Here is a 288,358-nt window from a genome sequence, read left to right as displayed (position 1 = left end):
TAAACTTTGCAACAATATAACATAATCAGCAAGAAACTATCTGGGAAGTGAGTCTTTATAATAGAGACCTCAGTTAACAAAACTAGAAATTAATATCCACTGAAATAATCTTTTTTCTCTCTATAATTACCCTCATTTTTATCAAATATAGCCAAATTAAGACTAATCTGTTTACAAAATAAATCTGGTTAATTGACCCCAAAAGTTGCTCAGACTTGGACTTGGGATTTTATCTGTGTGGAGGGGAACGTCTTTATCTTCTTTTTATGACATTCTCTGAATAATTAAAGGTGGGAGAGGATGTGGATTTTAAAAAATAGCATATTACTATATTTCCCTAAATAGCTTAACAGGGGTAAAAAATAAAAAACAGATACCCTACCTATTATCAAGAAGTTATTGAGATTAATCAGAGTTTTTTAAAGTTCAAACTCAACAGAGCTGCTTTTATTTTCTCCTTTTGTACTTATCTCTGTTCTTTCAATTTTCTCCAGTGAGCATATACTTTCAAAGACAGAAAAATTAATGTTATTAATTTTCATATCTCACTATCAATTTTTATTGCTTTATTTTTTAAATGGCAATAAAGCAAACAAACAAACAAACAAAAACACCCCCTCAGGATTCTGGAGTCCCTGGGTTTTACTGCTAATAGAACTAATAATTAAAGTGGTTTGGCAGTCACAGTTGCCCAGGGTATGAATTGGATAAGAAAGGTCTTAAAATCATAGATTTCTAACAGTGTTTACAAGGCCTATTTCTCCCAGCTTTAGAGGCCTTGTGCAAATGCCTACGATTTCGCAAACTCCCATAAATCAGGGAGAAAATTTAAAGTTCCAATCGAAAATGAGGGAGAAAAAAATTTCTCTTTATCAATATGAAACACTATAGAATATTAAATCTGAATACTTTAAACTAGGCAATTGTGACAGATTTTGTTTCCCCAAAATGGTCCTATTCCTTGGGCTCATCTGCAATGTGACCTTGACCTCCTTCCCCGCATGAGATAGGGTCTGCTTTTCTGCTTTACCTCGCCCTTACTCTGAGCCAACTTGTGACTCACTTGGAACATTTGTAACATTCTATTTAGAATGCAGGGAAAAGATGCTGCCTGACTTTCAAAGCTGGATCAGAAAAGGCATTCTGCCCCCACTCACTGGAATACTAGCCCTTGAGGCCTGCGGCTGGAATGTAAGTGGTCCAACTACCCTGAGACCCAAACCAGCCCACCCAGAGACAACATTTAGCTGGACCCTCAGACCACAGAAGGTGAGAGAGATGCCCAGCCAGCCACCAGCTGCTCTGGCCCCCAGCTGTTCCAGCTTCAGCCACTGTCTGCCAGCAACTTCATGAGAGACCCCAAGCCAGACCCACTCAGCAAGCCCTCCAGTATTCCTCACCCCCCAAGCCATGTGTGCGCTAACGGAGCAGTGCTAAAGATGTTAAGCCCCTCCCAGTCTGCTAATTGGCCCTTTCCTTCTCGATGATTACATTGCAAAGGGAGACCTCCAGAAAGACACTCCCGGGCTGTAGAAGGGGTATATACATCTCAAAGACACAGAGAAAACGCTCACAATTGCAAACTGCAGGTTTTCTAAAACAAAAGAAAAGTGAAGATTTCAACCTGCCTATCCTCAATTCTTTTGGCAGCCTTGAGCTTTTCCAGGCTGGAACTTAAGGGGCGTGGGGTATCCCAAGGACATGGCCTTAGGCTGCTGGAAGCCATGCAGAGCTAGGTCAGGTCTCCTGGTCTGGAGGTGGGGATGGGAGTGAGGGTGGAGGCAGGGGGCACGCATGGAGTCGCTTTTGCAGTCTTCAGTTCTCAGTTGTTACACAGCAATAGATAAACAGCAAACTTTCTTACCTAAAAGTAAAGTGTTGCTGCAACGAAAACCTAAAACACATGGCATTGGCTTAAAGATTGAGAAGCAGAAGGAAGCTAGAAGGACCTTGCTTGAGGAGACTGTTAGTGAGAGCTGAAAGTGCCATTAGTGAGGGCTTAAGTGAAAGGTAAAGAAAATGCTATTGAAAGCTGGAGGAGAGGAGACGGTGGTTATGTAGTAGCAGAAAGTTTAACACACCTGTACCTGCAACAATGTGGGGAGTAGGAAATATATAATATACTCTATGACCTAGCTAAGGAGATTTCCAGGCGGACTATTGAAAATGGTGTTTCCCTTTGATTGCCTGCCTATAAGATACAGGTAGAAAGAGGCCAGGTGAAAAGGGAACCACTCAGTTTTTAAGGGAACCGAGGGGAAATATAAAAGATTCAGGACTTGCCAGATTCAAAAGTAAAATTATTTCTCATTCCCAGATTTTCCAGACAGCAGCAGATCCTCAAAATACATGGTTGTATGTGCTACATTTGCCTCTTCATATAATAGTATCTTTGTAATATTTTTATAAAGAGAAGAGGAAGATAATCTGATCTTTTCTCCAGCATAATTGATCAAAAAATTGGTTTTTAAATTATTCATAGTTTTGACCGGGTATTCATGAGAACTAAATCATCCACCTATAATTTTATAAGTTGGATGTTTGGAATAATTTCCAAAGACTGGCTTCTGGCTCCATATATTTGTCAGGGAGGAAAAATTTCCCTCTACTCTTCTAGGGTCTCCTGGCTGGCCTAAAAATTAAATTGACTTGAGATATTAACAGGAGAAAATCAAATAAAAGTTTAATAACATATATACATGGAAGTGGCCCAGGAAAGCTGAGAACTCCCCTACGCAGTTGAAGCCCTCACCTTAAATATCATTTTCAGCTAAAGACAAAAGAGGATGTTGGGGGTAGTTGATTGGGACTTCACAGGGGAGAAAAGCAATTCACAGGGAGATGGAAAAGCAAATGTTTGGTAAATGAGTGTTTGTGGGGCCAGGCAGAGACAAAGGGACACAGAGAGGAATTTTAACAGGCAGACCTTGCTAGGTTCCTCCCTGTCCAAGCACCTGGTCCACACTCTAGTTGTCTATGTGATAGTTCCCTTCCTGGAACTGGTCCTCTATCTACATCCTTTTAGACAATTAAGGGGAAGGTCAAAGTTTCTTCCTGAATCTTTGGAGGCCTTAAAAATAAGCAGCCTAAATTGATCCTCATGCCAAAGAGAAACATTTTGAGGTGGCAGATTTTGCTCTTCTACACACATTTGCCTGCTCCTCAGTTCTAAATACAGCCATAAAAATAGACAACTATAAAATGACTCTGAAAAATGAAAAAAAGAAGGCAACCTGACTAAACACCTCAGGACTTGAGGAACCACTGTGAAGGAAAAGCCAGGCTGGTCTAACAAGATAACTCACAAATCTAAGTATTGGAATACTGATCTGAGTTCTGCTAGACTAACTTGTAAATCTAGGTTAATTAGTGTTGGTTTGCTGTTCATGTTTTTTTGCTAGTCAGCTGGGTTTTCAAAGATACATATCTGGCTTTGGAATGTTGGTTTGCTGCCTCCCCACCTCCACTTTTGTGATGATAATGCTGCTAAAGCTGTTCCATGACTATTGGCCGAATACCCCAAGCTTGTACTTTACCCTATAAAACCTCATGCACACGTCTTGGAGGTGCTCACAGCTTCGGAGCAGAAGCCCCTCTGAGCCCACCGGCATAATACATCTGAGTACTCCAACCCTCCGAGTGGTGCTTGTTTCTTGGCTGTCCTATCGTTTCCATAACACCACAAGGTCATGAGATTCCAGGTTCAACTTTTATCTTCTATGTGTCTCGGACTGGGTGTTGGAGAGAACCACAACCTGGGGCCAACAGGCCAACAGGATAGACTATAATGAAGCCCCAAGAAAAGCTTGCATCCTCTAATCCAAGGACCAGAAAAGGGGCAGCCCAGCAAAGACCCCATACAGAGTCCCTGCCATAGCTCCAAACCACCTGGCAGCAGGCGGGCTGTCAGGGGAGATGGGGGAGACTGGCACCTCCGTCCTCCACTTCCCACAGAAGGCAACCTGGGCCTGGCCTTTCTCAACATTTTTCCCCTGAAGGAAACCAGAACATCACCCCAAAATATGTCACATTGACATAAAAATTATTCTGAGTTTGTTAAAGGGAAAAACCACAGACCCAAAATGGCATCACTTTGCTAAAGCCCATGATACCAAGCCTAGATTTAATACCTGACCTAATTGTAGCTTCGACCTTCACCAGAACGTAGTATTAATCAGCCAGTCTGGAATTTTCATGTTGACACCAAGGAGGTCATATGTCAATGTGGCCCTCTCCATCTCTGAGAGGAAGAAGGGGCAATCTACATGATAAAGCCCTTGCCATTCCCTTCCTCCTCAAAGAGGAAGGTGTCCTGGCTTAGAAATAATTCTTCCTTTTTCTTGCTAATAGCTCCCTCACCCCACCTTCCTGCCTATAGAAATCTTCAGTTTTGTACTTTTCTAGTTGCTAGATGAGATGCTGCCCAACTCATGAACTGCTTAATAAAGCCAATTAGAGCTTCAACTTTATTCAGTTGAATTTTGCTTTTCTAACAAGATAAAGACAATTAAGAAGCAGCAAAGACATAAAAAAGCTCCCCCTCATCTGCCTAAAGGCAAGATTTAAAGTCTCCTTTTACTGAAGACAGACTCCTATCAGTCCAGAGAAGGCACCAGAGAAATCACCAAACAAGCCTTCCTCCACGAGTTCCCTCCCACATACTTCCCTTCCCACAGTCTGTGGCCCTTGGAAGCCTAATCTGCTTTCCTAGGTCCTGTCATTTTTCTACAAATTTATTGTTTTTATTTTTTATTATTATTGTTCTTTGTTGAAGATGCTGTATAAAATGGAATTCTAAGCTACTATTTTGGGTTATTTTTGGTTTCTGGTTTTTCTCGAATAAGGTGGGAGGCACATGTTAAAAAACTGTTTTTCTCTTGTCATTCTGTGTTTTTGTTCAGGAATCTCAGCTAAAAACCTAAGATGGGTAAAGTTTTGCACCCCCTCTACACCCCCATAGCTCAAGGTGACTCAGGTAGGTTGTTCCTTGCCCTGAGGCACCAACAGAGATCAGGTGAAAAGCTCACCAACACGTAAAAGCATGGAGAGTGGAAGGGGGCAAGCACTCTGTAGTCCTTGGGCCCTGACATCCCCCACCTCCTGCCTAGAATAAACAGTAGGTCCAAGGAAGTGCCTTTCACTCCATGCGTGGCACCGTCAGGGACTGAGTAGGATCCCACCAGCCCAGCGCAGGATGGATGGCTCTCCTTCCTGGGGATCTGCTGGTGTCTCCCCTGCCCACCTAGCAACACCAGGATCAGAGAAAAGCAGCCCCGCGTGAGCTAAGGGATGAGAATAGCTCTGCAAGAGCCCTGAAACTTAAATTGTAATTATAACCACAGCCCATAAATATAAGCCAAGACCTACATCTTAATTGCCTGCTAATATATAAGGTTTAAGTAGGGTTCAGTCTCCTGGCAATGTTCAAATGCCTAGGATACAATAGGAATTCACTCGTCATACCAAGAACCAGAAAAATCACAAATTGGATGAGAAAAGACAATCAACTGCCAATCCTGAGATGAATCAGATATTGGAATTATCTGACAAAGATTTTAAGGCAGCCATCACAAGAAAAAAAAAATAGTCTTATATAAGTAATCACAAATATTCTTGGAACAAACAAAAAATAGAAAATATCAGCAAGGAAATATGTCTTAAAAAATGGAAGTTATAAAACTGAAAAATATAATAACTGAAATAAAAAGTCACCAGATGGGCTCAATAGTAGAATGGAAATGATGGGGGATTGAGTTAGACACTTGAATATCAATGAAAAAAAATTTATTTAATGTGAACAACAGAGATTTAAAAAAAGGCTGAAGATTTAAGAAAAAAAAAAGAGCTGCTTCGTGGACTTGGGTACAATAATAAGAGATCTAACCACTGGATTCCTGAAAGAAGAGAAAGGATGGGGAGGTGGTAAAAAAACATTCAAAGAAATAATGGTTGAAAACTTCCCAAATTTGGCAAAAGACGTAAAACTACTGATTAAAGAAAATGAACAAATTTCAAAAATAAAGCCACGCTAAGACACATATTAACTTCTGAAAACTAAAGACAAAGTTACAGTGGCTAAAATGGTATTATAGCAGCATGGCAATATGTACTTACATTGTGGCAATAATGACAATCTAGGAACAGGCTCATATATATGATAACTGAGTGTATAAATGAATGTATATAAGTACTCATTTATATAATTGAGTACAAAATATTATATTGAGTATATATGTTATTATACCTTGTTATTACTGCACTTCTAAGATATTATGTTTTTTACAAATTCAAGGTTTGTGGCAATCCTGCCTTGGAGCAAGTCTATTGGCACCATTTTTCCAATAGCATTATTTTTAAATTAAGATATGTACCTTGTTTAGACATAATGCTATTGTCTATTGCACACTTAATAAACTAGAGTATAGTGTAAACATAACTTTTATATGCATTGGGAAACCAAAAATTGGTGCAACTTGCTTTATTACAGTGTTTGCTTTATTGTGGTGATCTGGAACTGAACCCACAATATCTATAATGTCTGCCTGTATATAAATGCGTATATACATATACTCATGTCTATGATAATTGAATAATAAATGTTGACAGCTCAAATAGATGGAGAAAGGATAAATTACTCAATATACAGCTGGGGACAGTGTCTTTCCATTAGAATAACAGTATGATCCCTGTGATCTCTCAAACCATAATACTACACTCAAAAATTAATTCTGGCCAGATTAAAATATTAAACATAAACATACACAATAAAATTATAAAAATGAAAAAATGCAGGCAAATGTTATAATTTGGAGAAGAGCTTTTTAAACTTAAAATCAGTTCAAAAAAACACACAAAGAAATATTCATTCTCCATTTAACAGAAAATGAGTGACAAGAATAGAGCATTTCTTGAGATGTTTTTTGGCTCTGTGAATCCTCTTAATACTTAATCTCAGATAATTCAAAGAGAATATTATCACCTATAACATGTAAGTAGGGTCTTCATATTTGTCTTCAAATGAAAGCTAGTGATGCTTTGTTCTCACGGGATACCAACTCCTGTAAACATTAGTTGAAAAAAGTCTATTGAAAAACTTTATTGAATTTAAGTAGGCAAGAAATCAGTTTATTACTTGATTTGTATTTTTTAAATTATTGCTTCATATGTTACTATACTCTCTCTGTTGTCCATTCTTGGCTGCACATTACAGAACACTTAACTAATAGTGACTCAAAAAAGGGTTTTGGGTTTTTTTTTTTTTAATTTCACATGGCAAAAAGTTTAAATACAAGGAGTGCTGGCATCAAAGTCTAGGCCAATACCCTGAGGCACTCTTGTAATATTCTTCATCGTTAAACAATAGTTGTCAGGATTCCAGACATTGCCTGCTTTCAAGAGAAAAAATGGGAAGAGGTGGTGTCGACCACATCTGTTCTGTCTTAGTCTGCTCAGGCTGCTGTAACAAAAATACCATGGGTTGAATGACTTTAACAACAAACATTTACTTCTCATTGTTCTGGAGGCTGGGAAGTCCAAGATCATGGCTCTGGCAGACTGGCGAGGACCCATTTCCTGGTTCATAGGTGGCTCTTCTCCCTGTGTCCTCACATGACAATAAAGGACAAGGGAATTCTCTGGGTCTTCTTTATAAGGCACTAATCCCATTCATGAGGGCTCCACCCTTATGACCTTATCTCTTCACAAAGCCTCCACGTCCTTATAGCCTCACAGTGGGGAAGTAGGTTTCAGCATATGAACTTGAGAGGGCACAGACTTTTAATCTGTAGCAGTCTCTTTCATCAGAAAAGAAAAAGCTTTCCCAATATTCACCAGCAGTCTTTTGTTTGTGTCACATCAACCACAACAGGCTAGAAATAAGACTGAGGAAGTGAGTTATTGGTTTTCCAGTTCTCTGTGGTGGAAACTGTCATGGACTGTGTCTGCCACAAGACTGCAGCTGAAATCAACCTTAAACTGTTGCGTTCCTTGAGAAATTAAGCTCTAATTCTGGGTCACACACAGGCAGAGGGAGGCAACCTAGTGTCATTTTCTTTTATAGTCTTACTTTTAAACTCTAGTAGTGTTTAAAACTTTTGTTTTCTTTAGAGATGTAGTTCATTTTGTATTTCACCAAAAGGAAGCTAATACTTATAATTATAGGCAAGTCTAATCTGTTGGACAAAGATTCTGGGCTCAGCTCCACATATCTGTCACATCATAGTTCTGCTCCTCTGTGGAGCCCTGTGGCAATGTTCAAACGTATTATTTTGTATTTAAATCTTTTTTTTTTTAATCATAAAAACAAGACAGACAAAAGTATAGAGGGAGAAGGGTAGGGAAGTGATAGAGTCTTCCATAATTTATTCAGATAGCAAAATTTAACATTAACAATTTCAAAAAGCTATGAGACAGAAAACAGTGATCAAAATGGTCAAACATTAACATCAATATTCATTTATTATATTGTAGTAATTTAAAAATCACAATATATTTCTAGGGATAAAATGACAATACCATAGTGGTAAGCTGTCCTTTCTCCTTTCCCACCTTTCATAAACTAATTATACAAACAAGATCTGTACCTACCACCTCCATTTTCTTCAACCTCTTTTCTCTTTCTGTCTACAATGTGACTGTATTTGGCGTTTAGATCTTCACATGACATCATATACCAAAACCAATTTCATATGGAATAAAAACTAATGTATAAACTGTCCTATAAAGAACAGTAATTCAAAAGGTTTGGTCCTGATGCATGAATAAACAAACAGATCAATAGAATAAGCCACAAACTAGAAATAAATCTAAATCTAAATGAGAATTTCGTATAAGATAAAGGCAACATACCAAAACAGTAGAAAAAAATTGATTTGTAATAAATGGTGTTGGGACGCTGAGAAGCCATCTGGAAAAAAAAAAATAACTTGGCTCCCTATCTCATTCTTTTTGCCAAAATAAACTTCACATGAATCAAAAATTTAAACGTAAAAATGAAATGTTAAAAGTGGTTAAAAAAAAAAAGCATAAATTAATCGTGGTATATGTCTAAACAAAATACAAATCCCAGAAACCACAAAGGAAAAGACTGATATATTGGACTACATAAACATTTAAATTTTCTGTATGGTTCAAACTAACACAAACTTAAATGACAAACTGGGAAAAAATAATTATAAAGTTTTTGACAAAGTACTAATTTTCTTAATATGTAAAAATTTCTTTTTTAAAAAACTTTATTATTTTGGGGGGTAATTAGGTTTACTTATTTTTAATAGAGGTACTGGGGATTGAACCCAGGACCTTGTGTATGCTAAGCAGACACTCTATACCACTGTGCTATAACCTCCCCTCTGAGAACATTCTTTTTTTAATTGAAGTGGAGTTGATTTTCAATGTTGTGTTAGTTTCTGATGTACAGCATAGTGATTCAGTTATACACATATATATTCTTTTTCATTATAGATTATTATAAGTTATTGAATATAGTTCCCTTTGCTATACAGTGAGACCTTGCTGTTTATCTATAGAAAGTTCTTAATAAACACTTGCTTTGACCCAGCAATTTAAATTCTGAAAATTTAACCACTGATATTCTTGCATATGTATACAAAGACATATTGTTCATTGCAGCATTATATATAATATGCACAGTAGACTGGATGCACAATTGTTCATCCTGTGATGTTCAGTGAAAAACTGTGCAACTATTTTTTAAAATGGGCTACAGATAGACACACTAATACAGGAAGTTCCTATGTATATCATTAAGTAAAAGAAACAAGGGACAGAAAGTTTGTAATAGGCTACACGTTTAAAGGCTGTATGTGGGTATGCACATAAAAAATTCTAAAAGAACCCTTAAACCCGTGGATCCTGGATATTTGGATTGGCAAGGAGATCTACTTTTCATTCTATATTCTATTGTACTATTTGGAATTTTTGGTGTAAGCATGTAACATATGTGCATGTATTTCTTTTCAAATAAAAAAAGATTATGTGTAAAAATAAATGAATAGTTACCAAATTTCTGACAGGGAAGAACTCTAAATGTAAAAGCAACAAAGACAATCAAGAAGGAAATGATTGACTGATTTGACAACGTAAAATTTAAAACATCTATATTGTAAAACACAAAAGTTAAGCTGCAAACAGAAAAAAACTACACGAGAAATTTGACAGAAGTTTGTACCTTAAGTATACCATTTGCTCAAACAAATTAACATGACAAACACAAAGAAGCCAAAAGATAAATACTCAAAAAACATAAGTAAACAATTCACAAACATTTTCCTTCATAACTTTTATCACAATGTTATTTATATCTTATCGTGTGGCTATTTGTTTAATGTCTGTCTCCCTCAGAAGCCTATAAGCTCTATGAGGACAGAACAAGTGTGTTTTGTTCTCTTTGGTGACCTCAGCAATTGACACACTTCCTGATACTTTGCAGGCACACAATAAATATTCATCAGGGGAAGAGGGAAATAGCTCAATGGTAGAACACATGTTTAGCATGCACCGGGTCCTGGGTTCAAGCTCTCCATAAAGGAAAGAAAAGAAAAGAAAGAAAGAAAGGGAGGAAGGGAGGAAGGGAGGAAGGAAGGAAGGAAGGAAGGAAGGAAGGAAGGAAGGAAGGAAGGAAGGAAGGAAGGAAGGAAGGAAAACAAGAAACAATAAATATGAGTTTACAAACAAATCGTCAGATTGTTCTAATCACTTTCTCTTCTCCCAGTTGGTGAAGGAGAGATTCCTGCCCTAGGGTTATGAGGATGGCTGAAGACTCAACTCCCAACCCTGGACAGGTGAGATGGACAGCAGTTTACTAGTATGAGATAGTTCCAGCCTGGGAAGGAGGCCACACCAAGCAAGGCCACACAAGACTGGTACTTAGTAAGAGTGAACAGCCAGTGCTCTGGGAGGCAGGCTTTGTAGTGTCATGAGGGTGTAGTGCCCTCAGATCCTATGGAAAGATGTGATTGGCTTGTTTGAAAAATTCCACTTGTAGACGGGGAACTGAAACCCACTACTCAGGGATAAGCAGAAATTGTACCCAGTGCCTTTAATAAGAAAGGTTGCTTGGCTAGGGCACCTTATCCTTGAGAGCAGAATGGGGTGGGGAACTTGCAATCAGGCCATTGAAGGCCCTGTCAATTTCACCAGATTTCAAAGTAGTGCATAATATTAGACCTTAATTTTAAGTCTTACTTCTTATGGATTATTTAATAGATGAAATAATTAAAACTTGAAATATATTCAAACTTCAGAGTAATCTAAGTTCAAAATTAAAATAATAAAATGCTACTCCCCTGCTGAAGTAAGAAAAGATTTCCTAGTATGATAATAATTAATGCTAGCACTGATAAAGGGATACTGTCACCCTCATGCCTGCTAGTGAAACTCCACATTTAAGAAGGCAATTTGCTGAGCTGACTCCTTTAAAAAATCTTCAGAAAACCCTGTTGGATCAAGGAAAGGTAGTTTGTTAGACATACTGCAGTTAAGGTAGAACATGAACTTGTCAGAGTCTCAGTAGCATCTTAGAATGGGAAATTAAGATAGGATATTTTTAGGGTTTTATTGGCTGGACTGGGAGAACCGCTAAGGACTGGGCTTAGCTTATTGCTTTATAACTTTGGATTGATTGGTAGGCACGGTTAGGCAAGTGAGTCTTGATTTGAATATTTTAGTCTTCATAAGTAAACTACATGGTTGTTTCATAAGGTATTTCCTGGAGCAAGTAAGTATTTACACTACTTAGTACTATCATAATGTGAGATAGTGTACCTTCTTTTGGGCTTCTATACCAATGACATAATCCAAGAATTAAAATATTTTATGAATACACAAACATTCTCCATGCTCAAAATGTTATTACAACTGTGCATTTTCCATTCTCTTTGACCAACCGAAGGGATGATCTTCAAATTTAATAACCAGCAGAGCATGGGCATCAAAAGAGCAAAATGTGAATGGGCTGTAATAAAATCCATGTGAACACTAGGAAAATATCAACCCAGCTATTCCAAACCCAGACACCAAATCCAAAAATAGATGGGAAAGATTTTACCTCCCATTACAAAATTCTTGTGAGCTTAACACAACAAAGATCGCTATTTCTCACTAACGTTACACTTCCATTGAGTGTTTGTGGAGCTCTGGTCTACGTCATCAGTGTCCTCAGTCAGGCCCCAGACTGATAGAGCAGCCATGATCTAGAATAGCAATCACTGGGCAAAAAGGAAAGGAAAGCCCTTGAGGATCTTGTATTAGCAGTTACATGTCACTTCCGCTCACAACTCATTTATCAAAAAGGGGCCAGCAAATACAATTCTATAATATGCCTAGAAAGAGGAGAAACAGAACGTACAGTGAGCGGCACTAGGGACAACCACTGTACACCTTATGGTCACTATGTATGTAAGTCACTCTTCTTCCTGCACCCCAAGAACATTCACCACCTCCCTAAGTTAACAACCTGGAAGTCTCAGCTAGTTACAGCAGCAAGCTCAAGTCACGGCAGACCCTGCATCTGGAGTGAGAAGTGGATTCTCTATATCATATCCAGATGGAGCTTCTCTTCATGCAAAAAATTAGTGTATTAGTCTATTGCTATTAATGCGATAATGTTGTATAACATACCACTCCTAAAACTCAATTGCTTAAAACAACGAACATTCATTTTTTTTGCTTGGGGTTAAGTTTCTTTGCATTTACAATCATTCACAAATTTGAATTTCACAGCTTAGGGTCATTATGAAAAATAATACAAGTACTTTCTAGAAGTGGAAAGTACACTATAAAAGTTATCCCTAGTTATATTGTTCCTATAGAAACAATTCTTGAACAAATCACTTAATCTCTTTACATTTCAGTGTTTTAAAAAATCTGGGGGGAGGGGATAGCTCAATGGTAGATTGTGTGCCTAGCATGCACAAGGTCCTGGGTTCAATCCCCAGTACCTCCAATATAAATCAATCAATCAACCAACCAACCAACCAACCAACCTAATCACCTCCCCCCCAAAACAAAAATAAAACAAAACAAAAAGAGAGACAGAGAAAACCTTTTTTTAAAAAAACTATACAATGTAGACAAAAAAAAATTTTTCTGAAAATTAAATAGTCTTCAGCAGAGTGCCAGGCCTATAGTAATTGCCCAGCAAAAATTCACTGTTTAGAATTTATTTTAAAACTTAAATATTAATTGCCAGCTAATATCTGTATAAATATTTCAGTGACAAATTGAGAATAAGACTTAAGAAAATAAAATCACCTTAGTACCAAATAATTACTTTCTTAACAATCTTAAACTGGTCAATGATACTCCAGCCCCCAGGAAAAACTGACTTTGAACCCCAGGCTTGAAAAGTTCTTGAACTTCATATTCTGGTAGCTTAACAAGAATCTTATCAGTGACTCTGCTTCTCTTCAGGTGGCCCTTTTCCAATCAACGTTCAGTCTATTTTCCTTCTCTTTGCACTTAAACACTTTTAGTGCCACACGGTCTTCTGGCTCCAAATTGCACTCTTAAATAGCGATTTAAAAACCGTTCTTCCTTAGAGCCAAGCAAAGGGAGAGTATATTACAAAAAGAGAGATCACAGACATGCCAGGCCTAGATCTACAAGGCGTGATTCTCCTCTTTCAGTCCAGAGAAGGTTGTCCTAGCAACTGGCTCTACTAACTTACTCGATTTCTCCTCTTAAAGCCTTTGAAGTGAGTCCCTCCCCCTTCACTGCCTTTGAAGGTATTCTTAATAGAATTCTAAATATTATCTGTGAACTGCCCTAGCAGATTTCTGAACACCCCAGAAATTTCTAGGCTCCCTCCCACCAGAAAAACCGAGGGCTCTTTGATGAGCCACAGTAACAGCCATAGTCACATGACTTTGTGTGAGTACAGCCTAAAATGTTAGTGTGACTAACCAACCAACCAACCGATATTTATTGAATATCCCTATATTCTGGGCATTTTGCTAGACTCTACAGAATAAAATGCAGTCTCTTACTTCCATAGTTTCGATCTAGTTTTGTCTAATCCTCCAAACTTGCCCTGTCCAATATAATATCCATGGCCTCACATGGTGATGGAGCACTTGAAATGGGAAGAGTCCAAATTGCAGTGTATCATAAGTATAAAATATGCACCAGATTCTGAGGACTTAGTACAAAATTAATGTAAAATATCTCAGCAATAATTTTTATGCTGATTACATGTTGAAGTGATAATATTTTAGATACATTGGGTTAAGTAAAATATATTATTAAGGTTAATTTTACCAATTTCTTTTCACTTTCCTGAAAGTGACTACTAGGAGATTTAGAATGCTATGTAGTTCACCATATATTTCTACTCTAAATATATGCATCAAATTATCTGAAAAACTTGCTAAAATGTAGGCTGCAGGTCCTACCTTGTACCTGACATAGAATCAGAATATCTGGGTAATGGAGTCCAGGAATAAGAATTTTCACCAAATGTACTAGTAGTTCTTACGCGCCTGTAAGTTTAAGAAACACTGGTCTCTTGACTATTAAACCAGGAGCCAAGAACTATTTCTATTCCAAATAAAATTAATTATTTATATTGTTTAGGTAGATCATGAGGAAGGGTGCCAGACAGTTAAGAGAGGTTCCTTCAGTGAGTCCAAAGTGGTTTCTGGCACCAATAAAGAAGAGGGAAAAAAACAACACACCTGATCTTTAATGGAGTAACTTACTGCACAACCACTCTCATGTACATTATCTGGTGTTACTGAGACAAGAGGGAAGGTGGCAGGACACAGCCATTCAAGGAATGACACAACAATTAACACGAAGATGGTGGAAAATTCAACTCCCAACAGGCCTTGAAGCCCAAGATAGTGGGGGATTTGACTTCCAGTAGACTTTGAGCTTCCCTATACGTTCCTGGTAATATATTAGCATGGTAAATGGCACTTCCACAGGTGCCATGACAGTTCTGAGGCTAACCATAAGAGGTCAAAAAGTGGGCAGTGGCCCAGTTCCTGGGAATCCCAGCCCCTTCACCAAAGTAGTTGGAATAATCCTCCCACTTGTTAGCATAAAAAGTTATCAAGGCCATAAAAACTATCAACTCCCACACCTCATGGCTGCTCTCCCTTCTGAGTGAGATGGACCACACTCTCTATGAAGTGTGTATCTACTTTTACTTTAAATGAAGCACCCAACCCTGCACCTCGTGGCCTTTCTCTTGCCTTCTGAGACACCCTGCACTCTGTCTATGGAGTATGTATCTCTCTGATTAAATCTTTTACTTAACTATGGCTTACTCCTGAAATCTTTCCTGCATGAAGCCAAGGACCTGCACTTGGTGGGGCACATCCCAGGGACTCAACTGAGATTTGAAACATGGCCATCCTCTTGCCCCACATTTTCCTGTATCATTACTATGCCAGGGACAGGTACTTTAACAAAAGAAGAAAATGTAGGCTTGCTCTCATACTGTCTTAACCACCTGGTTTTCCAAACTGATGGGTCAAATTGAAAATAGAACTTGAGGATATAACTCCAGCCTTCTCATTCTGAACTTTCTGTGTCTATGTACCTCATGCCATCAACATTTCTTCCACAAATATTGAGGTTCTACTGTGTTCCAGGAAGTGTGTGACGGACGAAGTGTTGCTGAGACTAACTGCTGGTTGCTTCTTTATTAGTCATAGATTTCCAGCTGGGCACATAGTCAACCAGAACATGAAAAAGAATTCTACATTTTCTGTGATTCTTTTCAAATAGATGTGGCAATGTGAACAAGTTCTAGCCCTAGGAATAAAAGCAGAAGTATTGCACTGAAACTCCCAGGAGCTTCCCTTAACAGACAGTCAACACTTCTACTTTGCACACTCTTACCCTCTTCCTCCACCCTGCTGCCCAGAGTAGGAATAACCTCATGGCTCCATCTTTGACCATGAGCTCAAAGCCATCTTTTAGATACAATGAGGCAGAAAGGTGAGTTGCTTGAGTTCCTGAGGATTTTGTATAGAGCCACCAAACCAGCATTAGACTGCCTTCCTCTGGACATTGAGTTATATTCTGTTTAAGTCAATGTTATTTTGGGATTTTTCTGTTACTTGCAGCTGAACTGAATCCTAATTGATAAACATCTCAATTTAAAGCTGTAATACTACAGATTCTCTAGGCCAGTGCTTGGATTTCAGCTTATAACTCTGATCATGTGTACAGCGCATCTCTTCTATGGAGATCTACAACTTCTGCTCTATGGTATAATTTCCAGTTTTGCAGCCTAATCTTAATTAGGAAAGTTTCTCAGATTTTCTTGTTAATGTTGTATCAACCTCTCCCAAGCTTATCCTTATAAACTGAATATTAAAGCTTCTCACTGTTGATGAAAACATTAACCAGTCGTCAATTTAGGAAAGAAATGGAAAATTTTATTCAAGCCAACATGAGGATTATAACCCGGGAAACAGCTTTTAAAAAAGCTGAGGGCTGTTCCACCTATCAGAGATCAAAGCACAGTTGTATACATTTTTTGAGACAAAAGGTTATACATCAAAAGCTATGTTGTCAGTTTATACAATCTAGATCTGCACATACAAAGCAAATAGAGGGTCATCACAGGATTGAGAGGTAAGTTATCTCCTAAGGAGGTCTGATTAATGCACATGCACAGGACACACTAAAGTGGAGGGAGGAGACCCAAATTATCATCAGTGGTAGCCTAGGATTGTTAAATTAGCTAAACAAGAGAATATTAGACTGAGGTGGCAGCTGTTGGGAAAAAAATTTTTCCTTTGTCGATGAAAACTCAATCAGCCAATCTAAGAAAGAAACAGAAAATTTTATTCAAGCCAAATTAAAGGTTATAACCTGGGAATAGCATCTCAGAAAGCTCCAAGAGCTGTTCTACCCATTAAAGGTCAAGGCACAGTTCTATGAATTTTTGAAACGGAGGGCTGTACATTTAATGATGTATTGACAGTTTACACAGTCCAGAGCTAAGCATCATCATGGCCCCTTACACGATCTAGAAGGAATGTTATCTTTTAAGGAGTTGTCTTGTTGATGCTAGAAGAATGTTGCTCTTTATGGTAGAGCAGGTATTTCTGCCGAAGGGGGAGGTTTGGTTGATGAATAATGCAGATACACAAGGCACAGTAGAGGGGAAAGAGGAGGGCAAAGGCCAGAGAAAATATTTTACGTTTACATGTTTCTTGTCTTGCCATAAAATATGAATTTAATTTTATACCATCTACTCTTCTAGGTTCTATGTATAATAAAAAATTGACATAAAACAGATTAGCAGAAGAAAAACAACAAAATTTAACAACTTGTATACCTCCTGCACACATGTGAGAGACTCAGGAAAACTGAGTAACTCTCAGAAATGGGGGAAACTATCACCTTGAATACCATTATTAGCTAAAGACAAAAGAGGACGTTGTGGGTGGAGGAGTCAGTTATGGGAGGTTACCAGGAAAAGCACAGTAAACAGGGATGAGGTTGTTATTGCAAATTTAAATCTTAGCCTTCTGCATTGATTAGAGTTTCTAGAAATAATGTCCTCTTCCTCTTCCAGGTACTGCCAGGGAGACACCCTTACAAATGGAGATTTCCCTTACACGGATAAATGTCTCTTACAAATGGGTAACTGGTACTCAGTTTTCAGAGTTTCTCCAGTATCTGCAGATTCTTAAAAATAATCAGCCTTAAAATAACCCTCATGCCAAAGAGACATATCGTGGGGTGATAAATTTTACTCCCCCACACAGCCTAGATAACTAAACCAAAATCTAAGCCTGAAAACGCCTCAATGTTGTGAAATCAAAACATGAAAGCCTGCCCATCACAAGCAGCCAACTATACATCCAGTTAAACAATTCCCTTTCTCTGTTTCCCCATTTTCTCCATGTGAGTCTTTTTCCTGGTTCCCATAGGCAGAATGCTTGTAACCACCTCTGGTTTTGTGCTGCCTGATTCCAGTTGATTTTAAACCCTTTAAATTTCTCATATACCTCAGTTTATCTTTTAGCTATGTGAATCCAGGTGAAGGGAAAGGCATTCATCTAGTGGCTTGGGTACTCAGTCATTATGATGATAACAATGAGAGTAAAGATAGTGGAATCACCTGACATCTTTTGATGCCAGGGATAGAGAAATGAAAAACTATACCTATGCCACGAAGAACACAAAGAGAACTAGAAAGAGTCCATGACTATTTTGAGGAGTCCCTTGCCTCCTGGGCCGGTCACTGCCAAGGACCAAGGCCAGGACCTGATTCGAAGAGCTGCAGAGCTGCAGTGATGGGCATTTCCACTAAGGCTAGGGCACTGATGGGGAAGGAGAGGGATCCTGAGATAGGATATGAGAACATTTGAACAGCTATGGATGAGGCTGAAGAATTTTTAGTATCAGAATTCTCTTAATCCTCTCTTATCAAGGGAGACCACCCTTCCCCACTGTTAAAGGATACAAGCCCACTTCCACATAAAAGCCTTTCAATGTTACTTTCAATGATCCAACTACAGAAAAAAACCTGTATCAATTCCCTGTAATAAAAATAATACACATATTCTTACCACTCCCATTTTCTTGGCTATTATGCTCTCAAATTTTTGTCCCAGTTCATTCTAACTGTACACCATTATTTTATGTTGTGTAGCATTTTTTTCATTGATTCAACAGATATTTATTGGTCACTTACCATATTTCTAGGACACAATTGTAAACAAAATCTATGATAATCCCTGCTCTCAACCATCTTACATTTCTTTCAAGAACCATAGCATACATTTCCTGTTTTATAGTTACTTAGACTATGTTCAATGGATAAGTGCACTCATTACATACAGCCCGTCATTTCTCATAACTGTTTACCCATTCTTGTCATTTCTATGTTTGATTCTTCTCCCTGTTGTTGGTTTGTGTCACTTAGTTGGTTCGTGTTGAACAGTAGCAGAATGTGGCACCCTTAAACATTTATCTCTTTGGCATAAGGATTATTTTGAGTAACCACAAAGGAGAAGCTCTGTAAAAAAGAGTAGAATTTTCCCTTTTGTAAGGGAAATGTACATTTATAAAGGAAATCTCCATTTTAAGTGTCTCCCTCTCTCCAAAGGAAGAGAAGGTTGACTCTAAATCAGGACAGAATTCTGTCAATAGAGGAGTCAACTACTTAAATCTGCATAACAAACTGTACCCTGCTTTCCAGGGCTTTTCCTCATAACCTCCCAGGACCATTCCCCTCCCCACCTCCCCCAACATCTTTTGCTGAAGATGGTATTTAAGGTGGTGGCTTGGGGTCATCTCAGGGAGTTCGTTTTCCTGGCTGTCAACCATGTCTACCTGAGGTATACATGTTAATAAACTTCTGTTTGTTTTTCTCTTATTAGTCCACTTTTTAATTATGAGGGTTCTCAGCCAAGAACTCAGAACAGCAGAGGGAAAATTAGTTTAAATAACTTATTATGTAAATTATTTCAATTTATTTCCCTATAGTGTGGTTGGGTTTTTGTTGTTTGTTTCTGTAGGAAATGTTCTGGGGACATTTCTAGATAATTTGCCCATAAGAGAACATCTTTCTGTTGGCTTTTACAAATAAATAACTAGTGAGCATGAGAAATCTTTTTTGGAATTTTTTGTATGTTCAAACACTATTTGAGAAATCCAGTCCAGTCTCATGGATTTCTCTGTTAAGTGACTTCTGCCTGGCTGCATGTATAATTGTTTGTTTATTTGTTTCTTTTGAAAAATTTGAGGAGATAGAAAAAACAACAATAGAGAGATTAAAAAAAAATTCCCAAAGCTGGTCTAAGGTAAATTTCTCTACTCCTTCATAATCTTCTTCTAGGAAGAAATTAGCAATCCTAATACACGATTTTGGTAATTCTAATAAACCTTAATGGAATTAAAGACTTTATCTGAAAAACTAAGTATGTATTCGTCCAGTCAGTTGACCATCTGTGAACATTCAGATGATTTTTATATAAGCATTCTTTTTATCTCTTATCTAATCTAAGGATGATTAGGTAATTGTTTAATGGTTCTCTTTTCTTTTGGCATCTCACTACCAAGGGTTAATCTTTGGTATATTTAGGTCACTTTCTCTGTGACAAATGTAAATAAAAGTTTCATAGGTAACTAAATTATCTGAAAAAAATTAACAAAAGCAAAACTAAAGAAGGTCAAAAGTTAGAATCAAATAAAGATAAAACAAATTACCATTTGTTGAAAATTTAAAAATTTTAAGTTATTATAAAATGTTGGCTATATTCCCTGTGCTGTACAATATATCCTTGTAGCTTATTGATTTTATATGTAGTAGTTTGTAAGCCTTAATCCTCTACCCCTATCTTGCCTCACCCAACTTCCCTCCACTGATAATCACTAGTTTGTGCTCTCTATTGTGTCTGTTTCTGTTTTATTATATTCATTTGTTTGTTTTATTTTTTAGATTCCACATATAAGTTATAACATACAGTATTTGTCTTTCTCTGTCTGACTTATTTCACTAAGCAAGTCTGACTTATTTCACCCTCCATCTCCATCCATGTGGCAAATGGCAAATTTTTATTCTTTGTTATGGCTGAGTAGTATTCAGTTTAGATATATATACCACACCTTCTTTATCCATTCATCTGTAAATGGACACTTAGTTTGCTTCTATATCTTGTTTATTGTAAATAATGTTGCCATGAACATTTGGGTGCATGTATCTTTTCAAATTAGTGTTTTTGTTTTTTTCGAATATATACCCAAGAGTGGAATTGATGGGTCATAAGGTAGTTCTATTTTTAGTTTGTTGAGGAGCCTCCATAATATTTTCCACTGTGGGTGCACCAATTTATATGCCCACCACCATTGTACAAGGGTTCCCTTTTCTCCACATACTTGCCAACATTTGTTTTTTGTGGTCTTTTTGATGATAGCCAGTCTGACAGCTGTGATCTGAGAGACATTTTCCAGAGGACATGTATAAATGGCCATTAAGCACATGAAAAAATGCTCAACAGTATTGTCTATCAGGAAAGTGCAGAATCAAAACCACACCCACACACTAGGGTGGCTATAATTAAATAGACAGATAATAACAAGTTTTGGCAAGGATGTGAAGAAACTGGATCCTTCACATGTTGCTGAGTAGGAATGTAGAATGGCCCAATTCCCTTGGAAAACTGTCTGGCAGTTCCTCAAAATGTTAAACATAGGGTAACCACATGACCCAGCAATTTCACTCTTAGGTATCTATCAAGATAAATGAAAACATATGTCCATACAAAAACTTACACACAAATATCCATGGCAGCATTATTCTTTACAGCAAAAAAAAAAAAAAAAAAAAAAAGGGACACCAGTCAAATATGTGTCAATTGATGAATGGATAAATAAAATATGGTATATCCATATAATGGAATATTATTTGTCAATAAGAAGAAATGAGCTACTGGTATATGCTGCAATGTGGATGAACCTTGAAAACATCATGCTAAGTATAAGAAGTCAGTCACAAAACACCATGTAATGTAAAATTCCATTTCTATGAAATGTCTAGATTGGCAAATCTATAGAGACAAAATATAGATTACTAATTGCCTAGGGCTGGTGGGTAGGTACAAATGGAGACTAAAAAGCACTATTTCTTTAGGGTTGATAAAAGTGTTCTATACGTAGGTTTTGGTGATGGTTGTACAACTCTATAAGTACACTAAAAACCATTGAATTATATATTTTAAGAGGGTCAGTTGTATAAAATGTGAATTATATTTGAATAAAGCTATTTAAAATGTAATCAAGAATTTTCTAACAAGGAATGAGAGTCAATTGCCACTCTCAGCAATCGTCCAAAACAGAGATTTGACAAATTAATAAATTTTATGCGTTTTTTGACATGAAAAAGCAGATTGGACTGAGTATTAGTAGCTTTCTCCATTCCATACTCCAAAACCCACTAAATAGACTTGGCATTTGAGAGGAACTTTTTGCCATCCCAGTGATGTGTTCTTAAATATATAAAAACTAAAACTAAAAAAATGGTAAGAAGGTAAAGTGGAAAAAAATCTTCACAGTGATGGTATCTTCAGATGTTGGAGTTGTTTTTTTCTGAATTTTCCTAGTTTTTCATTTTGAGCAGCGTGTATTATTTTACAATCAGTAAAAACTGTTAGAAAATTATTTCTAAATTTCATAATAGGAGATAGCAAATTTGTCATCACTTCCTGAAGAAAATCTCCTATATCTGTGAAGCCCACAGAGCAATGTTCTTTCTCAATATTCCTATCAGGACTACTAAACCTGACCATCAGGGTAGGCTGCATTGATCTTCAGGAGTCACCTCACAATAAGCCACGTTGTCATGACAATTAATTTAAGCTGAAGGCAACTGAGAATCAACAGATTCAGGAAGAGTTTTCTGCCTTCCTCTTATCTGCCTAAAAGTGGGGCATGAATTTTCCCTTGAGGAAGGTGGCCCCCCACCATCATCAAAGAGAGCAGCACAATCACTGAAGACAGGGAGTTAACACCAGGATGAGTTTGCATAAATAGACCTCACAAAAATAGCCGTTATCTTCCATTAGTTCCTTCATATATTTCCTAGTCATTTTCCGTAACTTAGCATCCCTTGAAGCCCAAGCCCCCTTTCTTTTGTTAAAAGGGTATGCAAGCCTTTGAGTCTAACCACTTTTTTGAGTTTTACTTCTTTCCAGTAACTCCTATGCATGTAACTATTAATAAAAATTGTGTAACTTTTCTCCTGTTAATCTTTTTCTTATTTTAATTTGCATGACCTGAAAGATGGAGGGTCAGACAAGAGAGCTGAGGAAAGATTTTTCCTCTTCAGTAGCTCCTTGTGTTTTTTCAATTAAAAAAATATTTAGTTGTATTTGCATAAAAATGCTTATGAACTAAAATTTTATCAATACTGCTTTTAGTGACTTTTTTTGGTCCAGTATTTGTAAAATTCATTTGGTTTTTATGTGTGCCCTTTCTCCCTCAACTAGATTCCAAGGTGGAGGGAAAGACTATATTGTAATATAATACGGGTATTCTACTTCCCTTAAAATAGTTCCGTTATGTAATGTAGGAAATCAATAAGCAGTTTTTGGACATTTCCATTATACAACTTTTTTTTTTAGTAATAAAGCATGCATTGTAAGTTGCTTTCTATAATTGTCTTCAACAACTGTTTGGTTCTTAGATACTAATCCAGATATTTATAGTTCATTTTATTCTGTGCCATATCACCATGTTTATAAATTATCCTTTGGTTTTTGTAGCTTATTTTAAAATTATCTTTAAATTTTTTATCTTTTATAATCATCCTTTTTTTTTAATGGCATACTTAAATTGCAAAATGTGTTTTCATCTATAAGTCATTCTTGTATCTTATCTTTCCACATCTCACTTACCCAAGCTTGGATTTGAGTAAATTCTTCTGATTTCTTTCTTTAGCAGAACTTTACAGCTATTAGAATCAAAAGCAAACTTTCTCTTTTAAATTAAACGTTGAGCTTATGGAATGTATTTAATAGTAATCAAATGTCTTTAAGCAAACATTCCTCCTAATTAAAGTATGCTGTTCTAAATCTTAACTGTCCTTGGGCAAACCCTCCACATATGAAAAAGATTACCTTTCATCCTGTCTTCACACTGATCATTTGGTGAGATGAAGGGTATATGTGAGGTAATCCTACACTCTCTTTTACTAGGCTGTATAGGAAGGCTGACTCTTACAAATTTCATGTAAACTATCAGGCCCAGACACGATGGAATGTTTTTGATCCCCACCCCCTTCTCACTTCCCTCCTTGCTTTCCCCTGTCACTCCACCCCACCGATCTCTATCCATGCCTTCTCTCAAACTATCACCAGATCTGGAGTCTATCCCAGAAGTTCCCTGTATAAAAGTTTTAAATGATTTATCATTGCCTGGATACAGCCTAGTACAAAAACTAAAAGAAGACATGTGGTGAAGAAGAGGATACTGACGCGTGGCCGGCTGGTCAAGATGACATTCGCCTTGCTGAAGTCATCACTTTCGTGCAGGGTCTTCATTTTAATTAATTTTGTCAATTTGCCAAGAGCCCAGGCTCACTAAAGTAACAGAAGACTGATATGTAAATGACAATACCAACATATTTAACTACAGTTAATACAGTGAAAAATTTAACTGGGAAGACAACTGGCTACTCTGACCAACTCAATATTGAATTCTTAGACAGAAATGCATGAGAAACCGTATTGTAATCGAAATTATGGTACTTAGATTCAAGGCAAGAAGTGGTCTGTTTTCAGTACCTGTTGGCGTTAGCCTTGACATTTCAGCAACAGATTCCTACTGCCCATTGAAGCCTTAATGACAGCAGGACAGAATATTGCCTACCAGATCACTAAACGGCCACTCTTCAGACAGACCCATCCCTGCTTTAAATATGCAATTATTACTGATTAGAGGCAGGTTCTTAATTTTCTTGCTGCTGGACCAGGAAACTTCTTATCTGCAAGACATCTCTGGTACCTGTCTCATATCGTACATCTGACCTTATTTCGTAACTGTACTCTCCATATCTCAGATTGATTTGCTTTTGTTCAGGCCTACAGTGATAGGATAACAAAAAGATTGTGTATAACCAGGACCAGCTACGTAGGATGTGGGGCCCCCTGCAAATATAGCGACCCCTGTTTGAAAATTATTAGGAGTATCAAGACAGTGACAGCAAAGCATCAGACTTGAGTGACTGCTCAGGTCACACACTAATGAAGTCAGACTATGTATAGCAACCCTCTAGTGCCAGAGTCAGCAAACTACCACCCACAGTCCAAATTCAGCTGCTCCCTATTTCTGTAAGTGGAGTTATATGGGAGCCAAGCTGCGCCCATCAGTATTGTCTACGCCCACGTTTGCTCTATGATAACAGAGTACTGTACTTGCTGCAGAGATGGTCTGGTCCACAAAGACTAAAGGTTTGCTGACTCCTGCTCTAATGTCTGATCTGGAGGCCCTTGCCCTATACTTGCTATTCCAAGGGGGCACTCAGCTTTCTCAACTTGATTCACTCTACTCCTAAGACACCATGTGGGGCCCATGGGAAGCCTACAGCTATAAGTCAGAAGAATTTGGAGATTAATGACCCACTCAGAGTTCACAGACTGAAGTGCCAAGAATTTCTCTGGCAATGCAGGACAGCAACACGTGTGAATTCTCCATGGGGAAGCCCACAACGCTATCTGAACCTCTTCTACCGAGACTCCTTGGGAACCTGGGATTTCTGACCACGGCTACCACGAAACCACTGCCAACTTCCAGTCAGAGAACTGGCACTTGCCTGGAGTCTGGGGTGTCCATTTCGTGAGGAAATGGACTCAAGAACTGCTCCTCTTTTACTGGCTTGAAATGAAAACTCTGAAATCCCGTGGTTCCATGTCCCATCCTTCACCTTGATTTCCCCTGGATCAGGTGCCCATATAATCTTAATATCTGGACCTTAGCAAGAACTTCAGAGAGTCTGAGATTTTACCCTACGTGCTAGTTATCTAGTTAGCCTTCCACAGTTTCATGGATGCTGCAGAAGACACAAGACTCCTGTGTAAGAAATGGAGGGCAGTTTATTACTCACAGCAAGAGAAGTAGCCAGAGTAAGGGCATATTTTATACCATTTCCCTAAGCCCCAGTTCTCACAGGGTGACATGAGGGCCAGTTTATACCTGTGCATACAGTGGGTTCCTTTATAGGAAAGGCACCTTGGGCTTAGGAGACCTTTGTTTTCATAATGCGCTATAATACTAGCAGCACACCCTTGGCTCTAGAAGGAAACATTATTTTTACTACACTGGACAACAAGCAAACTTGTCCTTTGCTCTGAGGGGAGATAGTATCTCTATCTTCCAAGGCAGTTTGTTATACAAACATCCTCGAAAACACAGTTCAGATCAAAGGTCATTTTTGCCCTGGTGGCAAGATGCACAGAAATGCAAGAAACTCTTGGAGAATTGTCTCTCCCAACAGCCGCATTTGGACTTGGTCTTTTACAGTGACTCCTCCTTCCCACCCCATAGCTGTAGATGAGTTCCCCTTTTCCTGTGAACAAGGTGGGGTTTTTGCTAATGACTTCTCCCAGGTTTGATACCGTCTCTTCTAGTTCGCAGCTTAATCACTGGCACTTCAGAGAAATATACACCCTATTGCCCCAACACTAACACAGAGGTAAAGGCTCTCTCCTGTTTTGTGATTTCTAAAGTAGAATTTTATCAATTGATGTTGTCTGTATATAGCTATACAACTTAGGTATCACAGTATGTTTAAAGCACTTGGCCACTCCCCACCCTCCTTCCATTCTGTTCTCAATTTCCTGAGTTTGTGTGTGTGTGTGTTTAATGATACAAAAGATTATGCTATTAAAGTGCCAGCCGTTCCTACCTAAAGTCAGGATGGTGGTTGGAATTGTGCTTAGACTGTTCTGTGTTAGGAGTCTACAGTGCAAATGAGAGGCCAAACAAGAGTGGATAAAAGGGAACAAGAAGAGGAATCAGGAACTGACTCCAAACGAAAACACCATCCGGAGGAAACAGGATAAGCCTGTCCAGACTCTGGAAACTATAGTGAGGAAGGAAAAGCAATTACCAGAACAGATGGGTGGAATCGGAGCAACGAACAGAGGTGGAACCATGTTTATCTGAGAAAGTGTGTCCGGAGATCTGGGGGGCTGAGTAGAATTGGTGCTTATTCCTCATAGTGCCTGGATCTAAGATGATGTTATATGTAAATACTTAACAGGCATGCATGGGCTTCTGTAAACAATCAAGATGTTTCTTAAACCTGTGATTCCCTGTCACTTGTGACTTCCTGTGTTCTTTTAAATAGATGTATGTTTTATTTTAATGGATAGTAACTCGATTTTTTTCGTTTCCCACTTGCCAAAATATTTTAAATATCTGAGTTCCTAGAGAATTGTACAAGTGTATGCAGATGATTGAAAAGGATATTAAAACAGGTCTGTCTTAGAAAATAGGTGACAGATGGTTGTGGAACATTAAAAAAAGAGAACCGTTAAGCCTACAATGCAGTATCTTATTGTCTGCCGTATTTTTTTAAAAGCTTGCCGAGTGAGGCATATGTTATTGTTTTACCTCTTTTGATACAAGTAAATTCCTTCAAACACAGACAATTAAAAAATAATCTACTCTTGAGTAAATTGCATGTACGTGAGTAAAAATGCAATCTCTTTTAGATGAGTTTTGTGTTTCCCAGCTGTCCATGAGATTATTATGTATATTAAATTATATACTCTCTACTCTGCATTCCATGAGAGCTACAAATGAAAAATTTAGCCATTTTAAAATTACTTATTGAAGTAAAGCCCTCACTAATTATTCATCAGCTATAAAAATTTTATAACTGTTCAATATTTTGAGGCATTTGGGTGCATAAACGGACTCTAATTTTAGTAGTTATTCATCTAGTTGCTGTAACAAAGATAGAGCAATATTTTTTAACTGACTAGAATCATCGAAATTTAGAGTTGGAAAATATTTAATTTTCTCAAGGTAAACAAGAAAGCTGAGATTCAGTGATTGCTCAAGAATCATATTCCCAAAAGAAGTGCATTGAAACCACTTTTTCAGATACTTAAGGGTACATGTTCTTTCTATAAGATGTAGACTTTTCTATTTGTGATTACTATAGGGAGTTTATTCCAAATTTATTCAGTTAAGTAGTGCCTGGACAGATTTTTGCTATCACTTGTTACCTAATCAGTGGGCATTTCTTTTTTAATCCTCTTTTTTTTTTCAATTTGGTATTATCTTTAATTAAAGTAAAAGACTTAATTCCAATCCTGTCACCTAGGGATCATTTTATCCACTGCTCTGTTTGGCCACCAGTCTCTTGTCTCTCTCCTCAGCAATGGTAAGGCAGATACCCTTTCCACAGGGAAGAGAGATCCATGGTTTGTTGCCTTTGCCAATAATGAAAATATTGGAGAGCCAGGTGGCAAAGCTGTTGCCATTGGCATCTTTCATGTGAACTACATCAAAAGAACCAAGATGTCTCTCTCTGTTGGTGTTTACACCAATTCTCCTCAGGTTAGCACCTCCAGTCACCATACATAGGTTACCAGTGTCGAATTTGATGAAATCAATAATCTTATCAGTCTCCAAATCAATCTGAATGGTGTCATTCACCTTGATGAGGGGATCAGGGTAGCGGATGGTGCATGCATCATGGGTCACCAGATGAGGGATTTCTTTTATGCCCACAAAGATCTTTCTCACTTTGCACAACTTGTACTTGGCTTCCTCAGGTGTAATACGATGGACAGCAAAGCGACCTTTGGTGTCATAGATCAGGCAGAAATTCTCTTCAGTCTTGTCAATGCTGATGACACCCATAAAACCAGCAGGGTAGGTTATATCAGTGCAAACCTTGCCGTCAATCTTAATGAAATGCTGCATGCAAATCTTTTTTACTTCATCACCTGTTAAGGCATACTTAAGTCTGTTCCTTAGGAAAATGATGAGGGGGAGATATTCCCTCAGCTTGTGGAGACCAGTAGATGGACGAGGAGCAAACACACCAGTTAGTTTATCCAGCATCCAATGATTTGGAGCTGCTACATGCTTCAGATGCTTCTTGGGACCATGAGCCATGGCTGTGCTAGGCACGAAAAGAGCTTTAATCTTCTTTTTTAATTCAATCTTTGTATGCCTTACAAAATGATCAGCACAATAAGTCTAGTTAACATCTGTCACTATAGATAGTTAGTTTTTTTCTTGTGATGAGAACTTTGGGATCTACTCTCTTAGCATCTTCCAGATATGCAATACTGTATTAATTATATTCACCTTGTAGTACGTTACATCCCCATGACTTATTTATTTTATAACTGGAAGTTTGTGCCTTTTGATCCTCTCACACATTTTGCCAACCCTTCCACCCCCCTACCTCTGGCAACCACCAATCTGTTCTCTTTATCTGTAACCTTGGTTTTGTCTTTTCGTTTTTTGCTTGCTTATTTTTTTACATTCCACATATAAGTGAGATTATATGGTATTTGTATTTCTCTTAGGATATTGGCCTATTTCATTTAGGATAATGGCCACGAGTATCATCCATATTTTCACAAATGGTAAGATTTCCTTCTTCTTAATGGCTGAATAATATTCCATTATATATAGAGTATTCTAGGATTTTATTCTATATTACTGTTCTAGGTAAATACTTTAAATCCCTCAGTCATTCTTATAATAATAAAAGCTTAGACTTTTCTTTGGGAGCAAGTCTATTTTTCAAGTCAAAATACAGAAAGCTGAAGCTCTAAACAGAACATAAGTTTAAAGTTAAATTTTATCATGTTAGGGCCAACAAACCTGATGGTTTCTCAGTCTTTAGAGAGGTTTGGTGGAAAAAGCTCCACAGTGAATTAATTTTATTACTTAGGATTATAATATCTCTACTCAGGGTGTTTCTGGAATGTTCACGAGCATGAAATACTTAGAAATGTCCATCTGGCTACATTTTATCATATTTTTCTCTTTTCACTATTCGTATTAAACTAAGTGCTCTGGATACTTTATAATCTCTTTCGGAATTACAAATCCTCCTGTGAAAACTTTTGAAGTAGAACTTCTCCTTTATATAGAAGGAACTCATGGTGGAAAGTCTCTGTTCTTTATTGTTGGCAGCTACCAGGCTTTTTGTCACCTTCCACATGTGAGCTTTTCCCTAAAAATTCTGCTATACATGCCTTCAGATACTGCCCTGTGCTCATATTGCCATTGTAATGTGCAATTGTATTTGTCTTCCATCAGCATTTTTTTTGAGGAACCTCTATACTGTTTCCCACAGTGGCTGTGAAGCTGAGGGTAGCCATTAGTTACAGCCGCTAAACTATAACTTGCTTAGGAAACAATGAACTGTAACCTGCCTTCACTGATCAAGTTTGCTTTAATTATTTTTACAAAAACTTGCATGTCCTCCAAGCATCAGGTACCCTAAACAATAAGAAATTTGCCCAAGTCATTTTTCAGGAACTGAGATTCAGCCGTGTCTAGTTCAGGCTTGAGCCAGTTAAGACTGGTTGAGACCACTGACCTTCCAGCTGGTCATGAATGAGTGTCTGATTGGTGACCTTTTGGTGCCAGAGGGCCAAAAACTCCACCCTCAGAACATGCTAACATCCATGTTCATCCCATGAAGGAGCTCGTAGTTTAGGTGCAACTGTTGCCTCTGCGCAAACCAACAATCACCTCATCTTTTTCTTATCTTCAGTCACCTTTCCCCCATGCTCCCCAGCCTCAGCTTTATCCCGTAAATACCCCCAGCCCCAGGCCTTGGGGGAGGCAGATTTGAGATTTGTTGTTCTGTCTTCTGGTTTGACTGACTTGTGAATAAATCTTTCCTCTGCTGCAAAACTCGGCAATCCCTGCGTTTGGCTTGCTGTGTGTCAAGTAAATGAATCTGGTCCGGTAACAGTTGTACCAATTTATATTCCTATCAGCAATGTACAAGGGCTCCTTTTCCTCCACATCCTCCACAACATTTATCTTTTGTCTTTTTGATAAAAGCTATCCCAACAGGTATGAGGTGACACCTCGTTGTGGTTTTGATTTGCATTTCCCTGATGATTAGTGATGTTGAGCACCTTTCATATGTGTGTTGGCTATTTGTATGTCTTCTCTGAAGAAACATCTATTCAGTTACTTTGTCCGTTTTAAAATCAGGTTATTTAGGTTTTTTGCCATTGAATTTTAGGAGTTCTTTATAATATTTTGGATATTAATCCTTGGTCAGATGTACAGTTTGCAAATGTTTTGACCCTTTCTGTAGGTTGCCTTTTCATTGTGTTGATTATTTCCTTTGCTGTGCAGAATTTTTTTAGTTTGATACAGTCCCACTTAATCTGATTTTACTTGTGCTTTTGGTGTCATATCCAGAAATCATTGTAAGAGCCAATGTCAAGAAGTGTTTTCCTTATGTTTTCTTGTAGGAGTTCTATGGTTCCAGGTTTAATGTTTAATTTTAAGTCTTTAATCCATTTTGAGTCAGTTTTTCTGCAGATGATGTAAGATAAGAGTCCAATTGTCTTCTAACAGCATTTAATCTATGGTCTTTAGACTAAAAACTCCTGTTACAATGGCCCTAAAGTAAGCTGTGGGATTTTATAATTATATTTTATGTTATTTTTAAACTATCTTTTCCTCCAAATCCACTTACTATCAATAAGACTTCTTTATATTGGTTGAAGTTTTGTGTTGATCAGTTCATATTAAATGTTTACACATTTTCCCTCCTGTTCTCTTTCCAAATATTTCTTTATTATCATAGTCTTCTAAACTCCAAGATTAGATTCTTTTTTTCTTTTTAAATCGTGCAGTTTTCTTTTTAAAAGCCAAACCTAAATTCATAGAGTCTTTGATAAAACTTTGAGTTAATCTTGGTCAGTTGCTCAAAAAATCATGGTGAAATACATATAACATAACCATTTTATCTATTTTTAAGTATACAGTTCAGTGACAATAAAGATATTCACAGTGATGTACAATCATCACTGATTAACTTAAAAATAATAGTGATACCAGTTACTGAACTCCTCCCATGTGTATTTATTTCATTCATTTTTCAAAGCCTGAGGTCACAATTGGTCCTCTGCCCCAGGTCATGTGACTGGGAAGAGGCAGAACTGGGTTCCAACCCACATCTTTCTGACTGACTCAAAATCCTGTGTTCTTTTTAAAAAATTTATATAAGTTTAAAACTTATATTAAGATAATGTGTGCACATAGTTGAAAAATAAAATAGAAAACAAAATAATAAAAATAATGGAGGAAAATTAAACAATAATTTGTTGATGGCCTTAATGTAAGGAAGATCTTCTGAAGATATCAAAAGAAAAGGACAAAAAGGTAATATAGTGATAAGTTTGACTAAATTAAAATTTTAACATTTGTTTGATAAAAAAATGCCACAAACAAATATAAAGAAATGGATAGACTGATAAAAAAATATTTGCACTGTATATAGCAGGCGTAAGTTTATAAGTATGAATATATTTTTGTGTATAAACATATCTCTCTATCTTTCTGCCTATCTATCTATCTATACCTCCTTTACATCAATAAGAAAAAGACAAAACTCAACAGAAAAGTAGGCAAATGATATGAGCAAGCAATTCATTGGAGATGAAATACAAATAGTCAATAAACTTACGAGAAGATGCTAAACGTCGCTGGTAATCAGGGAAATGAACGTTGAAACAAAGATAAGATACAACTTTTCAGCAAACAATTGATAAAAATTAAGAAGTTTACTGCATCAGGTCTGGTGAGGTTATAGGAAAACAGGTGTTGTCTTACATTCCTGGTGAAAGTATAATTGGTAAAACAACTTCGAGGGTAATTTGGAAATTCATATTCCTCATGACCCAGCAGTTTGGCTTCCATGTATCTATGCTAGAGAAGCACTAACACATATATGCAAATTCACAAAAAGGGATTTATTGCATTATTTTTACAATGAAACATTGAAAAACTAATGTATCCACTGGAAGTAGAATGGCTAAAGAAACTGTAGTGATGTTGTACAATACTATGCAGCATTTTAAAACGTGGTATCTTTACGTATACTAGGTGATGTGCATTTCAGTTTATCCAGGAAAGCCCAGGTTTATACTTGTTCCTCTATTCACACTCAAAAGTGCCACATTGGATGGCTCTCCAATCTATTCTGAGGTGGGAGGAGAAAAAAGCAGGAAAACCCAAAGATGCAGAGATAAAGCACCACAAACTGGTGCTTGAAATAACAGGAATTTATTGTCTCCCAGTTTTGGAGGCTAGGAGTTCAATATCAAAGTGTCACAGGGACCACGCTTCTTCTGAGAGCTGTAGGGGAAGCCTTCCTTTTCCCAGTGGAATACTCTTCTTAGCTTTTGGTGGCCCCAGATGTTCTTTGGCTTAATGGCAATGTAACTCCAATCCTCTGTCTTCACATGGCGTTCTCCCTGAATCTTCACATGGTCTTCCCTCTGTATGGTTTACCTCTACGTCCAAATTTCCCTTTTTATAAGGACACCAGACATTGGATTAGGATGCACCTTAAGGACTGTGATTAGCTGTAAAGATTCTATTCCCAAATAAGGTCACATTATTTGGGAATGTAGGTACTGGGACTTCAACACATCTTTTTTTGGGGGGGGGGGGGTAGGGAGGGGATGCAATTCAGCCCATAGAAAATAGTAGACCATATATAGAAGCACACAAGGAAACACTATCATACATTTTCAATAGTTTATATGTATATATCTAAACACAGATGAAAATATTTAAGGATATACACACTGAACTGATAAAATAGTTTCTGCTGCTTGTGGTGGAAACCCATAACAGATTTTAGCCTTCAGCCTTCTCTGCAATGTTCCATTTTTATAAGAAAATACATTACTGGAGAAATTTTTAAAAATCAAATAGTACAGAAGAGTTTTAATGAAAAGCAATGGAACCCTGCCCTACCTTTCTCTACCTCTTAGTCCCATTTCCAGAGGAAATCATTTTTAGCTCTTTCTCCTAGTGGTGACCTTCATTAATTTAAATAACACACTTAAGGAAATATAATAATATCCACCTTATAGGATTATTGAGGGGCATAAATGAATAACTACATATCAATAACTTAGCACTGTATTTCGCACATTAATACCTTTTTTAAAGTTGAGGTATAATTGACATACAAAATTGTGTTAGTTTCACAAGTACAACATAAAGTGATTCCATATTTGTATATATTGTGAAATGTTCACCACGATAAGTCTAGTTAACATCTACCACCATACATAGTTACAGAAATTTTTTCTTGTAGTGAGAACTTTAAAGATCTACTCTCTAAACAACTTTCAAATATGCCAGACTGCATTATTGACTATAGTCACCATGCTGTACATTACATCCCCATGACTTTATCTGTTTTATAACTGGAAGTTTGTACCTTTTGACTCCCTTCACCCATTTTGCCCACTTGCACCCCATTAACACTTAAATAGATTGGCTTTTCAGTATTTTCATTGTACCATTTTTTGTCACTGATCAATTTTAGACATTATTTATTGACTTCAGCGGTGATAAATGAGGATTTAGAGCTTTTATATCACCCTCCCCTCTCTCGTCCTCTCGATTGCTTAATCTTTGCAATCACTGATTAACTCAGTTTGAAGTTCTTCCAAGTTGTTCTAATTCTCCCATTGCTTCTGCTTCAGGCTCACCAGAATCTAACAGACTCTAGTCAGAACTGTTGCAATAAAATTGCCTTGGTGGTGGAGAAGTGGTTTTTCATTTCTTGCCAAGGCTCTCCCTTTCTTGACCTTTTCTCTTATAAACTGAACTAGCGCATTGCTGTGCTTCCATTCTTACACGTTTCCCTCCAGCTTGCAGAGATCCAGTTCCAGGATGCGGCCCTGACCGTCACTGTCAACAGTATTTGTGGATAGGTTGAAAGCTCTGTTAGTGTTGTCTTTATAGCAGAGGTATGTTTTATTTTAGTCTTCCAAAGTTAAAAAGAGCTCCCTGGGAAAGCCTACTCACAGCCCACGAGCCATTTTATTCTCCTGTTGGCTACTTAGTGAATTTGATGTCGCCAAATTGAATGGTGTGTTAGCTTCCCTTTGGGTTATGATTTTACTTATGACTGTAAAACTGTGAGCAAAGAAGAACAAAGGGCATTGCTCACTACCCAGGTAAACAAGGATTCACCCACTGCTGACCGAGAGTGCCCTCTGGGCTCCAGGCAGGAAATTAAGGTGACAACAGGATGGAGTACTCTTGCTCCAGACATTCTTGCACCCAGGAAACGAAGATGAGACGGGGTGCTCTGTGCTTTGGACACATAGGCCCCTTAGATGGTTAGATGTACATCTCAGGAAGAACTTGAATGATTCTAGCTTCTTTCACCAAGATGTATACCTGACTACATATTCCCTCATCAAAACTCACATATAAACTGGTTTCTCCCCACACCTCTTTGGAACAGCTTCCTCAGAGCTACTAGGTCATAGTCCTCAGTAAGGTCCCTGAATATAACTTAAACTCACGACTCCTATGACATGTGGTTTCCTTCAAGTCAACAAGAATTTAGTTACAATTACCATCATCCTGACCCACAGGGCTACCCTGCTTCCACATTAACTCCCTGCAGCAAGAATGAACAAAAGCCTTTTTTGGTTTCCTTCAGATAGAGTTGAAACAGACTGAAAATTTTTAGATGACTTTGGAAATGGAAATAAGCATGGAGTATGAGGAATATCAGCAGTCTGGCTGACAAAGAAGAGATGTCATATTTTGCAAGCCAGAGGTTTATATTCCTTTCACATCCAGTCTGAGAGGTTTACTGTATTTCCCCCTAAACGAATAGCATTAAGTGGCCTTAAAAATAGCCTCTCATACCTGAAGGGATCTTCTTACAGTAAAGATCTAGTAGTGTGATATTATGATGCAGCGGTCATATATCAGAATGGTCCACAAAGAAAGAGGAAGAGTATTCCTTCACTGTGTACATCTCAAGTCAAGTGAATAGCATCAAGGTAAAAAAATAGCATGTCAAATACCCAACAGCACAGAGAGCTTGGTTTCTGACATCTCCCTCCACCTTGCAAGGAAGTGCGGGTAGTGCAGAAGCAGTTGGTGCGGAAGAAATAGCACTCAACTAAGCTTTCCGTGACCTGGATTCTACTAATCATTCCTCCAATTATTCAAGTAGAGCTCTCTGACCTTGGGAAAGTCAACTTTTCCGACTCTCAATTTCCTTATCTAAAAAATAGGCATAGTAATATTTACACTACCTATCTCTCAGGGTTGTTCAAATAATTGTCAAAGCAACAGTGTATTCCAAACATAGTCAAAGTTTACTTCAGTCTGGCTCAAGGGAACTTGAGGAAAGTCAATTCACAGATTCCTTTTTTTTTTTTTTTAAAGATAACCAGTTGTCATACAGATGTTCTTTTTTTTTTTTCCCCCTCTGCATCGGTAACTTTTATTTATTTATTTATTTTTAAATTAATTGATTTTTTGAAGAGTGACATTTATATACTTAGTTCTTTTGTGTGTGTCAGGGGAGATAATCAGGTTTATTTATTTCTTTATATTTAGAGGAGGTACTGGGGATTGAACCCAGGACCTCATGCATGCTAAGCACGCACTCTACAACTTGAGCTATACCCTCCTCCTACACATAGATTTCTTTCATAGACATTTTTTTCTAACAAGAATACATAGTTAGATCACCTTTTTAGGCTAAATACAAGGGGAAAAAAATCTAAGAACAATTTATTAGGCTTCTCATATGCAAGTTTACTCTTTATAAAATGGGGTAGGGAAATCTAATGTTTATACAGGCTCTTTATTTGAAAACATCTTATTAGGGTTCAAATATACAGTTAACCCTTGAAAACCACAGGGTTAGGAGCACCAATCCCTCACAGAGTTGAAAATTTGTGTATAACTTTACAGTTGGCCTTCCATATCTGCAGTTCTGCATCCTCAGATTCAACCACTTGCAAATCATGTAGTACAGTAGAATATATTTACTGGAAAAATTATGTGTAAGGGGATCCATGCAGTTCAAACTTGTGTTGCTCAAGGGTTAACTGTATACAAAATAAAAAAAAAAGCAACACAGTAGAATGACCCAGTATATATCACCTTGCTTCAGTGAGTATCAACACAGAATCAATCTTATTCATGTACACTCCGATCAACTCCCACTCCCAAACAGGATAATTTTAAAGTGAATTCCAGATTTGACCTATAGATGTGCAGGAGATCAGAATATACCACCCCCAAATATGCCACTCTGGAATAAGGATTATTTTGAGTTGAAGGCAGACACAGGATAAGCTCACAGCCATCCTCTTACCTTCCTGAAAACATCATAAATCTCGCCTTTGAGGCACCCTCCTCCCCTACTTCCCATACAAAGAAGAGAATAACAACCTTATCACCCAAGACAAGATGTGCTAAAAAAGTCTACATAAGCAATCTTACCAACGAGCCTTTACCTACCACTAGTTTCCCTGTATATTTGTCTTCCTACAATTTGCCACTTCTTGAAGCTCCAAGTCCCTTTCCTTTGTCTTGTCAATTCTCTTTAAAAGTATCCTCTTCTGGAAAATGGTAATAAATGCCTCCAAGCCTAGCCATTTCTTTGAGGTTTTCTCTTCTTTCTATGAAGTCCCTTCATGCCATGTAAAACTTTTAATATCAAATAAATTTGTATGCTTCCTGTTCCTACTGGAGAACCTAAGAGAACAGAGGAAAAATTTTCTCCTATACAGAAACTTGCATTTGACGTTGTAAGACATCTTCTCTTTCTTTTTTGTCTCTCTCTCCCTCTCTCTGTCTCTTCATTTTGTCATTGATGTTGAAGAACCCAGGTTGCTTGTATTTGTATAGAATTTCTCTTGTTCTGGATTTTGCCAATTGCATCTCTATGTTTTTCTCCCAACATGTTCTTCAATTCTCTGAATTTCTTGTAAACTAGTAGTTAGATCTAGAGGCTTGATCAGATTCACGTCTGATTTTTTTTCCCACAAAATACTTTATTGGTGGTAATATATACTCTCTGTTGAGTTACATCAAGAGGCATGTAATAATTAATGTTCTCACTTTTTGTGATGCTAAGATTGATCTTTGGTTTCTGGTGCTATTGGCCTGACCCATTCATTATAAAGTTTTCCACCAACTTTCCACCTAATGGTTTTAGCAGCCTTTGAGGATCATCTCCTAGATCCATTATTTCATTAAGGGATGTGTAGTGATGTTGTAACTTTATCAATTTTTCTATATTTAAAATCTAGAATTCTTCTCCCCATATAATTTCTCTGAGAGGCAGGATAACTTTTTGCTAGCTGTATAAAATTAAACTTATTATAACTTTGCATAGTTTCGGTGTTTTAAAGACGATGTAATTTAGAGAGTAGAAGGGTGACAGGTGATTAACAAAATCTGGAGAGTAGTTACTGAATCAGTTACTTTGCCTAACACCATGCTAACACTTCGCCTTTCCCCCTTTTATTCTTTCCTATTTATTTATTTAAATTTAATTTTACTAAGGTTTCATTTTTAGAGCAGTTTTAGGTTCCCAGCAAAACTGAGCAGTAGATAGAGAGTTCCCATATACCCCATACTCCCCCACATGCATAGCCTCCCCCACAACCCCGCTATCAACACCCCCACCAGAGCGGTACATTTGTTACAACTGATGAACCTACACTGACACGTCATTATCACCCAAAGTCCATAGTTGATTTTAGGGTTTGCTCTCAGTTGCTTTGATATGTTATTAAAATCTGCTGCTTGATTTTTTAAAAGCTTGTTATTATCTAAAATCTTGGAGAAGAGAAAAACACATGGAAGAAAATACAAATCACCTGCACCCTCACTCAGGGAAAGACCACAGAAATAATTTGGTACATAGACTTCCAAGTCTTTCTGTTCTTCCTCCCTTCTCCCTTCCTCCCTTCTCCCTTCCTTCCTTCCTTCTTTCCTTCTTACTTTCTTTCCTTCTTTCCTTCTTTCTTTCCTTTTCTTTTCTTTCTTTCTTTTCTTTCCTTTTTTTCTTTCTCTCTCTGCTTCTTTGTAATAGTTTTTCACCTGTTTTCATCTTCCTTTGTTGTTTTCTGACAATCTTTAGTGGCAGTACAGCGTTTCATTGCATAGATATAATACAGTATATTTAAGCAACCTCAGTGTTGGTTTTGCAGTTGTTCCTGCTTTTTTGGCTATTGTAACTATTGCTGTGATTTTTTCTTAACTCTACCTATGTGATTGTTTAAGTTTGTGCATACTATTTTTTCCATAACCTAAACTTCTATGAGGAGAATGTTTGGGTCAAATGTGTAAGTGACCTATTTCAAACTGAACTGATTTATACTCCCACCAATGCACTAGCACTTTTATAATATTAAGCTTTTATAAAAAGAAGTAGGAAACAGCAACTACTGGTCATGCAGCTGACAGCTTCTGTAGAAGCTAAATGGATATTGCTTCTCATTTCCAAGGAATGGATGCTCACCAGTCTAAGGGCTAATAATTTCTAAAATCAAATATTCCAATAGAAAGCAAGACTTCAGATTGCATATTTTATTGCTAAATCTCATCTAGAATGATTTAATTCAAGTATTTATGAGCAATGAATAATGAATTGAATGTAATAAAGAGTTATTTCTCTTAATGATTGATACTTACATAAAAGAAGGAAAATATTCTCAGAGGATAAAGTGTGATTGGACCTTATGATTTTGACATGAATTTTTTTTCCCTAGGCAACAAATTGTAGGATATCATGCTTTTGCAAGAACTTTTCCTCTTTTTACTCTGAGGTAGCAATGATGTTGCGGAGGGAGCCTGAAATAATGGAAAATTTTTAGAAAGATTTCCAAAGATAAAAGATTATTCAAGGTGTAGCAACATTTAACACAGAACTACTCAGCACCTACCAGGTTCAAGGTCCTGTGCTGGCAAGTAGGTGTAGTGAGACAATTAAACTGAGCTTCTGACCTTCATAATCTAATGAGAAGACAATTAATCATGATACAAAATAAGTGACATTGGACTTCTGGAAAGGAGAATAATTCTTCTTGCGAGGCCAGTATGAGAGGAGGCGGGGCTGCTCAAGAAAAACTTCACAACTTTCTAGGGCATCCAGTCATTAAAGTGTGATTTACTATGATTATAACATTAAAAATGATTTACTATGATTATAACATTAAAATAGGACAGAGACGTTGTTCCCATGAGATTACTTTTCAGGCTGGAGAGCAATTAAGAATACATATAATCATAAAGATACGAACTGATGTTATCTTTGCAAAAATCAAGTGAATAATATAGAAAAATTTTCGGGACTGGTAATACTTTTTCCTCGTAATTTTAACAGTGTTCCCCGCATTGTCTCTGAGCTTCCTGTATGGCTGTCGAGAAGCCTACTTTTTTTTTTCTCTTTGAAGCTTTAGAAGGTCTTTAGAACTTCTCACCACAGTAGCCATAACACCACTCTTCTGGCAACCCATTTTTCCAGGATAACATTTTTTCCCTCAAAAACATTCCAAATAAATGTCCTATAAGCAGCAGCATTTCAATGTTACAGGTTCAGACAAAGACCCGCTCGTCAATTGACCTGACACAACAGTTTCCAGTTAAAGAGCACCATGTGGAACAAATCTGAGCTGTGCGCTGTGCTTGACTTTTGAATTGCATGTGATTTCATGTGCATTAAGGGAGAGGGATTCTTCAGTCTGTTTTGAAGTGCTTTTCTATTTAGCCTTCATTTTGCCCTAAAGGGCTTTTTGCATTACAACTTTATTTTTTAAGAGCCTTCCGAATGCAAAGTTGTATGAACCTCCAAAAGGTTCCAATACTAGTTGGGAAAAAATGGTGCAGAAAGAAGGTGTTTGTGTGGCAAACAGAATGAAAAGGTAGAAAAAATAAAACACTTTAAATATTTTTAAGGGAGAGCTCACCATATTGTGTGTAGAAGTTTTGCAAGTTATAAGAAGATAAAGAAAAATTCTGTATCAGTCATACGTGCTGGGAAATCGATCCTGCCCATACAAGGAGCTTCTTCTATTGTCAGTCTCCAGAAAAAAGAGATTATTATCAAGTGCATCTCACTCTGGTCTTGAATGTCTGTCTGAAGGTCCATTAGGGCCCTCTTCACTACCTCCTCAGAAAGATTCCCCAGCTTCTTTCTCCACCAACCACAACCAGGTCTTTAATTCATCATTTGGCAAGTACATTTCATTTTATATACAAATCATGTTTATAGATTTTTAAGTTGTTTATTACTTATATACATTTATTTGTATTATTTATTTATTTTTCTGCAAAAAACTATATGGGATCTTGAGTTGAGATTCGTCAAAGCATCATAATTTTTCACCTTTACAATTGATTAAAAAACAGTTTTTAAAAACAAATTCTTAATCAACACCAGTGTTTGGAGGCATGAATTAAAGATGTTAAACAAAAGGATAGTTGTAAATGGTGTTTCTCAGACTCCATGGGTCTAAGTCCCAATTGGGGTCTTGAACTAGAAGTCCCTGAGCCTGGCTACCTGCCATCCTGAAGGGCCAGCTTACTGCTCCTTAAGGGAGTGCCCTTAAGCTAGAATAATCAAATATTTACTGTCTAGTATGAAACTAGATACTTTCAACAGTGAAAGAGGAGCTATTAATAATTACATCAGGAAAATTGGTGGACACTGAGACTGCCCCAGGCAGATGAGGGATGTCTGGGATGTACTGTGAGTCCATCTTTACCTGGAGTCAGTGATGTGCTGGTACATGTCTGACTGGCTTGAGGGTAGGGAAGTTGGGGCTGTGTCCATTTATGTGTTTGCTGATTTCCATGGTGGAAATATTCTGACCATGGCCAATTTTAAGCTACTAATGGTTTAACAACCAACTCGCAAGGTTCCTGAAAATTCAGCAATTAGTTCTTGTTAGCCAGTACAAGCCAGCTCTATCATGCTGATGCCTGGAGTCCAGACATGAATTCCAGCTCAGAGTGGAATACAGTTTCCCTTTACCCATATCCTATATTCCTGTTTTCCTCCCTGGATCGACTTTTCCCCACAGACTGGAGATTCTATGACCCTCAGTGGAATCCCCACCGTCAGCCACAGATATGGTCTTGCTTTTTCATTTCTCCAAACACAGTTCGTTTATTTATTTATTTAATCTATTCAAGAACCATTCAGTGTGTTTTCTATATGCTAGGTATTGTGGTACATAAGAATAAAGTAAGCCAACATTAGTAGTGCTATCAAAGTTCAGGATATTCAGTCTTGAATAAAACCATTCACCATCAACAGTCCAGTCTATACCAAATAGCACCAAGATCCATGTAGTCTCTTAGACAGTTTCCTCTTTAGCATGAAGGGGTGACCAGGCCTGCACATTGTTTCAGCATTCTTCAGGGGCTCTCTGATTTTCTGCAGGCAAGTAACAGCTTAAATGATAGAACTACAAAGAATATGGAGAAGTGATTGCATGGGACAATTCGAATCTAGGAAACAAACATTTCTCTAAATGAAAGTCTAAAGGAAACATAATATTCAGATACATAATTCTGCCCAGCATTAAGACAAATGTTATAAAATTATGAAGAGCAATTTTAGCTCCTAGGCCACAGCTCCATTCCAAAAAAGCTCACTACTTTGCATTTGCACATCTAAAGCAAAATTTGAGTGATTTTCCTGGAACTCAGGGATGATTGACCTTGATGTAAATCAAGCCTTTCCTTCTAGGAGATAGATGATTGTTTATATATTTTAAGTGACAACTGTTTCCAGTTTTCACTGTGTATTCCTGCTGTGCCCAGCCTTAATATAGCTCACCTTCCTACACATCAAAACCAATTCTTTTTCTCAGTCCTTAATGCCGTCCCAGGTGTTTGGACACTTGGCACTAGACTACAAAGAGAAGTCAACACAAATGCTGCCCGTGGGAAGCCCACACTTCTGTTGGGGAGAGAGATACAATTATATATACAATTAACTATAATAAAAAAAAAGATTGAGAAAAATAGAGGCACAAACCAGAGACAGACTTAATGTTCATGATACAGACCAAAGACATAAGGGTTATAAATTAATTTTCTGCTAGACATTAGCATCTACATGCCATCTGCTATGACTGCCTCCTAACACGCACATATACACTTTGAAGTTTGCACCAGGCCCATGTAGCTCCTGTTCAAAAATAGATAATTTCATTTTTTAAAATCACAATTGGATTTTTTATGGAATTTGGTAAACTGAATAAAAAATGTATGTGGATAGTGATGTGATAATTTTTCTGCTTCCTGCTTGTTTAAAGTTTACATTATAGGTCTTGACTAGAATATGTATGTGAAAAAATGTATTTGTATTCTTATTCAACTTGCTTCTGAGAAGTAAACTCCTTAAATACACTATGGAATATAGTAAAGATACTTCATTTTCTCATTAAAAAAAGTATATGGAATAGTAAACATAGAAGAATAGTCTAAACAAGGGAGGGTGAGGTGGGGGCAAAACAAGTGAAGGGGATTAAGAGGTACAAATCTCCAGTTATAAAAGAAATAAGCCACAGGGATATGAGACGCAGCATAAGGAATATGATCAATAATATTGTAATCACTTTGTATGGGGACAGATGGTTGCTAGAGGGATCATGGGGATCATTTCATAATGTATGCAAATATCAAATCACTATATAGGATACCTGAAACTAACCTAATGCTGTATATCAACTATATTTCAGCATTAGGTTAGTAAATAAATTGAAAATAAATTGTGAGTATATCTGCTCAAGTTATATTCACATAAAATAAAAAATAAAAAATAAAAAATAAACATGAGAAAAAAAGAAACTGTGAATATATTTGCTCAACAAGTTATATTCACATAAAAAAGACTAGTCTTAATAATTTGAAAAGAGAAATAAAAGGGAGAGTGGATTTACCCTCTTAGATAGCAATACATATTATAAAGATACAGAAATTAAAATAGTATTCAGGAATAGACAAGTCAATCAACAAAACAGTATCTGAAGCAGACCCACGCATATGTGGAAATCTGATATAAGCTGCAGGTGGCACTTCAAATGAGGAGGAAATGGATGAATCATTTAATGATTGGTACCACTGGTCATCCATATGGAAACAAGAATGAATTGGGTTTCCTGCCTCTCGTCCCTCAAAATAATAAAACATCCATGTCACAGAGTTGTTACTATATTATGTGGTTGTTAAAAAGAATGAAGTACATTTAAGTGTAAAAACATGAAAAGATCTTCAGACTGTAAAGTAAAGGGGACAAGTTACAGAAAAAAAAAGTCTATACAGCATAATCCTACTTATGTGTGCTTGGGATTTGGGGGGTGGGAGGATTACAAAGCTAAAGCTCCAAATACATGTGTCTCTGAATACACATCTCTGAATGTATGCAAAATACACAGGAAAAGTGTCTAGAAGTATATCCAACAAACTGCCACCATGGTTACCAGGAGAAGATGCGTTGGCACAGGGTACAGTTTATGCAGGAGCAATTATACTTCATTCCAAACTTCTATAATGGCTTAATTTAAAAATAAATAATACTACAAAACAGTCATGTGGAAAAGGTTGTAAAAATTAAAAATCACTAGCTACTGTGGAAAACAGTATGGGGATTCCTCAAAAGACTAGGAATAGACTTACCATATGACCCAGGAATCCCACTCCTGCGCATATATCCAGAAGGAACCCTACTCCAGAAAGACACCTGCACCTCAATGTTCATAGCAGCACTATTTACAATAGCCAAGACATGGAAACAGCCTAAATGTCCATCAACAGAAGACTGGATAAAGAAGATACGGTATATTTATACAATGGAATACTACTCAGCCATAAAAATGATAACATAATGCCATTTGCAGCAACATAGATGTCCCTGGAGAATGTCATTCTAAGTGAAGTAAGCCAGAAAGAGAAAGAAAAATACCATATGAGATCGCTCATATGTGGAATCTAAAACAAACAAACAAAAACATAAATACAAAACAGAAACAAACTTATAGACATAGAATACAAACTTGTGGTTGCCAAGGGGGCAGGGGATGGGAAGGCACAGACTGGGATTTCAAAATTTGTAGATACTGACAGGCTTATGCAGAATAGATAAATAAGATTTACTGTATAGCACAGGGAAATATATACAAGAACTTGTGGTAGCTCACAGAGAAAAAAAAATGTTACAATGAATATATGTATGTTCATGTATAACTGAAAAATTGCGCTTTACACTGGAATTTGACACAACATTATAAAATGACTATAACTCAATAAAAAATGTTAAGAAAAATAAAAAATCATGGAATCAGTATGTAATTATTTATTAAATTAATCTGCTCAGCTAGCTTTTGCGAAAAGTCTTTTCACCTGCTAGTGTCTGGCTGAACCAGTGGTTCTCAAAATGTCTCTGATCCCCTCATGCCCTCTCAGGGGATCCATGAGGTCAATAATATTTTTAAAATACACTAATATGTTATTTGCCTTTTTTGCTCTCATTTTAAGTTTATAGTGAATTTTTCGGAAGAGGAGGAGAGTCATTAGGTTAATGAGACAGAAGACGTTAGGGGTAACAGTAAGATTTTCCATTGTGTAGCTTTATTTTATTTTTATTTCTTAACCATATGGATATGTAACTATTGAAATGTATACCTTGGAAGATAATATGCATGAAGACTTGTATAATCTTGGGATGGAAGGCATTTCTGAATATGCCGCAAAGTCAAAAGGCCATAGGAAAAAAATAAATTTGACTACATAAAAAGTTAACAATTTTGTCCAGAAGAAAAATCCACAAGATTAAAAGATGGGGGGAGCATATAGCTCTGTGGCATAGTGCGTGCTTAGTGAGCATGAGGATTCAATCCCCAGTACCTTCACTGAAAATAATTAAATTAAAATAAACTTAATTATAAATTAATCTAAAAATAAACCCAATTACTTCCCCCCAAATAAATTTTTCAAAAATTTTAAAAATGATAAATGACACATTCGAAAAAAAATTTGCAATATGGTATGTGGTAAACAATGATTCCTCTGAAAACAATAAGGAAAAAGGTGAACACCCAACAGAAAAATAGGCCAAGGCCATGATCAGGCAATCACAAATGAAACAGATGCAAATGCCCCTAAATGTATGAAGTCATGTTCTGTCTCAGCACTAATCAAAGAAATGAAGATAAAATTAATAATGACTTATCTTTTGGAGGGGTAGAGCTCAGTGGTAGAGCTCATTAGCATGCAGGAAGTTCTGGATTCAATCCCCAGCACCTCCATTAAAAAATAAATAAAAATTAATTAATTAATTAATTAAAATGAACATAAAAAACCAAAAAATAATGACTTACCTTTTTTAGACATCCAGAATGCAAAGGTTAACTAGAATAACGGCAAAGATGTAAGGAAATTGGTATTCACTTATAACATAGTGGGTGTGTAAGATAAATTATTTCTGAAGGGCAGTGTGGCAATCAATACATGTAGAGATATTAATTGTGCAACCCTTAATCTACGAATTCCACTTCTAAAAATTTAATTTAAGGTCATAGAGATGAATGAAATGCAGCAAACAATCATATGTCTGATTTCTAATTTCTGCCCCATCCAACCTTCCCTAATCCTTTATTCTTTACTAATACAATCTCCTGTTCCCTGAGAGGCGATTTAGGCTGCATGACTACTCCACTAAAGAGGGCATTTCACAGCTCACCTGGAAGCTAGGTGTGGCCCTATAACAATATAATGTCAGTGGAAGTGAGTACATATCTTTTGTGTTACCTGAGGAAAACTGCCAGTTTCTCTTTTTTCCCAAGTTGAAAACACAACGCTTATATGTCAGATCTGGCCGTGTAGACAAGGACAACATTTTAAGGGATGGCAGAATAACAAGCTAGAAGGAATCTGTTGCCTTGAATGACTGAGAAGCAGAGCTGTGGACCTGCCCTGGGACATGTTATATGAAAGTGAAATAAACTTGATATTCTTTGAGAAGCAGAAATTGTCATACCAGCTTAGCCCCTAGGTTAACTAATACTACTTTACATATCTGTCAGTATAGCTTTTTTTCTGCAATAAGTTTTGTTATAATGGAATCATAGGTAGTCATTAAAAGTGGCTTTATAAATCTATAGATGTCTACATGTATTATTGGGTTTCTTAGTCTGCTTGAGTTGCCACAACAAAATACCACAGACTGGATGGCTTAAACAACAAAAATTTACTGCTTATAGTTCAGGAGACTGGAGAGTCCAAGATTCAGGTTCCAGCCAATTAAGTTTCTGGTGCAAGCTGTTTTTCTGGCTTGCAGACCATTACCTTGCTAGGTCTTCACATGGCCTTTCCTTGGTATATATGCTTGGGGGAGAGAGAAGGAGAAAGAGACAGACAGAGACAGAGAGATGAAAGAGAGAGAGAGAGAGATTGAGAGGGCAGGCTCTGCACTCTGGTCTTTCTTATAAGGACATCAATGCTACCAGATTAGGGCTCCACCCTTATGATCTTATTTAACCTTAATTAACTTGTAAAGACCTATATCCAAATATAGTCACATCTGGGGATAGGGCTTCAGTGTATGAATTTCAAGGACATAATTAATCAATAGCATTGAAAAAAATTTCTAAAATCATGTATATTGTGATTCCAATTATGTAAAATTATACATGTGTGGGTGTGTATGTGTAGAATATGTTTATGTAGAGAGATTCTGAAAAGATGCTCCCCAGTAGCAATGAACTTTGTAGGGGGGATTTAGGGAGGCAATGATGGGAATCTTTGGACTACATTAAAAACAAATTATAGAGCAGAAAAGTAGGCATAACTAAAAGTAATGGTTGATACATATCACCACCATAAAAGCAAACAGAAGCTTTTTAACAAATAAAGATTTGCTTCAAATAAATAAAGTCAAAAAATTTTTTATAAAAAAACCCCAAAGGAATGACACTTTTCAAAAGTCAAAATGTGTACAATAAATTCTACTATTAAGTGAAATATTTCTTAAAGAGTAGAAATTGCTTCTGTTATTACTGTGCTTTATGTTGAGTTGTGTTAGGGTAAATTTTTTTCGAAGTTATTTCTTAAAACTAAACCATGTCATCATTTTCAGAGTCCTTTCAAACTCCTGCTTTGGGTCAGTCATTCATTTCTCACTCTGCTTCACAGAAGTCATGGATTTCCTCACTCTTCTTATAGCTCCTAGCTACTCGACTTTTCTTTTCCCTCTCTTGTTACGTTATCTCCAACAGTTGTTGCTTTTTCCTTTTATTCTGTTTTTTTCCTTCATTTGTTCCCTTATTATCTTTTCTGTTCTCATCTTTTCTTTTTCTTGGTCCTCTTTTTGACTTACTCTTAATCTATTGAGTTTTTTGTTATTTTTTTTTCTTTTTCCCCTCTGCAGTCCCTAACCTTATAATAAAAGCAAAAAGAAACACATAGATCAATAGAAAAGGATGGACAGCCCAGAAATAAGCCCACATACTTATGGTCATTTAATATATGATAGAGGAGGCAAGAATATACAGTGGAGAAAAGACAGTCTCTTCAATAAGGGGTCCTGGGAAAACCAGACAGCTACACATAAAAGAATGAAATTAGAACATACTCTAACACCATCTACAAAAATAAACTAAAAATGGATTAAAGACCTAAATGTAAGCCTGGATACCGTAAAACTCCTAGAGGAAAACATTGGCAGAACATTCTTCGACATAAATTGCAGCAATATTTTTTTGGATCCGTCTCCTAGAGTAATGGAAATAAAAGCAAAAAATAAACAATTGGAACCTAATTAAACTTAAAAGCTTTTGCGCAGCAAAGGAAACCATAAACAAAATGAAAAGACAACCTACAGAATGGGAGAAAACATTTGCAAATGATGCAACCGACCAGGGATTAATTTCTAGAATATACAAACAGCTCATATAGCGCAATATTAAAAAAAAAAAACCAATCTGCTGGAATCCTATATACTACCTCTATAATGAGTTATTAGCATATAAAAATCATTACTTTATAATAAAGAACTTGCTTTCCTCCTATAGGAAGATTTTCAAGGTGCAACTACAAAAACGTAGTATACAGAATGAGTGCTGGGGAAGGAGTGATGAACTTTGGGGTGGTTTAGGAGGACAGTAGGTCAGTATGAGTTTTGAGGGAAGGGCATTTGAAAACAAAGTGAAAGGCATGTGCAAAGCAGGGAAGTGTTAAAATTGCTGGAGCATAAAGTATGAGAACAGTGGGCGCTTCTGCCTGAGAGGTGCATAGTGGTAAAATCATGGAGGGACAATAGGATAAATTTGTTTCTCTAAGGGTGTTCATGGACCACCCAGATCACAATCAGGAGATGCTGCTAAAATTGAATATGGGGAGTGGCCCAAGAACCAGCTCTTAAGCAAATTTGCCAGGTGATTCTTAAGCAAACTAAGGTTTAAGAAACTACTACCACACAAAATAAATAGCCCTTGAATGTCATTATAAGGAAAACTTCACTCTGGAAGCCTATGGAGATTGGATTTAAGGATCTGTTTGGGGGAGAGGAATAACTTGGGAAAGGTAAAGTCTTGAGGAAGAGGGAAGATGCCTAGAGTTTGCCCTCCCCCATTGCCATCTCTTCTTCCAGATCATTTCAATTTTAACGAAGCCTTTCCTGACCCCCCCATCTCACTCTCCTCAAAGGGCCAGCACCACTTCATGTGTTCTTAAAAATGGCACTTCCATACAATTGTTTTTCACAGTCATGTGTGTACAAAGGCTTTATTCCCCTACTTTGATCCTATACTTCAAGCTCCTTAAAAGCTTGACCATTTTCAGAGCGAAAATGTCTGTAACTTCTAAGTACTGGGGGGTGGAGGGTTGGGGTGAAAAAATATTTTATAATTATTTAGATATCAGTATTGGCATTTTTATTTCTTGTAATGATGCCATATTTATGCAATAAAGACATTTCCAAACAATTTATATATATTAATTCCTTGGAGGATGAACCATTTTCATTCACTTAAAAACCAAATCACTGAAATTCACCTTTTTCATTGGGTAAATCCTCTAAAAATTTCCAGCTGGTAAGAGAATCTCACTCCCTTATTCTTACACTCCATCGTTTATCATAGAGATAAATAAATTCAGGTGGTTAAATCCATGCTGCCTCTACAATCTTATTTAAGCAACATTTTTCCATTTTAAAAATTCTTTGTTTGCTCTTTACTGTATTTATTTGGCCGATCTCTGACTCTCCCACCATATTTACTCCTTGTCAAGGACCTCCCTCTCCAGCAGTAAAACAAGAGTTTTTGAAGCAGTTACTTAATTAACAGCGCTCGGTAGACAGTGAAGCTCCGCCCCATAGGAGGAGCTAACACAGGCGGACCGAATTAGATGGTCGGTCGTTAACAAATGAACACTTAATCTTTTAAGAGGAGCTAAACACACACAAAGGCCCAATCAGAGGCCGCGGTTCCAGGAGCTCGGGGGGCGGAGCTGGGCAAGCGCCCTCCCACCTCCCAGCCTCCCGCCGGGGCCGTCGGAGCCTCGCGGGCTTCGGCAGGCCCCGCCCCCCGACCAGGCGAGACGGCTATTGGGCGGCGCGCTCCCTGCCGTTGCCTCGGTTGCTGGGAGAGGGAGGGCGGGGGCGGGGCCTGAGATAGGCCTGGGGGCCCCAGAGAAAGGCGGGGAGGCGAGGGCGGGCTGGGCGGATTCGACAAGCGCCTCGGCGGTTGGCGAAGCAGACGGGGCAGCCTCCCCGGTGCGAGGAGTAGTCCCTGCTGACAGATCCCCTCTTCCGGCCGCGCCACCCGGGAGGCGGATCCCCGGGGCCTGAGGAGGCTTCCTCAGCCGGGGCCTGCCTCCCTCTCCTGCGGGTCGCCCAAGCGGCCTGGGAGGAGGAGGAGGAGGAGGTCGTCGGGGGCGGCTGCTTGCAGAGACCGCGCTCCTCCTTTCCCGGCGGCGGCGGGGGCAGGACAATGGAGGTGGCTGTGGAGAAGGCGGCGACGGCGGCCGCGGCGGCTTCGGCGGCGGCCGCCGGAGGGCCCTCGGCGGCGCCGAGCGGGGAGAACGAGGCCGAGAGTCGGCAGGGCCCCGACTCGGAGCGCGGAGGCGAAGCGGCCCGGCTCAACCTGTTGGACACTTGCGCCGTGTGCCACCAGAACATCCAGAGCCGGGCGCCCAAGCTGCTGCCCTGCCTGCACTCCTTCTGCCAGCGCTGCCTGCCCGCGCCCCAGCGCTACCTCATGCTGCCCGCGCCCATGCTGGGCTCAGCCGAGACCCCGCCGCCAGTCCCCGCCCCCGGCTCGCCGGTCAGCGGCTCTTCGCCGTTCGCTACCCAAGGTGAGCGCTGGCCGCGGGTCGGAAGGAGGGAGCCCGGGAGGGGCTGGGGAGGCCGGCGCCCTGGTGCGGTGCGGCGACCCGCTGTCATGTCGCCGCCGCCCGGGGTGCGCGGAGGGGGAGGGGCGAGGAGGGTCTGTGCTGGCAGCGGTGACATGGAGGGCCCGCGCGCTCTGCAGCGTGCCGCGCGGCCCGCAAGCAACTTCCACGGGCGCTGTGGACTTGGCAGCGCTACTGCTGCTGCTCCTACTTCCCAGTATTCTCCCCCAGGGTTGAGTGGCCCATGCGACCCGCACTTTTGAAAACCTCTGTCGGAGTCGGCTGTGGTCTGTATCTCGGGTCCTTTGCAGATTGCATGTAGTTAACTGCTACCCTCTGCCTCCCAAAGCTTTGTCCGGGTCCATATGATCCTAATCATCTCGTGCATACCCACGTTATTTGAGCTGGAGGGGGGAAGGGAGGGATGAAGATGAAGTGTTGGTGACTTTCTTTGATGACTGATTGCAGATCGGATGCCGTCTTGCATGTTTCAGTCTTGCTTGTTTTGGGTTATTTACCTTAATGAGCCCCCAGTTCTCTCCTCTCTAGTGGGGACAAAGGATCTAAGAGACGGTGTTTTGTTGTCCTTCTCTTTCGAATATTTTATTTTGAGACGATAAATGGTAAAGAGAAGTAGAACAAAGTGATTTGGGGTGCAGCATTTTCTTTTATTTTGTAGACAGCAGTTGGAAATGTTGAAGTTACCGTTCTCTTTGTGGTGTTTGTTACTGTGTAACGACACTTTTGACAGGTAGTTTCCGTTGCTAATGTTAACAGGTTTGAAACACTTAAAGTTAGTTAAAGTAAGCACGGTAAATTGTTTCTAATAGAATAATCGAGGTTTTTAAATGTTAGTATTGCAAATATTTGAGCACCTCCTTTTAAAACATACAAAGTAACTGGAAATAATTCGTTTTCAATACATATTTCTCTTTTTAAAGGGACTAGTTGATTCTATTCAAGATAAAATGCTAATTAAATAATTGAGCTAGGTCAAAGAACATATGAAATTGATGCTTTAAATAGACTGTAGTGGTAGACTCCTGATTTGATTATACCTTAGGAACAGTATCTAGTTGAGAAAGACAGTTTTTCCAGGGTCTCTCTGTTTCTGCAGGTCTTGCTAGGAGAGATACTGACTTTGTTTCTTTTTAAAAGGATGCTCCTATAAGGAACAGCTTTGAAAGATAGTGTGGTCCACCAGAGCAAAGAGCAGGCATGCGTATGTTCCAGTATAACAGAGATAAATGCCTCCTTCTGGAATAAAAGGCAGGCATGCTTATTGCCCATCATAAAAGCTTAGGGTTCCCAAAGCTTATGTTTCCCCTCCTGTAATACAACCCATTGCCTATGCAAGTGTCAACTGGCTCTCTTCACCTTGCCCTGCACCAGTGCAAAAATGTTGATGCTTTGGCTTATGTTATTACTGGAAGTTATAAACTGCCCTTTGTCTCTAACCCATGAGTCTTGTGTCTTCTACCAGCATCCATGGTAAGCTACTTTGTTAGCTTGCAAATAGGGTAATATCTCAGATCCCTCACACTAGTTTGCTCTGAGATGGCCCACCTGGTGGAAAGTAGTACAGGTGAAACTTAAATTTTAATTTTTGATTTTTAGACATGTTTAAAGGTTTCTTTTATTTATATTTTAAATGTCTAAAACAGGCTAGTAGCCAATTAGGATCTGAATTTTGCATAATTCTAGAATTAAGATTTATTGTGTTCCAGGCCATGACATTTGTATCTGAATGAATGAGAACATGGGTAATAAAGGCTCTGACCCTCAATTCGGAGGCAAGTTTGCAACTCTGGAGTTCTCAAAATGTTCCAGTCTCCAAATATTTTTTATCTTTGTGTTTGTATTGTAAGCAGGAGTTCAGGAAAGCACTTAAATTGGAAGATAATTTTTGTTTTTATACTAAGAAAGAAGTCTTTAACAAATGACACTTTTACATACACCTCTTTAAAAAATGTTAGAGTTATCTTCAATAAATTGAAAATACTAGTCTGAGCCTTAATGACCTGGATATTTTCTCCCTTCCTCTCTCCTTGCAAACTAATTTTAATACTCACTGTAGCAAAATTTTAGACAGTACCTTTCAGAACTACAGTTGACCCCTGAACAACACAATCTGAACCACAAGGGTACTCTTACACACAGATTTTTTTCAGTAGTAAATACCACAGTAGTACAGGTTTTGTAATTGATTGAATCTAAAGATGCAGAACTGGCAACGGGGCCAACTGTAAGTTATATTCGAACTTCTGACTGTGGAAGGGTCAGCACCCCAACTTGTTCAAGAGTCAGCTGTAAATAAATGGGATTCATTTGATTACCTCTGTTCTTTATGTGCCTAATGAATTTGTGGATACAGGTGTCATAGATCAAACTGCAGTACCTACAGGAGCTAAGCAAGTAATTGAGATGGAGCACCAGGAGCATAGGGTAGAATAATAGGGGATGGTAGGGAGTGAAAGGAAGGGGGAATGAACTCAGCTCCAGCAGATGGCAGGGCCTAGCGCAGGGCCAGGGTTGGAGCTTTTACTTATTTTTAACGAGGAGTTTGAAGTCTGAATTTTGTGTAAATTTCTCTAATATTAGATACTGACAAGTAATTAAAAACACACACACATATACACATATAGACTCATTCTGTAGGCCAAACAAAACAAGTTGTGTTGAAGCTACATGTGTTGCAGTTAGACTCTTTTAGATTTAGATATGGGTTTTCAAATTTTAGTTTTAGCTCTAGTAGAATCACTTGGTATACTTGTTAAAACTCTAGATTTCTAGGCCTGTTTCCGCGGAAAGTCCAATTTGTCATAGTTCTTTAGAGTTCTAGAGTGTAGTCTTAAACCCTAGTGTTTTTTTCAGCTCAAGCAGTATTATGTTCCAAAGTATGGTTGATTAAAGAGAATTCTTTAGGCCATTAAGACCAAAATTCAAAGTGTAGTGTCCTCAACACCATCAGACCTAGCTTGCCTTTCTATTAAATGCTTTTTTGCTGCTCCCTTTGTTAACCTAAATGAACTTTGTAGAAAATAAGTCCTTTCTAACACATTTTTTTTACAAAAATCAGCACAGTGATTTAACTCTGAAAAAAGAAACAAAACTAACTTATAACAACAAAAATTTAATTTATAAATGCTTAGACACAATTACACTAGCCACTAAGCCTCCATTGAGAACATTGGTTTAAACTGTCCTTTTGTAAGGCTACCAGTTGGAAGGAATGAGGGTAAATGACCACAGGCTAAAGTCGGTTGACTGCCTTATTTAGTTGGATTGTCATTTTCTTAGTATGCAGTTATATCCTGGAAAGAGGGAAGAGCTCAGAAAACATTTTCTTTAGGTACATTTTGGTACATGAAGTCATGAGACAAGCTGATCTTGGAGAGATGTTATCACATTGTGCAATATTTTGTGGCTTGGATGTACTGTTCAGCCAAAGGGTAGCAAACTGTAAGAGCTATTTTTAAAAACATATTTTTAATGCATATATTTTTACATTTATTTATTTTTATTTATTTTTATTAAAAATTTTTTTTGGTCGGGAGGTTATTAGGTTTTTCTGTTTATTCATCTTTAATGGAGGTACTGGGGATTGAACCCAAGACCTTGCACATGCTAGGTATGCACTCTACCACTGGGCTATACCCTCCCCTTTTAAGATCTATTTTTAAAGAATACTGAGACCATACTTTTGAAAGGGGTCAAATTAGTTGTCAAAGTGGAGTAAAATACAAGAATCTGTCAGTTTTCTGTTATCTAGCAGTCTATTGTATGTAACTGAGTTCTGGAAGCTGATTTCTTCTGGTTCTTGGCAAAAATTGTAAGTCAACTTATCAGTACAAGATGTAATGACAAAGGATTAATAGTATTTAAGATTGATCCGTATTGTCTACAGTTTTATACATATGTTCTGTATACAGTATTCACTTGTTGGTGGAAGTGACCATTGATTTCAGTTTGGGGCTATGATGGATAAAACTATTATAAATATTGTTGATTATGTGATTATGTTTTCATTTCCTTGGGTAAATACTTAGAGTTGTAATTCCTTGTTTGTATCCTAAATGCATGTTTACCCTGGTTGTACCATTTTGCATGCTCTCGAGCAGTATATGAGAGTTCCAGTTGGTTCACGTCCTCAACAATTTGGGTGGTGGTAGTCTTTAATTTTAGTCATTCTAATATGCTTAAAGGAATATCTCATGATTTTAATTTTAATTTCCTTTCTGAATAATAATGAACATCTTTTCCTGTGCTATTGGCTGTTCTCATATATTTTTTGGTAAAATTTCAGTTTGAGGCTTTTGTAGATTTTTTAAATTAGGTGGTTTGGTCTATTATTGAAAAGTAAAAATTCTTTATATATATCCTGTCTCCTGGCCCTTGGTTACATGCATACATCCAACTCTTTGCTTGCATGTTCATTTTCTTATTGATGGTGTCTTTTGAAGAGCTGAAGATTTAAATTTTGATTGTCTAGTTTATAATTTCTTTTTCTTTTATGGTTAGTGATTTTTGTGTTCCTACCCTAAGTTTACTAAGATTTTTCTGCTGTCTTTTCTTTTAGTACTTTTATAGTTTTAGCTTTTATATTTAGATCTGTAATCTATTTAGAGTAATGTTTGTGAGAGGTAAGGGTTGAAGTTCATGTTTTCACCATATGTTAAATCACCATTTATTGAAAAGAGTACAAAAATGCAAAAGCAATATGATGGGCAAAAAGTGAGTTGGACATATATCTGTGGTTCCATTTTTATACTCTCTATTCTGTTCTATTATCTCTCTGTTCAGTACTAATAATATTTTTTCATTACTATAGCTTTTAAGCACATTTTGAAATTGGACAATTTTGTTCTTTTTTAAAACTGTTTTGGCTCTTCAAGTCATTACATTTCTTTATAAGTTATAGAAGCCACCTGTCAATTTCTCCACAGAAGTCTGCTGTGATTCTGATCGGAATTGCATTGAATCTAGATACCAATTTAGGGAGAATGATCTTAACAATATTGACTGTTCCTATCCATGAACATGTTTTATTTCCCACTTACTTAGATCTTTAATTTCTCTCTACTCTTTCATAATATGGTCTTGCACAATTTTTGTTAGTTTATTTTAAAAGATTTTATGAAATTGTTCTTTAACAATATTGAAAGTGTTTTAAATTTTTTCATTTCCAATTATTTGTTCCTAGTATACTGAAATGTAATTGGCTTTTGTATATAGATTGTATCCCATTATCTTGCTAAATTCAGTTACTAAATTTAGTCGTTTTTTGTAGATTTTTTAAGATTTTCTACATAGACTGTCATATTGCATACATGTAGTTTTACTTCTTTCTTTTCATTCTTTGTGATTTAGGTCATTTTTTTCCCTCATTGCACTACCTAGAATCTCCAGTACCATATTGAATAGAAGTTTAATTTCAGTATTAAATGAGATTCAATGTCCTTTTTCTTATTCCTCATCTCAGGAGTAAAACATTCAGTTGTTCATTATGAATATGTTAGCTTTATTTTTTATAAATGACCATTGTCAAAATTAAGAGGTTCTTTTCTATTCCAGGTATACTGAGGGTTTTTTTTAAAGCATGAATGAATGATGAATTTGGTCAAATGCACTTTCTGTATCTATTAAAATGATCATGTGGTTTTCCTCTTTTTTTTTTTTGTTAGTGTGGTTAATTACACTGATTTTTCAGGTATTAAACCGGTCTTACATTCTTGGGATATACCCCACTTGGTCATGGTGTATTAGCCTTTCTGTGTACTTCTGGATTTGAATTGCTAATATTTTAAGAATTTTTTTCTTTTATGTTGGAACATGAGGAACATTGGTAATATGGTTTTCTTGTGTTTTTTATCTGACTTTGGTATCAAGGTCATACTGGCCTCAAAATGTGTGTGGTGTTTCCTCTATCTTTATTTTCTGAAGGAGTTTTTGTAAAATTAATATTAATTCTTAAATATTTGACAGAATTCACCAGTGAATCCATCTAGGCTTGGAGTTTTCTTTATGGGAAGGTTTTTGATTAGGAATTTAGTATCTTTAATAGATACAGGGCTATTCAGATTTTTTATTTTTTCTCAAATCTATTTTGGTAAATTATTTGAAGAAAATTTTATGATTTAGCTAATTGGAATATTTATTGGCATAAATTCGTTCTCAACATTCCCTTATCCTTTTAATGTTTTCAGGAGCTGAATGATGTCCCCTCTTTGTCTATTATGTAATTCATGTTTACTCTTTTTCTTGGTTACTAAGGGTTTATCGAGTAACTTTTGGCTTTGTTAATTTTATTAATTTTTCTCTAAAGGTATCTTTTTTTTCTCTAAGCATCTTTAGCTACCTCAAACAAATTTGTGTTGTGTTTTTATTAACATTCCATTAAGTTTTTAAAAAATTTCTCTTGTGATTTCTATAACCAGTGGGTTCCTTGGACGTATGTTAATTTATGGTATGTGGAGGGTTTTCTAGAGAACTTATTCTATTCCAATAAAAAAAAAAGATCTGTAAGATTTAAATCTTTTGAAGTTTACTGAGACATTTTATGTCCTAGCATATCATCTGTCTTGGTGACTGTTCCATGTGCACTTAAATAATTTAAATTCTACGGTTGTTGGGAGTAGTGTTCTGTAAATGTCAATTAGCTCAAGTTGGTTGATAATGTTGTAAAAAAATTATAGTTTTATTAGTTTTTTTTGTTAGGTTTGTTTGCTTTTGTTTTTGTTTTTGTCTGCTTATTCTATCGGTTATGGAAAGGGGAATGTTAAAATCTTCAGTCATAATTGCTGATTTATCTCTTTATTCTTCTAATCCAGTTAGTTTCTTCTACAGGTATTGAAGCTTTGGCTTACTAATGAATTGCCTGCCGTTTTTAACACTATGAAATGTTCTTTATCATTTGTACTGCTATTTCATGAAGTCTACACTGTCTTATATTAGTATAGCTACCAGTTTTCTTTGTATTTAAATGGTATATTTTCCCATCCTTTTACATTCAGCCTTCATATTTAAAGTGTATCTCTTATAGATAGTGTATGGTTGTGTCTTGCTTTTTTATCCAAGTTGTAAACTTTTGCTTTTAATTGTTTAATTCACTTGCATTTAATTATTGGCATGGTCCAGTTTAGGGCTACCATCTTTTTATTTGTTTTCTTTTTGTTCCTGCTGGGACTCTGGTAACTTTGCTCCTATCTCAGTCCCTTAGCAGCTGCTCTCTGGTGAGCTTCCTGAAGTCTCACTCTGCACTTACATGGTAGCCTTCAGCCAAGGATTTGGAGAAACCCTCCATAGACTACTGGTGCCCTTCCTCTGTGCAGCTCCCTTCTCTCCAAGTGCTTATCTGTTTCACAGCCCGAAATTCTCCTCTGACTTCTAAGCTGTGTTCTGCTTAGACTCTAGTTCCCTGAACCATGGAAATACTTCCCAGGCAGAGAATCAAGACATTTTAGGGACTCGGTTCCTGAGATTTCCCTTTTTCAGGGATCACTGGCTTGCATTTCTATTGTTGAGTGCATAAAAACAGTTAACCTCATATAGTCTTTACAGTTACATATAGTTGTTCATGTCAGGCAAACTTGTCTTGGTACTAGTTACTCTGTTGTGGTTGAATATTGATATCAGAATGTTACCGAGTCCAAACTCGTTCTGCTCACTGCACAAAAGGCCAATAAATCAGGAGACGAGGTGTTGGGGCAAGGAATAGCAACTTTATTCAGAAAGCTGGCAAACTAAGAGGATGGCAGACTAATGTCTTGGAGAACCGTCCTCCCCAAGTCACAATACAGTCTCCTTTTATACAGAAAAACACGGGAGGGGATGTGGTTGGTTGTTGCAAACTTGGTGTAGGAACGCTTTGTTCTTGCAGCTGTCCACGTGGGCCAGCTCATGGTGCTCCTGCAAAACCTCCAACAAAACAAATGTTATTCTCAATTTTCCAACTTGTTATCTTTACGTGAGTGCAGAGCTAGCAAGACTAAGCCAAGAAAACAGGGCACAGGATTAAAGCCAAAGGAACAGATCTAATATGGAGTCAGATTTGTTCTTTTCTATTACAAGAAGACCATTTTAAAATCACATAGCACCTTTTTCATATACTCAAATGTGAGTAATTAGAACTCTCGATTCTGCCCCTTTAATTTTTCTTAGAGACTGCACCAATTTAAACTGTCACCTAGATACACATCTCATCTCTTCCTGTAACCTTGACCGCTTTCTCAAACTTTGCTCCTGCATTTTCAAGTACACAGCTAGACCAGTAGTCTCTAAAGTCAGATGTGTGCCACATGAGGTAAAACATAACCTACTGAGGTGAGAGAAAACATTAGAACTTCTATCTAAGCTTGTAAGTACTTGATGCATAGATGATTATGGTCACATGACTAAGCATGTCAAATGGCTATGTTTCACATGTGATATACAAAGTATCCTGAGGGAGGAGTCAGGGCTGCTGCAAGTCCAAAAAGTACCTTTGTATGAGTTAGAAATAAAGGTCCTCTTGGCATATGTAGCACCACAGGATACAAGCCTTAGCAAGTGAAATGCATGTAATCCTCACTCGCCTTCTTAAATTGATCAGTCCCTTGTGCTGTACAGTCTGTCAGACTATAACACAGCTACCCTGGAGGTGTCGGGATTTCTATACTGCAGACCCTATTTTTTTTTCTCCCACAAATTGTAACACAGTTTACATGTGCTTGGATTTTCACATCTGTTTCTAACTAAAATGTCAAAAGATTGAAGATCATAGTAGACCATTACCAGCATCGTAGCATAAAACCCTCTGATCTCCATTCGTAGGGAAGTCCCATATGGATGCCACTTACAAAAGGCCCTCGGGTTCAGCAGCCTGGGAAACCCCTAAATTATAGGCTGTAGGGCACATGTGCAATAGCCATAAAAAGTGGTCCCTCCACACACCTACAGTCAAATCATTTTTGACAAAGAGGCAAGAATGTATCATGGAGAAAAGACAGTCTCTTCAATAAATGGTGCTGGAAAAACAGGACATGTAGAAGGATAAAATTAGAACATTCTCTAACACTGTATACAGAAGTAAACTCAAAATGCATTAAAGACCTAAATGTATGACCGGATACTGTAAAACTCCTAGAGGAAAACATAAGCAGAACACTCTTTGACATAAGTCACAGTAATATTTTTTGGGATCCATCTCCTAGAATAATGGAAATAAAAGCAAAAATAAACAAATGGGACCTAGTTAAACGTAAAAGCTTTTGCACAGCAAATGAAACTATGAACAAAATGAAAAGACAACCTACAGAATGGGAGAAAATATTGCCAGTGATGTGACTGACCAGAGATTAATTTCCATATGAACAGCTCAACATAAAAAAAAAAAAATCAAAAAATGAGCAGAAGACCTAAATAGAGATTTCTCCAAAGAAGACATCTAGGCGGCCAACAGGCACATGAGAAGATGCTCAACATCTCTTAAGTATTAGAGAAACGCAAATCAAAACTACAATTACCTAACACTGGCCATCATCAAAAAGTCTACAAATAAATGCATGATGGAGAGGGTGTGGAGAAAAGGGAACCCTCCTACACTGTTGGTGGGAATGTAAATTAGTGCAGCCACTTTGGAGAATAGTATGGAGATTCCTTAAAAAACTAAAAATAGACTTACCATATGATCCAGCAGTCCCACTCCTGAGCATATATCTGGAAAAGACAGAAACACTAATTTGAAAAGATGTGCACTCCATGTTCATAGCAGCGCTATTTACAGTAGCCAAACTATGGAAGCAACTTAAGTGTCCATCATCAGATAGATGGATATGGAAGATATAGTCTATATATACAATGGAATACTACTTAACCATAAAAAGAATGATCAGACAGAAAAAGACAAATATGGTATCACTTATATGTGGAATCTAAAAAAATGATATAAATGAACTTATTTACAAAACAGAAACAGACTCACAGACATAGAAAACTAACTTATGGTTGCCAAAGGGGAAAGTGGGGGCAGGGGTAGATTTAGTTTAGGATTAACAGATACACACTGCTATAACCACAAGGACCTACTGTACAGTGCAGGGAACTATATTCAATATCTTGTAATAATTTATAATGGAAAAGAATCTGGGAAGGAACAGATGTAGATATATATATATATGTAGACATCTATCTATACCTATCTATCCTATCTATCTATCTATCTATCTATCTATCTATCTATCTATATTTAATTGAATCACTTTGCTGTACACCCAAAACTAACACAACGTTGTAACGTTGTGTATAAATTGATTCTTTAAAAAAAAGTGATCTCCAATTAACAGTGTAAAGATAGTCCATTTAAGTCTGTAATCAAGGTTGGGTGCTGATGGCTTGATTCTTCTCCAGTTTAGGAAAATACAGAAAGTGGAGCCCAGAGAAGTCAGGGCTGCTTATATTTATGACTTCGTCAGTGTTATGTAGATACTTGTCACTCCTGGCACCTGAATATGCAGTCAATAGTGGATTAGTTGGCAAGAGATCCTATAGAAAGCTGGCACCATTGCTGTCTGATTTTGTGTTTAATTTTATCAGGTGTATGGAATTGATGGAGTTGTGGTTTTTCCATCAGGCTTTAATTACTTGAATCTTTGAAGTCTCATTTTCAGCTGTGGTAAAGATAACACTAATTTTGCAAGCATAGCAGCATTAGAATGGCAGATCCGATACTTTATAGATTTTTCATTAGTCTTATTGTGATGTTAACAGCAGTGGTTAACTAGGTCTAATAAGATAGGCCTAAAAATTTCAAAATTAATAAGAAGAGTCTTTGAAATTGATGAACATTCTCTATGTTAATGATGAACTGTCCCTGAAGTGTGTATTATATCTTGGACCATTAGCCAATAATAGTATGAAGCTTTCATGATTAGCAATACATTTAAAAATATTTATTTCATCTTAATTTCATTCTTTTAAAATGTCTTATTTATGTGACTTATTATGTACAAGATACATTGGTACTTCACTATATATACGTAATAAATATGTAGAGTGCATGGTAAAATATTTGTGTTTAAAACAATACAGTAACATATAGTTACCGGCTGAATTGCCTCAGTGTTTTTGCATGGACATGCAGTCTAAACATTTTTCAAATCCTCTTCTTTGAAGTTGCAAAACAACCCTATTCCTCAAAGAGCTTTGTTCTGGTTTCTTTTAATAAAGACAGTTCATAAGTACTCATATCATGGTACAATAAATTGAAAAGAAAAATTCTTAAATAGTAATTAGGAGTCATAACTACCGAAGATCTTTATTTTTCTTTGATTATGGATGAATAGTCTCCCTGGTCTCCTGACTATTCGAATTCAGCATTAAGCATAACCAGAAGGAGAGCCTAGCCTATGGCATGTGAGATTCTTTGAGTCTCTGTACTGGTGCATGTTGATTTTTGTTTCTTACTATCCTCATCACTCTTCTAGACTTGACTTGTTTGTCATGTGCCTTAATTTGCTTTTACTAATTTTCTGAGCTCTGCTTTTCTACCCATTTTTTAAGTTCTCCTCCCACTTCTCTAACCCTTCCTTTTTGGTCTCCTTGTTGTCTTCCCTCTGTTCCCTTTCGTTCTACTATTGGAAAGTAAAGTATGGAGATCACCTAGGACAAGGCTTTAGGAATTTTGTATGTAATGGCTACTAGATAAAGGTGAACCTGCAAAGCAGACTGAGAATAAGAGGTGGGAGGAAAACCAGGAATGTGTACTGTCATGGAAGCCAAGGAAAGAAAGTATTAACAAAGGCAGTAGTGTTTCCTGGAGTCAGGTTCCTGCAAGGTCAAGTAAGAGAAGCCAAAAAATATTTTAGGGTTAGATACATGGTGGTTGTGCTAAAGCATATTTCGGTGGAGAGGTAGAAGGGAAACCATATTGGGGTGGGTGGGAGGTAAAGAAATGTAGGTGAAAAGTTTACCAGCTCTGTAGAGAAGTTTACTTCTGAAGTGGGGAGGAAAGGGTTAAGACAGTACTTGAGGAGAAAAAATAGGAGTTGAGCAGTATTTCTTGTTTATTTTTTTGTAAATAGAAAAGGCTTATGCATGTTTGTTTTTGCAGTTTTTAAAGGTTACACTCCACTTACAGTTATTCAAAAATATTAGCTATATTCCCTGTGTCATACAGTCCATCCCCATAGCCTGTCTTATACCCAGTAGTTTGTACCACCTCCTCCTCATCCCTGTATTACCCGCCCCCATATACTGGTGACCGCTGATTTGTCCTCTGTCTATGAGTCTGCTTCTTTTTTGTTTTACCCGCTGTTTGTTATATTTTTTTAGATTCCAAATGTAAGTGATATCATATAATATTTATCTTTCTCTGTTTCATTACTTACTTAGCATAATGCCTTCCAAGTCCATCCATGTTGCTGCAAATAGCAAAATTTCCTTTTTTATGGGAGCAGTATTCCATTGTATGCACATACCACACCTTCTTTATCCATTTATCTGTTGATGGACACTTAGGTTGCTTCCATATCTTGGCAAATATCTTGGTAAATAATGCTGCTATGAACATTGGGGTGCACGTATCTTTTTGAATTAGTGTTTCTGGTTTTTTCAGATACATGCCCGGGAGTGAAATTGCTAGGTCGTGTGGTAATTCTATTTGAGATCCACTCAAGTGAGCTATTAAATATATGAAAGAATAGATTTGTGAGTGTGTGGGGCTTCGGAGAAGGCAGGGTAGGATTGATCCAAGGCATGGGTGGAGAGATTAGTGGCTTTGGGTGGAAGGAGAGACATTTTCTTCATTGTGAACACAAGAGAAGGCAAGAATATGTGCAAATATAGAAGGTTTCTCTGAGTGTCCTCAAAGTGATTGGCGTTTCCCAGTAAAATGTAGTATGATTACAGATCATGTTTGCTGCTAGAGATCATATAAATTTATAGTGATACCTATATGCCTTCTTATGAGGCACTGAAGAGGTGAGTGTTTCAGGGCAGTGCTATTCAAACATGGGTTAACATGGGCCTGAAATGAGGCAGAGTTTGCCACAGGAAGGTCTAGGGGAGCTAGGACAGCCTGATACCTGAGGTTCTTGGAAACATTCAGTGAAGGAACAGAGCCCCACACTAAGAAGAAACTGCTGCAAATAAACACATGTTGACCAGGGTTGGAAATTAGGGGAAAAGAAGAGGAAAACTCAAATACATGTGGAAAAGGGCACAGAGGAGGCAGATCTTAGAAAATACTAGGAAAGTGGTTACACTGAGGTACCATAGGTTTGAATACTTCGTGGTAACAAAGTAAGAAGAAACCTTAGAGCTCTGAATTTAGGAAAGTCAGCCTGTTTATAACTCCTATATAGGAAATTTCTCTTATAAATACAGGAAAACCCCTTCTACTGTAACATGAATTATGAAACCTACTGTGGTTTTACAGCATTCAAAGATGTACAAGAGAAACGAGGACAACAGCCCTGTAAATAATACAGCTAAAGAAATGGAGATAGTAGTATACCTTGGTTTTAGAGTAGAGATACAGTGAGATCCAATTCTACAAAATGAGCTGGGGAAATAAAACAGTATGTTATGTAAGAACAACATAAACCAGAATTGGAAAAGTTTAGAAGTGAGATGGCTGTGCTATAGAAAGTCATGAAAAGAAAAACTGACAGAGTTAAGGAATAAAATTAGAAATGTTTCAGGAACTAAAATGAACCAGAAAGTTCTTGAATGAATACACACTCTAGAAACTACCATCAAAGAAGTAAAGGATGGAGAAAGACAAATGAAAACAAATCAAACAAGTAGAGAAAGAGATAAAAGAAATTCATAAAGTGACAAGAAGATCTTATATACGCATACCCATAAATATATGGACATTTATAATAGTACCTGAAGAGTACTAAAACAAAGGAACAGAAAAAAATTACAGTCCGAGAAAATATTGTTAAAAGGATAATAAACATCTATATTAAAATGGCTCACCTGTGCTTAGGGAAATTGAAACAGAACCACTGAAACGTGTTTTAGGGCTTTAAAGAAAAAGGAAACACTTGGACACCTATACAGAAAGACTACATCACTTATAATGGAAAGAAAAATCGTTAGATATCAGATTATCATTAAACTCCAACATGAACATCTAAGTCCAGAAGACGGTGGAGTAAGTATTTTAAGATTTTCACAGAAAATTCGAGTTGAGACTATATCCAGCCAACTGATTTTTCAAGCATAAAGACTACATGTAAGAACCTAGTGAGTATTGTTCTTGTGAGCCCTTCCTAAGGTTACCAGATTTTGCTGTATTTCCTTTATTTCTCATGTTCATATACTTAGTTGTTTTTTTCTGATCCATATGAGAGTAAGTTGTAGGCATCATGACCCTTCAGCCCTAAATACATCAGTGTGCCTCTAAAGAATAGACATTCTCTTCTTTAAAAAAATTTTAAGTTTTATTGAGATAAAATTAAACATACAATAAGCTGCATGTATTTAAAATGTCCAAGTTGATGAGTTTTGATGTATGCAAAGATAATATCATATATAACCATGGTATAATTACCAAATTCAGGAAATTTGACATTGATATAATGCTATTTTCCAATACATTATCCATATTCAAATTTTGCTAGTTGTCCCAGTATTGCCTTTCACAGCAGTGTGTTTTACATGTTTGTTTTTGTTTTTGGGGTGAGAGGGATATTGTGGAGATCCGAGGCACAGATTGCCAGCACATTTCATAGAACATACTTGTAATACTTGTAGACGAATTCCAGAGTGGATCTCCAGCAAATCCCACTGGTGCAACACCAAAGTGTGAGCCATGGCTGTGCCTTCTCCAACAAAATCTGCTATCAGCCCTGGGCACTCTGTCTTGACATTAGAGGTGGTGGCAACTATGTCATGTCATATCGTATCACATATCTGCTATTATACCTATTTTCTGTAGAGTTCTCTCTATTTTTTACTGACTAGTCCCTGTTAACCCAGTTCCTTGATGTAGTTAACAATTATTTATGTTAAACTTCTTTTTTCAGACTCATTGTATAGTTTCTCTCTCCTTATTGTATCCAGACTGATGCATCATCTGGGGCGCAATTGCTGCGTCTTTTTCAGTGCTTTACAGTAGGACCGTGATCTCATTCTGTCCCATTATTGGTAGTGTTGGCTTTGATCATTTGTTCAAGGTGGTGAACTGCCAAATTTCTCCACCGTAAAAATATCTTTTTCCCCCTTTGTAATTAATAAGCAACTTCCTGGGAGATACTGTGGGATCTGTGGAATATTCTGTTCCTGAAAACCTTAGATGGGCATTTACTGCTGATTCACGCCTTCATCAGTTATTACTGTGATGTTGCAAAATGATGATTTTTATATCATTCCATGATTATTGGTGATAACTTACTGTTTTGGTGACATTTTCCTTTTCCATTTATCTATCATTATCAGCTGACAAAATTTTTAAATTTAGTATAACATAATCCATTTCTTTCATTATTTATTTTGATAATCAAAGTGTTCCAGTTTGGTGAGTAGAAACCCCTTCAAGTTGACATCTTGTCCTTTGATATTCCCCCATTGATTTTTTTTATAAGTGTGAACATTGATCATATCTATCTATTTCTTTATTTATTGAAGTATAGTCAATTTACAATGTGTATTAATTCCTGGTGTACAGCATAGTGATTCATTTATATTAAGGGGGGGTGTGTGTGTATATGTATTCCTTGTCATGTTCTGTTTCATTATAGGCTATTAGAAGGTATTGAATATAGTTCCCTGTGCTATACAGTTGTTTATCTACCCCTCCACTGATTTTTGAGCACTTCTTACTTTCTGGCAAAACAAAAAGTTTCTAGGTTCACCTTGTACTGGTCTTTTTTTTTTTTTTTCTTAAATTTTTTTTAAACTTTTTTTGGGGGGGAAATTTTAGGTAGGTAATCATACTTTTTCTATAGCAGCATTGGTTATTTCTTTAAGGATCCCCAATTCCTTATTTTGATGAAATCCAATTTATCATTTATTAATTTTTCTTTTGTGCTGTGTCTAAGAAATCTTTACCTAACACAAATGTTTTCTTTTGAAGTTTCAAGTTTTACATTTAGGTCAATGATCCACTTTCAATTAATTTTTATATGTGGTATAAAGTATGGATCCACATTCATTTTAAATATGGATATTTTAATTTTTCCACCACCACTATTGAAATGCTCCTTTTTCTGTACTGCATTGCCTTTGTCAAGTGTCAGTTGCCCATGTATGTCTGGATTTATTTCTGGCCTCTCTGTTCTGTTCCATTGATCTGCTTGTCTGTCTTTACACCAGTACCATGCTGTTGAGTCTGTACATTAATATCAAAAGATCTTATGCTGGGAAAACAACAGGGAGGTTGTTCTGCAGGGAATTCTTATATCTAACTGTAGAATTGAATTTAATGACAGGCAGAAGAGGTGACAAAGTAGTATGTACTTGTTATATGCTCTGACAATGTAGCTATAATACAATTATTCAAGAACTTTAGGAAGATAGTTTACATAAATCTTTCCTGAGGAAGCTATTAGAGAATAAATTTCAGGCAACCAAGAAATGATTTAATAGGCTGATTGATTGCCTTATAGAAATTCACCAGGGCATCAAAGGATATTGCTTTAAATAGATGCTGGGGGATGTGATCCGGGGATGTTATGGGAAGAAAAGAGCTAATCTCTATATTGCTCATAGTAGGAATCCTTAGGACAAAAACCCAAACCTTTCTAGATACAAAAAGAAATATAGAATGGCAGAAAAAAGAGAACAAAGGACATAAACACAATGAAATAATTTATATATTCTCTCTGTGACAGAATTGAGACCATATGGGGCATATCATTAAATGGACTTAACTGGCCTGTTAAGAGAAAGAAATATTTTCAGATTAACTAACAGAGCAAAATCCACCTCTGTGCCCTATGCAAAAGATATAACCATAAACTGAAAGCCTTAGAAACATTAAGCATAAGAGGTTAGGTGAAGATTCCAGACAAATCAAATAAAAAGAAAGCAGAGGTCACTATTTGGATGTTGCACAAGATAATAAAACTCAGGCTAGAAATCATTAAAGAGGTAGGACACATTATAAGGCTATAAGTCTTAATGAAGATGTATTATTGGATCCATAGATATTAACGACAACTTTGATTTTTAAAAAAAAATTTCAAGAGTAAGAATTAGAGTATATTCATAAAAGAAGCCTTAAAATCTCAGTTAAAATAGGTCAAGTGGACAAAAATTTTATAAGGTTATTGAAAACCTATATAAGTCAACCAAAATATGGATCTCATGGTTGTGTATTGCATATGAGAGAATACACTTTTGAAAAATGCATGTGTAACATTGATGAAAAATGATTTTTTGTTGACATATAAAGAAAACTCTAAGATTTACCCCAAAAATAGATACAGCATTTTTAGAGTATAATCAGTTAAAAAATTTTTCAAAAACACCCTTCCACCTGGAAACTAACAAACATACTGCCAAACACCTCTTGGCATAAAGTGAAAATTCAAATAAAATCGATAGATTTCTTGATATGACACATCAGAATCAATATGTTATAGCAGGGGTCAGTAAGTTTTTGGTTTTGTTTTTGTTTTTGTTTTTTAACAGAGAGGTGGATAGGAAATATTTTAAAGTTTGTGGACTATGTGATCTCTCTTGCAGCTTTCAAACTCTTCTGTTTTAATGTGAAATCAGTCATGGACAATATATAAATAGGTTGATCTGGCCGTTCCAGTAAAACTTTATTTATAAAAACAGGTGGCAGACTGGATATGGGTCATGAACTATAGTTGGCCAACATCTGTATTATAGCCAAAGCAATTATCATAAGAAAATTCTTAACATCAGATGTTTACATCAGTGAGAATGAAAATAAGTGAATACTCAAAAAGGCAGAAAGACAACAAAAGAGAAGAATGTAGAAGGAAAGATTTAATACTGTTTAAGATAAGAATGAGTTTTAGAAAACAACAACAAAAAAGTAGAACTAACACATTAAACATGACAGTATGCTCATAATAGTAGAAATACAAAGTAAAACTATAGTGGAATATCATGTTTTCATTTAGTAGAATGTCAAAAAAACCCCAAAAGTTTGGAATTATACTTTCTGAGTGAAACTATGGAGAAAGTAAGACACTCAGCAGTGTTGCCGGTGGGAATGCAAAATGGTAAAACTCCTATGGAATGGAATTTGGCAACATCTAGCAAAATTGGAGATGCATTTCCTTATTGACCCAGCAGTCTTCACTTTTGGGAATAATAATATCCCCAAAATAGAACTGCAAAGGTATAAAATGAGGTGTGTGCAGGGTTGTTGCAGTATTGCTTGCAATAATGGAAAATTGGAGTGACTAGCAGTAGACAACTGGTGGAATATACTGTGGTATGTCACCTTGCAGATATGAAAGAGGAGTGAGGGAAATCTCCATAGGCTGCTATGGAGTGAATTCTGGGATGTATTGTTGAGTAAAAGGTGGCAAGGTACAGAAGAATGTGTAATGCAGACTTTGGAGATGTGGGGTGAAATTATGTGTAAGTGTATTTCTTAGTTCGGTGTGCTAAAATGGCCTAAAAGCAGTAATCTCAGTAACAATAAGAAATAACAGCAGGAGAAAGAGAAAATATGTGCTCATATTTTTAAAAGAAACAAGAAAAAACTAAAAATGGCTACCAGTGGAGGCAAGAGGGGATAGAGAATGGATTAGGGATGAAAATCAGACCGTGTAAATGTAACTTGTACTGCAGTATTGATTTTCAAACAATATAAGTGTGTTATATAATAAATAAAATCTAAAATATCAGCCCCCCTCCCCCCCACAAAACACCCTGAAACAAATTATTATAATCAACTGGCTGGTTTAACTAATGTAGTAAAGGATTTTTCAACTGACTTTAAATTACAACATGAATTGTACATCTCTTGTATGCCACATCCTAAACACAAAAAGAAATTTTATGTTTCATTCGGTGGCTTATTTTTAGCTGTTATAGTTACTTTGAGACTATTTAGATTTCATGTGGCATAAAGCAAATAGATAATTTTGTTAATGTCATCAGGCAAAGGAATTTCCGGGATAATGAAGGAAAGTCCCAGGATGGCAGCTTGCAGCAGGCTTGAGGGATTGGCGCTGGAGGAAGGACTTCAGAGAATATGTCTGAGGAAACAAAAGTAAATTCAAGACTACTTGATATTTTGAACATACTGAAAGAGATTTGTTGGAAAGTTTGGGGCTGATTCAATGATGAATACCTAAAAACTAAGCAAATTAAAATTTGATTTAATGGAAATCTAATAAAAATAAATGTTAAAATGATGTAGAGGGAAAGTTTTGGATGAGGGCTTATCCATCCTCTTCCATTGTACAGCGGGACAAGGGAGTCCTGCTTTTTATAATTGTTTTAAAATACCATAACTTAAAAAGTATTTGGGACATGTGTCAGTAAAATTAAAGAAGAAAGCTGAAAAGTGTTTTGATTAATAGGTATGGGCAAATTAAATTGTTTCAAAAGTAGGAAGTCAGTGGGGAGGATATAGCTCAAGTGGTAGAGTGCATGCTTAACATGCACAGGGTTTGGGGCTCAATCCCCAGTACCCCCTCTAAAAATAAATAAACAAATAAATAAATAAGCCTAATTATCCCCCCAAAAAACTTTAAAAAATAAATTGAAATACAGAAAAGGTAGAAAGTCTCATAAAATCATACCCATGGCAATATTTAGTTAGTAAAACTCAACTTACTTAAATAATATTTCATTTGATTGTGGAAAGTTCATTGTTTATATGCTCTTTTCCTATGTATTCAAAGTATGGGTTTAAAAGTGTTAGGCTAAAAGTTAAAGCTGCTTCTTTGACTTTTTAAAACCACCCTCTCAGACAGATTCTGCCATGTTTCCTTTCTGTATCTGTCAGAAATCTGCTCTCTTCATTTTATCCTCTCAGTTCAGGCCTACTCTATTTCTTAGTTTCATTTCAGCTACTTCTTTCTGATTTTTGTGTTCTTCCTGCTTTTTCAGTTTTATTGTGAATAGGTTTTTCTCCCCTATCTCTAGAACTTAGGACCTTTAAACTTTTTTAAATTGTGAGGAAAACACATGTGCAGTTAACAGTTTAAGTGAACACTCATGTAACCACCATGTCAAGAAATCAACATTGCCAGTACCCTAGAAGTTCCTTATGTGTCCTTTTATGATCACCCCTTCCCATCCCATAGACAAGGATCCATTTTCTTGTTAATCACTTTCATCATTTGCTTTATGGTAAATATCATTTAGCTTTGCCTGTTTGGGGACTTTGTGTAAAAGGAACAATATTGGTTTATTTTATTTCATTTCTTGCTATTTTCATGTAAGATTGAAGGGGTCATACATGTTACTGCATGTAGCTATAGTTTCATTCATTTTTAATGCTGTTTAATAGTACATTGTACAAATATATCACAATTTTCTCATTATTGCTGGGCATTTGAAATGTTGCTCATCTTGGACTTTTTAAAGCAGTGCAGCTATTAACATTTTTGTTAATGTTTCCTTCTGTTGATGTGTAGGGGTCCAGAGTTTTTTTAACTGAAAAGTAGAATTCTTGGTCATAGAGTATGCAAATATTCAACTTAACTTTTACCAACTGTTGTATACCCACCAGCAGCTCACCTGTGTTCCTGTTGGCCAAGATGTGGATGCTCTGACCATCATTTGGTGTTATCCTTTTTAGTGGTTTGTTTGTTTGTTTGGTTGGTTTTTTTTGCAGTCTGGTGTTACTTGTTAATCTCTTTGGGTCTGATATGCTTTTCCTAGGCACCAGTTAGGTTGAGCATCTTTCATATATATATTGACTGGTTTCAGCTATTGTGAAGTGCTTGTTCAAGTCTCTTTCCCGTCTTTATATTGAGTTATTTATTTTAATTTTATTATCTTAATTTTACTTAATTTTATTAGTTTAATTTTAATAGTTCTTTAACATTCCGGATACCTTCTCCCATTCTGTTTGTCTTACCTTTTTATAGGGCCTTTTAACCGAACTTAACAAATGTTCCTTTGTGGTTGTTAGTGCTTTAGTTTTAAGAATCTTTCCACACCCCAAAAGCAGTGAAATTATTTTCCTATGTTTTCTTTTAAAAGTTCTGTAGTCTTGCTCTTCACATTTAGGTTTCTGTTTCAACTGCAGTTGATTTTTATATATGGCAAGAGATTGGAGTCTAGTTTCATTTTTTTACCAGATGCCCCAGCACCATTACTGAAAATACCATTCTTTCCTCAATACACTGCTGTCCCTATCAGTTATTAGGTATTTATATATACATGAGTCTGTTTCTCATTATTTGATCTCTGTTTCTCAGCCAGTTCTGATCTGTTGGTCCATTTATCACTCCCCAAACCAATACCACACTTTCTGAATCTTCACTGTAGGTTTTGATAGCTGGTAAAACAAATCCTTGTGTAAACCCCCACCACCATCAGTGTTATTCTTCAGAAACATCTTTTCACTATTTTTTATCAGTTTGAATTATCATATAAATTTTAGAATCAAGTTTCAGATTCCACAAAAGCCTAATAAGATAGTGATTATGGAAAATAATTTGGGGAGAATTTGCTCGTAATGTTGAATTTTCTAATCCACAGCTCTCATTATGTTTTCTTTAGTGACTCATTAAACATTTATAATTGTTCCCGTTGGGATTTTGCACATATTCTCTTAGGATGTTTTGTAGATATTTGATAGTTTTTGATGCTGTTGTAAATGGTGTCCTATTTTAACTTCATTGTTACGTTTTTGTTCCTGGTAAATGTAAATAGAAATATGTTTTAAATATTTGTTTCTTTTCAGTAACTTTGTTGAATCTTACTAATTTTAGTAATTTTTCTGTAACTTTGTTTGACTTTTCTACACATATAGTCATATCATCTACTTATAAACATATCATCTGAATAACAACACTTTTTATTTCATTATTTCCAATCCTTAAGCCTTTTCTTTTACTTGCTTTAGTTTGCTGCCTAAAATCTCCAGTACACTATTGAATTAAAGTGGTACCAATGATACCGTTCTCTTGTTCCTTGATCTCACAGAGAAAGTTTTCAACATTATACTATTAAATATGAGGTTTGCTGTAGAGTTTTTATAGATATCTTTTATAAGGTTAGAGGAGTTATTTTAACATATTAAACGTAAAACATTGTTAGCCTATTCATTGATGAAGGAGAAACTCCTACCCTAGGATCATAAGAACGGCTCAACACATAACACCTAAAACTGACAAGTGAGGTGGACAGCAATGTATTATGCGCTCAGCCTTGGGGAGGAGGACACTGCATGCCATGCAGGGCCACACAGGGTTTTGCAGTTGGGGCAGAGTGAACAACTAGTACTGTGGGAGGCAGGCTTTGTATGTACTATTAGGAATGTGGGGTGCCCCCAGGTTCCCACAGGAGTTTGTGATTGGCTTGTTTGAATTTTTCTGTAACCTGGCATGGAACTGAAACTCATTATTCAAAGATGAGCAGAAGAAACTGCCTGATCCCTTTGATGAAGGAGGGATGGTTTGTTAGGGAATCTGATCTGTTGGAGAAGAGTGGGAAGGGAAACTTGGGTTAGGCTGTTTGAGGCACTCTCAATTTTGCCGGAATCAAGGCAGCACAGTATATTAAGCCTTTATTTTAGGCCTTACAGCACTCTGTTTATTCTTAATATCCACAAAAGGATTTTGAGTTTTTAAAAATTGTGAACAATTATTTTTAAAAAAATCAAATACCTTTTCTGTGTCTGGTAAGAGGATAATTTTTTTCCCTTATTCTGTTTGTGGTGAATTCTAACAATAAATTTTCTAATTAAAAAATCTTGCATTCCCAGGCAGGAGTCTACTTAGTGATGGTATATTATACTTTTTACACATTGCAGAATTTGGTTTGCTAATATGTTAAGATTTTTGCTTCTGTGTTTGAGATAGATGGCCTGTGATTTTCCTTTTTTATATTACTTTAATGAATTTTCCTGTAGAGTTATGTGCACTTCACAAAATGAATTACACAATGCTACCTTTTTCAGTTCTCTGAAAGAATTTGTGTAAGATTGGAATTAAAGTTTTTCTTTCTTGAACATATGGGCTTTTCTTTTTGTGGGAAGATTTTTGACCCCTGACTCAACTTTCTTAAAGATTTACCTCTAAGATTCTCTAGGTTTCTTTTTCACTTGAGAGACTATGGTAGATATTTCACTTTTTGCTACACATTTGTACATTTTATATAAAGTTTCAACTTTATTGATGCAAGTTGTTCATAATAACCTCTTACTAATTCTTCAGATGTGTTTCATCTCAAGTTATATCCTTTTTCATTCTGGTTACTGGTTTTATAGGTGTGCACTCACTCACTTGTGTCCCCTCTCTCCCTCCCTCCCTCCCTCCCCACCAGAGCCCTTCAGTTTTATTAGTTTCTTTGAAGAATTGTATGGCTTTTGTTCCATTTTACTGATTTCTTCCTAGTTTCTTTGGGTTTATTTTACTATGCCTTACCAACTTTTTGAATACTTTAAAACAATGTGTTAAAATATACATAACATAAAATTTATTATTTTAATTTTTAAGTGTGTAATTCCATAGCATTAAGTACATTCACAGTGATTTGTAACTATAACTACTATTTCCTGAACTTACCATAAACAGAAATTTTTTATACAGTAAGCAATAACTCATCAGTTCCCTTTCCCCAGACCTTGGTACCTGTATTCCACTTTTCTGTCCTTTTGAACTTATCTATTCTAGATACCTCATGTGAGTGGAAGTATATAATATTTGTCCTTTTTTGGTCTGGCTTGTTTTATTTAGTGTAATATTTTGAAGGTTTATCATGTTGTAACATGTGTCATAATTTCATTCCTTTTTAATGGCTAAATAATATTCCATTTTGTGGATAATAGTGTATTTTGTTTATTCACCTGTTGATGGACACTTGTTTTCACCTTTTGGTTATTGTGGATAACAGTGCTGTGAACATTAGTGTACAAGTACAGGCAGACCTTGGAGATATTGCTGGTTTAGTTTTAGACCACTGCAATAAAGTGAGTATTACAATAGAACAAGTCACATGTATTTTTTGGTTTTCCAGTGTATATAAAAGTTATGTTTACAGAAGTGAAATCTGATACTCTTTCTAGTATAGTTCTTGACTTTTGAACCATGTAAATGTTTTACATATTCAAAAATAATTTTATACCAAAATTAAAAATAAACTCTAAAACTAAAAATAAATGAACTAGTAAACCTAAAAGGTATATCAAATTGGCAACATAACGGCATATTGTTGGATTTTAATATCTAGTGTGACAGTTTGTCTTTCAGCTAGTGCAAAGATTTAAAGATACTTCTTCTGGGTGCAGAGTTCTGGCTAGACTGTTCTTTTTTATCGCTTGGAAGATGTCTTTCTGTTATCTTCTGATTTCCATTGTTGCTGATGAGAGTAGGCTATCAGTCTTTGATGATAATTTAATCTTTTTTTTGCTTTTAATATTTTTCTTTGTCTTTGGTTTCTGCAGTTTTAGTATGATAGATGTAGACATAGTTTCTTTTTAATCGAGATTCATTTATTCTGAAAAATTTATAGGATTTATCACTTAACTTCTACAGAGTTCTTACCCATAACATTTTCTCTCAATCCATCCTTTTCAGGTATTGATTAAATAGTTGTATATATTTTATATGAATGTTCTATAAATATATGTCTATTTCTGGATTCTATATTCTGTTTCATTGTATTTCTGTCCTTACACGAATACCACACCCTGTCTTGATTTCTATAATTCTGTAGTAAGTCTTGAAATCAGATAGCTTAAGTCCTCCAAATTTGTTATTTTTCAAGTTGTTTTTGCTTTTTTTGATCCTCCGCATTTTCATATAAATTTTAGAATCATTTTGTCAGTTATTACAAAAAGCCACTGGGATTTTAATTGGGATTGCACTGAATCTTTTAGCTCAATTTGGGAAGAAGAAACATCCTAATCACATTGAGTGTTTCAATCCGAAGACATGTTTAATATCTCCTTTCTTTAGGTGACCTTTAATTTTTCTTTTGTAGTTTTCAGTGTATAGATCTTGCACATATTTTGTTAAAAGTATCTGTAAGTATTTGTGACGTGTGTGTGTGTGTGTGTGGCTACCTTACAGTTTTTTACATACATGGTTATGTTACCTGTGAATATAAACAATTCTAATTCTTATTTTCCAACCTGTTTCTTTTATTTCTTTATCTAAAGAAACTGAAACTGCCTGGAATAAAAGTTGTGAGAGTGGACACTGTTGCTTTCTTCCAAATCACACCAGAAAGCATTCAGTATTTCATCAATAATAGTGTTAGGTGTAGGATTTTGTTACACAGTCCTTATCAGGTTGAGGAAGTTTCCTTCTATTCCTAGGTTGCTGAGTTTTTTTTTTAATCTTGCATAGTTATGGAATTTTTCAAGAATGATCATACGGTTTTTCTCCTTTATTTTGAATATTGTGAATTACTTTAATTGATTTGAATGCTCAACCAGCTTTTCTTTAATAAACTCTATTTAAATTACCCTTTTTACGTATTTCTGCATTTGATTTTCTGATATTTTGTTAATGAGATATTGATCTGTACTTTTCTTTCCTTGATTTTAGTATGAGAGGAACATTGGCCTTATAAAATGAGATGGGAAGTGTTCCTTCTCTACTTTGTAAAAGAATTGTGTAGAGTTAGTATTGTCTTTAAATGTTTGACAGAGTTCACTGGTGGAGCCTTCTAGGTCTAGACTTTTCTCTGTGGGAAAGTTTTTTTTAAGTACAAATTAAATTTCTTTAATAGATAAAGAGCTATTTAGCTATTTCTTGAGAAGATTTTGGTAATTGTGTCTTTTAAAGAATCAACACATTTAATCAAGTTGATAATATTCCCACACTTTTTTAAAGTCCATGGAATCTGTAGAAATGGCCTCTTTCATTTTTGATTTTGGTCATTTTTTCTAGCTAGAGATTTATTAATTTTATCCCACCCACAAAAACTGGGTTTGGTTTCATTGATTTTTTTTTTCTTTATTCCCATTTTCTTACTTTCTTCATTGTTTTCTGCTCATTATTTTCTTCATTTTCCTTTTTGGTTTTGTGTGTGTGTGGCATTAATTTGCTCTTTTTCTAGCTTGTTGGGTGGAAGCTTAGATCACTGAGTTTTAGATCTTTCCTCGTTAACACGTGGGTAATATTTGGAAGTAAGTTGTTCAACTTCCAGATATTTGAGGGTTTTCCAGTTCCCTCTGTTACTCATTTCTAAGTTTATCTTATTGTACTCATGGAACGTATTTTGTGTGTTTTTAGTTCCTTTAATCTATCCATAGTGTTTTATTGCCCAGCATATGTTATATCTTGGTAAATATTCCATCCACACGTTAAGTATATGTATTCTGCTAACATTGGGTAGTCTTTAAACAACAATTGGATCAAGTTATTTGATTCTTTTGTTCAAGTTTTTTATATATTTACTGATTTTCTACTGCTCTATTGATTACTGAGAGGAGAGTTGAAATCTCCAACTATCATGCGGATTTATGTGTTTCTCTTTACAGCTGTATCAGTTTTTACATGATGTATTCTGATACTCTGTTAATGAGGTATATGTGCATTTAGGATTATATGTCTTTGTGAGGAAGTAAGCTCTTTATCATTATACGCTGTCCCCACTTTGTATCTGGTAATAGTTCTAGTTCTGTAGTCTACTCTTTCCAGTATTATAAAATCCCCCAGGTTTCATATGCTTATCATTTGAATGTATGTCTATTTCTATTCTTTTATTTTTTTCCCCTGTGTGTGTATTTAATTTTTTTTTTTTGTAGGTAGCATTTAATTGGGTCTTTTGTTGTATACAGACATGCTTAACTAGCAAGCCATCAATGATATTGACAGGACCATGGACAGAGCACTTTTTGTATTATATAGATCCTCTCCTTTTTCTCCTATGGATGTTGAAATATAGTTGCCTGGCTGGTGGTGATCCATCTCATGGTCCTATCCTTCAACTTACTTGTGTCTGTGATCCATAGTGTGTAATAAGAGGCTTTAAATCCACATACATCTCTTTTATGGAGACGAGCAAAGAGTTGCCAGCCATTTCTTGTACTTAATGTCAAAGCATAAGCCCTGCATTGTGCTTAGGTTTAGACACTAAAGCTTCACAAAAAGGAAATAGTGGATCATATTTACATCTCAAAATCCAAAAACTATAAACATTTAATTTGTAGGAGAACTCAGCTACTAATATAAGTATGTAATTTATGATCTATCATTAATCTCTTATATCAGTCATGTTTTTATGATCTTATAATTATCTAAACCTCTTTCATGATTTCATTTAGCAAACACAGAACTTACATATGACTTCAGCTGTCCTTTTCCTTCAAAATACAGATAAATATAATATCCAAAGTGTTAGTTGTTTCAACTTGATTAATACATAGGTGATTTCCTTGTTTGTTCCCAGTACATATTCTGTATTCTTACCTTCTGGTATCAGCAAAGAGAAGCATTTGTATTGCTCCATTTACTTTACTGTTTCTTTTGAATTAAAGTTGACTCTCTGCTAGCCTTTCAGATTTCAAATTTTTCCTTTTCCAAAATGGGAGTTGAATTATGTTTCTGCAGTATTCTCACCCTTTCCAGGATAGCATGTCAAAAGAATTGCTTTCTTCATATAGGCATTCAGATAGTTACTGTATTATATGCAGAGCCTGGTTTTTCTTATAATGGCAAGGTACATCTTGAGCTTGGGAATGAAGTATAGGTAAAGATGCAAATTTTAAATTCACCAACATTTAGTCTCATTGTTCCACTTTAGGTTGAGGTACCCCTATGACTCAGAATACTTTTGTAGTCTTAGTAGATCATTTGAGGGATGAGGTAGGTGAGATAGTGCTGATCCTTAAGAAGGAGTCAACTGTTACCTGATTTTAATTGGGGGCACAGAGTATAGCACAGGTTTACCAGCTACCACCCCAACATCATTAAGCCCTTTTACACATTTGTTAATATAATCGTTACAACAGTTCTGCCTCAGATTTCTAATGAGCATGGAATATTTAGCACAATAACTGGAGCATAACAAGTTCTCAATATGGTAATCATTATCATCATGACTAGAAGAGGAAACAGAGGGTCATAAAGATTGTTTAGGTGTTATAGAGCAGTCAATAAAGAGGAATAATCTAGATCTATATAGCTTTAAAGTCCATGCTATATGTTTTTATTTAAATACTTTCCATGTAGAATGTATACAAGATGTGTCATTAGGCGGGATTCAGAATTGCTACTTAATAGTTGTATGACCACGGGTAAGTCATGGTGCTCAGTTTCCTGATCTGTAAAGTGGGGATAATATTTAATGCACACTGGGACAGGGGAGGTTACTGGTAAATATTGATAAAAGTCCTGACTTTCCACCAGGCCTTCAGCATGGTGGCAGAGGAGTTCCTCATTACTGTCCTGGGGTTACAAGTTCAGGTTCCTCGTATGGTCTCCACTGACACTGCCTTGGGCCTCATTACCACCCAGTGAGGATCAAAGCCCTAGCTCCCCACCAGGCTTCTCTGACACATCCAGCAGGGGGTGGTTGGGACACCTGGTTTCTGCTTAGCCAGGGTGGAAGTCTAGGTGGGAGAGGAAACATGTTTTTTCTGTGGTGTTTGCCTGGAGTAGAGTTCTCTGTCTTGCCATGCTGCCCTTTTCCTGGTCCTTTGGGATAGAAGGAGCTGGCTTTTCTGGGCTCTTTTGTTTACACTTGTTGGTGTTTGAGTTGGCAGCTTCCATCTCAATGACCTCACCATTATCATTCCTTGGGTCCTGAGGTTTCTAGACAGTCTACTGCCTCCTACCTTTCCCAGTTTTATATAGAATGTCTAGAGGCTTTAGCTCTACTTTTCCTGAATAAGAAAAAATGTGTTTACTCAGGCTTTCTCTGTGAAATGCATTGTCACATCTTTACAGATTTTAATTAGTGATTTCTTGTTGGTACTATGTCTTAGGTATATCTTTCCGCCAGTTGGGGGCTTGTCTTCTCACTTTCTTCATGGTAATCTTTTGACCAGCTTTAGTTCTTAACTTTAATGAAGTTGAACTCATAGACCTTTCCCTTACGCTCTTGTATTTTGTTTCTTGATTAAAAAATTTATACTAGTTCTAAAGTTCCACAGATGTTCTATATTTCTTCATGAAAAATTTTAAAGTTCTTTATTTATCCTATCCAAAATAATTATTTTTTAATTAACTAAAGTAGGGATCTGATGGCATCCCCCTCTCACTATAGAGAACTTTAGTACCGTGAAAAGTTCATCCCCTTTTCCCACTGATTTCTAGTGCCACATCTGTCACATAGAAAATGTGTGCCTGTTTCTGGTATGTGTATTCTGTTCCATTTTTGTTTATCCTTTCATGAATATCACACCATTTTAATTACTGTAGCTTGATAGTATGTCTTGTTATTTGATAGGCATGTCCCCCAGCTTGTCAAAACTCTTTTGTATTCCCTGTTGGGGTTGTTATTACAACTGCATTGAATCTAGATATGTTTAGGGACAATTGGCATCTTTACCATCAAGAATATGTTTTCATTGCTTAGGTATTTTTTAGTGTTTCTAAATATAGCTGGACATTTTTCTCCATATTGGCCTTGTACAGTAAAAAAATTTACTCCTAAGTACTTAATATTTTTGTTGCTATTGTAAAATAGGTTTTTAATTAAAATTTTTGTTTATTGATTGTATATACAAATGAAATTGAACTTGGATTACTTTGTGTTCATTCTTACACATTGCATTTTACCAAAAACAAAACAAAACAAAACGTTATCTGGAAACCTTGTATAGTCTTCTTGGTATAAATTACAGCATCAAGTTTATATTGGATTTTTTAAATTTAATTAAAATTTTATATTTTAATTCATTCATAATTATTTATTGGTTTACCAAGCACTATGAAAATGTTTTTCTCCCAAAGGAACACTATTTTTACTTGTGAAAGGAAGCAAATTGGTGTTTCTGAATCTGCCATGGAGATTTTAAACAAAATGAGTATGTCTGTGCTACACTTTCAGAAATCCTGATTCTGTGAGTCCGTAGAGAACCAGAACTCTCCGTTCTTTTAGAAATCTCCATGTGATTCTGCACATCCCTATTTGAAAAACAATGGGAGAGAAGTTGCTAAACAGTGAAAGAACAGACAAAGGGAATGTTTATTTGGAAGGACATCTCATTTAAAATTATGAGCATTTATTTGTCATTTAATCTACTATGTGTGGGATGTGTATACACACACACCCCACTTGTGTACACGTGTGCAGGTGCAGTCACACATGTAAAATTCATATATGTACATAAAGTGAATTGCTTTGTGTTAAGTAGCAGCAGGTATGAATTTGAAGAGAGTAGGCATTGTAAAAGAACCCATTACAGTTTGGATGAGGTGTTGGTTTAGTACTCAGTATAATTGTATTACAACTTAGAAGAGCAGGATTGGTGGTTGCCTGAGGTAGGGGGTAAGGGGTGGGTGAAATTGGTGAAAAGAGTCAAAAGGTAAAAACTTCCAGTTACAGAATGAGTAAGTCGTGCGGATACATAATGCACAGCATGATGACTGCAGCTAATAATACTGTGCTGCGTATTTTGAAAGTACCTAGGAAGTGGATATCAAAAGTTCTTTGCACAAGGAAAAAAAGTGTAATTGTGTATGTTGACAGATGTGAACTGAATATATTGTGGTGGTCGTTTTGCAGTACATACAAATAATGAATCATTACATTGTACACCTTAAACTAATATAATGTTATGTCAATTGTATATCAATATTAAAAAAAACTTAGAATACAATTTTATCTTTCCCAGTTGGAGTCATTCGATGTCCAGTTTGCAGCCAAGAATGTGCAGAGAGACACATCATAGATAATTTTTTCGTGAAGGACACTACTGAGGTTCCCAGCAGTACTGTAGAAAAATCTAATCAGGTAAGCATATTAAGTCTTGAATCTTTTGTCTTCTTTTAATGAGGCAGCCTAAAATGCTGAAGAACTCTAAGATAAAAGACATTGAACCTACTAGACCATTATATCTGTGTAGTTGTGTGATATTTTAAAGGTGTATAGAGAATAATGGCTAATTAATCTTAAGGAATAAAACAGTGCCAATACAGAGGCCCTTACTCCACCCCTACTTCCCTATCCTGCAGAGAAAACCCTTATTCTGTATTTGACTTTATTTCATTTCTTTGTAATTGTACTGTGTATTGACAGTTATTTTATTTCAAGCTCCTTCCCGTAAAGTTTTTTTTATTTTAATGATAAGCACTATAATGATACATGTGAAAAATTCCATGTCTTTAATCACATGGTTTCTATATTTTAAGATTGTCTCCTTTTCTACATAGTATGTCTTTCAAAGTCTAATTTGGTAGCATTGTCCAAGGTGTCGCATTTAGAGATCCAGCAGTGTTTTGTTTTGTTTTTCCCTACTTTCCTAATCCATATATAGTACCTCTTGGCCCCTTAAATCTAAATGTCAGGTCCCCAGTGGAGGAACTGTAGTTCTCCAGTGGAGGTGAGCTATGAATGATTCTACAGTATGTGCCAAGTATCATAGTCTCCTTTTGGATCATGATTCATTGATGATTTCTCTAGATAGTTCCTTTAATTTGGAATAGAAGACCTGTGAAAAAACTGAATCTGATTATGGAAATATGATTATTAATCTAAAACGTAAAAATCTAAAAAGTAGCACTCTTCAGTAATCACACAACTAAATTTCTGTACTTTTTATTTTCACCTTTTTGTTCTTAGGGAGACTATAGGATTTGGGGTTCACTGTAAATGAACATAGATGCTACTATTAAAATATCTCTTTTTGTTTCAAAAGTATCCATAATTCTTCCTAATATGAACTTTATCAAAGGCTAAAACAGGGCTTAGTGCAGGGAATAAACTTTCTTATTGTTGTGAAACCAGCTTTTAAGGGTGGAAACAAATTCTGTGAGCTACAGAGTCCAGTACTTAACTCCTCTGAAAGTTCCTTTCTGGATACTGATTGTGTGTCAGCCTTCTTGAGTGTTATGCCACTCTGCTTGTACGTGATTGTATTTATACTAGATACACTTTGTTAATCATATCGCTCACCGGTTGTACTTCTTTAGGTGAACTCCAGTAGTACATGTGAATACTCAGTCCAGAAAATTCAAAAGCAAGGTAGTGTAAATAATCAACAAGTTAGAGTAATGATATAACATGAAATGACAATGGTGAGAGATGAGAACTGAAAGGATTCTGATTTAAAAAATTGATAAGAGGCTGCTTTATGCCTCTGTATATCAATTAGTTTTCAGTAAGTTTACATATTCTTCTGTCACAGAAACACAATGGGAAGAAGTTGTATTCAGTTAAACTAGGAATAGAATCCTATAGATATCTTCAGTGTGGACAAGTGGGGATGGGAGGGCATTAAATCTGGTTTGAGAATAGGGTGCTTGTAGGGATATTTGGGGAATGAAGACTGGACGGATGGTAATGTAGGATGAATTGGAGCTAGGAAGCACTAGCGTGGTGTGGTAATAAGGAGGGAAGTACGGGAATTACAATGCACATGGGCCTCGATAGACATGATTGGATGTGAAAAGTGAGAGGTCTCACTGCCAGGTTGGGGTGACTTTCACAGCGATGAAGGGAGCAGCAAAGTAGATACAGGTAGAGAGTTGGTTTTAAATGTGATTGAGTTTGCCTGTAAGACTTAGGTGGAAATGTCATCTTTGGTCAAACTGGAGCTCTAAGGAGAGTTCATAGCTGGAGATAAAGTTTTAGAGACGTTTTACTATGGATAATTTCAGGCATTACCCCCCAAAAAGGAGGGGGGACACAGATTAGCATAACAAACTCCCAGGTACCCATTGTCTAGGTCAGTAGTCATTAACTCTTATTTTATGTATAACTTGACATGTCCCCTTACCACTAGATTATGTTGAAGTTAGTCCTAGGCATTATATAACCTAATCTATAAGTATTGCCATATTTATGTGTATAAAACTTTTTTCTGTAAATATAACCACCAGATTAATTTTATATATATAGAAAATTTACAGTAATTCCTTAATATCATCAGACATTGAGATGTTTGTGCAGATGTTTCTAGTTATTGTCATTTTTTTTAACATTTCTGTAAGGATCCAGTAAGGCCTGTACAGTACATTTGGTTGATTTGTCTCTAACATATGTTTTTAATTAATCTCAAATTACCCCTTTGCCTTGCTGGCCTTCTTTTTCCTCTTTTCAATATTTGTTGGATAAACTGGGTTGTTAGTCCAGTGGAGTTAGCCATATTCTGAATTTTGCTGACCATTTCTATAAAGTCATTTAAAATTTAGCATGCTTCCCTGTCTCCTGTATTTTGTGTAAACTGGTGATAAAAATGTAGATTTTTAGATTTAGATTGGTTTAGATTCAAGTCCCATTGGGTGAGAGGACATAAGAATACTTCCATCCAGGTGTCTGTCTGTTTCAAGCAGGAGGCCTATGATGTTTGGTTGTCTTTTTTCTGATGTTAATGGCCATTAATGATCACTGCCAAGATTCCGTATTTCATTAGGACTTTGAAAAATGATAACGTTTTCATTCTGTCATTTCCCCTTTATTTCTCAAACTGGAATAGAAAGAGAAAAGCTTCCTTCATCTATTTTTAGGTTATAAAGGAAAGGTAGGTTAAATGCTTGATTCTCTCCTTTTAGTTGCTGATTTTTAGAGTAGTGACTTAGTTTCTTCGCATTATTCAGAGGTGACTCCTGAGTGGTGGGTGTGTGGGCTTATTGTTACACACTCATGGATATCTAACATAAAATGTATTGTAGTTGTTATCGTGCCCACTTGGCAGTGAGAGCCTCATACTGATTCCTGAGTCCTTCTGGTACAGTCGCAGTAGTAGTTGCTATCTCCCTTGCTTTCTATTTTGACAAGATATTGTTCATTTTTTGTTCTACACCTGGAACCAGCAGGAGCTGGTTATCCTAAGAGCCTCAGTTCCTTCTAGGCTGAAGTGGTATTTAGAGAGCACAATGTGGATGCTAGGGGTGCTTATCACCATTGGGTTGGTCATTTTTCTAGGACTTTCAGGAGAATGATTTAACAAATGCTTTTTAGTTTAAAAAGAGAAGGGGAAATATTTCAAGTATATATTCGTATTTTTAAGTCAAATCTGAAATTGTTCACAGATGTTCACAGAAAACTCAAGCAAATAGGAAGCCAGCTAAGATAATCAAGTCCCTTCTTCTTCTGGCATTGTAGTCTTTCTCCTGCACCACCTATAGAATCTCATGTGGAGCCAGCTCAGGAAGCATACATGTGGTTTGCAGAGTAAGAGTGAAGAACAGAGTTGGTACTGAAAGTAGAAATTATAGAATTGTCTCTCTCAAACCAGAGAGCAAGAAGACAACAATTACTATTATTAGAGACACTTAATCCATGTTTTTAAGTTACTTGAAATAAATAATTCCTTTCTATATGGACCACTTAATAGGCAGGTTCAGTTGTTTCATTTTGCTTTTGATACATAGGGGTTTAGTTTTTTTAAATTGAAACTTGTATAACTACATATAAAACATTCATAATGCTGGTTGCAAAGTAAAATCTATAAAACGGTATATTCAGAGAACTCAACTTCTATCTCTGTCTTACCTACCTATCTACCTTATTTTTTCTCTACCTTATACATAACCGTTTAATTTCTTTTATTGTTTATCGTAATTTTATATTAATTTTAAGATTTATGCAAATAAGTCATCCCATCCCCATCTTTCTTAGATAAGCAGTACTATGATTTGCTTTAACACTTTGCCTTTTAAATTTTACTTATGTACTAGAGATCTCTCCGTAGCAATGTATGTAGAGATACCTCACTCCTTTTTGCCATATAATGTGGAGATGTAGTTTTAGGTGACCTCTTTATAGAGGTGATAGTTAAAGCTGAGGGAGTGGATGAGATCAATCCCCTCACCAGATCTAACAGAAATCTACAGAATCTGAGGAGGGAGAGTAGTGGTGGAAACCAGAAAGTCAATCTGGGAGATAAGAGGACCTGGAAGTATCAAGGAATCTGAATGATTTCTAGGAAGTAAGAGTCAGTGGCATCAAATGAAAGGTTGAAGGCAAGAGATGAGAAAAGGCAGTTTCTGGTTTATGGATATGTTATCCAGGTATTTAGAGTTGGGCTAATGTAAACCACTGACTGAGGGGAAGAATTTTTTCCCCAACCATACATGATATGAGGACTGCTTATACATTGTGTAACTTTAGTCTGTTCTCAGAGGTTAGTGCCACCATCTACACAGTTATACAAGCTGGAAACATGAAAACGGACTCTTCTTCACCTCCCATATCCAGTGCATCCTCTAAACCAGTCAGTTTTAATTCCCAAATTTTCATTCATCTCCACTTCTACTTACTGTCATCTAAGCACTGAAAAGGCCTCCTACTTAACCCTATGCAGAAACACTTGCCCTTATTCTAATCTCATCTCTACATTGCAGGGACAGTGATTTTAAGAAAGCACATCTGGCCACGTCACTTACTTAAAAGTTTTTAGGGACTTCTTCAGACAAAGACCAAAACTGCCCCGTGACCCTGCTTGACCTGGCCCCTGCCTGCCCTGCCGCTGGCTCCTCCTTGTGCCGCTCTTCCCCTTGATCTCGCCCTCAGTCACACTGCCTTTCTCTCAGTTCTTTGAACCTGCCTTGTTCTTGCAGGAGGCTTTTGTACATGCTGTTCTCTTTGCCTAGAAGACTTTCATCAGTAATCAGTGACTCAACTTTCATATCTTGATGCAAATATGATCGACTTAGAGAAAGCCTTGCCTGGGTAATCGCTCCTCTCACTTTTCCCAGCCTTTCAGCCCCTGAAATCAGATCACTTTCCTCCATCATATGTGCTTATACCTTCTTACACTTTCCCTGTATGGCATGTGTCAATTTTGTAGTTATATATTACTGTGATTATTCCAATACTATTTGACTGCTTCACGTTTGATCTTCACAATCACTCAGTAAAGTCCATGTTAGTACACTTATTTTAAATAAAGATGGGCATTCTGCGTATCCTGCCCAAGACTACTCATCTGGTAAGCAGGGAAACTGGGATTTGAACCACACTTCATCCGTGAGACTAGCTGTCATAAGGGCAAGGGCATGTTTGCCTTTTCTGATTGTTGGATCCTCAACACTTAGCACAGTGCCTGGAATATTTGATATTTTGAACTGAGGGCAATGTCCTTATATTTCCACTTTATATATTTATAATTTAAAACATAATGTCAGTTTAAATTTATGAACACTGTTAAGAAGATAACTGATAGAGTTCAGTACTGTTGGTGTATCATTTCTGTATGATTAGCCATGTGACCACCTGTTCTTTTTTCCTCAGAAATTGATGTGACATATTCTTTTATTAGGTGTGTACAAGCTGTGAGGACAATGCGGAAGCTAATGGGTTTTGTGTAGAGTGTGTTGAATGGCTCTGCAAGACATGCATCAGAGCTCATCAAAGGGTAAAATTCACAAAAGACCACACGGTGAGACAGAAAGAGGAAGTCTCTCCAGGTAATAAATTAGTGTTTAAAATCTCGTTTTTATCTTTCCTTCCCACACTGACTTGTCTTGTGATGCACTTGTTTTGTGATGCTCTTGTCTTTTATACAAGGAAGTCTATATTTATAGTTGAATTTGAATATTTATAAATACCAGGAAGTTTGAATAGATATCAAATTCTGCTGTATATTTATACTCACAACCCTCCTCCTATAAATCTCTTAATTTGATGTGAAGGTACAGCAGATGAAAAAAAAAGTTGCTTTTTAAAACTAATATTTCTCTTATTTTTAAGATGATATGGGTGGACTTAAGTTTTACAACTCTTTTCTTATAGTAAACCTGTTTCCTGATATTTGTTATATAGATAATCAAAGAAGCTTTGCTTTTTATGTAATTATGCTTTGATTTTTATTGTGTTGCTTATTATGTAAAGTTTACTAATACTTTTTTATTATAGTAAAATATGTGTAACTTAATTCGACATTCTGACCATTTTCAGGTGTACAAGTCAGTGGCATTAATTGCATTCAGAGTGTTATGCAACCAACACCACTGTCTATTTTCAAAACTTTTTAGCACCTCCAAAAGAAACTGTCCCCGGTAAATAAAGACTTCCCCATTCCCCTTTCCCCACCAGGCCCTGCTAACCTCCAGTCTGCTCTCTGTCTTTATGAATTTGCTTATTCTAGACATCTTCTGTAAGTGGAATCATATGGTATTTGTCCTTCAATGTCTGACTTATTTCACTTACCACAGTGTTTTCAGGCTTCATCTATGTTGTAATATTTAGCAGAACTTCATTCATTTTTATGACTCATTAATATATTTTTGTTTAAAAATTAACTCACTGCTTTTTATTTATTGAGTCGACCAGTGTCTGTATGCTTGTTCTATATTCTAGAAACTTTACTAGGTTAAAGAGATGAAAAGGTGATTAAGACACATACTTGCTACCCTCCAGGAGTTTAGTATGATGAAGACTGTGAACAAATTAGCAATCATAGTTGAACCTCGTAAGGTTTATGGGAGCACATGAAAGGAGAACCACACTCAGATTTGGAGATTTACATTAGAGGCTAAATCTGGAACATCAAGGATGAACAGAATTTCATCACATAAAGGAGAAGGGTGGGGAAAACTGAAGCACATGTGCAAATTTCCAGAGGGGGAAAGTTGAATTTAGCTGGAAATTAAGATGCAAGAGGAGGATAGTGAGAGATGAGGCTAGGAGTCTTGAGACATAGGAAAAGGGAGATATAAATTTCTGAGAACACTGATGAAGAAGACAGAAAAGAGAAGAGGCCAGGTAAATTTAATAGATTAGTGCTAGAAAGACTTCTGTTTTTCTGTGAAGGTGGCCATCTATTGAAAAAAGAGAGCAGAGGAAACAGGACCAAAAGTAAGGAATTCAGAGGATATTTGAAATAATTCCAGTTGAAGGAGAGCTCTAGCTTTGGAAACAGGACTGCTTGGTAGTGTCAGGGTTACATTTGATATAGTCCTTAAAACCTCCTGTGTCAGTCCTTAGGAGTCTGATGTGGTTATAGAGGAGAATTGAATTAGTTAGAGTTGGGGTTTAGCTGGACTGATGTTCAGAAGCTCCACGGGGTAAGAGATGCAGATAATGGCATGTATTGACATGAAGAATTTGGGGGTTTTAACTGTATAAAGGAAATAAAATTGATAGTGTCTGTCAATAGGGTGAAAGAAATGATTACGGACAAGAGATACCAATGATGTACAGTAAGAGTAGTTAACTAAGAATTGGAAGGTTAGAAGGTAGAAGTTACTAGAGTGGGGTATTTGACTTTATGATTATAGAAATGGAACAATTAAGGACAATTAAAAAATCTAGGGTGGGACCATGATCTATAGTAAATGGAATAAATAGCCAAAGTACAGTTCTCCGGAGATGAGAAAGTCTGAGAGACTTGTCTTTATGTGGTACTCTCTGTGGTCTTACAGATCATCCAGGATGATGATGAGATTTAGGACTAGGAGGTGACTATGAGTCTACATTCTTCATAGATAAAGGATGTCTATAAATGATGTCTTAAGTATCTAAACCAGAGTATCTATAAATAATCATTCCTGCAAAACAGGCACAAACCAGGATGTCTCAAGCCAACTAAGGATGTATGGTCACCCTGCCTACTGTGATGCCCAGATGACATGAACCTCAAGAAGGGAGCTGGGAGCTATGACAGTACTAATACTGAACCATTTTTGTGTTGCTGGAATTAATTCCTTTAGGTCTTGATGTGTCCTGCTTTTAATATTCTTTTAATTTTTTTCCTTTTTTTAAAGTGAAGTATAGTCAGTTAATATTCTTTTAATACATTGTTAATTTTCTCTATCTGTTATTTTCCCTTTTTTCATTTAGAATTTTATGTATTTTTTACCTTTTTGCTCTGGCTAGATAGTAAATTACCTTTTTGTTTTTATCTTGAAAGTTATCTAATTATCCTCTCTATACTTTTTAGTTCATTAATTTTATTTTTAGTTCCTCTCAGCTTAACTTAGTACTTTTTAATCAGTCATTGCATTTATTTGTATTCTAATTTTTCCATTTGACATTGTAACATAAGCTTTGCCCAGTTTTATCCCCACTCTGGATAGCTATCAAGTGTATATGTGGATGACTACAGTGCAGTAGTGAACATTTTATGATTATCTCTGTGTTACTAGGTATACTCTGTTAGGATTTTTGTAAAAGTGGAAAAATTATTTCCCTACTTTGGCAAAATAATAGGATACCCCTTTTGTACATTTTTATTTGATTTTCTGCATTGCATTTTAAAAAAATCTCCCTCATTTGGAATAGAAAACATTCCAGTTGGTTCACACTTACTTATCTGTGCTATTAAGATTTCTCAAGACTAAAGCTCAGGGCCCATGAAGCATCATTTTAGCTACACACTTTCTTTTTCTCCTGAATTAATTTGAATTTTTATACTGGAAAGTGAAAAACTCATTTATAAATATAAATTTCCTCCTGAAGTGCAAAAAAACACTTAATATTTTATTATCTGTAGAACCTAGTGGTAATGAAGGTGTTGATGAAACTGTAGCTCCTTTTATCTCAATGTATTTGAATTTAACTGAACAATCTGATAGTTATTTACCATTCAATTAAGTTAATTTTCTTCTTTTTTGCCTTTCATTGTTTCTGCAGAGGCAGTTGGTGTGACCAGTCAGCGACCAGTGTTTTGTCCTTTTCATAAAAAGGAGCAGCTGAAGCTTTACTGTGAAACATGCGACAAATTGACGTGTCGTGACTGCCAGTTATTGGAACATAAAGAGCACAGGTACCAGCATCTTTCATTGTCTACATAGATTGATGCTGTATGAGGACTAGACGACTGCTGGCATCTCAGCCAAGTGTCAATCTGCAAGTAATATTTTGTTTGGCCAGCAGGATGTTGGCCTGTTTCAGGATTTTTCATCTTTGGCACTGTTGACATTTGGAGCCAGGTAATTGTTTGTTGTGGGGGCTATGTGTATTTTATGGTGTTTAGCTGCATCTTTGACCTCTATTTACTTGATTCCAGTAGCATTCTCCCAGTTGTGACAACGAAAAATGTCTCCAGATGTGCCAAATGCCCTAGAGAGCAAAATCACCATGAGTGGAGAAACACTGGCCTACATGCTTTGTAAAAAGAATATATGGAATTAGTTGCTAGTGTTGTAAATGAGGAGATTTTACATTAAAAAAAAATTTTGATCTTTAGTTTGTGTGTGTTTTGAAAATAGAATCTGTTGTAGCACTGGGACCCATATACTTTCATGTCAACACTTGGCTGGAATTGACTTTTAAAATGGGTATGCTTTTCCTAATTCATCATAATTCCTATCAAAGCTTACTTTTAAATCTGTCCTCCATAGTTGGCAAATAGTCCACCTGAGTTGGCAAAATCTGACTTAAACAGTAAGATTCTGGTAAACTGATAGAAATATAATTGATTAAAAAAAGTCTAGGCTCCCAACAATGGCAGACTAGGTAATTTGGATCAACTATACCAATGAGGGTAACTAGAAAACATGGACAGAATATAGAAACCAATAAAATATTTTAGAGCTTGGTAAAGAATTATTGGACCAGGATTAGGTTGGAGTGGGGACAGAGAATGGTACGGGCTTTTTCCCCCTTGAAGCATTTGCCTAAAAATTGAGGGTTGCTTTTAATAAGCTAGTAGAGCTGAAAGACGGGGATTGGATTTCAGGGATCATAGGGGTTAAAGGCTTCTCCTTGCTTTGAGCTGGGATCTTGAAAGTCTGTTATGATAAAGATAAACTAGCTAGTAAATAGTTCCTCATAGGGCACTAAAGCTCAGAATCAGATCTTCTCAGTACCCAAAGTTGGATTAAATTGAAATCATACTGCTGGTGCCCCAAGATACCTGGTAGAAAAAAGTGTAAATCCTCTCTGGAGGAAGAAAACATCATCCTAGACCTCAGATTTATCCAATAATGAATTGTGCAAAGTGGTCCAGCACACAATTAGGAATAACCAAGTATGCTAGGGGATAGGCAGTGGGAACAAAGCTTAGCAGATACAGCAAACAGCATAAAAAGTTCTTCAAGGATACATCTTACTATATTCAAGATGATAAGTGATAAAATGGAAAATTTGGGTGGAGAACTGGAAACTGTATAAAAGAATGAAATGGAAATTCTAGAACTGAAAATTACAGTAACTGAAATTAACTCAATAGAGGGTTGAACAGCAGATTTGACATACCAGAAAATGAGAATTAATGAACTAGAAGAAAATGAAGAAAACATCAAAATGAAGCACGACAAACAGAAAGATGGAAAGTGGAAGAAGGATCGAGACGATGTAACACAGGGTGTAACCGGGGTCCAAGACAGAGAGAGAGAGAGAAGGGGAAGGAAGCAACATCTGAGGACAGAATGTTAGCTTTGTAATACTGAAGAAAGACATCTAGCCCATATCCAAGAAGCCCCCAGCAGGATAAGTAAAAAAATAAAGTAATATTTTTGAAGTATGAAAAGAAAATAACTAGAAAACTAAAATTCCATACCCAGTGAACAAAAGATTAATGAGAAAGATGTTTTCAGACAAAATATACAGGGGGAATATACCCCTGGAAGCACACTTCAGGCAGGAGAAGAATGGTATGTGATACATGACGGAATGAAGAGCCGGTAAAATGATACATCTGAGTAAGTCTAATGAAATGTTGTGCTTGTGTGTGTCGTGTGTGTATTATATATCACACAGCGGATGTGTTAGGAGGGTATGGAATTCACGTTCTAAGGTTCATGCATAGTTTAGGAAATGGCTAATAAACTACAAATTAACCTTAGATAAGTCAAGATATGCATTTTCTAATGTATGGAGTAGTCACCAAAAGAATAGCAAGAGTCAGTATGACTCTCAAGATAACAGGGAGGAAGTGGAATAATTCATAATTAATCAGTCTAAATACAGGCCAAAAAAGATAAAAGGAACAAAGAATAAATAGAGTTTCATAAGACTTGATAAATTGGTAAATCTATAAATATATTTGTAATTATAACAAATGTGAATGGATAAAATATTCCAAATCACAAGATTTGAGGCTGAAATGCTACTTGTTTTTTTATTAAGAGGACCCTCTAAGTATATAGTGATTCAGTTATACATATATATTCTTTTTCAGATTGTTCTTCATTATAGATTATTATAAGATATTGAATATAGTTCTCTGTGCTATACAGTAGGCCCTTGTTATTTATCCCAAGTCAGTTTTCTAAAATTTGTGTATTTTATGATACTATTGCTTCAAACTTTATCACATGCAAGGCATAACATCGAGTTTTGTCCTCGCTTCCCACTTCCCCATTTATCTTTAAGGCATGCATTTGTTAATGTGACCTTTAGCACAACTACCTATTGTTTAAAAGTGATCTGCAAAATATGTATTTACAAAAGCATCAAACTTTCATAATTATGAAATTGCAAAATAGTTAATAAATGTACTTAAATGTCTATGATTACTTTTTTCCAGGTCTGCCAAAGGAGCCCTTTAAGCCTGTAAAACTATGAATGATGAATGTGTGTCTCTCTCAATTTTTCAAAATAACTTAAAGAATGTCCATGAGTAATATCTGAAAAGTCTCCCTCCTTCTTAAGGGATAATTTTGAGAGGAGGAGAAAACTTGCTTTCTAGGGATATATTTGGCATTTTTTAAAGATTATTATTTTTATCTTTTATACTCATCTTAAATAGTTTTCTGTTAGTTATTTGTGTGCTTTGGGGCTTTTCCTCATTTTAGACAGATATTTGTGTGAAATAATTGGCTTATTTATTTCATCAGATATCAATTTATAGAAGAAGCTTTTCAGAATCAGAAAGTGATCATAGATACCCTAATCACCAAACTGATGGAAAAAACAAAATACATAAAATTCACAGGAAATCAGATCCAAAACAGGTAAATTTATATTCATGGTTTTATTTAAGTCATCTTTATATAATGTGTTAAGTATAGTAACTTTTAGAACAGACATTTACTTAACCCATGGTGAAGTACATCAGTGTAAGCTGTCAGGTGGATCTAATAACACATAGTTGATAAGATTTTTTCAGAAACTTTTTGGATTTCTGAAAACTTTGGATTGGAAAGTATATTCAGCCATGAAATTTCAAAACTATTATGGTAATAAGCTACATTTAGTAACAACTCATTTATCTGGTAGGTTTTAATAACTTATAATTACTTGGTGTTTTCTAATTTTTGAAGAAATGCCAGGATTTTGAAAGAAAAGAAAATCAACTATTTTTGCTAGTCTTATAAAAAATTTTGATACTTGATTATGTAAATAATTAATTACTGTTTTAAGGATGGCTGAACTTTGAGATGCCTCCTCTGGGCTGTCATCTTTTAAATGCAGTGAGGTGGAGATCTCAGGACACTAGAAGACAGGGATTGTCTGTTTTGTGTGCCTTTTATTCTTTGTAAGATACAATACTTAACAGTCTCTACATATTACCTGTTATACTTTCTGTTCTCCAAGGAAATAAATCATCAGCTGTCCAAAGGCTCATGTCTTACAGTTAAGTGATTGGAGGAGCAAACCGCTAACCTCTGCAAGGAAGACAGAGTTTGTCTAGTCGCCCCCTTTGTTTTGTTTTGTACACAAAAGTAACATGTCATTGACTTAATAGATCAAAAGATGCTTATTAGTAAGAGATCCCTTGCAGGGGATCTGAGTGTTTTATATAGGGAAAAGTTTGTCAGACTTTTGTAGTTCATCTTCCTTAAGATCAGTCATCACAATCTGTCGTTCATCATTTTGGAACATGGCTAGGCTGGAGCATTTGATAGTTTTTTCCAAAGAGTCCCTTGGTTTACCTGATTTCCTTAAAAGAGATTATAAATGTAATTTAACCTTTTCTTGATGCCTTGGTATTATTATTATTATATCTATTATACATTGTGCTAATAACAGTTTTATTGTGTGTCTTTCAGTTTTTATTATTTTGTTATCAGCTCTCATTTCGTTTTACCTCTCTCTTTCACGTAAGAACTGTAGTTAACCAAATACTATTTTCTTTACCATGTTCTGATCACAGTAGTATGGTTTGCTAAATTGATGTCATTGATGGGTTTAGAATTTTTTACATCTGAATAACTGAAAATTTGAATACTTACGGAATGATGAGGAGCGATAATTATAGGCATTTCTACCATCCAATGGCAAACAGTAGCTACTGTAAAATAACTAATTTTATGTAGAAGATCTACTCTTGATGAAACTCTTTTGACTTTTTTCTTACTCTTTCACTACGTATATGGTTTGTGGCCATGAGCAATGGGCCAAAGTTTCCTTTTTTTTAACCTATGGATGTCTGTTCTAACACCATTTGTTGAAAATACTATCCTGTTACTGGTGAATTGCCTTGGCACCTTTGTAGAAAATCAGTTGACCATATATGTGTGATGTTATTTCTGGACTCTATTCTGTTCCATAGTGCTTTTCTTTTTTGCTGATACCTCACTTTCTTCATGACTATAACTTTTCATAGTAAGTCTTAAAATCAGATAGTGTGAATTTTCCAAATTTGTTTTTAGTGGTGTTACCTTATTTTAGTGATTTATGCTCTTTTTACAAAGTGATACATTGTTGTATGGAAGGATTTTAGTTTTTGATTTATGGTAAGAATTACAGTGTCTTTGGATTAGATGTTGATTGCTCATATCTTTATAGCCTGCCTGATTATGGAAGGATTAAATTTACTGGACTGACTGGCTTTTCTATTCATTCATTTTTATGCATGTGCAAACATGGCATTACTTATCCCTTTTTCATCCTGTTCTGCCATCATGAGGATTTAAGTTAGGGTTTTTGTTTGTTTTTTGAGGTTTGGTTTCCAGACTTAATCTGGTTTTCTTGATTCTCTAGCTAATATTGATGTCAAATAATTATCTTGAAGAATTTCCAACAGAAAATAAAGTTCCCTGCCCTTTTGATCTTGAGTTTTGGAGTGTATCTATGGGAGAAGCAGACAGAAGAAATGAAGCTTTTTATGTATCTCATAATGTTTTATGGTGGATGCCCCATTTCTCTTTTTCTGCTTCTGTAAGATATTCTGGTTTGATGCTATGCATTTTTTTCCCCTGTACATCTTGATCATGAGAACAGCATTCCCATTTTCTCCAGTCAGAGGAGAAAATGTATATGGTAGTTGATAAACATTAAGTAGTTACTTGGCTACTTCTTTCAAGACAAATATGTTATTAAAAGTAGCAAGCAACTATTGTTGTCTTTTGGCTTCTATTTAGATACAATGAATACTGTAGCAGTTCAGATGACTAAGATAAGAATGACACATTTATACTTTCCTACTTCTTAGTTGAAGTGAATACAGTAGAACTCATTCAGAGTCATGATTTTCCTTATCTTGTTTATAAATTATTTTTTTTCCATCCTTTTAGGCTGAGAATTTTTCCAGGTGTCATCATATTCTTTCCAAATAATACTTTCTTAAACTGTATTCGTTCTCTTGCAGTTTTATGCATTTTGATTTTAAGATTGAATTACGTGACTGTGTCTTTCAGAAGAATTGTATTTCTGCTGTCTCATCTTCAAGAAAATCAATTTAAACTGAAGGACCCTTAGAAATAGATGAGCTTCTTAAGAGCTGAAAGCATTTTTGCGTTTTTGTCTAATTTAGACATTCAAAAATCAGTCTTACGTATAAGACAAACCTTCTGCCTTAGGTTTTAGATTTTTCCCCCTTTTGTTTAATTTTCAGGATAATTGAAGTAAATCAAAATCAGAAGCAGGTGGAACAGGATATTAAAGTTGCCATATTTACACTGATGGTAGAAATAAATAAAAAAGGAAAAGCTCTACTGCATCAGCTTGAGGTAAGTTACTGTTAATGGGACACTATGTTGTAGTGATTTAATGTAGTGTTTTCTCATGTATTTGTGAAGTTGAAATCACAGCCTTTTTCATATAATTGTTTCCATTTATGATTCAAGAATATTTCTTCTCCATGGGACACTATGTTGTAGTGATTTAATGTAGTGTTTTCTCATGTATTTGTGAAGTTGAAATCACAGCCTTTTTCATATAATTGTTTCCATTTATGATTCAAGAATATTTCTTCTCCATTCCCAGGTTTTCCTTTTTGCAAGGCTTTGCTTTATAGCTGACAATTTGTGGCTTTATAATACACTAGGACTGTCTTAATCCTTATTTTCTACTTTACATCCCAAAGCATTGCTTATAAGGAGAAGCTTCGTAAATGTTAAAGAGATGAATCATTTTAGAAATTCATTGAATTGACAATTTTGGGTCACCAAAGGAGTGCAATTGAGCAAAATTTTTCAGAAAGATACACCAAGTTAGCTGTATTTAGTTTGCAAATATATACATTTAACCTTATGGGGAATTAAGTAAAATAATGTGCCCACAACATTTTATAGCCTTAATTGTGAAAGCAATACTCAGGGAGAGATGCTCAAGGCAGTTAGAATAGTTGTTTCTCACTGTAGGGAAGAAAAATATTACTGTCTTAATCAGCTTTTGTCCACTCATGAAGGTCAAGATCCAGAGTCAGTGTTTGACTCAAATAAAATGAGGTTACAACTTCTGCATGATATATCAACATAACATTAAATGCAGGATATTTTAGTAGCTTTTAATGTATTGTGACAGAAAATATTTAACAGTAAAGAAGCAGATTAAGAATAAGAAGAGAATAAATTAATTCTGATATGTGAGGATTAAAAAAAGATTCCTAGAAATAATTTAGTTCAACCTCTTTATTTTATAGTTGACAAAAATTATAAGGTCTTTTTCAGAAAGTTCTGTTTCTCTTGGGAAAGTATGGTCTTTCCCATGGTTTATACAGGAAACAAAGACCAAAATAATTCTCTGTTCTTCTAGAAACAAATAGTAAAAAAGTATTCTTTTAGTAGAAAAGTATTCTGGCCAGGAGGAATCAGACCCGTAACTATTTTTTCAAGGTCCTGTGATTTTTTTTTTTTTTAAAGATGCTTTTAAGCAATTTTTAAAGTTTTCAAAGCTCTGCTTAGAATCAAATGTTGTGTAGTTTTGATTTCTTAGAGATGAATAGTGCATACATTGCTGTGGCTGTTTCCAAACTTCATGGTAAATAAGAATCACTTACAAGGGTTTTTTTTTTTTTTAACTCAAGTTAAAGAACAAAAGATGATCAGATCCCCAAACCTCTAAGGGATGAACCTGGTCATCAGTATTATTTTAAATCAACTTTATTGACTAATAATTTTTACAGTACCTTTTAAATATGCCTTTCAGTCCTCGTACTCATTCTCCTGGTTCACAGCCTTTAAGGCAAATGAAGGTAGCCAATATTTTCTAAGACTCCAGAGAAATAAGACCAAATGTAGTTACCATACAAGCCCAAGAAACTTGGGCTTCAGGTTCTCAATTTGCAACCTCCCTAAAAGTCAACAGAATTTCTATTCTTTCTTGGATATTTACAAAGAAACATTTAGTTTCTAACAGAGATCAGAAATAAACTAATAAATTATCTCTGAAGTTAGACATGAAAGTCACTGCGTTTTTTTCCCTTCATTCAGTGCAGCACATGTGTATTTTCCAAATTTGAAACTAACTATGGCCAGGATCTAAGTTCATTTTTTTCTACTGAGAATATAATTCTATTGTGTAGTTACTTTTGAACTTTTCTTTAGAACCAGTAGAAAGCCCTCTTCTCTCCCCCGTTCCTTGTCAGAAAGAGGAGATTTTTGGATAGGGACATTTAAAATAGCCCAAGGTCAGTGGGTTTTTCCTCCACTTTTGATAAACTTGTGTTCTTGCTTGTGTACTTCCTTAAAGAAATTCTATATTCTACTTTTATGTAACTTTTCTGAAACTGCATTGGTTCCGTTAGTCACTATATCAATTTATTCCCAGGGTACATATTTTCAACAGACTAAAATTATATGCTTTTTTTTTTAAACCACATGCAAAACCTAAATGTTGTCTACTGCATAACTCTACTAGATTGCTGTATGATGTAACTATTTATTTGTGAGAATTGATTTAATAGGTATTACCTGTATTATAGCTAATCCACAGTTTTGTACCTTGTTTGATATTGGAAGATGCGTGAACAGAGACCTAAATCCCAGAATTTGTAAAACCAGACCAAGGGCCATGGGGAGAAGGGGTGGGCAGTATAGACAGTGGTGACATTGGCACCAGGGGCAGTTTTTTGCTTCAGTGAGAGTGAGCCTTTGTGCTAGGGGGTAAACACACTAAGTATTTTAAGTTTCTGTCACTTGGGTTCTTAGGAGTTGTGGTTATTCTAATCTGGTAATCTGAAAATGACCATTAAAATGTGTTAAATGCAGAAATAATTTTGAAACCATTTTCCTTTCAGAGCCTTGCAAAGGATCATCGCATGAAACTTATGCAACAACAACAGGAAGTGGCTGGACTTTCTAAACAGTTGGAACATGTCATGCATTTTTCTAAATGGGCAGTTTCCAGTGGCAGCAGTACAGCATTACTCTATAGCAAGCGACTGGTAAGACACTTAAGTTATGGCACTTAACATGCTGTCAAAGTACAGAGGGAAACAGTGGAGTCCGTTATTAGATTGCCTAAAATTTAGACATTTTCATTAGTCTGTGCTTAAATGCGTTTTACTTATTTCTAATTTTAATTGATCAAAATAGTTTGATTTTTAAAATATTACTTTAAACTGCTGTGATTTAGATATAACTTGCATTTTAATCTGCCATCATCACTCCTATTTTGTTCTTCTCCAAGTTTTCTCAGTCTAGTGACAACTGAACTTATACTAACAATAATGATGATAGTAAGCATTTCCTGATTACCTGTAGAGTGCCAGACACTAAATTTAAGCATTGCTGTGTAATATTTAACCTTTGACATCATTTTTATAAGGTAGAGATCCATTCACATTGTATGGGTGATGAAACCAAGGCACAGAGTTAAGTAACCTGCCCAAGGTCACACAAAGTGCCAACTTAGACCTGAATCCAGAGACCATGTTCCTCTTGTCAATGCTACATTGTTTACTCTGTCAGTGATACATTGTGCTGGATATTTCAACCCCACTTGCTGCAGACAAGTGGCTCTGATTTGATGAACTACTTTGAGAATAATCTAGAACCTTGCTCCTGGAAGTGTGGTCACTGCATATTAATCACCCAGGGATCCTGGTTCAGTAGACATGGAGTGGAGCCAGATTCTGTAGTTGCGACGAGCTTGCAGGTGACACTAATGCTGCCGGTCTGCAGACCCGCCGATGGGAGCAAGGGTCTAGAAGACACTTAGCCACAAAAGTCACACCACATAAAAGTGAAGTGGGAGTTTTTAAAACGTTTGTCTTATTAAAGATTCCACAGAGATTTCTACTTGGAAATCAAATTATGACATCCAAATCTGTTTTCTGTTAACCCACTCCATTTTGTGGAAGAAATTTTTTATAACCATTTCACAGTCAAATACTCTACCTCTGGGCTATACCCCCGTTATGACCATTTTGAAATAAGGAAATGTACTTCAGGATAAACATTTATAAACTAGGTTCAGATATTGAGTGACTTACTAGAAAACAAATTAGTAACTATTTCTAAAACTATTCCTAATCATGAATTGTATTCAATTCTTAAATTTTTTTCTCTGTCATAATTATCGATGGTGTGTTCTCTCAGTCTTGAGTCTTTTTTCTTTTTCTTTTTACTGTTTCATTGGTCTAATGAAAAACAGCTTATATATATATATAGTGCATACCTTCTCTGTTACTTAAACTTTCCTGTAAGTCAAACAAAACAGGGATCAAAGGAGAAAGTGAGAATCATCTTTTTTCACTTAGACCCATAATGAATACTTTTATTTGTATGTGTGTAAGAAGCATATTATTCACACAATTAGACATCTAGTCAATCTCCCTTGTCAGTTTAAGAATTCGTTTTCCTAATTTTATTCTGTGATTTTGTTTGTGATTTATAATATGGAGAAAACAATAAAAAAATAGAAGATGGGGTTACTTAATCTGCACAATGATCTCTTGAAATCCGAGAGAGGGAGGTCATCCTCTGTAGTATACACAGGAGAAAATGGGCACTGTGAGTCATGTGGAACCAGCATTACTAGATTCCTGATTGACTATGTCATGTTTTTTAATTTTTAAAAGTCTCTGGAATCCAAGCGAGCCTTTATGCACACTAGTAGCAGATACAGCTAGTAAAAGAATTTGCCTGTAATGCATGCAGAGTTGAGGCTTGTGATTACTTTTAAACATTTAGAAAGATTTCCAACCTCAGAAAATTTGAAAGTCACTATATTGTACAACCCTGTCCTTTAGAGGTTTTATGCATTGTAAACAGCCATGTTTACTCAGGTTATTTTTTAAAGGTGGCTTTTATATGCTCAAAAATTAAAAAGAAATGCCTTGCTGGCCTGAAATTTCAAACTTGGCTTGTAATTCTTAGTTCATCTTTTACTGAGGAAATTATAGTCAGTAAAAGACCAAACCCATTGGAATAGCAGAATCCTTTAGAAGTCCAGTTTTAACTGTATTTTGAAACATTTTTGCAGTATTTCCTTAGGATTCTTCTGAAGGAAGGCAAGAAATATTGACAGAAGAGAGACTAGGAGAGTAAAACACAGCTATTCTCCTTACAAGCAGTAGATATTTCTCTAATACTAGTGATTAGGAAACTATTAAGATATAAGTAGTAAAAAAGAATTCTGCAATCTTTTTTACTCCCTTTCCCCCATCCTCCCGTATAATTAATCTTCAGAGGCATTCTCTGTGTTTCCTGAATGTCTCATTGCCAGTTCCTTAGTTTTAGTCCTCAAAGCTCGGAGTACGTACCGTGCTCTCTTGGCTGGATACTGTTGCCCTTTCCTAGAAGGCCTTGCTTTCTCCTGAGTAATGAATCCTCATCTTTTTTAGAGACTACCAGGTTCAGTTTAGATTTGTCGTCCTTTCCTTTTGGCAGACTTCCATGACCAACACTGGGTTGGATTACCCTTCTTTGTGTTTACAGAGCCCTTGTGTATATATCCATCATACTGTTACTGATTTTTATCTACTTTTATTCCATTTGCATATTTTTCTATGAATGTGATTAGAATTTTTGCTTCTTCAAGGGTAGGAATTTTGCATTACCCAGTGCTTTATATATAGGAGCTTAGTGAAAGATTGATGGTGAACAGATAAGGCACCAGGTAATGTCTCCTGTCAGAAGCTATAAATAAGTACAAACTTTATGTTAAATTTTCAGTTTATTTTAACTTCAGTAGAAAGGAGACAGTATACAGTGTTGTCATCTCAACTGTTTTGACTTTCATCTTTTTAAGAAAATTTTTGTCTTTTATTTTTGAACAGTAGCTAAGTTTTCAGTGTGAAACCTGAGTTTAAGTTCAAATATATCTGAAGGTATCAACAAGTATATTTAATGAATCATTATTTATCTTCATACTAGCCAGGCTTTATGGCTCCTCAGAACTATCTAAAACATGCATCAGGAGTTCTGATGAGTGTCATGGTTTACATCTGAGATGGGGAATAAAATAGTTTGACAGGAGGTCTTATGTCTTTACATTGAATGGCAGTAAAATACAACAGAAACGATTGTTACTTAAGATAAGGAGCAGGGTTTGGACAAATTTGATGTTATTTTTAGACCTTGCCACAACTTAATTAGCAAATAGATACTAGCTATCTGAGTTATAAATAAATTCTATGTTTCTTTTCAGCAAAAGAAGGAATTTACAACATAGTACCTCAAGGGCAAAAAACAAAAGTATTTATATCCAAGTGATTTACCTCATATTTCCTCTCTTAAAACTGATTCCCTTTTAAGGAAGTACTCACATTTCTGATGTAATAATTTTTTTTTCTTGGCAAGGAAGCTTTATTATTCAATTTCCACACTAAAAATCGTAAGATATTTGAAGTGCTAAGTCACTGTAGTGTGCCTAAGGGAGGGGAAAACAGTTTTTTAAATAAAGCGATCAAGCATCTTCCCTTCCTGACATGGAGGCATTAGCATGGTGACTGTGAAGACACAGGGTAGTGAAGAGGGTTGGGGGACCACATAGAGGCCCAAGACTAGCAACCAAAGATAAGAAATGGTGAGTAGGGAACACAGAGCTAGTAAGCAGAGACAGTATCATTTGGATTTTGGTTACATTAAGCAAATAAGTAAATGGACTGAGCAAGTAAGAAGATATGTTGAGGGTAATAGTAGCCAAGTCTTTTGCTACCCAAGAAGTATGTAGAAATATAGGGGGAAAATAAGGCCATACAGAGCCCTAAGATATGTTGGATTGGAATTAGAGGAATAAGTGTGAACTCAAGGGTTTTATACAGAGAGATGTGGGAAACAGCTATAGATGTGTAAGTATGTATCTGTATGTGTTTATATGTTTGTGTGCTACACCCCAAGAGCAGTGAGCTCACTGTCCTTTCAGATCTTGGTTTCTAAATATCAAGGAAAGTGAGAAAAAGTACAGATTGTACCCAGAGCATCTTTTACCAGAGAAATATTAGGGATATGTCAAAAGGACCAGGATTCTTCCTAAAGGGGCTCCCCTTGGGCAAATCCACAAATTTGAGGCTCAGACTAAATAAACATAATAATGGATTACAACACATTGAATTAAGTAGGAATAAATGAGTCCATGATGATTATAAATAAGTAAATGACAATGAAGGGAAAAGGTTATGTAAATTAATAAGACTGGGAAGAATAATGAGCATAAAGAAGCACATTTGGTCACTAAGGTAGAGGAAATTCAAAAGCAGTTTTCTGTGGATACTCACATGGTGGGTAGAGCACTGATGGCTTACAGGATTTTAGTGTAACCCTAAAATACTTCTTTGCAAAATACTAATCAGTTACAAAGCGAGAAAGTAGTGAATTTAAGAGTAGCGAAATTGGGCCGCAGAACTGCCAGGTGATGAAGATTAACATGGGCAGTGGTGTGACAAGGTGACATCCTGAGCTTCCCCAAAGGATGCACTGAGAGGTGCGCTTTATCATTTGTGTGGTTTTCCTGACAAGAATGCCTTACTAATCTGATCAGGTGGAAAGACTCTCGAACTCAGGTTGAAGGTCATCCTACAGAATGTAAGGCCTGAAATCTTTAAAGCCATCAAGGACACGAATGAGAGGGAAAGACTGAAGAGACTTGGCGACTGAATGCAACCTGTATTCCTTGATAGCGTCCTGGAAAGAGACAGTGTTGGGACAGCTGACATTTGAATGAGGTGTCTAGATTGAATAGTGTTGTGACAGACTTGTTTTCTGAATTTGGAATTTGCTGCTTACGTTAGAGGATCTTTGTTTTAGGATATACTCACTGGAATGTTTAGCAGGGAGGCAGAACCTAATGTCAGAAGCTTCCTGTCAAAAGGTTCGTGAAAAGACTAGTAATAATAGTGTATGTGCACAGGAGCAGTGGGTGGGCCCTGGAACAAATGTGCTAATATATTTAAAGTTGGGAAATCTGGGTGAAGGGCTCTATTCACTTTTCTACAATATTTAAATGATTTCAAAATAAATTATTAAATTTTAGAAAACCATAAAGCATGAGGATTTATTTTACAAAGGAAAGTCTTTGGAATCATTCTTATTTTTTTCTTTTTTTTTAATTTTGGGTGGAGATAATTACGTTTTTATTTATTTACTTATTCTTAATGGAGGCACTGGGGACTGAATCCAGGACCTTGCGTGTGCTAGGCATGCACTCTAACCCTTAGCTATACCTTCCCCTTTGGCATCCTTCTTTTGATTAGCATATTTTGAGCATGTTTTATAGTGAGAATTATTTGAAGATGCAAAAAATTAAGAAAGGGAGAAACACTTAGGGAAAGAACATTGTATCGGGTGCTAATTGCTTAATTAAACACTGTGCCATGTATTCTGTATAGTCCCAAAATAAATTCTTTGTTTTGCTCAGAATTTATTATAGCTGTTTGAGAGAATTTAGCAGTTGAAGCAAACTTATTTATTCAACAATTATTTTTTGAATACTTGTATATCAAGCAGCATTCTAAGTACTGAGGGAATAGAAAACAGAAGAAAATCTCTGCCCTCAAGGAGTTGCATTTTAGTGAAGAGAGACAATACCAAAATAAGTTAAAAAAAATATAGACTGTTACATCGTATTAAGTGCTCTAGAGAAAAGTAATTAGAGGAGCATTGGCGTGAGGGTTGTAATTTTAGAGAGGGAATTCTATCTAAAGAAGGTGACATTTGAGCAAACCCCTCAAGGAAGTGGAGAAGCAAGCCATACCGATCGATACTCAGGGAGGGTATTCAGGCAGAGCTGAAGTACAAACAGCAGGTGCAGAGACTAAGATGGGAGTTTTTGTGGTGTGGGCAGCAAGGAGGCCTAAGAGGCTGGAACACAGTGAGTGAGCAGATGTAGGGTGAGTAAGGTCAGAAGTACTGGAAAGCCAGGTAGCACTAGCCTTGTTGTTCATTATGAGGACTTTGGTTTTGAATCTGAGTGAGATGGGAAACCAGTGGAGGGACTTGAGGAGAGGAATGACAGAATACGATTTATATTTTAATCACTCTGACTGCTGAGAATAAACTATAGGTAGTTGAAGGCAAGGGAGAAATAAGGGAGACAAGTTGGAAACTTACTGCAATGAGGTGGCTTTTCCAGGGTGGTAACAGTAGAAGTTGATAGTGTTGATGGGAAAATTGGTGAGATTATCCATATCTTTTAGTGTTAGAGCGAACAGGATTTGCTGACAGATGGAATGTAGGGTGAGAGGAAAAGACAGGAGCCAAGGACTAACTAAGCAGTAGGAAAAACAGTTTTGCCAGTAATTGAGATGGGGAAGATCATAGGATGAATAGACTTGAGAAGGATCAGGAATTCCCGTCTACACATGCTAAATTTGAGATGCCGGTTAGACAGCCAGGTAGGGATATTGAGCAAGCAGTTAGAAGAGCAAGTTCAAAGAGGGGTCCAGGCTTGAGAGATAAATTTAAGAGTCATTTACACTATGAGACTGGAAAAAATCACTAAAAGTATGTGGGTGTAGGAGAAAAGAGAACAGTTGAAAGATTGAGTCCTGGGGCATTCCAGGTGTGGGAGAGAAGAAGGAACCAACAATGGAGACTAAGATGGTACATTGGAACCCAAACCTCTTCTCAGTGGCCTTAAAAAGTAGCAGCTGGTGAAATGAGGGTAAACCCTGAGCTCATAGTTTGCTAGAAGCCAAGTGAAGAAAATGTTTCCATAAGGGCCAAGTGACCACCTATGAGAAAAGCTACTGAAAGGTCAAATGGAGTGGTTTCAGAAAAGCATAAGAGGAGAGGAATGAGGGACATTAAAGATAGATGAGTCTTTCAAAAAGTTTTGCCGTAAAAGAGAGAGAAAAATGGGCCAGTTGATGACAGGGAAAAAGGATTGGTTTTTTAAAGGAGTTTTGTTTTTAGCTGGGAAATGTTAAAACATGTTTGTATGTTGATGGGACTGATCCAGTAAAATGAAAAGCTTGATTCTGGAGAGGGGAGAAAATCATTGGCCAATGTCTTTGAGTAAGCGGAGGTGTTGGGCACTGTTGCACGAGTGCAAGGACTAGCTTTAGCTAGAAGCATGGCCAGGTAATCCCGTGTAATAGGAGGGACCACTAGTACTGGTTGGTGGTGGAAGTTGATGGAAGACCCTTGATTGTTCCTGTTTTTTCAGTGACTGGTTAGCAAGACCATCAGCTCAGATGGATTTTCACATCTCCAGCATCTCCTCCCTCAAAGAGAAAGGAGGTTTGAAATAGTCAAGTAGGAGAGTAGGAAAGTGAAGGGCCAGAGTAACGTCATATGATAGCCCATCCACCTTAGGGGCCCACCTGGAGTAAACAGGCTGTGTTTGAAGTTTGGTCAGTCCCTCCATCAGTCCAGTCATAGTCAAAAGTTAGTTTAACTGGTATTGTTTGTTGGTTGTTATTTGGGGAAAAGGTCGAGAAGGGGAAGGGGGCGTATGTGTAATTCAAAACATGAGAGAAAGGGGTGTTGAAGGTATGTATGTGAGGAAATGATTATCATGATTGACCCTGGGGTTTGAGCTGGATAAGGAGGAATTGAGGGCTGCGTAAGGGTAGTGGTGAGGTGAGATGGAAGGACAGGGAGAAATTTTAAGAGCAAAGGTTATAGGATCTTTAGGGTTTGTGGGATTAGTGGTATCTGGGCACTAGAGGGAGTAAGCTGGAAAGAAAGATCATCTAGTTGATATTAAAATCATCAAGAATTAGGACACGAGTAATGTTGGAGTTGGGGGCAGTGAGCCAGGAGTTAAACTCTTCAAGGACTGAGGACGGCAATGTGGAGCGGGGTGGGTGTACGGGGTGATGCCACGAGATTCAAAGCACAGGCGCAAGGAGAGCCATCCACTAGCAGGCCTAGCTGTGGGCCCTTCTTATGTTTCCTGAGCAAGAGACTAACTTATATTTTCTGTAATTCATTAGCCCTATATTCTAAATTCTGAATCCTTCTTGGAAAGAGTAACTGAAATAAAAGAGCAGAATGTGTGAAAATTTTTTATTTCACAAATATTTGATTGGTGCTTCTGTGAATTTTCAGTAATTCAGAAAACTGACTTAACCTGTCATTTTAAGATAGTTTTTTTCAGTTTTATGTTTAACAGTATAGCTGAGTTATACCTCAAAACTTCTAACATGTTTTGGAAGGAAAACTATGCTGTATGTCCACTTTTTATAACTTAGGATTTCTTATTTTGTGTTGGCAGACATATGATATGGAGACCATTTTTTTGTGTGATTATTGGGAGCTTTATTATTTGTCTAATAAAGTTTTCGATGTTTGGTTGTCTCTCCTTTTTTCTAGATTACATACCGGTTACGGCACCTCCTTCGAGCAAGGTGTGATGCTTCCCCAGTGACCAACAATACCATCCAATTTCACTGTGATCCTAGTTTCTGGGCTCAAAATATTATCAATTTAGGTAGGCTATTATGTACGTTTTCTCAAAGTGTCATTTGTTTCTGGAACTTTTAATGATTATGAGATTATTGAAAATATATTCCCTTCCACCCCCAAAATGTTTTTATTATCTTGTTTTAAAGACAGACTCTTCACTAGTATTTCGTTAGTGTGTGTATATGTGTGACACATGCATGAATATAAACACGTGTAAACATGTGGATGATACAAAACATCCTTTACATTGACTCACAGTGTGTCTGGACTTCTGCATTTTAGTTTTTTCCCCCATAGAATCTTGCTTGTACTGTTAATCACGTATTTATAGAATGGTTGATACAACTTTTGACTTGTGACTGCCATTAATACAAGATTTTTTTTAATATTTAGAATGTTTTCTGGGTGAAAACAGTGTATTTCTCAGACAATTACTGGCTTACTTACTCTTGAGACCCAGTCATCAGGCACCTAATGGTTTGTTTGCTTTATCTTGCTCGGGAAGACTTCTCATTTTTTTCTTTTGCCGTTTATGTAATAACTATATGTTTTTAAACTTCCTAATTGAAGTATGACATGCATACAGATAGCGAATTTTAAGTACTGGAACCCACTGAATAAATCACCAAGGGAGACTATTGTGATGATAATATTTGGTAACATCGACTATCCTTGCAGGCAGTCCAGCGAGTAGAAAGTGATTATTTATCTTTCTTGTTACATTATATGCTAGTAGAAAAAGTCTTCAGTTTTTGCCTCCTTTCTTAATTTCTCATAGGGAAACTATAGAAACAGAAATGTAAGAATTCCCTACACGTTCTTCATCAACCACCAACATTCCCTTTGATGACAGTTTGGGGGCTCACTGACTTTGTTTCAAAATCATCAAAGATGGTTGTTCTCTCATTCCTTTCCTAAGCTAGAGTTTGGGTAAGAAAAGAAGAAATGGCTCAGAAGAGAGCCAGTGCTTTCCAAACACACCAGGAAAGGAAGAGAAATAGGCTTACTCAAATCTCACCCTTACAAGGGAAGAGCTGAAAGTATGGTAACAAGGTGACCCTTTAAAGGAACAGTGATGAGATGACCCCTGCAACTCAGTTTAGAAGTACATATTGATTGATTGATACATAGCAGGCAACTGGAATCACACACGGTCTCACCTGTATAACTAAAAAGAAGCATCTTAATACACAGTGTGTGTGTAAGTAACTATCTCGTATCCTGCCCCATCCTCCACCACACCTTCAGCTATGCAGAGAGCCCATCCCAGTTACACAATCACACAAAGTCATATGTAGAGTTGTAAGCATATCCCTTAAAACGTAGACTACATGATGTAGACCTAGGTAAAATTAAGTAAAATTAAGAATATGTATAACTTTACACACATAAATGGACATAGTTTTAGATTAATCTACATCAGCAAAAACAACAAAAGAAGCACCTCCTGTTTGTGAGGAGTTTGTAAAACAGTATCCTTCACTGTAGGACTTCTCCATGCTGTCATATACGGCTCTGTAAGTTGTCATTTACAGTGAGATTTACATTTTAAATCTTCCAAGAAGGAGATAAGTTTCCCAAACTTGTGGGAAAACATGTTACAGAAAAATGCAAGGGAAAAATACTGATTTGGATGAATATTCAGTTAATGTCTTGGTGACTTTGGGTAAGTTGTTCAATCTCTCTGAACCTTAGATCCCTTATCTGTACAAAGGTCTTTAACAGTATGTATAGACCGACTGTCACAGTATCTAATACATAGTAAGTATTTAATGAATAATAACCATATTTTTAGGGTGTGTATGCTTAGTAAATCAGAAACATTTGAGTGTCTACTGTTGAAGAAATCAAGCTTTGCCTTATGCTAGGACCAGACCTATTGGAAGTACCTTTAAGCTCTAACAGTATAGTTGTAAGCCAGTGTTCTCTGTTAGATCAGTAACATGGTGTGCACTGTGACAGTGTGAAGAAAATGTCAGGTTTGCTTGTTTTGATACACAACAGCACTTCTCATAGTATGGTCTGAGTATGCGAAAGACAGAGGCCTCCCTTTTCTAAGTATGTATCCATGTGGGGCTGGATTTGCTTCGTGTATTTCAGTCTAAACAATGTTTTATGACACGTAATGCAGAAACAGAGATGAGAGTTCAGCTGTTAAGTCAGACATTTAAAGAGATGTTCAAAAATGTAAAATAGTGCCACTCTTCACTAAATTCTTTTGAAAATAAGTTATTTTTTCCATAAAAATGTGTTACTAAGGATTGTGATCTTTAAATGAATTAGTGAGAAAAATATTTTGTGGGTGTTTTTGGTGTTTTGTTTTACTTTTGGGGGGGAGCTAGTAATTAGGTTTTTAAATTTATTTATTTTATTCATTTTAATAGAGGTTCTAGGGATTGAACCCAGGACCTCGTGCATGCTAAGCATGCACTGTACCACTGAACTGTACCCCCCCAAATGTTTTTAATTCTCATTTGTAGTTTCAAATATGGTAAATTTTGATTGATAGGACCTACATAAACAAAAACTCTTTGGGACTTCTTTTTTTAAGAGTATAAAGGTTTCCTGAGACAAAAAAGTTCCTTAGCAGTTCTGAAGATCAGCAAAAATAGCCTTACAAAATATAGTATTTCACTCTCAGAAAATCTTTAGAACTTAACCTTTTCTCTCTAATTAGGTTCTTTAGTAATCGAAGATAAAGAGAGTCAACCACAAATGCCTAAGCAGAATCCTGTCGTGGAACAGAATTCACAGCCACCAGGTGGTTTATCTTCAAACCAGTTATCCAAGTTTCCAACACAGATCAGCCTAGCTCAATTACGACTCCAGCATATGCAGCAACAGGTAATGGCTCAGAGGCAACAGGTGCAACGGAGGCCAGCACCTGTGGGTTTACCAAACCCTAGAATGCAGGGGCCCATCCAGCAACCTTCCATCTCTCATCAGGTAAATTTGGAAGCAGGCCTGTCCTAACTTAGATAATTGTAGTACAGTTGTATTCAGCAGCTCTTAATAACCAAGTCATCCATCATCCATGATTTAAATATGTGAATCTATAAAAATTTATCACATTAAGGATCCCTGATTTAACTCCTAGTTTTTAGCCCTTCTCAAAATAAATTAATGGTTTATTTAGCTGGGACATCTATTCTTATCTGCTCTTCATCATCTTCATATTATAACAGAGGGTAAATTTTTGCATTCTTAACACATGCATATGGTTGATGGGAAAAGTTGTGTACCTGTAACTCAATTCTTGTATTAGTGTTTCAGAATGACTGATACTTTAGGTATCTGTTCTCTGTAGGGATGCAGTGTCTACAAAAGCCACATGGCATCTTTGAAACTAGGGCAGAATGAGATGGAAAAGGGCAAGGGTGTGATTCGTTAGAAGTCTACCTTTTTCAAACTTTACTTCTCAGCAAATATTCCATGAGCCGTTCTTACTTTTACTAGATATAAAATAATCTATTTATTTTAAATCCAATTTTTGAAGATAAAATGTTTATATACTTTATTAAATAGTTTAACAGCCCTGCTCAGGTTAGATGTGGACATACTTAGATTTAATAAAGGAGTGGAATGTCTAATTAATTCATTAAAAATTATCTTCAGTTACTTTTATTTATTAATTTATACTCTCCCTATTTCTCAGAAGGGTTTGAACTGATTTACAGTAAATGACACAAATGAAATGGCACAAGAATTAATAAATATTAATAATGCTCAAATAAAGTATGTAGAATTAGGCTAAGAGTTCTTATTCTGCTTAACAACAAGACATAGTTCCATTTTTGTCAACTGAACAAAAAAGAAGAAACAGGATTAATATCTGTATTATTTAATAAAAAGAAAACATGCCATTAATTAGGGGAAATTTTTACTAGTATTTTACTCACACTAAGAGGAATGTATAATGTGGTTCTTTATGAAAAAGCAATTAAATGGCATAATTTTTTTTGTAACAATTTTATAAAACATACAGATGATTTTCACAGGACTCTTACTTCAACCCTGAATAAAAGGCTTATGTAGATCCTGATCTTGTTAATTGGCTTCTGTGAAGGCCTGAGGTGCTGTATTTGAGATTTACTGCTGTCTAGTAAATTGATAAGAAGGCATGTCAAATCCAGGAGAATATTAGTATGACCATTTGATTATTCCTCTCATACTTTGTTTTAACCTAGGTTTTTAAAGGAAGTAAATAACAAGCAGTTTAAGAGGTCTTTGGTGAGTGTTCCATGGGAAAAGAATTGTTCGCTTTAGGTACCAAGAGTGCAACTGGCAGAGCAGAGAGTTTAAGAAAATTGAGGAATAATTTTGTTACTACCTCTGCAGACTACAGAGTGATATGTTGCAGATAGACTGCAGAGGACCAAAATTTTTCTGAAGAAAAATGTGAAGAGGAAGAGAGAGAGGAAATAATTACTTGTTGAGAGCCTAGTGCTAAGCATTTGCGTGGTTAATATTTATCTTAAGTGTCTGAGAGATGGTAAAGTGACTTTTATTTAATACCTTATTAACCTGAAATGGCATAAATCCATCATTTGTATTAATTCCCTTTTCACTAAGAAGTGAAGAACTAAGGCAGTTAACAGATACTATGTGACTTGGTCACATTCTCATAAATAGTTATTTATATAAGCAGTGACAAAACAGAAGTGACCTCGATCGAGCCATTTGCCTGCTTATCTCAGAAATTTGCTTTGATCTTATTATTCCTCTCTAAGATTTACTGGTGTATAATATATGTAATGTACATTCTGTATTATACAGCCTAACTTTCCCACTTGGAAAGATGGTTGACTCTTGAACAATGCAGGGGTTGGAAGCGCTAACCCGGCATGCAGTTGAAAATCCACACGTGGTGCCTCCCTGTCCTCTGTTCCGCATCTGAGGATTCAGCCACCATGGATTGTGTAGTACTAAAGTATTCACTATCAAAAAAATCCACATCTAAGTGGATCTGCACAGTTCAAACCTGTGTTGTTCAAGGATCAACTGTAAAGTAGTTTTCTCATCTTTTGGTCATTAACCTCACACACTGCTCTTTTCCTATCTCCTCTCAATAGCTCCTGGACCTTCTTTCAATATTCTCTTCTCTCATTTTTTATCTTCTCTCTGCCAAATACCCACTCCTACATTATTCACTCATCAATTTTCCCTCCTCTCTAAACTTTTACACTGCCCTGCCCATCTACCTTCTTAGTTTTCTAACGGTTTATTTGCATATACATATGGGAAAATATCTGTCTATAATCAGGTGTGTATGAGTGCCTCTTTGTGGAGGTGTTCAAATCTTACTAAACATCTGTCCATGGGACACAGGTACATTTAAAGGACTGCCTCTGAAAGTCACTTATATGACAGTTCTCTGTTTCTTCTTTCTCTGAAGATGAGCCATGTAATCTGAATGACTGAGGGGTTGAGTGATACAGTGGTGGAATACATAGTTTGATGACTGACTGGTACAAATTGATAAATCTTGTGCATTTCTGTTTATTGAGCAGTATACATTATACTCCATCATACTTCAGTGGACAGTTCTAAGTTTGTTAGCTCTGAGTATGCTATTTTACACTTACTGGTTCTCACTCCTGGGCCAGATTTACTGCTATGGAGATACTCTCATTCATATGTATACATTAATTCTCCCAAACAGTGGCTTGATGTTAGAAGGACATCTGCTATCCTTCGTGGTTATTCATAGTTGGGAATTACTGACCTAGGATAAAATTAAAACCGATAATAATAAAATATTTTGAATGAAGATGAAGATAATGATGATTATATGTCAGTTTGCTTAGGCATGCAATTATTTTTCTATTCTCTCCTTTTTTTTTCCTTCTTGTAAATTAATTGACTCCATTTAATTAAAAGAGCACTGGTTTTGCTATTTCTTTTATACTCATAACTAGTTCCTAATCTTATTTTGGTTTCAAGTTGCTTTTCCTGTCACAGGGTTCTTAGAAATTAACTCAGTCAACTAGGAGTATAGGAGAGGGGGGAAAATTGTCTCACATCTCACCACACTGTGATTCTCTGATGGCAGGGTGGACATCCAGTCACACACTGATTTCTCACAGAGCTCAGTACTCTGGCATCAAGTGTCATTTCTTGACTGAAACAACATATAAATCTCAGTCAGGGTAAGGGGTGTGAGAATAGGGTGGGCAAAAGATTCTATAAGTAGTCTTCTCCTTTTAGGATCATTTTGGGTGCTTTTCCACTTTTTAAAAATTGTCTCTTGGATAAATTTAGAAGTTTTCCACTATTTCCATTACGATTCCCCAAATCTTTCCTGTTTGTGTTTCTATGATATAAAATCTTTCAAACCACAAAACTTCAATAGAAGAATCAAAAAGATTACTCTGGCTTCCATCTCATGCTTCTTTAAAGTTTTGATGTTTTCTCTGCTTTTCTCTGATATGTTTCTATTCTTCACCTACAGAATTTCCCTTGGTCTTGAAATAGTATTTAAGTCTTTTCATTGGGTCTGTAATTGCTAGCCACTCTTGAAAGTTACTGAGGGTGAACACAGTGCCAGCTGATTTGTAAGAAAGGGGAAGGAAGCAATTTACCCAGGAAAGGAGAATAAATTCTGAAAATAGAAGAAGGAAAAGAAAAGAAAAGGGGCAGAGCTACACTTTATAGCTGTCTGCCTTCACAGTGTCAGAGTTTAAAGGGGTGCTTCTTCAGCCTTATAAATTCCACATTTATTTGTCCCATTTTGAATGTGGGAGTTAATAGTTCCATTTCTAAGAAGCTCTAATCATACAGTTAAGAAGTATTTACTTTGCAATTAGTTGCCAACCATAGAGAGAATTGGATAGTCAAGATGAGACTGGCATATAAGATTACCTTTTTCTAGAACACTGGTCTCATTTTCTAGGGCTAGCATTTGTAAGCAAACTATGCTTGCCTTCCCAGCCCTTACCCTATCCTGTAATCGGCCAGTGTTGTCCTTGAAGGGTTTCCTTTCAAAATCTATTTTCTTTTGGGGAAACTCATCCTCTAAGCTGTAATTAGTACCTTAACCTCCAGCTAAACACATGTTCTGGTAATGATATGGCAGACAAATTTTGGATTAAAGCCTTAGTGCTGCCTTTTATGAGCTGTGTGACTTTTTTCAGGTTATCTAAGCTTCTTTATGTTTAGTGTCATAATTTGTAAAATATGGGGAGGGTAGTAACAAGATAACACATGTAAAACGCTAATCACAATGCCTGCAGTATAGTTCAATCTCAGTAAGATTCATAGGTTTTTAAATGTTACTAATATAATCTGTTTTCATTATTGTTTTATTGCTTGCAGTGCAGACCTTGGAGCCAGAGTACTTGAGTTCAAATCTCAGCTCCATTCCTTCCTATCTTTGTTAATCTTGGGCAAATTACTTAAATTCTCTGTATCTTAGTTTCCTTTTCTATAAAATAAAGATAATCCCTACCTCAGAGGATTATTGTAAAGATTAAATGAGTTAACACATGTAAAGCACTTAAAATAGTACCTGACATGTAATAATTGTTCAAAAATGTTAGCAGTTATTATTCTGCCACCATGTTACTTTAGGAGGTTTGAGGAGGACAGTTCTTTGCAGAAGATAATCATCAGTGACTTAGAAAAATACCAAAGACAAGTTTTCCCTACTTCGCAGTATGGCCTAGATCCAATCCTGGTGTAACCTACTTAGAATTGAAAAATCCTCTCCCAAGTCTCCTTCCTAATAAAACTTCTTTTCTTTAAAGTGCTTATATCTATTCTAGAAGGCTGTCCGTTCCCCCCATACCCTTGTTGTCATATTAGTAAATGATTCATCTGTGGCAAAGTTGCTGTCTTTCTGTAAAGTTATAAAATAGAGTTCTCTATAATTTGTCTTTCAGGAGATGATTGTCACTGAATTGGTTTAATTTCTTTTTTCCAGCAACCCCCTCCACGTCTGATAAATTTTCAGAATCACAGCCCCAAGCCCAATGGACCAGTTCTTCCTCCTCATCCTCAACAGTTAAGATACCCACCAAACCAGAATTTGCCACGACAGGCAATAAAGCCCAACCCCCTGCAGATGGCTTTCTTGGCTCAACAAGCCATAAAGCAGGTATATGTGTTTACCTTCTCTCCTCGATTGCTTTTTCTGCTTCTCTCTACTTCAGAATCACAGTGAACTTATGGATAGAGCAATGGTTAGGAAGAGCAAGAGCAAGCTTTTTTCTCTTTTATATAAACGAGAGTTACAGTTTATTATTACAGACCCAAGGAGACAAAGCTAAGAGAAAGAATCTTGATGTTTTGAATTAACGAGCCACTTATACAGAAGTGAGGCCCAGAATAATCAGTGAGTCACAGGTATTAATTTTTGCAAAATTGATGTGTATTCCTTTTAGGTCAGTACATTAAATTTCCTAAGGCAGAAATATTCTAACAAATACAGGTTGCATACTTCAGAAGAGAACAGTAAACAAATTTTCAGAGTGTTTCAAGGAGACTTCTTGGAAACAAACTTACTATCACACAGTTTTAGTTTGGACTACAGGTATATCTGATAAAGTTTAATATTTAAGGTTGTATATTAAATCTGAGACGGTGTAATACTTATATTCTTAATGTCTTCAGGTAAAAATTTTTTTTACGCATTATATTATCTTTTAAAAAAATGAAAGTTTCCCCTGTGCTTTGTCTTCTCCAGGCACTTATGTCAAGTCTTTCCAGCTTAAGACTAGGAGATTGATTTCAGCTTAATTTTTTTGCCAAGACCAAATTAAAGAATATGATGCTGTTCCCATAATTCTGTGACATTCATTTTGATCAAATGATTTGAAAATAATATTCTAGAAGTACACATGCTGTGTGTATATGTGTGTATGTGTTTTATAATTAGTTTGACTTTGATATAATATCAATACATTTTCTAAAATAATATTTTAATTATTTTCAATAAATTTTATACCTATCTCTATTTTATCATGAGAGGTTAGGTGAAAAGGTCAAGCTGTAGCTTGGTGTTAAATTGTTTATTTTCCTAATAATTTTGTGGCCTTGTACACATTTATTCTTTTAAATCTCATTTGCCCCAAATAATAAGTGAGTGCCTTGCAGAGTTGTGTTGAGACTTAGTGCTAGTGTAGATAAAAGCACATTCTTAGTGCTCTAATGTTGACATTAACCTCTTCCCTATGTATTATTTTTAGTGGATAGACACATACTCTAAGAATGTTTTTTAAAATGTTTCCTGGTCAAAAATCTAAACATGAATAGATAAATGAACAAACTAGGAGAAAATAAAATACAGTGAGGAATTTTGTTTTAATTGGTGGAGTAGCTTAACAATTTAGAGTATACTTATACAATGGAAATGCATTTTAGCTATTAAGAAAGTGCAGTAATCTTATATGTGATCTCCTGAGTATATGATATGGGAAATAAGTCAGATTTTTGTGAGTTATTCTCATTTTTGTGTTTTTGTTAATTTTTTTTAAGTCATATACATAGGAAAAATCTGGAAAGATTTACATCAACTGTAACTGATTATTCTGTGGCAGGGAGGAGAAAGAGAGGTTGATGGTGGTATGAGAGGTGGGTAGGTGGTAAAGATGCCATTCATATTCACGGGGTTTTTTTCAATGGAGCATATAAATTAGATATTTAAAAATTAGAATATTTCCGACACTGTCACTATATTGTGTAGTTCATATGTAAATGATGCTGTGTTTGGGAATTTTTTTCCCCTGCATAGTCTTAAAATACCTCTTAGTTGGTTTTCCTTCCCCCAGTATTTTATTTTGAAATTTTTCAAACATAGTTAAGTTGGAACAATTGTATAGGGGACGGATTAGTCTGTTTGCCTTCTTACTTATTATCGTTATACTCACTTATCCATCCATCCATCAAACCTTATTTTTTTAGACAGCAGCAGAGGTCATTTCTGCGTACTTTAGCATTCCTAGTATTAAAGTATTTATCTCAGCCTCTAACATAAATGACAGGGTTTCCTCAGTTGTGTATTGATGCTTAATTACCTGTTGATATCTGAGAAATGAGTGAAAACAACCAGACAGGAAACCTGAAAGCCACGCTGTGGGGCTAATGTTTGGTGGCTGAGGTTCTGCGTTTTTATGAGGGCTGCTAGGCATGTTTATTAGGAGAGTTATTAGTGTTGCCATCTTTAGGTAGTGGCCCAGTTCCCAGAAGATCTTTCTGTTTTATGCCTCAAATGCAGGGCCTGCCTGCTCATTGAAGCCCTCTAAGGGGAGAAGGTTGGTGGTGGCCAGAGGCAGCCTGGGCAGGAAGCTCAGCATTCAATGTGTGTATGGTTTCTTAATTCTCATTGTCAGTGCAATACTTCTGCCTTCAACTGAGCCTGGTGCCCTTCAGTGCAAAGATACGGTTTTACCTATTCTAGAGAATAAACTTTCAGCCTTCTATTGAAGTAGAGGACATCCTTACTATCTTGAGGTAGCTACAGATAAAACAGGGAAGGAGTGTGACATTTAATCCTTCTTAAACAGACTCAATAGATCATCCTGTAATTTTAGCCCCAGTTTCACCTCTTATGCTCCTAATTCCCAAGCTCCTAGGAGTTCTGCAGTTAATGCTGGTTTACTTCTCTGTTTCCTCACTGCCAGCTTAGGTTTCAGCTTTATCAAAGTGACCAATTCATTTGCTTTTTGTCCATTTGCTTTCCAGCTTCCAAAATGCGATTTCTGTCTTCTCTCCTGTTTTCTTTGTATTTATGGGTCAATACCTTTTAAAAAAGTTTCCTTTAACTGTCATTTTAGTTTCAGGTATATCAGGTAGGGACAGAAAGAAGAAAATGTATATTTTTGCCCTCCATCTTTACCTTGAAGTTGCTGTGTATATATTTATATTGATTTTCCAATGTGTATAAGCTTTCCAAGATTGGATACTGTGGTCTTCTGGTAAAAATCAGTGCTTTTCATTTTTTATTTTTGGACAGGACTGATGAAAAATTATGTATACCTGTGCCCTCTCCCCTTTCCATTAAAATTACAATTGGATTCAAATAGCACATTCTTCTTTTACTGTGTTTTGTGTCTGGAACAGGGATTAGATGGACACTGTATGTGACAGGCCTGCTGATAGAACCTTTCTTCTTTCCTTCTTGCCGCTACAGTGGCAGATCAGCAGCGGGCAGGCTGCCCCATCAGCTGCCAACAGCACGTCTTCGACTCCTTCCAGCCCCACCATTACTAGTGCGGCGGGATATGATGGGAAGGCCTTTGGTTCGCCTGTGATTGACTTGAGCTCACCAGTGGGAGGTCCCTATAATCTTCCTTCTCTTCCAGACGTAAGTATCCACAAATGTCATACTAAGAATCTTTCCAATATTTTAACTGAACTTGAATCTGGTAAAAGACATGGATTTGTTGGATTATAGGTTGTGTGTGATTTTAGAAGTTACTTTTATCCTTTAGAAATATTGTAACAGCAAGAAAAATAAAGAGATTAATATTGATACTTGAACATGCTGCAGAATATCTTTCAGGGCACTGGAGTTAAAAGTGTAAATGAAGGATTATGGTGATGGAATATGGAATCTAAGCTGGGAAAGGAGAGAAGTGAGGACATGGGAGGGGTACTGGAAAGCTGAGCTGCAGGGATGTGATATATTAGAATAAGGTTAGAGAGGGAGGCTAGAATATAATAGACATCAGAAGAGATGGAGACAGATATAATAACAGAAATGAAAACATTTTCTTTTAGGTTATACTGACTAGTGTAAAATTACCTCTGATTTCTCTTATATTTAAATTAAGTATATTTACCCTCTAAACTAACTTTGTCAGTATGACTTCTTAAAAAATCTTTTTCAGAGGCAGAAAATGTAACATTCTATAGGCAGATCTCCACACATAAGTTGGTACTTGTTTTACTGTTTCTCTCCTGCAAGCTTAGGTAATCATGCATACAAACATTAAAAACTTTCAAGAAATCTTGTAAGATTGTGAAAGAACTTAAAAATGTTTGTTTAGTTTGGTTTTCAACTTACTGAGATCCACTAATAGTTCCTAAAAGTTGCATCATAACTTTACCAGTTATTTTGTTTTTTAAATAGTTGTTTTATGCTTTAAATGGGTAGAATACCTGTATTTTTCATGCATAGGTGGTACATAGGAAAACTTCTTTTGTCTCATTCCTATAATTTTATTTTAGCTTTTAGGATTACTCCACAACGTAAATAACTTTTCTTACATTAAGATCTAACAAATCCAATCATTCTGGTACTTTTTGCACACTGAAAAATATTGGCCAAGGCAACGCCCAAAGAATATTAAGCATAAATAACCCTATGTACTTCCCGCCTCCCCCAACTGAAAGGGCGCCCAGAAGGACATCTTCCCCTGCAGTCCTCAAATACAGATGACCCTTTGTCCACGAGCCTCTGGCAACTGGAATTCCTCATCTGAACCACAGAATAAAGAAACTGATTTGAGTGACTATTTCCTGAATCCTCAATCCTACCAAGGATGGTTCATAACTAGTACCATTCTAGATGCAGAGGCGAAAAGTAAATTCATTATATACCATCTGTGCCCTTGGACGGTAGGACTTAATTTTCATGAAGAATTTTGGTTGAGAAATGTTAGAACTATGTTAGACAATTGAATTGGATTTTAATGACAGAGACATTCTTAGGAAATAAATGATATATTTAAACATTAAAATACTTGCATCCAAAGTACTAAAATCTTACTCAATAGCAATCAGTATATTGGCCTAGCAGTCAATTAGGAAAGAAGTGTTATTTATATAGCTCTTACATTAAAGAAAGAATCTATAAGTGATCAATTTTTTTCCCACCAAACAGTAATAATGTATTTAAGTGAAGTTAGTGTTCTGGAAATGTTATGTGTGGACTTACTTCATCTATCTAGTGCAAACCATGGCATCAGTTTCCAAAGTGTAGGCCAAAGACATGGGGGTCCCTACAACCTTTTCAGAGATTCCACAAGGTCCTTCCTGGGTAAGACCAGATTTTCTTCATATTCTTCATCCAAAACCACAAATCTCAGCAGACTGAGTACAGAAGCAGATACAAGAATCCAGGTGGCTATTATTAAGCCAGACACTAAAGAAATTTGCAAAATGTGAAATCGTGCTATCCTTCTCACAAAGTTTTTTCTTCTAATTGGTACCTTTTGTTACTTTCAAATAAATTAAGAAAAAAATTTTGTTTTAATTGTTAAGGATGCAACACAAAATACTCCTTTCTCCTGGCTTATGACTTCTGAGATAATGTGACTCAGTATATTTTTTAAGATGGTATATTAAGAGATGTGAAAACTTTGTTCAAGATTGTTTATGGGGAAAATATGCATCAAAACTTCCCAAATATGATATTTGTATATTTTATTATTTGACAGTAATTAAACTATTAAAATTTTCTTATGAATTTAAAGTAGCTCTTAACTTGCAAAGTCGGATGCCATGAAATAATTTCTTTTCTTATAAGATTGACTGTTCAAGTACAATTATGCTGGACAATATTGTGAGGAAAGATACTAGTCTAGATCATGGCCAGCCAAGACCACCCTCCAACAGAACTGTTCAGTCACCAAATTCCTCAGTGCCATCTCCAGGCCTTGCAGGTAAAATGAACTTCTTTTAATTTTATCAGTGTTTTTTCAGTTTTTATTCTACTTGAATTTTAAAAATCACCCTCCCCCCTCCTTTTGTTGTGTGATTGAGATGGGTCTGAATTTTGCATACTCTTTAAAATTAATATGCTTTCAGAGTGGGAAGCAAAAGGTAAACCTCTGTACATTTTCAATTTCAACAGATTTAGAGACATTATAGCACTCCTAGAAGACAAGCAGTCTTATAGTTTCTCTTTTTTTTCTCTATTTAAAAACAGCTTTATTGAAGTATAACTGATATACCAAAAGATCCTGATTATTTAATATATACAATCTGATAAGTTTCGACATATGCATACACTTATGAAACCATCGCTACAATCAAGGTTATAAACAAAGCCATTAATTCCAAAACCTTTCTCATGTCCCCCTCCTTTTTTTTTTCATTTTTTTCTCTGTGATTTATCATAACATTTTGTGTATATTTCCCTGTGCTAGATAGTGTAATCTTGTTTATCTATTCTACAATTTTGAAATCCCAGTCTATCCCTTCCTACCCTCTACCCCCCTGGTAACCACAAGTCTGTATTCTCTGTCCATGAGTCTGTTTCTGTCCTGTATTTATGCTTTGTTTTTGTTTGTTTGTTTTGGTTTTTGTTTTTTAGATTCCACATATGAGCTATCTCATATGGTATTTTTCTTTCTCTTTCTGGCTTACTTCACTTAGAATGACATTCTCCAGGAGCACCCATGTTGCTGCAAATGGCGTTACGTTGTCGGTTTTTATGGCTAGTAGTATTCCATTGTATAAATATACCACATCTTCTTTATCCAGTCACCTGTTGATGGACATTTAGGCTGTTTCCATGTTTTGGCTATTGTAAATAGTGCTGCTATGAACATTGGGGTGCAGGTGTCATCCTGAAGTAGATTTCCTTCTGGATACAAGCCCAGGAGTGGGATTCCTGGGTCATATGGTAAGTCTATTCCTAGTCTTTTGAGGAATCTCCACACTGTTTTCCATAGTGGCTGCACCAAACTGCATTCCCACCAGCAGTGTAGGAGGGTTCCCCTTTCTCCACAGCCTCTCCAGCATTTGTCATTTGTGGATTTTTGAATGACGGCCATTCTGACTGGTGTGAGGTGATACCTCATTGTAGTTTTGATTTGCATTTCTCTGATAATTAGTGATATTGAACATTTTTTCATGTGCTTTTTGATCATTTGTATGTCTTCCTTGGAGAATTGCTTGTTTAGGTCTTCTGCCCATTTTTGGATTGGGTTGTTTATTTTTTTCTTATCGAGTCATATGAGCTGCTTATATATTCTGGAGATCAAGCCTTTGTCGGTTTCACTTGCAAAAATTTTCTCCCATTCCGTAGGTTTTCTTCTTGTTTTATTTCTGGTTTCCTTTGCTCTGCAGAAGCTTGTAAGTTTCATTAGGTCCCATTTGTTTATTCTTGCTTTTATTTCTTCTAGGAGAAAATTTTTGAAATGTATGTCAGATAATGTTTTGCCTATGTTTTCCTCTAGGAGGTTTATTGTATCTTGTCTTATGTTTAAGTCTTCAATCCATTTTGAGTTGATTTTTGTATATGGTGTAAGGGTGTGTTCTAGCTTCATTGTTTTACATGCTGCTGTCCAGTTTTCCCAACACCATTTGCTGAAGAGACTGTCTGTATTCCATTGTATATTCTTGCCTCCTTTGTCGAAGATGAGTTGACCAAAAGTTTGTGGGTTCATTTCGGGGCTCTCTGTTCTGTTCCATTGGTCCATATGTCTGTTTTGGTACCAATACCATGCTGTCTTGATTACTGTAGCTCTATAGTATTGTCTGAAGTCTGGGAGAGTTATTCCTCCAGCCTCTTTCTTTTTCTTCAGTAATGCTTTGGCAATTCTAGGTCTTTGATGGTTCCATATAAATTTTATTATGATTTGTTCTAGTTCTGTGAACTATGTCCTGTGTAGTTGGATAGGGATTTCATTAAATCTGTAGATTGCTTTGGGCAGTGTGACCATTTTAACAATATTGATTCTTCCAATCCAGGAGCATGGAATATCTTTCCATGTTTTAAAGTCGTCTTTAATTTCCTTCATCAATGGTTTATAGTTTTCTGTGTATAATTCTTTCACCTCCTTGGTTAGATTTATTCCCAGATATTTTATTACTTCGGGTGCTGTTTTAAAGGGGATTGCTTCTTTACTTTCTTTTTCTGTTGATTTATCGTTAGTGTAAAGAAATGCAACTGATTTTTGAACATTAATCTTGTAACCTGCTACCTTGCTGAATTCTTCAATCAGCTCTAGTAGCTTTTGTGTGGACCTTTTAGGGTTTTCTATATATAGTAACATGTCATCAGCATATAATGACACTTTTACCTCTTCTTTTCCAATTTGGATCCCTTTTATTTCTTTCTCTTGCCTAACTGCTGTGGCTAGGACTTCCAGGACTATGTTGACTAGGAGGGGTGATAGTGGGCATCCTTGTCTTGTCCCAGATTTTAGTGGGAAGCTTTTGAGTTTTTCACCGTTGAGTACTATGCTGGCTGTAGGTTTGTCATATATAGCTTTTATTATGTTGAGATATGTTCCTTCTATACCCACTTTGGTGAGAGTTTTTATCATAAATGGATGTTGAATTTTATCAAATGCTTTTTCTGCATCGATTGAGATGATCATGTGGTTTTTGTCCTTTCTCTTGTTGATGTGATGTATTACATTGATTGATTTGCGTATGTTGAACCAGCCTTGTGTCCCTGGGATTAACCCCACTTGGTCATGATGTATAATCTTTTTTATGTGTTGTTGGATTCTATTTGCTAAAATTTTGGTGAGGATTTTGGCGTCTATGTTCATCAGTGATATTGGCCTATAATTCTCTTTTTTTGTAGTGTCTTTGCCTGGTTTTGGTATCAGGGTGATGGTGGCTTCATAGAATGAGTTTGGGAGTATTCCCTCCTTTTCAATCGTCTGGAAGAGTTTGAGAAGGACTGGTATGAGTTCTTCTTTGTATGTTTGGTAGAATTCCCTGGTGAAGCCATCCGGTCCTGGACTTTTATTTGTAGGGAGGTTTTTAATTGCTATTTCTATTTCCTTTCTAGTGATCGGATTGTTCAAGTGTTCAGTTTCTTCTTGATTCAGTTTTGGTGGACAGTATGTTTCCAGAAACTTGTCCATCTCCTGTAGGTTATCCAGTTTGGTTCCATATAGTTTTTCATAATATTCTCGTATGATATTCTGTATTTCTATTTTGTTTGTTGTAATTTCTCCATTTTCCTTTCTTATTTTGCTAATTTGTGCTCTCTCTTCTTTGTGAGTTTGGCCAGAGGTTTGTCGATTTTATTTACTTTTTCAAAAAACCAGCTTTTGGTTCGGTTGATTTTTTCTATGGTCTTGTTAATCTCTATTGTATTTAATTCCTCTCTGATCTTTATTATTTCCTTCCTTCTGCTGCTTTTTGGGGCTTTTTGTTCTTCTTTTTCTAATTCATTCAGGTGGTGGGTTAACTTGTTTATTTGAGATTGTTCTTCCTTTTTGAGGAAGGCCTATATCGCTATAAACTTCCCTCTTAGCACTGCCTTTGCTGTATCCCATAGGTTTTGAGTGGTTGTGCTTTCATTATCGTTTGTCTCAAGGTATTTTTTAATTTCAGCTTTGATTTCCTCATTGATCCATTGTTTTTTCAATAACATATTGTTTAATCTCCATGCTTTCCTTTTTTTCTCCTTTGTTTCTTTGTTGTTGATTTCCAGTTTCATGGCATTGTGGTCGGTAAAGATGCTTGAGATAATTTCTATCTTCTTAAAATTGTTGAGGTTTCTTTTGTGTCCAAGTACATGATCGATCCTGGAAAATGTTCCATGTGCACTTGAAAAGAATGTATATTCTATTTTTTGGGGGTGTAATGCTCTGAAAATATTCACCAAATCTAGTTTTTCTATTGTAGTATTTAATTTCTCTGTTGCCTTGTTTATTTTCTGTCTGGAAGATCTGTCTAGTGATGTTAATGTGGTGTTAAAATCTCCAACTATGATTGTATTCCCATCAATATCCCCCTTTATCTCTGTTAGTAATTCTTGTATGTACTTAGGTGCTCCTATATTGGGTGCATATATATTAACGAGTGTAATATCTTCATCTTGTATCACTCCTTTAATCATTATAAAATGTCCTTCTTTATCTTTCTTTATGGCCTTTGTTTTAAAGTCTATTTTGTCTGAAATCAGTACTGCAACACCTGTTTTTTTGGCTTTTCCATTTGCATGGCATATCCTTTTCCATCCTTTCACTCTCAATCTATATGTGTCCTTCTCCCTAAAGTGGGTCTCTTGTATGCAGCATATTGAAGGTTCTTGCTTTATTATCCAGTCTGCCACCCTATGTCTTTTGACTGGAGCATTTAGTCCATTAACACTTACAGTAATTAATGATAGATGTGTGTTTATTACCATTTTGAACTTATCTTTGCAGTTGAATTGGTATATCCTCTTTGTTCCTTTCTTCTTCCTTTTGTGGTTTGGTAATTTTCCTTTGTATTATCATGGATTTTATTTAATTTTTGTGACTCCCTTGTAAATTTTTGACTTGTGGTTACCCTTTTTTGTAAATCTATTAACCCATTACTATACCTGTTTTTATTAAACTGATAGTAACATGATCTCAAACCCATCCTACTGTTAAAAAGATTTAAAAAAGAAAGAAAAAAAATATTCTGTATTTCCCTGCCTCCCTCTCCCACTCTCAGCAATTTGTATGTTTTCTTTATTTGTAATTCATGAGTTATCACCTTTCCAGTTGTGAGTTTCTCATTTCTGTAGCATCCTGCTGCTTTTCTATTTAGAATAGCCCTTTCAATATATCTTTTAGCGTGGGTTTAGTGTTGCTAAACTCCTGCAGCTTTTTTTTTGTCTGTGAAACTCTTTTTTTCTCCTTCTATCCTAAAGGATAGCCTTGCTGGATAAAGTATCCTAGGCTGCATCTTTTTCTCATTCAGGGCTTTGAATATATCTTGCCACTCCCTTCTGGCCTGTAGTGTTTGTGTAGAGAAATCAGCTGAGAGCCTTATGGGGGTTCCCTTGTACTTCACTCTTTGCTTTTCTCTTGCTGCCTTTAGAATCATTTCTTTATCCTTGACTCTGGCCATCTTGATTATGATATGTCTTGGTGTGGGTCTATTTGGATTCTTCCTGTTTGGGACCCTCTGAGCTTCCTGTACTTGGATATCTGATTCCTTCTTTAAGTTTGGGAAGTTTTCAGTCATGATTTCTTCAAAAACCTTTCAATCCCCTTTGATCCTTCTTCCCCTTCTGGGACCCCTATTATGTGAAGATTGGGACGCTTTATATTATCCCATAGGTCCCTTATGCTATTTTCATTATTTTTTATTTGCTTATCTTGTAGTTCTTCTGAATGGGTGCTTTCTATTGCCCTGTCTTCTAGATCACTAATTCGTTCCTCTGCGTTATCTAGTCGGCTTTGCACAGCTATTAGATCATTCCTCATTTCTTTCAATGAGTTTACCCATTCTACTTGGCTCTTCTTTATAGCTTCAGTTTCATTTTTGACATATTTTATATCTCTAAACACTGTCTCTTTTAGTTCCTTCAGCACTTTGATCACTCCTTTTTTGAAATCTTGATCTAGTAGGCTATCGATGTCTATTTCATTGATCTTTCTTTCAGGGGATTCCTCTTGTTCTTTTAATTGGGAATGGTTTCTCTGCTTCTTCATCTTGCTCATACCTCTCTGTCTATTTTGGATCTTAAGGATTTTATCTATCAATGCCTATTTAGGAATAGAACTTAGGGGGAAAAAAAGAAAAAAATAAGAGAGAGAGATTTTTAAAAGAAGGGAGATAGAGTTTGAAAACAGTGTATAATGAGTAATAGAAGAGCGAGTTGAAGCAGAGTATTAATCTGGTTGAGACGTCCTTTTAAAACCTTTAAAAAAAAAAAGAAAGAAAAGGGGTGGGGAGATGAATAGATGTATTTGAAACCTGTGTCTAATCAATAACAGGACATCAAAACCCAGGAGAAATAGAAATGAATTAAGAAGTAAAAATTAAGAGAGTAATAGAAAATAGAACAGGTAAAAACAGATTTGAAAAAAAAGGGGGGGGGTTGTCGATGTTCTCCTGGAGTCTGTGTGCTTTTAATGTGAAGTCCTTCTGTCTTCGTCCTGTTTTGGAAGCTCAGCTTGTTTTCATAGGCCCTCTTTTGGCACCCTCTTCTGTGCTGCTCCCAGCACCTGTTGGCAAGCAGATCGCGCCTCCTCCTAACACGGGGTCAGGTGCAGCTCTCCTCTGCTGTGGGCGGGCGGGTCACTGCCCCTCCGGATGCCGCAGTCAGATGTTGCAGACTGGCCAGGCTGGAGGGCGGGTCGTGCCCCTTCCCAGCACCTCGGTCAGGGGTTGTGTTCCTGCCCGACAGGCGGGGGGCCGCTCTCCCCCTGCCTGCGCCGCCTGTAGCTCCACTGCTCTGTGCGGCTGCACGCTCCGCCCTGGTCGCACTCCGCGGGTGGGCTCGGGGAAGACCGAGGGGCAGCCTCGTCCCTGCTCCGAGCCAAGACCCAGCTGCTTGTTTGTCTTTGTGGAGCAAGTTCTCTGCGGGACCAGGATGGAAGGATCCTATCTGCCCTGGGCTGTAGGCCTGTCTCAGTCTGGCCTTTGAGGCTGCTAAGCCCTTCCGTGCGGATGCAGGGTTCACCCCCGCCCCCGCCCCCGCCCCCGCCTGGGTGCTCAGCGCCGGAGAATATGGTGGCTGTGCCTGAGCCCCGCCTCTCTTCCCCTGAAAAGTTTACGCGGGTTTTCAGAGATGGGGGATGCACCCTTCCCCCGAGAGCACATCAACCTTGCTGTTTTATGGAGGGCCCAGGTTGTTCTGTCCTGTACACCCACAGCCACGGCTCCCAGCCCCTTGCAGTCCCCCGGGGCTGCCTCCGTGCAGCCGCCCACGTCCTCCGCCCGGCTTGTGCAGCCTGGCCCTGCCCGCCGCTGCCGGCCCGCGTCTCAGGCTGGGCGTCGGGGGGGGACGCTCTGTGCCCGTTTAACTTAGTTCTGTCAGACAAGGGCTGCTCTGTACAGAACCGAGCCTCGGAGGCTCCCCCTCCATCCCGCTGGCCTCTCAGTTGGAGAGGGGAGACCCAGCGAGCGAGCACCAGTCCTCCTTTGCCGCTCCCTCCCCGCGGGACCCGTCCCGCGCTGCTTTGCCTTTTGTTCTTTCTTTTTTCCTTTTCTCCTACCAGATTTTTGGCGTCTTTATCTTTTGAAGAGGGCGATGTTCTGTCGGAGTTCCGCAGGTGCTCTGGTTGGCTGAGTGGGTCTGTAGATGTGGGTCTTGGTGTATATGTGGGAGAGGGTGAGCTGCGAGCATCCTTCTACTCCTCCATCTTCCGGAAGTCTATAGTTTCTCTTTTTGATAAGTTACCTATACTATCATGTTCTCTCTTTGGATGGAACGTGACGGTGGGAGTATGACTGGACAAAACGTTTCTGTAAACTATTTTGGCAATATTGCTAAAGCTCACATTTAGCTGGTACTGATTCTGTGTCAGCCTCTGGACAAAGTGCCTTCTGTGTATTGCCTAGTAGAATATTTGCTTCAGTGCCTTCCGTTAATTAGCATCTGTGTGGCTTGCTTTCTTGGACTACTTTTATCAGCCCCTACCAATGTTTTCTTGTCCTCTGTAGCTTTCACTGTCACCAGTGTCCTCACTAAGCTCCTGCCCTGGTTACTCTAACATGGGACATTCAACAGTGTCTGGAGAGATCTTTGATTGTCACACCCCTGGATGCTATGTGTGGAGAGATGCTACTGGCATCTCTGGTCGAGGCCAGGGATGCTGCCGAATGTTTTTACAGTGCACATACAGGCCTCCTGCGTCAAAGAATTTCCTGGCCCAAAATGTCAATAGTGCTGAGGTTGAGTTGAGCCCTGCTAGTTGAAGGGAACCCAAACAGTGCTGGGAGTTCAGCAACTACTTACTCTTTTGTACAATTTCATTATGTGTTTCCAATTTTAGTGTAGTACTAAGAACATTCAATAGGAATTAAATACAGTTATTAATTCACTTTATGAATGTGTATGATTTCCTTCTCAGGACCTGTTACTATGACAAGTGTACACCCGCCAATACGTTCACCGAGTGCCTCCAGCGTTGGGAGCCGAGGAAGGTAAACTGACTTAATTTATTCTCTAGTGCATGAAATCGGTGACGAGATTTCTCTTGTCAGTGCTCAGTGTGCTTTCGTACTCAAAACATTTTGAACAACATCCTTTATTTCCAACTTTTCAATTAAATTTTTAATAATTATTATATGTTAATTTAATTAATGGGTTAAGTAAAGTACAATTTTATCTTTAAAGATACAAAAATGTATGTAGAAAATAAAATATCTCTGACTTTAGCATAATAGCAGGGAAAACAGAAATGAAATATGTGTAACTCAGCGTACTGTGTAGGGAAATGCACAAGTAAGAACTTAAGGAAAACAAATAATTTGGGGGGAGCTTCTTGGAACAAATAATAATTTTATACTAACTTTGTTCTCTGACTTTTCTAATGGCCAAACATTGATTCTGCTTTAAAATAAATTAATCTACAGTTGTGGAAATTTTATTGTAACTTACTGATTTATGCATCCACTCATGTCTGCCAGTTTCCCCTAAATAGTGAACCCAATTCTTACTTTCCTAATCATTTGGAAAAAGCTTTCTCTGAAAGGAAGAAACTTGCCTTTAATAACTATGAAAACATAGTAGCTGTCTGTAAAAAGGCTTTTGTCCCACTACTTTTTTTAAACAGCAGAACACCAAAAAATTACATCCCTAGTTAATTATGTTCACAATTTGTGACAGTAAGTCTTCAATGTGGACCTAGAGTTTTCTTTGTCACTGACTAGAGAAGGAAATGGGAAAACCTAAGAAAAAGTGCTAATTCTGAGATAGTTCTGAGATCTGGCTGCCTAATTTTACAGCCTCAGGATATTGAAGTCAGTTTTCTTTTAATTCAGGTTTTATTTAAATTTATTTAAATGTCTTTCCAGGTATATAATGTTAACTATTTAGATAGGTGAATATTTAGTACATTTTTTTAATACATTATTGAAACTGTTTTGCCTGCAGCAGATGCATTTCAGTTAAGGATCATTTATTGCTGATGTAACATAGTTACCATTGCTGTGAAGATAAAGCATTATCCCAAAAGCTATTGTTATACTTTGAGATACTTAAAGTAGCTTTCTTAGATTTCTTTCTTTCTTTCTTTCTTCTTTATACTTACAGCTCTGGCTCTTCCAGCAAACCAGCAGGAGCTGATTCTACACACAAAGTCCCAGTGGTCATGTTGGAGCCAATCCGAATAAAACAGGAAAACAGTGGACCACCTGAAAATTATGATTTTCCTGTTGTTATAGTGAAACAAGAATCAGATGAAGAATCAAGGCCTCAAAATGTAATTTGTTATGATTGCAGTACTATTCCTACTTAAGGGATAGGATGAGAGAAACTTTAAAATAGCTCATAGAAGATAAATGTAAAGGCAGGGCATTGTCAACCTAAAGGTTGAAAAATTTGAAGAAATCTCTCAGTAAATTAAAACAAAATGATTGATTGAATGGAAAACAAGAAGAGTTTAAAAAGTCAGAGGCTTAAACAAGGAGGTTGGGCATTTGAAAGAGTGAACGGAGTAAAACACATGGAAGGTAATTGCCAGAGCAGTGATACAAGGAAACTTCCTGTTAACTGAAGGGCATGGGCATCTGAATGGAAAGGGCCTACCAAGTATCATAACAATAAAATGAAAAGGAGACTCAGGTCATATCATCATCAGTTTCAGAATACCAGAATTCTAAACAGGTTCTAAAAGCTTCCAGAGGGAAAAAAACACCTTATACAATGGATCAGACATCATAATGTCACCAGCTCCTCAACACAGACATGCAAAGCTGAAAGACAATAGAGAAATATCAAAATTGTGAGGAAGGATATTTTGTAGCCAGAATTCTGTACCCAGGCAGATTATCAATTATGCATAAAGATTAAATAAACATTTTTAGACATGTATGCAGAGTCTTAAATTTTTAATTCCCATGCACTTATTCTCAGGGAGATATTTGAGAATATGCTTCATCAAAACTGAAGTAAACCCAGAAAGAGGATGACATAAGATCCCAGAAATGAGATCTAACACAGAAGAGAGGCAAAGAAAAGGGCAGTTAGCCCCCAGTGCCCCAGCTCCTCCGGTACACCCTGTAGCAGGACAGAAGAGTCCATTAGGGGAGTATGTAATGGTGAGAAAAATGTTCTGACAGTATCGAGAAGCCTTTTATAACCCTGTTGGATATTGTGAGAATGATTTGGAGATAGATAAGCTAGAAAAAGAAGCAAATGGATTAAATTTAAAAATAAGGTAATTGAGGAAGGGAGGGTATAGCTCAGTGGTAGAGCATGTGCTTGGCATGCACAAGGTCCTGGGTTCAGTCCCCAGTTCCTCCACTAAAAATCCATCTATCAATTTAATTACCTCCCCCCAAAACAAACAAAAAAAGTAATAAAAATAAGGTAATTATTTACTCATAGTAAAAACAAAAAGATAAAAAAGGAATGTACTCATAGTACATTCTGTGCTTATGCAATGCACAGTATTTATATAGTCATAATGATGCAAACACCTTAATACAAAGATAACTAAAAACTAGGCGTAATCAGGATATTACCTGAACACGCATTTGACCAAAAATTGATTTTTCAGGATACTTACTTAACCAGTACAGCAGTGATACTGACCAATTGGAATAGATGCTGGCTATAAACAGTTATTACTGGTGCCAACCAACTAAAAAGAAATCAATGCTTAATAAATCTATGCTAAGAGGATGGTATAAATGGTGTGTGTAAGTATAAGAAGGGTGTGGAGAGTCAGGAAGGAAAAATTTAATCTTTCACTGTAGGGAAAATACATATATTTAAAAGTGAAAATATGTTTAAAATAGAAAATTTGGGGAAATAGAGTCGAAGCATATTTAGAAATACAGAAGTAAATAGCAGAAGAAAAAGCTAAATAATTGCCTTCAAAGAATGATATTATATACCCATGCTTTTAACTACTTCAACATTTTTTTAAATGTTTAAAGGAGATAATAGATTGTTTTTAATTTGAAACTTTCACCTCACCATCCTAGGCTTCACCATAGAATTTAGATTCATCTTAAAATTATTAATGGCACCTGGAGAGGTGAAATTACTTCTAAGAATTAAAATAATATACCTTTTTTTTGAATGATAAAAATGTACAGTAGGCATGTTTTGTGTTTAGGTACACTTTGAATTCACAGCTCTAGTAAAATGTATATACATTTCCTGACGTTGACTTCTGCACTATCCACCTGTTCTCTCATTTCTGTAGCCATCAGTAGATTCAAAGATTTTTCCTGTATTATCCACACCTCCTTACTGCTGCTGATCTTCTGTTTTCAAGATATTTTTCAGTAGATATCTATGTCTTCTTTACCATTAGGACCTTTAATACAGTTAGCAGTAAACATTCTTGTCTTGGGTCTCATGCATATTCACAGACTCCTTTGAAATAAGCAGGTTCTCATGAGTGAGCAGTCTGCTGTCCAGAATTGTGCTAATAAAGAATGCCAGTTCAAAAGATACAAATACGTATGTTACCTCTGTCCATTGCAGACCAACTATCCAAGAAGCATACTCACCTCCCTGCTCTTAAACAGCAGTCAGAGCTCTGCTTCTGAAGAGTCTGTGCCAAGATCCGATGCCCCTGATAGCACAGGAGATCAACCTGGAATTCACCAGGAAAGTTCCTCAAATGGAAAGTCTGACTGGCTAGATGCCTCGCAGAAATCACCGCTTCATGTTGGAGAGACGAGGAAGGAGGATGACCCCAATGAGGACTGGTGTGCAGTTTGTCAGAACGGAGGGGAACTCCTGTGCTGTGAGAAATGTCCCAAAGTATTCCACCTTTCTTGTCACGTGCCCACATTGGCGAATTTTCCAAGGTATGATAGTGCTTGCTTCCCTCTCTTACATTCCTTCACTATAAATGCAATAAACTTCGGATGATCATTGTAACATAAAACCTTCGTAAAAACTCAAGTAGAAGTCCACTTGGCATAAGTACATACTCCAAAATTGTCATCATTGGCTTTCCCCTGACTCTTATTCCCTGTGCTTCTCTCAAAAACCTAGTCTGTTATGATGAGAAAAAAATATATATAGCCCTTTAAGTGATTTCAAGGGGATTTCCGTAAAGAACATGGTCCTTATGCACAACTGCCATAATCTGTTGCGTCTTATTTACCAGACATTGAGCTATATTACTTACAAACATCTTGAGTAAATTCTCAAACCCTATGAGGTGATGATGGTAATGAAGAAAAGCCATTGGATTGATCTAGTTCTTCAAAGGCTGTCCTTTTAAAAGTTTAATTTATAATTTCAAACTTAAAGTTGCAAGAATAGTACCAAGAGCACTTCTTTTTCTTGAATCATTTGGGGAAAATGTCAGTTATGCCTCATATTGGCCGGAGACTGATGCATGTGTTTTGTTTTATTTGTACATGGGTTTCATGCTCCTCAACTAGACTAAAAGTAACTCCTTTACCACTTAGGCCCTTGTATTTCTGCTCTTAGGCTCCCTCAGCATGGTGCCATGTACATAGTAGATATATGGTAAGTCCTCAGTGATTACAGTTTATGCCAAATAAATAATTCTGTATCACATTTGGCATGGAAGAGCTGGGAAAGGGAGATGGGGAAGAGAGAAATGATGCGTTAGGAACTCAGTCAAATACTTTATCCCCCAACAGTGGAGAGTGGATTTGCACTTTCTGCCGAGACTTATCTAAACCAGAAGTTGAATATGATTGTGATGCTCCTAGTCACAACTCAGAAAAAAAGAAAACCGAAGGCCTTGTTAAACTCACACCAATAGACAAAAGGGTAAGTTTCCAGCCTAGACTGTTACACAGTCGTTTTGGTTGCACATTGTATGGTGATAGACAGGTACTGTGATGCAGAGGTGCTTTCCTCAAAGAAGTGTACGTTCAAATTCTGTACTGACTTCATTCTTCTTTAGTACTTTTTTTCCCACAAAAATGTAAGAATCTTAAATAATGGCAAATTATAACGTTTTAATTAAATAAAATCACAGTGCTATACATGTATTTTCTAGAAACTTAAAATACTCTAATTGGACAAAGTTCAATTGAATATGTGTGCTTTATATATGTATTTATCCTGGATTTTCAGGCTACATGTAGTGAATTTCAGTTTTGTTTTCTACTATGGATAAGTTTTCTACCTCAGAATTTGTTAAGAATTGTCACCAAAGAGATGGATGGGTTTTTCTGTTTACTCTTCCTGGAAAAAAATTACATCGTTTCGCCAGGTGGTACTAGGTTTATACTTCAAAGCCTGCTAGTAGATTTAACTGCAATTAACTTATAAAGCTACTAAGCCAGTACTTATTACTAAAGAAGCTCCTGTGCTGAATTACTAAGTAGAACAGTCAGTATGAAAGTTGTCATGCGGGAGAGGGTGCGGTGAGCGCTGCCACCGCGACACGGTGTTGCTGGGTAAGCCCGTGAGCAGGGAGTAGCCGGGTGCTTGATGGCACCATCTGCATTCAGAGAGAGGCCTTGGGACCCAGTGCACCGTGGAAAGCCTCCACCTCTGGATCTCTTAACACATGGATGTTCTTCTTTTATTGACCATTAATAATTCAGTACACAAATTGGAGAGATAAGTGGAAATTTATGTTTAAAGAACTTCAGATGGGTTTCTAGTGATGCTGCTTTTGTTCCTGTAATTACAAGGACTGCTCGCATATCACAGACACCCCAAAATGTCAAACGGTACACTGGAGTCAATGACTGGAAAGGTTATCAAAGCTCCAGGTATCAGTATTTTTCTTGTATTCATCTGGTTTTAATTTTTATCCTGGTACTTTGAGACCTATAATGGTGTTATTAAAAATTAGCTGTGACTTCATTATTTCATTATATTTTCTTTCTTTTTTTTTTTTTAATGTGTGTGCAGAAGTGTGAACGCCTACTTTTATTTCTTTACTGCCATGAAATGAGCCTGGCTTTTCAAGACCCAGTTCCTCTAACTGTAAGTATTATGTCATTTTGTGCATTTTTGCACAGTGAGATGATTTTTCTAAAACTCGATTTATGAGAATCTAGTTTCTACCATTTTTCAATAGTAAGTTTCTTATATTAATCCAAATCTTAAAGCTTATTCATACATACTGATGCTTTGATCTTAAATACATCTTAATGTTAACAAACTAGCCCAAAAGTTATATTCATTTCTCACATATTCTTTTTTCTCAGCTAATGTATTTTACCTCCCATTCTCTGGGATGATTTCTACCAGTTGTTTCTCTCAGGAGTTTTAGGTGTATATCCTAAGCTGTTGGGGAAAAAAACTTGCCATCTGAGATAAAGACCTCCCCAAATTCTCTATGTGTGTTTTGATTTCTAGGTCTAGACTTCAAGTAATGAGTAGTCTGTAACAATAGAGGGAGAGGGGTGTGTTTGTGCGTATGTGTGTCATCAACTTCACAAAGCTTCATATTTAAGTTTGATGTGACTTTAATGCATAATTTTAGAATGCCAGAAAGGACTCAAAATAAGTTTTTCTATTTTCTGATGTCTGAAATTCCTTTGAAAAAAATTAATAGATTTGTACAGTTAGATAAATTTTTAAAACTTAATGCAAGGTTGGAAAATAAAACTGGCTTGGTAAATACATCGAGCTACTAAACAGTTAACTTCTTTCTTGAAAACAAGTTTTGAGAAATTGAGATAGGAAAAAGAAATACAGTTGACTCTTAGAACAATACAGAGGTTAAGAACACCGGCTGTCTGCACAGTTGAAAGGCTGTGTATAACTTTACAGTCGGCCCTCTGTACCCGCAGAGTCAACCAGCCACGGATCGTGTAGTGTTATAGTATGAATTTAATGAAGAAAATCCACATATAGAAAATCCACAGTTCAAGGATCCACTATAAATGATTTTTATAGTGTAGCAAAAAGAGGCAGGGCAAAAATATGCCCATAAGAATGTTATTCACTGAAAAATTTAACCTGGAACTTGGTGCTCTTTAAGATGTTGACTTATAGTCAGGTCAAGGAATCCTCTTTACTAATAGAAGAATTTGAAGAAATTGACTTATAAGAGAGTAGTATTAAAAAGAAGAATGTTAACTTATGTATTTTCATTGACAGTTTTAACTTTCCACTATCTACAATGCTTATTACACCAATATAAGTTACACTAATACGTTGGTGTTAGTAACAGCAGCAGCAAAGTAGCCCCCTTTTTCTTCATATATATGATCTCATTTAGTCTTTACAAAATCCTGTGAGAGTGGTAGAATGATTCCTGTTGGAAGTACAAAGAAACAGTTTCAGTGATGTAACTTAGCCAAGAGTACACTATTGAGTGGCAGAGCTAGGGGTCAAATCCAGGTTCAAAGCCTACCTGCTAAAACACATGCAGCAAAAACACGTCCAACCTTACTGGAAGTAGTACTTTTTCTAGTGATTGCTTTTTGTTTAATAGTGAAGAAGGAGAGTAGTAAGAGGGAACGTGTGGTAAGGTTTTTTTTTCCATTAAAAATAACTGGTGAAAATTTTTGATAAATGTGAAACTAAACATTTACCAGTGTGTGGAAGCCTGCAGAAACTTCCTGAATAGATTTCCTTATCAATGACAAAATGGTACAGAGAAAAGCAATGAGCACAAGCTGAATGTTACACTACTACCTGTAGGATTTATTTAGAACCAGGTAGAATTTAGTTATTTATTGTAACATCTCATGTCTTTTGAAAGGTGCCTGATTATTACAAAATAATTAAAAATCCAATGGATTTGTCAACTATCAAGAAAAGATTACAAGAAGATTATTCCATGTACACAAAGCCTGAAGATTTTGTAGCTGATTTTAGATTGATCTTTCAAAACTGTGCTGAATTCAATGAGGTGAGAAGAAAAAAAATAATATCAATTCGAAAGTAATATTATACCAAACACCTTATGAACAAATGAGGAGATCAAGATACCTATCTACAGTGGCATAAATTTCCAAAAGTCCGAGACTTATCTCCACATCCGTCAGACTGACAGCCGTTTGTTGGTAGTTTGTTCTATGTATTGGTTACTCATTCCAGAATTCCACATTTCATTTAATTTGTTCTAGAAATTCTTGTTACATGACTCTGATTCTGGCTTCTCTTTACTCTCTCTTTGGTAATCCAGTCCTGCTACTACCACCCTTATGGAATAATCCAGAAGAGTCAAAGCCTCTTATTTATTTTTCATCTGACCATTCGCTAGACTTTGTCTAGCTCCAGACTATTGGCTTTGTATCAGTGCTATCCATAAACATTTTCCCCCAAACAACCCACTGATATTCATAATCTTGAGGTAAAAGGGAACAAAAATGTGAGAAATCTACTGCTTTTGTTGACTATTTAAAATGTTTTTCTTTATTTATATTTTAATTTTTACTCAACAGCCTGACTCAGAAGTAGCCAATGCTGGTATGAAACTTGAAAGCTATTTTGAAGAACTTCTGAAGAATCTTTATCCAGAAAAAAGGTTTCCTAAACCAGAATTCAGGAATGAATCTGAAGATAATAAATATAGTGATGACTCAGATGATGACTTTGTACAGCCCCGGAAGAAACGCCTCAAAAGCATAGAGGAACGCCAGTTGCTTAAATAAGCAGCGCCGTTGGTGTGTGCTGGTTTTTAGATTTGTTTGTTTTCAAAAAACATTTTGTCAATAATTTAATTATCATTACCAAGAAGAATTTGTGACCACTCTTAAGTTTTTGATGTTTACTAGACTTTGATTTCCTTGATAATCCATTTCTTTTAACCTTCTTATTAAGAAAGAAAGAAAAAGAGGGAAAGAAGGAGAAAGGAAGAAAGAAGCAGCATCAACAACAAAATAAAAAGACATTCTCCCCACTTACTGGATTTCAAACTGCAAAATGGAGTGGTAGCTACTATAGGAAGGAGATAGACTTTGTATGAACCCTAAGTTGAAATTTTAATGTGGTTTGGATGTGTGCGTTAATCCATTTTTAGAAAATACCACTACCCATTAATTATGGACCAACCATGAGTTAGGTGTACTGTACGTAAGAGCAGTGCTCCATGAATATGAGTGGTGATAAGAGTTCTATCCTAGGATGTCCAGCAGTGCGACGAAAAAGTAGATTAGATGCTATGAAGAAGGCACCTAATAGTACATAATGTAAGATGGCGACTGTATTAAAGGAAAAGCAGGAAAACAAATGTTTGATTTTTGGTTTTGTTTTTTTCTTGTCTGTAGAGGTGTTTGGTATAGCAGGTTTTCAAGGCCATTTTTCATACATTTCTAAATCTAACTTCTTCCACTGAGGAAGTAAGTGTACACATTTGGTTTTGCTGTGTGTCTGTGTGGTTTGTTGTTTGTTTTTTAGCTGTGCAGGTGATCCTTTTATAACAAGACTCATTGTTTGCACTATGGCTTTTAGTGGAACTACCCAAAATATGAAATACAGCAGTGTGTGCCATATTTGATGTGAGTATTCTTCAACTTACACCCTGTTGGGCATTAAATATAAATTCCCCCTGAAAGGGACCAGTTCTGTGGTTTTCATCTGTCTTCATAATATGGAATGAAAATGTGTTGTGCAATTTGGTAGCAGGTAATTGGAGGGAATTATAGTGACATTTAAAATTTTCTGAAGCATCTATTTCCTGTTTTTCAGTGTCAGAACCTCAAATTGAGTCTTTCATCCAGCTTAATTCAGGATTTCATTTTCATTCTCTTGATAGAGATACAAAAGACCCATCTTCTGAGGGCAAGCATATTCTTAATGGGTCAGACCTAGCTGGTTTAACTGACGTTCATGTATTCCTTTTACTTGTTGTTCAGTGTCAAAGAAGGAAAATGGATTAAGATAGAAGAAAATTGTTGTGCCAGTTGCTAATTTAACATTTGACAGAGTATCTACACATGGACTTTTTTAGTTTGACAAAGTACGCCTTTATTTAGAAAACATTAATTGGCTGAGGAAGTTTTTCTCTTTAGGCCGACAGGATAAAAATATAGCTGACTTGAAAGAATTTTATTCTTTGGATAGTGTCATCACCCATGAATTAAACCTAGAGGACTTGCTTTTATCTACATGACATTACTTCTTGAAATGGACAATTTGAAAATATTCTGTGGCTAAGTCATTGGGTTTTCAGATATCACTAAAGATAAAACGAGAAAATAACTTACTGGCAATAGTGTCTCACTTTCTGTGTGGACCTGGGTCTAGTCCATAATATGTCAATTATATATTAATGCTTAAAAAGTCTTAATCACCTTTCCAAATATGCCTTTCAGGGTAGTTGCTGTTGTATTGTTTTGAATATGCATTTGACATTTATTCTCCAAAGACTTGAGCAAATTTTGCTAATAGTGTATATACCACTTAATTGTCTTTTTGCTAATGAGTTTATTGTTGCTATCTTAGAATACTGTTCTTCTGACAGTTTCTTCTTCCATACTTATCTCCTGAGTAAAAGCAGGGCAACACATAAGTTTTGAGGATGATCACAAAGGGAAGTAGCACTTAAGAGAGAAAAATTATAATTTCCTAAATGTTTGAGCCAGAATGTCTACTAATGTACCCAGACCTTTCACTGATATATTCAATGCCATATTAGTCTTTTAAAACAGTATTTCTCTTTCACCTTTATCATTATTTTGCTCCATGAAAGGCAGCTGAAAAACCATCTTTCCTATAATCATACATAATATATGTTGTGTTTCTCTCTCCAAATAGTATTTTCTTAATGGTTTTTAAAATTAACATCTTGTGACCTTATTAACAAGCGCCTGTGTGCCCAGGTGGATCCCGGCAAAGCAGTCCTTAAATTATAATGGAAGTAAGCTATGAGTCTGACTATACCTCACGCTCACTTGGAGAGCCTTCTCCCAGAAGGTCAGTGCAATTCAAGCAACCTTGAGCTAAACTTAAAAAACTCCAGTGTTTACCTCTGATCAAAAACTCCAGGAGATTGCCCTCTGGATTTAGAGCCAATAGCCTCATGTCATAGTTGTAAGGCCCCCAGTGCTGAACGTGATCACGCGATGAGCAGGCCCTGGGGAGCTAGAATTTACTCAGTCCAACCCATCGAAAGCTTTCCTAGGTTTGAAGCACCTGATCTTTCTGGCAATAAGAAGCCCAGGACACAGTCAGTGATGTGCGTGGCTTTGGCAGAAGTATAAATGGATGGGGGGGTGTATGTACCATATTCAGTTCAAAATGCTGTTGTGCACCAGCATCTGGTAGTGCACATATTTTGTCCTTTGAATTACAGGCCCTGCTTATCTTTCCTGAATGGAAAGGTAGAAAATTGAAAGGTGCTTTTTAAAAAAAAAAAAAGTGTCCTCTTGCCTTGGTAGTTTTACCTTCTTTTCCAAGCTAAATAGGGTCCACGTTTTACTACTACACAGTTGTACAGATGTCCTATGAAGATTCACTCCATGTCGAAAGGGTGAGTATACGATTGATTGCTCCACTTAACGAATTTGCATTTCAGATGTCTGCTGTTACAGTGTTTTAAGCTTTTAAGTTCGGGTTCTGTGGAGGGACTAGACAGTGAAAGGAGAACTCCGTTTGGCAAGGCCTGAATCCCAAAAGTAGGTTGCTGCGTGGGAGCAAAAGGTTTTTGGGTTAAAACAGAAGATGTGCTTATTTCCTGCTTATCTGTATCTGTTACAAATGAGAGAAATTGAGTGACCTGATTGGCCCTTAAAATTATGGACATAGTCATAGTCTAACTTCTTAGTGAAATAGAGGCCGTCCTTGTAAATAACCATGCACATACATATTTTTTCAAGTATTTTATAACCTTGTGTAAGTTAACGGTTCGTGTCTTTTTATATATATTGCCCCTTCACCTTGAGTGTGAACTTACTGTCATAATTCACATGGTGGTGGCTCATGTTCTTGAGTGAGAATACTGCTAGCCAGTCAGATCACAGATTTCTCTCCCCATGAAGGTTTTGCTTATTGTGAAGAATATATGAGGCAGTAATATTTGTTTTCCATTTGTGGGGGAGTCAACTGGTGCTTTGATTTTAATAAAAAAAAATCAGCTTTGATAGATTTTTACTGTGAATATTTTACCACAACAAGGAATTTTTAATGGAAAGATTACCATATGTCATTCAGTAGAATATTAACTAGTTGAATCTCACAAATTCCTACCTTTGTGTGTCCCTCTATAAAACTGATAGAGTCCATAAACTTTTTTGGAAATAGGAAAACTTTTTTAGAAATTCTAACAGATGTATTTCACCAGCTTTAAAAGATAAAGCAAAAAACTTAATTTGGCAAACAGGAAGGAAGAGGTGATAAATACATTCAATCACTGATTCCACCCTCCAAAAGAACCCAGCCCCCTGAAAGTAGGAGAACCAAAGATGCCATGAAAAAGTCTGCTTGTCTGAAATGTATAGGAAGAGGGAAGAAACACAGAGAGTGGGGACTTCTACAAGTCACTTTGAAATTTTACATATGTTAATTTCACCTATAAATTTCAGGAAGTTTAGATTCTCAGATATTACAACTATTTTAAAGACTCACTTTTGAATATTTAATAGATCTTACATTGATGGGGATTGATTCTTAAGTGAGTTTTTAAATAGAATATAAAGTCTTAATTTGAGTCCAAAAAAAAATAATCCTTAGAAGTTATAAGTTAAACATTTAGCGAAATTCAGTCATTACCACATTTTCAAATGAGGTGTGGAGGAAAAGCTATTTTAATATCCTCTGCCATGTACGAGGATACTTGTGAATGTGAATTCTTTACCCATGTTCTCTACTGCCTTTAACCCCAAGAAAAATGAACCAGAGAATTCAGTCAGGAACCAATGACTGAAGCCCAGTTGTCATTGTGGGGAGGGGTTAGAACATAAGGATCAACCAGAGTTAACTGCACGTCTCACCCTTGGGATTGTACTGGACCTGAGAAGTGGCATTTTCCCAAAGAAAATCAGGGTGTTCCTAATAAGAAAGAGGAGGAGTGGCAACAAGTTCGGTGAGTCACCAGGTGCCATGCTTTGGAATGATGCTGGTTCTCTCATCTGATTGTGTAAGGCATTTACCAATGAGGGGATTGAAAAAGCCCCAAATAAAGGTTCTAGCATTCATATTACAGGAGGATTTCTTCTTTCTTTTTCTTTTTCTCATTTGCTACTATAGAGTATACTTTGAAGAGGCTTACAGAAATCAAATTCCCTTCTATATTTGATTCAAATACAACCTCTATCCTATTGCATAAGGCAGAATATACTAGTTCAGAGATTCCATTTTAATACTTGGACCAATACCATCTTTCAGTGGGCTGTGAAACCAATCCAAAAAACTTACAAGTTAAATGACTTAATAGGCACTAGTAGAAATGGAAGTCAACAAATTACTGTTAAGGTAAGCAAGATACATGAGTTTATAAAGGATTTCTCAAATTTAGTGTTTTAATTAAAATTATGTTGATACTTTTGCTGTATACTAATTTAGTGTCTCCTAGGCAGCTTGGGTACTAGACAGTGCTGGACAGCAGCATAAAGTGTCTTAAGCCTGGATACCCCCACAGGTACCAGAAACTCCTGAAATCCTTGGGAAGGTGATGGAGCATCAGCGTTGTCAATGGTTGAGTATGGTTTTCAGTCACTGCTATTATCCCTTGGTTCTAATTATAAGTTGCTGCTACTGTCAGCTTTGGGGTTTTCAATTTGATTTGTTGTGGGTTCGGCTAGCCCCATATGTGCAGCCAAGACATCTTTGCATCAAAAATATTTTGGCCTAGAATAGTCTATTAACTAGACTAAGACAAGTCTGCAAACTAAAATGATTAAAGATGACAAAATCTAGGTTATCCAAACAAACTTCCAAACACGAAGAGGGCAATCTCCATTCACAAGGGTTCAGAGAAAAGTGTAGAGCCCAGAGTTTGCTTGGCATTTGGTGATTGGCTGACTGGGATATACGGCGTTTCTGGTCCAGCAGAGCATTTACAGAGGCGTGAAAGTTAATGTAAGTTTTGGTTTGCTGATGTGGCACCCCGGACAGGAGTGGTTCCATCTTGGGCCTAGAAATTTATTTTGATCATCCTCTTGGCCATTTGAGAGTTTTGATCAAAAATACCAGTGACTCTCAGTGTGACTGAGTTACCATTTCCTCTTTGGGTCTCAGGGTAGCATTCAGAAGAGATGTCAGGCTTGTATTCTTGTCGCTAGTTATGTTCTTCTGTTCTGGTTGTTTTGGTCAGACGAGCTGTTGGCTGGTCAGTGGCTACCAATATGCATTTAAAACTTTTGTGGGAACACGGCATATTAGGGAAACAATCATCACTAGCATCAAAATAATGCTCATGGTTTGGAGAGTGTTTCTGAGCTAGGGCTTCCATGTCCCAGACCAGCTAGAATCAAATAAGTCAAGAAATGATCTGGAAGACAGAGATACTCCTTTAAACCCGTTGGCCTGTTTATGTATTTCATGTAGTTGTGTCTGTACTTCTCCAGAAGTGTTTATCCAGTGGGCTTGTACCAGAGACACTGAGGCATTGGCAATCAGGGGTAAGTTTGTGATGGGTGGAAAGAACAAACAAATCCTAAATGCCAGCATTACGGTAAACCTAACAATTGGTTGGAGGTTAGATTACACTCAATGTGTAATGGCCTGAGACATGTGAGTAATAGCCTTCCCTTTGCCCTGGCCTGGCCGAGCACAAGGTAGACAAAAGAATCGAAGACCTTCATGGCATAAGAATTAGGGAAAAGATGGTCAGAGAGGGAAGGAGGAAAGGGAATCATTCTTGATCTGGCATCTCGGGAGAAAGCAGTCTGCCTTAATGTGGGCTGCTTCTCTTCCTAGGCAGTTTCCTTTTGAGGTCTCCCATGTTTACACAGAAGCAGATGTCAGGTAGAGCCTTCATCAGTCGTGTCATGTGCGTCCAAGGTTTGACACCTTGAAATGTGACTTGAAGTGTCAGTGGTGAAGAGTACTTGTAGGTTACTTTGCATGAATCTCATTTTTGCAAAAGGATCAGAGTAAAACAATAACTGTCTGTAAATGACAGACTTTAAAATACCCACAGTTAAAGATCTGACAAGAATTCAGTTCTGGAATTGATAAGAAGATGTGGTTATTTCTGTGAGATAAAATGGTAGACATTCATCTATCTAAGGTAATAATGAATTATTTCAACATTGTACCAGTACATATTTAATTTAATTCAATTTCTGGAACACATATTAATAACATACCCATACAAATATAACCTAAGAATGTTAAACATCACTTCTTATTTGACAGTGCTTCCTATATAACTTACTAAATTAGCTTCATTGGTTTAACATTTCTCTTTTTATAAGGAGAGAGAACAAATCTTTTGAGATGTTCCAATGGTTTTCTGAAAAACGCCAGAGTTAATTCGAGGTCAGAAGGACTTCGTTTAGAATTTGATTTTTGGCAAGTTTGCTAAACATATCCAGTTAATTTAGTGACTTCAAAATCAAATATAGAAAGTTAGTTTTAGAAACAACAAAAACTTAGCTCTTTCTTGGGGGGGGTGTAATTAGGTTTTATTTATTATTTGTTTTAATGGAGGTATTGGGGATTGAACCCAGGAACCTCATTCATGCATGCTAAGCACACACTCTACCACTAAGCTATACCCTCCCCCTTTAAATTTTTGCTTTTTTAAATATTGAAGACTGAGTTTCCATAAGTAATCAAAGACCTAATAAAGACAACATGAAGCACAATAAGTTATTTTGGTATAACCGAGGATTTGTTTTCTAGGCAGATTACTCAAAAGGTAATGAGAAAACTTTCTAATTTCTTATTAAGAGCAGACCAGTAATATAAGAAAACTTTTAACAGAGAAATTCTAATTCTGCATCAGAGTTTTGATATGAAAACTCACTAAAAAAAATTCCATTCCAATCAGTCAGCTTAACCTCACATAAAATTCCTTTTCTAAGATTCATTCTCCACATACCACCTACAACTTTTTTTTTTAATATCCATTTTGGGGGTTTTTTTTTTTTTTTTTTTTTTTTTTTTTTTTGCCTCTCTCTCATGTTCTGGAAAAATCAGTTGTTTTACTTCAGGATAAAATCACTTTTTCCCTTAACAAAAACACATCTTACTTTCATGGCACAGAGCTGTTTCCCTTTATTTATATAAATTAGACTTCTTAACCCCTAAGTAAGCAACTGTGTACTGTTTTATGCTAGCATTCTGTGAATCATTGAACTTATAAGTTGTTCCATGATTTCTGGAAATACCTTCCTCACAAATTTTTCAGCATGGTACAAAACATGTTCAATAATTGACCCAAATATCTTTCAGATTTTCTGTGAAAGGAAGCCTGTGTTCAGTAGTTAATGTTTCAGTGTTTTCTTACCTGGGGATGATCTAGGTATTCAGTAAATAGCCGTCATTAAGTTTATCTCAGTATAAGTTATAAGGTTTCAAGTTATAAAAAAAGTTTGGAAACAGTTTTTAAGTAGACAGAACATAAAGCATAATTATTATTGAAAAGCTCATTTATAAATTTACCTATTTAATTTACCCACAATATGTTAATGTTGATGACTCTAAAGACATGCCTATTTTAATTAAACCAACAAACTAAGTTTTTTTAATCAAAGATTATCCTAGGTCACATGAACTTGAAAAACATTTGGGTTAGTTTCTATATTTCTGAAAGTATACTTGAGTTATATAAACTTTTGTTTGTCTTTAAGTCAATTAAATAGAGCTCATCACAAATTTTGGCAATACCATCTAGAAGTAGAAGAAACTCACGTCCATAAACACGTGGATGTGAACAGATCTTACAGCTCGTGTTAAAGTTTTAGCCACTAGATTATAAAAGAACAGTTGGATCCAAGTTGTGTTTCTGCCAGATAGAGTGAATTAAGGTTACCTGCTCAGATGTCTTAAGTCTTCACAAATACTAGAAACAACTTTAATATTTTTCATTTACCTAGTTCCAATAGCCACCCCTTCTTTCTTTCTTTTTTTTTTTTAAAGAATTACCTTCCTGAAGTTGGAATGCAGCTTCCTCCAAGAAGAATTTTTGTTATTAAATCTAGAACTTTTACAATCCCTATAAGCCTTTTGAATAGGGCAGAGGTTTTGGGATTATTAAAAAGGATAAGTAGGATTTTTCTGGTCTTGTTAAAGACTTAGTTTGTAAGACAAGGACAATTGTTTGTAATTCCTCAAAGAATCAAGGGGCTGACCCCCCCACCCAGCAACATTGTCTTCATCTTGCTGCTTTATATCAGGAAGATCTTCGACTATGCTAGAAATCAAAAGATTCCTGTGTTCTAGATTTAGAGTTGTTTGTCTTTGGGATTTTTTTTTTCTCCCGTCTGGGTACATAGTTTCACTTTTAGCTTGGGGAGAAAAGACCTCAAAAGTTTCTATCAGGTTCTCAATATCAGCTTCCAATTTAGCCAACTTCTGACCGTAAAGTTACACACACACAAAACGAAAAAGAAACAGTCCTTTCAGCCTGGACAAACAGTAAATATTCCTGGCACTACTGAACAACCCTCCCAAGATCTAGATAGCCAAAAGAAAGAAGAGCTTGAGAGCCGCAACAGTTGGTCGGCCCCTAGCTGCAAATGGGATGCGACCCACATTCCCATCAGACCATATTTGGGGGGCCTGATGGTTGAGCTGCCTATGTACACAAGAACCAACAACCTGCATGTGCCAGCAGTAGAAAGGCAAGTTCTCGGGACGAAAGACAAGGGGGCAATAGCTATCCCTGGGAGAGAAAGGATCAATAAGCAAGGAGTTCCCCAAAACCAAATTCCCAAGAGTTTGAAGTTGGAAAGGAAAGAACGTGAGATGTGTCTCTTGACGGAGAACTACAGGGATCAGGAAGAGCTGACTTCGGTAAGATTTCTCACTTTGGCTGGCTTCTGCCAGTTTTCCTAGGATCTCATCCTCTAGACTCCAGTGAGTGGAGCTAAGAGTAAAGAGTGTAAGTTCTGGTATCTACCAGAATTTGACAAGATATTTCATTAGTTTTTAGTTTCCCCTGGACTGTTTGTTTAAAGAAATAACTGGTAGCAATTTATCAGAGAATCCCTTAGAGGCCCATCAGCCCTGGAAGGGCCCATATGGGAGCCCGCCTTTGAAAGCAGATACGGGGGTGTTCAAGTTGGCGGGGGCAGGTATTGTCTTAATTTGTGGCTCTGGAGCTGTTGCAATTTTAAAACTAACTTAATGGACCTTTGTCTTCGGTCTTGTCTCTTTAGAGTGGAAAGGCTGTTCAGTTAGTAGTAGACAGTATCCTCAGGCGAAGGAGCATAGAGGGAGTTGTAGGAGTCACATCAGTCGTAGAGACTTGTTTTGTGTCTTCAATTTTTCATTGGCTTTTTGCATTGAATCTTTCAATGAAGTTGTTTTGGAATTTTGAAGCCTGAACCCCAGTTAAAATAGGTATCCCCTTCTGGTTGTTGATTTGGGAACCCTTACTTTCAAGTGCAATTCTTAAATAAATAGTAATGTCTATATCTTCCAGGACCACAATTAGTAGACATAAAATAAGCAAGTGTGCCAGAAAGTGGAGTACTCGGTTCTTTGAAACTTGAGGATCCCGTTTCTTTAGCTAAGCCTGAGGTCTCTGGAAGGCAAATTAATATCTGAGAGGGATGTACTGCTAGGTTGGGGTTTTTTGGTATTTCACAGTGTACATCTAAACTGTTCCATGACAGCTTAGCACAAGAGTCTTAGATTCAGGTGGCGAGTGTTCTAATACCTCTTAAGTGCTTGTGGTTTTGGCTTCAAGATTCCCATTAGCAATTGATCTGTTTAATTCTTGAATGAGAAGCTTTCTTTATAAAAGTAGTAGGCACTCTAATGGCTTTTTATACTACTTACTGTTGCTACCCCTTATGGGCTCCCAGTACAGCTGTCCTGGAACTTTTCTGGGAACTATATATTTTTTATATGCATATATACACACGTGTGTGTATATGTGTGTATATATACATACACATATATATATATATATATATATCCCCCTTACATAAAGTTTGGATCAGAGCTGTATACAAGTGAACGGAGCTCAAATCCAAAAGCAACTTGCTCTCATTTTTGATGAAAGCAACAGTAAAATCAAAGAGTTCAGTGGGCTCCTTACCTGTGTGTCTGGTCCCAAAGCCACTAGCAGTCAGCTTTGGATCCCATCCTCATCAAGCCAGAGACTGTTAAAGATGATCAAAGATGACAGTTTAGGTAATCCAAACTTTGACACTTAATGAAGCAGGCTGTCTCCAGTTGCAGAGGCCCCAAAGAACTGCAACGTGGGGCTGAAGGCAGGAGGACAGAGAATAGGAGCAAGGAGGTAAGGGTAGAGCCCAGAGTTGGCTTAGTGTTTGGGCTGGATGCACTTTCCGGTCAAGCAGAGCATTACAGGGACACGGAAGTTATTAAAGTTTTGGTTTGCTGATGTGGCCCCCAGACAGGAGTGGGTCCATCTTAGACCTAAAAACTTATTTCAACAAAACTGTCAGCCAAATTCAACCTATGGTCTGCTTTTTTATACAGCCTAAGAGCTAATAATGTTTTTTACATTTTGGGGGTGGGGAAGTGGCGGGGGCTATGACAGAGACCACATGTAGCCCAAGTCTAAGATGTTAACTCTGGCCCTTGACAGAAAAGGGTTCCTGACCTGAAGCCATTCGTGGTCCACAGAGGAGTGACCCGCTCATGCACATAGTTTGCTAGCTCAGGGATACTTCATGCTGGCAGTGCTTTTCCTTTCAAAATGGAGGTGAAAGGTGAATCAAGGCTTTGGGGACCCCAGTTTCAGAAGTCTTCACAATAAGCCTGAATAGCAGTAAAAGACCAAATGTAAACACTTGAACGTTCTCCTGCCACAGCATACCTGTGCGCACAGGTATGATGTCATGCGTGCAACTGGTTGCACAAAGGGCATTTAAGTACATGGTGTAGAAAAGCTTGCTGTGCTCTGATTCTGCAGGGGGAATCTGATTCCCATGATGCAATTACAATCAATGAAATTAGTAGAAACGGACTGGGGAAAAGTTTATCCCCAGCTTCTTGATTATCATATACAAGTCTCAAATGAATTAAGTGTATTATTTTATGAATAAGCAATTTGCATTAATAAACATGGAGGTCACAATTTAAGGATGCTAATTTTAGTGATACCACCTCAAATTCATGTTTCAGCTACAAAATTTCAATCCAGCTTTTGCTATAAACCTCATGAGAAAAAGTTTATATGAATGAATAAAAGCTCAGAAATACTAAAACCACTTAATTGAACATTTTAGGGTACATCTAGGTTATGTGAATTACATCGCAATAAAGATTTCTTTTTACCAGCTTTAAAAAACATCTCAGAGAAGATACATAAACACTACCAGACTTGATGTCAAGGAATAAATGCCACTTCCCCCTTCCCATCTCTACACACCTTTCCAACTTTAAGGTATGTTTTATAAGAGTTCTCTTTTGATCTTTTCCCTGTGCTACAATATATATACATTTAACCCACTTCATTCTCATGTGCCTTATTTTTTAAAAATATGTAATCAGTTTCTTAATTGCCACCTTATTTTTCAAAAATAGGTCATCAGTTTCATAATTACCAAGTAGCATACAGAAATTAAACCAGGTTTTTTAAAAATGTGCCAGAGCTCTTTGTAAGATGCATTTTTCTTCTCCAGTAGACATAGGTTTGCAGGCCTTCATTTAATTTGCTGAAACAAGAAATGATTTAATAGATCAATACATTTAATTTTTTAAAAAGTCTTTGCCATTCATATTCAGCTATCTGGCACTAAAAACTAGTAATAGAAGGTTCTTCAATAAACTTAAGGAATTTAGATCCTAGCATTTACCTCGGTGTACCTGACAAGGCAGTGGTAGCTTTATAATGCATTCTAGTGCAGTACAGACATCATTCAGGAAAAAAAATCATATTATAAATATCCTTTCAAAAGTTTTTTGATTGTTCACCAGGTTAACCAAGTAAGAGTTTCTTAGAGTAATTATAAAGTAGAGTTACTACTATTAAACCATTGACAGGTTGGTTCATCCAAATTACTGGGGATGCTGTCTGTGCTGTTGAAAGTTTAAATTTTTGGCATGTTTTAAACAGGGAAGTTTAACTGTCTCAGTCACCAGATAGTTTCATACGTTAAGTGCTCACAACACTGCGATACACACACACACACACACACACACACACACACACACACACACACACACTCTCCTTTTAAGATTTGCCCGGTGGCATATTCATTGAGTGGCAGAGCCATCAAGGGCTACATGCCCATCCAGTTGGAGACACATGTTAAAGTTGTAAGGAACTGATACTAATAAGTCTTGTGAACAGACATGGAAAATACTTTCACTAAGATGCTAAAACCAAGTCCCAGTCCACAGAAGAGGGCATGGTTTTCATAGGTGGATATGGCTTGAACTGGAAATCCATAAAGCATGCTGGGTGGTGAGCCAGGTTTCTTTTTTTCTTTTTCTTTAAAGATGTAGCAATACACAAAAAGGAAAAATCCTAGCACTATGGAAAACTGGCCTACAAGTTAGCATCACTTAATTTTGCAATCTAGTTTAAATCCCAGTCTCACTGTGTATTAATGTGTTCCTTTTTGCAAGTTACTCAACTTCCCTTTGCCTTAGTTTCCTCATCCATGTGAAGGACGTGACAATCCTTTTCTCCCCGCTTCCCGTATGCACACACACTCACACACCCTTCATACCGGTAACAAGCTTTGTGTTTAAGGCACGGAGACAAAGGGCCACCACCTACACTGTGTGAGGGAGCCAACCACAAGGGCAGAGGGCTAGGAGAGGCCATCTCTGGTACAACTTTGCCCCTGGAAACACGCCTTCTTACACTTTTGAGGTATCCTTTCTTAGGAACTTTGTGAAGCAGAGTGAGCAGTGTCTACTGACTTAGTGCTGGGGCAGTGCTGAAGTTTTTGACCCCACTCTTACCACAGGCAGCCGACAGAACTAGGGGAAGGGTAGCTGGACCCGCAGTAAAGACCCCGTGGTCCTACAGGCAATGCAAATGGCTCTTCCTGCTCCTCTGGCCACCTTCAGCTCTGCCGCAGTGCTTACATCCAGACAGCAAAGTGGGAAGAGTAGAAAGCTGAGGTGTCAACAGTATTATTCATTCCAGTCCCTGTTCAAGCAACAGCTTTTACAGAAAGCAGTTTTGAAGTAGCTGGCATTAACTGCTGCTCAAAGTCACATGCCGGAACACTGGCTGCCCGGTTTTTCTATTGGAACCCACTAAACAAATCTATCATTGTGTTAGCACAGACTTGGGCATTGGGCATCATCATGTCTCCCATACTCCAAGTTTGACCAATTTCCTTTGGTCAAAAAGTGTTAGTTGCAAATACTTAAGAGACTCCTGCGTCACCTACCTGCAGGGCCCGTCCTTTGGTCTCAATGGGGAGGGTAAATGCAGAAATGGCACACACAACACAGACAGATGAGAAGAGACACAGGGCCCCCAGGAAGGATGCACTCATAAGAACCTGCAAACCACAAGGAACGACTCAGCTTGCTGTGCCCCAGTCACTTTTAAACTGACCTTTATGTCAAAGGGAAAATAAGGACTCACCTCACCAGATACATAAATGAAGGTGCTTTGCACCCATTCTGCAAATTGTGCTTTCCTAACATCCTGTATCTGTTATTTATTTGGGCCAAACTGTTGTAGGCATTTTGTGTGACTCTCCCACGAGGTGGGAGTGACATCTACATGCACTGGCCAGGTTAGACATCTCCCTGCACCCACCCCTCGGGCATCTTCAGAGCAAAGCTGTACCCTATCCGCCTGTTTTCCCAGCCTTTTCATACCAATTCACTTTGCTTAACTTGTAACCAGCCCTCTCCTTTCATGCAGTACCACTTCTGCCAAAAGTCTACTTTCCCTCTTCAGTTCTGACCAGGATGAACCAGGAGGAAGTTCTGGGGGAGTAGATGTCATCTCATAGCCTCTAAAATGATAACATGTCTGCGTTCATGACGCTTCATGGGTCACAACCAGTCAAAACTTACTGTGGAAAATGGACACTAAGCAGTGGATTTCTGCCAATTTACATATCTGAATAATCTCCTTTAGCCTGGGTCTTCTCATCCTGATACTGGCTAGTCTACACCCTCCACCTCACACATCAGTTTCCCTAGGGCTGTACCCAAAGTTAGCAAAAAACCAAGCACTTGGAAGTTGTCAACTAATCTCGTAAGGATGGTTAACTGAAAGGATGAAGGAAGGCTCTCTAGAGTCACAGGATATTGCAGCTGGGAGACACCTAGAAACCATTTGGTCTGGCCCAACCTCTTCATTTTACAGTTGAGCCTAGAGTAGGAGCTAAGTGACTAGTCCAAAGTTAGAGAAAGATCCCTGCCACATAGGCAAACAGAACACATGATGTTAACCACATTAACTATTTTGTAGTTGACCTGGCAAGTAATAGGCATTCCTTACTGATTTTTACCTCCCAAAATAAGTTACAATCTTCCCCAAACAGAAGTTTGGGAAACCAGACTCAAAACGGGCAGAAACCTAACGGAGACCAGACACAGTCAGGCAGGTATCGATTCCGCCACGGCTGCCACTTCTGTTTTGACACCAAAATTCTCACCACCAGCAGGATGAATTCTCCACTCTCTCTACTTCATATCCTTTGCGCCAGATTCACAGTCTGAGGTTATGTGAGACAGACCCTGATGGGTTGAGTTTATGTCACAAAACCGCTCCACCAGCTGGGATCAGGGAGAGCAATTGCTTCCTAGGGATAGAGGGCTCTGCTTCCTTGCAGGACTCTAGCAGTCCGGTCAGTGTTACGGGATGTTCTTCCAATAAACTCCTTTCTGTCTAAGTTGACCAAAGTCAATGTCTATTGTTTGCAAGCAAGATCTCTGAGTAATACCTAATTATAAAAATCTGGCCAAAGAGGAAATGCAGAATGCCAACAGGCACATGAACAGGAAAGGTGCTCAACATCGCTCATCACCAGGGAAATGCAAATCAAAACCACAGTGCAGTATCACCTCACACCATCAGAATGGCTTTCATCAAAAATAACACAAATAAATGTTGGTGAGGATGTGGAGAAAAGGGAGCCCTCCTATACTGCTGGTAAGAATGTAAATTAGTGCAGCCACTATGGAAAACAGTACGGAGGTTTCTCAAAAAACTAAAAATACAACTACTGCTTGACCCAGCAATTCCATCGCCCCTCAGTGCCCCCCCCCCAAAAAAACCTTAGATGAAAATTTTGTTGAAATGCTTATTTTCAGGCCCCACTCCAGATTCACTGTACCAAAACAAAGATCTGTGTCATCTCTACTTCTAGAAATCAGCCCAGACCAAGGACGAAAAGGGATATTACATAACGATAAAAGGTTCAATCCAATGAGACAACAATCCTAAAGACTGATCCACCAATGAGCTTCAAATCACATCCTTTCAGTAAAAACTGAAAGGAGAAATCTACATGTATTTGGAGACTCCAATGCCCCGACTTCAACAATTCACAGAACTACTGGACAGAAATTCAGTGGGATATAGGACTTTATGACGTCATCACATCAACCAACAGATCTCATCGACCTTTACAGAACACCCCACCCAGCAGACAGCAGCACGCACATTCTTTTCCACCCGTTGACCTTCACCAGGATAGACTTCATTCTGGGCCATAAAATGAACCTCACAGGATTTAAAAGAATAGAAATCATAGAATGTGATCTCTGACTAAAATGGTTATCAACCCTAGAAATAACAAAGTTAACAGCAAAATCTCCAAACACTCCTAGACAATCCACGGGTCAAAGTCTCAAGAAAAATAAAAACTAACATTGAATGTCATAAAAATACAGCATACTAGGTTTGTGGGACATACCTAGTAGGAACAAAAATAAAATACTCAGGAGTAAACAAATATAAAAGACATATAAGAGGAAAATGAAAACTCTACTAAGGGACATAAAAAATGGAATAAATCTGTTTAGTTCTTAGAAAAAGGCAGGGTTTAAAAAAAAAGTTCTCAAAGTAATGTATAGTAACTAACAGATTCTTGATCAAAATCCCAGTAGGAGTTTTGAGTCGATTGGGGTAAAAAATTGATCGTGAAGTTAATATGAAAGCATCAACATTTAAGAAAAATCAAGAAACTTCTGGAAACGTGAGTGAGGGAGTCTGAGGGAGGTTACTAGCCTAAGAGGCACTAAACAGAGTTCCAGTCGTTGGCAGTGTGATATCCGTGCCAAAACAGGTCATTGGAACAGTCAGTCACACAACAGGCCCAAGGAGCTGGAAATCTGGCGTATTGTAACAGCAGCGTGGTGAGTCAATTGAGGGGAGCCAGACAAAAGGGTGATTAATCGTCTGGAACAATCAGCCCAGCATTGTTTTGTTGCTTTTTAAAGCTGGATCCCTACCTCAGGCCTTCAGCATAAATTGTGAATAAATTAAAGAATTTAGTGTTTTAGATAAAACATTGAAAGCCTTTGAACTTTCGATGTTTTAGGAATATTCTGAGAGATGTGGCTTAATGAGTGATGAAGGCCATTAAGTGACACAAAACACTAACTCCTTAAGTGAAAATAATTAGTAAATTGACTACAAAAATTTTTTAAAGTTTTATATGCCAAAAATTTGAATAGCATCATAAGGCAGACCACAAGCAATGAAAAGGTATCTATAGTGTAGTAAATAAATAGCTAATGGCCTATAGAAAATTTGCAAATCACATAAATGAGCAACTTACAAAAAAATACAAATGGATACTAAACAGATGAAAGATGTTCAGCCTTACTAAGATCAAAGTGCAAATTAAGATACAATTTATTGTCTACCATATTGAAAAAGTTTTTTAAAAAGGGGGCATCTGGTGATGATGGAAGCAGGGACGCTTGTTTAAGAATGTGTTAATAATAAGGTTATATCAAGGAGTGTGTAAATTTTCTAAAGAAAAATAACTTGATAAGATCCATCATAGTTTAAAATATGTACACCTTTGACCTAAAAATTATTCAACAGACTTTTTCTACATAAGGATGCTCTTCCTTAGACATACTCCATTGTCACTCCCATGTCTCTGCCATATTGTAGACGCCCTCCCTAAGCACCCTATATAGCAGACCCACCCCCGTCACTCTCTCCTTTCCCTGTTGTACATGTATTTATATCATTAATCATATCAAACATATTAGCAAACTGTCCCTTGTCCATTCTCCACTAGAATGTCACTTCAAAGAATCTGGGACCTTGGTTTGTACAGTATTCGGAGCATAAAAGAGCTCAGTGACTAACACAGTTGCACAGGTACAAAGGTGTGTGCATGATGTTAGTGCCCCATTGTTTATAAAAGCAGAAAGAAAGAACATAGAAACTCCTCCAACCAGGTGATGGCTGTCTAACCATGCACATCCCTGCAATGGGAGTCTACACGCCTACTTATACGAACAAGGTTGCTCTACACGTACTAACATAAAATGATTACTAATGAGAAAAGGCAGTTGCAATATGTAAATATACGTAGATGCGTGTGGATAGATGTGTGTGCGTGTGTGTATGTTTGAGCACAGGCCTGTCTACATATGTGCTCAGCTAGTGTAAAAAGGAGTGTGACTCCGCCTGCTGACTGCTGACAGCCTTTGAACCTTGTCCCTCCCTCTGCCCCTTGTACCCCAATTTCTGGACAAACTGATACGAAAGCCTGGGTGCTTCATCCTTTGGTGCCAGCAGGAGAGTCAAACCACACAAGCCTCTGCCCTAGTGCAGGAACCCTCACCCTGACCGCAAGAAAAACCCCAGCCAGTCCCCTTGCCTGCTCTCTCAGGCCATTTCCCTCCTGCCTGAGAGGGCTTTCCCGCTCTCCCAGAGACCTCAACTATGTAATTAAGCAGGAAACCTCTCATACCTTCTTGGTGTGTCTACATGTCATCAGTCTTGACATCTGACCCCAAATAGGGGGAGTGCCATCTTTCTGCAGGTGACCATACACGTAGCTACACTGAATGATGTAGATATTCATGGAAGTAAGTATATCTACATATATACAAGCCTTTCTGTATAATCCACACAAGCATATGTGTACAGCACTGGTCTATTACTGTACACAGATACACCAAGAGAGACAAATAATATATGCATAAAAAAGCATCTGGAAGAATATACTCCAAACCACTAAAAGATATAGTGGCTATCTCTGGTGATAGAATTAGAGAATTTTTCCTTTCTCAGTTACACATTGTATTTGAGTTTTTACAAGCAGGTAGCAGTGCAAGATGGGGGCCTCACTGCTAGAGCCCTGGAAACCATGTTGAGGGTTTTGGTCTTGATCTTTGAAGGACAAGGGCAAGAGGATAAAGGGTTTAAGCACAAAAACAGTATGAGATCGGCTGGGATGCAGTAAGGAAAATGCGCTGACGGAGGCTCACCCAGGAGGAGACCAGGCAGGACACTACTCAGCCGTCCAACAAAAGGTGCTGGAAGTTTGAAGCAGAGTGGTGCTGGCGGTGGGAAAGGAGATAAGATTAAGGATTTGGCGTCTATTAGGGTGTTAAATCCACATGGCTTTGGGGACCAGCTATGATGCTGAGAGAGAAGGGGACAGAGAAGGACAGTTGTGGGCTGGACATCAATGCCCCGCACGGGTGGAGACTGAGGAAGTGTGGCGGCTTTGGGGAGAAACGTCATTTTAGTTTTGGACATGGTGAATTTAAGATGAGTTTGAGACATGCCAGCAGAAGTGCTGAGGGGACAGATGGATGTCTGCTCAGAAGAAAGGCCTAGTCTAGAGACAGAAAGTTGGAAGTCATGAGCACAGTTGATAATTAAAGTCATAAGAATGGTGAAATCGCCTAAGTGGAGAGTAAAATGAAAAGATGAGGGTCTAAGATTGAGCAATAAGAATTGCCAGTAATAAAGGAGTAGAGGAAGGTGCATCACAGAGGGACTGAGAAGGAGCAGCAGCAGACGCAGGCAGCAACCGCAAGGCGCGCGGTGACGGATGGGGACGGAGCGCGGAGGTGTGGCCTTCAGGACTCACAGTGAGGGGGAGGTCCCGCGAGGTGAGGGGTTAAAACAGCTTGGAGTTAGAGACTGGGAGGTCTCAGAGACTTCATCAAGATGCATTTTGGTGGAGTTGGGATGGCGGCAGCCAGGTTGGTGGTGGGGAAGGAAATAAGGACTGTGAAGAAAAACAACCCTTTTAAGTAGTTGGACCAAGGAGGAGGGAATAGCTCAGTGGCAGAGTGTATGTCTAGCATGCACAAGGTCCTGGGTTCAATCCCCCATACCTCCACTTTAAAAAAAAAAAAAGGATAAATAAAAATCTAATTACCTCTTGGACACAAGATTAAAGAGAAATTTTTTTAACTAAGTAGTTTGACTGGAAAGAAGAAGAAAGAGACTCAGTGGCATTCGCTTTACAGTTTGTAAGCTATGGAATCTTAATGTTAAAATGTGGACCCAAAGGACATGGGCAGACAGAGGGAAATCACAGAACAGATACAATTATAAACCTGAAAAACTCAAGTCTCAAATGAAAACCCATCACCATAAGAATGAGCTCAGTAAGGCGGCTGTATGAAAATCAACAGACCAAAAACTGAATAGCCTCTCTCAATACAAATAATTAGTTAGGATGTTAGATTGGAAGTTATAATGAAAGAAAACAATGTATTTGAAATAAAAGCCTTAAAATGCCTAAGAATAAACTTAACAAGATGTACAGGACCTATTTGAAGAAAATAAAATCCAGCAAGGAGCAGAGAAGGAACATTGAACAAATGGAGAGAAAAACCTCATTCTGTATTTACATGGGAAGACAGCACTGAGAAAAAAGAAGCCAATTTTTCCTATGCTAACTGATACATTTAACAAATTAACAATTAAAATCTTAATAGGATTTGGGCAGACAAGGGAAGCACATTGCAACTGTATGATCCTAAAACTTATCTGAGAAAGAGAAGCAATGAGGTGGGGTTTTGAAAAATGTATATAAACCCTATGTGACTAACAAAGAATATGACAGTGACGAAATCAGACAGATCAGTGGACTAAAATAGCAAGGCTAGAAATAGACCGGGTAATTATGGGAATATAAGCAGACATTTCTAATCCAAGAGTAAAAAGGAGGTTATTCAATAAATAGTTCAGGGACAACTGGCCTGCCATTTAGGAAATCATACGTCTGCTTCCTGCATCAGACCTCACACTTCCATACTACGATGGCCTGCAAGACGGCACATCAGGGATTTCTCGGTCAGAATCTGGGATGCATTCCACCTGGTGAAAACGATCAAGCTGTACACTTATGATCTGGCACTTTTATATGTATGTTATTTTCCAATAGAAAGTTTATTGTTATGCACCCTTTCCCCCAAAAAAGACAAGGCCAGAGAAGGACTGAAAGAAAAGAGCTATGTATTCTCATCATTCTAATCGCAGAACCCAGAAATTATAAAGGAAAATATTGATAAATTTGAATGTCTATGAACTTTCGGTTTCTGTACAGAGAAAGGAAAGCATAAAAAAGAATGAAAGATAAATGGAAAATTGGGAAATACTTTCAGTATGTCAGACAAATGATTAAAATCATTTATGTATATGAAGGACTCTCACAAATCAATGTCTTAAAGACCAAACTGAAAAATGGACAGGGACCTGAATGAGCAAGCTAAAAAAGATAAACACCCAATTAAAATATGAAAACAACATTCAGGTTCATTTCTGGAGTCAGACGCGCACCGTTGTGCCACGAGGTCGGCCTCAGGTTCATTTCTAATCAAAGGAAGATGAATTTCAGTAACAAAGATTTATTGACAGTTAAGACTGGCAAAGATGAAAAGGACAAACAAAACCAGTGGGCAAATGTATGAAGCAGTGGGGCCGAACACATTGGCACAACCTTCCAAAGAGAATTTTAGCACAGTGTATCAAAATGGAAAACGAGCAGACCCCTTGACCTACCAATCCAATTTCTAGGAATTTATCCTGAAGAGATAATGGCATAGTTGGGTAAAAACATACACACAAAGGTTGTTTGTGTGTATGTTTACTAACTGTTGTTTATAATAGATAAATATCAAATAGTCTAGGCATTTAACACAGAAATGACAAAGCAACTGAAAGTAACTTTTGGAATGTAAGTATAATGGCATTTTCAGAAAAAGGGCTTGACTTTTATCTTTATCGCCATGAAAAATGTCTGAAACATATTGCTGCATGCCAAAAGCAGGCTATAGAAAGTCCATGAAGGTCCAGGTTCAAGATGAACTTGCCTCCTCTTACAGGCACACTGAATCTACAGCTACATACAAAACAATATCCTCTGAAAGAAACTCAAAAACTAGCTGAGTGGCTCCTACACATTGGGCAAACAAACAAACCCACATCCAAATGGATAGGAGAGGTTGAGACACAATCTTACCATGAACATCCCCTGCCCAGTTCAGTGACCCACAGTAAGAGGGGGACTCACAACCTTGAGCTTCTCCATGAGGAGGGAACCCCACATCTGGCACCCTAGCTTTTAAGGCCTGCACCTGAGAGATGAACCCTCAAAATATCTAGTTTTGAAAGCCAGCGGGGCTTGCATCCATGAGACAAGGCTAAAGCAAACTGAGCATTATTTTTGGCAGGTTCACTTGGACTCACCTGGCTGCTCACCTGGGGCCCAGGGCAGAGGCAGCCCACTGAAACACAGCCAGTCTTTCTGTGAAAGAGGCTTATTTGTCTATTTTAAGGCATCACCCTATGGGGCAGGCATCCACTTTAACATACATCTAGTTGTCTACTGGAATACTCTCCAAAGATGGAAGCTGGCAGGTACCAACTTTGCACTCTCCCTCTGCCTTGGTCCAGACCTCTGGTATCTCCCAGGAAGACACTTGTGCACATGTGTGGTGCCCCACCATTTTTGTGGCTACTGCCAGGGGACAGCCCTTGACTACCTGGTTCTGGTGGCCAGCAGGGCTTATGTTTGTAGGTCCCACAAGAATGCAATAAACAGAGAAAGAGTTCTTAACCAGCTATACCCCACAGCACAGCAGTTGAGACCCAGCAGACTGAAACACCTTCTTTGGGGAAAAGAGGCCTATTAGCTTCTCTTCACAGTTGCAACCTGAGAGGCAGGCTTCTAATTAAACACACATCTAGGGGCCAACTATAATCCTCTCCAGAGACCTGGGAGGCTGGCAGATGCCATCTTTGTGCTTTCCCTCAGCCCCACGCCAAAGAAGTAAAAACAACTATAACTACAATAATTTGTTAATGGATACTCAAGATAAAAACAGGTAAATTGTGACATCAAGAACATAAAATGTGGGTGGGGAATAAAAATGTAGAGCTTTAGAAAGAATTTGAACTTAAGTTGCTATCAAATTAAGAGACTGTTGTATCTATAAGATGTCTTATGTAAGCCTCACGGTAGCCACAAAGCAAAAACCTGTAGTAGATAAACAAAAAAAAGAGAAATGAATCCAACTGTACCACTACAGAAAATCATCAAATCACAAAGGGAGAGCCATAGAAACAGAAATAAACCAAGGAAAAAGGGCAGAAGACAACAAAAAAATGGCAGTAAGTATATACCTATCAACAATTACTTGAAATGTAAAAGGGCTAAATTCTTCAATCAAAAGACAGAGTGACTAAATGGATTAAAAAAAAAAAAGACCCATCTGTATGTTGCCTACAAGGGACTCACTTCAGATATAGAGACACACGTAGACTGGAAGTGAAAGTATAGAAAAAATATTCCATGCAAATGGAAGTAGTTATACTTTCATCAGATAAAAGAGACTTTAAGAGAAAGACTGTAATAAATGACAAAGAAGGCCACTACATAATAATAAAGGGGTCAACCTAATAAGAGGAAATAATATTTGTAAATATTTATGCACCCATATAGGAGCACATACATGTACAAAGCAAATAAATATTAATAGATCTAAAGGGAGAAACAGATGGCAATACAATAATAGGGGACTTTAATACCCCACTTTCACCATGAATAAGTCATCCAGACAGAGAATCAATAAGGAAATGCTGGCCTTAAACAACACATTAGGCCAGATTGACTTAACAGCTCTATATAGAACATTCCATCAAAAGAAACAGTATACACATTCTTCACAAATGCATATGGAACATTCTCCAGGATACATCACATGTTAGGCCACAAGAGAAGTCTCAATAAATTTAAGAAGATTGAAATCATTATTAAGCATCTTTTCTAATCATAATGGTATGAAACTAGAAATCAATTACAAGAAGAAAACTGGAAAGTTCACAAATATGTGGCAAACAAATAACATGCTACAGAACAACCAATGGGTGAAGGAAAAGTTCAGAGAATCAAAAAACACCAACAAAACTTATGGATGCAGCAAAAGCAACTCTGAAAGGAAGTTCATAGCAATAAATGCCTACATCAAGAAACAAGATATAAAATAAATAACCCAATGGTTACACCTCAAGGAATTAGAATAAATGAAGCTCAAAGTTAGTAGAAGGAAGGAAATAACAAAGATCAGAGTGGAAAATAATGAAATAGAGACTAAAAAGACAGTAGAAAAGATCAATGAAACTGAGAGCTTTTTTTTTAACAAAGATAAACAAAATTGACAAACTTTTAGCTAGACTCACTAAGAAAAAAAACCTCAAAATCAGAAATGAAAAAGGACACATTACAACTGATACCACAGGAATACAAAGAGTCATAAGAGACCACTATGAAAAATTATACACCAACAAATTGGAAAACTTAGGAGAAATGGATAAATTTCTAGAAACATACAACCTACCAAGAGTGAATCATGAAGAAATAGAAAATCTGAACAGGCCAATTACTAGTAAGGAGATTGAATCAGTAACCAAGAACTTCCCAACAAACAAAAGTCCAGGAACAGATGGCTTCACTGTTGAATTCTATGGAACATTTAAAGAATACCACTCTTTCTCTAACTTTTCCAAAAAACAGAAGAGAAAGGAATACTTCCCAACTCATTTTATGAGGCCAGCATTTCCTTGATACCAAAACCAGATATGGATGTCACAAGAAAAGAAAAGTACAGGACAACACCCCTGATGAACAGAAATGCAAAAATCCTCAACAAAATATTAGCAAACCAAATTCAACAATATATTAAAAGGACCATACACCATAATCAAGCAGGATTTATTCCAGGGATGCAAAGATAGTTCAACATCTGCAAATCAATGAGATACTCCGTATTAACAAAAGGAAGGACTAAAAATCATGGTTATCTCAATAGATGCAGAAAAGCATTTGACAAAACTCAACAATCATTCATGATAGAACTTTCAACAAAGTGAGAATAGGGGGAACATATCTCAACATAATAAAGCTCATATGACAAGCCCACAGTTAACATTATATTCATTGGTCAAAAGCTTTTCCTCTAACATCAAGAACAAGACACAGATGTCCACTCTAGCCACTTATTCAACATAGTATTGGGTCCCAGGCAGGGCAATCAGGCAAGAAAAATAAAAGGCATCCAAATTGGAAAGGAAGAAGTAAAACTGTCACTATTTGCAGATGACATGACATTATGTATAGAAAACCTCAAAGATTCCACACAAAAAAATGTTAGGACCAATAAATGAATTCAGTAAAACGGCAGGATACAAAATCAACATATAAAAACCCACTGGGTTTCTATTAACAAAGAGAAATTAAGAAAAAAATCCCATTTACAATTGCATCAAAAAGAATAAAATACCTAGGAATAAATTTAACCAGGAGGTGAAATTCTGACATTGATGAAGGAAATTGAAGACACAAATAAGTGAAAAGATATTCTGTGCTCATGAATTAGAATTAATATTGCTAAGATGCCCATACCATCCAAAGCAATCTACAGATTCAGTGCAATCTGTACCAAAATTCCAATGTCACGTTTCACAGAAATAGAACAAACAAGGCTAAAATTTGTATGCAACCACAAACACCCCAAATAGCCAAAGTAATCTTAAGAATTAGGACAAAGTTGGAGGCATCACGCTTCCTGATTCCAAACATACTGCAAAACTATAGTAACCAAAACAGTATGATATTGGCATAAAAATAGAAATATACATCAATGGAACAAAATAGACAGCCCAGAAACCTATGCATTTATGGTCAATTAATTTATGACAAAGAAGCGAAGATCACACATAGTGAAAAGGACGGTCTCTTCAATAAATGGTGCTGGGGAAACTGGACCACTGTCTTAAAACATACATAAAAGTCAACACAAAATTAAAGACTTCAACATAAGACCCAAAAGCACAAAACTAGAAGAAAACAAAGGTGGTAAGCTCCTTCGCATTGGTCTTCCTGGTTTTTGGGGGGGGTTTTGTTTGTTTTTTTTTGGATTTGACACCAAAAGCAAATGTAAACAAGTGAAACTATTTCAAACTAAAAATCTCTGCAAAGAAAACCGTCAAATTCAACCTACTGAATGGAATAAAGTATCTGCAAATCATATATCCGATAAGGGAATTAATATCCAAAATATAAAAAGAACTCATACAACTCAGTAACAAGAAAACTAACAATTCAATTAAAAATGAGCATAGGATATGAATAGACATTTTTCCAAAGATGACATAGGGATACCCAACAGGCAGCTGAGAAGATGCTCAACATCACTAACCATCAGGCAAATGCAAATCAAAACCACTGTGCAACATCACCTCACACCTGTTAGAGTGGCTATCATCAAAAAGGCAGGAGGTCACAAGTGTTGCTGAGGATGTGGAGAAAAGGGGACACTCGTTCACTCTTGGAATATAAATTGATGCAGCCACTATGGAGAACAGTATGGCAGCTCCTCAAAAAAGTGAAAATAGAACTACCATATGATCCAGCAATTCCACTTCTGGATATCTATCTAAAAGAACAGCAACAACAACAAAAAAACTAACTCAAAGAGGTATCTGCACCCCCATGTTCATTGCAGCATTATTTACAACAGCCAACACATGGGAACAACCTGTGTGTCCATCAGTGGATGAATAGTAAAGTAAATGTGGTATGTATATACACCGTGGAATATTATTCAGCCACAAAAAGAAGGAAATCCGGGCACTTGCAACAGCATGGATGGACTCTGAGGGCATTACACTAAGTGAAATAAGGCAGATACAGAAAGGCAAATACTGGATGATCTGACTTTTATGGAATCTAAAACAAACTTGAAGATGCAGAGAACAGATTGGTGATTGACAGAGACAGGGGGTGGGGTGAAAACAGGTGAAAGGGATCAAAAAGTACAAACTTGCAGTTATAAAATAAATAAGTCATAGGGATGTAATACACAGCATGGTGACTATAGTTAATACTGTATTGTATATTTGCAAGTTGCTAAGAGTAAATCTTACAATTTTTCATTAAAAAATGTATAACTCTGTATGGTAATGGATGTTAACTAGACTTATTGTGATCATTTTGTAATATATATGTGGAATCACTATGTTGTACACCTGAAATTAATATAACATATATCAATTTTATCTCAATTAAAAAAGCATATGAACTATGATCATATCTGGGTAAACTGTATATGCAGATTTATGTGTACATATGCTTAGATATACTATAAGAGCTTCATTAAAACATTTGTTATCTCTAGTAAAATATTACTTAGTAAAATTTTATTTCTAGTTTTAATTTTTGTGTTTTCAGTGTGGAAGGAAAAATCACATGTGGTCAAAACTGCCTTTGGAAAATCTCTTAAGTCACTGCAAATACAATCAACACAAATGTCTTTATGAAGCACACTTGACACTGACAAAAACTTTCTCCTTGACCAAACTCTAGCCAGGCTTTTCTAAGCCTCTTCTCATCTAGGCGTCAACCATGATCGGTAAGGATTTGGACAAATACTCAGTTTCTAACAGCTCAAGACCCTACCCCTAGGTGGCCCTCGCCATCCATCAAGTGCCTACCTGAGGAAACACCAGGCTGCCAAAAAGAGTAGTCTGTTCCAATCAACACCTGAAAATAGGGCCCCTGTCCGGGTTTCACATGGATCGAGCGTCTCTTCTCGCTTTTTGCAATTTTTCATTCCCCGTTCTCTCCTGAGACTCTACTTGTGCTAATCCCCGTTCTCCCTTTAAAAAGCCCAGTCAGCTGTGTACAGAGATAAATTCAGTTCACTGCACTCCTCTCCCTATTGCAACAGTTATTACTAAAGTCTATCCTTCCCGCGTTAACGTCTGGCTTTATCTTTGACAGTGTAGTTTCTAAGTTTATTGCTTACTAGAAATTAAGTGATGAAACTATGAAATGGATAGATTTTTTAAAATTCCCGTTAACCTGTTTAATTGTGTGTCATCTTATGCATGGATTGTTTCCATGCTTCTGGAGAGGGTCGGTTATTCAATAGGACAATGAAATCATTGCTCAGCTGTGACAATTCAGTTAGGGTATTTTTGAGACCCTTGAAAGATAAAGGTTTGTCTTTCATCCTTGTGTAGTATTTGTCTCACCCCGGGCAGAAATTTAAATTTTTAATGTACTGTTTTCCTGTATCTTTATACTGTAGGAGAAAGGGTTTTCAAAACTTCGGAAACCTCCCTCTTCTTGTGAGTACACGGCAATGGGAAATGAGAGTCTCATGATAAGCTTGTTCAACCCTTGCTCCTCCCAGTACCCCGCCAATTCACTATTTAGCAACTAGAGTGCTTTTTTTAAAATGCAGAATTGATCATGTCACTGCTTAAACCTCTTCAATTATTTCCCACTAAGAAAAAAAGGCCAAAGCCCTCAGGATGACTCTGAGGCACACCCTCTCCCTGTGCTTCTCCGCACCGTGCTGTGCTCGCCTCGGCTGTTTTCTATCCCAAGAACCCATCAATCTCTTCCCACCTCCAGGACCTTGGACCAGCTGTCATCCCACCTGAAATGCTGTTTCCCTTTACAAGTTGTTAACATCTCATACTTCATGGTCTCACCTTCAATGTCACCTTCCCAGAGAGGCCCTGTCATTTTTAAATTTTTTTTAAATAATTTTTTTCACTGAAGTACAGTTGCTGTACCATATTATATAAGTTACAGGTGTACAATATAGTGATTCACAATTTTTTAAAGGCTATATCCCATTTATAGTTTTTATAAAATATTGGCTAAAATGAAGCTTTGCCTTTTAAATGACTGTCACCCCTTTTACTCATTATCATTCCTTCCAACTTCCTTTCAAGATGGGTGCTTTACAGATACAAAGATAATTCAAATTATTTGAATCATCTTAATTGTTTACCTACGTGTAAAGTAACTAACTTGAAAGTGAGTCTCCTGAGAGTAGGAGTCTTGTGGTACACTGTCAAATGTTTAACAGGCTTTCCCAAAACACCCATTTGCCTATGGCCTTGGGATACTTACTACCACCATGCTAATTTCAAGCTACAGTGTGCCATAACTTCTTGCAAAATAACTTCTTGAAAATTTAGCCATCGACTTTCACAAGCCAGAGCAAGCCAGCACCAGCACACCACTTGGAACCTGGTCTGGCTTATTTACTGCTGCAAATAAACAGAACTAGAACCAGGCCAGGCAGAGTAAGCGTGCAGAAAATGCTGGCTGAATGTTGAACTGGGATAAATTCTCGATTCTATTCTATCAAATATAGATTGTGGCTCACGGAGTCCTTTTTGGCATTCTAACTGCCAAACTGTGTAAGAGGGTACCTAGAATTTGTAGAGAATTACTCTGAAAATACCTTGTCAAATGGGTCACTAAAGTAAGTTCCTAAAATGAAGGACAAAAGAAAGAGGAGGAGGAGAGAGGGATGGGGAAGGGCAGGGGGAAGGGAAGGAAGAAGAATTAAGTGAAAGTAGAGCTTGTCTCCCCGTTGGTATCGTCCCTGTTGATGGCCGTGCCTCTCACTGGTCCACAGACCAATGGCATCAGATTCACTCTGGGAACTTGTTAAAACTGTAGGCATGGTCCCATGTGCAGAATCAGAATCTCCGGGTGAAGTCCTGGAGTCTTCACGATATCAAGTGACCCTGGACGATCTGATATGCACTGAAGTCAGAGAACCACGTCCAAGGGTACACAGACTGAGCGCCTCCTGGGAGTGACACCAAGCTCTACTGTCTATTTGGAGCAGCTCGTCCCACCCAAAACCCAGGCAAATATCCTAGGAACAAGCAAATCTTTCCAGATGCTACCTTCCCATCCCAATTCTGGTGAGGAAAGCAAAGCATTCCGACTGCATAGTGATTGAAATAGCCTGAGCTCAAAGTATCTTTGTTATTGAGGGATATTTATATGAATATCTAGCATTTGGCCTTGATCGTTATTGAGCATCGTTATCGTTACCAGCTACCGTTAAGTGCTTACTATGTGTCAAATGTTGGGCTCAGTGCCTTGCAGGTATTAATCTCATTTAATACTCAGAACAAATTATGTAGTGGGTGCTATTGTTTATCTTTATTTTACAGATGATAGGGGCATAGAAGTGTGGACACTTTAACTGTAAAGAGCTGAGAACTCCCCAGGCAGGATGCTAAGCAGAGCAGAGCAGTAAGCCCAGACCTGGTCCCAGTTGAGACTCTTTCTTGGTCCACAAAGTCACCAAAAGCAGGGTGGCCTCAAATACCCAGAGAAAATGTTCCAAGTGGTTGAGAACCAAGAGACTCAATTCCTAATTAAAGTCTGGAAAATAAACTATACCTCAGTCTGCTCATCCAAAAATTGGATTAATATTTTACTGCTATCTTTGACCATTATGTTCTTTTCTGAAAATGGTTAAATAGTTCGTGCAGAAGAACTTTAAGAAGCAAAATTGCAAGACCAAAACTGCCCTTATTTTTAATTAAGATCAGTGGGCAAAACATTTCCCAAATAGTTTTAAGGTAGTAGCAAAATCCCCTGTTAAAATGGAATACTACTCAGCCATAAAAAGAATAAAATAACGCCATTTGCAGCGACATGGATGGACCTAGAGATCATTATTCTAAGTGAAGAAAGGCAGAAAGAGAAAGAAAAATACCATATGATATCACTCATATGTGGAATCTAAAAAGAAAAAAAAAGGACACTATGAACTCATCTACAAAACAGAAACAGACTCACAGACATAGTAAACAATCTTATGGTTACCAGGGAAAGCGGGTGGGAAGGGATAAATTTGGGAGTTTGAGATTTACAAATGTTAGCCACTATATATAAAAATAGATTTTAAAAAGTTTCTGCTGTATAGCCCAGAGAACTATGTTCAATTGCTTATAAAAAACCTTTAATGAAAAAGAATATGAAAACAAATATGTATACGTATGACTGGGACATTACAATTGACACATTGTAACTGATGGTACTTCAATTAAAAAATGTTAAATGATAGGAAATACACATTAGAGTCTGCTCAGTCCACATCAACCCCCCTTGCTCTGAAACTACCCCTCCCCAGATGCATTAGCACATAAACCTGACTCTTGGGCACAAGATTGAGCTCAAGTATGAACAGCTGACCAGACCTGGCCAGTGGGATGCAAAGAGAGCATCTTTCTGGGATGCAAAGAGTACATCAGTGTCTTCTGGTGGCTGGATCTGAGGACCTATGTTTAGGATTTGTGGGCAAGTGTTGCACAGTGGTCTTCAGAGAAGAGTAAAGCCTGAATGCTCGGAGAGGTGGAGGGGCGACCCCGGGCCCCAGACTGCCTGGGTCAGGCTCACCCAGGGCCCAGCTTTGAAGGAGTAGGAAGTGAACTAACTTCCCTGATGCTGAAATTGTCTGCTGATTCTTTCTAACTAAGAAATCCTGCAGTTTGCTTTCTCTCCTTTTACTGCTTTTGTGCTAAGTAACCCCCAAACTCCTCCCTTACATTCTTTACAATAGTTTTAACCTAGACGCCACGCTCCAGGAAGAAGGTAATGGGCTGATAATCTCAGAAGAATGGACAGACCCTCTACAGTTCCCCCAGGACGCCAGAAAGATTCATGGAGGTTAAGGGCGATGTAGCCACACCCTGTAAAGCGCCCTGATTGTTACCACCTTTTCTGTTCCATCCAGTTTTTTTCTGTTAAACTTCAAGACCCCAACTCCAAGAGGGATTCAGTCTCTAAGGCATGAGCCTGCTGTGACTCCCTTTGCCTGGCAAAGCAATAAATCTTTTCCAATCCTCCCAAAACTCTGCCTCAGGGTCTCAATCCATTTTCAGGGTACAGAGCTCGGTTTTGCAGCAACAGCCTCACTGGCTCCTTGGCTGCAGCCAGCTCAGGTGGTCCGTTTCTCATGGCCAATGGAGAACCATCAGTGCAGTGGGGGCAAACTGACCATGGCCATGCAGGTCACCAAATCTACCTCTGTTTCTCTCCTGAAACAAGGCCCCATCCAACAGTCCAGGTCACCCCTGGGTTTTCTCCCAGCCTGCACTTGGTCGGCCTGAGCGCTGGACTTACCCTGCCCAGGGCCACCTCCCTGCACCCTGGTTCAGCCTCACTGCACAATTTTCCAACTGCACCCTCAACAGTGTCAAGGTTGGGGTCCCGTGTCATCCAACTGCTCAAGCTCCTGTGTTAGCCTTGTCTTTTGCATCCTCCCCCAACAACGTCCAGCAAAATCCAAACCCTTCATGCAACGCAATACATGCTATTGACCAACGGGAAGCCTGGAAGCATTAATTTAGCCTTTTCTCCTCCCCAAATTCGCCAAATAATCAGAAAACAGCACCTCAAGAAAACTCATATCAACAAATCCTAGGTTAAACCTTAACCTGAAAAGACCCAGGTCCCTCTTCCCCAACCTCCCTTAGACATATCCTCCCCACAGAGACTCCTGGGCTGTACCTGGGATATGAACGGCGCCACCATTGCTCCAATGCGACACAGGGAGCCACTGGTCCCCATGCCCAAAGCTCGCATCGTCGTGGGGTAGACCTGGAGGGGAGGAAATAGAAGCATCAGTTAGTTTAGACCCTTCCTTCCCCAGTCCTCCGCCCGCCCTCCCGAGGTCAGGCTTCTGTATACATACACCACCAAATACTCTGAGATGTATAGGACATAGAATAGAAGGTGTTCATTTCCTCAGATACACAGCTCTGACTTTTAACAATACCAGGAAAAAAAGTTAACACAAATTTTTTGTTAAGTGCACAAAGTACGTGTTTAATTGAATATTCCAAATGTAAGTTTAGAAAGGTAAGCCCTGGAATCAGACGGAAGATTTCCACTTCAGGGCTATGGAAGTACAGAGGTGTTCTACTGAACGGGAAGAAAACACTCCCCAAATAACAGTCCTACCAAACCTTCAACACAGGCGCTGCGAAAAGAACTGACCTGCGTGCCCAACACGCGCTACGCCGTTCACCGGCTTTGTGTTGCAGACTCTTACGGCAGAGCCTACTTTCTTGCTACAGTTTTCCTGTGTTTATAGTAAAGCCTCATTCATCTGTACTTATTGATTCAGAATTCTGAATAAGCAAGTATTTAATAAATTAAATTATAGGGAGACTATGAAAGAATTTTTTAATTTTGGAATTTTTCTCTTAATGCTATAGAATACTGATCAGTTTTTATCATTTCACTAAAGCAAAGCAACGTGCCCTCTTTACTTGGCCACATCGTGTTAGCCACCCTCTGTCAAATGCAAAAACAAGATGCTTTCCTGCCTCAGAGGACACTGCTGTATTTTTAAGAGGTCTGGGGGGGTAGAGTGCCTTTTCAGAGTTTTTCTGGCAAATGAGGCTGCTGGCTGTTGAAAACAATGGATTCAGATATATAGTGATCACCTCTGCTCTAATATTGGTAGTTTCTTGTTCATTTTTGACAGTTCTAGGAGATGAAAAAATAGAAGACAATCATCTTCAGGGACACATCTTTGATTTTTTTTAAACAGTAAGTATCAGGGAAAAAATACCTAGAAATGACCCTTTCAGTGAACACGTTCCAAACTATGTTAAATTGAACACTCCCCATATAACATTAGAGGCACACCAAATAACACATAGACTTTTAAGTTCATAAATTCACTATGATTTTAGAAGATTTTGTTCACGGAACTAAATGAATGAATGTATATGTCAAATATATCATAATCCCATATGTTTATCTGTGGAAGGGGAAAGGAATATTTCTCTGTGGCTTTAATGGTTTTGCTGTGTCCTCTCTGTATTCTGAACAGACTTCCACTTTCCCAAGAAGGCAATGAATGCAGCTTCATCAGTCCCCACCTTCTCTGGCTGTGAGAGACAAAGCCAGTCAAAATACTGTTTCCTATTCAGATATTGCTTACTTCTAGGAATATTAGCTCTTTCAAACAGGGTTTGTGAGGAAATCCTCTAGCTCCCCCACAAGTAGACTATTAAGTAGATATATTTCAATAAATTACCACTACATTCGAATTTAAGCTACATATGACAAACAACGGAGTGAGACATGATCTTTCAAAAGAATAAAGGTGAAAAATACATTCTTATTTCAAGAGAAATAGGGTGCTTTCCATTGTATCAGCAACGAGCAGGTACCAGGCCCTCATTCTGCTGGAAGCAGGGTACAAGGGCAGAGTTGTTTTTTACTTGGATGCCGTTTAATGAGCAAGGGAGAAGGTCCTGTCTTTCTTCTCAGACTGGCTTTCACTAGACTCACTGGGAACAGGGGAAAGACTATATCAAATAAGCCTTCTGGGGTTTTTTTGTTTTGTTTTGTGTTTGTTTTTTTGGTGGAGTGGAGGAGGCAAGTAGGTTTATTTATTTAAAATCCATTTTTTTAAAATGGAAGTACTGGGGATTGAATCCAGGACCTTGTGCATAAGCACACCCTCTGCCACTGAGCTGTCCCCTCCTAGCCCCATGTCATTTTAATAGGACACTTTTAGAAAGTCATCAAGTCGACAGAAGCCAGGGAAACGTTATCAACGGATGAACACCCTGTCTGGGCAGCTCACCTTGCACATCACCAACCCCTTCCCCAGGACTAACCTCAGCGGTGTAAACATAGATGGTGTTGAAGTTGGCTGCCACCAAAGCCCTCAGCATGAAGAGGAAGCCAATGAGACCGGCACTAGGGGACCGGAAATGAGAGAAGTTACCAGAGGCAGCACGGAGGGCCTTCTGGGGCCCCGATGTAAGTGCATTACAGATGCCAGTACACACCCATGGAGACCAGGTCCCCAGGGAGGTGCTGCTTCCCGGCTGGCCTGCTTGGGGGGCCCTAAAGCAAAAGCCTGACTCAAACCTTCAATCCTGTTCCCCCAAAGTGTCCTGCTCAGCCCCTCTGATGAGCACACCTCTGTCTCCACCCCTGAAAAATGGTATGGTTTACAGAATAAGTGATATATACTGTAAACAAGGCCACTCTAGTGTTGCAGATCAAGAGCGCGATGAATTTTCCCACCACAGGTATGTTGTCTACATCAGTATCTTAACAATGATGTGGATAATCTGATCAACAACTACGGTCCGCATCCTCCAGAAAGCTTGGCGTAAAGATCCTACATATCTTGGTGAGTGAACTGAGTACCCCCACACTGGTACCCGTGTCCCGCGAGAACTGGAGAGGGGCCGGATCAGGGGAAGAGTGGAGTGGGAGGGGCAGGTACTGGGCAAGACTGTTCTGGTCCAACAAGCACCACGTTCTCTACTCTCCTGGTGAGAACAGCTTTCCCCTGAACCCCACTGAAAGTCACGGGTCAAGAGATCTCATCTTAAAGCCGCTGCACAAAACTAGATTGTTTCAAAGCAACTGGAGAGAAAATACCTTGAAGTGCAAATATTAAGGAGAAGGAAGAATAAAGCTGTACATCCCATAGTAATAGAAAGGCTCAGCCGTCTTCCCAGGAAATTAATGCCCAGGATATTTAAAGGATTCACTAGAAAAAAATGACAATTTTCAGAACCTTGAAAGCAAAGGGCATTTATCAACACTGGCCTCGATTCCTCCCTGTCTTTTCAAAAAGAAGCAACTTACTTCAAACTTCATGCATATTCTAGCCAAAATCCAGACACATTATCATCAACTTCATGACGCCTTCAATGTGCTTCTCCCACGTGGGTCCGAGAATGACCAGCACTGGTGTGTGTGAAGGCTAATTTATATCCAGGACACTTATTACAGCATGTAGGTCTACGGTAAACTACCAACTTGCTGGACCTGTATTTTAAATGTTTTATTCTGTTTTTCAAATTCCAGGTGCCATTGATTTTTAAGTACCATTATTTTATGTCTTAAAACAGAAACAGTGCTGCCAACTGAAATCTAACAAGCTGCTGTTAAACACATCCCAATTTTTAGAGATGTTATAATATGGGGGGAAAATGCATCTTAGAATTGATATGATGCAGTAAGTCAAAGTTCTGCTCCTCCAGACTTCTCCCCGCACTGGAGACATGTCAGCATGATCTGGGAACTTGTTCAGTTCCATCAGGCAGGAGCCAAGTGTATGACAGGTCCCACTTCTCTCCTCTGAGTTCTCAGTTGCATGTCCCCCACCCAAAACAGAGAGCCACCCAAGACAGAGAGACGTTTACGAGCAATTTCGCCAATGGTGCTGATGATCATGGTCCGGTAGTCGGAGGGGGCAAACATGTGGCAGTGGCAGGGGCTCTGGCTCTCCTCCGAGACGCCCGTGGTCTCCACTGCCTCGGACTCGGAACGCGAGCCACAGACCAGGTCCCGCTCCAGCAGCTCTGCGCTGGCCAGGATGACCCCGTAGTAGGCGAAAGAGATTCCCAGCCTGGATGTGAGAAGAGAGGGACATGAGGAAAGGCTGTCGCCAGGCCTGAAGGAGGGGCAGCACCCCCAGAGGTGGGGAGAGTGTTCCAGGCGGAAGGCGCCCTGTATGGAAGGGAGAGGAGGGAGCGGAAAGTGGGGTCACATATCAGCGGGAGGCTGGGGGCAGCCTTCAGCAGAGGCTGCACGGTGGGAAATGGATTTGTAAGGAGCAGCAGGATGGGACTAGATGGTGGAGGACCCCTCAGGCCAGGAAGGAGTTTTGTAACAGAGGAAGAACAGAACTAACACCATGTGGATGTTGCCAGAGCTGCTCCAGGTCTTTGCTCAAAACCTGCCAACCCCCACCACCAGCAGGAGTTAACAAATCGTTAAAGGGCCCAGAGAGAAGAAAAGAAGCTACAAACAAAAAACCAGCTGGAACCAAAACGGCTAAGAATCTGACCTCCAACAGACCCTGAGTCTCCTTCTGTGCTGATTTGACTACATTAGCACATTAAATGACACACCTACCCACAGCCACGACCGACCGGATATTAAGAACCAAAACAGGATAGAAAGGGGGTGGCACCCCACTCCCTCCAAAGAGCCCTGCCTCTTCCCAGGTAAACTAATGCCATCATTAGCCTCACTCCTCTGCCCTGTCTTCACTCTAAAATTACATCCCCCTCGCCAGGTGGGCAAGAAGTTGATCTGTGAACTTAGTTCCACGTCGCCATTCTTTGGCTGTTGAGTAAATCTTGTGCTGAGTCTACCTTGGCTTTGGGTTTGTTATTCGGAACAATAACAAATTCATTCAGGTTCGAATCTGAGCGGAGAAAGCAAGCTCCCCTGCGGAGGCAGAGAGCAGGGTCCACACAAATTAATTCGGTAATCTTGAGCCAGCCTCCCACATCCTTCAGCTGGTGTGTTCTATTACATTAGCCCTGCACACAGAGTGAGCAATGTTGCTTGTGCCCAGCTAGCTCACTTAAGCCCCCTGGAGAAAGTTCCCATCCCGCAGTGCTGGGTTAGTTTTGGCTACTACTTGTTGTAGCGAAGTTCTTCACCTTCAGGCTAGAAACCTGGCTAAGGAGCAGAGATAAGCGCAGTAAAGTCAAAATAAGTGCTAACAACTGGAAGTTTTGCAGGGGCCGTGGGACAGCAAGCAGGAAAACAGAAATGTTATACTTCCCTTGAAAGCCAGGTGGCTCCAAGAAGTCTGGAACCCATTTTTACCCTTTAATCTTGAGCGCCCCCCCACTCCCCCTTTTCTCTCAGCATAAATGAAGCCTGAATTCTACTCCAAATTAATATGGTTCTTAAGGACATTAGTCTGCCATCCTGTCTGCTGGCTTTCCCAATAAAGTGGCTATTCCTCGCCCTGACACCTCATCTCTCAGCGTCTTGGCCCGCCACGAGACAGGCGGTGTGAGCTTAGACTCGGTGGCAGTTTGGTTTATTTCCCACAGCTGCTGCAACACCCTAGCACACACTTAGCGCTCACAGCAACACGGTTATCTCACAGTTCTGGAGGGCAGCAGTTTGGCGGGTCCGATTTCTCTGCTCGGAGTCTCACAAGAAAGAAATGAAAGTGTAGGCAGGGCCGCTCGCCTTTCTCGGGGAGAATCCATTCCGTTGCTCAGCCAGGTGGTCAGCAGAATCCACTCCGCAGGCTGTGAATCCAGCTCCACTTCCCTGCTGGCGGCTGACCTGTGGTTCTCACCTTCCGCAGGCCTCCCTCAAGCCTCGTCTACGAAGCCAGCACCAGCGGGTCCAGGCCTCCTCCTGTGCTCTCTCTTCTGCCGCTTCTGAGTCCAGCTGGAGAGTCTTCTCTACTTTTAAAGACTCAAGGGATTCGATTGGGCCCACCTGCCTAACCCAGGCTGCTCCCCCCACTTTACGGCTCGGCTCCTGTTAATCACTTCTCAGTTCCTTCACAACTGCACCCAAGTTAGTGTTTGATTGAATCACCAGGAGTTGGTAGTTGTGGGGGGTCGTCTTCAGAATTCTGCCCATTGCAGTGTCTTTAGCGGGCCGTGAGGAGCCTGGAAAGTTTTCCTTTTGTTTATATTTTCTCCCTAATTTTTTTTTCTGTTTTTTCTTTAATAGATATTTTTATTGAGCTATAAACAACGTACAGAAACATTCATATATCCAAGTCAAGAAAAAGAATGCCATCAGCCTCCCAGAAGCTCCCCATGTGCCCCTCTTCGTTTTACAGAACCGGCCGTAGAAGCCAGCTGGAAAGACAAATGGGGACAATCGCAGAAAATCACGTGTGATCTGAGTACTGGGTGACATTAACGTGATGATTGTTAATCCTGGTGGTGTGAGTTTAGGATTGGAATCATCTAAGAAAGCGTCCTCAAGTAGCCAAGACTCTTACTGAAGTATCTGGGGGTGAGATGGCATGAAGTCTAGGGCTCGCTTGAAAACAACTTCAGCCCAGGAGAAACAGAGCTGAAGCAAATCTGTGTGGGTATCAGTGATTATCAGACCTGGGTGACGAGCAAAGCCAACTTCCTCAGGGGTATCCTCCCTGCTTTCATGTGCATTTGGAAATCTTCATAATGAAATATTAAAAAACAATCACAATCTCTCTCTCCTGTTATTAAGGTAGCTTTCATTTTTTTGTTTAATTTCCAAATATTAAGAGTATTTTAAAAATTAAGAAGTCTCAAGAGGAGACAATACCAACCTATTTTTAGTGATTGTATCTGGGAAAGACAGACAGACCACCACTTTCCTGAATTCAAACACTATAGATTAGTTTTTACTGTTTTGTATCTTTATATAAATGGAAGCACATAGTATGTATTCCGTTTGTCGGACTTTCTTTACACATTATTACATTTGTGGGATTCAGCCATGTTGAGTGCAGACCTCTAGTTTTCTCACTTTTGTTATTGTATAGTATTCTATTTTACAAATATAACACAATTTATCCACTATACTGTTGATGGGCATGTGGGTTGTTTGTAGTTTGGGGCTGTTACAAATAAAATAATGCTATTTTATTTTACTATGCATTTCAGTTGGGTATAAATCTAGGAGTGGTTGCTGAGCCATAGGATATGCATATTTCCAACTGTAACAGACATCTCCAGACCATTTTCCAAAGTGGTTGTACTGGTCTGAACTCCAATCAGCCATGTGTGAAAGAGCCAGTGACTTTACATCCTTCCCAGCACTTGATATAGTCAGTCTTCTCACTTTTAGCCATTTGGGTAGATCTGTAACCATGTCTCCCTTGGTTTTAATTTGCATTTCCCCCAGCGACTTTAAGGCTGGGCATGTTTGCACATGCTTATTCAGTATACATTTTTGGTCCAGTGCCTGTTCAAGTCTCTTGCCTACTTCTCTACTAGGTTGTGTATTTTCTTGTTGAAAAAATTATGTAATAGAAATATATTAATAATATATACAATATGTATCTATAGTTTGTTAGATAGTTTCTTCTCTTAGTTGGTGGCTTACTTTGCAGGCTCTTCGTGATAGCTCAGGACACAGAGTTCCTAACTTAACGTAGGCAAAGTCATCCATGTCTTCCTTTACAGTTAGCACTTTTTGTGTCCTGTTTAGACAATCTTTGCTCACTCAGGGTCCTGGCTGCACAGACAACACCACTGAATCTATTCTTTTCAACTTATCAGTGATCTCAAAGAACCTGTTCCTGGAAAGTGATGAGGGAAAAGACCAGGCTGCAAAAGCTTAGAATGCGAGCTCGTGCGCTAGGATGAAAAATGAAAAACTGGTTGTAGATGATTCTGATTTTTTTCTTTCTCCCTTGCTGTTATTTCACATGTATTTTGTGGTCAGTGGTGTTAACAGAAAGGCAAGGCATTGCTGGAGTCTGCCTTGGGTTTTCTCCCCAGAGCACACAGAAGGGATTTACTTCAGTGGGGTTTCTCCCACTGAAAAATGCTTGTTTATTTAAATCTAGTTTTGAAATAATTCCATTCTTACCATATGACCCAGATCTGTAACGTGGTCCGTAAATATTTAGCATCCAATAGGTCTGCAAATCTTCCTCTTTTTTCCTGGGGCAGGAAGAGGGGGAGATGGAATAAATGTGGTGGGTTAAGGACAGGCAAAGGCGACTCTGATATTTTAAATCACAGGAGACAAGAGCAACATGGGAATGTGGCGGGTGAGACAACCACTCAGCTCTCCTGAGTACCTCCCACTCAAACCCAGAGAGAGCCATTTTTAACACATTATTTCAGCCCATCAGCCTTTGCACACTCTTTTTTTTTTAATTGAAGTATAGTCAGCTTGCAATGTTGTGCTAGTAGTTTCTGGTGTACAGCATAGTGATCCAATTACACACACACACACACATATTTATTTTCATATTCTTTTTCATTATAGATTATTATAAGATATTGAATATGGTTTCCTGTGCTATACAGTAGGACCTGATTGTTTATCTATTTTATATATAGTATTAGTATCTGCAAATCCCAAACTCCCAATTTTTCCCTCCTCACCCCCTTTCCCCCGGGTAACTATAAGTTTGTTTTCTATGTCTGTGAGTCTGTTTCTGTTTTGTAAATAAGTTCGCATCATTTTTTTTTTAATTCCACATATAAGTGATCTCATAGGCTATTTGTCTTTCCCTGTCTGACTTACTTCACTTAGTATGATGATCTCCAGGTCCATCCATGTTGCTGCAAATGGCATTATTCCATTCTTTTTTTCTGGCTGAGTAATTAATATTCCATATATGTGTGTGTGTGTGTGTGTGTCTGTGTATACATATATACACACAGACACACACACGACATCTTCTTTATCCAATCATTTGTCGATGGCTACACACTCTTCAGTATCATTGGCAAGGACCAAAGCTCATTAAATTGCAGATTCTAAGCCTTGCACTCTCCCTCTTCTCACCAGCGCTGGTGAGAGCTGGGGTGGAGCACGGAAAGTAGGAGGGCACACGAAAAGCAACTGTAAAACTGAGGGGAGATTCTTTTAACACTAACATTAAGATGAAAAACCCAGTATTCAAAAGAGTGTGAGGCTTGTGTAAAAAGCAAGTGACCTAAATTTGAAAAGAAGATACTGTGCCCAATTTCTCTGTGTGTCTTCAGGCTAGTCAGTAAATGTTCTTAACCATAGTCAGTGCCTATTAAGTACTTTTGGATAAAAATAAATAAGGATGGCTTATATATGATTGAGTTGTAATGGATTTTTACGTAAAGCTAGGGATGCTTAGGGGGTGCTCTGCTGAAAATCAACTACTCTTTTCTCACAAATCGACCTGGGATTACAGGCCCCCTCTCGGGAGACCAGGAGTGTGGTCTGAGAGGGCTGGGTTTTAGTGTCACAGAAAGACCCTGAAGGGGACTTAGAGGTCTTTTGCCCTGACTTCTAGTCTTAGCTCCTGGATTTCCTTCTGGGTAGAGTGGAGCAACTGGCTTTACAAATGGGGACTCTGGTTACTCATCTTTGGAAAAACCTCCTATCTACCCCTATCCTCCCATTTTCCAACACAGAATATGTAGCCCAGAGTGGGTAAGCGACTTGCCCAAGGTCACACAGCTATTTGGAGGCAGAGCCAGTCTGAGTCCAGGTCTCCTGAGCACCAGTCCTGAGTCTCTCCCATCTGCCTCTCTGCCACGTCCCCTTGGGTTTAGCTATGCCTTTGGTCCCCTCACCTCTCCAAATGTCACCGGGGGTGCAGAAAGCTGAGTCTGCAGTGAATTACAATGGTTTATACATTTTATCCTAATAAATCATCTGGTTCCAGACCTTCAGCTATAATCCAAATGAGTGGACTTATCCGCCTTCCCCATGGTGTGGCCCTGCCTCGGACAGCCCCAAGCCTCTCATCTCCCCTGCCCCCAGCATCTTGCGCAGCCTCCTTCGCGTGGCCTTCCGATGGCTGTCAGTGTGACCAAACTCCTGGTCTCGGCTCATCCTATTCCTCCTGCCTGTGGTGGGGGCCTTTTTCCTCCCCTGCAGCTGCCTCTCTTTTCAGTGCTCAGTGTGTGCTCCACCTGCCATGAAGGCAGCTCTGACTGCCTGGGCTCTTGGTCACCTCTCTGCTCTGATCTTCACACTCCATGCGAGCCACTCACTGGGTTCTAAGCATTGGGCTCTGTTTTGTTATGAGTCTCATCTCTCTAACCAGATTTTAAGAGACTTGAAGGCAAGGTCTTATTGCTTATGGCTCTGTACCTACAGGGCCTTGCTCAATAGACCACCGTGGAGAAGAAGAAGACCACTGAATGGGCTTGGTGGATGGAGGCAGCAAGCTGAAGCCAAGTGGAGGAAGAAAGGAGGAGGGGAAGGGAGAGGGGGGAGGATGGAGAACGTGGAGAGAGGGCTGAGAGGATATGGGGGGGTGGAGAGGGAGGGCGGGTCTTACGAGAATTGTGTTGCCCCAAATTCATATACTGAAGTCCTAACCTTCAGGATGGGACTGTATTCGTAGACAGGATCTTTAAAGAGGGAACAGAGTTAAAATGAAGTCATTAGGGTGGATTGTAATCTAATTTACACACGTCCTCATAAAAAGAGGCAATTAGGACACAGACACACACAGAGGGAAGAGGATGTGAAGACACAGGGAGAAGAAGACACAGCCAAGAAGAGGGGCCTCAGAAGAAACCAACGCTGCAGCACCTTGATCCGGGACTTCTGGGCTCCAGAATTGTGAGAAAACAAATGTCTGTTGTCTAATTGACCTTGTCTGTGGTGTTTTGTTATGGCAGCCCGGGTGAAATAACACACAATGGCAGAGGGAAGGTGGAGGAGAGAGGATGTGGACAGGGGATGGGGGAGAGGAGATGGAGGAGGAGGAGGAGGGTGGAGAGGGAGGAAAAAGGAGGCAGAAAAGAGGAAAGAGGAGAGGAGTGGACCTCAGTGCTCTTCAGTCCTGGAGTGGCTACTCAAAGTGCTGAGTTCAAAGGAAAATATATACACCAAAAATGGTGGAAATTGCACCCTCATGATCATACAGCTGTTCATAGTTTTGGTTAACTGTCTCTGCTAAGATCTTTTTTCTCTTGGCAAGCAATATTTTTTATACTGTTGGCAATCAAAATTTCATACACTTAAAGATCATATGCCAGTCTCTACAAAGTATATAATAGCTTCCTGCATTTAATCAAAGTTGCCTAGCAACTAGTTAGTTTTCCCACCATGCTTTGCATGATCCGATGTAATAGTCAGTATCTTAGTAGGAAGGTAGGTGATATCCAATACTGCCTAAGAGTAGGTTCCTGACCTCTGAACCACAAGAGCTTATTTCAAAAATGCAGAAAATAAGTTAGACTAACAGTCATCCTTAATTCTTTGGAAGCAAACTTGGGTTCCTCGTTTCAAATTAGGTTTTGAGGAGAATGTGTAATAATTAGGGGAAACACTCCACAAAGCAAAGTGAGAATGCCTTACCAAACTACAATTGTGAGTGTGGGGAGGTTTGGGATATTTAATCCTTAATTTTGCATTATTATTGAGCACACTCTATCTCACACTTAACGTGTCCAGCAGCAGGCCAGGTGGCACTGAGATTACAATGCTTTTGTCACCAGTGATGTCTTGGGAAGCCAATCAGGAATGCACAAAGTAGCCCATCTCTCATTTGTGTGTAGACACTTACGAACTGCACACTTGGACATCACCTGTCCTTCTGTGGCCACACAATCCCTGAGAGAGTAAGATTTGGGGAGGAAAGTTGGGAGAGCTGTTGCTGCTCTGGACTTGTCCCAGGTACAGAGCGAGAACTGAGTCAAGAACAGTCTCTCCTCGAAATTGGTGCAGCCACTATGGAAAACAGTATGGAGATTCCTCAAAGGATTAAGAAGAGAACGGCCATATGATCCAGAAGTCCCACTTCTGAGTATACATCCAAAGGAAATGAAAATAAGATCTCAAACAGTTCTTCACTCCCATGTTTATTGCAGCGTTATTCACAATAGCCAAGATACGGAAATAACCTAAGTGTCCATCAACAGATGAATGGAAGAAGATGTAGTAAGATGTGGAATATACACAATAGCACATTACTCTGCCAAGAAAAAGAAGGCAATCATGCCACTGGAGACAACATGGATGGACCTTGAAAGCATTATGCTATGTGAAATGAGCCAGACAGAGAAAGACAAATACTGTATGATCTCATTTATATGTGACTCTAAAAAAGCCAAATTTGTAGAAACAGAGAGCAAAATGGTGGTTGCGAAGGACTGGGAGGTGGGGAAAATGGAGAGGTGTTGATCAAAGGGTGCAAACTTCCACTTAGAAGATAAAAAGTTCTGGGGACCCAAAGGAGGGATGGTAATTACAGTTAACAATGCTGTATTATATATTTGAAAATTGTTAGGAGAGTAAGTCCTAAATATTCTCACCACAAAAAGAAATGATAATTGTGTGACATGATGGAGGTGTTAACTAACACTATGGTGGTAATCATTTTGCAATATGTAAGTGTATCAAATCAACACGCTGTATACCTTAAACTTACACAATGTTATATGTCAATTATATCTCAATAAAGCTGAGTGGGGTGGGGGAAGAACAGACTCTCTCACAGCCATGCCAGCCCTGGTAAAGCTGTTAACTGGCAGCTTTTCCCTCTACCACTGGTGCCCCTGATTTATACTCATTCCGCATGTGTACAATGATGCCATCTTGCTCTGCCAGACGTCCAGGATCCTTGTATCCCCTTTTTCCTCCTCCTCCTATCAGAATCTGCACTCAGCCATCACTTTAAGGATCCAAGGCTGATTGATCAAGATCGTGGGAGGCCTTAAATGCCAGGATGGGGATTCTGGGCTTCACTCAGTAGTTGCGGTGGGATAGAGGGGAGGCACTGAAAGATACGGGTATGCGGTGTTTGAAGAATATTCATCTGACAGTGATGCGCTGGATAAAATCACGGGGCATGTGGCAATGACGTGACTGTGTGAAAAAAAGAGACTGGACGTAAAAGACGCTGTTGTGAGAGCACCAGTGGGACTTGGCCACTGACTAGGCATGATACGGGGAGGGGCGGGAGTGAGTCAAAGGGGACAGCACAAAGTGAAGAGCATTAACTAAGACGTGATGAGGATGCGATATGAAATAAGCCAGACACAGTATCATATGATTCCACTTATATGAAATATCTGGAATGGGCAAATTCATAGAGACAGAAAGCAGAAGTTACCAGGGGCAGGGAGTGGGCAGGGAGTGGGCAGGAGTGAGGATGTATTGCCTAAGAGGTATAGAGTGTCTGTTCGGGATGATGATGATGTTCTGAATGTATTTCATGCCACTTAAGTGTATACTTTAAAATGGTTAAATGGTAAATTTTGTGTTATGTGTATTTTACCACAATAGTAAAAAAGAAAGGACAGGGAACAGGGGGAAGAGCTGGTGGGAGGAAGAAGTGAGGTTTTGTTTTAAGCATGGTAAAGGTGAGATTTACATGCTTGTCAATTCCAAGCATCAATATCCTGCAGAGAGAGAAAGACAGGGGACTGGAACGTGGGCATTTTTTTTACTAGTTTGACACTAGTGAAAAAGACACTAGTAAAAACACTAATAAATCTAAATAGATACTGGCTTACAAAATAATCTAGGGAGGATATAGCTCAAGTGGTAGAGCTTATGCTTCGCATGCACAAGGTCCTGGGTTCAATCCCCAGTACCTTCTCTTAAATAAATAAATAAGCCTAATTACCTAACCCCACCCCAAAATATATATAATAAAAACTAATGTCTAATTCAGAGCAATTTATGAACAATATGAAATTAAAGTTCCAGACGAAAATGATTTGGAAGATGAGATGGGCAAGTCAGAATGAACATCTGTAAAGGTTTTGTATTGTTCAGAAAGCAGATAAAGATACCAAATGAATGACATTTTCAAAATCTAAGGGCTACCTCCTTAATAAAAGAAACAGAATGCATAAGTTCCAAGTTAGTAGAAGAAAACTTGGTGGGGGGCAGGAAGCAAACTAATTCAATCTAAAAGGAGGAGAAAGGAGAAAGAAGGCAGAAAAGGAAAGACACAGTTAAGAGGAAACAGAAAATGAAACAGCAGAAGAAAGTCCAAGTACGGCAGTAGTCACAATAGACGGAAACGGATCAAACTCATTATTAAAGGACATAGACTATCAGATTGAGTGGAGGGAAGAAAGATCAGCTATTTGTTTACAAGAAATACACATAAAACAAAGCAACATAAGCAAGTTTAAAATGAAGAGCTAGAAAAAGATACCCCAGGAAAACATTAACCCAAGCTAGTTTTGATATATTAATATGGCAGAAAACAAAATAGTACAGAGATAAAGAAATACTTCAAATAGTAAGATCAATCCACACATAAGTCAGTCATATGCTAGGAGGCAGCAAGATAGCCTCCAAATACATGGAGTAAACGTCAGACCTATGAGAAACTAACAAAGCCATTGTCTTATTGAAAAACTTTTAGCTCAATCAGGGAAAATCTAGAACAGGCATCAGATATTTATGTGGCACAATTAACAGTATATAACAATCTATATGCTCAGTGAGAACACATTTTTTAAAGCACACAAGGAGCATTAATAAAAAGTCACTATGTAGGGGACAAAATAATTTTTAATTATTAATAAATAATAATTTTATTAAAAATAAAATATTAACATTAAATATTAAAAATAAATTTTAATAAATTAAAAATAATTGATAAGATGCTCTGACCAAAATGAAATTAAATTAGAAACAAAGAAAAAGACCATTAACAGGTAACTCGTTGGTTAAGGAGAAACTCATAATAGAAATAAAAATAAAATTACTCCACAACAAAACTTGCTGAATGCAGCTAAATGGTTTATCCAAAATCAAAAAGACTGAAAACAAATGAGCTAAATACTGAACTCAAGAAGCCAGAACATAAAAAGCCAAAGAAGAAAACAAAATAAGAAGTAGAGATGAATGAAACCACAAAAAAAAATCAATAAAGAGAATAACAACCAAAACAAATCTCATTCTTTGAAGTTTAACAAAATAGACAAACCTCCAGTAAGAGGACCACAAAGGAGAAAGAGAGAGAGAGAGAAGGCATAAATATGCAATATTAAAAATGAAAGAGACTCAAGCATAGAAAACAAACTTATGGTTACCAGAGGGGGAAAGGGGTGGGAAGGGATAAACTGGGAGTTCAGGATTTGCAGATACTGACTACTGTATATAAAACAGGTAAACAATACATTTCTCCTGTACAGCACAGGGAACTGTATTCAGTATCTTGCAGTAACCCATAATGAAAAAGAACATGAAAAGGAGTATATGTATGTATACTATGACTGAAACATTATGCTGTACACCAGAAATTGACACATTGTAAACTGATTACACTTCAATAAAAACAAAACAAAACAAAAAAACCAAAAAAAACAACAAACCAAAAGCTTTAGTTGCAGAAATGAGAACAAACCGAAAAGCGAGACAGTAGTGGGGAAGGTGACAAGATTCTGTAGATCAAATAGTGAGATGCTTTTATGAGATATAATTGACATATGCCATTGTGTAAGTTCAAGGTATACAATGCAATGATTCAGGACACTTATCTATTATAAAATGATTTTTAAAAATGAAAAAGAGAACATATACAGTAGGTTTCTGAAACTTATAGGAGAACACTAGAAGTAATTTTATGTCAATAAATCTGAAAACCTAGATGAACTGGGTAATTTTCTAAAATACATATTACCAAAATGAACTCAATCAAGAGTATTAAACACAAGCAGATGTTTACACAAACTGAATGATAGTTTTTAAAACTCCTCCTTCTGGCACCCCCTAATCATCATCTCACTAGTCACCTTAAAATACGTACTAGGCATAAACTACTTTATAGGTAAGTTTTAACAAACATTCAAAGAGGAGAATTCCTATCTCACCTAAACTGCTGCCGCGATGGCAGGGCAGGTGCGGAAGGCGGTGCTGGTCACGCTGTCCCAGCAGCCTGTGGCTGACCCGCCTGCCGGGGGGTGGGGGTGAAGTGGGTGGTCTGGGCTGGTGTGAGGAACGACTGCAGACTGACCGTGAGAGTTGTGGAACCAACAGGATTTAAATGCCAAATTTTGTTTTACAAAAATCACTTAATGAGGTTTATGTATTTGATATCAAAATAAGACCAGGTCAGTACAAGGAAGATAAAATTATAAAACAATCACCTGTAAACAGTGGTGTTAAATCATGTGACTAGCTCTGCCAGAGAGGAGGCGTTATTTCCACTTCCTTGCTGAGAGAAGAGACGGTAAGTAACTTAGCGCCACCTGCTCACGGTGGAGCTGGATTCAGTCTGTTTACTGTGCCGTTTTCTCTAGTCCCTCCAGGAGCGGGACTAGAGGGCTCAGGTCCCCTTTCCTCTAGCCTTCAGCGACTAAGGGGATTTCTGATGACCCCTGGCTGGGGGAGCAGAACTCACCAGGATGGGCTCCACCAGCTTCCCCTCCGGCATGACTGAGCGGTTCATCTTGGCAATGCGCTCCAGCGTGGCCAGGGCAGCCTGGGTGTTCCCAGTGGAGACGTTGAACCGAGCAGACTCAGGAATAAACTGGACACAGACAACAAAGGACGTAAGAGTTGCAACTTCTGTGAACCCCAGGGGTACAGCTCTTAAGGCTCCTTATGCTACACTGTCCCAGAATCCAGAGATGGGGAAGGATGTAGCAAACTTTAAGGCAACAATACAGCTGGGGTACTCCTGTAATCAAAGTGGGATAAAGATGGTTGCCTTCTCCCCAACCTGGTCCTCTTGGATGACGGTGGACTGATACTGAGCTTCGCACCTGTTTGGCCCAACCTACTTAACACAGTGAAATCCTTACATCCAGTCTGTAAACAGCCACTGCCCGGTCACCCAGCATCTCCACCGCTGAGTCTCCTGGTCCTCCCCAGGAATCCCCAGCCTCTCCTGCAGTGCAGCAAGCGAGGGTGACCAAGGTAGGGCCTGCAGAGGCCTTCAACTTACTGATGGTTGAATATTTTGACCACACTCAGAAAGCAGCTCAGCCCTCCACTGACACTGGGACCTTGAGAATCAGCTTGGACGGCTCCCTGCGTCTTGTGCCTCACCCTCGTCAAGGCCTGGGGTTCTTCCTCAGTAAAAATCTCCCCCAGCAGCACCCTCCTCCCCATCCCCCAGCCAGTGGGCAGTTCAGGTCCTCCTCGTCCCCCACTGGGATTATTCTGATAAATTCTAACTGCTTTTCTGATCTTTTCCATCTTCCCATCTGCCCAGCCCCAACAGAGCCATGTACCAGCTCCTCACACATAATCCCTTCCACTCCCCCAGTGTCCCTGGCCCTCAAGGTCCTTGGTAATCTGGACACAGGCCTGTCTTTCCAGCCAGCTTCCCACCAGCACCCTACTCCAGCCATTCTGGCGTACCCGCTCCCCAGCAAAGAGAATGCACTTTTACACCTTCATACTGGGCTGGTGCATTAACCGTGCCAAACAGCCTTTCCTCATAAGCTGACTGAGACAGATACTTAAATAAAGGAAAGAGTGGACATGAGAAAGATGTCTGTGGGGGCAGGAAGGCCACCGGGTCAGCTGGAGGGGAGGACACGAAGGAGCCCCCGGAGCTTGGTCACCTTGAAGGCCATGATGAGGATGATGCCAGGGATGGAGGCAATGCGGATGAGCCAGCGCCACCCGATGGTGGGGACGACCACAGAGGCCAGGCCGATGATGAGCAGGGAACCTGCCAGCCAGAAAACCTGGGGGGAGAGGCAAGGTTCACGTCCTCCCATCCAATGTGCTCCCCGCCACTCCGGGGACCGCCCTGCCCAGCGTTATAATTGTAAGAGGGTGAGATGGGAGCGAGGCTTTGATCGAGGAGCAGATGGTTCCCGTTCTACCCCCAGCACGACCTCCAGGACCTGGATGAACTGGGAAAGTCACCTCACTTCTCCTCGGCCGGTCAGTCAGTGGGAGACTCAGAGAAACAGGGGGTCTACAATATCTTACTAAAGTTTAAAAAATCTGGCACCCAAGACATTGACTTTTTTTCTTGAATAAACACTACATTCAATGATTCATAACTCAAGGTACAAAGGAGAGCTCTGTGAACAGATCTGTTTCCTATATCCTTCCACAGCTGTTCTAAACAAGGGCAAATTTTTTGTGTGTTCTTTGTTCACAAATGGTAACACAGTATAAACATTTCTCAACACTGCTTTTTGTGCTGAAAAATTTCTCTTGGAGATCATTTTATATCAACAAATAGCATGGCAGCCACCTATGACCAGGCGTCACAGGAGCTGGGAATTAGAACAATTTTGAGTGCTATCCTGTGCATTATTTCCCTGTTGGAAGATGAGGAGTAGACAGTAGCTCCATTCCACCTCACAGAGGTGGAGAGAAGATAATGTAATAAAAGATCCTATAGGGAAATAATTAAGCAGTGACTATTTCATCACCAAAGATTTCTATTATTAAAAAAAAAAGATTATTTCAGAAAGTGATGAGGGCTTTAAAAAAAATAGAGTAATGTGATAGAGAGTGATTTGAGTGAATGTTGTATTTGAGGAGCCTGTAGGATATCAGGTCATTGGCCACCAGGGTCTGAATTCCAGGGAGGTGCTCTTGCCTGGAGATAAAGATTCTGGGGGTGACAGGCACATAGAAAGCTAAAACCATTGGAGTCATCAATCAGATGACCCAAGGAGGAGACACAAGCAGGAAGCGTGACAAACAGTAACAGGTGGAAGGGAGAATGTTCACTGATGAGCCTGAATGGGATCCTGTGCATTAAACAACATGAGTGTAAAATCCAACCACCAACTCTTCGAAGTGTGGACATTCATCTGAACAAAGATCAGAAGAAGAAACCTGGGAGGGATCTAAAGAATTAGCATTTGGTGTTTGTTAGGTCCTTTCGAATATTTTTGTTGCCTAAATTTAGTATCAGAAAAATTTAAAAATAGATTTTACAATAGATTCCTCCTGCTTTAATTATTGCCAAACATAGAATGCTTCAGTGGGAAGTCATCACTTTCCTGGGCCCTCTGAAGCCAGGGCTTTTGGATAACAGTGGCATCAAAGGTGGTACAAGGGCATCTAGGTTGATGTAGCTTCTGGATCCAAAACCTCTAGTGGGTGGCCAGCAGGGTCTGAGGAGGGCGTGGGGCAGCCCCATCTTCTCACCTGGATAAATGGCTCAGCTGGGAGGAAGCTATTATGGAAGTTCCCACAGGCATGGGCCAGTCGTGGACTTGCAGGCTCTAGGAAGGGGGACTGTAACGGGGCTGGTAGCTGTGTCCCTCCACTGAAGACTCTTCCAGGAGAGAAATGTTCACCCCAGATGCATCCCTGAGCTTCTGTCATTGCAGCAAAACCAGCCAGCGGAATGTGTCCTGGTTACTGAGGAAGAGGTTACTGTGTTCTAAACGGTGCTGCTGGATGACAGAAGTCCTGGCTCGGAAAACCTTGCAATTGGACCGCTGGTGTCCAGCATTCCTAATGCTCTTCAGTTGGTACCAAGTAATAGGCAGTGTGTGCATCAAAGAACAATCAACCGGCCAGAAGAAATACCATGTATTGCATATCCTATAGGATCAGAAGTCTGGGGAGAATTTTGCCTTACCTGAGACAAGGGGAGCATATAGCCTCGATATTTTGTAGGCAAAAATTCAGTCTTTATGATTAACCTAAACAGGAAGGGGGGGAAATACAATTTTGTTTTTATAAAACCAAATAACTTTTTTAAAACGTCATAATTTTTCCTGTCATAGGGATAAAGAATTCAAAAACATGATATTCATCATTGTAAAGTAATAAGAAATATGTGTGTTGGTTTCTGCCCTGGTTTCTGCTAATGTTTGGTCTTTGACCCCAGATCTTGACACAGAGTTCTTGAAAATCTTAGGATTTCCTGGTTGACAGGAGTATCCTTTATTCTAATGAGGTGATACATGATGAGCTCCTGGGTGGGGGGTGGTCTAAAGAAACCAAGCCATGACTAGCATCTTGGAAATTTCAGCTCTATCCCCCTCCTCTGGAGAGAAGAGAGGGGCTGGAAAAATGAGTTAATAATCAATCATGCCTACGTGAGGAAGTCTCCAGAAAAATTCCTAACGTAGAGGGTTCTGAGAGCTTCCAGGCTGGTGAACACAGTTATGTGCCAGGAGGGTGGTGCACCCCAAACTCCACAGGGACAAATGCTCCTGCTCTTGGGACCCTTCTAGCCCTTGTCTTGTATGTGTCTCCTTATCTGGTTGTTTATCTGTGTCCTTTATTTTTAAATTTTATTTGTTAATTTTTTAATCAGTCTTTCTTTGGGCGGGAGGTAATTAGGTTTTTATTTGATTTATTTATTTTAATGGAGGCACTGGGGATTGAATCCAGGACCTCGTGCAGGCTAAGCGTACATGCTACCACTGAGCTAATCCCTCCCCGAACCTGTGTCCTTTAAAACATCCTTTGTAATAAACTGCAGTAAGTACGCTCCTTTCCTAGGCTCTGTGAGCCACTCCAGCGATGTGTGGAATTTGAGGAGGAGTTTGTGAGAACATCTAATCTGTAACAAGTCAGAAGCTGGGGGTAACCTGGTGCCTGTGGCTAGTATCTGAAGTCGGGGAGTCTTATGGGACTGAGCCCTAAATCTGTGGGGTCCGTGCTAACCCAGTGAGGGTCCGAATCGAATGCAATTACAAGGCATTCAGCTGGCGTTGGAGCATTGGTTGGTGTGTAAAAACCCCACACGTTTGGTGTCAGAAGCGAAGTATCATTAGAAGTATTGGGTGAGTATGTAAAGAAAAACAGAAGAGTTTTCCTACACAGACACTAGAATAGAATTATTAACCCATCTTTGAAAACAGTAAAAAATTAAATTCTAAATGCTCTTCTGTTTAATTTTTATTCCCAAAGCTATTTTAAACTTTCTACCTTTTAGGAGATATTAGCCTTATTTCTTTTGCCAAGAGAAACATCGGCAAAATGTTTTGCCAGGCCTGATTCCCTTTTCTAAAACATACATGGGAAATTAAAATACACCCAAGAGACAGTGAATAGTTTCCCAAACTGATGATGACAGTCAAAGCACAGGTTTCTAATTAAGTATGTATTAATTTTGTGAATGGCAGAATAAATGGAATCATATCCCATCCATTTTCTGATTACTCTTCTCTGTTGCAGTTATGAACCAGGGTTTGGAGTTTTAACATATTTATTGACTTACCTCCTAAGGGATGTTTTAAAATTCTGCCTAACTTCTACTCCTGTAGGGCTCCAAAGCTCAGAGTGATGCTTAACTCATGCCTTAGGGAAGAACAATTTTTCCCTAACACATTAGGGTAATAATTAGGTGCTTTAACATCTCCTAATATATTCTAAGGGTAACTTGCTCCAAGGCGCCCAGGAGAGAATAGCTCGAGGGGCCTTGTTCATTTAAGGGAGGCTCCCAAGTTGCTGAACATTTAGCATAACTTCCCCGCCAGGCACAATGAGCCGTCACACACTCATTCCAGCGCAGAGAAAAGACAAGCGTCATAGCTATTGCAACACATCTCACCTGTTTACAAATTCACTTTGACAGAATCTTAAATTACGAGGCAACGGCCCTTTAAAATGGTTATTCCTGAATGTTACAGGTGCTTATGGCCAAACTAAATTCTTCCAGAAATTCTCAAGAAATGAATGGATTGGGTTTGAGTTGACATTTTTGTGACCTACCTTATGGGACATTTTTGGTTAGCATTTAGTCTAACAAAACATTATTTATCTAAAAAATGTTTATCAGCCTTAGGAACAAAAAAGTTAACACCTGCTCGGTCTAGCACTCTGCTGGCCTCACTCTTAAACATCGTTGTGATGGGCAAAGAGCTCCCAGTGGAACAAGCAACCATTGCCGGAAAAAGGAAAAACCCAGAATTGATTAGCACAAGTGAAGTCTATCAATTTGCAATTCATTGAGGCTCTTAGTCCCTGACCCACAGTGGATGTGTAAGTACGTGCGGGTGTTCACATCTCCCCCGGGGACCCCTGGGGGAAGTCTTTACCCTTGCGCATGGCCGGACACGCCACAGCCCACCATCGTCCGCAGGAAGACAAACCAGATGTACGAGGGGGAGAAAGAGGTCAGCAAGGAGAAGTAGGCTCCCCACAGGAACGAGATGAGCAAAATCTGAAGCAACAAAAGGAGACATTACCGGGACCTGCCCCTCCCCGGGAGGTCGGGGAGAAAACATAACCTCTAACCTCTAATTTCATCCAGACGTTTATTTCTCTATAGACCGCATCTTTCGTGGGCTCATTAATTTCCCCCCATCATCAGATAATATAGTTCATACCATTTTACTGCCTGAAAGTCCAGATGCTCTGAGCTTAGACCATTCTTCAAAATTCCCCCATGGCATCCATCCTCACAGACGGCAGGAACCCGAACTTGTAAATCAGACACAAAAGCCTGCCCTCCCCGCTCACAGCACTGTCAGGAGCACAGCGGAGCCTTACGTTGGAATGAGTATAAGGAGAAAATTTAAGGGATTTGCTTTTTCTCCAATTACAAGAATAATGCAAGTTGATAGTAGTAAGTATGGAAAAAAGAAAAGAAAAAGAAATAAAAATATTTAAATCACCTTTGATTCTCCAACCCACAGAAAATACTGTTAATGTGGTTTTATCCTATTTTCACTGACTATAAGGGAAAACCTATTTTTATTAGCTGCAAAACAGTGCAGTGCCAAGACATACTATAATACATGTAATGTAATGCATAAGCCTTTCCCCTGTTGTTGAATGGTGAGCTGGTGTAACATTTTATACTAAAATTAGCTGTGATGCTGTCTGTGGATAAATCTTTGTGGCTCTCTGATGATCTAAACAGGGTAGATTTCTGGAAGGTGAATATCAGATAAGGAGAATGAATATTCTCAAGCTTCTTGGTTTATGCTGCCAGACTGATGATCAGAAAAATTATATCAATTGTACGTGAAGGTGTCTAGATATTTGCAGGTTTCTTTAAGGAAAAATTTTTTTCTGGATTTGAAGTTTGATATGGCTTTGATAACAAAAAGATGGTATCTTGCTATGCAATTTTGTTTCTGATAACTCCTGTGACTGAACATTTTTCAGGGTTTCTTGACCATTTGTATGTCTCCTTTTGTAAAATGCCTTCTTGTGCTCTCCACATGTTTTTGAGATCCCTATGTTTTCATACTAATTTATAAGAGTCTATGATATTTATTTTGTGCACTCAAAACGTGCAGTGGCGTCTATCGATGTTTTGCTTTGGGACGTCTTCTTTAGACTTTATGCCGAGAGCCGTCTTGCTCACCAGAAATCAGACAAGAAGAGAAGAGAGACCTGGGTTTGCAATCAGAAGACATACGTTTATGTCTTGCTGTTGAATTTCAATAGGTGTGTGACATGGAGCCAGTGGCTTAGTTTCAAAGCTATCCCCAAGTTAACTCGTGAAACTGCGTATGTTTCTACGTGCAAATTGCCACATTCTATCTGCTATGTTCTAACTATGCTCATCCATCAACTGCACACCTTGGACTACGGGGACCACTATGGGGACGAGTATCTTGGGAAAAGGTGAGAAAGCAAGAAGATAGCCTGGAATTCAGGCATGTGATGTCAAAGAAGGACATTTCCTTACTTCCTAACTTGGGTATTAATAGAGAAATGTCCCCTGAAGAAAAGTAGTGGTGACATCACCATAAAAGGACACACAAGAGAAAATTCCAAATCATCCTTCGAGGCCAACCTACCTTCCAACGGCCATATCTGTCAGCCAAGACGCCAAAGAGGATGCTGAAAACCATGTAGCCAAAAAACACCATCTGGAGGCGGGGCGAGAAGTCATCCTGTAAGCAGTACCTCTATAATGCGCTAGTTCACTGCGCTAAGCAGTCATCCATCTGAGCTAGAGGAAGGCTGGAAACATGCAAGGGCTGGAGGCTGTAGAACAGGTTTTCACCAAACTTTCCCCTGACTCCTGTTTAATACATTCAGGGCTTCAGAGGTTGGAGATTCCCACACCTGGAGTCACTGACACGAGGAGTCCATGGAGGAGGTCAGTGCTTTGCCTCTGATCCAAGAGGATGGCTCTGGCCTCTTTCTCAGAGGTATAACTGTGATTTTCCATTTGAATAAGAAAACCCTCAAACTCTATTCATTCACGCTCTGCCTTACTCCTCACACAAGCTGAGACTTCTAAACTCAGCCTTCCTTTGTTATTATAGAGAAACATAACTGTCAGCAAACACCAAAACCAATCGTTCATTTAAAAACATTCTTTGTCACTAATACATACCTACTTCTCTTCCTTACTTGTTCTCACAATAGCTTTTCCTGTCGTGATAAAATTCAAGAACTTGGATTTGCTACCAGCAGTTTAACTCAGCCTGAGGTGCAACCTGGTGTCTATGCCTTTAGGTGACTTATTTTTCTGCCTTCAGCAGTTCCAAGATTTACCTACTTTCCTTTCTAGTAAGATCCGTGACTGACTGCTTCCAGGGTAATCAAGGGAAAGATGTCGCTGGCATCTCTGACATTCTCAACGAAAAAGTTCTGCTTCTCTCCGCTGCCTGCTTTGCTTTTTCTTTTTTTCCCTTACTCTTCATAAGGAAGACTCAAAACCGTATCTTCCACAGGGAACTAGACCAAAAAAATCATATCTACACTTGAACAACAAAAGCCTCTGTTCCCTCTAGGATAGGACTGGAGGTGGGGAAAGCCCATGTTTTCTAAGTGCCAAGCCTGGCCAGATGCTGCACCGTAATGAGTCTGGTCGGTCCTCAGCAGAGTGGTGAAAATCAGGACAACGTGACACGTTTTGCATGAATCCAAACGTGTGAGCTGTGAAGGGCTCTTTTTTCCAGGATGACTTTCTTTCTGATTATTGGTATTGACATGTCCTTTTTTCTTTTTTTGAAAGATGATGGTAGTTGGAGGCAAGATTCTCTGCCTTTTTCTCTTGTGGGGCTGTTAAAATTTTCCTTCTACCCTTCTACAGTCATTGGCTGGTCTAAAAATTAAGTTGATTTAAGACAGATTAACAAGAGAAAAGCAAAGTTAATTTTGCATGTACAGGAATCCCATAAAAATATAGGACCCAAGGCCAAGTTGGACACTTGAGGCTTACATGCCCTCTTGAGCTAAGGAAGAGGAGAGGGGCCTGGGGCTTCAAAGGGGAGGCGGGTCATTCACAGGACAGTAGGAGGCGCATGTCTGGTAACGAGATGTTTGCCCAGTCATACAGATGGGTCATTCAGATGAAAGTTGTCTCTGGCAGTAACTCTCCGAGCCAGGCCCCCTGTCTGAATTCTTTTAGGTAATTAAGGGAAATGGAAGAGTTTTTCTTGAGTCTGTTGGGTCCTGATTGCCTTCAGCTCAAAAGAATCCACTGCCAAAGTGACCTATTCAGGGGAGTGGGGAATCATCACATATTCTACTCCCTTTTACTCTCCTCCTAATGTCTAATATATATATTTTTAATGTCAATTCTATGCCAGCCACTGGAATTTTTTTTAAAGTCGTATCAGTTGGTGAATCCCAAAACTTGGGTCCCCCTGAATATAAGCAGTTTCTACTGTGGAACCTGAAATCATCAAAATTCCTTTTTAATCAGATGTGAATCAAAGAAAACAACAGACACACTGTCTAGGGCAGGGAGGAAATTGGCTCTTTGGACTTAAAATACATTTGTTTACTGAGATGCTGTGTTGCGTTAATAAGTTACAACTGGATTAAACTGAATTAGCCAATTAATAAAAGTGAAAGACATAGTTGAATAAGATTAAATTTAAATTTTACTCTGTTCTCATACGTGACAGATTGGTATTCCTTCTGTTTTCTTTCTATTCAGTGTGAAAAAAAATGACTTTCCTAAGGCTGAATTGTTCACCGTTAAGCCTGTCTAGATAATAAATCTTGACTCCAAGCCTGTGTGAAGCCCAAAGCTTGTGAACTCTGATCCTGTCTGGGAGATCACATAGGGACGTGGATTAATCTCTCTCTCTCCCCCCCCCCCTCCCACCCCCACACCTGGAGGGTCAGCTGCTTTCTACAGTACTTACTTTTAGTATCAAAATAGCCCTTGTTTCTGACTATGCACCATGTGAAGTCTTGTTTCTTTGGCACCAACTCTCTTATTCACCAAAACTGAGGGACATAATTCATCCATAGTCCTTAAGGCCTTAAGTCCTCATGGCCAGATTGTCGGGAAAGTGGAGTTGGAGTTGGGGGATGGGAAGCCTGGGAGATGGTGACAGTGTTGCCTCTTTGCTAAACCAGTCTGAGCCCCCTCCTGTTGGCAAGGTTGTGATCAGTGAACCCAGGGGACAGTTGCCAAAGTCAGATGGGACTTACAGCCAGGATGATAGAGACTAAATGACAGGCAGGGGCAAGGAATTTGGAGCAGGAAGTAGGTTGAACTACCTACAGAGAAGTCTCCTGAGCTGTAAGCCAGCTAACAAGGGAAGTCACGTTACTGCTGACATTAAGGAGCCTCTTTCGATACCATTAGGAACACATAAATGCAACCCATGATGCTGTAAATATAGAAATCATACCATATAATACAGTTTCTGGGAGTGACAGATGCAGACACCACACCTGGATCACCAACATTCTCAGAAACAAAGGTGTGCTGACCTACAAACCAGCTGGGGTGTGGGGTGTGCTGTGGTTATACTTACACGTAATGTTATAGCAGTCACCCTGAAGGCACAAGGATGGACAAGACATGCTTTCAAAACTGTACGTAATTTATACGTAGATGAAAACAAAAAGCAGCTGAGTCACTTAACCACAAGCCCAGATAAGGTCTTTAGTTATCTTTATCTATACCTTCTCTCTCTTCTGAAAGTATTAGGAAAAACTTTAAAAAAAAAAAAAGGACAAAAACTTAAAAAAAAAAGGACAAAAATTTAAAAAAAAAAGTGCAACAAAATTCACAGAACTTTAAAGAAGGGAACAGAGCTAAGAGAATTAAGGCAGATTTGTATATTGGCTGCCATGATGGGGCATAAACCCGGGCTCTAAACTTCCTGGCCTCCAAAACAGAAAATAACACAAGTGGACGAATAATATACATCATCTCGGGGGAGAACACAGATCAGTCCCTCGGGTGAGGGGGAATTTTTCCTGGTACCCAATACGGGTGAGAACTCCCAGGTGAAATTTGGTTAAGGCAGCAGGTGAGAGGGTAGGGGCACCCCTTCTCCAACAGCCTTCTGCAGCGGGGGCTGCTCCCTGCCCACATCCCCCAGGGGGTGGGAGTGCTGGGGTCTTACTCTCTTGCACAGCCTGACCCTCCTCCGAGGCCTCTGCCATCTGACTCTGTCACCCTCTCCCTTACTCGTCACCATCTACCTACCTCCCAGACGTTCCCCTCTTTCAGTGAGGAGTGGCACCTGGCTCAAGGGATCTCTCTGTATTAAGTCTTGCCTTCATGAAAACTGGCTTCAGTGCCCAAGTAAATCAACACTTCCTTTCTCACCTTGTGTTTCTTTGACTCCTCGGCTGATGTGAGCACCTCAGTTGATGTTACCTCCTAAACACTTCCAAACTCCTTCCCATCTTCACACACTCTGGTCTTCGCCACCCCACAGCCTCCTAACTTATTCCAGCCTCTAAGCCTGCTCCTCTGGGTTCTTGGAAACTGAGCATGCCCTTAACGCCCTTCAACAGCTCCCCGTCATCCACATGCTGGCCTGGCCTCTAATGTTTCTAAGCATGAAGAGCCTCTTTCAAAATTAAAAAAAAAAAAAAAAGATTTAGCAGAGCTCTGCATGGTAGAAGGTGTACTTTAATGTTCATTTAATGAGTCATTCACATAATGACTATGAAGCCAGTGAGGTGTTCAGGTAAAATTGATTTTTGTTACACAAAATGATAATTTGAAATTCTGTCATACCTATTTGTGCCAATGACTTTTTGCTTGGAGGGCCTGTGTACTTTGCCCCAAGCTGGGGCACAGTGGCCTACAGTGGTCTGCAAAACGGAGTCCACGCACAGACTCCGAGATGCTTCTGCCTCCCGCCCCTACTGTCTCTGCCACCTGGTCTCCCTTGCTCCCTCTCCCTCAATTCTATTAAAGCAACATGGAACTGTTTGTGCTTCTCCCAATATACTCGTGAACACACACACACACACAGGGTCTGCTGGCAATTAATTGGTGCATAATAAATACCTCTTGAAAGAATAATGGGTAATATCCTTAAACCCACTTTGTAGCCAAACTTAGTGTCCAATTCATAAAGCTATTTACTCATAATGATTTTTGAGAAAAAATTAAGGTGTAATGTGTACAACTCATTGAGGGTGATTGGGTGACAAGTTAGGTCACTGTGGCCCAACTGGGAAGCCTGTTAGTGACCTGGCATGAACCATAACGAACCTACAGCTAAGCGTCGCTTTCTCTGATTTGCATTTCTCTCTTCTGAGTTCTTGCCAGGGTCTAGAAAATAAGCAATTCAAGGTTATGCCTCCTGGAGAAGAGAAATGGGAAAAAGGTCTCAAATGCTAGTTTGGGCCTGCAAACCCATGAACTTAGGAAGCCAACACACCGAGCAGTGAGGGATCCTGTGGTGCTCAGCCCTGCGGGACGGGGAAGGGAAGCAGGAGCCCCTGGTCCTCAGTTGGTTCATTCTCAGCACAGGAAGCAGGCACTCACCGTGGTCACTAGGGCCACCTGCCAGTTTTCCAGCTGCCATTCACAGCGGATGACAGGAGACACGACTGCTATCAACATGATCTCCATGGCCTCGGCAACCTGAAAGAAGGAGGGAAAACATCACGTCAAAGTGCTAGGTTGTCCTCACTTCTTCCCACATCTGCCTGTCGTCATCCTCCTAGTCATAACCTCCACTTCCCCTCCCCCACTGAAGGAGTACCTATTAAATACCCACTCAGCACTGCCAGTTGGATAAAGAAGTCTAGAAGAACTTTGGCTTTCATGGATGTAAACAATTTGTGGTTTGAACAATCTGAGAGCATCCCTCAAGATTTACGACATGTATTCCCTCATGATGTTGCTGATCCATGTTTTTGCATTTAGAGGGTGTTGTGTGGGGGCCAGTCACTTAGCTGGCAGGTGAACCTAGTCAACCACCAGCATCCACATCAAACGAGCGTTGCTGTTTCATACGCATCATCGTCAAGATTTCAGGGCAGACTCCTTGTAAATGGATCCTTGAAAGAGTCCCTGATTTCAAGAAGCTGGGATGGGAAGACAAGACTTATGAAAGCTAGAAAACAAGCAACAAGTACAAAACAATATGAGTTCGTCATCAGGAAAGAGTGTCTACTCAGCAAAATTAGTGTAAGATGTGCTACTACATATTCAAACTTTCCATAGAAGGAAATGTCATCCTCTGTCTGTATCTTGTAATTCATTACAGGATGAGTTTACCTCCCAGGGAAAGGAAGCAGTAGATGCGAGAAAAGAATTGAAAGAATAGATAGAGACAGACGATAGAAATTCAAGTTCAGGATAATGAACAAGGAGGATTCAAAGATGGTTCTAAGGTTTTGTGCACTGGAGGAAGAGGTGAACAATGATGTCATTGACTGAGACCAAAGGGCATGGATCAGGAGGGGAAAGGGGAAATTAAAGGGGGGAAAGATGAATTTGTTTGGGATACATTCTGTGGGTAATAATAGGATATTTGTGCAGGTTATTGATCATGGTACTAGTCGTGTTTGTACACCTTGAAGGATTAAAAAGGTATGGCTAACGTTAGCTAATCTGTGGGAATTTGAGGTATATCATAATGGCTTGTCTCCCCTTGCAGAGTATTACAGTCATGTTGAGAGTCAAAATACCTGGCTTGTTTTAGTCCAAAAGTTATCATGAGTAAGAGATAGCATGATGATCTCAGAAGACTGTTTGAATTATTAAAGTAATAAAGAGCAGTTAGGTCTATTAATATTCACCTGGGCATCACTCCTCTAAAGGGTCTTAGGAGGAAATAAGCCAGTCAGGGATAAGGCCCAGCCCCACTCTGATATACTAGCCTTAGGGGGAGGGACCAGCCAGAAGCTAGAGGGGCGGGCTTGGAGGAGCAGCACAGTCAGAGAAGATCTTAGAAGATCTTCAAGAAGTCCAGGACCCAAAAGTCCTAGTCATGGACTGAGTCTGCTATGCTGCGGTGATGCTATTACACACACGCATGAGGTGTAGAAATCCAACTACCACTCCAGCCACCTCTGAGCAAGGGCCTGAACTGGCTGTGGCCAGGAGGCGTCACACCCATCACTGTCAACGCCACTACACTGATGAGAAGACCTGGTCCACCAAGCAGCCCATCCTGAAACCAGAGGAGGGGTTTGGTTATGACAACCAAATAAACGGTTCTCTCTTCACTTGTGTGTGTGTATGGGGGAGGGAGGGAGAGGCCTGGTAAACAGCCCTTCCTAGCTGGTGGGCTGGGAAGAATTAAAGCAACCTGTTAAATACTTAATGATGAGAAGCCATTTTGCAACAACATCAAATGTAAATGTGCGACAGGCATACAATCTCCATGGATGTAGGTCTGGAGACAGATACCTAGAGGTCACCAAAATAGAGATGGCAGTTGTCCTTTGGAAAGGGGTACAGTGGCACTGTCTTTCTAATACAGGTGATAACTAACAGGGATGTACTACCTTTACATGGGTGCTTTGGTTGATTTGGCAGACAAAACATATCTACGTTTTCTTTTCACTTGTCAGAGGGCTATTATAGAAAAAAAAAAAAAAAAGACAGGAGTCCCAACATACTTGAAGGTGAAAGATGCAGAGAGTTTCTAACACCATTTAAACCACTGAGACCATGAAATGAAACATACTAGAAATCAAATATGCAAAAAAGAAGTGGAGATGTTCTGGTTGAAAGTAAAGGAGAGTTGATGATAAAATCCTAGCTGTTTATACCTACTTGTTCCTTGAAATATGGAAGATGAAAAATGCAGAGCCTAGGTGAGACCCTACTTTATAAATGTTCTACAGTGTATTAAGACTAGGACGAGTCTTGCCTTTCTTTCTATACTCGACTGCACCCCGACAGTGCAAGGCTTTTGTGAGATGCATCAGAACTTGTCATATGCCACCTCCAGCTCGCCTCACTCTTCTTTTTAAACCATTTAGCTGAGCAGAGAGGGTCTGGGCTCTCTAGTGGTTACTTGTGGTCTCCTTAGCTGTCATTATCTCTGACCCAAAACCACTGTTGTCTCAGATTTTTCATTCTGTCTCATTATCGCTACCATCATACACAGGGGGCTCTTAACCTACTCTCACTCCACCTGCAAAAGCAGTGGTTTTGTGGTTCGTCCCACTATAAGAGCCCTGGGACTGAGCTGTTGCTCCTCCTTCCTCAGAACAGCAGGTGGTAAATAAAAAACCCTCAACAGGGCTGCTTAGAGGAGCTGGGACTCTGTAATTACAACAGGTGTCCAGGTGATTCTTACGCACAAAATGTTTGAGAACCGCGTGTCTAATGTGACTTAAAAGGCTACCACAGTTTTCTCCTCTCTTCCCAGTGTCTCAAGTTCAACTTAAAAAAAAAGGGTATTGAATTCCCAGAACATAGAACACAGATATTCATTCGCTCATAACCAAACACCTGCCAAAGGTGGAAGAAAATTATTTTTGGATTATTCACCCCACCCCCCAAGAGTTCCTGCTTCCTCTCACACCCCTCTCCCTGAATGGAGGTCAGGGAAGCCTCTACGTGCCCAACAGTGAATGAGCTGTGGAGAGGCAGGCGATCTCCAAGGTGCACTCACCCCTGTGCTGCCCATGATCAGAAACAGGGCAACGTGGAAACGCCCGAACCCGATGGTCTCCACAGCGTCTTCCACGGTGAATGTCTTTGGCTCTAACGAGAAAAGGAAGAGTGAAAGGAACAGCCTCTGGGAAGGGAATGTGTGTGGATTATTGCTTGCCCTGGAGGACGTTGGAAGACCAATTCATTATTATAAAAATAGTAAATACACGAGAGGTGGGAATTAAACAGCTTGAGGACCAGAGATTTCTATGCTCCTCTTACCCTTTGGCTGCGGCTCTGGGGTCCCCAGGCTCAGCTCCCGAAGGCTGATGATGGTGACCGGCTCTGTCCGCTTGGCTGCCATCTTCCAAGTGGTTCAAATTCCCCACACAGCTTACCTGCTGGAAACGGGAGGGAAGAAGGAAAGAAAGAAAACTGAGCACATATTCTCCCTTAATCTTCACAAAAAAGTCAGTGAAGTAGGTATGATAATTTATCATTATTTTACTTATGAGGAACGTGAAACATGGAGACATTCAATCATGGAGAGGCTGAATGGCCAAATGAGGGGACTGAGCCCTTGTGACTAGTGACAATTTAACCCCTCGCATGCTCTGACTGGGAGTGAAGATGGGCTTTTCTCAGAAAATAATCACAGTAGCCAGTGCTTTATCTTCAGCTCCACAGATCCCGCGGTTAACAGGGTCACCGTATGTTATAAGGGGTTTTCTCGCACATGATTTTCATTTAATTCTAACAGAAATCCATGAAGCACTTCTTTTCATTTCCCCTTTTTTGGTATTTAATCCTAAAAAAAAAAAATCTTAATCCTAAAAAATCAAAAGGAAAATAAAACAAAGAAAGCTGAAGTTAGTGATTTTATTTTTTCAAATGGCTCTATGACACAGTAATTTAACTCTATATCCTTAGTGGGAGAAACAGAAACCCTCATCTGTTCTCGGTAATTGTATTGTTAGTAATAATGCTGGCATCACTATTTTGATACTAATACAAATTGTAGGATAAAGCAATTATGTTACTATTATTAGGAACCAAGGTTTTCAGTGCAAAAGAAAAAAATACAAAGATAAAGAAGTTATGTAAAAAGTTCATGTCCTAATTTTGAACTGGAAATATCAGTATGAATTCATTATGTGTTTTATAGATATACGAAGAAGAAGAATGACTGACAAGAATTGAAACCCATCAAAAATACCAAAATCCATTGTTTACAGGATGACTAAAATGAAAATCTCATTGATCATTTTTGGAGAATACTAAGAAACCAACTCATTATTCTGAAAACTAGGAAATCTCTTGCCTTTCTTGAACAGATTTTCTGTATTTCAGGGCAACCAAACAGCTGCTGAAAGAAAAGTATTTTTTAATTTCAGCTAATACATGCAGAAAGAAGGATGGAATTAAATTATCGTGATTTTGCAACTCCTAACAAAATAATGGATCCAAGCAACGATCATCAGCGCCTGATTAACTACTAGGTGAAAGGCTGCTGGAGAACTTTTCTCAGACATGGATGAGATTGATGCCTGAACACACGGACAATGTTCCTTACGCCCCTGAAAGAGAGACAATCAGATGTGACATGGCTCCTGACGAGACGCCCTAGGACGTATACACCCTCACCTGTGACATATTCTCTTAAAGAGAAACTGAATGTGAGTCTGATCAAGCCTCTAGCTCTGCCTACCAGTTTATACAGGGAATGAAGAAACACATTAAACTACACCATGTGGATGCAAGAAGAAAAATCCAGAATGTGAGAAGTTCTACAGGTTAATGACCGAGCTTCTTCAATAAATAAATGGCAAAGAAAAAAAAAAAGAAAGAAAGAAAGAGAGAGAGGAGAACCTATGAATTAAGAGAAAAGACACTAACTAACCAAATAAATGAGTTGATTGGATCTTCATTAAAAGAAACCACGTATAAAACAAGAAGAAGAATAAAGAGAATGAGCTGAGAAAGAGATGACAGAAATCAGGGACATGTAAGCACATTTGGAAGTTGGATGATATTAAGGAATCACTGGTGACACCTTAAGGTGTGACAATGGTATGATGGCTGCCCTAGAAAAAACCCTTACGTTTTAGAGACACGTGCTGAAATAGTTGCAGATGACATTTGATGGTTGGGATTTGCTTTAAAATAATTCAACGGTGGGGGTGGGAATAGGATGCAGAAGAAGGAGTTGAGTGTCTAGATGAAAAAGAGTGGCCCTCTAGTGAGAATTATTGAAGAAGGGAGGTGGGTACACTGGGGTTTATTTTACGATCTGCAGCTTTTGAAAATGTGTAATGTTTTTCAAAACAAATAGTTCAAAAAACGAGGTTGTGAGATTCTTAAGTAACATTTCCAGCGTCAGACCAGTAGTAAGTAGCAGAATCAGAACTCAAAGCTCCCCTTTCCCCAGAACAAACAGCCCGGAGCAGCTGTAGGGCAGCCCTTCAAGGTCCTGTCGCTCTGTCAAGTGCCGGCTCTGTATCCTGCTGTGCGGGCTCCCTGGGGAGAGTCCGGAGGAGGGTCTGACATGTTCCCGGCCCTAAGGAGTTTTTAATTCTGGCTGGAGACACCACAGATACACATAAAACAACTCTACTGTAAAGTCGATATTATTTGTTTTCTTAAAATGTTGTCACAGAGACACAAATATTCCCAGATGGGAGAGAAATCAAAAAAGCTCAGAAATAAGTCCATGAAATCCTCTTTCCCAAGGGAGACCGTGAAAAGTACAAAGAACTGTTATTTTCACAGAGTGGAAAAAATAAAAATAATTGGTCTCTCAGCCCATCTGAGAGCCTGAAAGTCACAAAGACAGACTGCTCTAGAAGCGTCGACTGCTCCCTTTTCAGACGTTGTTCAAATACCCTTTGGAGGGGTATTCTTTATCTGGTAACTTTAAAAATAATTACCCCCAAAAAATCACCTTTATTTGATTTTTAAAGAAATTCAGTACACATTAAAAATTGGCTATGTCTGAATACCGCATTTCTAGATGAGAGGATGAACTAACGCAGATTTAACTTGATCAGAATATGAAAATGAAACCACTCAGTGAGAATTAGATGATGGTGATGATTGCGCAACCTTGTGACTATACAAAAAATCACTGAATTATACACTGTAAAATGGTGAGTTTCACTGTCTGTGGACCATATCATTTTTTTCCCCCTAAAGAATAGTCATGAAAATCATGGCAGCAGACTTAAAAACCAAAAGTGATTCAAGCCATTTATGGTGTTACAGAATAAAACAATTTAGCTTGGTGGAAAAATAATTTTTAAAACTCCCAGTAAGTTTTAAGTTCAGTTACAACTGAAATGCTTAACAGTAAATGCAATCTTCAGCCAACACTTAATCTCGTCTATCAGTCAAGTTCTATGGCCTCTTGAACAATCTAAACATGTGTTACAATTTTAACAATGATGAAGGCTTACGTTTTAGGGGCGTAAAAACGATCTCCAGCCAGTCTTCTTGCTAAAGTATTGAGTGACAAGAAAAGGAACCCAGGAAATCTGCCACTTAATATTGAGTAGATAAGTTTTACTTTGATGTGTGTGTTTTAACAGATGAGGTAGCTCTGCGGGGCATAAACAGCCTACATACGTCCCTCCTCGTATCAGCAAAGAAAAGTGACTCCTCACAGAGGGCCCGGCAAAAGGTGTAGGTCCGAGACAATTGCTTCACCATCTCTCTTGAATCAAAGCTGATCGCAGAAAGGGAGGCTCACATTTGCAATTTCATATGCGTCTTGATTGAAGACGAGACATATCATTTGGTCTCCATAATATGAAGAGAACCATGCCTTCAAATTAAAGTAAGTTATATGATCCAGCAGTCCCACTCCTGGGCATGTATCTGGAGAAATCTGTGGTTCAAAAAGATAACATGCACCCCAATGTTCATAGCAGCACTATTTACAATAGCCAAGACACAGAAGCAACCTAAATGTCCACTGACAGATGACTGGATAAAGAAGCTGTGGTATATATGTACAATGGATTACTACTCAGCCATGAGAGGAACGAATTAATGCCATTTGCAGCAACATGAATGGACCTAGAGATTATCATACTGAGTGAAGTAAGTCAGACAAAGACACATATCCTATGCTATCACTTATATGTGGAATCTAAAAAAATGATACAAATGAACTTATTTGCAAAACAGAAAGAGACTCACAGACATAGAAAACAAATATGGTTACCAGTGAGGGAAGAGAGGAGGGAGGGATAAATTGTGAGTTTGGGATTGGTAGATAAAAACTACTATGTACAGAATAGATAAACAACAAGGTCCTACTGTACAGCACAGGGAACTATATTCAATGGCTTGTAGTAACCTGTAACGAAAAAGAATATATGTGTATAACTGAATCACTATGCTGTACACCAGAAACTAATACAACCTTGTAAATCAACTATACTTCAATCAAAAAGTTTAAGAAATTAAAATGAGTTATTTTCTTCTATCAGATTTGCAAAAACCTTAAAGATTGATTATACCCAGTGTACGAGAAATAGGCACTCAGGGTATTGGTCAGAGGGGACACGGCTACATCCCTTCCAGAAGGCAGTTAGGCAAAGATGAAAGAATGCTGACTAAACAATTTCACTCCTAGGATTCATCCTAATGAGCGAGTCAGAAATGCGAATGAAAATAAAGGTATACGGATGGTCATCACACTGATGTTTTAACAACAGCAACAACAGAAAAATTGGGTAAAACCTGAATGCTCACCAGGAAAGAAGAGGCCAAAAAAAATTATAACATATTCCTGTAACAGAATACCATTTAAAATAAGCTCTTAAGTCAAAGGCTATTTGGTGTTGAAAAGCATTTTCCAATATGTATGTACCTAATGTACGTATATAGGGATCCCAATTCATAAAATTGCATGTAAATACGCACCCGCGTAGAAACTTCAGGAGAGCGGTCTGAAACCGCGTGAGGTCTTTTGACAAATATTCGTGGAGAACCATTATGTATCAGATAATAAAATACAATGAAAAGGGTTCCAGCTCCCAAAGCACGCACAGTCTGACGGGGAGCAAAGGGGCGTATTCAGGCGGAAACAGTGTGGTCCCAGGGCGAGCAGAGGCGGCTCTGGCCACGGAAGGGAGGCGCTGCTCCGCCGAGTGCCGGGACCCGCGGAGGCAGGTCCTGAAGGACGAGGAGGTTTCGGCCAAGAGAAGCAGGTGAGGAAAGAATTAGCTGGCAGGTAGAATCTTGAATGGGTTTTTCTTTTTTTCTTTATACTTTTCTGCATTATTTGAATTTTTAGAAAGGCTAGTTCTGTTACCGTGAAAATTCTTTCTGGAAGAAAAGAACCAATAAAGGGGTGCCGCTGACGCGTCACTCACAGGGCTCCCTGAGCCGCTGTCCCAGGTGGGACACGCGCCCCACCTGCCCTCTGCTGACGGCCTTGACCTACTGGGTCAGGGTGGGCAGGGACCCAGAGACAATCAAATTATTGTGTGGCCGTAAGTCCACAAGGTGGCCTGGCACAGAAGGGCCCATTTGCTGGTGGTGGCGGTTGCACAACACTGTGCAACTAAATGCCACTGAACTGTTCACTTTAAAATTGCTACAATGAAAAATTTTATGTTCTGTGTATTTTCACGTTATTTCAAAAATGAAAAGAACAAGAAAAGCCATTATATATGCAGTAAATGTCTATAGTATATATAAACCACAAATTACAAGAAAAAATATTAAGATCCTAATAGATTAAAGGGCACATTACAAGAACAGGCAATTCACAAGAGGATATATAAATTACAAACCAAACTGGAAAATCATTCCTCTTCTGTAATAACTGACAAAGTTTAGTAATAAAAAATCTTTAGATATTATTCTATACCTACTAAGTTAACAAACATAGGAAGGAAAGAGGAAATGGAAAGGGGGAAAGGAAGAAAGAAGAGGGAGAGAAGGAAGGAGGGAAGGGGAGAGGAGGAAAGAAAAGGAGGGATGAAGGGGGTAAGAGCAGGGGTGGGATGAAGAAAGGGCGAGAAGGAAGCAAGGGAGGAGGAAAGAGGAATTAGAAGTGACAAGGAGGGAAGAAGGAGGAAGGAAGGGAGGGAGAAAAGAAGGGAAGTCAGTAGCCTTGGTGAGATTGAGACGAGATTCTGTTTCCTCACCTGAAAATAAAAATACTTGCAGGGGAAATAGCTTGCTGCCTTCCCAGTAACAAGCCTTCCCTGGTACCTTGCTGATGGGGTGGCCACTGAGATACAGGTGGAGGTTGTTGCCTCTCTGTCTCCTCCCCAGATCATGGGGATGTGATGGCTGGCACTTCAGCAGCCATCTTGGGTGGTGATAGAAATGTGAAGGTGGAACCACAGACACTCTGGGCTAAGTCTGGCAGTGCATACGCCGGAAAGAGCCTGTGACCTGGTGACAATGATATGGAGCTCTCCTACAGCCTTGAACTGCTTACCTCCAGACATATTTTCCATGGGAAAAAAATAAAGCTCTGTCTTGTTTGTGTGCTTTTTTTTTTTTTTTTGTGGCTAGTCAAGTGAAGGAGTGGGAGAAGAAACAAAGAAATTTGTCACTGGCTGTGATCATTGTTAACACCACTGCACTTGGACTAGCCAGGTGTGTGCAACTCTTAACTGATAAAGTTCCTTCTCTGATGTGTGTGATGCAGATTAAACGAGATGACGCTTGTAATAACATGGCGCAGTGCCCACTGCAGCATAAGCACTCGTGGCAGTGCTGTTTCTCATCTCTGAACAAAGGTATCAATTACATTTCTAAAATTTCACCATCACCACAAACCAAATACACTCCGTTTTTAAGTATCTATGGAGTTATCAAATGCATATCTCCCCAAAGACATTTATTGCTAATATTCTGCTAACATTAGAATAACTTGGGCTCAAATGAAAAACCACCCAAATAGGGGTGGGGTTACCTGTTTTCTAAAATAGATTGATTATATTTCAAGGGTAAACGTAAGTGGCACTAGGAAATCCTCACATGGGCCACGTACCTACTGGAAAATAAGACCGAAAAAAACCTTTCCAGCCAGGTGTCTCACGCCGATACCCATTCCACCCAGTCACCTTATACTTATAAGAGGCACAACACAATGAATAAATTTCACTAAAAACACTCTTACTCTACATTGCCTTAAATTGTAAAATATGTGTATCATATAGAAAGGAAAACCTTCCTGACGTGGAATGATGTAGGGGAGGAGCTGGGTGAGAAAAGGGCTGGCAGTCACGTGTGACTCACTCTGACTTCACTTAGAAGAACAAGGCTGTTCTGCTTCGCCAATTGTAACATCAGTCTTTCTAACACCCAGCCCCTGAAGATGGTCAGAGGGGTTCCCAATGTCAGGGGAGGTTGCCAAGAGATGGAAAAAACAAATGTGCAACCTACCTGCAACAGAGAAACTTCTCATTCCTGCCCCAGTAGGTTATACGGGGTCTTCAACAACAGGGTTCCTCTGATGGGGGCATGTGGGGTGGCGGCGGGGGCCAAACACTCAAACACTAACTTGCAGTTAACAGATAGGAAAAGTACTCTCTTACTGTTTCCTTGAGTTTCAGCCGAACATTTCGTTAAAAAAGTTTCCATAAAGGGGACAAAATGTTTCGGAGATGGATATGAGGAATGTTACTGAGAGACAGAGCTTGCAATCTCAACTTTGAAACTGAATGTTGGAAAAGCTGAGTTGGCACCTTCTGTTCTTGGCTTCCTGAGTCAATCTAAGTCCCTTATAACCAAGGAAGAGGATGGATGGATGGATGGATGGACGGACAGATGGAGGGAAGGGTGGATGCCTGGTCAGACCAATTCCAGAAAATGGGACTAACACGGCGAAGGACACGCCATACCTCTCACTAGCATTCCTTAGAGACTCCAACACGCAGGTAACCCACTGCCTGCTTTCACAGACCTGACAGGTTGGGGATTTACTGTGGAACACAGGGCTCAGATGAACTTCAAGCTTCATTAAAATAAAATCTAAGGGACTGATGGACATTGTACTCTACTGCATTTTGCTACACTTAATTATTTTAGCCAGAAATAATTGGGCCCCTATAGAGCGTTTTAAAACTAAACTTCTGTCTGTGTGATGTAATTTGTTTTGCAATATCATCAGAGCAAAATTTTTATACTCCATCTGTACTCTGCCAAGCACTAATGGTCAAAGCCCCCCAACCCCAGACCAAAAAACAAAACAAAACAAAAGATCCAGATCTATGTTGATCGTCAGAGTTTCTTACCTCTGTGTACTTCCTGGAAAGCTTTCCAGTCTCGGGCTGTTTCGCTCCCCCTTACTGCAGCCACGTCTCATACAGAAGTTGGACCACTGATGGCCTCTTGGGGACTTCTGGACTTACCTTCCCAAGAAGGCTGGCTCCAAGGTCTTCTCCTCCTTTTTTGGCTCAGTTCTGTGAAGATTCTTCAAGAAACAGCCCTGCATCCTGGGCGAGTGAGTGACATCCAGGTCACACCCTCTTCTCAGCAGCCCTTCACCCGATCCCTTTTTAAAGGGGAAATTACATCTCTCGTTGAGACAGAACGAGGCTGCCAAACCTTGGAGGAAACCACCATGCTGTTCTCAGGAGGGCCAGGGATTTCTGAAAGAGTAGGGATCTACTCCAGGGGCAGAGGGCAGCCTTGCTCATTCGAGCCTTTTCTCCCAGCCATCACTGTTTAGACTCAAAGGGCAAAAGGCTGTGATCCATCTAAGCCAAGCACGTGTTTAGATAACCGCTGAGAAGGGCAGTGGTGAGCTGAGGACCTTGAAACTGCCCAGGGACCTTGGCGGCATGGGCATTTACGGACTTACAACCACCGTTAGCTACCGCTTTCGTCTCTTCTTTCCTTTGATAGGTATCATTGGCCAAGTACCCCATCCATGCCCGGTGCTCTCTGATCCCCTCCCACAATGCAGAGGAGTGGAGACCACTATTCTCATTTCGGCAAGGAGGGGAATAGCTCCATTTCCTGCCTGAGGGCACGTGTGATAGAGCATCAGACTTGGAACTCACAGATACACCACTTCCGGCTCCAGCGATCACTCTTGGGCTCAACCTGTTTTAATCATTAAATGAAAACCTGTTGAGCATCTAATTGTGCCTTAAATTGTGCTGGACAAGTCATGACACTGGCATAGAAGGCGACATGGATGCTTCCCTGGGTTTGAGCAATGACATTTCCATGAGCACCAGTCAACCCCATTACACAGAGGGGCGGGTGGGAGCTTAAAAAATTAGCTGTCCAAAAGGTGATTTTGAATTTGATCAGACCTTCTAGAATCCTATTAAGAGCCAGATACTACGTGACAATACTTCCTCAACTGCAAGGCACTGCACCAGTGTGAACATAGTTCCATAAAGATGGCGGTTAATCTGGATAAAGGTCATTCAGATGGACAGTCAACGGAACACATCTTATTCTATGCCTGGCTCTTGGGAGTCTGCCAATCTCGGTGCCTGAGAAATGACTTTGGGGCCAAACTGATCAGAGAGTGTTGGGGCAGACCGTCCAGCAGTCTCCTTTCCGGCAAGCCATTTTCCAGAATGTGCCCAACTCTACAAATCTTCTTCTCCAGTGACTCTAGCACAATATGCGTTGAGAGTAAACAAAAAAGATGCTGATGTCATCTGGTTACACTTCATTCCACAGGATTTAACAATTCTGAGAGCCATGCTGGGGCCAAGAATATTACCTGTTCTTCCTCACCTGGAGTGAAAATTCATGAGAAAGTTCCTAATCCTGTAACACTTAGCCCCAGACAAGGGGGAAGAAAAGCTGTTTGAGGAAGGAGGAAATCAAAGAATAAAACAAAACAGAATCTTTCTCTAGGATTAGTTTAGGTAGCCCTATTGTTCAGCTTTGACCTATAATTACCAACACGGAATTTTACAGAATACTGCTGAATAAAGACATCTTACAGAAAACGTGAATGGCCCAGGAGTTTATTTTCTTACATATAATACTTAAAATATTGCAAAAAACCAGCAGTTCAGCTCTCCGCCCTCCCCATTTCTCAATCATTTCAGTGTTCAACAATGAAGGCCCCCCGTGAGGTTGACATGACTTGCCTACATGGTTCCTCTATGACATGGTTAAGTCATATCAAATCCCACGGCTGAGAGATAAATTATACATGGCTTCCTGCCTCCGGTTAGCCGAGAACAATCATCCCATTGACGGCGTGCGCGGGCTGACGTTAAAGACGAGACCAAACCCCTTTCACTGGCGCAGAGGCTGGTGCAGGAGGTGCTCGGAGGAGGAGGCGGCCGCAGCCGCCGAGCTGGCAGCTACTCCTCGCCTGTCCCCTCCAGGATTTGTTTAAAGGAGAATGGAGAAAACTTGTAACCAGCCCCGACGTAGAACTTGTTCTGGAACTCCACCCTGTTGTTGGGGGCAAGGAGAAGGGGGATGGAACACATAAACTAGAGGCTGGCAGCTGGAGGGGAGAAGCAGAGAGTCTGTAAAATCAAGTACCCAGTGTGGAAGGCAGGTGCCTGGGGAATCCTCTGAGGCTTTTCTTAAAAACATATCTTTCTCTTGCCTCCATCTGACACCTTTCCCACCCTCTCCAGACCTCTGCTAGTGGCCTCAGGCCACAGCATAACGGGAAGCCCTCACTGGCCAGGGCTGCCTCAGGAGCGGAGTCACTAGGTTATCTGTGGTTTTCTGTTTCCATCCTGGTCTTAAACTGCAGGGCTTACATCATTACAGAACAACCAAAGCCTTGACTTACAACTTTACAACTTGCATAACAGATACCACGTGTGATTGTTTAGGTTTTATGATGTTGGACAGTTCATTTCTTTAATGACATGGGGAGAAATGATGTCATGGCCTCAGGAGGGGGGGCATCGGGGTTTTCTCCAGTGAACACGTGAAGTGTGAAAACTTTTCTGTATGACGAGGGGCCCTGGAGGGAGGTGGGCAGCATCAGTGAAGCTAAAGACGGCCTGGGAGGTCCAGTGCGCACGGAAGCACCGATGCCTCAGTGCACTCGTACACTCAGAACCCTTGACTGAAACGTGACTTGGGAGAGAAACAGAAGCCTAAACAAATGTTCTCGCAACCGTAAGCCCAGGGATGGCCGACGGTCTCCGGGTGTGTCTGTGAATGTCAAGGGCCTCCCGTGAGCGTCTTCGTCCTGGTGGGCACCCTCCTTCTGCTTCTGCTTCCCCAGAGTTTAGTAGCCTGTTCTGTTGGCATAACTCCTGCGCTCAGCAGCAGGGGCCAGACATCCCAGATCCGCGCAGCCTGCGCTCTGTGAGCCTTTCAGATCTGTCATCTTACCAACACTCGAGGGTTTCCCTTATTTTGAAGCCAATTATAATAACAAATGAACATTTAAAAGAGAAGGCGTGAATGGGAGCTAACGTGCCCTGCAGGGCAGCCAGTGCATGTGCATATGTGTATACGGATATGGCATCATTTCACGGTACACCAACAGGTGACTACACTAAGGTTCCAAAAAGGCACATGAGTTGCTAATGTCACACAACAGGTCAGAACTTGAACCCAGCTGGCTGGCCCTACAGCCCACCCTCCTTCCCTGGAGCACACTGAGAGCTCTCAGGTACAACCGTCCTTACCAGTGCAGCCGCAGGGCGTGCAGGAAAGCGGAGAGGCCCTCCATGATCAGAAGGATGGCTACTGTCAGGACAGCAAACACAGCAAAAATGACGAAGACCCCAGCAAGTCCTCCCCAGCCTCGCACGCAGAGGCCGATGTTCATCACCATGGTCCAGAGCACCTCGGACAGTTCTGCAAGGGGCAAGAGGAACAGTCTCAAGCACACAGTCTATCTGGCAAATGAGGATTGTTCTTACACTGTAATCCTGGACCCGCACACCCTGTAATTCAGAAACTCCAGCCCCAGGTGGGGAGTGCAGGCACGTGTGCCCCGGGTACCTGCGTGAGACTGTCTACGGCAGCTTTGTTCACCGTGGAGGAGTTTCCTTCAAGGGGACACGTGTATGGTGGCACACTATTCACCAATGAAAGTGAGCCGCCTAGATACTGGCAGCAACATGAATAAACATTAAGTTATGCCAAAGAAGCAAAACACAAAAGAACGCATGCAATATGACTTGATAGGCACTGAATGTTTGTCTCTCCCTCAGCCCCTCAAATTCACATTAAAGCCCTAACCCCCAAGTGATGGCACTTGGGAGATGGGGCCTTTAAGAGGTGATTCGGGTTAGATGGGTCACTCGGGTGGGGTCCTCATGATGGGATTAGTGCCCTTATAAGAAGAGATACCAGAGAGCCCTCTCTCTCTCTCCCTTTCGTTCTCCCCCAGGGAGATATCATCATCACAGGAGATGATGCAAGGAAACCAACACAGCCAGAGTGGTCAAGAACCAAACTAACTCCAAGCACTGGCTTTTCTGCTGTAGATCAACAGTCAGGCTCCCCTTCACTGCTGTGGTTTCTATCCATTTAGCACACACCTTGGCCTGGCTACTCTATTCTTGGCATTATGCTCAGTGCTGGGCATGCAGAGATAAACGTCAGGGTCCTTGCCTTTCAAGAGCTCACAGTCTAACAGGGAGACAGGCTAATGAGACAAAATTACAATTAGTGCTAGAACAGGGGCACCTCCAGAACGCCAGGGAAGGGCACCTTCCAGACTGGGGATCAGGGAGGAAGACGACCAGGGGAGGTGACATCCGAGCTGAGCTCTGAGGGAGGAATGAGACATCGGATGGGAGGGAGTTAAAGAAGGGAGGACTATTACCCACAAGGGAGCCGTGGGGCAGACACACAGCGGGGCTCAGACAGCCTGGCACCTTCAGGAGCCTTGACGCAGCTCCTCGCGGCCACAGCGTATGAAGTGGGGGCAGGGGGACCAGCGGGACACTCAAGAAAATACCAAGAGACAAGACTAGAGAAGCAGGCAGAAATCAAGAAGGGTTTTACACAGCAGGTCGGTGAGTCAGGATTCCAGTCTGAAGTCAGTCTTGGGGCTTGAATCTTTACCGAGGCATGCAAGCAGCCTGTGGAAACTAGAAAAGGCAAGGAAGTAGATTCTCCCCTAGAGCTTCTGGGGAAAACAGTCTCCAACACCTTGTTTTCAGGACTTCTGGCCTCCAGAACTGTAAGGCAGTCAATTTCACAGGGTTTTAAGTCTGCGGTAGTTTGTTACAGCAGCAAAAGGAAGCTGATACAGAGGGTAAGCATTCCAGCAATAGGAAGCCAGACCTACTGGAAAAAAGTCACTTCTGCTAAGAAAGGAGAGCCGCTTTTCCGGCAAGCACACCAGAAGTGAGCCAGGGAAGGCACTATCACCCACAAACACACTGCGTCTGTTTCCAAAGGGACACTGGCTTGTGGCCCTGCTGGGCGGCCCACTCACGTGCATGCGCCAGGCTGAGGGCCCAGAGCCGGAGGTAGGACGCCGTGTTTGAAATGCAGCCCAGGCAGTACTCGATCGTGTGGATGGCCTGATGCACAAAGACGTCTCCAAAGTTGAACTGAAAGAGAGAATTTTTAATTCCATTTCATTAAGTACTTCCTACATGAACGTATCACAAGCGATACCCAGATGAATGAGGCCTGGGCTCTGCTGTTAAGACATTTCCAGTTGAACGAGGGGGAAATAAGTATTAATCTGCTTGCAGAAGAGAGACTGGTTGGCGTCGGGGAGGTGTCCCAGCAGGTGAGAGCTGTGCTGAGCCTGAAGGATGGGGAGAGAAAAAGCCAGATCATTCCTGGTAAAGAACATGACTCCAGGTAAGGAACAGACAGTGGTTGGGAACTGCATGAAGGCAAGTTTGGGAGAAAAACCATCCAGCTGAAACTGGGAGCTTGCTGAGGTGAGGGGAGACTCAGCTATGAATGCTGCTGGAAAGGCAAGCACATGCAGAATGGAGGTGACAACCGGTGTCATGAGAAAGCATAAAAAGTACCTTAATAGAAAGTGACGGGGGGATAAAGAAATAATGGGAGGAAGGTTAATCTGATAGCAAAATGGATCAGGGAAGGGATAGCCTAAAAGCAAAAAAGCCAACTTGTTGATTAGGTTAGTAATCCAGGTACAGAGGAAAAGAAACATCCATGCATCCATTCTTTTCCTTCATGCACTCTGATGTTATGGGGGAAAGAATTTGACTGGCACCACCCCTGCCCTCAAACAGCTCGCCATCCAGTAGGGAAAAGATGCAAACAGACAGACTGTCAGCGCACAACAGCACAGTGATCAAGAATACAGAGGTGCTGTGGGAACACAGAGGAGGGCCCCCCACCCAGCAGAGGTCAGGGTCATACAGGGCTCTGAGGGCCCTGAGTCCAAATAGATGAAAGAATGGCACTGACAGAAACAGATACATTGGAGAAAGGGAATGGCTGATCTGCGTGTTGCATTGCAGGCCATTCCAGCATCATCTCTCGGCACACAGCAGTAGAGGCAGAACAGGCTCAGAGGAAAAGCCTGGGCTGGAAATGGACACCTGGGACCACACCTGCGGGAGGAGTGGGCGTGGGAGCTAAGAGGACCGAGAAGACTGGCAAGGGGACATCATGAAAAGAAGAGCCTTGGGAAACATCTTAATTCAGAGATAAGAAATTAAAAAACAAAAAACAAAAAACGATGATGGAAATGAAAAGTCAAAAAATCAGGAGGAGTCAGCGGGCTGCAGTCCAGGACGTGGAGGCTGGAGGGATATGGGGGCTGGAAGAAATGGGGGCTGTGGTCCCGGGGAGTTGTAGTCGGATGCTATGGTGAAAAGACTAAATTCAATACCCTCCCGTTCATCAGTGAAAACAGTGAGGAGGGACTCACTGGGCGGAGGTGGAGAGAGTGAGTAGAGGAGTGTGTAGTGAAGGGTTAATCTCAGCCAAAGAGAAGTCTGGCTTCGTCCTGGCTCCCAAGAGGCAACCTCTAAACCCCTGGCATTTCCCAAGTGAAAGAAATGTCTGATACTTATGGTCCACCCCTGGGACCACACCTCATACTTCTTGCTAATGAAGTGACGATGGTGGGCACGTGACAGTTTACGAGGGAGCTGGCCTCGCCAGAAAGACCAACCAGGTGTTTTGAGATGAGGCTCTGAGCCACTTGCTATCACTCCAACCCGATCTCCAGGGAGGGGAGCGAGCTGGAGGTTGAGGGCAGCCACCTGGACTGCACTTGGATCAACCACATCTACATAGTGACATCACATAAAACACTGGACACCGAAGCTCAGGTGAGCTTCCTCAGTTGGCAATACCACACGCATGTTGTCAATGCTGGGAGAGTAATGCATCCCCGAGGACACAGAAGCTTTGCATTTGAAACCCTCCCAGGGCCACATGCTGCCTGTGTGCCTCGTCCTCCGGCTGGTTCTGATTTGCAGACCTTCACTGTAAAGTAGCAAAACTTTAATGGAAAGTATATAGCATTCTCTTGAGTTCTGTGAGCTGTCTGCAAATTACTGAACCCGAGGGAGTCTAAGAGGACCCCCAAACTTGTGGCTGGTGTCAGAAGTGCTGGGTAGACTTGGCGGTCTGGAGAACTGTGCCCTCAACCCGGAGCCTGGCTATCTCCTGGTGGGGAGAGACAGGAGAGGGGCCCTGGACGGGGAAGCAGAGCCAAGTCTAGATTTGCCTTGTGCCGGAGACCCATGCACGGCTGTGCTGGGGGAGGAAGCCGTCCAACGGAGCCTGAAGTTGCCCAGCCAAGGGCTACCAGTTCATGGAGGAAGTGACAGGTGCACACGGACTGGATATTTACTGAGGCCACGAGGAGCATGAATGGTTGTACTGGACAGGCTGGGACCTGATGAGTCAGAAGATGCATGGGTTGGATTCTAAAACATTCCAGCTAGTCTGACAACCCTAATAATGCCAGTTGCCACTAATAAGGGTTACTCTCAGGACCTGGAACCTTGTTAGGAAAATTTTCCACAATTCAGATTAATATTTCATTAATTCTAATTGGGTACCCATGAGTGCAAAAGAATACTTTTTAAAAAAGTAATTAAAACCACAAATGGAGCTACTTATAGTATCTCTCAGGCCTCACAGGATCCCTGTCCCCACCTCAGAACTGGAACAGAGCTCTGGTTAAAATCTCCGCAGCCTGGGGTTCAGGACTGTGGGTGACTCCAGTCGTGGATCAACAGCCCACTGCCTTATCTGGGAAAACATGGCACATTCCTGAGGGAGTAGCAGCTGCCCTGAGACAGAAAAGGGCAGGAGGGAGGAGAGATGAACACAATCTGTGAATTCATGTGAGAGGCAGACAAGGTTACAAAGATACGTGAACAATGTCCAGACAGGGCCAGGGTTGAGAGGGGAGGAGGGCTGGGAATAAATAACCCACTTCTTACTTCTATGCAAGGGACTAGATTTGGGCTCTGCTCTCACGGTTAGAGGGGCACTGATTGGAGGGGCACATGATAAATCTAGCAGACTCCCCAGGGCATGGTTCTGAGCCCAGGAGGCCTCCGTAGCATATATGTCACTAAATCGGAGGCTGACATTCACATATAGAGCAGCACCTGGCGAAATTATTAAAATGCTCCCTGATTGGTTGGTAAGTAGCTGTAAGCAGAGGTGCCCCCCTCCCCTGGGACCCCCTCAACTTCCCATGACTCAGGGGTTACAGGGCTGCCACCAGCAGGGTCCTCCCGACCCTCCCAGCTCTGCTGCCCGGGTCCATTCTGATGAGCTGGCGCCCACGTGCTGCTGGCTTTGTGAGCGTCACCCCTGACCAGGTCTTGCTTCTAGAACCTGCACAAACTGGAAGTCTTCACAGGGTGTCAGGTCCCACATACCTCTTCTTCATGGTCATCCTGAGCCCCATGGGCACCTGCAGAAGCCCGCTGACCAGAGCTCGTGGGCGGACCAGCGTGGCCACCTTCAAAGTCCTCGGTGGCATTGTCTTGGATCATGGTTGCCTGCAGCTGTCCGCAAACAAGAAAGTGAAACGCTGAATTCATCCTTGGAATTAGAATTACTAAAATTCTCTATAAAATAGAGGTTCTCATTAAACATCAGCTATGCACCGGATGCTGCTCTGCGCGCTCTCTAGTCTCTCACTAGCCTTCCTAACAGTCTTCTTATGGGAGTACAGTGATCACCCCCCTTTTGCAGAGAAATAAACTGCAGCCCAGGAAGGGCAAGAAACGAGCCCAGGATCACACAGCTGGTAGGGCTAGCCAGGGGCAGAGCGAAGATTCAAACCCAGGCAATCTGATCGACTGCTTTTCTCCATGGTGTTCCAGAACGTGCCGGATTAATCACAGTCTCTACAGGAAGCCAAAAGTCTTGCGACCTGAACAGCCAGATTTCTATAAGCAAACTAACTGGGAGAGATTAATGGGCTGGCCTGGCCCTGAGTGGTTCTGGGGAGGAGACACGTGGTCACCGGCTGTCTACGGGGCTTATGGTTAAAGGGCCGTATCACAGGTGGCTGTATCACTCAAGTGAAGGGGTTTCCTAACCACATTCTGCAGGGGTCCTGAGTTACAGGATTACAGAGAACCCTTAGTAGAGGGGACCTCTGTTCAAATCCCCTAAGGCCCATCAGAACAAATTTGTTTATAATCTGTATGTACTGAGCCTCCTTAAGGTTTCATAGGGGCAACTGGGAGAAAGCCAGATAACTCCATTACGGAATCATCTCTTGGAGGTCAGAGAAAGTGTTTCAAACTTGAAAAAGGACCAGCTAATCAGCCAACAGCCGTGCCTCCCAAGGGCCAAAAAGGCTGGCCTCCAAGCCATCTTCGGGAGCTCCGGTCACCCAAGGTCAGGAGGTATCATCGAAGATGGCAGACCATCAAAGCCCTCTACTTCCTTCCCCGTTGTACAAGTCACCCGTGGGTGCTTTTGCAGAGCAAAGAGCAAGACAGCCTATTGTTTGAGTGTCCTGGGACTCAGGTGAGCCAGCAGTAACCTATGGACAGGCTGAGTTCTAGGAAAGAGCGTTGCATCTATCTCTCCAAAAAGGTATTTGCCACCTTCCTTTGAAACACCTGGTCCACCTCACCCGTCATTTACCATCTTGGTTTCTCACCAATTAACCAAACAATAAACAAGTATTCTTTGCTCTGCCTTCCTATGTATTTAGATCCCACATTAATTATATTTCAGACACGCTTTGGATCTAGTCAAGGCTGGCAGGAAACACAGTGGGAGGAGAGGCAGGTGATTTAGAGAGGGCGCCATCTAGGGACGAAACTCCTGCACTCCAGCCTCGTCCCCTCTGGGTCTCTGACTCCATCAGCCAGGTCAATATCCAACAAAGAGTTTAGGGAAAAAAGGAGTTATCTGAAAACATCTACAACCATTTAAAACATATGCGATCTCAGCACAGTCGGCTTAATCTTCTGTACTGACAGAGGAAAGCGAGAGACTGATCACCTCAGCAGCGCGTGTGTGTCCTTTCTAGATTCTGGTGCTCCCTGGAAGCTTAATCTTCCCAAATCCTACCTGATCTCGGCTGATAGTAAACCCTTCTTCACTCCGAGTAAACCTGAGGCTCAGGAGAAGTTTAGGCAAAAGGAAGAAGAGGGCTGGAACTGGTGTTTGACATTAGGGGAAATGTCACAAATAAACAAGAACGGACTTAGTGGCTTTTTGTTGTTGTTCTGTGACTTTGTTTACTCCCTCTTCTGGCTCTCTCACACAATCTGTCACTTAATACAGTGAAAGCTCACAACTTGGGAATCCTGATGAAAACAACTTTCAATATTCATTAACCACTAAAACTGTAGTAGAAGACTCTTATTTTCAATAAGAAAATTAAATAAACAACCAAGGTCAGATTCTTAGAAGTCATGAACTACCCCAGACGCAGCACACACACCCCAAGCACAGGTGGCCACGCAGAAGATTAAAGGTGACCATTATGCTGGAAATAAGAAGACCCCGAGGAAAAGCCAGGCTCACAGAAGGAAACGCACCTGGAGTGGGTCAGATCCTCACCTCACCAGCATCCTTGGGGTCCTGGGAAACCCAGCATCGTCTCCAAACCCCTGACGTATATTTCCAAGAAACCCACATACCTACCCAGCGAGTGAGTTGAAATGAATGGCGCTTACCTGGGATTTCCGATGATTTGCTCTAAGAATAAATGGCTTAATCAGAAGCATCCATGGCACAGAAATCAAAGCCATAATAACAAAGAAACTTTGGACTTCTTGCTGTAAGAGCAAAATGGTAAGATCCTATCATCTCAAGGTGACTGCAGAGCACACTTCATATGACAAAATGAGAAACACGGATCATTTCAAAACACGGATCATTTTGGTTGCACTTTATTTGAGGAGGGCTAAAGCATTTCAATGAACCCATTCACCCTCCCATCATGGGACAGTCCCACTGCAGAGAGAGAACTGCCAGCCCTGCGGTGCCCGGGGGCCAGTCATGCCGGCACTGGAGATCCCTTTCTTTATTCCTTCCTCTCCAAGCGGCCCCGTCTCACACACCCGCGCTACAGGGAACCCGTCATTGGGCAGAAGTGCTCATGAGACATAACGTAAGGGCAACTTTATTTGTCACCTGTCCCTTTAACTCTGTTCCAGAGCAGGCTCAGGACATCACCTGTCACTCTGCAGTGACCAAAAGTCCTTGAGTCACTTGAAGTCACAAACATATCTCAATCAGTAATTTTATATTTCCAGTATTACTGAGCCCTCTTGCTCTCTCTTTCAAAAAAAAAAAAAAGCCCTCATAATCACCACCTGACTTGCACAGCCTTATTGTGGGCGAGTCACCCAACAGGTTCTAGGAGGCCTACGCTGAACTCTCCTTCACGGTCTCTCTCTCTCTTCATCACAATTCACTTTGGAGTGAGGAGTCTAGGGGCTTCATGCCTCATTGAAACCTGGGAGTCATGCCATTTTATCATCCTGTTCTAGATCTCCATCCACATCCTCACCCCCACCTCGTTGTCCTACCCTCCCGAGTCACTGGTTTTGAGGCATGACCCAGGGCTGCTACATTAAAAGAACCAGGAAGCATCAGAAGGCTTGGTCAGAGCTGTCAAAAAGGCATGGAAACTGGGTGCTTGGAATGAAAGGAAAATCGTTTCTTGAGCCCTCACATTTCTTTATCAACTCCGGCCAAGCTCCCAGGGAGACGGTGCATTGTTACCCCCATGGTAACAAGACTGACCTGGACGGCAGTGAGAAGGCCTTATCTGCTCCGTCTCCTACCCACCTCCACTCTGAACTGCTCACCAGATGGAGAGGGACCGCGGGAACACACACCGCACCTGCCAGGCCCAGATCCCCGCCCTCGGAGCTACCTCGTGCCGTCTGTCCATTTTTATACCACAGTTTCCCCTCACAACATACAAAGCAACCAGACATTCCTATTTATCTGTTGCTCTTCTTCTTTGACTAAAGCAGCCAGGGCAGTGGGGAGGGGGCTGTATTTATTAACTTACACTGGTCTCTTCCAGCTGCATGAAAGGAAAATGAGGTTATGGAAACTTCAAACTGTGTCAAGATAATTAATCTTCATACGAGGGTGTGGAAGCCAGCCAACTCCAATGTTTTTTAATGGAAAAAAGCAATGCTCAGTGCGCTCAGGGAGGGCTTTAGTCTTTATGAAAGGAATACTCGGTGAATCTGAGACGTGTTTGGGAAATCCAAGGAAATGATCATTTGGACTCCAGCATCGAGCAAACGAGCCTTCCAAACACATTCATTTAACGCCAAGAGTCTAGGGCTGGTTCATACCCCACTGGTGTAGAACAAGCAGGTGCCACCCCAGGAAGGCGGGATACAGGGGAGCGTTCAGAGCGCTGTCTTCTCTGATTATAATCTAAAACCATTCCTTGTTTTTCCTTCTTATTTGCTGCATCTCTAGGAGAACACAGTGAGGACTCAGACTCACAAGGACGTGCACAGCTGGAGGAAGAGCATGGCTTTAACCGGGACCCAGGACGAGCAATGGCTGGCAGGTGCCATGTGCATCGAAGGGCCGCCCCGTATTGGGAAACCAGCCCTAGGGTTGATCCAGAGGAATCAGAACCTAAATAAGTGGGGCCTCCTTTAGGGAAAACCTAACCCGAAAACCGCAGCATCAGGCACAGCTAGGAGAAGCCAGAGGAGAAGAACTATTTGCGTTATCAAAAATCCCTCTCCTGGGACATTTACGCTCTTTAAAAACTAAACACCAAGTTGATAATGAGGCTGAAAGAAACAGAAGAAGTCAGAATGGCGAGAATACCCCATTGCTGGTTGGTACTGCTGTCCATGGAAAAAAAGCCCAAAGAAAAAAGACGAAAAGCTCCCTCACTGGCCACGGAGGCTCATAGGAGAGTATGAATTGGGTTCCTTTTTCCAGAAACTCAGCACCCATGTGAACAGAGGGTCTCCTCTTCTTGGCTCTATTTCAATTTCCTCTCCTGTGAGAACCTTACCTAGAGTTTCCTTTTATTATAAAAGACAATTAAATTTTAAGGTGTTCTTTAGAGTGTTTACCGTCTTAAGCCACTCAGATTGAAGGATTATTTTTTTCTTGCTTCACAGATAAAAGGTACAAGCCAACTTTCAACCCCACAGCAGTAATCCCCCTCAGGTACCACCCAAATAGGAGCGGCTAAAGCGGGCAGTTTCTGGATGGTGGCTGCACCACCACACAGCACTAAGCACCTGGACAGTCATCGAGAAAGAACTTTCTGAAATGTGAAGAACCTAACACGTTGACTGGGTGCCGAGATGGCTGAGCCTCACAAACAATTACTCTCTGCCACACTCAAGAGCGGAGAGAGATTTAACAGAGTCAAGTGCACAAAAGAAGAAGAAAAAAAAAATACCTGATGTTCGTACAAGGGTGTGTTCGAAGAGTCGTAGTTAAACAGGAACATGTTGATGAAGTGGATGAGGATGCTCGGCGCCCGCCGGGACATGGAGACGTCAAAGTAGCACCATTTGAAAATAATCATGAAAACCAGGTATCCAAACAGACACAGGATAAAAATCATCTCAGGGATGAATTGCAGAATGATGTTGAGAGTGTTTCTGAAGAATCTGGGGATGGGAAGCGCACACACACATACAAGATAGAACACTGAGGCATATTGATAACTCACTATTCTCGCCAAAGTCCTAGCTGTTCCTTTCTTTGACCCTGCATCTGCTCCCCTGGCAAGCAGCAATCATGCACGGATGGAAAAGAAGAGAAAGAAAGGTGCTTTTGCACAAAGCATTCAGAGAGAACCAGGGTGTAGGGGGAGACGTCTGAGGACACGGTCGGGCCCACACAGACAGCTGGTGATCCAGCCACAGCTCCCCAGGCAGACCTAACTCTTATCAGCACAGCCCAAGGCACCACATACAGGAGGGTCGTCTGGCAGCTTCTCTCCAGTGATGGCCCACGGGCCAAACTGAGCCCATCGCCTATTTTTGTACAGCTTGCAAGTTTAAAATGGTTTTTGCATTTTGGAATAGTTGGGGGGGATTAAAAGAATAATATTTTATGTTACATGAAAATTATAGGAAATTCAAACTTCAGTTTTCATAAAGTTGTTTGTTTTGTTTTGTTTTGTTTTTTGAGAGTTATGTTTTATTCGGCAGGAGGACTCGAGCCGGGATGACAGCCTCTCAGATGGCTCTGAGGGACTGCTCCGAAGAGGTAGGGGAGGAGCTAGGATATATAGGACCTTTACAACAAAGACCAGGTAGTTGGAACAATAAAGGATTACTTGTTATCTAAAGAAAACCAGGCATCTCAAGTTAAAGAATTTAGTGCTTTTCTATGTATGGAGGAAGCAAACATTTGGCTCATTGAATCCATTCCTTTGACAAGCACCTAGCTATCTAGGGCCAGCATCCTGTCCTTTCTTATTCTGAGTCCCCTCAGAGGGCACACTGTGAGTGGCTGCAGAGGCTGGGCTGCAGGCTTGTCTTCACTGGGGAGTTTTCATAAAGTTTTATCGGAGCACAGTCACACTGGTTTGTTTGCACACTGTCTAAGGCAGCGTTCACGCTACAGCACCACAACCAAGGAGTCGGGACAGAGGTCATCTGGCCTGCAAAGCCTAAAACATTTACTATATTGGTCTTTACGGAGAAAGTTTGGCAACTCCTGCTCTGAGACATGGAGAGAGTTCCAGGTTAAGTTGGGGGCCCCCCAGTTAAAATGTCAGAAGGGGCCCCCATACCCTTTGTTAATTGTAAGTGTTACTGGGGGGAAGAGGAGATCCCATCATAAAGCAGGGTGACTGGAGACAGGTGAGGCCAGCCTGACACACGATGATGCCAGTCGCAGTCCAGCCCACAAAGTCCCTCCTGGTTTTATCCCCCACTGGATTCTCACAGCACTTTCAGGCAGGCAGCTGTACCAGGCACTGTCACTCGTTTACTCACTAAATAGTTCTTATTTTTCAATTAGAATCATATGTCTATTAGTTTTGCAGTTAGGGGGTCACCATATGGCCGGCTCTGGTCAATGAAATGGGAATGGAAGCGGTACATGTCACTTCCAGCAGAAGCGTAAGAGTCGAGTGTAACTGACCACACTCTCCTGCGGCGGCAACTGGCAGCTTCCAGACGGGGGCCGCCCATCAGCCCCGTCCCAGGGTGAGGAGGAGATGGGCAGCGCCCCCTGGTGGGCCCACAATGACATGAGTCACGGTCTTGAGCCACTGAGATTTGGGACATGTTTGCTATTCCGTAATAACCAGACCTATTCGGACTCCTCTCTGCCCATTCTAGAGAAGAAAACAATCTCAGAGATGTTAACCACCATGTCTATGATCACACAGCTAGAAAGAGTTAGAACCAGAAGCCTACTTGCAGATACAGAGAACAATCCAGGGGCTACCAGTGGGCAGGGAGGCAATATGGGGAGGGGGGAGGTACAAACTAGTGGGTGTGAGACGGGCTACAAGGATGTATTGTACCACACGGGGAATATAGTTAACATTCTGTAATAACTGTAAACGGAATGTAACCTTTCTAAAGTATATAAAAATTAAAAATTTAAAAAGAAAAAAGAAGAATTAGAACCAGGAGGCAAACTTCTGACTGCATCATTTCTGGGGCACTACGCCGACCTCCTGGCAGGTGGGGGTTCAGCAATCCCTACAAGCCACCGTGTCTACAGAAGGGGTCTCCAGATAGGCATGTTTGAGGCCGTCCTCAAACACCTACAATTTAGCGCAAATATGTAAGTTTGAGAAGCTTTCCACAGAGAGATCTTCACAGAAAGAAAAGAAGAGATGGGAGAACGTTAATAGCCAAAGGAGTGAGGCAGAGGCTGCTCCAGTAGGAAATAACTACACCAAATGGAATTCAGAATCTGAGGGCACCCTGGCCAAAAAGCACTTATGTCCCCATTTGCCCACTGCAGGGAGCTAGCTAAGGGAGCTGGCTACACCACCAGCCCTCGCAGGCTGAGGGGACACGAAGCACTGTGGGCTTGTAGCCTCTTTCTGAACCCTTGAACCCTTGAGTATTTCTAAGGTGAAAGTGCACCCACCTCAGAGAGACTCAGCTCAAAAAAACAGAGGTGCCGTTTCTGGCAAACCAGCTTGTCCTAGCTCAAGTCAGGGACATAGGAAGGCAGTCCCGGAAGGAAGGAAACATGCACAGAGGGACTTATGACTGAACTGTGGCTCTGTCGCCGCTCACCATCCACGTGGTCAGACCAACAGGCAGGAAGTTCATCATGAAACTTACATGTGATTGAAAAGGCTGAGAATAACGCCAAAAACCATCTGGACAATTCCCAGGATCACCGACATCTTCATCTTATAGGAGTTCAAAAATGTCAATTTGTTTGAAGCCAGGTTCCAAATCTGGAAGGGAAACGTGCAAGAACCACATGAGATCAGAGTCTAGAAGTTCTCCCGGAGTTGGGAGTTAGAGCACAATTTCCCCTGAGTGAGTCACCCCCAGAACCACATTTTCAACTTTTTGTCCAGTTCAAACTGTGCATTTTAGGCTCAGAAAAGAAAATGGACCAAACTCCTTATAAATGCAACTTTACTGACAAACATGTTAGAACTAATAGTGCCATCAGTAAAGCATCAAGTAGCTGGAAGAAAAATAATCTGACATGATTTTTCCTCTGTTCTAAGTGAGAAGATATTCCGAAACGTTATGGCGAAATCTCAAACTTACCTGGGTTCCCTTATTACTCATGTAGATGTCTGGCCCATGAATTTAGCCAATCCCTTCGTGATAATACCACCTTTACTCTGAATTTCTGTAGTGCTTCATATTACAAAGCACTTCCCCAGGCCCTTCTCAAGAAGCCACTTCTGTAGCCAGCGTTTATTGGCACTCTGGGGGAAGACAGGGCCCCTGCCTCCTACACGGTCTGTGTTTTAAACAGAGCTGCCAGGCGTGCACAGAGAGGGACGCGTGCGCCCTGCTCACTCAAGACAGACACACCGAGCAAGCACTCAGAGTGGCGGGGGGCTGGTCAGGGTCTCACCCTGGTTAAGGGCCCCAGCCACTAACTTTCTTCTTCCCCACAGAAATCTCAGACGCCCACCCACATGCAAACGACTCAAGTCCTTGCTGCTACCTCTGACCCCTCCAGAACATCAAGCATAAGCTAGACTCATTTGGAGGATTTGCTACACTGTTTCTCAGGAGTCACAAAGGCATGGGGTCTTCTTATCTTTCCTCCTCGACTACTTCCTCCTCCAAACTCCTTTGCTTCTGCTCAAGGGTCAACATCCATCTAGCGCAGCCTCAGCGGATGGTCTCCCTCCCCCTCCCCCATGCACACGAGGCAGGAACCACATCTCACTGATTCTGTCTTGACGATGTCCTGAGCGGCTGCCAGCTGAACAATCGCTAAGGGGGCTGCTGGGAAGATGGGCAAAGGAATTCCAGTAACAGGTGCCCCGACATCAGAGGCACCTCCACTACCCTCTCCACCTGCTTTGGCATCGAAGCTGCACCAAGCTTGCCCTCCGCCCTCTGCTTTTCCCTCTGCCCGCCTGGTTGGCCAGTCCCTATGGGATCACACTACACAGTGAGGGCAGAGTTACCAGTGCACCGTAGACAAAGCTTAGACAAACTAAACATGTTCATGGATAAGTGCCAGGCACATACTAAGCTCTGTAAGTGCATGTATCTCATTTAATTCTAACAAAAACCCTATGAGATAGATACAAACATTCCCATTTTACAGATAAAGGGATTTATCATAATCTCAGGGAGATTGTTACTTACACACCCAGGAGAAATAACACAATAGCAAGTGGAGTGTTACTCTGTTCATGCACCACAGTCTGTTCTGGGTGTTTTACCTATAAAATTCATTTATTTTTCTGAGCAACTTTATGAGGGCTGTTATTATACCCATTTTATAGATGAGGAAAACAGAGACACAGAGATGTTACCTTGCTCAAAACTCACAAAGCAAGGAAATAGAAATGCCAAGATTTAACCACAGGCTGTCTGATTCTAAGCCTGGGCTTTTAACTATTGCATAATGTTCATTGATTATAAAGTATTTACAAACACCTTGAGAAAGCCCCCTCACCTCTGCTGCCCAAATATTTTGTGATTTGATTCACAAATAGATGCTCAACACAGTTAACAAATGCAGCTATAGAAATTTACATGACGTAAAAATCAAACCCTTCGTGCATATGTATTAAGTGCTAATATAGGCACAGAAATGTTCTGTGAATGAGGTTATCTCTGGGGAATCAGACTGCAGGAACACGAAAGGTAGGAAAGACTACTCTTTCTTTTCTTTTTTTATAATTTTCTCATTACATGGATTTTTGATCATACATATATTATCATTTTATAATAAAAAGACCAGAAATTTTCAAAAATCTAAATGTTACTAAGAAAAAATTAATTATTTTCAATACCCTGCTTTCCCTTTCACCCTCGCATCTTCCCTTTCTTTTCTAACTAGTGGGCAGATGACAAAATGGCATGCAGAGCAGAAGCGAGACCACTCAGTTCTCAAATGTGAAATGCATTTTCCTCCCTTTGTGAGGAGCAGCACCGGGAAGACAGGGTTTGCGGGTGCATTAGATGTGGGCTGTGAAAGGAAGAGACAGGACAGGAGGAGCAATGAGACTCAAAGCAGAGGAAGGTCAACCAGACCCTGAAACCACCCCCTCCTCTACTCCCCAGCTGCCTGCTTGCTAATCATGAAATTCCTTGGACCAAAGATACAGTCTTCCCTCCCAGTCTACACAAATAATAACTTGCATTTATTCTTAGCACTTTGCAGCTGCCAAATCAGCTTTCAAGGACTCTACCTCTTTTGATAAAACTTAGAATGCAAGTGCCCCTGGGTGGCAGGCATAAACCAATCCTGGGTGATGCTGTTTTTATAAGGGGGGGGGGCAGACAGTGGGAGGACCCAGAAAAACTGAAGAGGAGATGACCCACAAGATAGGAGGGACCAGAGGACCAATTTTATGGCCAGTACTATTACTCTTAACTGTCAGCAATTAAAACTGTGGTCCCACGTTCTCTTCCAACAAAAAGAGCGCAGAGAAAAGGTTTATGGACTGCATTCTGCCAAGTTCAGTTCTAGACGCCTGTGCCCATTTGGAGCACAAGGCCGCCACCTGGTGGTGATATGCACTGGGCCCTCGTGTGTGTTGCTTTGCAAGGAAAGGCCTGTGCGTCTTCTCAAAATCCCTTTATATCTGAAGGCCGTGCAAGGAAGCACCTTGGTTTTGCTTGGCTCAAATCCAATTGAGGTAGATATTAACAAACAAAAGGTAACAATTTTTTTTAAATCTTGTATCAATTCCATGCAGTAAACAAAAACAAATACAAAAGCAAATCCATACTTTCCTAGGAAAAAGGAAAAGTTAATCACTGCAAGAAAATGCCAAAGCTGGGAACTTGGTTAGGATGCTAAATTGAACAGAACAGAATGTTGGCCACTAATATGCATACTTTGCAGGCAACCAAGGGCCTTTTAAAGATGCAATTGTTAACCATCAGGGGTATAATTGAGGAGAGACAGATGTTTGGGAATTGCATGGAAAATGACCCAGGGGCTGGGTAAAGGGTGCAGGTAGGACTTTTACTTGAATCCAGTGCAGAAATCTCTAGGATACGTTATTCTATCTCAACACAAGTTTGTGGATTTGACAGGTTCTGGTCAAAACATTTTACATAACAAATATTTAATCTCAGAAGACATTAATTACCGGATCAATCCCAAAAGGGTATGGATTTCCAGAGTACACTCCCGGAATGGCTGGGTCCAGCTGTAAATACGGGTTTGTTCCCACTACCTTCATACTACAGAGGGAGGAAGGAAAAACAAAAACAAAACCAGTGATCAATCAGAAGTAGGACAGACACAACATTGTAAAATGATTATAAATCAATAAAAAATGTTAAAAAAAAAAAAAGAAGTAGGACAAAGACTATGGTGCCATCAGTCATGAACTTGCAAACCAGCCAAAGCCCAGCTGGTGGTGCAACTCACCAACTGGTTCATTCAATTATTCCACGAATGGGTACTAAATACCTACTATGCGCCAAGCATCGTCCTAGGTGCTGAGGCTACAGAAATTACCACCTGGCCCCCAAGGAGTTCTTACTTTCTCAAGGGCTTTCAGCCTGATGACGTATAGTAAAGAAAAAGTTACAAACATCAGAAAACAGGCAAGGAGCAGAAGAGATGGGAGCATAGAGGAAATAAAACCCAGCCCTGTGACCAGCCTGGGAAGTCTCCACTGGGAGAAGGAAAGCCCATCCCTGAGGAGTGAACCGACCTTCACACACACACAGGCCCCTGAAACGCAGCCCCTGAAAGCTGTAGTCCATTGACTGTCTTTAAATCTGTGTCCCGTTCTCGCCCAGAAGCACAAGTGTCAATGGGCAGGAGTTTTTTATCATTTCTAACCTAAAGGAGTTGAGAATATTAGGGCTTAATTTTCTTTTTTTTTTTTTTCAAGAGCACACATTTGTGGAGGAGCCCAAGAATGAGTATTTGAAAGCATGAAGAACAGAATGTTGGCCGCTTTGACAGGCTGCCTAGAAACACACTCCCTTCCTCCTACAGCTGAGATGCTGGGGGTATCTGGTAGCTCGGGGGTCCAGGGGGATCAGGAACCCCAGCCGTGCTGGCTGGGCCCTCCATGACCATGGAAACAGCTGGCCCTGACTGGCCATCCCAGACACAGGCCCCTGTCCTAACAGCACGCCTCCGTGCAAATGGTTGGGTTTAATTAGCAGAGATGTGTTTGTGTGTCGACAGAGGAAAAAGAGGGAACTGGCCTGGTGCCCACAGCCGAGCTGCGGCCTCTGCTGTTGAACATAAACACTTCGCAGAACAACATCAGTGAAGGCCACCCGGGGGCCCTGATGGATCAAGATAAAAATAAGGCCGTTCCACGATCATATCTGATACCAAAAGGTGGGCATTTCAAAATAAGGACGTCGTCCAAAGTACAAAAATCACCAAACATTCCCTGATGGTCTCAGCAGCCAAACCCCCGAAGCCCTTCTAACACCCGTCCCCAGGGGGCGCCGTCTCCCTCTCTGAGTCAATAAAGCCAACCTCGGCGATCACACACGTTTCTGGTGGTCTGTGGCACCAGAATGTTATGAGAGGGTCTCAAGTCCCCTGCCGGGGAAAGCCGGCCCAAGACCTAGCCTGTGGCCGGCGACCACAATCAGCCCGCTCTGCCCTTCGCCTCTGAGGGGCGCCTCAGCTTTCCTTTGCCTCCTTGCTGGGGAGGGGCTGCTTCAGACGCTCCAGGCTTGGGCGTGAGGCTGAGCAGCTCTCACACTGGGCTGGGCCTCCGACGGCCTGGAGTTGGGGCGGAGGTCATCGTGTGTGCCCCAAAGACCAGCAATCCGGGCAAAGGGGAGGGGATAGCTCGGTGGTAGAGTGTCTGCTTAGCACATGTGAGGTCCTGGCTTCAACCCCCAGTACTTCCAATTAAAAAAAAAAGAAACAAAAATAAATAAATCTAATTATCCCCCCTCCAAAGAAGAAATTTTAAAAAAAATTTTTCTAAAGACTAATATTGCAGCCCCGCTTGCAGAGTGACAGCAAGTGGCAGACTCAGGCTTCCTGTCACATTCGGCGCAGAGGACAGTCATGTAAACAGTCTGATGAAGTTATGCTGATTTAACATGTTTCAGATTCCACCCCTATGCTTATGAGCTTAAATCTGAAGAGCAGAACTAAGCCATTGGTCTTGAAAATCTAGGAAAGTTTCGTCCTTCCAGGCATCTCTTCAATTAGGATAGGAATTACAAAGAAAAACCAAAACAAAGAAAACCCCACAGGTATCCCCGCCTATAATTGTAATTCTGGAAAATGTTTTCTCCTTCATGTTTATTTACTTATTCATTGTTTAACATTCCTGTTCTCTGCCAAGGGAACTGGCCCCAGCAGAGGGACTGAAAGGCAATGCATGGAGCCTCCGTGACACCCCTACCTGCACTGTTAAGGTCCCTCCGAGCCCCACCGGGCACCAAGCCGGCAAACGCACTTGGGAACACGCCACGCCAAAAGGAGCCCTGCACTGCATCTTTCCTAGCTGAGAAACCCTAGGACGAGACAGATTGTGTATTGTCTCCCCCACTGATGACGCCGAGTGCAGATCTGGGTAAGCAGGTGAAACCCCTAAAGTATCTTAGAAAAGTGTAAATCCTCCCAGGCTCGAGAGAGAAAAGATGGGAGGCAAGGCTGCAGATATGCCCACACATCTCTGCCTTCACTCTCCTCCAGTGCCCTCCTGTCACACTTTCAGCTGGAAGTTCCAGAATGAGACAGAGAAGCCCGACGTTGACTGGAGGAAGCTGGGCGGGCGGACGGAAGGGAACCCAAGAAGTAGCCGAAACTGCTGTGGCTTTCTCGGGTGTGCGACACAGACAGCCCAACATCCCTCAAGATCACAGGGGTCAGCATTTCCACGTGCTTCCCTTCAAAGTCCCCTCTCCTCCACTACCCTTCTCTCTCCCCACAATTCATCACCCTGACCCACCTCTCAAACTCAAGAATCTTCCTCCCCACAAACACCTCCATTCCTGAAGCTCTGTTTCCGTTCTGATGACTGTGTGTGTGATGGACGGCACCCTGGCTGCGGGACGCCTGTGGGAGGTGTGGTTTGTGGGGACGTGGAGAGCGTCCACGTCTCTCTTCCATGCAGCCCAGACCTCTCCTCACCAGCCATCCCTCCTACCCCCGCCTTTCTCACTCAGTCAACCACAAATACAGGGAACCAGCATCGCAGAACTCACCGTCCCCTCCTTTGCTTTTAACATTGAATCAATCTGCTCAGGAAACCAATCATTCATATAGTTCAACACCTGCATCAGCCTTTTGTAAACCAACCCTTCTCTCCCAAGTGCCTAGGTGCATAATTCCACTCTTCCTCAACTCCCTGCCAAGCAGGATATGTTTCAAATGCCACCTTCTTCTCCCGGAAGCCTTGCTCCCAGGGCTGCTCCTCTGATGCCCAGTTTATAGCTGCCCCACCGCTGTTTCCACACCAGTGCCTGGCATGGGGGATGCTCCCCATGACTCACACTTAATTGAGCTGAAGTTTTAAGAACTATTTCCATGCGTTACAGTTACCAGCACAGTTACTGAGGAAGTGGCCTAAGGTCTCACACTCAATGGATGAAACCAAATTGTTTGTTGAGGGGGTGGGTGCACCTCTGAGCAGAGCCAGGTGTAGAATCCCCCGGCCAGGAAGACCGTCACTGCGGCCATCGGATGGCCAGTGAGCGACCCGTCCCTGTCCGGACTTACTTCCATGTGCCATTTCTGAACATGGGCTGGACGCTCCAAGAGGAGCCGAAGATGCTGAGAGACTTGGAGAAGCAGTCGTTGTAGATCAAGCCCGTGTAGATGGAGAAGATGCCCATGAGGAGGATGAGATAGCGTCCGTGGAAGAAGGTGTTCCAGATCTGGCCTCGGGGAGACAGAGGACGACTGTCAGTGGGCTCTAAGCCCAGCCCCAGGGGCATGGGAGTTACAGGGTGTCTCCAGCCCCACTGGCACAGCCCCAGTGCGGCACATGGGCATCCTGCACAGAGGGGCCACGGCGGGGAGCAGACGTCAGAGTGATCCCAATAGAAAGGGCACACACATCGTGAGCTTACACGGGTGACTCAGTACAGTCTTCAACTGGTAGTTGTTACTGTGGAAACAAAACCTTATAAGCCTCCTATTCTTTAATCCAGCCTTGGTTAGAAAATGTAACTGAAGGAGAAGCTGGGGCTTCACCTGTGAAGGAAGGGACTTGAAAGTGGGCGGCTTCTGTTTCTCACGTGCTTCCAGGGCATAAGAACGGAGCTGCCTCAGGCAGGGGGCGGGTTGGGGTATAGCTCAGTGGTAGAGTGCATGCACCGCATGCCCGAGGTCCCAGGTTTAATCCCCAGTACCTCCACTAAAAAAATAATAATAGCAAGTTTTTAAAAGTAAAATGAGGGGGGAAAAAATGGAGCTGCCTCATATGCTGCTAAGTTTTATGGCAAGTTAAATCTGCACTCATTGTGGGTCTCATTGGAACACCAAGCCTCTGTCTAAGCACATCCACTGAGAGCAAAATGCTTTCTGTAATACTGGGTGACGCGTATCGACCATTCTCAGAAAGGCTAAAGGATAAGTTTGAGACTTCAAATATTTATTATAGGAAAGCACATCTGATCAAGTGCTTGTCATGGAAAACTATATTGGCCAGTTTGTCCTCCCACTAACCTTGCTTTTGACTGACTTGCTATGACATGAGCAAACTAGCTCGAGTTAAGTCAACTTAATTTCAAGGTTGCAGATAATTCTTAAAATCACGAACATAGATAAAAGCATGTTTCCCGTTTATGAAATGTGTGACCATGGACATAAAGTGATGCTGACTGATTAATCTGGAAACAATGCAGACTTGAATTGTCTCACCCTTCACAACACTGTGAAGGGTCTTCACGGAGAATGTGGAAACCTTGAGAAGTCACGATATTCAGAATTTCTCGGTGTTTCCTAAAAACGCTGATCGTGGGCTGATTGTAAGAGAAAGGCTCAAATATGAAAGAATATCTGTGATATTTTGAGTGAAAAAAAGGAGGTTACAAACTAATATGAAGTATTTGATCCCAATTTTTGAAAATTACATCCCTGTGTATAAGGACAGAAAAAAAATTATGATTTTTCTCTAGTAGTTAGATGATTGTACTTCCCCAATTTTTATAATGAATGCATATTGCCTTTATAATCAAAGAAAAAAATCAATGTTAGGAAAATAAAAGTAAACGAAAAGATCAATGCCTCGTCAAGCAATGTACAAAAAACAAAGATGCTGAAAGGAACTGCACCAAACCATCTAAAGGATTATCTTTGGCCAGGAGTTTTTATGTTGAATTTTGGTCCTTTTCATTCTCTGTCTTTCCCTTACTTTTTAGAACAACATGTTATTTCCGTGGTGAAAACAACATACACATTTTTACTGTTCCACTTAGAACCTCCAAGAACCAAAGCGAGACATTTGATGGACACTCACCTCGTTCTTCGTCTTCTGGGAGAGCAAGCGTCTCTCATTAAGGACCATCCAAAGGGCTGCCAGCAGCATCACGATTCCGTGACCACAGTCTCCAAACATCACGGCGAACAGGAAGGGGAAAGTGATGATGGTATAGGGAGCTGGAGAGGCAAGACCCACAACAGACTGAGTCCTCCCACGGTCCCAGCCTGGGACCCACATCAAAGATTTCTCTGTCACACTCCACAATCTCCAAGGTGGTTCCTGTGTCTTTCTGAGCCTGTCTTCCCTCACCATCCCCACCCCTGCTGCCCGCTTAGCTCCTACAAACATTAGCTCATCAGTGAATAAGCAGTATTATTCCCCACTTCACAGATGTGCTGAGTTTTGGGGTGACTAAGTGACTTTCCCCAAGATCATAAAGTTTAATGGGATTTAAAACCGGTTTTCTGTCTCTTAAGTGCTTTCTATACTATTTCTGCCAGCACCATTTACCTGCTTCTCCACCATTCACACGCACCTCATGCCTCTAGCAGTTACCCCGGGCCCCTCAAACGGAGGTGGCCGCTGCTGTACGGGTCACAAATTAGACTGGGACTCAGGCTGGAGAGAAGCGGCACCATGAATTGCTTGGCTAAAGGGCATCTGGTCAACGCCTTTTTTTAACTAACAAGACTCAGTAACACAGCTTACGTCAGGAAGAATCCAGTCTTCCCACTCCAAGTCCTGTGTGTGCCCCTCTCTCGCACACAACTACGGGACTGTGAAAATGCCTACGATGACCCTACAGATTGAATCGATAAGGACACAAGAGCTGAATCTGACTGCCTGATAAATCTACAGTTTAAGGGAAAACATGTGAAATCTTGACCAAGAGCACATCTTTCACTAATCACCATTTACACAAGACAACACAGGTATTAGGAAACCGAATAAGATTTTAGGAATGTCACCGTTCAAAGCAGTTAACTGCCTGGGCCACCTCGGGGATAAATCTTACCAAGCTGTGCAACATCAGACCCCTTTACCTGGGTTCATCTCCCGGTAACAGCCGACGCCATACGCATCGACAATATTCTGGAAGCCAGCTGTGAATTTATTGGTCCTGTTAAATGTGGGAGGAGCTGTTTTAGACTGCACTGCTGTCATGATGGGGACCATGGAGGAGCCACTCAGTTCCTGCAGAAAGAGCATACGAGAAACATGTAAGGAACGCACACAGCCTTGGGCTGGGTGTCGGCACATGGATCCCAGCCCAGCTCCTGCCATCACTTACTGGGGGAACTTGGGATGATTTCTTGACCTCTCTGAGACTCAAGACTCATCTGTAAAGTTAGTACGTATCTAATTTATCTTACAGGAGAGTCGTCAAGAAAGTAGAGTTCCTCCTGATCCTCTGGCAATTTCTATTCTCCCGCTCCTGCAAACGTATATGCTACGCCCAGTTCTGAGCCCTCTTCTCTTCTCTTCTCTTTTTCTTTCTTTCTTTCTCTCTTTTTCTTTCTTCCTTTTTCTTTCTTTCTTCCTTCCTTCCTTCCTTTCTTTCTTTCTTTCTTTCTTTCTCTTTCTTTTTCTTTCTTTCTTTTTCTTTCTTCCTTCCTTCCCTTTCCTTTCTTCCCACTAACTCTCACGAATTCATTCACTTTCCTAATGTTGTTCCTATTTTCCAAACAGCCCTGACCCTCGCCCAAATTTTAATTCTTTCTTAACTGCCTGCCTATGCTTTCTAATGCACATGTCTCAGCAACCCCACAAAATCCAGGAACCTTAGACTAAACTCATCAACTTGTCCCAAAGCCAGGCCCTCCCTTGACCTCTCTGCTCCTTGAGCAATCTCCAGTCTCCAGGTGCCTGAAACTTTGGAATCATCACATCTGTCCCTTCTCTTGCTTCAGTCCATCACCAAATCTTGCTAATCGTCCCCTTCAAATCCCTTCTCATCTAGCCTCAGAGCCACCGGCCTGGCCCCAAGCCTCACCATCGGACTCCAGTCTCTTCCCCTTCCATTTAGTGTATACCCCAGACTGCGTAATCCTTCTTGTAATAAAACAAAACAAACAAAAAACACTACTTTACTCAATTTCCCTCCTACTCAAAAATCTTCAAAGGCTTCCTATTATCTAAAGGATGAAATCAAAACTCTTTAGTTTTATAATCAAGCTTCTTTACAACAGGATGTAAATCCTCTAATTACACCTTCACCCTCACTAGTTCTCCACGGAAATCAGCCAACTCCACACTAGCCTTCTCCCTTCTTCACTTACCCAAGTATTAACAATTTTCCAGCTCACCCCCTGGGAACCTTCTGGTCACTCCGAACTCCAACAGCACTTACAAACTGCACACTCAGTGGGACTTAGCACCAACTAAATGAGTGCCCATTTGATCCTCCTAACAACTCAATGAGACAGCATCACCACAAACCTCACTTTACAGATGAGGTAACTAAGGCACAGAGAGATTAAGTAACTTCCCCAAGGTCACACAGCAAGTGGAGGAGACCCACCCTCTATTTTTATATACCTTTTCGTATGTGTGATCATGATCTCCTTGAGGGCAAGGACTTCCTCCTTTTTAATCACACCCTCCAGCAGCTGACATAATGCCTGGCAGAGAGGATTTTTCGCTTATTGGTAATGCTGATCATGACAGCTATCCGCTTCCATTTCTCTCCACATCTCCTACACACACAGGGCCTCTACTCCTAGCTGGGGAAACATTTTAATTATCTCAGAGGACTGAAGACGCTAGAGAAATCATCCTAAGTGGTCCTGCAGATGTCTGACCCCTTCATGATTACAGGATGACACCGTTCGGTTCAGAACCCTGAGTTAGGACAACACCACCCCAATAGCCATGCTGTCTTACCCACACTGCAGTGAAGTCCTTCTAAAATGCAAACTGGATCGTGTCAGTCCAGCATGGGGAGACATACCACTATATAGTCATCTGTCCATCAGGACAGGCCCGCAGCCTCTCCCGGACCTCCTTCCCAGTCTAAACTTGCCGCCCCCTCCCTCCAGCCGCTGCCCTTAGGTGGGCCTCCATCGTGTGCTCCCCCTACCCTTCTCCAACTGCTCACTGACCGCCCATCCACATTCAGCTCATGCACTCCTCCAGGAAGCATGCAGCCCTTCCCAGTCTGGGTGAATAACTCTCTGTAAGTTCTCCATTTGGATAGTGACTAGCCCATAATGTGGGGACATTCGAATCCTGCCCCCTGGCTATAGAACTGTGGTCAAGTTACTTTTACTTTCTGGGCCTCAGTTTCCTCATCTGTACAAAGGGGATAAAGACAGAGCCTGTCTCCTAGTCCAACCCCACCTCAAGGCCTCTACCTTCAGAACTTTCAGCCTGAAAGCTCTTCTTCTCACCCCGCCCCAATCCTCCCGTGACCTTTAGGAAAGTCTACTCCAGTGCCGCCTGCCCAGAGGGGCCTTCTCCCCAGCAGCCCTATAACCATACTGTAAAGACCCAAACCTTCAGGGCCCCACAGGTCAAGCCATGAGCTCCTCTGCTCTCACCAGATACGCCACCCACCCAACAGGAAAGGCTCCCCACCCAGCTAGTTCTCCCTTCAGCCAGATCAACGGCACACTGCCCAGCCTCCATTCTAATGAGTTTCACCTCCCTGCCGCCCCAGAAAATCACTCAAACAAGATAATCACATCCTCCCATGGAAGCCAGGGGTCCTCTACCCTCTCGTCACTATAAAGCCTGCCTCCCACAGCCCCTGCTGGTTCATTCTGCTTGCAAGAGCAGGTCCCAAGTGGACCTCCATGTGGCCCTGTGTGACGTGTGCTGTCCTCCCCTGGGCTGTGAGTATGTGTGACTAACAGACTGCGGCCAAGCCCACCTGTCCAGTGTCAGGTGTCGTGTGCTTGGCCATCTTGTACTATTTAGGGTAGAGTTTCCCTTCTTCACCAACGGGGTGAATAGGTGATTGGACAGGGCCCCCACTTCACCCCCCCTCCTTCACCATCCCCCCACTTCACTTCCTGTCCACCACACATCACTCACTGCCTGAAACCACATTAATTATGGACAAGCTTGCTGTGTCTCCCTTTCCAGAAAGTCTACCGGAGCAGGGCCTTGTTCCACCAGCACAGCTGTAGATCAGTGAGCATCCAGAGAGATGACTCAGGAGCGCTGTGAGGGATGTGCCTGTGGTCTCCTCCCTGTGCTCTGGCCGTTACTGCGGGTGCCTGCTTATCTGTCTTTCCAGCCAGACTGAGACCTTGACCTCCACACGGTAAAGGCTGATACCCCCAGACACAACTAGCAAGGTGACAGCACATCAATGCTCAGTGCACACTCGCTAAGATCAAAGAAATGTTGCCTATTTGTCAAATAAGGAGGAGCTTCGGACACGTGCCCAAGCGCTGGGTAAGGACTGGAGGTCCTTAAAGGAGACAGTCCTACCAGGTGATGTTCACAGGAGGCTGAGGGCCTCCGAGCACCTAGCAGAGGGGCTGCTGAGGCTGGACGTGACTACCTGTCCACACCCTGCCCCACCAGCCACTCACCATGCCTTGCTCCAGCGCCTTCTTGATGCGCAGGGCATCTGCCACAGGGAACCAGATCTCAGCGATGACACACTGCTGGGTGACGTCAATGTTGCACATGTTCAGGATGTGGTAGACAGCCTTCACCTTCTGCACTTTGATGACCCAGGAGTGCCAGCTGGCGGCTGCTTCTTGCAGGAGGCGCTGACGGTGAGACTCTGTTTGCGTGATGACCTGGGCAGAAGTGCACAGCCAGACAAGGAACACTCATGGAGATGGCTGACGGCATGGCAACACTGGAGGCTCCTCAGGCACCAGGGCTTCCTCTGCTCTTGGCTCCCTCCCCAGGCCCACAGCTCTCACCTGGCTGTTAATGCTCATGAGCAGTGTATCTCCCCTGCTAGAGGTTAAAACCTGCAGGCAAGGTTGTATCTTTCTTTTCTTCTCAACTCCCTATAGTACTCTAACTGTAACATGCTGAACTCTGTCCCCTCAAAAGGTAAGCTGAAGTCCTAACTCCTGGTAACAGTGAATGTGATCTTATTTGGAAATAAGGTCTTTCCAGAGGAAATCAAGTGAAAATGAGGCCTGCCCAACTCCAGTATGACAGGTGTTCTTAGAAGAAATTTGGACACTGAGGCACACAGGGAAGAACGCCCTGCGTGATGGAGGAGGCAGAAACTGGAGAGGTGCATCTACAACCCAGGGAACGCCAGGGACTGCTGCCAACCACCTGAGGCCAGGATGATGTCTTAGTCTATTCTGCCTGCTCTAATAAAAGACCATATAGACTGGCCATAGACTGGGTGGCTTATAAACAATAAACATCTGTCTCTCATGGATGAAGGCTGGGAGTCAGACCAGAGTGGCAGCATGGTTGGATGAGGGCCATCTTCCGGGTTGCAAACTCAATCATCATTCTATCTTCCCTTGGCGGAAGAGGCTGGGGAGCTCTCTGGGGTCTCCTTTATAAGAGCACCAATCCCATCCATGAGGACTCTACCCTCATGACCTAATCACCTCCCCAAAAGGCTCCACCTCCTGACACCATCACCTTGGGCATTAGGTTTCCAACTCACAAATCTGGGGGCGACACAAACATTCAAAGCACAGCAGAACAGGCAGGGGAGGATTCTTTCCTAGTGCCTGCAGAGGAAGCCTGGCTCTGCTGATACCTTGATTTCGGACTTTCCACCTCAGGACTCTGACGGAATCAATTTCTGTCATTTTAAGCCCCCCAGTTTGTGGTCATCTGTTACAGCAGCCCCTAGGAAACTAACACACCTGTCAAAACGCCTTATATATCATCTCGCCAACAAATGACAAATGAGTCAATAAATGGAAGGCTGAATAGGCAATTGGGCCCACACAGAATTTAGTTAATGGAATTCGTTTCTGTTCTGGTGATACAGTAGAGTAACCCTTATCAGTAACCTTTACACGTGGCTACCCAAGTCATCTGGAACATAAGCATAAGTTTAGCGTAACTTCTTTTCCATTCTCCTCCTGAAGTTTGATTAAAAATCTAGCAGAGTATTTGGGGAAAAGGGCTTCAAGGGTAATTGCTTCAGAGAAACACAGTCTCCTTGACAAGTGACAAAGAGGGAACAGAGAGGATCAAAGAAATGAAACACAGATTTTTCTCTGGAAGATAAAGATATCTGTTAGTTCTGAAACCACACACACACACACACACACACACACACACGCCTGATTCCTAGAGACACTCACTGAGGGTCTGGAACTGAGCTGACCAATCCAGCAGCCACACGAAGTAAAAATTAAACTCCAGTTCCTCCATTGCTCCAGCCGTATTTCAAGTGCTCAGTGGCTATCATGCTGGACTTGCAGATTACACAACATCGCCGCCACCACAGAAAGTTCTGTCGGGCAGCCCTGACCTAGAACCCACAACCTGCCATAGGCCCAGCTGCTTTTGGTGACTGGTTATTTGCAAAGCTTACTGAAGAAAGTCACATGTGTTAAGGGCCATCCTAGGTGACAACAGGTTTTACAAGAGGATGTAAATTGACAGTGTGTTCATATTGAAACCAGAGCCACTGTCTTGACAGAATTCTTTTGTTGGCTAACACAACTGGGCAATTCACTGGAAAAAGAATCAGCAAGTTGGCTCTTTGACTTAATTGGCTAGTTAGTCATATCACAGATGCAGCCTCGGCCAGTCTGGCAACAAAAGGCTCCTTTCATCAGACCGGGGTGGGTACCTGAAGGCTCTGGCTAATTCTAAGCCCGGGCAAAGCATCACTGACATGCAGAATCATCACCGCAAGCTTACTGAACACTGTTGCCTAATTATGAAACCCACAGAGGAGCCAGAAGGGCATAGCAAACATTCCAGCCAGCCTTGGAGCCAGAACTGAGGGATACAGGACTTAAAAGGAAATGGCAGGGGGGAAGGTATAGCTCATGGTAGAGTGCCGTGCTTAGCATGCATGAAGTCGTCGGTTCAATCCCCAGGACCTCCATGAAATACATTAATTAGTTAATTAATTAATTTTTAAAAACCTAATTACCTCCCCCACCCCTACCCCCCACCCCTAAATAAAATGGCAGGTGACTCCCAACAGCAGCCCCCAGCTCCGGTCACGTGCCCAAACCGACACTCACGGTGACTAAATCTTCCAGCCTCATGTTGACACCTGCCAGCATCTCTCTGCGCTCCGCCGCCGGCTCTGGACAGGGGTATATGGTGGCTCGAAACCTGTGTTTCATACATTCCAAAGGACACACTTGGGTTATTGCTGAAAAGCCTCCAGCACGTCCTCCTCCTCTGCTAAGCCGTCATCTGCCGACTTGGGTTAGATCGCCGCCTTCCCCTAAAATAACCGTCTCCTCGGCAGTCGGAAAATGTCTGGGTCATAAGGTTCCCAACACATTGCTCGCACTATTTGAATTAAAGCTGTGGTTCTATCATACGAGTGAATCTTGCTCAAACCATAAAACCCAGGAACTGTTATGTAAATAAGACTCCAATGAGCTTGATTTATCTCTTCTTCTCCCTAGAATTTATTAATTAATGTCCTTCTCCATTGAATTTCTGCTTCTAAGAGGCTGCATATAAGACGATTCTGTAACATAGCAACCGCTTAGCAGGCATTGGCCTACTCTGTAGAAACCAATCAAGGCGGGTAAGAAGGAATAAACTGAAATGGTGACAATGTCTTTTAGTTACCTTTAGCTTCTGCTTATCAAGTCCTCTCTGTTCCTATTCCCGCAGTTACTAAAAATCAGTTGCATTTTTAACACTATCTTGTCAAATGTGGGGAAGTTATTCAAAAACCCTAAGGGACCTCAAGGAAGCCCCAGTCGAGAGTATTTTGTGCTGCACACCCCCCGACCGAATCCTGACCCAAACCGCTGGCGATCTTACCCATCACAGATCTTCCTGATCTTCTGCCTGAGCTGCTCTCCTTGATAAAATATGATGAATATATTCTTTTTAATATCTTCTCTCTGGAAAATCAGACCAGTAAAAAATAGATTTTCAGAAATGTAAAAACTTGTTTAAATTTAAAATGGGAACACTTCAGCTTCTCCCAGTTGATTCAAGTTCATAAATCACTGCGGTTGAGGGCAAGGCCACTGAGGCAGGCGGGACGGGACCCTCAGGGAGGCTGATACAGCTGTAAAGCGACAGCCTCGCCATCTGCTACACTAGTTGGATCACAGCTGAGCCTTGTATTCAGTGCTAAGTCCTATACTTAAAAGACGTGTTAATAAACAAAAAAAAACATCCAGAAGAGAGGGACCAGGATATTGCTTAAGATAAAACAAATAAAATAGAGTGAACTCATGCACAACATCCATATTTCAGGGGTGAGTGGGTGTTTGATATTTAACAAAGGTAGAGCCGGGTCTAAATGTTTGACACACACTCGCTGTATGCCCACAAGAACACTGATTAAGTGTAATTTTAAAGTCCAGGTTTGGCATTTCACAGAAAAGGGAGAATAAGCATTCCACAAGCGTATATAAAAAAGTTCAACTTTTACTGCAGCAAAGAGATAGGCTCTTTTACTCTTATTTACTTTGGGGTGGGAGGTAAAGGTAAAATTATGAAACCCATTGTTGGAAAAGTGATAAATCCAACACACTCATCACACACCATTCATGTATCAGGTATCACTGGACTCAGGTATGACCCTACGGAAAAGCCATTTGTCAGGACCCATCAAGGGTTATGAAAATGCCCACCCCCTTTAAGCCGGCGATCCTGCTTCCTTGAATTCACATTGTGGAAGCCGTTCAAAAGAAAATAAAAACCCACATGCTTGACCATGCTTATCATAGTGTCTATATTCTTCAGGAAAATTGGAAATATTAAAGTGTCTCAAAATAGACAGTTAATGTCACATCAACTCAATGGAAATATCAGGCATCAGTTGCAAATAAAATCAGAATGTATCCTGTCTTTGGCAGTTGCTCGTGGGAGCAGGGAAGGGCATTTTAAGCTTTGGGGAGCTGCCTGCTTTACATTATTGCCAAAGGTTCCCTCATGCGTGGAGTTCACCCCCAGCCCTTCTCTGAATCTCTCAGGTCTTTCTGTCTCTTGATCCACCAGAACCAGGAATCCATTCTGATCGCCTGTCATCTTCAGTGACCTTCAATGTCATGCAGCTAAATTCATCTTTTTCCAGGTGCTTACTTTATAATTTCTCTATCACCATGACTACTAGGTGTCAAAACATGCCTATGAAAGGTAATGATTCAATGTCAAATTTTAAAGGACAGATAGTAATATGGAAGGAAATTTATATACTTACCTAAAATCAAGAGAAGGCAAAAAGATGATTCCATGTTATTACTACAACCATATTAAATTAATTATACCTGCCTGTGGCTATGGACTAGAGAAAAACAGCACAAGAAAAAAATAAAAACAAAGACATTAGAATGGTGAATTTTGGGGGGGGGGGTTAAATAAGCTTTTTTCTTGTTTTATATTTTATTTGCTTTAACTATGCAGTTGTTTTCCATGAAATAAAACTTAACTTTTTAGCCTCTCTTCTCAAAAGATTATGCCTCTTTGAGAGATAAACCCAGCTTCTTGGAATTAAAAAGTAAGTGGATTTAAATACTAACCAGAAGGGTGGAGGACGTGAATCCTATGGAATTAGTAGCAATAACTGTGTGTAACTCAGTGAAGAGGCCCCTCCAAATCTTCGCTCGAAGTGTGTGGTCTGTGGACCACCAGCCACTGCCAGCCTGTTAGGAATGTGGACTCCAGGGCCCCACCACGCAGACCCACTGAGTCAGAATCCGCATCTAACAGGCTCTTACATGCACACTGCACACTTACATACACACATGCACACGTGCACAGTGGAGCTTGTGTGGGGCACACTGACCTGAATCAGTTCTCAGTGCTCTATGAATTAGACACAGCTGCCACCCTGGGAGGCACCAGCACAGCTAAGCTTCTAGGAACTGGATTAGCCACGTTATTTGGAGGAATGAACACTTTTGAGGTGGTAACAAGAATCAGTCCTTGGAGGGGAGGGTACAGCTCAAGTGGTAGAGCACGAGGTCCTGGGTTCAGTCCCCAGTACCTCCTCTAAAAAATAAAATAAATAAATGAATAAAACCTAATACCTCCCTCTTCAAAAAAGGAAAAAATATTTTTTAAAAAGGATTAGTCCTTGAGTTGACATTTCATAGGTTTTTTTTTTTTTAAGGAGGGATGGGGAGAAAGGAAAGGAGAATAAAAGGAAATAGACACTCGCTTCATAGAGCTAAAGACACAGTGTTTGAGAGAACAGAACCCTCTGGTGAGGGCTCCAGGAAGTTGAAGAGAACATTTTCCACAGCCTGATACCCACTGTGACCGGATCTTCCAGAATCGTGTCCATCTCAGTGAACTTCAGGTAGATGTTTCCCCGGCAAACTCGCCACAGCAGCCTCTCAAAGGAAGCCATCCTCTCCCTGTTGATCACACCAGCTGTGAACCTGGGCAGTCACAAGAGGAGACGCCACTGAGGCACAGGGAGTGTGGCGCCGGCTGCAGGCCCTGTGGGCTGTGAAGATGGGCAGCCCGAGGGGGAAGCCCACCGTCCTCTAAGCAGAAGCAACAACACAGCCCACCTGGCAGGGGTCACAAGGCCACTCTGCGTCCCAGCCCCAACTTCCCCCAAGTTCCCTTTGACATGTGGAGGTTTGCTTAATCATCTCAATACTATACATTCGCTTATTTGCAATTAAAAATATGATAGACCATTCATTATAGCGTTGTAGCTAAAAGAAGCAAATGTTCAATCTGCCCGCCAATGGTCTGTCTGCATTTGTACAAATAAGGTACTAAGCATGAAGGATATATACTGGTTTCTCTCCATCTTTACTTTTACAATCATCTAGGTATCTAGACAGTTTCTGACCCAAAATTTTCTTATTAACTTTAAAATGGTTACTTTCATTGGCCTATTACTTTAAACATCCATGGATCTTGTATTACCCTCTGATCAAATATTTCCAACACGTATTTTCCTTTCCATTTCAAATTCAATGTCTAGTGCCTCAAATAGCAGGCCCCCAAGTATCTACAGAATAAAAAACTAGTATTCCAAAACCCATTACTTTTATCAGTTTTGTTTGGACACTAAATGAAATCGCGCCATTTTGAATCACCACACATTCGGGTGGGTGTCACCACATCACATTGCCGCTGCTTACGGAAGACATGATTGCATAACTATCTCATTTCTAATTACACTTCAAACTTCACACTCCAAATCTATTTCATTATTACAACAGTATTTCAGAGGCAAGGAGAGGAAAAAAAAAGACGTGTATCCCATAGCCTTGTTCCAAAGCCAGGGAACAGCTGAGAAATTCCATCTAAATAATTATTGTTACATCCTTCCCGTGTGGATATGATACAGACACTGCACTCTTCAGGCTCCAGAATGTCAGTATCACCAATAACAAGGTAGCACTACCTGTAACTCCACTGACCTCGTTAGGTTAGACCCGGGCTTATTACTGGATGGAGGGCTTATAGTCGTGTGAAATAGTCTTCATGCCAGCTGCTATTTGTGCATTCATTCATTCATTCATTCACTCAGGGAACTCCGCCACACACCAGGCATCGGGCTATATACGGACCAGGGACCCGTCTACATGTAACTTTCAGAGCACGGAGTGTCACTAACCCCAGCTTTCCGCTCATGTATGCAGGCGTAGGTCTTAACTCCAGGAGACCGGAAGTGTCTTCCATAAAGAAATCATCAGCTAGATTGGTTTCCGTCTGAAAGTCAAAGAATCACTATTATCATTTAAGTGATTTGAGACAAACTTAAAAGCACCCACACTTCACAGTTTTGTCTGTTTTTAAGGATGCTTTAATTTTCCACAAGTACATAGAATCCAAACGGTAGGATGCTCCTTGTCAGAACAAAAAGCCTCCCCATTTTCTTCCTACCAAAATCACAGATCTGCTCAAACTAAGCGTTGTGCTCTGTTCTGACTTCCACGCCTGTCTGGGCCATTTTGGGCGCACACTATTTAGTAAGCAGCTCAATATTTTTGCACTCAATTCACCCAGTGCCACATTCTACCCCATTACCTCCCCTCACCCATGGCGTGACCACGGGACAGAAACAGTGCAATGTATTCATATTCTAAACTAGTCAGTTTTCCAAACAGAAATTTGAGGATCTAGCGGAAAGGGCCCTTGAATGAACAGTTCCCAAGTTACGACCTCAAAGAAGTCCTGGGTTTTCTTCAGGAGATATTTGAGTTCGGTCAGTTCTAGGAAGCTTTTCTTCAAAGCCTGATAGTTCTGATTGGCTTCCTGTAATTCTCCTTCCAGTTTTTCTAGAGTGGTCTGTGCAGGAGGGAAAAAGAAATTAAGCCAGGCAGAAATTGCTAGGATGTTTACTGTGCATTAACCACAACAGATAACTAACTCCTCAAGAGGTAGTCAGTGCATGAGAAGGTGGCCTCAAGTCCAGAGGTCTCTTCCGTCAAACTCAACACGATTGTAGATTGTAGTTAGAGCCACAGTCACACAATCTCAGGAGTCCATCACCAAATGGGGAGGACCGGAACACACTCTGGGAGAATGGAAGTGAGTGTCATCAGGAAGTCAAGGCATTTTGGCAAATCACAGGTCTTCTCCCCATTTTAAACACTGAACGGGGATGCTGGAGTGAATTTACATGTTGAGAATTCCTTCTGCCCCAACACTGTAATGATTCAGGAATAAATCTAGTGACAGGAAAAAATCACCAACAAAATCAATAATCAGAACACAAAATCAATGGTTGAAATTATTTTTATAGATTAGTCTGAAAAAGGGTTAAAGGGGTTTTTTTGAATGTCCAAAGAGATAAATGAAGGCATTACTTCCACTAAAATAAAAAACAAGAAATTACTAATCAAACATGTCCTAAAGTGAAAGAACAGGAAATATTTTAAAAGAAGTATCTAGAAATCTTAAAAATGTCAAACATAGGTACTGAAATTCAAAATCCAGTAAGTGAAGATCAGCTCTCTACTGGACACAACTTGTGAATGCACTACTGAGATTTAGCAAATAACTTAAAAATATGAAAGCTCATTTCTCATTTAAACAAATAACCATCAACAATAGAATGGATAAAGTGTGGTACATTCAGTGAAAGAAACACTACCCAGCGGTGAAAATGAATTAATTTCAGAAACATGAAACAATATGGCATCTTAAAAAATAAAATAATGTAAGAAAACAGCAATTTGCAAAAGAATAAACAGTATGGCTCATTTACATAAAGCTTTGAAATGTGCAAAGAAGCTACACCATATGCTATTTAGAAGACTAAATATGTGATAAAATTAAGAAGAACCAAGGAAAAGAAAAATATGACGTTTAGGACAGTGATTTTCTCCAAGATGGGAGTGGGGAGGAAGGGAAGGGAAGGGGTGGGGAGGGGTACACAGAGGGCTTTAAGAGCATCACTTGTGGTCACCTTTCATCTTGTACAGGGTGGTGACACTTGGTATTCGCTATGCTATTATTCTTGTACCTCACATGTATTTACTAAAAATCCTGTATCAAATCGACTATATCAATTCTTTAATAAAAACAATTAAAAATAAATCCATACCTAAACACATTGCAGTGAAACTATAGAACAAAGACAAAACCTTAAAGGCTATCAGGGAAAAAAAAGACATGTAATCCACAAAGGAATGACCATGGAACCAGCAGCAGACTTCATGGGAAAAATTTACTAACCATGGATCCTGAGATGTTAAGCGTAACTATCATCTATTGTTTTTAAACCAAGAGAAGAGGAAAAAAGATTGGAAGGTATTACAGAAAAGCAGGAAAGGGAGAAAAAAAGCAAAGGAATGGTATAACACAGAGCCATTAAACCAGTAATCACAATAAATGAAAATGGATTAAGGTTATCTCTTAAAAGATACATTATCGTGCTAGTTTTTTTAAAAAAAAATCTGAGACACCCTTACCAAAGAGATTAAACAAACAAAAAAACATACAAAGATATTCATGCAAATGTTAGATCCCATCTTCCCCCCAAAAAGCACATTAATATCAGACAAGATTGAATATTCAACATTTTGCAAGCATTTTGAGTAGAGAGAACTGCATAATGATCCACACACTCATCACCCAGCTTCAACTGCATCCCATCTCTCTCCCTTCCCCTCTCAGAAACAATCACTACCCTGAATTTTGAAAACTGACTATAGGTAGCACAAGTTTGGGGGGAAAAATGAAATCCTCATTTCTTAACCAACTGCTCTATCCTTTAATGAGTCCATTAAAAATGATGCTGCCATAAGAAGTACTTTAGAGAAGAATGCAATGTCTGAGAAATGCTTTACAACATGACAGTAAATGAAAAAGTGGAAAACTATAATGTATATTATGGATATAAAGTTATGTAAAAATATTGCTAAGTATGAAAACAGAAAAATTAAGGCAGTTTTTGCTGAGATGGTAGATTTGTGGGTAGATTTTTTTTTTCTGGATTATTATTTCCTGTAGGAGTGTTAGGAAAGCCTCCCTGGAAATTCTACAAGGCAAGGGCCCGAGCCACTTGCGTACTGTTGCCAGAAGATGGAATCCAGGAGAAACGCTCAACTGGCTGGTCGGCTGAATCAATCAATCAGTCCCCGTGATCAATGGTCAGACAGACAGTAAGTACTCTCATAAGTACATGTTGTTTTTGACTGCATCTTTAATATAGTATCTAGAAGGAAACTGCTGAGCAAAGACTGCTGGCACACACCTGACTGCCCCTTATCTAACTGGTTATGGCTACAAATGTATGAGTGTCCAGTTTCAGAGTTAACCAGTCAGCCACTAACAAACTCACTGGTATGAATTGATTTTTTAAGGTACTATCTAAAACATAGAACCAACATCAACTTGGAAACAAAATCATTTGTTACCTGTTTCACAAAAGCAAGAGTCTCCAAGCTTGTTAAGTGTCCGTGTAAATCAAATATCCACCATTATTTGAAAAGACTATTAAGACACTCCTCCCTTTTCCTTTGCATATCTGTGCAAGGCTGAATTAACTTTATATACTTCAATGAGAACAATGATTCTCAACAGATTCAAGGCAGAATAGACATGTGAAGTCAGTCTTCCATTAAGCCATGCCACACATTGAAGAAATTTGCAAACAACATCACTTTCTCACAAAAGTTTTTGTCTTGGAAAAGACACTGATTTTTCATTTAAAAAAAGTTAACATGTAATATTAGAGTGAATTTTTAAATGAATTTTTAAATGAATTTTTAAATGAATTAATAAATAAAAAGGGGCAGAGGATATAGCTCAATGGTAGAGTGTGTGCTTGGCATGCACGAGGTCCTGGGTTCAATCCCCATTACCTCTATTTAAAAAAATTTTAAAATAAAATAAAATAATTACCTACCTCTCCCCAAAAATAAAATTTTTTTGATGTTTTACTTTTTTTAAAATTTTAGCCCTAGTGCAGTAAATATCAATGAATATAATCCACATAAATAAAGCTCTTTGGGATCCTAACCAGCAGGGCTGGTATTAGAAGACTAGCGATTAGACTGAAACCAGAGATGAGTTTATGGAAATCCTATTCATATGAATTCAAAACTTTCTCTCCAAATATCCAGATTTTAACATGACAAGATCCAAAATATTTTTGAGGGGAGCTGCCAATCACCTATTTCTGTTAGAGAATCTGAATGTATACTACTGATGGCTTCACCAATTTCAAGGATTTTAAGTTATCGTAAAAGAAAAAAAACAAAAGGAAACCCAGCCAGAGATAAGGTTCAACTCCATGAAGCTCCTCCCTACCTGCCCACCTCCCTTCCTCCTCCAAGGATAAAAAAAATCAATTTTTTATCAAGCTCTCCAGGCCCTTCCAGGCTCTGCCTACCTTTTGACATTCTCTTTCACCACCTCACCCCTCCCTGCTCTCTCCACCACCTGCTCTTGAAGCTCCCAGAGGGCAAGGCCATGTTTCATTTTTCTCTAAGGTACTCTGTGCATGGCAGATACTCAGTGTTTTATAAAAGCAAGTGGACAGAGAAGGGAAAAAGAGGGGCCCTCCAGCCATAATGGTCTTGGCTACAGAAAACTCTTATCTTCTCATACTTGACCTCCTCCGTCTGAGGAGGGGCCTCCATCCAGAGTGGACTCAATGCATCGGCTGTTTCCCATCAGACAGATAAGTAGGAAACATCCCATTGGATGCAGCAATTCCACCAGGTATTTATCCAAAGGAAACAAAGTCACTATCTTGAGAGGGTATCAGCACCCCCATGTTCATTGTAGAATTATTTACAATAGGCAAGACATGGAAACAACACATATCCACCCTAAGATGTTGATAAAGAAGATGCAGTCTATATATACCAAGGAATATTATTCAGCCATAAAAAGAAGGAAATCTTGCCATTTGCAACCTGGATGGAACTTCAGGGCATTATGCCACGTGAGATAAGTCAGGTAGAGAAAGACAAATACTCTATGATCTCATATGTGGAATGTAGAACATGAAAGAAAGAAAGAAAGAAAGAAAGAAAGAAAGAAAGAAAGAAAGAAAGAAAGAAAGAAAGAAAGAAAGAAAGAAAGAAAGAAAGAAAGAAAGAAAGAAAGAAAGAAAGAAAGAGAGAGAGAGAAAGAGAGAGAGAGAGAGAGAAAGAAAGAAAGAAAGAAAGAAAGAAAGAAAGAAAGAAAGAAAGAAAGAAAGAAAGAAAGAAAGGAAGGAAGGAAGGAAGGAAGGAAGGAAGGAAGGAAGATCAGTAAAGGTGGTCAAAAGGTGCAAGCTTCCAGTTATAAAATAAATAAGTCCTGCAGAGGTAATGTACAGCATGATGACTATAATTTTCAAAAAGAAGATGAAAGAAAGAAGACATCCCATTGTGCCCAAGTAAGGTCTGTTCAGTGGCACCATATGGATGAGACTTCGCTGTCTGTAACCTCTTAGGCCCACAAAGGAAACTGCTCCTCCAGGTGGGGTGAGCGTCCCTAGGGCTGCATTGAGAGAGAAAAAGAGCTCTCTCCTGGAGCAAGAAGAGTGACTTTAAAAATTGCACGGCGGGATTTTCCCGAGGGGATAACACAGAAAAGTGGACAAGCACACAAGTCCGTGTCCACGCCTTCAGCAACTGGGTAATGAATCCATGAGAGGCTCTGAGTCCCCAGGACACAGGCTTCAGGACGGTCCCGTGGAAGGAACCTACCTCCAGGGTGATCATTTCCCGAGGGAGAGGGGTGGGCGGGGACTTCTCCAGCAGTTGAATCTCAATCTCATTTTGCATCTGATCTTCTAGAAAACCTGAGGGATGAAACCCATCAGAGAACCCAAGGTGACTGTGTTTTCTCAGACTTCAGAAATGGGGTCAAACAGGTCAAGTGCCTTTCCCAGTTCAGCTGCCTAAATGGCCCTGAAGACCTGTCACAGCAGCTGGATCCCATCTCTAACCTCCCCTACCTTGTCTGCAGGATCACCTCAAAAAGTCTTACAAATAGGGACATGTTTGGTGCAGGACATCAGACCTGCCAGGTCGCATATAGAAAGCAAGCAGAAAATTGACTTACGGAGAATTCTTTCCAGTGATTCACACCTTCTGACTTCATTCACAAATTTCCTTTGGAAGCGGCTCTCATTCACATTTAACTAGAGGGGGTAAAAAACCACAAGGCATGCCAATGCATTCTCTTTGCTTATTTTATTATTTTTTCTTACTGCTGGAGAACGTTGCTGGAATCATCTTAAGAATAGATATTTCCTTGCACAAGAAGGATGAGTTATAGGCAAAATACACTGTCATGTTCTTACACTCAGTCCTCCAAATGCCCCAGCTCTGGTCTTCTTACCCTTCTAAATGTCCTCCCATAGCTAAGGTTTCCTTCATTTCAGCTGCACTTACTACCCAAATACACTTGGAATTCCTCGATGGAGTCATGAATGTGACAGAACCTTGAAAACTGCACAGCTCCATGCAGTGTATTCTGGTCATCAACAAAAATTCAGCGTCCTTGTGCTGGTGACCCTCCGTTCAGCCCAGTAAATGTTACTGAGGAACTGCTCCATGTCAGGTCCTGAGCTTGGAGCTGGGGCCGCAAGGAGCAAGACATAACCCTTCTCCGCAGGGCTTAGTTTTGACGCTGACCCTGGTGAGAAAGTAAAGAGTCCAGTTTTCTAAACTGGATTCAAAAGATTTTGGTGAGGCTCTAAAGCCGCCTCTGGGAAATGATGCCCCAGCATCATACTCAAGACCGTCCAATGGCGACAGCTGGTAACTGGCCTATCATAGTGATCATTTTGAAATGTACAGAAATACTGAATCACTGTGTCATGTACCAGGAACTAACATAGTGTTGTAGGTCAATTATACCTCAAAAACAAACAAACTCATAGAAAAAGAGATCAGATTTGTGGTTATAAGGGGTAAGGGAAGGGGGAATTGGATGAAGGCAGTCAAAAGGTACAAACTTCCAACTATAAGATAAGTACTAGAGATGTAATGTACATTATAAATATAATTAACACTGCTGTACATTGTATATGAAAGTGTTAAGAGAGTAAATCCTGCGTTCTCATCACAAAGAAAAAAATTTTTTCTATTTATTCTTGTATCTGTCAGAGATAATGGATGTTCACTAAATTTATTGTGATAATCATTTCATGATGTATGTAAATCAAATTATTATGCCATACACCTTAAATTTAAACAGTGTTATATGTCAATTACATCACAATAAAGCTGGAAGAAAAAAAAATATGGTCTAGCCCAAGAATGTCACTCTACAGAGACTGTGGACTGACTCCAGGATACTTTTTCCTCAGACAGTGTAATCAGGAAGAATTAGTTTCTGTCCTCAGAACAAGGTTTGCCCGTTGGATATATCAAATGCTTTGAAGATGCCACACAGGAAAGAAAATACAATGCCATCTTAGTGATTGCATCAGAGCTTTAAAACATCCCCATAGAGGAGACACAACTGGAGGAAGGAAGAACATGTCTGTGAGTCACTTGCCCAACGTTATCGCAAATCCTAGCCAGAAGAACTAGAACCACGGAATTCCACCTATTCCAGCCCAGGGCTCTCCTCCCTGAACTTTGTTCACTATCACGAAGCGGTGTGAAACTCCACCTTCCTCCGGTCTCCAAAGAATGCGGTACTTACATCTTTGAACTGAACCAATCCAAGCTCTCCAAGCTCAGCTACACAGCAATATGCAGCCTCCACCTGGAGAAACAGTTGTGACAAACACATCTCCTCACTTCGGAATACAGACGCCATCTTGACCCAGCCTTAGTCTGTAGGAGACAAAGATATGTGGGTTAATGAATGTGTGAAAACCTTAGGACAAAAATTGGTTTTGGTTGAGTTAAATTAAAATCCAACAGGGGGGAAGAAAAGCAACAGGAATCACTCCTGATTTTAAAAATATAAACAAAAACAAGGTAGTACTTTTCACCACCTATCAGATTGGCAAAAGATGAAAAAATATGATTAAAAACTCAAGTTTAAACAAAACAAAAAAAACCCCTCAAGTTTGTGGAGGGTACAAGGAAGCAAACACATTGTCATACTCTTAACGAAGTGTAAATTTGTACAGCTTTCTCATAGAGCAATTTGTCAATATTTATCAAATACTGTATTACTCTCCATGACTTCTCCATGACCCAAGATTTCCACTGCTCATCACCCAGCTAAATGGAGACATGTGGGGAAATGGATGCACAAGCATGTTTCCAATAACATTGTATATAATAATTACAAAAAATGGATCTAACGTAGATATCCATCAACAGATTAAACTGATACAACAGAACCCTGCGCAGTAGGCAGGAATTAAATAAATCTGTACGTTCTCTATAAGGAAAAAGACTATTCACCTAGAATCCATTCTCATCAAAGACCCTCTGGACTGCCCTACTGCTGCCAAACCAAGTTGTTTTCCCCAAAGTCCAACCTTCTGGAAGAACTATCACACCCTCCAGAGGGGCCCCCTTTTCCTCCTGTCATTCTGTAAGGGATAGAGGAGCTGCTATTTGCCAGACACTGGGTTTATCCCTCCTGTTTTAATCCTTCCATTGTCCCATTTTCCCACAGGATAAAATCTAAAGCCCTAGACACAGCCAACCAAGGGCTGCGTGCATCATCCGGCCTCTGCCCTCGCCTCGACTTCATCTCTCCTAACACACGGAATTTCTCCGCAAGCCCCCTCTGGACTCTGAGGTCCCCTAGATCTGGGACCTCAACCTCCCTACCCCACAGCCCCACGCCTTACACCTCCTCCCGGGCGTCAGTCTGAGGGTCCTCTTTCTCCATAAGCCTGTCCAGATCCCATCAGCACCCCCGGTGAACTAAGCCCCCTCCTGGAAGCTCCCAGAACACAAACCATCTGCAATTACTTTGCTTAGTGTCTCTTTTGGCCACTAGCCAGAAAAATCCACGCGGTTAGAACTACGTTTTTCACTCTCACCAGTCTAGTTCAATCACAAAGAAGATGCTCAAAAAATATTTCCCGGTTTATTGACTAGAGGCTCGGCGTCACCCCTCCGCGCTGAACGCAGAATCCGGTCTTCCACGTTTGCCTTGTGACACGAGATGAATGAACTTTTCCTTCTGCCCTTTCCGGTGAATGAGGCCAGGTTTTCACAGAAGAGAGACAGAAGACATTAGCTTCCTGCACCAAAAAAAGAGCACCACGGAAAGACCCTTCCTTCCTACCCCAGCCTGGTCAGAGCCGGTCCTGGCCGGAGGTCTCGGGGGTGCCTCGGGGCTGCGGTTCTCCGGCGGCTGCCTTCGCCCGACCTCCAGCGGGGAGCCCGGGCCGCGGCGGTCGGGGCTCGCGAGTGGCGGGCCGGACGGGACCAGCCCGGCCGGGGATTCCGCCGGCAGCCTCCCCGCGGCGATGGGCCCCTCCCGGCGGCCGCTCCTCGCCGGGCGCCCGCGGGGCCCAGAGGTGGCTCTGTTGTGTCAACACCGGCCTGTCCTGTCCGGGGTGAGGACAAACGTGCCCCGCCGGCCCGCCCTGCTCAAACCCCGTCCCTCCCCCGCCCCCCCCGGGCCCTCGGCCACGACCTTGGAGCCCCACCAGGAAGCAGGGGCTTTCTTCCCTAAGGAAAGTGACTTACCCCCGGGGAAGCCGAGGGTTTGGAAAGCAGGGCCCTAGAGACCGCCTTCTGAGATGCCTACTAAGCACACTAGAACACTCCTTCCTTTCATCGTAAAAATGAAGTGACAGTGAGAAATAGCTTTGGAACAAAAAAAAAAAGAATCACATTCACAGCCCGATCAACAGTTAATTTCCCCCAAACAAATTAAATTCAAAGGAGAATAGACAGACATCCTTACACAGAGCCTAGGGCTAAAATTCAGCTTCCCTGGGGCCCAGATAAGAGGGGGCCAGTGGGGGGATTTGCCCTTTTCTTACTGAGGACTGCTGTCTTTCCCATCTATGGGGCGGGGAGTGGGGGGCAGAGCAGCCAATTAGGTGTGTTTCTCTTGGCCCAGGGGTTACTCTGCAGGGGCTGCTCCCCAGGTGGGGTGGGCCAAGCCCCCACGGCACCGCCTGGATGTCTGTAAAATGGACCTTAAAATAAGGGGCGAGTGCTTTTTGGCTTTTTACAGTTTATAGTGGAAAAAATTAAAGCATCTGAGCAAGTACGGAGACTAGTTTGAGGAAGAGCCGTGTGCATACCACTCAGCATCAACAGTTGTTGAATTTTGTAACATCTAATCCCCACCCACTTCTCCTACCCACCCTAGACTATATTATTTTTTTTCAGCCCAGACTTTTAAAGCAAATTTCATACATCGTATTATTTCTTTCAAAATATTTAAATATCAAAGTATTCAAAAGATAAGGATTCTTCCATGAATTTGTTATGCCCCCACACACAAATTATACTATGGGTCACACCTAAAATTCAGCAATAATTCCTTAATATCAAATATCCCATCAGTGTTCAGATTTCTCAGGTTGTCTGAGATTTGCCTTTTTCCGTAAACCCCCCAGGTGATTCCCGGTGATTAAACCAGAACCATTGCTTTTGAGAACGCAGGGTGAAAAATCTAACTTTAGCTGGGGACGGAGCAGGGAAGGGTAGAGTGTAGGGAGGATGGAAACAATCAGCAAAGAAGAAGCAGCAATTTTGAATCTGGGGCCGTGGAGACCGGGGCCTGTGAGGGCCCCATAGGAAAGGTACTGCTTGGCCACACCCAGCCATCCCAACAGGGCAGATCCACTCAAGACTCACCTGGGCAAAGCTACAAAGACTGAACTCAGGATTCCCAAAGCAGAGCAGGAAGATTAGAAGTGAAAACTTGAAAAGGCATCACCATTGTTGACTCTGCTTCTCCCACCCTAAAAGCTCTGGAGGCAAGAGGTGCCTGGCCCAATTAGTGCCCCCCTCTTTTTGCTCCTCCGCCTGCCCACCTCCATTCCACTTTTCACCCCCACTGGGATGTGCTGTGTCTTCTGGTCAGTGGGTGGAACAGTAGCTCTCAAGGGTCCTGGTGCCCACAAATCACTGAGAAGCAGATAGAGAAAAAGTCCATCTTGATGATTAAGAGCAAAGATCCAATCTGCCTGAATCAGGAACCCATCTCTGCCTTTTACCATGTGTGACCTTGGGAAAGCTATTTAAACCCAGGACCTCAGTGTCTCCATCTGTAAAATACAGTAGGATCTTAGATATTTATTTAGCATGTGGAAGTATAAGAAGGAAAAGTTATGTTAAGGTCTGATTTTTCTCCTAAAGCCTCAAATCAAAGGTGCTTAAGACCAGCATTCTCACAGGACACTGGCAGGACTGTACATTACTGAAATCTATCTGAAAAGCAATTTGCATGTCCCTGGACCAAATGATCCCACTTTAGGAAGTTCTCTTTAAAACATCTTTTAAGGAAGTTGTGATATATTCATACAATGGAATACTATTCAGCCATAAAAACTGACAACATAACGTCATTTGCAGCAACATGGATGTCCCTGGAGAATGTCATTCTAAGTGAAGTAAGCCAGAGGGAGAAAGAAAAATACCATATAAGATCGCTCATATGTGGAATCTAACAAAAAAAAAAAAGAAAAAGGACATAAATACAAAACAAAAACAGAATCCTAGACATAGAATACAAATTTGTGGTTGCCAAGGTGGGTGGGTGGGAAGGGTTAGACTAGGAGTTCAAAATTTGTAGATACTGACAGGCATATGCAGAATAGATAAACAAGATTATACTGTATAGCGCAGGGAAATATATACAAGATCTTGTGGTAGCTCACAGTGGAAAAAGAATGTGACAATGAATATATGTATGTTCATGAATAACTGAAAAATTGTGCTCTACGCTGGAATTTGACACAACATTGTAAAATGACTATAACTCAATAAAACAATGTCAAAAATAAATAAATAAATAAAACCTCTTTTAAGGATATAAACCAAAATTTAACTACAATCACGTTTACTGTAGCATTATTTGTAATAAGTGTGTAATTGTAAAAGATCTCAATTCTTTCATCTGTTCAATAAATATTTATTGAGAGGCTACTATGTGCCTCCATCTGGGTGCTGAGGATAGGGCAGTAGATAAGAGACAAGGGCCTTCCCTTCATGAAGCTTATGCCCAGACGAAGGAGACAAATAGTAACAAATTCCAGTAAACAATTAATAAGTTAGCAAGGTATTGCAGATTATGAAAAGCTCAATTGTAGAAAGATAGGCTTTAGAAAAGTGGAGCGACTACTTTAGATAAGTGGTCAGGGAAGGCCCCTCTCATTTGAGAGGAGGTGACATTTGAGCTGAGACGTGGAAGATGGAAATGAGCCAGTTTTGCTAAAAGAAGCTGCTAGAAGGGTATTCTAGGTAGCAGGAACTGTGGGGTGCAAGAGCAGGGGTGTGACCTCATCACAAGAGCTCGTGTAACTGTGGAGTACTTCCCATGTGCTGGTCACTGTCCTCATGACTGCAGAACACATTTAAGTACTTTACACATATTAACCCATGTAATCTTCTTAACTCTAGGAGGCTGGCAGTCTTCTTATTCTCATGTTACACATGAGGAAATAGAGGCACAAAGAAGGTAAGTAGTTTGCCCAAGGACATACAGTCACTCATGACAGGTCATCTGACACCAGAGTCCTTGTTTATCACCACTGTGTGATATTGACTCATGGTCAGAAAATGTTCAACACGTTCAAGAAACAGAAGGAGGCTAGTGTGGCTGGAATATGTGAGGGGTGGGGGGTGGGAGTCTTATGAGGAGTGTCAAGTGGAGGCAGGGGCCAAGCCCTGAGAGAGTTGATGGGCCAATAAGAAATTTGGATTTTATTCTAATGATCTTGGGACGCCCTTGGGAAATTTGAAGCAGGGGAGTGACATTACCTGATCCATATTTTTAAAAAATTACTTGGACTTCTGTTCCTGGAAAGATGGAATTGAATGCTTTTTCTCCCCAGTAAGTAAAACTAAAAACACTCAGCATTATACATACAACAAATAATAGTAGACTCCAAAAGGTAGAGAGAAGACAGAACTTCTAGGGACCCTGAGATCTGAGGAACAGCACAGAGGTGGGTTCTCTGGATTTTCTTTTCCTCATATATTCTAGACATGTTGCTGCAGAAGCCAGCAAGATATGCAGACCAAAAAAGTTCCAAAGAGAGCCTACTCTCTCTGTAACCAAAGGACCAGGAAGGAGGCAGCCTTCCCAGAAAGAAGGGTTTCAGATAGTGATCACTCTCATCCAGCCAAACATTCCAGAAAAAGAACAGTGGCCCATGGCCACCGGTGCCTAGCCGCCCACCCTCGCCCAGCTATGCCAAGCAGCCACCCTCCCAGTGTGGTGTCAGAGAAGGCCAAGGGGGAGCCTGAGCTCCCAGCCCACCTGGGGTAACAAGACCCTCCTGTTAGCCTGTGTTGGGGTGCTGTCAGAGGACACTCAATTAGGGATTAACAGATACATAGAACTCTACATAAAACAGATAAACAGCAAGGATAGACTGTGTGGCACAGGGAACTATACTCAATATCTTATAGTAACCTATAATGAAAAAGACACTGAAAAAATATATATATATATAACTGAATCACTTTGCTCTACACTTGGAACTAACACAGTGTTGTAAATCAACTACATCTCTATAAAAAAAATACATTTTTTTTTAAAAAGAGACAATCAGAACTTTCACTACTGCCCATTGATAATGAGGCCACCCTTCCACTGGGTCGTGGATGTCACGTGAGGAACAGTAACCAGGCACTTCTGCTCCTCCCAGCCAGGGTGGTGTTGGGACCCAGGGCAGGCCACCCCAAAATGTGCCTCAATGGCTTATTGATTATTTTGAATTAAAGTTACTTAAGAAACGGCCCACTCAAGGGGACACTGACTCTCCATCTGTCTTCCTGAAAGCAAGAAGTAAATTCTTCATGTGAAAGGTGCCCTCCCTGCGTCTGGAAGTGGAAGGACACCCTTATCACCAGAGACACAGAATTCTGGCCGAGAAGCCTATATAAACAAACCTTGTGACTTCTTTAATTTACTACCCCAAGCCCAAACTCTGTTTAGATTCTTCACTAATTGGGCACCCAAAACTGAAATTTTTTCACTCTGTCAATTCCTCGTGTATTTCTTGTCTCTTTGTCTAAAAAGTATAAAAGCTGCCCACTTTGGCCTCTTCTTATGTTCCATTTCTACAGGACCTCCATGCACATGAAGTAAAATCAAGTACTGACACCCTGCTTCATCCTGAGCAACACTTTTATCGATGGCATTGCTGCATTTTTTTAAATTGAAGTATAGTCAGTTACAATGTGTCAGTTTCTGGTGTACAGCATAATGTCCCAGCCATGCATATACATACATATATTTTTTTCATATTCTTTTTCACGAAAGGTTGTTACAAGATTACTGCATATTTCATTTGTTTGTTTGAACAAAAGATTTCTCCATTAAAGAGAAGTATGAAAACTAGAGAGGGGGAAAAAAGAAATAAAAAACAAACTACTCTGAAAGCTGCATGAAGAAACAATTTGTAATGGACAAGAGAAGAAGCTGGTTTGCCAGGAAGATACCTGAAATGATTTCCTTGAGAGCTAGTGGTTCATCCTTATGCTGTAATTGGTAAAAAGAATGAAGCAGCCTTTATATACATCATATTACAGATTTTTAGCTATTTAATCATTTTTGTGATATATATATATATATAATTTTGTAAGAATAAATTGCAGAACTTTGGGATGAAGAGATTTTAAGAAGTTAGAAATAATATAAATGTTCCATAGGGAACTGATGAAATAAATTATGACACAGCTATGTGATAGAATACAGTGCAGCTATTAAAACAGCATCAAAAGCATCCTACTAACAGGGAAATCTGTTCTTGGTACGTGTGTTGATGAAAAAGTATTTTATGAAACTGTATACATAGTATTGATGGCAAGTTGAAATTATAATGGAGTGATCACAGTTCATGCATACAAAAATGGAGATGGGTGACCACTGAGGATCTGGTCCGACACGTCTCTGCACCACTGAGAACTTGAACTTTCTTTGAACTGTACCAGATTCAAGGACACCACCAGCCGTGTTCAGAACAACACCTGCCAAAACCAGCAAACTTATGGTCTATGCAACCATTTTCCACCACAACCAATCCTACTTAACAGGGACCCTTACTTCTTGCAAGCTGCAATTATAAATCTAGATAAACAAATCACGTAACTGACTGTAACCTTGCCTTTTTTGCCTTTAAGTCTCCCCTATTTTGTAGTCCCACAGAACACAATTCAAGTGCTTCTTGAATTTGTGTCTCCTGAGCTGTAGTCCTAACAAACCCCAAATAAACACTTTTTTTTATTTCAGGCATGTCTGTTTCTAAAATTGTGATGAATATACTTGGAGTTTTCTTAGTGTCAACACTCTTTGAGAGTTGAGTGATTTTTTGTGTATTTGTTAATTTATTTTTCCATCTTGAGATTTGGGTTCCAGGTTTTGGTGCATATTCAGAATAATGGGAAGTTCTTATAGAGAAAAATCAAAGAAAGATGACTCCACTGTCAACCTTAGGAATCCTTGCTAGCTTTATGTTTAACATCTGTGGACCCTCATCTTGTAACGACTTATCTAAATGGGTTCATGTAACCTGGAATGATTTAAATTCTATTGGCCAAAATGGGGAACGTGCAAAATTCCAAAATTAGTTTATTTTCATGCATGACTGCAAATGTTCCAGAACCGGACAAATAATAGGAAGCACATTTTAATTAGTGTCTAGAGGCCTCTAAATCTAACAATGAGAAAATTGCCTCCCTCCACACTCTATATGAAAAGTTGACTCACTGTCTCTAAACTTGAAAAATTCTGCATCTACTCCATCATTTTACCCACCTCTTTCCAAACTCATATTTTTTCTATCTGACTGATCCCCCTCCCTTGTCCTCCACCAGACCCCCTTCCTCCTTCTCCTCCTTGACTCCCGTGTCCTGGTAGCCCCTTTTAAAAATAAGCCCACTGGACAAGGGGGAAAATCTGCCCTATCACCTCAGCAATTCCTCAGGCCTTCCTACAAATAATCAGAAAATAAATCAGCTAGAAGACAGTATTCAAGAACTAAGAACTGTTTCTGTCTTGCAAACCTCAACAAAACCAGAAATACAACCACTAAAAATAAGTCAAGACCCACCTGTCTTCACCAGCCCCGAGGCCTCGTCTGTTCCTCTCAAAATGATTGTAGATATTATAAAAGGTCGGGATATTAGAGCAAAACTGTCCTGTACTTAAAAAAATGTTTTAAAATAATACTTACCCTAAGACTTGTAATGATAGACACATTTTCTTTCTCCATCCCATAAGGTTATAAATCTTACTTCTTTGAAATGTAAACACAGCCCTCATTGCCCGAGACTGCAGCCTTGCCTCAATCAATAAAACCTAAAACTTAAAAAAAAAGAAAAGAAGAAGAAGAGGAAGGAGAGAGGCTTTTTAAACACAAACTGCTAAAAGGAGTCTCTTGCCCAAAGAGCCTCCTTAAAATTGCTTGCCAAGGGCAAAGATGGATCTTAAAAGTCTTCTCCAGAAATAAGAGTTCAGCCATCTGAGTGAGTAATCTAATTTATTCCCACTGTTACTTACAAACTAGTGAATTTTGTGCTGTACCCAATTCATGACTAAGATTTTAAAATAAAAACTATGAGATCTCTGGTTCTGTCTGTCTCTATATTACCTCTGGATGATATCACCAAAATTAGTTTGTAAAAAGAGCACTATTTAATTGGCTTAAACAAAAAAGCACACACACACACACACACACACACACATATATATATATATATGTCCTCAGAAATGTAACAGAAAGTAACCCAAATGCTTTTCAGGCTCATGTGATCTGGGAAAATATTCAGGATTAAAGCTAGTTTACATTTATTGGTTTAATTAATATAGACATATCCTTAGAGTCATCAAAATTAAATATAATTCTTTCATTGTATCTAGATTTACTCAAAGTCAGTAATCTCATGTTATCGCTGTTGTGAAATTTGTCAGCAAGAAAAATAACTTGGTACGATGATATTTTCATAACTAGTCAAATAGATATAAATGAGATAAGAGTTTTTAGGTAAATTCTTTAAAAATAATTGTTTTATGGTAGGTCCACCTAAAAATAATTTCCCCAAATCTTTTGATAAATTAAAATCTTAGAGTTTTGCTAAATTAAATGAGAATTCATTAAATGTCAAGATCATTTCCAAATAAGATGAAATGCTGAAGCATAAAATCTAAGAAGAAAAGGTATAAGGAATGGGTATGTTTTTTGTTAAGGAAAATACAGTGATTTTGTCCTAAAGCTGGTTATTTCTAAATGAGAAATAAAATAAGGGACAAATTAAAATGGACACAGAACGTTGTTAAAGGTTTACTGAAAAACAGAGGATATCTTTAAAAAGGAATGTTACGTGTGGTCAGAACTGGATAAGACTGAAGTAAGCTTAATTAAGTAAATGAGTTTTAATATAAAAAATAAGCTGGTCAGATTAGAATTTAGATTTCTCTCTGTTAAAAGGACAAAAAAAAAAATTTTCCCTATTGGTCTGCTCTTGATAGTGACAGATTGTAAAGAGTTTCTCTTTCCCTTTGAGACGTCTGTCTAGAAATAAAGGGGAAAAGAGATCTTGTATCTTTTCAGAGTGGTCACTTATGCTTTGTGTAGTCTTCATTCAGTCTTTAACTACTTGAGTAAAACTAGTCCTCTCAGTATTAAAAGAGCTGGGTTTTGCTCAAAACTATATAACCTTCTATATTTGAAATGTTCAATTGTTATTTTGGTTAAATAAATAATTAAACATTGTTTCACACTGACCTATTTAACTGAGTGTTTTAAAACCTTTTGGATCCCACTCCTGGGCATATATCCAGAGGAAACTCTAACCCAAAAAGACACATGCACCCAATGTTCACAGCAGCCAAGACATGGAAACAACCTAAATGTCCATCAACAGATGACTAGATAAAGAAGACATGATATATTTATATAATGGAACAGTACTTAGCCATAAAAAAGAAAATATCACCATTTGCAGCAACATGGATGGACCTAGAGATTATCATACTAAGTGAAATAAGTCAGATAGAGAAAGACAAATATCTTATGATATCACTTATATGTGGAATCTAAAAAAGGACACAAATGAACTTATTTACAAAATAGAGACAGACTCACAGACACAGAAAACAAACTTATAGTCACCAGAGGGGGGAGTGGGGGGAGGAATAAATTGGAAGTTTGGGATTTGCAGATACTAACTACTTTATATAAAATAGATGAACAGCAAGGTCTTACTGTATAGAACAGGGAACTATATTTAATACTTTATAAAGGCCTATAATGAAAAAGAATATGAAAAGGAATATATATATGTATAACTGAATCACTATGCTGTAGATCAGAAATCAGCATAACATTGCAATCTAACTATACCTCAATTAAAAAAAATTTTTTTTTGATATTATTGATAGACTTCCCAAAGTTCAAATTCTAGGTTAAGTCTTTTGGCTTACAGCTCACTTTGAGATATTTCTCTCTCCTTATAAAAAGAGAGCTGTTAAACCAATTAGGCATATTTTATATGTTAAATTACATGTGAAGCTTTACCAAATAAGAAATAACATTAAGCCTTCTTTGTGTTGTGCCTGTATAGGTATTTTTGTAAGTGTTCCAAAAATTGTATGAAATTCCTGGCAATCTATTTTCTGACATAAAATATTATCTGTCATCAAAATTGAGGCTCACACTAAAGGGACCAAATTCGAGTATCAGTGAAAGGCCCTCGCTGACTTCCACGTAAAGACAGCAGCAACAGAATCTGCAAAGATTATGGTACATACGGATGAAGTCCATTCTACTTCTGCAAAAAAAAAAAAAAAAAAAAAATTAACCCCTCATTGCCAGACTGTTGCCTTCCTGATGTCCTTGTAATATGGCATCCGTCTGCTCCTGCATCAGAGAAATTAAGATTGGTAAACAAAAAAACCAAACTTCTTTTGTGTAACACAGGGAAATATATTCAATATCTTACAATAATCTTGAATGAAGAATATGAAAACAAATATATGTATGTATATGCATGACTAGGAAATTGTGCTGTACACCAGAAATTGACACATTGTAACTGACTATACTTCAAAAAAAAAAAAAAGTTGGGTAAACAATTCCTATAAATTAAACAAAGTCACGACTATGAGAAACCCAAGACAGCCGCTTTGTTCTTCCCAGTTCCCTGGCAAACCTCTTTGTTTGTTTGGTGGGTTAATACCTTCACTTGCTGCAAGCTGATGCCTCCACAATGGGGAAAAAAAACTATTAGAAAACGTGTGTTCCACTTGGGATACACATTCCACAATCTCCAGTGATCAAGGCACCCACTTCACTGGGCAAATCATACAAAGCCTAAAAAAAACCTCGCAAACGTTTTGGAACTATCACTGTCCCCATCACCCTCAGTCATCAGGCAAGGCCAACAGAACTAATGGAAAAACTGGAGTCAAGCAGAACAAGAATTCATTACATGGGGCTGAATGAGCTGATAAATATGATTATAAATTTTGTGACTTTTTATCTAACATGTTATTTTTTTCAATCTTTTTTTTTTCTTTTCTAAAGCTTACAGCAATTTGGTAAATTATACCTCTGTAAGGCACACCTCTACGGCATACCTCCGTAGAATCAAAACATTTTTTTTCTCCCTACCTGATCCCTCCAGAATTCAGAAACTCTCAAACTACAACTGCCCTTTTCCTGAAGTCCTGAAAGCTGAAAGTAGACAACTGGATATAAATTTGAGAGAAATTGCCACAACAACTCATATTTAAACAATCCTCGTGCCTGTTACTGTGTGAGCCACTCAGAAGGTTTACCTGAACACACAATGATGTCATCAGAGACATTTCAAACTGCAAAAGATGCTTCAACCCTGACTTCTAAACCTGGGGCTCAGAAACTGGTTTATAATTTGATCTAACCATTAACCTTTGTATTTCTTTTGTTTCCATAGAAACTCCTTGTATTAAATATCTGATTACTTGTATCATAGACCTGGCTTTGGGAGCCCACCTGCCTCCTAAAATGGGATACTACTGTTCAAATGAACTGCTTTGTTTTCAAAATTAACAGTTGGTTCAAATAAATGGAAGACTCTGATAATCCATTCTCTCTCTCCACAGTCACCCGCTCAGCTTTTAATACGTAAAACTTCCAGAGATGTTTCAGAGGAGGGAACTGTTGGGGTCCAGGGTAGGGTACCCCAAAAAGGTGCCTCAATGGTATACTGATTATTTTCAATTAAAGTCACTTTAAAAACAGCCAGTGCAAGAGGGACACTCTAACCCTCCTTTCTGTCTCCCTAAAAACAGAAAATAAATCTCCCATGTGAAAGGTATACCCCGTGCCTCGGAAGTAGGAAGACACCCTGATCGTCAGAAATAGGGAATTCAGGCAGAGAGACTTACATAAACAAGCCTTGTGACTTCTTTTATCTACTACCTCAAGCCCAGATTCTGTTGAGATTCTTCACTAATTGGGCAGTCAAAGCCGAATTTCTCACAAATGTACTGTTTCTTTGTAAGCACCCAACCGGAGGAACTTGCCAGCACCACTACTCTTGCGCTTTGGGGCCACTACCTGGTAAAATAAGGGTTCCTTGAACGCAAGCCCTCGGATACCCTGGTGGTCGACCTGATGGATAACTGAGAGGGCTGCTAAGTTTAGTGCTGGAGAAAGGAACGACTCACATCCAGGGGGGACGAGGCGGGGACAGCGCAAGACTGCATCACGCTCCTCAGGCCGGCGCACGATTTAGGGAATAGTTATTTGTGGAATTTTCCATTTAAATTTTTCAGACTGCAGTTGACTGAGAACAACTGCAACCACAGGCAGCGAAACCCGGCGTAAGAGGGACTCCTGGATGCAAGTCAGTAGATCACACCTTAAGCAGACAAATCAAGAACAGCAACGTGAGCATCTTACCTGGAGATTCTGAAGGTAACCACAAGAAGAAAGTTACAGCAGTCGAAAGTAGTTCTTGGGGAACTAACTGCAGAGGGAGTGGAGCAGGAGACTTCCGCATTTTTATTTTTTATAAACCCTTCATACTATTTGATTTTAAAATCCATGTCCATTCATTAATTTGAAGAAAATTAAACAATTAAAACCACATTTTTCAATGATGAGAAAAGAAAATAATCTCACAAATGTCTGCTGCACAATGACGGTGTGCCAGGGAGGGCACTAGTGTTTGGGGTACAGCTCGGGCAAAACAGCTCCTGGTCCCGTGAAGTGTCACAGAGTCAGACATAATAACCCTCATGGGGGGAGGGTGGAGCTCAGTGGTAGAGTTCCGGCTTAGCATGCATGAGGTCCTGGGTTCAATCCCCAGTACCTCCATTAAAAAATTAATTAATTAAATTTATTAGATAATAAATAAAATCTAAAAATGATAATAATAATCCTCATATCAGTGGCTAAGGCACAGATGATGCTTACTGTGGGCTAATTTAAGACAAAACCCTAAGAAACAGGTAATGTTAGAATCCTTGTTGCTTGTTCAACTGTTTGTTTTACAGATTAGGAACCTGAGACAGGGAGAGGTGACCTATTCAAGGTTACTCAGCTAGTAAGTGGTAAAGAGAGGATGTGAACTCCAGCTCCAGAGCTGAGCCACTCTAGTGTCAGTAATCAAAGTATCAAATAACCGCGGGGACGAATGCGTGGTAACTGGGATGGGTGCGCTGACTGAGGGCGCACCGCTCTCTGAGCTGCATAACCAGACCCAGCCCAGGCTCAGGGGAGGCTTCTGTGGGGAGAGGAGCCAGTGTACACAGGGCGGGGAGAGGGAGGGAGGGCTGGGAGATGGGGCTGGGGCAGTGGGCAGGATGAGGAAATTCAGGACCATGAGACCGTATTAAAGCTGGTGTCTTTGTCCTAAGAGCAATAAGAAGGCCTTGATAGGTGTGAAGGCTGTGGGTGCACGTCAATGATACATCTTTGAAAACGTATTTCTAATTGTGGGGTGGGTTGGGGGGGAGGGGAAAGGAGCATCTCGGGCAGAGCAGTTAGGAGACAGGCGCAGTGGTCCAGGCCAAGGAGGAAATGTTTTTTATTTTCAGTATCCCATGTGTCAAGATGGAAGGTACATATAAATCATTCTAACAGCATAACGAAGCAAAAAAACGCAATTATTTGAGTGGCGAGCTGAATTAGCTGCCATTTTCACAGAATACCACTTTTGACTTGAAAGAACAGCTAACCAGCTAAGGTTATTCAGACTTAGGCATTTGGCAGGCATTTTCTCAGAAGTGATCCAGATCATGCTGTCACTTCAAAGGAAAACAACTGACCGATGATAAAATTACAATTTTAGAGAACTTACCTGCCACCATGAACTTGACGGCTTTCTAATACTAAAACCTTTCTAAAGAGGATATTTCTGTGGAGATATTTGTAAATATGATCTTCCTCTTAGTGTATTGTATAATGAAACGCAACAACATTTGGAAGATCTGTGAACCAGTATTTCTCAAATGACCAACGTGTGATGTTATAAAATCGTGGACAGGCAAATGATTCATCAGAAGTGCATGATTAGCCAGTGGATTTTAATGAAAAGGTTTGGTTTCGAATTCCACATTGCAACTAAGCTTTTTTTTTTTTTTTTTTGGCCGGGGAGGGGTAGTTGGGTTTATTTATTTATTTATCTATTTAATGATGGTATGAGGAATTGAACCCAGGACCTCATGCATGCTAAGCATGCACTTTACCACTGAGCTATCCCCATCTCCTGCAACTAAGCTTTTAAATTTGACTACTTGTTAAGTTTTGGCGTAGTATCAAAGAAAAATATCCACAACTGTCTGAAAAAGCTAATAAAACATTTTCCCCCTTTTTAAACGACAAATTTCTTTTCTTCATCTACTCAAACAAAAATAACCGACAGCAACAGATTGAATGCAAACATAAATGCAAAAGGCATCCAGCTGTCCTTCATTGTCAGACATTAAAGAGATCTGCAAAATAAAACAATGCCACTCTGTTGGGAAATACAGTTATTTTCATTAAAATGTATATTTTTATCAACCTATAACAGGTTTCATATTATTTTAGATGAGCTAATATATAAGATTTTTTAAATTTCTCAGTTTGAATTTCTATTGTGATAAATATCAGTAGATAGAGTCCACATAAGCCAGAGTATTTTGGGGCTGTTAATAGTTTTTAAGAGCATAAAGGGGCATGTGGACCAAAACATTGGATCTAGCCTGGGGAGGGAATAGAGGGGTGTATTAGGCTGCCAATACCACAAACTGGGTAGTTTAAACAACAGAATTTCTCATCTAATTGTTCCAGAGGCTAGAGCCTAAGATTAAGGTGTCAGCAGAGTTGACTCCTTCTAAGGGCTGTGAGAGACAGTCTGTTCCACGCCTCTCACCCAGCTTCTGGTGGTGTGCTGGCAATCTCTGGGGTTCTTTGCTTTGTAGAAGCATCACCTGATCTCTGCTTTCATCTTCACATGTGTGTGTCTATGTCCAAATCTCTCCTTCTTACAAGGACACCACACATATTGGAGTAAGGGCCCAGCCTACTGCAGTATGAGTGTGGCCTCATCTTAACTAATTACCTCTGCAAAGACCCTGTTTCCAAATAAGGTGACATTCTGAGGGACTGGGGTGCGGACTTCAACATGAGAATTTGGTGGGGGACACAATTCAGCCCGCCACAAGGGGGAAGCAGTAAAGTCAGGTTGGAACATGGGAGAACTCAAGGTTTCAAGATGGGACAGAGGAGACGGACCAGAAACAGAGAGGGAGAAGGGTCATCTGAAGGAGAGAATTCAAGAGAAGAAAATGTCTCAAGAACCATGCATTGGTTGTAGAAGAGGAGGCCTGAGAAGCATCTGGAGGTTCTTGGTGACCCCGATGGACCTACTTGAGTGGAATGAAAGGGGCAGAATTCAAAGTAAAGACTGTGATGTTGGGAAGTCAGTGGCTGGTGAGGAGACCACAGGGAGCAACAATTCTTTCAAACTATCGGGCTGGTGAAAGGAAGGAGGGCAGGGTAGCAGCTGATGAGAAAATGAAGTGTCACAGGATGGTTCCATTTATTTTTCAAGGGAAGGGACAGTTGACAAGCCAAAAGAACTCTGTGAGCTCTGGTTACACAGCACATTTAAGAAAACGGCGACATCCGCTTTTTCTCGTCCATTCTGTACATTTGAGACACTCTCTTTGAACCAGACAAAGATATCACTTACATTTCTCTGGAAGTTTCCTGACTGAGTGCTGTATTTTACAGGTAACTTTTCACAGCACTGAGGAGTCACAGACAGCTGGAAGAGGTAAAGTGTGAACAACCGCAGTCCAAGTCAGTCTAAAACCAAAGTAAACCTCGGAAATTCTCTAGCAGTGCTGGGGCTCCCCACCGCGAAGGGAGGGGAGAAAGTGGGGGAGGAGCCAGGCTTGGCTCTGGCCCTAAAGGGTTTCCAGTCACTTGCTGAAAGAGACAGAGATTCAGTCCAACCCACTGGCTGGAGCGGAGGCATGGGGAGACTAAATGACTTACAAAGCCAGACAGTACGCTCGCATTTCTGTAATTATTTGTGTCACTGACTTTTTCACTAAGCAAGTCATTCTCCTATTAATCATTAAATACTATGTATTTTAATAGACTTTCAAAACCCTCATTAACACTTACATTTGGCATTAGGTCTTGAGAGAAACCACCCTCTCAGAGCAGAATCAATTCCATATAGGATCCAAATGAACGCTGCTTTTGACACTGGATGTTCAATACCACTGCCCCATTCTTTACACAAGTCTGGGGCCCGATGCCAGTTTGCGGCCACTCCACACTTGTCCATGCTGGTTTCTGGCAAAATACTTTCCTGCCCTGAAGACTTTCTATGAAACAGCTCTTGCAGAGCCAAAGAGGTAAGCGCACCACTTAGACCTCTTCAAAGTAGACATTCCTTTAAACAAAGGGCCTCCTTTGTTCCCAAATCGTTGCACCCAGGATTAGGATGATACTGTGCACAACCACATGCTCAGCCGTACAAGATCAATTTACAGGAGATCATCAGAATTTAAAAAATGGAAAGGGAAAACTGGAGTGCAAGCCAACATGCTTGCAAGAAATTTAAGCCATAAATTGAAAAAAAAAAAAGTAAGCTGCAAAAGTAACAACCTGATTTTCCAAAAACAAGGTCTAATTTTTCTGAACTGAATTCCAGCCAAATTGCCTTCATTCAAAGAATTGATTTTACCAACCACTTACCTAGCCCTTCTCCACCAGAGGCCAGACACTGAGTCCACCATCCACGAGCCTTCACAATGGGCTCTAATGGATAAAGCACTAGAGACAGAAAGAGAATGATTTGAGGTTGCCAAAAAGAAAGAATGACATTCAGCTTCACACACAATCAGATGCAACTTGTGGACAGTAACATTCATGAGTTGACGAGTTTATGTTATCAGCACACTGAGGACAATATTATGTGTGCTGAAACCAGGACCATCCCCTGCCGTGAACATCCCCACTCCTGGCCACGGACCTTCTCCTGTGATGGTTCTTGGTGCACAATGGTGCCGTCCAATGTCACTTTGACCCTCACTGCTATTCTACATCTTTCTGTCCTCTAGATCATGGCCTGAGAGAGAAAGAGCCCCCCCCCACCTGGTGGCTCTCAGGGACACCTACACTCTTCTCCACCCTCCACCCCAGCCCACCTCCCCGCTCAGCACACGGCCACCTCGTTCCTAGGGAGACCCTCCATCATGGAGCCTCCGGCTCCCTTTCCTCCAGCTCAACGCTGGGCTTGCTCTCTGTTTCCCTTCTCTCCAGAGCACAGCCACTTAACATCCCTTTGATTCCTGTCTTCAATGCAAGTCTCAGACTGACCGGAAGTGAGATTTAGGAAAAAGAAGTTTCATCCTGAAGAGGACAGAACACTCCTAAGTTTGTCAAGCGTGGATTTTACCCATTGCATCTCCAAGTTTTTCACTGGGGGGCATCTCCCCGGTTATTTGTCTTTTGTGTGATAATATTTACTCTAAATTCTATTAGAGAGTTTCTTTCCAGTATGATTTCTATGTCTACTTTAAAAAAAAAAAGACTTTACTAGCTCATTTCTCTTCTTTCTCCATTTAATATACTATATTGAGCACAGAGTCATAGAACTGTGCCCCTGGAAGAAAACTTAGACATCTAATCCAACCCCTTTACTTTAGAGAGAAAGAAACAGGCCCAGGGAGGTGAAGGGATTGGCCTAAGGTCACACAGCTACGGACAGAACTGCACGCAGAACACAGGGCTCCTGACACAGGGTTTTTGCTTTATCCCTGCAGCTTTCCAGTTTGTTTCTCACAGGACTTAACAACCTTTGTGTAGGCACAGTATGTAGCAGAACCCCTTCTGGGGATAATTTACCCCCTCTGGGGAGTCCTGAGGAGCCCAGACAAAGGTCTTCCCCCATAGGATTGAAAGGAGCGTTTCTCTGGACTTTTCCCCCTCTGTCCCCCTCCCAGAGAGCCACCTGCCATATCTCCTGGGTAACATCATCAGTAAGGTGATGTGACTTCCGCCAAGGTCACATCACCTTACACAAGAACACTAGAATCCAGGACTCCTGGCTCGGGGTTGGTTGTGTTGGCCCCTCAGGGGCCATGAGCAGCCTGGACAGAGAGATGAGAAAAAGTGACTAAAGGAAAGTTCTAGAAGAGGCTGGAGGCCACAGAGGAGAGAAGTTAGATGCTGGGAAGAGAGAACCAACCATCTCTCACTCAGCTGCCTGGTCCTTTTTAGCTGCATGTGGACAGAACTGGAAAAGAAAACTCAGCTGAGTGTTGATCACAACATGCAGCTTATTTCCCAAAAACCTTAGCTTAAAATTACTTTCTGAGAACACACATCTCTGTTTATTAAACAAAAAAAGGAGCTTAACCACAAGCACTGTTGTGCCAACAGAAACGTTTTGCACAAATGGTAAGACTGGGAACTGAATTGCCAATCACGGGGCTTGGAGCTGAACAGGACCTCCCCTCCAGCCATTCATTAACTTCACCTTAAAATGCCCTTACCTGTTTGAGGCTAGTAACTCACTGACTTTCTCACAGTCGGAGCTATCCCACGGTGGAAATGACTGCCTTAAAAGTTAGTAAGAAACCTGTCACTTGAGGCATTTAACAAAGTCCAAGTAATGACCTTGAGAGGTCAAATGCAACAATACCAGACTATTACCTACCATTTTCTTTGTAGGGGAGAATTCTTATAAGGTAAAAGACTGGCCTAGGTGGCCTCTAGGTGCCTTTCTAATCATGGAGATTCTATGTTTTCTTTTTCCATATCTTATTTCTAGTCTTCTTTTTGTCCTGAACATTTGTGGGTGTGTCTTGTACATTCTGTTATGTATCTTGGGCACCCCAGGAACAGAGGCTGTCAATAAGCAGTTCTCTGCACCACATGCAACTTGAAACTTAATTAGGATTTTTTTTTAATGGAAAAGATTTACTGATATTGAATGTTTTTCCCAGGCAATCAGACAGATCCTGTAAACTCCAGGCTATCTGCTCTGTGATTGCATTGCTTTCCTGTGAACTACTCTTTTAAAAAATGTATTAACTTGATTTTATTTCCTAATTATAAAACACATTCATTGTAGAGAATCTGAAAGACATCAAAAAAAAAAAGTATAAAGAAGAAAATAAAAATTACCTCAAAGTGTAATTCTAGATATGACCACTGCTAACATCTTGGGAGGATGTTTTTCAAAACTTTTTCTGTGTATTGTAATACTGGAAACATACTTAATATACAGTTTTATATCCTGCTTTTTCTGCTTTATGTTATATAGCAGGTGTTTTCCCAAATAATAACCATTATTCTAAAACATCATTTTAGAATTAAACATTCTATCCCATTATAGGAGGCTTCTAAACTTTTATTTTTACAAATACTGTAACGTTGAGATGGAGAATCTTGGATGTACATTTCGTGTGTGTGATTATTTCTTTGAGGAAAAATTTCCCAAGAGCCATTAGAAGGAAAGGTGGCCAAAATAAGCTGAACCTAACAAGGTCTACAACTTAGCTACATACAAATCATCTCAGTTACTGAGACTGGATTGACAGGATGGCAGACTGTTGTGGTCCCAAGCACCTGACTGAAGCAACCAAAAAAAAAAGATTATGCCTCATCCAAGGTGATCCTAGGACTCAAGTTATTTCTACAAGCAATTGTCTATAATTACAATTTTTCACACAGTAGAATATAACCAGGTACGTGAGGAAACACAACAACATGAATGAAAACCAGCAGAAATAATAAATAGAAACAGACCAATGGGGGTGGGCAAATATTGAAGTTATCAGACACAGATTAAAAAAAATTTATCTTCACTCTGTTCGTGAAGATGAAAAACAAGACTGAATAACAGAAAACTATTTTTTAAGATACAAAATGAAAATTCTAGAACTAACACTAAAATAACTGAAATTAAGAACCCAATGAGTAGTTATAAAGTGAATCAGACCCAGATGACAAGAGAGTTAATAAAAGGGCAGAAGAAAATATTCAGAATAAAGCGCATGAAAACAGAAGAATGGAGAATAAAGAAGAGGGTAAAGAATGAGAGGATTCAGTGCAAAAGCCTAACTTACGTGTAACTGGAGTCCCAGAAGGAGAGAAAAGAATGGGACAGAAGCAGTATTTGATGGCTGAGAACTTTTCAAAACTGATGAAAGACATCAGATCCCACATTCAACTGCCTACAAACCCCAAGCGAGGCAAATAAAAAGAAACCCATACCTGAGCCCATCAGAATACAACTGCTGAAACCCAAAGACAGAGCAAAACTCTTAGAAACAGTGAAATTAAAAAAGAGACAGATTACCTACAAGGAAGCTCCAATCAGATGGACAGCTCTCAACAGAAACCAGGAAAGTTAAAAGAAATAGAAAAATATATTTAAAGCATTGAAAGAAAATACCTGTCAACCTAGAATTCTACACCCAGTAAAAATACTGTTCGAGAACATCTTCAAGAATGAAAACTTATCCATCCAGACAGACAAACACCCCAGTGAGGGAATCCTAAAAGGTGTTCTTCACGGAGAAGGAAAATGATGGCACATCAAAGACCAGACTTGCAGAAAGGAGTGAAGAACAACAGGTTGGCAAATATGTGGATAAATTTAAACATTCACTTTATTAAACAGTAATAGTGACCTGCTGAGTTAAAAAGTATGTGTATAGTTAAAAATATACGACCATATGGTCTGAAAATCAGGAGAAAATTCCCAAAGTCTTTGCAGTATCTATGAAGACAATAAAAATATCGATTAATATTAGACTTTGATGAGATCAGAATGCATGCTGTAATCTCTAAAAAAAAAAATGGAATAATAAACAACTCAGTCCAAATGTAGTGAGGGGGTGAAAAAAGGAACATAAGACAGGTGGGAAAACCAGAGAGCACTTGGTAAGATGGCAGAATCAAAACCTAAGCCAGTCAAACAAGTTTATACTGTATAGCACAAGGAACTATATTTAATCTTGTAGTGACCTATAATGAAAAAGAATATGAAAACAAATATCTGCATGTATATACTGAACTATTATGCAGTACACCAGAAATTGACATAACATTGTACATCGATTATACTTCAATTAAAAAAAACCCTAAGCCAATCAATAAATACAGTCCATGTGAATAGATCCAGTGGCCAAATTAAAGACAAAGATTGTCAGAGTGAGTTTTTCAAAATCCAACATCATGTTTTTTATAAGGTACACATCTAAAATATAATAAGGACTTACAGAAGTTGAAAGAAATGATGGAAAATGATGTACATGCAAAATTAAGCAAAAGAAAGGTGGGAGAGCTGTAGCAATAACAGACCAGGTAAATTTTATCACAAAACAACATTCCTAGAGATTAAGAGGAATGTCACAAAATTATTTCTTAAAGAAGGTTCAGTTCATCAGAAAGGTGTCATAATTCTGTATTTGTATGAAGCCTAATGACAACTTCAAATACTCAATACAAAAATAGACAGGACTACAAGGAAAAGAGGAGTCCAACAATCTCTGTCTCAGTATTCAATAGATTTAAAAATATATTTTTAGAAGATATGAACCACACAATCAACAGTCTTTACCTAACAGACTTACACAGAATACTGAACCCCACAACTGCATAACATAGTCTTTTCAAGCACTGCCAAGCATTTATAAAAATTGGCCATGTGATGGTTCTCAATGAATATCAAAAAATAAAAATCATCGAAGTGTATTTGCAGAGCTCAATGCAATGAAGTTAGACATCAGTACCAAAGAGGTAATTGGGAAACCTCCATATGCTTGAAAATTCAGACAGAAATACACTTCTGTGATAAGGAGATCCAAGCCCGGGGGAAGATGGTCTCAGCCAAGAGGAAGTGTTTTGTTAAACCCACCTCTGTCCTGGCCACAGGCCCACCATCCCCACCGCCCCCTAGCGCAATTGTGGGTTAAGGGCAAATCGAATGACTCACCCCTGGAACTGCTCAGAATTGGTTCCAAAGGGTGGGTTCCAGGCCTTGGTCACCTTGTTCCTTCTCTCAGCTCTATGACATGATCTCAGATCGGACTCTGTGTAGTTCTCCTCACTTCCTCCAAATCATGCACTCATAACTGAACGGCAGGTTAAGCTTCTCCACAAAGTGCTGCTTGGGGGGAGGTCTAGATGTTTCAGTCCTACGAGCAACTAGAGACTGACATTATTTTGTGAAAACAGATTCCGACAAAGCCCCACGCAGGGAGAGCCATAGACCCCATCTCTGCTGGGAAGATAGGGACCAGCGGGCACAGGAGCGGTCAGGGCCGCGACTCTCCTCTGAGTGGATGAATGAGAAATAAGTACCCTGAGTTCCAAGCCAGTGGTCTCTTCCCAGAGGTGGGGAGGCAGGTAGAGAGGGAGATCAGAATCACAAGGGACGCTTCCTCAACAGAAAATGTCATTCCCGTAGGCGGATGCGCTTCCAGGCCACAGAATGCTGGTTTTCAATCATTTTGCCCAGGAAACGCTTGGCTCCCTCTCTTTTTCAAATGAAATTATATCAGGGAAAACAGATAAAATGGGAGGCAGTGAGGGCCCTAGAACTCCACGGTCTTGGCCACACCGACCCCAGCACGGAGCCTGGTCAGAGACATTTTAGCCTGGACTGTTTTTAAAGTATGTGTAATCACACACCTTCCTCAACCATTAAAAAAGAAAAAAGAAAGCTTGAGAAAGCTCCTGCAGAATGTCTCGCTTTGAGCAATGCAACTTCCTGGTGCCCATTGCAAAGCAAACCTGATGTAAAAATGCATGAAAAACTTACTAGGGGAGGTGAGGTAACCAGCTGCCTGGAGTTTTAGTTACAGACCTGTTAAAAAAGACAGCTAATGATGGTGACACTTGTAAAACAGTCACCATGCAGTCCTTCCATTGACAACTACTGAGTTCTCAGAGACCCATCGAAGAGGGGAGGGTATAGCCCAAGTGGCAGAAAGCATGCTTAGCATGCAAGAGGACCTGGGTTCAATCCCCAGTACTTCCTCTAAAAATAAATAAATAAGTAAACCTAATTACCTCCTCCCCACCCCCTGAAAAAGGAAAGGAAAAAAACAAAAACAAAAACAAAACCTCAGAGACCAGTCAAGTCCATCCTATTTTAGGATACTAAAATCCTTTCATTTGGTGAAAAGAGAATGCTTGTCTTTTAAATTGACTTGCAAACACTTAATCTAAGGCAGTCCCAAATCAAAGAACAATGTATTAAACAGAAAGAGGGTGGGGACAGATCATTACCCGTCCCCTCCGCATTCACTGCTTCCCAGAATTCTTTCCATTGTGTGATGTGATATGATGCTGTCAGCTTAGGTGGGTGCCTGCACTTCAAACCAGCATCACAGCAACCCTAGGCAGGGCTGTTTTCAGAATCTCTGTCCCAGGCTGTCATCATTTTGGAGGGACATGCTCTGCTCACATCAAACTTATCAAAATGCGCTCAACATCCTACGTTAAGTTTTCTCTGTTTACATGTTTGAAATGAATTGTGTAACTTCGCTTTGGAAAAAAAATTTTTTTTTGATTGCACAGGTTTTGTTGCTGTTCATATTTTGATCTGAGAACATTTTTTCAGGTCTCAAATGCCTGGGGGACCCTTGAAAATCCCATAGGCCCAACACACTGCTGTTATCTCCAGTGAGAATTGGATAAATCAGCCCATCTGTGAAGCTCATTACAGGGTGTCCAGTGAGGAAAATGTCAAGAACAGAGATCAAAAGATAGGAGAAAAAATAGGAGAAAGTGTTCATCTTATTAAGTAATGTTATCTCTGTGGGGACCCAAAGGGAAAATTCCTCTCTGGTTTTGGTATCAAGAGCAGTTGGGCTTCCCCTGTCGTTTTCGTCTGATGACCCCATGAATCATGTATGTGATCATGTTACACACTTCACATTGGCTGCCAGGAAGCTTAGAAAACATGCGTGCCATTTTGGGCTCTAAACCCACTCAGGGACCCATCTTATATTTCCTACCCTAACTTTCTCTTTGCCTCATTTCTTCCCGTTTATTTTATTTTACCTAGCTGAACTAATTGTATGTAAACTTCACTAAACCCTTTTTGGACCAAGGCAGAACATAAATAAATCAATACATAAATGGCATGATTTTTCCCTAAAATTGCCTTTCTCCCATACTTTCTACTTTTGATGAATCTTCTATTAAAATACTGGTTACCATTTACTGAGTACTTACCATCATCCGGCACCGTGCAATGCACTTCCCACAGACTACTTAACTAAGTCATCATCAAACTCTTGAGCTAGGAGCTACTGTCCCATTACTCTTTGGATTAAGAACCAGAGGCTTGGATGTATAAAGGAAACTGTCCAGGGCCCCTCAGCCAATAAGAGGAGGGCCTGGAAATCCACCCTCTCATGGCCACCCTCTCACCGCAGCTGGAAACCTGGCCTCCATCCTGGGGGCTTTCTCCTGGACTCCCTTCTGCTGATTTGGCCTCCTGAACACCCCTCGATTCTGTCCCCCTCTTCTCTACCCCCTTCTTTTCTCTATCCTCAGTCCTACTTCTTATTTCAGGGCTCTCTTGATCTCTGTCTGGGATTTCTGCAACAGCTTCTTAGATGATCTCTCTGAATCCAGGCCTGCCCTCTGTCATCCAGTTTTCTGAAATACGAAGGTGACCACATCTACAGGTGCCTTACAGGATGCCCCGGTTGGAAGGTAGAGTCCCGCTTCCTTATTAGACTTTAGGCCCATTTGTAATCTGTTCTTAGTCTAACCAGACACACCGTGACCCACTGCATGCTCCAAGGACAGTAGTTACTCCCCAGATGAGGGACACACGTTCGTGCGTCAGAGGCCTCGCGCGTGCTGTCCCCTTCTCCTGTGCCTGGTGAACTACACGGCTCTCAAGTCTCGGGTCATAATGCCACCTCCACTGTGAAATGTTCTCTGAGTCTCCTCACCCCCAGCCCCCCTCCCCACACTTATTTCTTGGTGTTGTCATTACTTGTCGGTCCGTCTTCCTCACTGGACCCCGAACTCCGTGAGGACGGAGACTGCCAGACCCCCACCCCCACATCAAGGACTAAGATGCAGCAGCTACTCAGTGATTACAGAGCATGCACCCAAGCGGGAGGCCTAAACCGGACTCCGGCACGCTGCCTGGAGACTGGCCTTCCTGAAGCACTCCTGCCCCCAGCCCCCAAGTCCAGGAGTATCCGGCCACCACTAATTTGTACCTTTGGGCAAATTAGAAAAAGTGCCTCTCCCAGGCTGATGCGTTACAACGAGACGTCCTTATTCGGGGCTTACACGTGGCCCACGTGTCCTTTCACAAGCCCGGAACGAGCTGCACTTCATCCCTCGCTCTCTCACCTGGGCCCGTCCTCGTTCAGGGGCACAGCGCACATTCCCAGGCCACTGACGTGCACAGACCACTCTCCTGCCTGTGTTTGCTCGAAAGGCCCGTCAACTGCCGTCTGCACCTGCAAACTTCAATACCCAGCCGGAAGCTCACGTCAGCTGCGGCTCTCTACCCTGCGGCTCTCAGGCAGACTTCACCCTCCGTCTTTTACGCCCCATCACAGGGGAAGATACCCATATTTGAGGCCTACCATAATCCCTCCCAGTTCTTTCTTCACTGCCTGCTCTCACCACTGCACTGAATAGGAATCAGGAGGCAGGATCCGGTCTTGATCATCTCTGAGTCTCAAACGCCTGGGTTGGTGCCTTTCAATACCTGGTCGGGTATTCAATGCATATTTTAGATAGAAGGCAGAGCTTCATTCAAACTATTACTCAGTTCCAAATCTTCACAAAGCCTCCCTTCAGCCTCCTGATTGTTTCAATCCCTCTAGCCTGGCCCAGGGGAGGCTCAGCCTCACCGTCAAGGTGAATATCTGAGCACCTCTTATCTCCGGGCCTCTGCTCGCCTGTCCCTTCTGCCTGCGTTGCCCACTTCTCTTGGCCTGTCAAAATCCTGTCCATCTTTCAAGGCCCAGATCCAAAGCCATCTTCTTCATGTAGTCGCCCACCAGCCGGTGAGGCCTCCTGTGGCTGAGAAGCAAAGGGCTTTGTCCTTCCTCAGTCCTTCCTGATACACTGCTCTGTGTTTTAATGATGTGTGTTTGTAATGAAAGCCCTTTGAGGGCAGGTATGGCCAGACTTTAGGAGGATGCTGTGCACATAGTAAGGGTTCAGTAAATATTGGACTAGAAGGACTAATCTGGAGCTACACCTGTAGACAGAAGACACCACAAGTTTATCTTCAAACCCGCAGGGCACAGATCTCCTCTCCTGTCCTCTTTTTTCTCAGCAGGGACAAAATGTGCGCTAAGGAAGAACCATGTGAACCGCTCTCCCTTCCTCCCCCAGCCGGCAGAGCTCAGCTTCCCTCCCAGACAGGTGAGAGCAAGGTGTGACAGCCAGTTTCCTTTGCTCCACCCCCTGTCTTTTCCCTCAAACACAGAGCAGAAATTCACCTCTGCCAGCCTTGTTTTCAAGCTCCTGCGGGACGCGGCACCCACAGGTCGGGTCGCATGCACACTCTGCAGGGCCGGTGCAGACAGCAGCCTCCCTCTCCGGCATGAAGCACCTCAGCTCTGCACTCCGGGCCGCCCTGGTCCTCAGCCTGGTCTTTGCCTCCTTCCCCTCGGCTGGCTTGGCAGGTAGAACTGTGGGCTTTATTCCCAGGCCAACCTGGGAAGAGGGAGGGAGGGGAGGCGGGAGGGAAGAAGGCAGGAGAAGGATTCTTTGGCTGGGGTTAGTCCCCTACAAAGGAAAGAGGAAACAGTTCTTTCTCATCTGAAGGATTAAGTGGGAGAGGGTAGGGTGGGATTGGGGTGTGTCTTAAGTTTACCTAAGACCAGTTCAGCTCAGACAGGAGCATCCACCACTGCCGGCACTTGCCACAAGGAGTCTCTCCCATCTGGTGGCCAAATTGGCCTAAACTGACATATTTGGTTGCTGTTTCTCAAGGGCTCCTTCTCAGCATCCCCACATTTTGGGGTTGTCATCCTCCCTTTGCATCCCCTCCTCTCACTAAGGACTTCTGTCCCTCCCCGAACCTCTGTTTCCTCTGCAACTTGCACAAAACCTCAACACACAAAAGCTGCCCTGTGCTGTTTAACCCTCTCCCGCCTTGCCCTGGCTCAGGAGATGTCAGGTTATCGCCCCATTTTCTCGTGGAGGCTGAGGGGGCCGTTAGGTGGCATCCCCCTTCTTGCTCCCCCAGGCTGGGCTCTGCACCTCGGGGACCGCAGTTACAGTCTCATGCTCCTGGCTTTGAACTTGCCTCTCAGCCCCGCTCAGAGCATTGTCTGCTCTGCTCCCTGACAGATTCTCCCTCTCTTAAAATCCATCCTCGCAGTCCCCCCTCCAGTGTGTATCTGTCTCTCTCATCCTCATGGTCTCTCCTGTGGAGGCTCAGAGCCTGGGCTCTCAAGAAACTCAATTCCATTAACTTACTAGCTTACTAGCTTCTATCAACTTATTAGCTGTGTGTCCTTGAGCAAATTACTTACCCTCTCTGTGCTCCAGTTTCCTCATTTCTAACATGGGGATAATCACAGTGGCTTATGTACAAGGTTGTTGTGAGGATGAAATAGGGTTACTGCCTGTTAAGAGCTTTTAATAAAACAGCACATGGTAAACACTCAACCAATGTTAACATGTTCCTTTTATTTCCCAGTTACACTCCTCCCCACATAAGTGCTGTCTTTCTTTCTGCTCACCCCTGCGGCACCCTGCTTATGAGAGGGCCTCAAACACTTGACAAACACAGTGGCATTGAATGGTTAGGTCCTCCCCTCAGCCTTTACTTTGGAAGTGACTGTAAGCAGGACCAGTTTCCTGGCTAGCTTTGCTCATGAAGGAGGTGGGTGATATTTAAATTCTTCAGAATTTACAACTAGGCTATTTAGTTTGAACCACATAAAACTGCAGATAGTGAATAATGTTTGCCCTATAGAAATGGCAGTTTCATACCATTTAACTTAACACCAGTGTTCCATTAACAGCTAGGTTGTTTTCACTTGCTCCAGACGGAGACCACTTCCATTTTAGGGTAGAAGAGAGATGAAAGTCAGGGTCAAGGAAGTGATCTGGGTTACAAGGGAAATTAAAATGTTGAGGAATCAATTTTTCCAAAGCAAATAAAGAACAAGCACTACGGCATTTAGTTGTAAATAATTTACAGTAACAATCAGATTGCATCAAAGTAATGACTATACTTTAGCAGGACATTGGAGTGGCTGGGGCGGGGCGGGGGGTGGCACAAAATTAGCCGGAGCAGCCGTAAGCATGAAGTTCCCTCCCAACCTGCCCTGCTGTGTGACAACAAGCACCTCTGAAGGACATGCTAACCTAGAGTCCGTGGGGCCTGGAGAGCTTCCAAACTTTTTTTTTTTTTTGCATTCCCAAAGAAGCAGATTGAACAGCAATATAATTTCCAGAAAGACAGACAGTTTGAAATTGTCTCTTGGTCTTGCTCTACCTAGATTGGCACTGTCTCACAGAATGTTTTTGTTAACGGGAACGTTCCATATCTGTGCTGTGCTTCCAATATGGTAGCCACTAGCCACATGTGGTGACTGAGCACTTGGAATGTGGCTAATATGGACAAGTAGCTGAATTTTTAATTTAATGTAAGTAAACCTGAACAGCCACAACGGTTGGTGGCCGCCATATTGGACAGAGTCTGTTTCCTTATTCCCAGTTAGGGAACTTGGGTCGTGGCTTTTCTCCCGCAGAAATCCTTATGTTCATTTCTGTAACCTCTCACCATCCGCTTTGACAATTTCTGCTCAAGTGCTTGTTGTGACTTCTCCATGCTTATCAGTCAAGGGACAGTTCCAAGTGCTACATATTATAGCAACCTCTCCACTTGTTGGCAGGGTGTTTAAATTTTTTGAAAACCCTCTGCCTTACAAAGGGTAATCATAATCATCAGAAATAAAGAATTAAGGTCAGATTTCAGTATTAATTTGTTCAAGTTTTGGAAGGAAATTGAAGACAGTTATGAAAAGACATTCCAGGTTTTTAAGTGACTGTGTTAATATATACTAGAGAAACCTTTGTATAGATGCACCTGTCTGCAGAGAAAGCAGCTAAAAGAGAGTGTTTAGGAAAATGCAGAGACTGAAGGGCAATGAGACAAGAAGGTAACATCTCCGGGTGAGAACGGGGAGGGGCAGGAAAAGAGGAGTGTGTTCATTTGCTGCCTAACGAAATCCCACAGCCTGGGTGGCTAAAACAACAAAGCTTATTTTCTCCCAGTTCTGGAGGCTCCAGGTGTCACCAGCTCTGTTGTCCCCTGTGGCCTCCCTCCTTGGCTTGCAGACAGATGGCCCCTCTGCGCCGGGTCCTCACCTGGTCTTTGAGTTCCCGCTCCTGGTGCCTCTTCCTCTTCTTACAGGGACTCCAGTCCTGCTGGATTAGGACCCACCCATATGACTCCATTTAACCTTAATGGTCTTATTTCTGTAAAAGAGCACTCCTGTGGGGTAAGACTTCAACATGCAGATTTGGGAGACACAGTTCAGTCTACAACGGAGGGTGAGATTTGTTGCACAACATCTCAATGCACCTAGACCAAAACTTTCATAGTACTTTCATAATATGCACTAGTGATTCAAAAAAAAAAAGATTTCAAATGCTGTGCCTGAGCATGGCTTTTCCTGCTTCCTGAACAATCTTCTATTGTTTCTTCCAGAAGCAAGCAGCAGCAGCAATTCAACCTTGACCGTCCACCATCCAGACCTTGAGACCCTGGAGCAGTGCCCCAGTAAGCTTCTTCTGGCAACTTCCCTAAGCCCAGGGCTCTTCCTGGATCTGGGAGGGACACTTCAGCCTCCTTGCTTGCTGCGAATTGGTATCGGGTGGCTGAGCGCCTCCCTAGCCTTCCTGTGCACTGATGGGGTTTGTTCGCCGCCCCAGAGCTGTTTGCCAAGCATGTCTACAAAGCTCTCTTGGCCTTGGTCCCCATTTAGGCTTATAGTCTTTGGGTACAAGTAGCTTTAGTGGCCCATCCCCAGGACCGCTGCCAAAGATGTCCTGAGTTCAAATGCTTGTGAAAGACCCTAAAAATCAGCCAGTCCAACTTCTGCTGGGTGCGGAAGCTTTGTTGTGGTACCCTTTGAATATTTCCGTTCATCCTCTACTTGAATACTTCCAGCGGCAAGGAGCCCAGCGCTTCCTAAAGTAACCACTGCTATGTGTATCTAATTAGTAGCAAGTTTGCATTACTCTCTCTGGTTCCCTTTATTCTGCCCTCATTGAATGACCAAATGTGTTTAGTTCTGGGCACTTGCAAAGGAGGGTAATAGGCTAACACGTCGAGGTTAAGAACATGGCTTTGGACTCCTACAGACTTGGGTTTGAGTTCTAGTTCTGCCATCTCATGACCTTGGGCACGTTACAGCCTCAGTTTCTTCACGTCAAACAGGAGGAATAACTGTGCCATCACCTGGTGAGGAATAAATAAGGTAACGTGTGTAGAGCACTTAGCATAGCGTGTGGTGTGCTTTAGTAAATGTTCGCTGTCCTGTTATTACAGTTCCCGATGTTACGCAAATTAGAGAAAAGGCTGGGGGCGGGGAGGAGAGGAGAGGCGGGGTGATGCGCTCTGCCATTCCCGCTCTCTCTTCCCCAACAGATGTCGACTTCTGCCCACAAGCAGCCCGCTGTTGCCACACAGGAGTGGATGAATACGGCTGGATCGCGGCTGCCGTTGGCTGGAGTCTCTTGTTCCTCACCCTCATCCTGCTCTGTGTGGACAAACTGATGAAGCTAACCCCAGATGAGCCCAAGGACTTGCAAGCATGAGGCTGAGAATCCTAGTTCCAAGAATGGCCGTCACCACCAATCTGTGGATGATAGCGGGAGGCAATAGGGCTAACGTGGTTTCCATGATTTTAAAGTCATTTTCACCTTTAAGCTTCAGTTACTTTTAAAAGGGAAGGAAGAAGGAAATGGGGATCCAGACGAGATCAGACCAGCGCTGCCATCACACCTAATTCCAAAAGGCACTCGGGGGGGGGGGTCCTTTATGATCTGTTATCTCCCTGACAACCTCCTTTCTCAGGACGGTCCCCATGGGTATTGCCCGTGTTTTACCCATCGCTTTCTTCGGGTCCCAGGAGTGGAGCACAAGAAACACACACCTTAGTCTTTCAATCAACATTCGAAACTAAACTCATAACCTTCTCACCAAAAACAAGTCACTGTCTTTTGTCCCTCACCTCAGTCAGGGGCATCACTGTCATTTCAAAACACGAGAGGCACCTTGGACACCCGGCTTCCTCCCTGCTTCTTGTCCTTTCCTCCACGTATCTTCCATGGCTACCCTGGCGCATTCTCCCTGCGGGTTCCCCAGTTCTGGCCTTCACTTCACCGCCCCTACACCAATGTAGGAATATTCTGTTTCCGTCTCACTGCCTGCAGGATCTCCCCGCAGCTTGCAGGTGCTGTCACACCCCTGCTGACAACCTCCAGTAACACTGCATGACTGAGACCTCTCAACCTGGCACTCAGTTCTTTGCATGCATCCAACCATCTTCCCAGGTCTATCTCCTAGCACCTCCGGGATGAGGCTCTGACCTGCCCATTCTTCATCCTGAATCTTCCACTTCTCTGCTGCCATTTCCTCTGCTGAGGTAGCTGCCTTCCACCTCCACCTGCAGAAGGAAGGCCACTCCTCAAAGTCCAGCTCTAATGTTTGCTCTGCCTGGAGCCTCCTCTGCCCGTCTTAAGCAGGACCTGGAGCTGGTTCTCTTAGGGCACTTCTGTGATGCTCTGAGGCACAGCCATTGTGGTCAGGCCTCCTCACCATCCGCTGATGCTTCCTCACACTGGGGGCACAGACAGCTCTTCATAATGTTTGTCCAATGAATGAACGAATAAATGAACTAATGGCTCTTGCCCTCGATGAATTCATGCTCATCGCTCTGCATTCAGAATCTCCATTTTTCTGTTGGTGATCGACATAACTGACTTCTGGAGAAGCCACTTGGTTCCTGGTCTCACAGGGAGTCACTTAGGGCAAGGTTGTCACCATCACTGTGGACTCTTCCAGTGGGAGTCTGGAGGAGGGCAGGGTGGGTTCATCAGAAGGAGGGAAGGACAATGACTCTTTCTTCATGAAAGCATGTCTGCCCTTTGGGAGCAAATATGTGTTTAGATTGGATAAACTCTAAATAATCATAATACAAAAGACAAAAGTGAGAAGCCTCTGAAGTGGGAAGAAACATCTAGAGGTGGCAAAGGACTCAAAGCCACCGAACTGCTCTTTCAGAAAGTCTAAATAAATTTCCCCAGCAATGGGAACTGAAGGGATTTCCTGGCTTGCTTTGCTGTCTTCTGAAGAGCCAGTTTCAGAATCTCAGTTGTTTAATCAGTAAAACAGGATGGATTTAATTGTTCCTCAGTGTTAAATAATCATGTGAATAAAAGTGTCTGTGTAAGTCCCAAATGATGTCGTGGATAGACACATGGGCATGTGTTCCACTTTTTTAGAAATTCAAGGGAAGAGTTTCCACAATACGTGATGGTTTAATTCTTTCTTGATGAAAAGATTCAGTAAGGAGCTCACTTTGATTTACTATCTGCAAACATTTTAAAAACAAATCAGTGTGCAATCGTGATCAGAACACTTGTTTAAAAAAAAGAGAAAGAACGAAGGGAAATTAAGATTTATTGCTGGTGAATGTGAACAGAGTTGATTCACTTTACCTTGCTGAGCATCAGCTTCCTAAGGGGAAGATGAAAGAACTGGATCAAATCAGTGGTTGTGAACCAGGTTACCAAAGCTCACGGCACTATTTGAGGTGCACGTG

At 40.0% G+C, this 288,358-nt stretch overlaps 5 protein-coding genes, 1 long non-coding RNA gene and 2 other non-coding genes across 13 annotated transcripts; 4 read left to right on the top strand and 4 right to left on the bottom strand.

Moving 5' to 3' along the window:
* Positions 1-27,771: 27,771 nt before the first annotated feature.
* Positions 27,772-28,637, bottom strand: LOC102545653 (small ribosomal subunit protein eS4, X isoform-like). Its single transcript, XM_006210018.4, has one exon. The coding sequence runs from the start codon at positions 28,618-28,620 to the stop codon at positions 27,829-27,831; it is 792 nt and encodes a 263-aa protein (XP_006210080.3). The 5' UTR covers positions 28,621-28,637; the 3' UTR covers positions 27,772-27,828.
* A 13,032-nt stretch (positions 28,638-41,669) lies between these two features.
* On the bottom strand, positions 41,670-44,860 carry LOC140697310 (uncharacterized). The gene is made up of 3 exons (XR_012074227.1): positions 44,194-44,860; positions 42,350-42,472; positions 41,670-41,975 (listed from the first exon to the last, which is right to left on the bottom strand). It is a non-coding gene; the product is annotated as an uncharacterized lncRNA (long non-coding RNA).
* Positions 44,861-50,179: 5,319 nt separating this feature from the next.
* On the top strand, positions 50,180-138,892 carry TRIM24 (tripartite motif containing 24). 2 transcript variants are annotated; one of them, XM_072964371.1, is made up of 19 exons: positions 50,180-50,865; positions 81,791-81,909; positions 87,380-87,527; positions 90,694-90,826; positions 93,843-93,959; positions 96,785-96,899; positions 99,410-99,556; positions 107,874-107,991; positions 110,644-110,810; positions 115,888-116,061; positions 119,095-119,268; positions 121,435-121,570; positions 129,656-129,728; positions 130,840-131,008; positions 133,246-133,574; positions 134,385-134,517; positions 135,616-135,690; positions 137,420-137,569; positions 138,105-138,892. In XM_072964371.1, the coding sequence occupies exons 1-19, from the start codon at positions 50,502-50,504 to the stop codon at positions 138,312-138,314; spliced, it is 3,051 nt and encodes a 1,016-aa protein (XP_072820472.1). In that variant the 5' UTR covers positions 50,180-50,501; the 3' UTR covers positions 138,315-138,892. The 2 variants fall into 2 exon arrangements, with proteins under 2 accessions (XP_072820472.1, XP_072820471.1); XM_072964370.1 differs by having other exon boundaries at positions 50,209-50,865; positions 110,644-110,912.
* Positions 131,979-132,051, top strand: TRNAA-GGC (transfer RNA alanine (anticodon GGC)). The gene has a single exon. It is a non-coding gene; the product is annotated as a tRNA-Ala (tRNA).
* A 10,872-nt stretch (positions 138,893-149,764) lies between the features above and the next one.
* Positions 149,765-210,666, bottom strand: SVOPL (SVOP like). Of its 2 annotated transcripts, XM_072965397.1 has the most exons (17): positions 210,628-210,666; positions 210,432-210,515; positions 202,336-202,454; positions 202,073-202,164; positions 198,982-199,080; positions 194,072-194,143; positions 192,356-192,480; positions 189,943-190,006; positions 187,949-188,074; positions 186,778-186,906; positions 178,332-178,405; positions 174,182-174,387; positions 173,412-173,523; positions 172,634-172,715; positions 170,505-170,594; positions 152,100-152,213; positions 149,765-150,404 (listed from the first exon to the last, which is right to left on the bottom strand). In XM_072965397.1, the coding sequence occupies exons 3-17, from the start codon at positions 202,415-202,417 to the stop codon at positions 150,393-150,395; spliced, it is 1,479 nt and encodes a 492-aa protein (XP_072821498.1). In that variant the 5' UTR covers positions 202,418-202,454; positions 210,432-210,515; positions 210,628-210,666; the 3' UTR covers positions 149,765-150,392. The 2 variants fall into 2 exon arrangements, with proteins under 2 accessions (XP_072821498.1, XP_031530474.2); XM_031674614.2 differs by lacking the exons at positions 210,432-210,515; positions 210,628-210,666 and adding an exon at positions 209,464-209,523.
* Positions 183,942-184,014, top strand: TRNAA-CGC (transfer RNA alanine (anticodon CGC)). Its single transcript has one exon. It is a non-coding gene; the product is annotated as a tRNA-Ala (tRNA).
* Positions 210,667-211,999: 1,333 nt separating the features above from the next.
* On the bottom strand, positions 212,000-271,264 carry ATP6V0A4 (ATPase H+ transporting V0 subunit a4). Of its 4 annotated transcripts, none has more exons than XM_072964369.1 (21): positions 271,237-271,264; positions 254,609-254,742; positions 253,016-253,094; positions 252,658-252,752; positions 247,670-247,795; positions 247,122-247,216; positions 245,796-245,922; positions 243,347-243,429; positions 242,584-242,677; positions 239,977-240,189; positions 236,479-236,629; positions 235,472-235,611; positions 233,728-233,885; positions 230,159-230,252; positions 226,689-226,807; positions 223,823-224,036; positions 221,097-221,198; positions 218,829-218,957; positions 215,426-215,543; positions 213,660-213,831; positions 212,000-212,454 (listed from the first exon to the last, which is right to left on the bottom strand). In XM_072964369.1, the coding sequence occupies exons 2-21, from the start codon at positions 254,723-254,725 to the stop codon at positions 212,361-212,363; spliced, it is 2,520 nt and encodes an 839-aa protein (XP_072820470.1). In that variant the 5' UTR covers positions 254,726-254,742; positions 271,237-271,264; the 3' UTR covers positions 212,000-212,360. The 4 variants fall into 4 exon arrangements, with proteins under 4 accessions (XP_072820470.1, XP_072820469.1, XP_072820468.1 ...); XM_072964368.1 differs by lacking the exon at positions 271,237-271,264 and adding an exon at positions 255,844-256,435; XM_072964367.1 differs by lacking the exon at positions 271,237-271,264 and adding an exon at positions 255,915-256,435.
* Positions 271,265-282,007: 10,743 nt separating this feature from the next.
* TMEM213 (transmembrane protein 213) lies at positions 282,008-287,553 on the top strand. Its single transcript, XM_006210020.4, has 3 exons — positions 282,008-282,193; positions 285,238-285,309; positions 286,180-287,553. The coding sequence occupies exons 1-3, from the start codon at positions 282,112-282,114 to the stop codon at positions 286,347-286,349; spliced, it is 324 nt and encodes a 107-aa protein (XP_006210082.1). The 5' UTR covers positions 282,008-282,111; the 3' UTR covers positions 286,350-287,553.
* The last annotated feature ends 805 nt before the right edge of the window (positions 287,554-288,358 follow it).

Source organism: Vicugna pacos, chromosome 7, assembly GCF_048564905.1.
Source record: "Vicugna pacos chromosome 7, VicPac4, whole genome shotgun sequence".
NCBI classification, from domain to species: Eukaryota; Metazoa; Chordata; class Mammalia; order Artiodactyla; family Camelidae; genus Vicugna; species Vicugna pacos.
The sequence above is the reverse complement of the archived record's forward strand: the minus strand, read 5'-3'. Positions and strand labels throughout refer to the sequence as shown.

Bases quoted from the DNA above. Each gene is read 5' to 3' on its own strand.
- SVOPL (XM_072965397.1), bottom strand. From the start codon at position 202,417: ATGGCAGCCAAGCGGACAGAGCCGGTCACCATCATCAGCCTTCGGGAG. The intron at 192,481-194,071 runs GTAGGTTGGCCT...TTGTTGCTTCAG, and splicing joins ACAGATATGGCCGTTGGAAG to ATTTTGCTCATCTCGTTCCT. The intron at 190,007-192,355 runs GTAAAGACTTCC...CTTCCTGTTTAG, and splicing joins GTGTCCGGCCATGCGCAAGG to GTTAATCATAAAGACTGAAT.
- ATP6V0A4 (XM_072964369.1), bottom strand. From the start codon at position 254,725: ATGGCGTCTGTATTCCGAAGTGAGGAGATGTGTTTGTCACAACTGTTT. The intron at 224,037-226,688 runs GTAAGTTTCATG...TCCCATCCCCAG, and splicing joins CTCAGCCTTTTCAATCACAT to ATTCTTCAGAAACACTCTCA. The intron at 221,199-223,822 runs GTATTTTTTTTT...TTGCTCTTACAG, and splicing joins CACCCTTGTACGAACATCAG to CAAGAAGTCCAAAGTTTCTT.
- TMEM213 (XM_006210020.4), top strand. From the start codon at position 282,112: ATGAAGCACCTCAGCTCTGCACTCCGGGCCGCCCTGGTCCTCAGCCTG. The intron at 282,194-285,237 runs GTAGAACTGTGG...TGTTTCTTCCAG, and splicing joins CCCCTCGGCTGGCTTGGCAG to AAGCAAGCAGCAGCAGCAAT. The intron at 285,310-286,179 runs GTAAGCTTCTTC...CTTCCCCAACAG, and splicing joins GACCCTGGAGCAGTGCCCCA to ATGTCGACTTCTGCCCACAA.
- LOC102545653 (XM_006210018.4), bottom strand. From the start codon at position 28,620: ATGGCTCATGGTCCCAAGAAGCATCTGAAGCATGTAGCAGCTCCAAAT.
- TRIM24 (XM_072964370.1), top strand. From the start codon at position 50,502: ATGGAGGTGGCTGTGGAGAAGGCGGCGACGGCGGCCGCGGCGGCTTCG. The intron at 107,992-110,643 runs GTAGGCTATTAT...CTCTCTAATTAG, and splicing joins TCAAAATATTATCAATTTAG to GTTCTTTAGTAATCGAAGAT. The intron at 129,729-130,839 runs GTAAACTGACTT...TTATACTTACAG, and splicing joins AGCGTTGGGAGCCGAGGAAG to CTCTGGCTCTTCCAGCAAAC.